The sequence below is a fragment of the Lepisma saccharinum genome, chromosome 1, assembly GCF_977018435.1.
Source record: "Lepisma saccharinum chromosome 1, izLepSacc3.1, whole genome shotgun sequence".
Lineage (NCBI taxonomy): Eukaryota > Metazoa > Arthropoda > Insecta > Zygentoma > Lepismatidae > Lepisma > Lepisma saccharinum.
Genome location: NC_139229.1, coordinates 181,705,794 through 181,938,438, shown reverse-complemented (window position 1 = coordinate 181,938,438; position 232,645 = coordinate 181,705,794). Strand labels below are relative to the sequence as shown.

General features: G+C 37.9%; 3 protein-coding genes across 7 annotated transcripts; 1 reads left to right on the top strand and 2 right to left on the bottom strand.

Moving 5' to 3' along the window:
* Positions 1–5,421: 5,421 nt before the first annotated feature.
* Positions 5,422–67,916, bottom strand: Noa36 (zinc finger protein 330 homolog Noa36). Of its 2 annotated transcripts, none has more exons than XM_083143846.1 (8): positions 67,906–67,916; positions 25,322–25,483; positions 16,487–16,506; positions 12,150–12,300; positions 10,409–10,640; positions 8,644–8,808; positions 7,207–7,326; positions 5,422–5,632 (listed from the first exon to the last, which is right to left on the bottom strand). In XM_083143846.1, the coding sequence occupies exons 2-8, from the start codon at positions 25,439–25,441 to the stop codon at positions 5,517–5,519; spliced, it is 924 nt and encodes a 307-aa protein (XP_082999972.1). In that variant the 5' UTR covers positions 25,442–25,483; positions 67,906–67,916; the 3' UTR covers positions 5,422–5,516. The 2 variants fall into 2 exon arrangements, with proteins under 2 accessions (XP_082999972.1, XP_082999969.1); XM_083143843.1 differs by lacking the exon at positions 67,906–67,916 and adding an exon at positions 25,716–25,787.
* Graf (GTPase regulator associated with FAK) lies at positions 26,567–205,110 on the top strand. 4 transcript variants are annotated; one of them, XM_083143830.1, is made up of 22 exons: positions 26,567–26,856; positions 58,456–58,613; positions 118,073–118,144; positions 131,871–131,972; positions 134,375–134,431; positions 145,687–145,797; positions 148,001–148,105; positions 152,378–152,440; positions 155,589–155,661; positions 156,486–156,583; positions 161,755–161,852; positions 163,042–163,123; positions 172,951–173,053; positions 173,652–173,873; positions 179,401–179,506; positions 180,241–180,400; positions 181,477–181,698; positions 184,640–184,910; positions 188,733–188,873; positions 193,082–193,133; positions 198,396–198,475; positions 203,207–205,110. In XM_083143830.1, the coding sequence occupies exons 1-22, from the start codon at positions 26,703–26,705 to the stop codon at positions 203,296–203,298; spliced, it is 2,622 nt and encodes an 873-aa protein (XP_082999956.1). In that variant the 5' UTR covers positions 26,567–26,702; the 3' UTR covers positions 203,299–205,110. The 4 variants fall into 4 exon arrangements, with proteins under 4 accessions (XP_082999956.1, XP_082999952.1, XP_082999947.1 ...); XM_083143826.1 differs by having other exon boundaries at positions 152,378–152,452; positions 181,477–181,692; XM_083143821.1 differs by having other exon boundaries at positions 152,378–152,452.
* A 7,274-nt stretch (positions 205,111–212,384) lies between these two features.
* Positions 212,385–213,764, bottom strand: LOC145987573 (uncharacterized). Its single transcript, XM_083121922.1, has one exon. The coding sequence runs from the start codon at positions 213,762–213,764 to the stop codon at positions 212,385–212,387; it is 1,380 nt and encodes a 459-aa protein (XP_082978048.1).
* Positions 213,765–232,645: the final 18,881 nt, after the last annotated feature.

Below are 232,645 nucleotides of genomic sequence, written 5' to 3'. Positions count from 1 at the left end.
TACATCATAGCAAAACTTTGAGAATATCTAGATAACAGCGAAAGCAAACTAGACGAAAATTCACTTCAGTGCTTTAGCAGGAATTCTAAGTGTGTGTAATTTTTCATATTTTGGAATATCAGAGCGGTTTTTCGAATAAAGAGGAAAATTTGAAGAAAATAGTCCTTACGGCTGCCAAAGGTCCAGTCGAGCCTTAATCAATATGTGTTTCCAATACTGTGTTGTTGCTTGTACCTTTCTGATGAAATATACAGGGCCTCCAAGAAAGAATATGCAATACCAGTCCATGCACTATAAATAATGTCCAGCTTAATGCTGTCAAGTGCTTGAGATGATTGATACAGTTCACAGTGATCCAGAATGCCAAAAAACTAGCAAAAATATAAAATGTTTACTTTTCAATAAGGGGATAAGACATGAACAGTTGTACGCAGTACAGACAATAAGTTTGTGGACTGGTTGCTGTGGTGCACTACAGTGGATAGGTTGCACCATGGGATGGGGTCAGTTCTTCTCTCGTCCAAGCAAGTGGCAGTTGCGTGCATACAGTGTAAGCAGAACTATGGGGTCTGTTATGAAGGGTAGTTGAATGTGAGCAGTACAACTTGAGAATGTCTCAGTTTGAGCAACGGCCAAATGTCAAGATCTGCTAGAGAAATGTTTCACATGATGAAACGGGTGTTTCAAATGATTAAACAAGTGTACGGCGATGATGCCTTGGCTGCAGTGCTGTCTTTAAGTGACACCAACACTATGCCGAACCGAACTGAATGCAAGATTGAAGAAGTTGCCACTTTGGTGCGTATCATGCGATTTCTTTCTTTCTCCACTTGAAAGCAAAGCTACCGGAGCATAGATTTCATTCGGTTGAGGAGATAATCACTGCCACAAGAGAAGCAATACAACAGAATTTTCCTGCCAATATCTTTCGGCAGCCCCGGCGCCCACCCAGTGTCGAATAACATGGGTACCTGGGGGGTAAAGGCGGTCAGGGGCATGATGCTGATCACATCACCCCCACTCACGACCGGATCAAGAAAGTGTGGGGCATTACCCCCACACCCCCTATACGCCTTCATGGCATGGTGCTATGCACAGGGGAGCACTTTACCTTTTTTTTTTTTTTTAAATATCTTTCAGCAGTGTTTCCAACAATTATACCACAAAGGAATCTAGATGTTATTTCTCTGTGGTTATAATGTTGGCAGACATGCATAGCAACTATTTTGAGAGACTATGTGGATCTCTCGAAGTGTACACTGTGCTTCATGGTGCCAGTCCACGAACTTTTGACTGGTAGTATAAACAAGTAAACAGGACAGGAAAATGGCAGAGAAATTTCTCTAAATTGATTATTTGTTTTTGTTTTCAGGCTGCAAAATTGTTGTGAAAATGAAATTTTCGTGCTACATTTTGTACTGATTTTTAAGATTGTAGCAATTATTTTTTTCGTCAGGTACTGTAATTGTGCTAAGCAGAGTCGTACTTTCTCACTAAAGTACAGAAAAAGAACCCACATTTGAATTTAAAGAAATGTTTTGATTTCAGACTTGAAAATTCAAGTTATATTCCCCCCTCTCTCTCTCTCTCTCTAAAAAAGAGCTAACATAGCTTTTTTTTTTTAAACTCTTTTTCCCCACGATGATTTCTGAAGCAAAGAATACTTAAGGTATTGTGAAACCAGAAGAGGAGAAAAGTTTTGCTACAGTTTGTACTTCTGGCTAATTTACCTTAGTTGTGAATGTGTACCCTGCTGTAAATGGATCATCTTGCCAAAGTGAACAATGCCGAAAAAGGGAGTTCCTCCAATTTCACTAGCAGCTCGCATTTAATACGTCAAGCAGTAGTGCAGTGTAACAGTGATTTATCCACACACCCCAGCATTTGTTTCCATTCGTGTTAGATTTTACAAAGATTGACAATATCTGTTAGATTTGTGTTGATGTGTCACAGTTCTGTAGCAAAGTATTTTTTTAAAAAATAATTTCCATTGGCTAGAAAAGAATGGGGTGTTTGTAGCTGCTTTTTCTTTTACACCTCTCTGCTGAAAAACTAAACAACTTTGCCATGAAAATGCTATGGGTGGCCAAACGGATCCAGATCCGAAGTTTCAAATCCAAAGTTCTGGTTCCAAATTCCACCCAAGGTTTCGGATTCAAGGTCCTGGATCCCTTGTTCAAGTTCCAAACTCAGAGATGCAGGTCAAAGTTTTAAAGCTTAATTCCAAAGAGAGCGCTTACACAAATTAAGCATTTCAAACAGAATGCAGAAGTAGTTAACGAAGTCTAATATTCTATGAATGTTATTCATTAATAATTCACTCCTTTTCTTTGTCTTCCACTACCCCAATGTTATTTCTGAGCTATGGACTTCTCAGGTAGGTGAAAAACACACAATTCCAATTTCGGTGTTATATTTATCATTTGAGAGTAAAAATGACTCATATTTGCCTGGTTAAATTATTGTTATTCTTTATATTTTAACTTTATCTGACCCAGTGTCTTCATTACTGAATGGAAGCGCAAAACACAATAACTTGTTTAAAACACTGTCACCAGTGGTGGAAGGTGATAAGCATTTTTTGGAATGCAGTCACTTTTACAATATCCACATAAAATAGTTTAATTTACAAATTGGTGTTTTTTGAGAATACACACTCCAATCTCTTACCCACTGATAACATCCTTGGTGAAAGGGATGACTGTAATTGTGGTTAAATAATTTATTTAATATTTGCGTGTACTTGTTTCGACGACATTAGAAGACCTGTTTGGAAATCAACACCCAAGCAAGGGGTGGATTATATAGGTGTATGTGGGATAGAGAGATCAGATTGCAAATGCTTCCTTAAAGCTCCTGTACTACCACTATTTTTTATCGCAAACTTGCAATACATACAAACTGCAGAGTTGCTTCTCTTCTGAAAGTGCATCCATATAATGCTTCTGCCCATCTTAGAGACTGAATACTAACTGAAAATAAAATGGTTTTCAGCAACAATGAAACACCCTTTCTTCCATGTCATATTTTGTGGAATCATACGGATGGAACCAGTAGCCCTGGAAGCTTAGATGCTTCGATTTTCACTTTGTTACTACTGCAACTATTATTGGGGTATGGCTAACAATACTTGCATTTCTCGAGTTACATTTCACGTACATTTATCCATATCCTAAAGCATTGTAAAAACAATTTATTTCTGTGCGCTAAGAAATAAGTTGGCAAAGTTAAAGAGCTGAATGAGGGGTAGATAATTACATATCACATGAATATTTCTGATAGTGGCCGCGGTGGCTCAGTCGGTAATGCGTCTGACTACCATGCCAAAGGTCCCGGGTTCGATCCCCGGCCGGTTCAAATCCGGGAACTTTTCTAACGATGGAAGCGGCCCCAGCGTCGAATAACATGGGTACCTGGGGGAAACCCTGGGGGGTAAAGGTGGTCAGGGGCATGATGCTGATCACACCACCCCCATTCATGACCGGATCAAGAAAGTGTGGGGCATTACCCCCACACGCCTTCATGGCGTGGTGCTATGCACCGGGGAGCACTTTCCCTTATGAATATTTCTGATGTGGGTTGCCAAATGCCTGTGATCGCTCAAAAAAAGTCTCATCCTACGTATGAAAATGAGTTGCATATTAAGGGGTTTGAAGGCAGTTGTACTGTAAAGGTAAAGTTTGATACATAACATAGGCACACCTTCAAAATTTTGAAGGGGGGAGTGGTTCAACTGCAGAAAAAAAATTGAGCACAATTATGAATAAAATTGGAGTGAAAATTATTTTAAAGTAATAGCTACATTAAAATGAAGTTCAAAGGGAGAAGTTCTGAGCTACGTAACTCTCTCCCCTTTTTGTCTGTGTCCATGAAGACGGCAAGACATTCAAAACTGCAGAATTGACAAGTTAAAAACAAACGTTGAATCTGGGTTTTCACCGATCATAATCTGGATCTGAAAGTTCTGGTTCCATGGGTCTGGATCCAAAAGTCCCTGTTCTACGGATCTGAATCTACCTTCATCCCTGATGCTACCCTTCTAAATTAGTCGGAAAAAAAAATATCCAATTTAGGAACGTGGAATCACAATAATTCACGTATGTAATAATTAAAATGTGTTTACCGCATCCATCATGAAAAAGATACAGTTTGTCAAATTATCATTTTTGAAGCACTGCACCACAATATGTTCTCCATGGTGAATTTCTTCCAGTCGTCCATGGAGAAACTTGTCTCAATGTCTCAGGAAATTATCGGTGCAACCGGTACTAGTTCTCAAGGCAGATTCGCAGTGGTCTTCCCTCCTTGATGAACAGTCGCTAACAATTGAATTGTTTTGTGGCATCTTTGGTGTGCTACACCTATGGTCCCTTTGATGGCCTGGGAAGTACAGCATTCAACAATGGAGAATGCTTCATCCAATGTCATTTGACATTTCTCCAGTGTGTTGATGCAGGCTGGAATGATGGTGAAAATTTGCAGAGAAGGCCAAAGATGCTGACACCCCTTGTTGTTGCATTGCTTCTTTTGTCATTATAATTACACATTGGATTCATTAAGGTCTCAGGCCTTTGTGGTGGAAATTAGGGTCATTCCTAATAAAAGTTATTTTTAAAGTTACATGAAATGTATAAAAGGGATTTTTGAGGTACATTCATTGATTGAATTGAAAAATTGTAGGTTAGGCTATTTTGCACCTGTCACATTATATAGGGCACAGGCCCCTACCATAACTAAAATAAACATGTGTCTTGAGGACTAAAATATTCTTAGACCTGGGTAAAAAGCTGAGGCTGTAAAGGGGCACTCTGCAGACACAGCCCTACAGAGGATTATACTGCCCGTAGATCCAGACACCAGAGCCTCGTTGGCCTGCAAGAAGCAGTTACCGGGGTGTACTATGTGGAAGTGAGGTTGACATCTGGGTGCCTTATCAGGTCACCCCTTACATGCCCATTTTCCATGTGCAAACAGTTTTTAGCATTTATAGGAATTTATGGTTCATTTAGGCATGGAACTTCAGCGGGGGAGGAGTTCCTGTGTACATGAAGCTTAAAGATGTCTAAATAGCATACGTCTAGCACATAAGTGCAGAACTAGGAATCCTTTCCCTGTAATTACATTTACATCGGTAACAAATACTTGCTAACTTTCTAGCTTTATGTGTAACTGTCAATAGACTGAGGTCTAATTCCTTCCTCAATAGATGTTCTACTTTTAACTTTGGTTTATGAATTTGATTTTTTGTTTGTTTCTGATTACAGTAAACAAAAGATAATAATACACTGTTGTGTCTGAAAACAATGAATAGATTCATTTTCTTAATCATGCATATACTTCATGCATCAGTGTTAAGTTAATCAAAATCACATGTACGTAGATATATACAAAGTTTTAAAACCTTTGCTTTTACAAACAATATTTTATTCTTTTATCAAGTTTGTTTTTACAATCAACTTAATGAAATGTTTGAAATTGCTCTTGATTGTCCCTCACTGTTCGCTGTATTAAGACCATCAGTCATCACACTGCTTTTTCCCTTCACTCTCCTCTTCTTCTTCCTCATCCTCCTCTTCATCTTCATCACTTTCATCTGACTCGGCCTCATACTCTGGATCATCCTCATCTGAGTCTAGGAAGAACAGCAATAATTGTTAATTGGTTATAAACAACTCTATAAACACAACAGAATTTCTCATCTACAACCATAGCTTTTTAAATAAAATTTACTGTTAATCAAAAGTGGACTAATGTGATATAGGTATATGGTAAACATTAGTGCAGAAAGAATAATGTAGGTACGTCTTTAATTATTTAATTAATTAACGAGTCTACTGCAAGAGTGATGAAGCAAATGGTATAATTTATTTCTTTATAATTTTTAGGAAAAGATAATTAAATTACTGTATTTGCCAGCGTATATTTTTGAGGAAAAAGCTTTTATCATTGAACTTATAATTAATTTACAGTATTTCAAATATAAATTAATATTAAGGTCTACTTTCAACAAATAACTTACCTAATCTAAGACAGACAGAAATGGATGTAATCAAAATCTGAGTATCGGTGTTTTTCAAACCTATTTTTAAATTCAAAAATTGTCTTATACATCGGCAAATACGGTAATTGTAATATTATTCACTTGATTGTAATTCATAATGTGATTGTTTTTAATTACAGAATCTTGTAAATGGTAATTTCGTATTCAGATGCTTATCTATCAAACAAGTTTTCACCTTGTACTCAATGAAATCTAGGATTTGAAACTAAAACTTGAGTGCCATTATATACACTGCTCAAAATAAAAATTAGTTGGTAATATTCAAGGTAAAGAGAGCATGCTGTGAATACTTTTCTTTTACTGTGTTGTTAATAAGACCCAGATTGGATTCATTCATATTTGTATTTTCTTTACTTCTGTTATTTTTAATATTTATAATAAAAAGTTCACTTATTGTTCATTAATGTACTTAAATCTTTTTGTTTGAGCAGTGTATGTTCATTTGTAAGGGACCAAGGAGGACCAAGTTCCCAAAATGCTTGCAGTGCAAAGCAAGCTTTTAAAAAGGCACAGAAACTATGAGTACAGTAGAGCCTCAATAATTTGATGACCATTTTTTAAAAGTGCAAGTTCAATATTGTATAACTATTTAATTTTCTAACATCATTGTTACTACTGTATTAAGCAATGTAAATAAGCTATTCATAATAACATGGTATATCCTATTTTTAACAGTGTTCTTTTGTTAATTTGGTTTTTATGCCTCTTTCAATTTTTCCCAGGTTATTCCATATGGTCCATGTTTATTTATTTCAATGTAGTCTGCATCCCATCCACCTCAAAGTATCACGATCCTACTATATCATTCACATATTTGTGAAATCTAGTTATGTCTGCACTAAAATTGTCCATGGTGTGTGCAAATTTTCCCATGTACACATTAAGATTTGTATGGTGGCCAATTTCAAACCCTGATGTATATATACATGCATGGATGCAGTTTTGAAAACTCTTCATTCCAAATTCTGGCACATACCCATCTATGCAGTGAAATCCCATCTATCTGAAGGCAAACTCTCTGAACTGGTTATTTTTAGCAATGTATTTGTGTTGTTTGGATAGCTTCTTCAATGCATAAGGTTCAGTATGCAAAATGTGCCATAGTATTTTAAAAATCTATCAAGTTGATTGCAAAATTTCATTACCTTGCACATTTCCACCTGCTCCATAATATCCATTACAGCTTGCTCCATAATCATAATCATCATCGTCATCATAACCCCCAACTGCTGCTTGACTCTGACGACCAAATTTATGGCTCCGAGCTACAATATCAGACACAATACAATTAATTAACTAATGCTCTATCATATAATGGTTACATTAATTGGTATTTTACAAATAGCAATTACTTATTTCTACTGCAAAGGGCACATAGTTTTGGGGGGAGGATTTTTACACCTTGTACATTCTATACATTGAAGTTAGTTCCAAGGGAGCTGGCATGTCGCTGTTCATCTTGAATACTCATCGCGAAAAACAATGTTATACACAAAAACCTGGAGAGATAAACAAAACACGTTCCATGTAAATCAACACAGCTGCTCACTAATGTGGTTTCGCAACATGTGACAACTTGCTACGGAAACAGAATGAGTCATCCTACACGATGCGACTAGTGCCGAAACCATAGGCAGTGTTGCCAAGCCAGGAAAAAATCTGTCTCACCTTCTCTACGACAGCCTTTCTAGTAATGCTTGTTTTGAGGATTGGACTCTACATTATCTTCTTTCATTGTAACACATTAAAGATGGAGAGTTTAACAGTTATAAGTAGAGGCACATATTTTTGGTAAATAAAAAAGCAAAATTTCGGTAAAAAAACAGAGTCAATTCGAGTTCAAAAGCAGTAAATAAAATACAATTTTGCTGTTATAGTGGTGAAAAAGTGGTATATAAAATGACATTTTGGTTTTAAAAATGTGAATATAACCCAAAATTTGATTTAAAAACTGCACTTACTACACAAAATAAACATAGCCCTTCTAATAGCACACTTATGTCATTAATAGAATATTAAGTTTATTCTTGTACAAAGTAGTCCATTTTTACTTCACCCAAATATTTACAGTGGATTAATCAATTTTCCGTGAATTGCATAACTCACAGGGTAATTCTAACTTCAGAAAGTGTCACGTCGGTAAATAAACTTTAAATTTCGTGTTTAAAGAGTCTATTTCGCATTTTGCAGTTCATTTCGCATTATTTCGTGACAAGAGAGGGTAGGACAATGCACCTCGCACCTTTTAGAAACATGAAAAATTAACATTACAATGTGTTATTTCACATTTTGTGTTCTCGTCAAAAACAAAATATGCATGCCTCTAGTTATAAGTGAAAGCAAACAATGAACTATTGTTTTTGTTACACAAAAGTCCATCCAATATATCAGGAGTGATTTCATGGATTTAGTTTTCTAATGCCAATTTTCTACCACTTTTAGCTAATCACGATGATGAATCTTGGTCATTGCACAAACTGGTTGTTTTAATTATAAAACTTTGCAACTGAAAATTATTCCTCACAATTAACCAACATAACATGATATTTCCATTAGAGTCCATAAATAGAGTCCACACTTACTTGACATGCTAAGATCCTTTGTCTGTGAAGTTTCATATCCACACTTAGGACATGGAAGGGCCTTGTTCTTCTCATACTTGAAACCTTTCCTCCTCACGTGGTCTTCACAATAGCATGTCTTACACCTCAAGCATGAATATTGACCTAACTTATTACAGGATTGACCTGAAAAACAATGTATAAGTTTAATTTCACATGGCATTACACAAGAGTCTGACAATCTAACTATATGTGGAGAAAACAATAAATGGACAAATGTACACAATTACTTGACATTCAAGAACAACATTTTACTCACAAATTTAAACTTTCTGATCAGTTTTAAAATCAAATTCACAAGCTACCTTAGATTCTCTCACTATATATTAGGGATGGGACCGATTAATTGGTACTCTATTGGTATCGGCCGATATGGGCATATCGGTTTATCGGTAAAATTACAGATTATTTTACCGATCCGATATATCGATAAATATATGATAATTTAGTGCAAAATTCTGTCATTTTATTGTAATTTTGATGGATAATCTCCGTGCCCTACTTTCTAAAAAAGTAATTGTCTAAATATGCAACTCCTTTTGCACTGCACTCACCTTCAAGCACACATATATTAAGGAGGTCAATGAACCTTTCAGGTTCTTCAAGGACAATTTCTAATTTTATATCGGATCGGTAGAATATCGGTTATCGGTAAATTTTATATCCGTACTTTATCTGTATCAGCCAAAATTTCATATCGGCCCATCCCTACTATATATAAACAATAAACATTTAGAAAAATAGCCAATCGTGTTACTATTATGCAAATTCCGGAGTTTCTATGACATTACAAACATATAAATATGAATCTGTAATTACACCAAAAGAGTTTCAGTTATGAATATACTATCTACGTGATGAAAACTATTGCAGAACGTTGATATCTGAACTCGTAAATGTTCAGTTCTTGCCAGTTATTGACAACTTTATCATACAGCATCTTACCCCAACTACATGTCGGATGTGCCTAAATGAAATTAAAACAGAAATTACACAAAATACAAAACTTGGTAGGGGGACTAAAATTGCCACTGACAAGCTTCCCTTTCCTCTCTCCTATAAAATTCAGTCACCCTTCAGTTTGACAAGAGGGAAAGATGTATCACTGCTTGCTTGCAAGTGGCATGTCTAAGATGGGTTTTAGCCAGTGATTTATTCACACACTTTTCCCTAAACCTTTCCACAAAGACCCAATTAATGGTCACTTTGACTAAATTTACCCCTTGCACCCTCTTAAATACAAATTTACACCCCCCCCCTCTTCCCAGATAGAAAATTCTGGCTCTTAGCTTCTGTTGTTAGAGGGGATGGGGCAAAGTGTAACGAAAAATTAGTATTTATTTTCACATTCTCTACTTAATTTACATAGCTTAGAAATTTGTTTAGGTTAATCAAAGAAATTGGTTAATTAACAAAACCAGGGACTTAAACATGCAATTTTCAACAGCTAATGAGTTGAGAGGTGGCTCTTAAAATTGTACAAATGCAATTCTCAATTTTAGAACAACAAAATAAACAAAACAGAATTAACAACTAGAAAATTTTTAGTTTTTTTATGTGATGATTTTTCTTCATATTTAGCATAGGAACAAAGATAAAGGCTATTTATAAATGAGGTTTGGTACATTATTAGTAAATATATACTAATATATCATTAATAAATAATGTCACTCCAACCCTTTTGTAAACAGAGAGAATATTCTGTTTCCACACTGAGAAAACTTACATTTAAAATTCTCTGATTCTAGCACCTGACAGGAAGCTTGATGTTCAAACTGGTCATCCTCACACAGGAAGCTGGTACAAAATGAACAGCGGAAAACACGGCCACCATGGTCCCAGACCCCACGTTCACATTCTATGCACACAGCATCTTGCAGAGGGCACGTACATGCATGGGTCGTCAGGCATTTCCTCCCATGACACACCCAAGCTTCACAGAAGTCACAGATTGCACCCTGCGAGTGAAAATTCATAACATGCATGAATGAATTGTAAATAGTGATGTGAGGAAGGCAAATTACAGATTCCCTATTGATTTTACAATGGAAACAATGGAATTTCCAACGATTCTGACATGCAAATGTTTGTTTTAATTCCACTTCATGCTCAGATAAGCTAATTGGGTCTGGCATACTATTTAAAGTCGAATCCAAATAAACCATATCATTAGATTTTACATTTGAGAAAGGCATAAAGTGTGAGAGATCAGAAAGTATTACAATTACAATGATATACAACATAAGATACATATTGGAATAATAATTGATTGATTAATTTGGTGTTTTTAAGTCCACTTTATACACAGTAAGGCTAATTGGGACTGGACCTACAGTTTAAAGTGGGATCCGAACCACTATGTGCCTCCACCGGGAATCAAACCCGGGACCCTTTGATTACAAGGCAACGATGCCACCACTGCACCATCGGGAAGGCCCCATATTGGAATAAAAATTAATCAGATATCCTATTTTATTAAGATATAAAATACAGTGGACTCTCTTTAATTCGAACTTGGATAATTCGATCTTTTTTCATGTCCCCTTGGAGTTTGAATTAAAGAGAGTCTGCTCTATATGATATTGAGTATCGGAATAGATTTAAAGATTGGATTTGTGCTAATTCTGATACAGATAGTTCTATACTAGTACAAGGAAGTGAAGGCATCAGCTAGAGGTGTGAGAGAGCAATGTGGTAATGGTTCTTGATGTACAAAAGCTTATTGGACAAGGTTTGTAAAGAAGGAAGGATAAAGTTAGACAAGGAGAACTTGTTCAGAGCTGAGAGAGGAAGGACTTCTTCCAGCAACAATGAAGGTGAACCTCACACATCCAACCTAGCACTAAATCTGTCATGTTAGAAGTATGTAATACCTAATTGTGTGTATAATAAATGGCACATGGGGAATTCACTATTCATTACTGTATAAAGATGACAATGCTCCTCAAATAACTTCTTTTAGATGAACAAGTGTGAGGGGCATCCATATTTTGAGACATCCTCTCGCAACACATTCTTAACATGAAGAACGAAACAGTATGCTGTGATGTAATATATTTTTTTATGCTCCAAATAACCGTATTGATGGCCAAAGAGTAAATTATGGACATCAAGTAACCTAAATCTTAGTGCAACACTGTATGATATATATGCAAGATGTGCAACCGTTATTTTGCAACAGAACTACGACACAAGTGGTTTCTGATTAATTTTAAACTCAACACTACTGAACTACATTTTATATGTAAAATTTCTACATCGTCATGAATTATTATGTTACTATACATGCCATCAATTATGTTTTATGAGGAGAATTTTAAATTCAAAGTTTTATTTGAAAACTTGCATCTTAATTAGGGGTTTCTGAAAAAAAAAATCTTTAATTAACAGTAAATTGTCATCAAATTAAAATATGGTCAATATGAGGAAAGAAAATATAGTTATTATTGTGAATTAATTGAGCTTACCACCATCCCAAGTCCAGTGCTGTAAACACCTGGATGACGAACTACGCAGTCACCAGTCTTGAGCATGCATTTGATTTTCCCACAACTGGCACACATTGGAAGACGCTGCACGCTCTGGCAGAAATAACAAAATGCTCTGTTCTTTTGCTTCCTATGGTAGAACAGAAAATTTAAAACAATAAAATTGTCAGTTGCATGCAAAGAAGTGTTTTATGAACTATTAAAAAACTCCATGACACAAGAACCTTTTTAGGGCCAGGACCTGCCAAGTGACTTTGTTGGGTGATGTGTTGTCAGTGCATTGAATCACTGTTTTCTGCCCTCAAGAGACAAAAATATTGAGCCATCTGTTTACGAGCTTGTAGAATTGTACTCCGTGGGTGAAATATACCTCATTGGAAAGCTTCAAGTATCTATTTTTTTAATAAGAGTCATCTGAAAATTATTCTTCATTGAATTTTCTTATTGTAATGAAAATTCACTAAAAAGTGTAGTTTTTTCTTCCATTTTGCAAGAATGGGGAACTTAACATCATACAGTTCATAATCTACTATTGATAGAATATTGAGATTTTTTGTTCTTGAAGACGGATTATTTTTGCATCTCTGTGGAAAAAGTCAAATCCAGATCTTCACTAAATTCTACAAAAATTGAAATTTTAGGGAAACGTGCAATCTTGAAATGCATAATTGCAAATTCAATGAAATTGTAAAAAGCTGTTTATACGACATATTTGGGCCAAATGAGTAGTTTAGCATGTGTATCTCAAGTATGACCACAGATATAAATTATTACTGACCACTCCTAAACGCTTGGATGACGTATGGTGAGATGCAGCCAATCTCAGTTCCCACGAGCTGCAGGTGACTTGCACAGCATTGCCACCTCGCAACAGCTTCATGGTCTACGCTGCGGGAATACTGGAAGTGCGTTTCGTTGGTCTGATCCAAAACATTGTGGTAGCGTAAAATAATGAATAAACAACTTGCCATATTATGAATGAAAGACATTTTCTTTGTATACTTTAGTTTTTCTTACATTTTCTAGCTTTTATCCAATCTTCATACGAACGTCATTTTCTCTGTATTGTTTTATGTCGCTTATTTAAACAGAGTAAGTGCAACGATGAGCACGATTTGATGAAGGTGATAAAAGATCTTACCAAATATTCGAAGCCATGACTGCTGGCTTCGCAGTCTCCTCTGTATAAAAAAAATAACGTGCCTGTGATGTACAGCAACTTCATAACAAAGGAAAAAAGGAAAGAAAAAGAGCATATAAGGGATCTTATGTATGTGTGCAAGTTCAGGCAATAATTCATGGTAGGAACACAAGAGTGATAAAAGAAAATTTGCATTCGTCAATTACAGCATCTGAACAATGCTTCCCTGTGCACAACAATTTGCTTTGTAACCACTTTCGTGTTAAAGCTGCTGACTGAACACAGAGTTTAAAGGGCTGCCGGCGGCATATGTCAACAAAGTGCACTTCGTCGTAGCAACGGGATGGAAAACGCATGAGCCGGTTGCCAAGAAAAACAATTCTGTCTGTCATTTTCAATTAGCAGAATATGAAAAGATAAGACATGGAAATTTGATTTTTATTCCGTGCTCATCATTTGGATATGGTTTGCATTGCCATTGGGCTGACCATTACCGAGCTTGCAACACTGTTATTAAATATTAATTGTGGCTGTTCCACAAATGATAGCAACATTATATATGGCTGAGATATTTCCACATAAACAAGTTTCAATCACATATTTCCACATAAACAAGCTTCAATCACAAGAAATTTCATATTTTTACAACTGGTTTACAAGAAGCTACACACAATTGAATTTGACTTACATAAAAAAAACATGGAAAACTAAACTTTTACGAACATTTTTGTTTGAATAGAGAACAGATAGAGCTAAAATCAATTTGTCTTGCATTTGTCTAAAAGTAGACACTTCTAGCTTTCCAATGAGGTATATTTGACTTTTTCCTCCCACGAAGTACAATTTTACAAGCACGTAAACAGAGGGCTTAATATTTTTGTCAGATAGTACCTCACGATGATGGTCAACACCAGGGACTGAACCTACAGTGAGGGACACTAACCATTTGGCTAAGTAAGAGCTTATAAACTATTACATATTATTTTGAACATCATGATTTATCACTGTCTTTCTTAAGAAACAAACACTCCTAGATTTTGACTTCGCTATTTTAAGAAACTTCAGTTTAAAAAAATACATAAATGTTACATTAAGATACTTACAACTGGGCATGTAGCAACAAAAATTCTTATCAATTTATCAATAACCAAATATACTAATCTCATAAAATTACATGCAGAATCTGAGAAATTTTAGTCACTACGAGCAGTTTTATTGATATTAGTTAAAAAATTAACTTGACTACAGGAACAATCTACACAAAGATTTAAAAATGTGCCAACTAGGCTGTTCATGGGTCTCAAATAAAACATTACTGCAACCGTTTTTAATTAAATTGGTTTTGTCTTACAAAAACAAACTGCATGTTTTGAAATTTTTGCACAAAAAAAGTGTTCATCTTAACTGTCAGAGAGCAGGAACAGAAAAAGGAAACGGAGCATTCTTGCTGATTTCCCTTGATTGTGCTGGCAAAATGGTGGAACTTTTATTTTTAAGTGTGTTGTGTTTCCTTTTGTGGTCCTGCTCCCTGACAGGTAAAATGAACATGTTATGTTCAGTATGTGGTGTTAGAAGCTATTTGTATGAACAACAAATCTAAATTTTTCTTCTATCATAAATATTTTTTTTTAAAATTGCATCATTCATTATGGAAAATGTGACTTGTTTGACACTCGATGCTATACGAGGTTTGTTCAAAACAAGACCGAACTTTTTTAATAGCCCGCCAACGGTCGCAGATGGCGTGATCCGGCTACCGTGCGAACCTAGCGGCATATATTGGTAAGAGATCGCCTTTTACTGGATTCTGATCTATGCATTAGTTGTAGAGTAGCAGATGATTGAGTGAAGTCGTGCACAAGCAGCTCGTCAGATTAATGACAAAGCAACAATGAAAGAGTTGGAGGAACAATGCGTGTGTGTGAAATTTTGCGAAAAACTTGGGAAAACTCTTACGGAAACATTCCAAATGCTTAACCAAGCATACTGGGATGCCTGCATGAGCCGAACGAAGTGCTTAGATTGGTTTAAGCACTTTAAGGAGGGCAGGAGTTCAATTCCCGAAGATCCAAGGGCTGGACGACCTTCCACGTCAACAGACGACCAAAATGTTGAGATTGTTCGTGCTGTGATTCGTGAAAATCGTCGTTCAACTGTCCGTGAGGTTGCTGAAGAAGTTGGCATAAGTGTAGGATCCTGCCACAAAATCCTGACTGAAAAACTTGACATGCATCGCATCAGTGCAAAATTCGTTCCACGTTTGTTGACAGATGACCAGAAGCAGAATCGAGTTCAAATCTAGCAGGAACTGCTTGCAAATGCAAATGCGGATGAAAACTTTCTCAAGAACATCGTAACAGGAGATGAGACATGGGTTTACGGATACGATGTGGAAACGAAGAGGCAGTCTTCGCAATGGGTGGGGAAAGGGTCTCCTCGACCAAAGAAAGCACGGATGAGTCGGTCAGATATCAAGGTGATGATGGTTGTGTTTTTTTGATTGGAAAGGCGTTGTGCACCATGAATTTGTACCACTTGGTCAGATGGTAAACAAGGAAGTCTACCAGAGAATTCTAACATGATTGAGAGATGCTATGTGTAGGAAGAGGCCTGAACTGTGGGGGAATGAGTTGTGGATGTTGCATCATGACAACGCTCCACCTCACACATCGCTCCTTGTCACAAGTTATCTGGTAAAAAATCGCACTTCTGTTGTGCCCCATGCACCCTATTCCCCGGACTTGACCCCTGCAGACTTTTTTCTCTTTTCCAAACTGAAAACCACTTTGAAAGGACTGTGTTTACAGACCATTGAGGAAATTGCGACGAGAGTACTGTGCGCCATCAAAGAAAGTGTGTTTCAGCAGGTGTTCCACAATTGGAAGAAACTATGGCACCAGTGTATTGACGCTGGGAGGGAGTACTTTGAAGGGGATAGTGGTTGAAAGTGTGTATCATGAGCAATAAAGCAAGAACAGCAAAAGTTCGGTCTTTTTTTTAACACACCTCGTATTTTACTATCTTCTTCCATAACACACATATTTTAGGAAAACTGGAATATAACCACCACTATTGCCTGGACATGCCACTAACCAATTAATATGTCCTATTTCTAAACATAACACTAAAAAAAGAATTTGAACCATGTAAATTTTGAATCAAATGTATTATTTACCTCTTGCATTTATCACATTCCTGAAAAAGAAAAAAATAATATGTAAGTACAACACCAATTTAATACTTGAGAACTGGATCAATGTAATATTGAATGGATAATGAATTGTACAGTAAAATATCATGACTATGAAATACCTCACACAAAATTGCAATTAAATTGGACTCCTTTTTGCCAACATAACTGAATACAACTTCTAAGCCTACCTTAAGAACAACCGAATGTTTTCACTTATATGGTGAACAGTAATAATAATAACTAAAACAATAGTGAGGAAAGGACCCCCAAAATAAAATAAAATGAAGTGACTGTTCAAAAACATTTCTCACTCAATTTCTAAAACCCAAGACTCCTTACCAACAACTCTAACCACACTGGAAGGAAGCTAAAATTTCAAAATACTTATGTCAAAAGTTGATGTTGTAAAGGGGCACTCAGCACACATGTGGACAAACATAGGGATGGCCATAGGGATTCAGAATCCAGAAAATTGAATATCCGAATTTTGGAAATTTTACGATTTCGGAAAAAATCCAATTTCGTTTGGCCAAAGAAATGTTGCTACAAGGGATTTAATTTAGTTCGTGTATTATTCTGGAAAAAAATTCGAGAGTATATTTCTCTGATATACATATGTAGTTTGGTTTGATTTGGTGTTTTAAGTCCACTTTATGCGCAGTAAGGCTAATTGGGACTGGACCTACAGTTTAAAGTGGAATCCGAACCACTTGTGCCTCCACCGGGTATACATATGTAGTGACAACACTGTTAAAAATAGTAAAAACCAAGTGCAGAGAACTAGAGGGAAGGATTTTTGTTTTTGGAAGGGGTTTAATTACTTTAAAACTCATAAGTTCATTTCATTAATTCTTTTTCTTATCCATTTGGGGTGAGGACTTGCTTACAGCAGGGCATCCAGCTCTCTGGTATTATCACAGCTTACGTTACTGTATTCCCGATTAAATTTTACTAAGAGTCCCAATTTTAACTGCATGGGGGAGAGTGGAACGACAAAACAAATGTAGGAAACGGTGAAAAGAACACGTATTTTGTCGGGATTCCATATTTTAAGGGTGTTTCCGAGAAAATTGAAAAATCCGTAAGGGGATACGGGATAAAATGTGGGGTGAGAGCACCTCGGAGCATTGAAAAACACTTCACATCTTATAAGAAAGGGAGGGGAGATAGGTGCAATAACCCTGAAGAGCAAAAGGGAGTGTACAGGATAGTAGGTGAATGCGGAAAGGAATATGTGGGACAGACTGGGGGGAGTATGCAAATTAGGTGGGGCGAGCATGATAAAGATGTAAAGGAGGGTATACCAAAGACAGGATTATCTGAACACGTATTAGTTAACTGGCATAAGATCGCCAAAAGAGAAGTCATTAGGAAGATTAACAATAAATTGGATAGGAATGTGTATGAGGCAGCCTATATATGCACGGATAATAGGAATAAACTCAATAGGGATGATGGGAATTTGGAAGACGGCTGGATAAACTTTTTTAAAAAATGGGATAAAGCCGCCGGGAGTAGAGACGAGATGGGCTTCCATGTTACCCCTGAGGTTAGGAAAGTCGCCGAGGTGGAAGTTGAATTCACCTTGGATTGGTGACTCATGAGCCCCAGTTGAGGAAAGACTGGGGGGGAGGAGTTTTCCTTCTCCAGGTATGAGCTGACACCGTGCATTCGCCTACCCCGAGCAACGATCGGCAGTTCGCCATCATCAGCTTTGAACGTTCTTTTGTTTTTATAGAGTATTGCGCGGTTTTAGTATGTGTATTTTACATTCTTTTTTTAGAAAGTGTCCTTCCTATACCATTTTAACCTAAATCCTCAACCATCACTTTCTCGACGAGGCACCATGTCAGGTGTCTGAAAACATCATTTCAACCTGAAGAAGGAGGTAGTATAACCTTCGAAACGTGGTTTAATAAATCTCATGCTCACTCACGTAAGTTACTGATTTTTAATCTTTTAACCTTTAGTTTGTAAAACGAATGTTCCACCCTAATTTCAAGTTTGAATGTTTTATTAACAAAATTACATAGAAGCTGGATGTGCTTAGCAATACAGTGGATGTCCCTTCTTCAATGAGCTGATTGCATTATGTTTATCCAGTGGCGGCAATTGGGTTCCAAAACAGGTGATGGGGGGCACAGTAAGAATGATAAAATAAGAAAGACTGATAGTTCACAAAAGGTTTCCTATCGGCATTAAAATACATTTTCAGTGAAATATATTATATATACAATTGCAGACAGAAAATGTTAATCACTAGAAAAGTAGAAAGTGGATTACCAGATTAGAAGAAAACCCTTATTAGCTGAATAGTTCAAGTCATTGATTACTTCGCCGAAGGGTACATGACAGGCAAGAAAATGCGTTGGCTTTCAGACCCATTGCATTGTTTTGAAGTAAAGATTTTCTAACATGCTTTAGATATTCTATTAAATTGAGTAAACAATAGATTTCAGAGTATGAAACAAATCAAAGAAGCTTCACCTTTTTACGCCCAACCATCCTGACGGAACACACCGACAGATAGTTAGTGGAATCTGCTACTAATTTCTGGGAGAAATATGAAGATGATCTATCTTGCACTATAACAACATATATGCTTAGTTTTCGGAATGCAGTATCAACTGACATATATAGAAGAAACATGTCGAACATCAGCGAAGTCTCAGAATTGCTCTTGATAGAAAACAAAATTCTGGCTAGTAACATTCGTAACGTATGCACTGCTTATATGCTGTATTTGACCCTACCCACCTGTGACGTCTTCATCAGCTGAGAGGTAGTTTTCAAAGCTAAAAGTGATCAAAAATTACTTGGGAAGCACAATGATAAGAATGAGATTGAGTGGACTGGCACTGTGTTAAGCATCGAAAGGGATCAGGCTCGAAAACTGGACTTGACCAAACTAGCACAAGAATTTGCTTCCATCAAAAAACGCAGAGGACTGGTACTGGTCATGTAACAATATCGTAATTTTTGAAGTAACAGTGTATTTACCTTCCCTTGGTAGATAAGATTTAGCAGGGGAAGGGAGTGGCAAAAAGTGTGTGGGGGGTCAACTGTCCCCCCCCCCCCACTGTGTTTATCAGTACTCATATGTTTTTTCTTTTTACCAACAATAATTGGCATAGCTTAAAAAAAGTTGGTATCAGTTCTGCAACACTCATGCGCAATCTGAATGTTCGTACGTGTGACATATGAGAGCAGGAAAAGTTCGCTTGAAAGTGGAAGGAAATATGACACTGTGTGTTGTATATGATTCCATTGTTTGATTATTGTTTTGGCATCAGAAGGTGCACGTGCATTGAGTGCAAAATTGTCAAAACAATGAAAATTCCGCTCTTGTGCAACAGCTATCTCTGATAATAAATCTAAAAACAACTTCGAACAATGTAGACATGTTTGGCTGAAACAAATACCAGCTTTAGCTTCGCAATGCTGTTGTCACAACACTAAATCTCATTGCTTTTCAGTTACCTAACTGCTTCCCAGTATGGAAATGGACTTGGCTGCAAATAGATTCAGAAGACTTAACTTGAAATCTGGATTACTCCAAAATCTGGATTTCCTCCGAAATTTGGATTTTATCTGGAATCTCGATTCCTCGGATTCCTCCAAAACCTGGATTTTTTCCAGAATCCAGATTCCTCTGAAAAGATTTTCCGGTTTTAAAAAATCCAGATTTGATTAACCTAGACAAACACAGAACAGCACAATCCCAGAGGATTATACTGGCTGTGGGTTCATGCGCCAGATACAATAATAATAAAGCGAAGGAAAACTATGTTAATATCGGTGTAGAAACATGTCCTTATGCAAATATGTATGTATGTATGTATAACTATTTTTAATATTTTTTTTAAAAAAAGAGCATGTTATGCTTGTGACACAATATCTATGTTACTCTTGTGCAGGAGTAGAAAAATACAGGGCAGGGTGACCAGTCCCAATGTCACTTGCAAATTTTCACCTCATACCTGAACTTTAATATTCAGTTCTAAAAAAACATGTTTAAATATTTCAAGTTCACTGATGGAAATTTCCATTGCGTTTTTCAAAAAATTAGTACAGTGTGTTTTTTTTTAATGTTTGTGTGTTTTCCACATCACATGTATCAAAAAAACAGATTAATGAAATTGCCATTATAAATTTTTGCACTGTTGGGTACTTTAGTATTATACGGACTACCTGGTTAGGTTATTGTCTACATTAAATTATATTCCCCTCGCTAACATGAATTTGTCGATCCTGAAACTGGGGCTAATACTCCTAATCTAACGTAACCAGGTAGTCCATATAATAGTAAAGTACCCACTGTTGCTAGTTGAAATTTAAAATCTGCAGTGTTATGGTGTGTTATGGTAGCGTCAGCCAAATATTAGAATGTATTGCATAGTTATTGACCCTGTTACCAGTTGAGATTCCTTTAGGAAGCCCACTCTAGTGCAAGAATTGATTGCTTTCAATCCAATCTTGTATTAGTTAATAAATTAAGTGCTTTAATATCACATTTTATAGCTTATCTTAATTGCATTCATATATGTGTGTGTGCTCCCTCCTGAACTACATTTGGTTTTGTCCACCCCAGCTGTTGCGACACTGGTATAACTGGGATCCTGGGCAGGAGGTTAAAATGTTCCTAATAGTAAAATGTTGGTAAGTATGTGTTGTAAGAGATTTGAAAAGATTTTTCAGCAAATAGCTTTAATATTATTGTTTCTATAAAGATTCATCTTTCCGAGTACTGCAATATAAAGTTTTACTTTAATATCATACAAAAACTCATTGAAAACTGTGGCATACATTTTGAATGAACACAAAAAATAGAAAATATGTCCAAGTTTCATATTATTTTGTTCTAAAAATATAAACAAGAAACCATTATAACTGTTATTTCTTTAAAGTTCATAGTTTTCACTTTTACACCCCCAAAGTTTCATTCCTCACCTATGTGGTATAATGAATAAAAATTATTTCTTAACAATTTATGAATTATCACAAGTCCCATGCATTAAGTTCACTCAGGTGGTTAATTTTTGTTCAACAAACCTTGGTACAAAAGCACCGAGATGATATATAAAATATCACATCATCTGATTGTTACAACTCTCAGAACTTTACACTCTTGTCTGAAATTTTAAAAAGCAACTTTCCCTGTCTTCATTCAGATCTGCAAGTAATAGTTTTGGCACAGACGTGCATTACCATTAAAATGAGAAACTTTCTACCAGATGTGGAAACCACAGGAATATATAATATAAGTTGTTCATGTTCAAAGGATTATGTAGGACAAACAGCAAGGAAAATGGCAATAAGATGGCACGAACACGATTTGGACATTATAAATCTAAACCCAAGAACAGAGGTTTGTCAGCTCACATCATCGAAGAGAAGCATTTGATTAAAAACAGAAGGGTTTTAAAAAGATTGACGGGAAACATAGAGTTGAATGTCTGGGAAGCTTCGTTCGTTGCAGAAGAACACTGGAATAAATTAAATATTGGAAATGGCAACATATATCCAGTATGGAGTTTTGTTTTTTACAAATGGAGTAACCCACCATCTTTAAAATTTAATGTAACAGAAAACATCAAGAAACTTTGTGAAAACAATGACGACTTTGAATTACCTGATGATATTTGGGATTCATAATTTTAAATAAAAAATAATGTGATCAAAAATTTTTATCTGAAATAAAAATAAAACAGACTGCTTCTTTTCACAGTTAGGTTGCAATATTACAACAATGTAACATTGACAACATCCATTATATAAGGGATTCTTTTTGTTTAAAAAATTGCTAACCGTTGTTATAACTGTATCTTTAGTCAAAATAAAAATAAATGTCTGATGAAGGGAGCGTGTGTTCTGAAACGTCACAACGAAAAACTGTTTTCTTATGCTTGTATTAACCGTAAACTACATGAAAATAATTACCATTGTATTTGCATATACTGTACTTCCCATTCTAGGGAATTTTTTCAACATGAAAATACTTTTTCTGCCCCTTTCTCCTTTCACCAAAACATGTGGTGAATTTACAATCCAGTTTTGCTGTCGGTTGTTTTTGCCCCCACTTCCTTCCCTTCAGGAGTTTTTATAACCATGCTATGCTCATAACAGGGAGAGGGTAGATATCATAGACATTTCCCTTTGCTAAGAAAATACTTCCTCAATTTCCAATTAGGTGGATGCTGCTCTTGACTCATCATGTGGTTTTGATGAAAGAGAGATGCTAGCGTATGCCTGGCGGTAATCACTCACAAATTCTGTGTGTGAATGGAGCCCTTGGAAAGCCTATCTTCTGTCTCTAATTGCTTGCCGAAAAATGGGAAATAGTTGGCTGACTTCGAAACGTGCGAGACTCAGTCAACTAAAGAGACTGACTGCAGGTAGAAACACTGGTGAAGCACGGAAGAAAATGGAAGATGAAGTGATGTGGGAACATCTGATGTTTTGAAGGAGATTGCATTCCATGAATAAGTATTAAAAATAATAATTGCATTTCAGATTTATTTTGGGGTACATGCAACTGTGTGAATAGGCAGAATCTGCACTGCTGCGCTTTCAGCACTTGATTTTCCTCCTCCTACTCTGCTCTACAGTTAGCTGGGGCAGGGTATAGTGCACCAGATCTTTAGTCACAAGTCCATTGTAGGTTCAATCCCCACCACTGTCGAAAAGAAACTTCACCTAAGAGATGAGGTCTTCTCTCAAAATGCACTGTGATAGAATATATAGTTGGTAAATAGATAGGCAATGTCCTATTAAGATTGGAGCTGAGCCGATACCACCATTTGCTAATAGATACTTGTATAATTCCAATACAAAATAACAAAGGCTAGTTACCGAGTCATATTAACTCGTCACATCACTAGGCCCGTATTTAGAAATATATAATTTGGGGAGCCAGTCCAAGCCAAGTGTCTCAGAAATATAATAATAAAACTGTTTCTATTTGATATGTTAATATAATTACTTGTAATAATATGAAAATTAATTAATTAGTAATTAATTTCTCTGATGAGTATGGAGTATTGTTGTATGTAACCACAGACTAAGGGTAAAAACACAGTGAAGCACATCGCCAGAAACTTGCAGGGACAAGTTTCCGGTAATTCAAAACCATGGAGTTAAATGGGGAAAAGCATAGTGGAGCCCCGCTCATAGCGAGAGGTTCCCAAGAACAAACACGGTTTGATCTTCGGTCCCTTGTTTCAAGTGGAAGGCTCCGTGATTGGTCCACTCAAGGTCACTTCTCCCTTTTTTGGAAGACACCCTCCTTTTTCCCCACTTTTTTTGACAGACTTGTCGTTTGCAAGCTTGTGCGATGGCGGTCAATGTGCCTGTCCGACAGCCGGTTCATTCATTATATCCTGACACTTTTATGGCTTGACCGGACTCCGTGCGATGACCAAGGGTCCCTGTGCCTCACCGTGTTTTTACCCTTAGAAACGGAGGAAAGACAACGTTAATACTATTTTGTTCTATCTATCTTGACTATAAAATATTATTCCATAAATAGCAAAAAGATGCTATACAATCAGAGATAAAACAGCAAATATTCATCATCTAGCTTACGTGTAGTTAAGATCGCTAAACTTTGTGTAAAAACAACAGTCATGGTAAGGAAATTTAAGTCAAAGAAGTTAAAAATTGAATATTTATTGAATAACAAAAATAAAGATGGTACGTCCATTTAATGAAAAGTAATGTTCCTGATAAATATTTTATGTACATTATTGTAAGTAGTGGTGTACATAAATCTTTATAGAGGGGCCTCTCCAATGGTGTCGCCGTCGCTTTGTAATCAATAGATCGCAGGTTCAAATACTCAGTGGAGGCACATAGTGGTTCGGGTAGGTCCAGTCCCTATTAGCTTATCTTTCTTAGTACTGTCATTCAAAGCCGTATGTTCCCAACCTAATCTTGGCGGAAATTATTGATTTGATTTGCTTTATTTTACTTCTCTTTCTGTGCCGCTTTTGGCTAATTTGTGAAGATGGGGATGAGTGATGATGTGATGAAATTGATGAATGGACACTCACAAACATCCATGACCAGCCCAGGATTCGAACCCTGCCGTCGTAGCACGATGTGCTAACCACTCCACCATGGGGGGGCGGCTTTCGGCGAAAATAAATAGCCATCATTGGCCGATACCGGCAGTCACACGAAAGACACAAGTGAAGAGGATAAGTATAAATTGCTGATTCCCATTTGTGGTTGAACGTAGATAAAACAAAGCTAATTTCACAGTGACCTTCATCCCTCCTTTCCAAGAACTCCGGAACTACCTGACCTGGCATTAGTGCAGCGGGGGGTTAAAAATATCCTGCTATCTTATGACCACGATCTTCAAGCAAGAATTGGCAATGAATGGTTTATTTCCCACAGCGTTAACTAAGCAGTTACATGCCTTCATAGTCATGTTTGGGTTCAGCTTTCACTTGCCCATGCCTTTGATCTTGCCAGCTGCTTCCCAGGAGGGTGGGGTTTCATCCACTGTTTCTAGTAAAATCTATGGGACTTCCATATCTAATCGTTACCAAAAGGACAAATGTTGAGACTAGCCGTTACCCTTGTCTGCTCCTCTAGCCACAGAAAATCTTTGGTATCGGTAAAAGAAAATCAACCAATACTCACCGATGCCGATACAGCGGTCGGCTCAGCCCTAATTAAGATTGCATGCTAATAATAAAGAACAATTGTAACATTCGCCCGAAATTGCTCGTAAGTTACAAAATGTATTGCCCTACTTTCATACTTTCAGAGTTACCTTGTCTATTTTATCATCTCACATTTTGGCCTTACCATTGAAGAATTGGACGGATATTCAACTATAGTTCGATTATCCTTAGCTGAGCGAATTTCTTTTTGCTTCAATTTCTGCTTCTCTGCCTTCTTCCTTTGGCCAGTTTTCTTTTTTGGCATTGTGAACTAATATTCTTCAATCTGCAGATGTTTCCAAATTGCCTATAAAATATATATCACTAATGTTAGTTTTAGAACAGCTATGTTGCCTGTGAATTATTTATTTAATACACATTTGTGACAAACTAAACAATTTTGATTAGAGTAGAACGAAAATATGCTCCTAAGCTCAACAGAGCGTTCGGGACCATGGACGAATATCCTGTATCATTGGTAAATATAAATTGCTATAATGACGTTCTACAAGAAAATGAAAGTACACTAAATGTCAAACCTTAAGGAAATTCAGTAAAACACAAACAGAAAAACCATAACCGAGATAATACTCAATTGTGTTTTGTCTGCCGCCAGCTGATAACTCATACGATACAATTTTCGGAAGAAACTAAACCCCCGTCATCTGATCTCTCTGATATTATATCATACCAATTGATATTCGCTGCAGGCATTGTAGCAGCACTTTGTGCTTATTGGTATTAAATTTTATCATCACAGAAAGTAAATAAAGATTTGTTTATTTATGGATATAATATTTCATCTTTTAGTTTTTAAGAAATTAGACCACAATTAGACTCATTATGTAGTGTAGTATTTGCACAGGTTATATTCCATTCTCATAAGTTATCAAGTGAAGAATGTAGTCTGTGAAAATGAATTTTAAACTATTTCTAGGAACAAAGCTCTAGCTATTTTACACAATTTTTTTCATTAACTTACTTCACATTTCCCTAGGCTGAAGCTCATAACATAAGCAAGATATAATCCATGTGGTGATCGGTCTGGCATTTGGCATTCTTGATTTGCACATGGCTTGGCAACATTGGTCGATGTCATGTGGTCGTCCCGTCCCTTCATGGTCCTCACTCATCGCACCCAACTTGAAGTCCACTTGAGATCTGACGTCATGATTATAATTCATTGTTGTTAGGTTAGGCTTGTTAGGTTTAGTTCCATTAGCAAAAAATACAATGCGATATTCTGGGATTGACCAAAATGTTATGGTTTTTGCTAAGAGAACGAAACCTAATAGCTCTAACATAACAACGTTGCTATTTCTCATCTGACGTCAGAACGCAACGTTTGTGTCGCGTTGTGCGATAAGGGAAATCTCATTCGTCGGCCCCTGTGAGGTTATGTTGTCGATGTTGTCTTAGTTGATATTGTAGGTGTGGACAACGTACGTGTACGTGTAAACGTGAAGCGAAGTTGAGTGAATGTAAATGTGAATTAGATATATTGGTGCAGATGCTTTAATTTCACAATGGGACTTCTGCCTTTAGAATTCACGGATTGTTTGACTGATAGTCCATATTTCAGAGAAAATCTTCATGCTCATGAAAAGGAACTAGAAAAGACAAGTCAACAGATCAAGGGTTTGATAAAAGAAGTGAAAGATTTGCTGAGCGCTGCTAGAAGTAAGTTCACAAATGTGTACATACTAATATATTGTCCTGCTTTAATATTTTCTTAACATAGAGTTTACAAATATGACTTTCATAAATAATGTTACATTCTATAAGAATACGTGCTTTTAAAATGTTTAGAACTTTCTGATGCAAGTGACAGTATATAAATGTTCGTGTTATATTTTGTTGTTTGATGGTTATTAGCTAGCTATCTGTGTTTGATTGAGTAGTTGTTGGATTGTGCTGTTCTTTTAAAAAATAATAACAGAAATGTGATGTGTGCAAAGTTTCAATGTTAATAATAATTTAAATATATGGAAGGGACATTTTTTTGTCCTATGGAATTTCAGAACAGAAATGTTTTATGGATTACTTACTGACCACCAATAAGAACCGAAGTGGCCATCTGAAATTGAAGAAAATCAGAACGCTTTATTTAAAGCAATGCAAATGTTGAAAACCGAAGTATTCAAGAAAACTTTGTATGCCAGTGTCAGAAAAATGTTCAAGTCTATCATCTTAAACAGTAGGACTACCTTCACCAGGTGGTGAGCCTAGCCTTTGATCTGTTTTGACCGAGTTTTATGATTCCTCACTGTGTAGGGTTATACATACATATATATATATATATATATATATATATATATATATATATATATATATATACAAAACATGCACGTTCTCTTGTAGGATGTTTCGTTCTATTTGCACTGCTTGTTTGGTTAGACAGATTCTGTCTCTCTAAAAAAAAGGAATAATAATAATTAGTAATCAACTTTCATAGTATGTAGGTGAGTGGTTGGCATAACTTGTGTCAATAATAATAGTATTACCATACACCTTTATTTTTCCATTTTATTCTTTATGATTAGATTTACGTAGAAAATATTGACAATGTGTGTGTGAAATATAATAGTGTAAGTACTTAATAAGAAAATAGCTGTGCTAGTTTCCTTATTAGTATCATTTGTCATTGCCTGATGACACATTTTTGAGACGAGAATTCCTTTATTGGACTGTCTGTCTCCTATAATTAATTCAGGCCATTACAGTTGCAGGCTGCCTATCATGATTTGACTATAAGGTAGACAAGCTTTTTATGATATGTAATTGACAGATATTTTATACTACGCTTGTTAGTAGTGTGTGGGTACTTAAGTTAATCTGAAATGTCAAAACACACAAACATGTATTTAAATAATGTTTGAGAAAGCAATGACTGACTGTTGTGGTGTTTCTGTGATGTTTGGCTTTTGTTGACTTGTTCGTTTCACTGATTCAATTGTTGTTTCATATATGAAGCAATGACTCGAAATTTCCCGAAGTATTTGATGCCTCCTGCAATGAATTTCTCTCTCTGCTTGAAGTAAATGCTATTCTTCTGGCAATCCATATGAAAATTTATCAGTTATGTCTCGTGCAAAATTCGCTTGCTAAAGTAAAACTGTTCTGGAGAAAAATATATTTCTTTGTAATCTTTAAAATATAATAGTTTATCAATATTTTCATGGGATGCCAACACCTTTAGTCATTCAAGTGGTTTTCAACCCCCACTGCATCTGTACTGGAAATATTTGAGTTTGTACAGTGAATGTCATTTTATGCAACAGTATTTTTATAGGGTAACCATCAAAGTACATTTGACATATTTCAACACGATAAAGATATTGTGACATACCATATATGCATAGATATACTACCAAATGAAGGGTAACCCCAGTTACATGCTGTGGACTGATGAGGTAAACATTTTTTCCATAACACCAACTGATCCTTTTTGCAAATAATCCAGAGTAAAATTTAAAATCCCCTTGATCGTATAGACTTTCTATTGGTGTAGTAAATGACAAAAATAATGCTCCTGCATAAATCTAAGACTTAATACTGGAGCTCAAAAATTGAATATTATCCCATCCAGAATTTAGTGTTCAATCCTCTGGTGCTATGCACAGGGGAACACTTTACCTTTACCTCTCATTAGAGTTGCCATGGTAATCAAGGACATGATGTGGATATTGAAGTGGTGGATTTTCCCCCACTCTAATTTAATGACAAATCCCCACTAGAATTTTATAGTGACCATCCAACATTGGTTCTCAAGAGTTTGATATGCCCCACCCACAATTTAATGCCTCTTCCACCAAAATTCTTGTGACAATTTAAAACTTAACATGTAGGCTAGTAACTGGATATTGCCGCCTTCCCTCCTCCCAGAAAAAAAATAATAATTGCATGTTATAATTTCCTTGTCAGACTACAAATTGCTATTAACCTTTTGGGTCCCAAGCATCTCGATCGAGATGCTGTGTCAAGGTCGTAGTTTTTGCATTATAACTTTTCTATTTTTGGCTAGAATTTCAATTTTTTTTAAATTTTATTCCTAAAACATGTATTTAACAGAATTGTTTCTTGCACTTTTTATTTCTTCATGGATATCGAGGGGAAAAGGCAGGAAAAGGGACTTCTCTTTTGCGTCTCTTTTCAAGGGAAAATTTTTGCCGACAAAGGAAGACTGGCTTTGTTGTTCTAAAGCAATGCTTTTCACTCCCGCCTAGTAACTGCATTCGAAGGAAGCTTGTTTATCAGTATCCGATGTCAAATGAAAGTTTTCCTTGCGGGCGCAAGCAGGGGGAGGGGGAAGACTGGTTGTTGAATCTGCGTTGTGAGATTGGATTTTCGAGGTGCGCTGAAGGAAACTTTTGTTTTTGATCACAAGTTGCAACACAGGTACGCCGAATGTGCATAAATTATATATCGTTTGAATCTGTGATTCATTCTGCTTACAACGGTATATCTTTCATATCTCTAGGGCATTTAGTTTCTGAGCTATAGTCATTTCAATGTGTAACTGCATTTCGCTCAATTCTGAAACTTCAGACAGTGGCATACAAGCCTTTCGTTTCAGGGGTACAACTCGTGTTACATTGGTCATATGACAATGATGCAAATCTTTTTCTGTTTCTTACATGCCAGCGATAATTTCTATGTGCATTTTGAACTTTTCATATCCTTTTTTTCGGGGGGGGGGGGGGAGAAACCCCATTTAAAAAAAGTTTTTCTGGGGATTTCCCCCCTCCATATGTACGTCGAATGTGCATAAATGATATATCGTCTGTGGCATACAATTTTGTTCCTAAAACCTGTATTTAACAGAAATGTTTCTTGCACTTTTTATTTCTTCATGGAAATCTAGGGGAAAAGGGACTTCTCTTTTGCGTCTCTTTTCAAGGCAAAGTTTTTGCCGACAAAGGAAGACTGGCTTTGTTGTTCTAAAGCAATGCTTTTCACTCCCGCCTAGTAACTGCATTCGAAGGAAGCTTGTTTATATATCGTCTGAATCTGTGATTCATTCTGCTTACAACGGTATATCTTTCATATCTCTAGGGCATTTAGTTTCTGAGCTATAGTCATTTCAATGTGTAGCTGCATTTCGCTCAATTCTGAAACTTCAGACAGTGGCATACAAGCCTTTCGTTTCAGGGGTACAACTCACGTTACATTGGTCATATGACAATGATACAAATATTTTTCTGTTTCTTACATGTCAGTGATCATTTCTATGTGCATGTCGACACTGTCATGTACTTTTCCTTGGTGGGGGCCCATTTTTTTCGAAATTTTGGAATTTTGAGAGTTAGCCCCCTCCCCCACCACATATATGCCAAATTTGCATACATTTCATATAGTCTGAATCTCTGGTTCATTCCGCGTACAACGGTATATCACTCATCTCTCAAGGCAATTAGCCTCCGATCTACACTCATTTAATTGAAACTCTGAATTTTGCTCAAAATCGGCTCTGGACCAAGGGGGTTACATGTGATAATGGCCTTGGGACTCAAAAGGTTAATACAGGATGCATGTAAAATGAAAATGTAGTTCAAGTTCTGTCCATATCTGTATATTTTATTTCAAAACCCCCCCGCCTTCAAAATACCCCTTTAAAGATTGGTGGATGTGACCTGCTTATGCATTAACAAGCTTAGTGTGTACATATATAAATAAGAGCTCCTTTGATGTGCTCTATGTGAGTCCCCTCACAGGTAGTGATACCAATAAGTCTACATACAAAATCAGCTACCGGCGAAATGAATATCAGTGGTGACTCGTGGCTTTTTTAAGATGTAGGAAGTTATGGTAAACAGACCGGAACTGAGAACAGAGGGAAGACTTTGTACTATCCATTGCGAACACATCCGAAAGTAACATTGACGATTTTTTACATTTTGAAAGAATTACGATTTTGCTCCTGGGTACGGACCTAGGTAGCTGACAAAAATGCACGCACCGCGCCACTTGTTTTGAAAGCAACCTGCAACTTTTGTATGCATGAAGCTGATTGGTTCGACCACAGATGGAGTTAAGAACTCCAGCTATTTTGGAGTTGTGAACTTGGGTTATCCATTTTTTACTATAGTTAAGCTGCATTCCAATGGTTCTACCAATGAAATGGGTTCAGCATAGTACTAGAAAAAGTTGGAGAATATTCAATGATTGGGAATGGCGACGTGTTTGTTTTATTTGTGGCCTCCAGCTTTCTACAAATTTCCTTTCATAAAGTATTTGTTCATTTGCTAAATTGGGGAGATGAAAGAAGAGGAATGTGATTGTAAAAAGCTTGTACTTTGGTTGGCATACTTCCTTTTGTTTGAAACAAGTCCGCTGCAGAAGTAGAACTTTAAAAAATATATTTCCTCAAAGTATCTTTATTTGAATTCAATTTATCTCTGTCCGTGGGATGCACATTTAGTGATTATGCTAGATTTTACCATTATGCCAAACATAGGGTTCTAGGTGCCAGCAAAGTTCAAATTATGCTAGGTTTAGAACCATATTGCAAGAGTTGGCTTCACTGAATGAGGAAACTACTGATGCTTCCTCACTGACCATTTAACTTAACAACCCCATTCATTCTCTTCCACACCCATCTGGCTGTAGTTGGATGATTGAGATTCCTCAGCAGCAGTGAAGACTGTCGTGTTTGGTGGCAACTGGAGCAAGGGGGTGATAGCGAACTTAGCTGAATGTATTTACATTGCACTTATAATTTTATAATCCACATTACACTTCTCAAAAGTAGAGAACTGAAAATTAGTGTAAATGAACTTTACGTAGGTGGAGGAAACTCCCCTGACAAGTATATCATTGCATATCAATAGTATTTCATCTTCCAATTGCTGCCTTAAGGTCAGTGGTATTTGTATCATGGACAGAAGCGTTGCCAGAAGGAAAAACTTCAATTTGTTTTCTTCTCTGCTTTATAAAACACTAAATTTCAATATACTTATTTTACAAAGCAGCTTTTTTCGTTCATAAAGTCTTCACAATGATTCAAATGTGCCAATTTTCTCCGACTGTTGACAAGAAAAGCTCACCAGATCAGGCAGCAAGCGTCTGGGGCTATGAACTAATTCCCTCTGGTGTATTCTTCCTGTGTTCTTCCTGCTCCACCGAAGAAGCCGAGAGAAACCAAGGGGGGAAACTGGAAATTGGAGCATGTGCTTCTTCCGAAAGAAACTGTCAACAGATGGCAGCAACTGTTAAATGTGCTGATAGCGATATAGACACGATTTTCTTTGCTATTCCCAAGTAGCCTATTTTGTTTTTAGTTTTCTTTAGCTTTTGTATTGGAGAAAAGTAAGCAGTATTTAAGATTCAATGCAAGCATTCTTTGCATTGTTATAGTAATTCCCAAGATCTTCGATGCTTTTGCCTAATATCTTTCCTTTCCATTTCGCCAAAAGTTAAGGCTGCAAATTTCCTCAACAACTCCATTGCAAAACGTCGCGCACCCAAAGCCTTGCAGTTGCATGGCGAAGGTTTTTGTTTTCAAACACTATATCACCAAAATGAGCAGATTTACACTTACATCGACATTTTAAATGTGTTGCTTAAACCTTTAGATAATGTAGACGAGTCAAAAAGATAAAAAACACTGCTAATAGAAAGTAATATTTATCTTGGTACACATGTAAGCGAGTATGGATAAATATGCATTATATTTTTATTCAAAAGAAATTATAATTGTTATAAACTCCTACAGGTAAACTTTAAAACAATAATTTTAAGTATCGCAGATTGCAATTCGCATCATGAAGTTTGAGCATTGCCAGAGACTTACCAATGAAATATAGGAAAGCTGCTGTGAAATTACAAATAGCTATTGAAATTGGAAAAAAAAAAATAACCTTTGGTATCATGGTTAGTGGAAAGGGTGGCGGGGTTAATTCTTAGGAATAGGTAAAATAATTTCCAACACTAAATAAGGAGAGAAGAAGGCATTCAATAATTTAAACTGTTTACCTTAGAAAATTTTCCTTGTTTTTGAGGGTATTGATGGGCAAGGGGATGTTAAGCGGAAACGATAAATCGAACCAGTGGTAGTGATTAGGGAGGGCGAGGGGCAGGAACCCCCCACTTTTCCCCCACACAGAGGGAAATATACTGTCTTTGCCCCCACCTCCTGTGGTTCTGGAACTCAATTGCCGCCACTGAATCGAAATAAATGAAAATTGACTTGTGTTTCGTAGATGGATTTTGGTGGGTGCTCTGGCGGAGTGTCTAGCACAATTGGTTGATGATAGGATGAAATTGATGAAGGAACACTCATAAAGAACACCCATGCCCAGGCTGGGATTCAAACCCAAGAATCCTGCTGTCGTAGCATGCTGTACCTAACATTCTAGCATGGAGGTCCACCCCATTGATTGCCAAGAGTGTAGGGTGCAATATATGCATGATACAGTCAGAGAACTACTGAATATGCAGGGTAAATTCTACAGTGGAATGACATTTCCTGTGAAATTTGGAGCCGGTATCTGTAAAGATGCAGAAAATATGTTTGTTTGTTTATGTTGATTTGTTTTAATTTTTTTCCACCTATTATTTAACAAAACATTAGTATGGGCAGTGATAAAAAGTAGTGTCTGGTGGCAGTTACCGCTAAACCAGCTCTGGGAAAACTAAATTTAAAGTTCAGAAAATCAGTATCACTTTTTTTTTTTTTTTGCTTAGGAAATGTACAAAACTGCATATTACCACCATCATTGTCAGCCTTGCACATTTTTTAAAATTATGTACTAAAAGAATCGTAGTGTCAAACTTAGTGATAGCCAGGGAAGGGGCAAAAAGTATTATAGTAATGTAATTGAAAATATCTCCCTCCCAGATTTTTCTCGTTACTGTGCTATTTCCTTTGTAACTCATTTGGGTGCATGCTAGACAACATGTATGCAGATGATGACACTTGTAACACAAATACTGTTTACCAAGTATTAAATCACATGATGCACTGCAACTCTAATTCCTCAGGTTAGTGACAACATGCTTTGTGTGATTAGAGTTAACTGTTTGCATTTTTATTGTTTAAACAAAAGTCTGTGAGGTGTGTGTCTTCACTGCACATCGTTTAAAATTTAAAATTGCCAACAGCTAGGTCCCTCCATAGCTTAGTTTACATTGGATGACATCAGTAGCCTTGATGTGGGAAGTACAGACAGGGTGAAAGGGCATTATGTGAACAGTATCTTTGTAAACTAGTTTAATTACAGTTTAGTGGACAGAACTTTTTATGATCTCTCAGGACAGGTGTTTCGTAGACATGAGACAACTTATTGTAAGATTTGAAGTTGTTTTTTTGAGGGGGGAGGAAAGTTGGTCATTTGCTCTCCCAGCAATCATATGTAGAAGAAGAAAATTGAAATTTTACCTGAATATATACATTTAGTGAGCCAATATGGTTAAACTAAATCTAATTGTGATTATATGATCGGTAAAATGTTAAAATGTTACTGCCTGTCAAAGTGCTTGCCATTCTGCCAAGAATAAACCAAACTTCAACCCACAATGACAAACAGTTCAGTGATGTTTTTTTTGTTTTTAACCTCATATTTGAATAACCCAAGCTTTTAAAGTATTTTTTTATTCGACAAGTCTACAATACTTATGCTGAATTGAAGTCAAGTATGCCATCCTTCATATGTAAAAAAGGTAAAGTTGACCTGCACTTGCACCATGCCATGAAGGCACATATAAGGGGATGTGCACATCAAGATATTCATCACAGTTAGTAACTGTTTTTTATTACTATTTTTTTTTAAAAATTTGCTAGTTTGAGTCTGATACCATCCCCACTCATTTCGAACTGCTTTCTACAAGTTCAAATAGGTTAAGTATCATGGATTAGAGATTTTTTTTTCATTTTTGATACACTTGGTCGACAACTGCTTTAGAGTTGACTTGGTTCAGTCTAAAATCATAGCTGCAATTGGTTTCAGATCCAGCCAATCGTTTATTGCATAATCTTATTTCCAACTGCTTCAAACCTGGAAATGTCAGATAAGTTTACATGTAACAATTGTACTTTCAATGCATATGGACTTTTCACATATACCTTGGTGTGTGTGTGTGTGTATATAAAATTTTGATAATAACGACTATTATATAATGTGAGGAACGAGTTATTGTTTCATATGCATACTTAGAAATGCATGTTACTCTTGCTTTAACAGATTATTTTTAATAAATATCTTGCAGACAATACAGTAGAAAAATTAATTGTTTCAGTTTAGTTTTTCCAACTGGGTTTAGGTTCATGAATAAAACTTGATTCACATTAGCCTTCATTACAGTTCTTAAATACAGTGCGTTCGTTTTGGCTCAGCCGAGATAGCGCGGGCCTGCACACGACGCGAATGCCGGCATTTTCGACCCCGTGACGCATGTAATCCCTCGACTCCTTAAATCCAGTCATCTCCACAGAGCAGTTTGAATGGCCAGGTTTTCCATGCATCTAGACCACTGTGCAATGACAAGAAAACAACTTGAATGCAGTTGGCTACTACTTTGAACAAATCTTATTAGAAAGATTAGTACTCGTTTTGCAATATAAATATAATTGCCTGCATGCTAAAGATATGTGCGTAAAATTAAGCGGGACGTCACGGGTCGAAAATGCCGGCATCCGCACCGTCTGCAGGCACGCGCTATCTCGGCCCAGAGTCAAAACGAACGCACTGTAGAAGCATGCACAGTTACCGCCCTGGTCATGATCAATTGAAAAAAGTTAGACTGGAGTATGAGGGAAGCAGACCTTGTGCAGGTGCAGAACTGTGATAATTTTGGAAAGCAAAAGTAGTTCCTTTGATAATTTGAATACTTTCTAAACTGTATAGTTATTTTCGTTGTAATACTCTTATGTTTCAAGGATAGTAATAAACAAGCATTATTTAATTTTTCTTACCTTAGATATACTACGAGCTTTTCCCTAGAAGAAATGGCCTCACAGAATTTCGTGTTTTCTTTGCTGTTTTTTTTTCCAGCTTTCAAAAATTGCAAGTAAGAATCGAAAATTCTTGAAACTTGGGGTCGTCGTCCACTTGGCGAGGGTAGAAGGTATAAATCCCTCCCTTTTTTTCTGTTTTTCGGCTTGCATTAATTGGATGAACCAAAAGCCGTTTCCGTAATTCTTTTTTGTCACTTTCTTCTAACGCCAGTGCTATAACAGCCAAGTCCGTCGTTGAAAAACTCTTGAACATTGTAGTTAGCCCAGTCGACAGGCGCTTTTTACACTCCTGTTCACATAAAGTGGCACATTTTATAAGGCTGAACAATTTAAATATGTGCCACTTTAACTGAGCAGGAGTGTACAATAAAACAAAAATCATTGTACACTGCCAAGCACTCAGCTACTTGACGGCGAAATAAGCGATGCTCGCCACGGAATATGTCGTTTTTTGTGTTTCGATATCGTGAGGTACAGAGTAAGAACAGTATTGTGTGAAGATGGCGGCTAATGAAGAATATTTTTGATTAACCACCTGCGATATAGCGTAATTATAGAGGAGGTAAAGTAACAGAAGGAAATAATTTTCAACATTTTGTAATTGCATTAAAATGAGTGTTGCGTATTCTAAATATACACCGTAGTTTTGGAAAGTTTTTCTAGTGTATGAAGAAGAAAATTTCGAGTTTTGTCCATATCAACTATTTATATAATTTCAAAATGACTGAAATCTTGTCCACTTGATGCAGCCATATTGATCACAGATTACTCAAAAGCACTGATATTTTGTTCAGTGAGCACACACAGTCAAGTAAATGATCCGTCTGCTCAACGAGCGAAAATCTTGCTCAGATACTTGTCACGACGCGTCCCTGATCGTTGTCTTTGCTTGAGCCCTAGATGTAAGACATGCCCAACAGAATGAAGATAATAATAATAATAAAAAAACTTTTGATTTTTGACATCTTATTCTTCAGCAGTGTTTAATAAACCTAAATCTTGAATATGTGAAATAATTATGTAAAATTCCATTGAGAAATCGAGAATTTAATATGACCAAATAAGCCGAGAGCCCTTGGCTGTGACTCAAGTAGGTTGCAAGACAGTAATCACTTCGATTTTTAAATCGCTATTACTGCCACAGCTCTGCATTTTACTTTTCCGGATTGTTTTGAACGCAGACGAATTAAGAGAAAGACTTCCTGCTGTTTGCCTTTGGGTCTTATTCTTGGAGCAGAAAGGTTAATCAGTGAGGTTTGTGCAAGCTGAACTTCCTGATAAAGCACTACTTGCTGACGTCAGAACCAGTTGGTAGAAAATGGTCCTGTCTGGCTTGGTGTTCTGCTAATAATATCTGTGAAGGATTTTATTTTTGTTCCTAAAGTGTCACATTGGACGACTATTGAGGTGCTCGCATTCGACTTCGTTCGTCATTCCTGTGTAGTTAGAGTGGTACCCTTTTCCAACTCTATCGAGCGTTCCAATTTATCTGGCCAGGAGTGTACAACTTTTAATGAGTTTGCACAACTCAAAGTATCCCGGATTGTACATTTCTGTTTAGATTCTTATTTCTTTCCTTGACACTGAAATATTTGCATTTGGGACCAATTTGACCCAGCCATGGGCAGGGTTGTTAAAGGTCCAGGAAATTCTAATGGATTTTATTGTGTTCCGTAACAGGACCGGAACCTTCATTCTTACACAATTTAAATTCGGTCCAAGTTGCGTATTGTATCATTTCAATACGGAATTTTGACCGTATTTAAATTGATCTGGAAAAAAGATTCCTAGACCGTATTTAAATTGATCCGGAAAAAGGTTCCTGGACCGAATTGAAATACTTTAAACATAAAAAGGTCCTTTACGCTCTAGAACCCATTTATACTTGCTGAGTTTCTCTCCCGGACGAGAATTGAATTTATTTACAATTCCTTGGCCTTTAACAACCTTGGGGTTAAAGGTACAGGAACCAATAAATTCTATTGGGTTCCATAACAGGACCAGAACCTTTTGTCTCGCACAATTTAAATGCGGTCCAAGTTGCGTATTGTTTCATTTTAATACGGAATTCGGACCGTATTTAAACTGATCCGGAAATAAAGTTCCTGGACCGGATTTGAATCGATCCGAAAAAAAAGGTTCCTGGGCCGAATTGAAATACGTTACAGATAACAAGGTTCTTTACGGTCCAGAACCCATTTACGCTTGCTGATTTTCTCTTCTGGACCGGAATTGAATTTATCTAAAATTGCTGGATCTTTAAAAACTGTGTTTGTTGGTTTACTTTCGCACCGATTTCGAACATTCATTCAGTTGTGATTTTTATTCAATGTTATTAAAGGAGCTTTGATACCGAACGCTTGTCGTTTGGCTGTCGTTCATTCTGGATCGTTTTCTCTTGCCTGTTCACGCATGCTTGGTGAATACTTCCTTGTAGACTAAAGGAGCCCGTGTCGATTGTCTCTTCGGTGTAATTGTAAACTCCCGCTGTGTGTGCCCCTTTGCGTTGTGTTCGACTTTGTTCTATGCATGTGCTGTGGGTTGCGTCATGTTGTCCGAAGATATTTTCCCCTACTCGACATGATGTCCGGCTTTTAAGTTTTATACTTCAGCGTATGACATCGGCGCATCCCACCTGGACTTGCCTTATCGGCTAAAGCAAGACATTTATGCTTGTCTGTGTGATTTCTTTCGCAATGGTGTATGCCATATTGTAGTGCGTGATGGCGTCGGAGGTTTGCAGCAGAGCATGGCTGTGCCTTCAAAACGTGATTAACGTGACAAATATGGCCATGTGATGGGTTGATTATATTTAGCTCAGCACATCAGTAATCTTTTGAAGGACTTTGTGTCTGTGGAAATCATGCCATGATGTTGCCTGTTCAGATTCTTGATTTCGTAACCGACATTCGTGGCGGAGTGGTTATCACAGCGCACTAGACAACGGAGGTCCCGTGTTCGAATCCCGGCTTGGTCAAGGGTGTTTATTGTGAGTATCCTTTCGTCAGTTGCAGCATATCACCGTTCATCGTCGCGATTAGCCAAAAGTGGAAGAAAATATCGACGCTAAATAAAAAAAATCAAATCTTGATTTCGTCTTGGCCCCATATTTATCTCCTCTTTCCACACAGTCAGTTTTTTGCAAATTATATATTAACTATAAAGCCAAATTAATGACAGAGTTAAACAACTCGTAAATAAATTTATAGTTTATCACCTACCATCTTTCGGCCACTTCATTATTTGCAAGGATGAATGGTGATAATCCAGAACCGTCTTTCAATATTATTATCGCGATAAATAACAGGTGAAGCAGTAAACGTGCCTACGTGTTGGAATGTTGAGCAGAAATCACTACGATCCCAGATTTGAGTCCTGGAGTTAGACACGGATTATTATTGAATTTTTCATTATCGTCGCGACTAAACAAATGTAGTAAAACTAGGGTGGTTGTTACTCTAACTCTCTAGATCGTTGATATGCTACACGTATCGTGGAATGCATGATATACACTAGTTGGATTTATTTGCAGTTTTTTACGTTCCTTTAGGTATTGATAAGTAAGGTGTTTCGAATGGACAAGGTAAGGTGATATTTGTAGGGAGATGATAGCGAGTTCCCTTCCTCTATGGTTACAAATGTTTGGTCCTCGAGGGGTTATATATATAATATCCAGATGCTTCCGAAAAAGTTCCTTCTCGCTGAAAATTTTTCAAATACCTCATTAGGCATAAACATGCTAAGATAAAGCGCCGCGAGGCAGAAGAGTATTTTTTCCTGTTTCGTTTATTATAACTTTTAATGGAAATAGATTAATTTTTAAATCGAATAATAGATTAATTTTGAAATCGAATAATTGTGCAAACTATGTGACTTCCTCAGTGGAAGGAACGACAGTGCTTGCCCTTTAAAGTTGGCCAACATGCTCCGTACTATACATATTGGGTCAATAGGTATGAATATTGCATGTCGCGGATGCGTTGCTTGCGATTGATCCGAAAGCTGGTACACAATACATCTGCTTTTCGTGTTGTCTAGGAACAACAAGGCTTGATCTTTTTCTTAAAATATTTAGTCGCCTCCGCACAAATCCGCATGTCATGAGAGATTGTGGGTATGCAGTCACGATATCTGCTTCACGATCGTGGGAGTTGCTGTGGTCAGGGTCACACTTTTCGGCTGTGTTCCACCTCTTTTGAGCGTGTGGGTCTCTTTGGTAGATGCCGCCGGGAAGCAGAATCTTACTTTCATTGCTCATTCACCCCCAACTGCATCCCAGGGACGTATTTAGAACCCTATTTCCGGGCGTAGGTAGTGGCGGATCGAGAAGATGCAGTTGGGAAGGACGAATTTAGGTCTGGTACCGCACCAAGAATAAATTCTAGTATCACTTGCACTGTTTTGTTTAAACGGTATATAGTACTGTCCCAACAGGAATAAGCTCACTTCCATATTCTAGAGATTAGATTATTGTTTTGTAAAAATTGGAGTCCAGGGCTGGAATAGATGGTATGTGTTTATCATAATTCCTCCCAAATACCACGATAAACTTAAGGATCAGCTATGAGGAGTAAAGTGAATAAACAAAGTAAACATAAACTTATTCTCTCAAGAGGTCTCGGGTTCAATTCCCTTTTGGAGCATATTGCACAGTGGTTAGGATCCAAATTTAAACCATGGTCCCATTCCGATTGCTCTATCGCGAGCGTAAAGTGGACTTTAAAGAAAATACCTTGGAGTCTGTTAGACTTCGTAATAAAAGACGGAAGATTGAGTTTTCAAAAATATGAGGCATACATCCAAAAACCTAGCAGTAGAGAGGGCCGATCGCTCTCCCCGGGGATTCGCATTTGGGCCTGGTGAGGTGATTTCAATGTCGGAATTCACAATTGATGGTAATATGAGTGCTATGAAGGTGGTGGGGGGAGTCTAATGATGTAAAAACACTTTTCGCTCTTGTATGTTACAGAAAGTCGACAGCGCATTGATGTGCTACAGTAGGCAAATTTATAGAATGTCGGAACAACAGAGTAGCTGCGGACAAACCATTCCCACAAGCGGGGGGGGGGGGGTGGGGGGGGTATGGCGCAGGCTGCGCCATCGATATATTTGGGAGGGATTTTTCCCTTCAAATAATATAAAATTCAACATTTATATATTTTTCCAAAATATATGTAGCTAAGAATTTTACACCTTAAATGCACCAAATTAATAATACAAATACGGTCCTGCATAAAAGGCTGGCAGACGTTAATGATGCCCATGTGGGTGTGTGTTCATTTCCGGAAATTCCGTCGGCACATGAAAGGAAGAGTATGCTGCTGTAAACATTACGAAACATCCGCGTCCCGCGAGTGTTTCGGACTTTTCTTTCCTTTTTTGCTCTTTTCGGCGTTTTCCTCGAAGGCGAAGTCGCGGCAACAGGGCGTCATCGTAGTTTCAAGGCCAGTGCGAGATGGGTGCACGGTGCGGTCCCGAGGAGCATCGGTGCTTGGCACAGCCGGAAGGAGCGAAAGCAACAACAACATGACGTAATCAGGTTTTGTCGCTCCTTCTCAAAAGTGGGAGGTAAATGAATTCGGTATGCTGATCATGTCCGGTACACGAGAGAGGAATTTAGCTTCGTTTTCTTCTGGAAATTAGCTTGTCTCCAGGATGACCGAGCACGCTCATGGAAGGGGAACTGCCAATTGAACGCCATAAACTCTGCAAGGACAACTAATGACGTTTTGTTTATTGTTTGCTTTATGTAACTATTATTTCTCAGGTATATCGCGTTGATGCGGATGACCGGCTGTTCTTCACATCGCCAATTGAGATAATGATGCTTTAGGGGGTGTTGGGGTTGACAAAATACCTCATCTAATAAGTGTTTTGTTTTCTTCCATAATTATTACTCGAATATATCGCCAGGATTTCTTTCGATGAAAAAAATAGGTGTGTTGGAAAACCAAGTGGAAGTAGTTCTGAACTAGCAACTTGCATCGAACTTGCAATTATGACCTGCATTCATAAAAATACCGTATTACTTTTCAACTGAGCATTAACACATTCGTATTTGTTTTCAATTGTAATTGTTGGTCGTTGTAATTATGGTATCCGTCTCGGCTTCTCAGGAATACATTTCACACTTCCTCTGACGTGATCTGTTTGTCTCTGTGCAGAGTCATCATTACCCATTAACTGCGCAGGTGTTTCTTAAATGCATCTTCGATCTAGAATGGTTGGAGAATGTTGTTTCCGAATAGTAGCAGGAAGAGATGCAGCAGTCCGCCGATATTTAGTCGCACCCGTTGTCATTTCTTCCACTGTTGGAGACTCCACGAAAGTGTTGCAAAGGATTTTTGCAGATCCGGGAATGGTATCAGCAAGCATCATTGATGAAATTTCGGCTGATACTTAAACATTGATATCGGCTCAGCCCCCAATATCACAATGCTACCAAACCGAAATTTCATCCTAAATAATGAAAGCATGTATTAGAAGAGCAGCAATGCATGTGCTCTAAAGTATTTTTTGGGGAGGGGGAAGGAAATTTTGTTGAGGAGCCAGGGCCTGATGGGGGGGGGGGGGCTATGCGTGCCTGACAACGCCAGTGATTATTACCTTCTTTGGCGACCAAGAACGTTTGTCAAAGCATTAGAAGTTTCGAAGTAGGGGTATGCGGTACCGTGGTTTGCGAGGAACAGAATTCGTGCAACACACGTGGTGTTTGTGCAAAGAGTAAATGTGTAAGCAACATAGTATAAATTACCATTTAGCACAATATGATCTAGATTGTAAGCACTGAAAGCCTAAGTGTTTGCCTCCAGCTATGTGCAATACATAAATCCCAGAAACTTAATGTTCATTTTTCTATCTTTAGGATCCATACGAATTTACTATAGCACATTTATTTTTCCAATGATCTTTGTGTGAATACAGCATCATATTAAAGCATATAAAATACTCATACTGTGTTCTTGACATTGTAACCGCCTGCTCGGTGATTTTCGATCTAACCACAGAACTTCCCAGGTTCGAGTCTGGGGCTGGGCATAAATATTCTTTGTTTTCCTTCTTCAATTTCAGTGTAATCATCGCTCATCTTCGCTATTAGCTAAATGTTGCAGAAGGAGTTGTAGTGAAAATAGATATCGTAGCCAAGAGTTTTGTAAAATTGTCCTAGGTAGATCTAGCACAAAAGGATCAACAAATATGGCTTTTACACTTTACATGGTGTCCATCTCAATATTTTGTTTTTATTTGACACCTGGGCTTGGGTTTTCTTTCTTAGTGGTGTTCCTACTCCGTTGCAGTTTTACCTCTGGGAGATCTGTTCCAATACGCAACTTACTGACAGAGCATAACGAGAGTTATTGACATGGGCGATCAAATCTAGAAGCGGGGGAGCTTCTGTGCACCGCGATAGGGGAAGAAAAGAATACCGAAAAAAAAAATTAGCTTGATACAGACCATACATGCCCCATGTTTTATTGCCGAGGCATTACGACGTCGCGGACTGACATTTAACAAGACCTTTGAAATGTCAATTCTCCACCCCTCCTTCCTGTCTGGAGCGGAGGAACTCTCAATGCGTTCCGTCTGCTCCCATCCGTCGCGGTGGCAGAGGTTGACCTCTGAATGCAGGGAAGAGCTAAAAGGGAAAGGTAGGGTCTCCGCCAGGCATTCCATCCACAAGGATGCCGGCCGCATTCCAGAGCATTTCTCTATGTATCCGACCCGTCAGATCGTACACGCGGGAACTGCCAACGTCCAGTTTCGACTGCCTCATGCTTTTTATTTTTCAATATAAAAGTTGACTTTTTTCCAAATATTTCCTTTCAGCATTGTGGATTCGGTGTGACTCCGCTAAAAAACGATAAAGATAAAATTTTGCTAGCAGTTGCAGAACATATTTTTTTGGTCAAGAATTGAGAGTATTTATTTTGCACAAACCAGAGAGGGACATAGGCGTTTCTTTGCGATAAGCTATTAGTGGCAGAAAAGCGACATAAATGAAAGAAATATAAGAATACAAAATTTATAAGAAAATACATTAGGAAAACATTAGGCCTTCCCGGCGGCGACATGGTAACGCTGTCGCCTTGTACTTGTTGTTTAGTCTGTTCTTGGAGTCCACTTTGTGCACAAATAGGCTAATCAGGACTGGACCTATAGTTTAAAGTGGGATCCAAAATACTGTGTGCTTCTACCGGGCATCGAACACTGAACTCATTGATTACAAGGCGACGATGTTATCGTTACGTCATCGAGAGGATCTGTCACGTTGTGATTAACGAGTCTCGACTTCGATACTGGGGTAGCACATAACCAGTGGTTCAGATCCAACTTTAAACTAGAGGTTCGGTCTCATCGCCTACCTGAGCATAAAAATGGACTTAAGCTTATGCAAAGTTTGTCAGGCGAACGTTGGGATTGTCTCTATAATGATTGTTTCTTTTAGAAAGACCAACGTCTGAATTGAAGCTGTTTAGAATGCATTCTAGAAGTCGCTGAATCCTTCCGGCTCATATTTGGAGGCTGAACTGCAGACAGTTCCCTCTCAGTGTCTTTGAATTCTCACTAACTCTGGTTGATTGATTTGCTTTATTTTACTTCGCTTTTTATGCCAATTTCGCTAATTTGCGAAGATGGGGATGAGTGATGATATGATGAAATTGATTAATGTACACTCACAAATATCCATCATGCCCAGGCCGGGAAACGAACTCGGGACCCCTGACGTCGTAGCGCGATTTGATATCCACTCCGCCACGGGTGCCTGCACCAGCTCTGGTGATAAGGGATTTATTCTTACCGCTGCTGAACGCAAATCGAAAGATCATCTTTCCAGGTGGTTACCAGTTTGGGCTGCAAGTCGCTTCATCCTTCCGGCTCTAATCGAAATTTTAATTTGGATGCTGAACTGGAGACAGTTTCCCTCTCAGCGGCCTTGAATTCTCACAAGCACTGGCGAGAAAGGATTTTCAATTATGGCTGGTGAACCCCGAACGAAAGGTAATATTTTCAGTTGGTTGCCAGTTTGGGCTGCAAGTCGCAAACTTCAGGAGAACCTCTCGCCCCCCGGTATAACTTATGCCAGCCCCCGGTAACATGCGGCGGCTCTGCGGTTGAGAAACACTGTTCTAGAACATTCAGGGTGCGAGGTGGTTAGCACAGTGTATACGACGCCAGGGATCCTGGGTTCAACTGCCGGCCTAAGCATGGATTGTGAGTGTCCCTTCATCAATTCCGTCATCACTTATCCCCAGCCAAAAGTGGCAGAAATGCGAAATAAAGTAAGCCAGATCAATTAATCAATCAAGAACATTCAGGGCGAATTGTATTTGCTATAGCGTTGAGGGATCTAATAATTTCATGTCCCACATAATATAATCACCAGCTAGCATATCCCCTGCTAGTTCTCCAGACAAATCATCAGCAATTGAACATATCATAATAAAGAACCCTTAACTTTTGTTCAAAACCAGAATCATTTTCTTGGCTACTTGCTTTCCATGAACGTTTTCTAAGTCACTGTCACTTTTTTCACTACGTCTCTTTGTACGTACCAGAAGGATGGATTTACCAGATTTTCTGGAACCAAAGTTATTTTGAAACTTTCGCACTGGCAAGAAAGAAGTTGGTTGCTTTTTAAGTAAATAAAGAGAAACACTAAGAAATGTTCCTTCTCCCGTGAAAACATAAGAAACAAGATAATGTTTTACAAAATTGTTAAAATGCACCAAAATCACATGAAACTCCTAAGAAATGCAATATCCTTCAAAGTTGGCAAACAAATGCCCTATCAAAAATGCTTTGTTCAGCTCGTGTTCTTATGAAAACCATCGACATATAAATGAGCAATGGATTAGGCTTTTCAAAGAAAGAAAAGAAAAGGATGCACCCAGCCTTAATAATGACAAATATATTTTGGACAAAGTAACACTAGAGGTGACATACAGGAAATGGAAGGATTTATCAGAAGTCACGTGATTTTGTTAACATCAGCTTCGTTCTTACAGTGGACCGAGAATAGATAGGTTCACCTCCTGGTCAAGACACGGATGGATCTTTTTCGACTTGCATGCAGCTCTGTTCGCTTGGACGGTAACTGCTTTACAGTGCCGGCGAATAGCGATTGATCATTAACCGTGGGAGGCTACCAATTTAAGATTTCGAATCCCGTGAGAAGGATGCATCGCCGTCTTCGAGACAAACGACCACAACGGAAGTTCACTTGAAAGAAAACATCGGATTAAGATTCATATCACAATGAAAGGGAAGCGCTGAGCTCTAAAATTAACTATCCGAAAATAACTGGATTCCCCACAGAAATAGAAGACATCCCCCCTTTCAGGTAGAGGAAGGGAAGAATGGCATTAATCGAACAAGGATAGAAGGTGGAGGTGATTTCAAGGTCATGCATGTGTTGTGTTGCTTTACCGTGCACACACAAATTAAGTAATTTACGCGACGTTTTATTATTTTTACATTTTATGCCTTAATTTACATACAAAGATAAACATCATCTTACCACGGCAAAAACATAGGGTGCAATGATTAGATATTATCCATGATTCATCCCGTGGCTTCATCTCCAGATTCTTTTTCAATTACTTTCTTCGGATCAATCATAATTTTTACATCTTGAAATGACGTGTTATAACGTGCGTTCAAAAACAGAACCAACTTTTCATTGACATTATTTTATTAACGTTGTAAACATGGGCAAGTGGAGAGACTTTCTTCCCTCCTAAAATTCGTGGGGAATTTAGTACATGTGTGTTACCGTTGTTTCTTTGAAGTAATAATAATAATGCAATGCATCACATTTACGGTTTCCTGAAATTAACATACATATTTGCTTCTAAATAAGATCTAAGTAGTACTGCTGTACCGGTTTTTTCCGCGTGATGGAACATTGGACACTTTTTTATGTTTACTAATTATCTTCATTCCGAGTGTTCTCTTGCATACCTTAAGAAACGTTATTAGAAAGTAAAGTGCTCCCCTGTGCTTTGCACCACGCCATGAAGGCGTATAGGGGGTGTGGGTTTAGGGCCCCCACACTTTCTTGATTTCGACCGGACTGGGGGTGATATAATCAGCATAACGCCCCTGGCCGCCTTTACCTCCCAGAGTTTCCTCCAGGTACCCACTTTATACGACGCTGGGTGGGCGCCGGAGCCGCTTAAACAGGTTGAAAATGTCCCGGTTCTCCCCCGCCGGGGATCGAACCCAGTTGTCTCGCATGGTAGTCAGACTCCATAACGACTGAGCTACCGCGGCTCAATATGTTAAAAGAGACGTTATTCGCAAGCAATTTGATCAATGCTCCCAACATTCCAAATGCTCTTTATTTGAAGTTGAGGAAAGGTGGAGGGAGTCAGTGCAGTGACTGTATATTAATAATTTCAGTTAATACCAAGAATGGCATATCTTAAAATACCGTTTGAATTTTCTTTTAATCCACCACACATACACGATTTGCTCCTGACGTTGGTAGTCGTCCTGAAAAGTTCTGAAGAGAAAAAACAGTAGAAAAAGAAACCATATACCACTGCAAGTATACAAGGCTGCTTGCTAGACACTTAGTCATGCATTATGGTGTATTGTGCAAATCCATCTTTCTGCCAAATTACGGATTCCCTCGGCGATGCCAGATCTTCAGCTTCGGAGTACCTGCAACTAAGCCATTGACCGGACCACAAGTAGTCTGACAGCGCAAGGTCTGGGAAGTATGCCAGGTGGGGTAAGAGATAATGCTTGTGCTACTTTTTAATGCTAATATTAGGCTAACTCGAAGGAATAGCTACCATATTTTGTAGCACATTGCTTTGAAACTTTATATTTCCTATTTTTATTTTCTTAAATTCCATGTTTTGATTCGCCTTTAGTAAAAGGTTCCAGAATGCAAATTTGCTATATTTTGTGTACATAGAATTTCTGGGTATTCAGTAATCGACTGATACTTGCATAAAACAGTTTTCTGCCAATATATAAGTGATTGAAATCTTGCATCTTTCGGAAATTAGAACTGGTTTTATTATCCCATATCCGCGTTTCCAAATTATAGCACATTATCATATTTTATGGAATGCTTCCGACTTTGCCAGAAGAGCAATGCGCAGGGAAAGGCAGATGCTTGTAGATAGCGGCAAGTAGGTCGGAGGAGTTAGTTTTATTGAGTGGAGACAATTCATTGAAAACTTAGTAATCGTTCATCTTGCAGAACGCTGCATACTGGAATACCTTTCATTGTTCGCGTGGCGCAGGTTTAGGTGCGAGGTGCCATTAAAGCCGGCAGAGTGAACGCTGCGAGAAATGACCGTGAGAACAATAACGTGTGTGAAATCACGGTTTATCAGCTTGGAATGCCACCTTGTCTCCAACCGTTCTTATCTCGAGACCAAGGTTGGTGTCGAGGAGATTTCTTGACTGCTGCTGCACTTGACCAGAGCCGTGATTTCGTCTCAGCACTTTTAAGAACAAAACCTTTCAGCGGTTATCTGTAAGGTAGAATGGGTCACTTACTTGGACGTCCGCAGGATTTTTTCCAGGGAGGAGCAAGAAAGGTATTTTTTGCAGCGCGGGGGAGGGGCGCCAAGCCAGGCATATTTTCCTCCATAATAGTGTTTCGGGGTGGCTACTCACTGGGAATTATGCGTGAATTATTGGGTCCGGGAATTCTACTTGAATTTTTCTCCGTAGACGTGAAAAAATTGCAACTTTTATTAATCCAAGACCCATTGAATTGATAGATATTTATAAATGGTCTGAGACAAGTTTTTCACAGTATAGGTTTTATTTTTATCGAGGAAGGAAAAGAAAGCTGCGGGGAAATGAAAGCAGAATTATCTCAGTCCGTTTACTTTTTAGTGTATTTTGCAGAAAAGTCCATCTGACAGACGAAATATTATTGCAGGATAAGATATCCTAAAGTTGAATAGACAAATTTGAGTTTGAAGGTCTTGTACAGTTAACAAATTTTCATAGATTAGTATATCCCGTAACATCCGTCACTTGTGTTTGAAGATGTATTTCGAGTCTGGATGCGTGGAATTGCAAATGTAAACTACGTACCTTAAATTAAATATTTTAAATACATGTATCGTTTAATGGAATTGATTTAGAATTTTTGGATACATTCGAATCACACAGACCCTTTATATTGTTAATATATTTGTGTGTGCATGTGTTGTTAATGGTGAGATTTACTTTACTTTACTTCGCCTTTTTTGCCACGTTTGGCTAATTTGCGAAGATGGGGATGAGTGATGATATGATGAAATTGATGAATGGACACACACAAACATCCAGGCCAGGATTCGAACTTCGGATGTGTTAGTGCGATGTGCTAACCAATTCGCCATGCGGCCGGCTGTATTGCGTTGATGTAGAAAACATCTGCTTGTATACACTTGCATTTTATGAAAGTTCACCTTGAAAACCGGGAATTATACTTGAATTTTTTCATGCTCCTACAGTGGCCACCCTGTGTTGCCACTCAAAAAACACGTCTTCAGTTTGAAATTACGTTCCTGCAACAGCCTTCCAATAGTTAACATCGATACTGAGATGACACGACACAAGTTCAAGATCCATGTTTTCTTGAAGTGGCGTATATATTTCGTCCGATTTATTTGTATTGTTGTTTTACGTTGCTTTTCACCATTTTTGACTAATCGCGACGACGGGAATATTTAGATGAAATGGGTGAAGGACCCTTCCAATGAACACTGGCTTGCAACTTTCGTAGCGTGATAGAAAGTCGACCACTTAATGTCCTCGGCCACCGAGTCGGCAGTTGTGCAATTTATTGGTTGTTGTGTTGCATTTTACATCGCTTTCCTGCCACTTTTGGCTAATCGCTGAGATAAGGATGAAAGGTGATTTATGAAAATCATTAAAGGAGGATCACGAACACATACAACACAACACCAGCAGAGGAATTTACTGGTTGCGGGTCCACATTCCGGATCGTCGTTCGTCTGCAACAGTGCAGTCTAGGGTATACTACCCGTACGTGAGAGTGAGTTTGACTTTTGGGTGCCGGCACAGATCACCCCTTTACATTCCTCATGCAGTTTATTATCTGTTTGTAAACTATTAGCGTGTTGCGAATATACTAACTTTGTACAATATCAGTTTTTATATAATGAGTAGGTGCAAACTAAACTCTGAGGTACAACATCTCTTAAAAGGACCAAGGCCTGCCAAACTGCTAGGTAACGCATGTTCAGCGTATTGAGTCCCGACATCGATTTTTTTTGGCTTTCGAGACACAAACATACACGTACGCTGTACGCACGTCTAGTTTGTGTGTAATGTTAATACACAAACTGTTTCGGGGCGTCTCCCCGATGGCGTAGTGGTGGTATCACTGTCGTCTTGTAATCAAGGTGTTCCGAGTTCGATTCCCGATGGAGGCACACTGCACAGTGGTTTGAATCCCACTTCGAACTGTAGGACCAGTCTCGATTAACCCATTTGAGCATAAAGTGGACATAAACTTTTTTTTGAAACAAAAAATGCATGAACTGCGTTTAACTTAACAGTGTATTTTGCCGTGCTAGTGAGTTTTACAGAGTCGACGAAATAAACATTACAATATTTCTTAAGTAATATTCTATTTATCCTCGGAAACAAAGTATTTTTTGTACATTGTAATACTTCCGCACACAGTCACCCTTCCGGAATCTCAATAAGAAGTAGTGCGTACGAATATAATTTTCTTATTGGCTAACCGGATGTTGTCGAGTTGACAGGGACACGTTCTTCCCTGTTGGTGTTGTGTAGCATGCATGATTTCCTATCTTTACCACCACGCGGCACATTTGGTATCTGGCGTGAAACGTGTCGTTACGCTGCTGTATTTTCAGATATAATCAACCTTGCGTTTTTCTGCACCAAAATGAAGAATTATTTAATATTTTTCCTGGCTATTTGATATAATAAATAACAAATGTAAACTGAATCAATTTATGTTTTGAAATTTCTTAACGGCTTAATTATTTGTTTTAACTCAATGGAAATAAATAGATGGATATGCTGTTAAAGAAAATAATCGTTTTTACGCGTAGGTGATTGTTTTTCAGGTTTAGTCGAGAGCGGTATCGGCGATTGTGTGCCAAACTGGAGGAGCAAGGACAGTTTACTTGACTTGCTATTGGTATAGACAAGGCTTAGCATTAAGAGGCCAAGTGCGGGGTGAAAAAGTGGCAATAGTGTGAAGAAACTGCCTCCCCCCCTAATCGCCGGCACTGGTCAGGAGAAGGTTAGGATGTAAATTGATTTTCCTTTGTTATTTATTGTTGCATTTTTAGTGCGTTTTTTCTCGTTTTCATTAATTTTTTAATCCATTCACACAAATTTTTTGTATTTATACATTCTTTCTTTGTGTACTTGTTTTCTCTCGCGAATTCTTTTTTTTTTTTTTTAAATTTTGTTCCAGTTTTCTTCATTTTGAGAGAGACTACTAAAAAGCATCGGAACTGCTTTGAAGATCCTTATAAGCCATGTAATTTGTTTCACAATATCGACCAAATACAGATTCACACGTATGCTTCGTCTAACCACCTCCCCTTTTCTTCCTGCCACACCCTTAGAGACAATGACACCGATTTCCAGGTGTTAAGAATATCAGCTCATACCAGTGACATTGCTATTATCGGCACGTGTCACAAAACTTCATTTTATTATCTGTCCATGTTGGATGTTGTCCTCACCCGAAATTCACTGAAAAATCGCTCTTATTATCTAGAATTTCTTGTATATACTCATAGTAAGCTAATAGTCAAACAGCATTAAAATATCTTTCGGGGGGCGAGGTTTCATAATACAAAGAACTCAGTGTAAATAGTTCTTAACTGTTTTCGTCTTACAAATGATCAAGTTCAAGGTTTGCGGCTTTTGAAACACGCTGTAGTTCCAGAGATACCAACCGATATGTCAATTTAGATTGCTGACTGGCACTGGCAAACAAATGGATGAGTGAATATTTTTTACATTTGCTGCAATATTTACTGATCATTACTTTACCATGATCAAATACAATGTTTTATTTGTATGATCGAAGTACTCTGCAAGATACACCGTGTATATACTTATTTGAGGAAGTCTCAACTTCCACAAGGCTCTTTGCTTCTCGACCTTGAAGATCTAACTGGGGATTTTTCTCTCGCGAACGTTCTGCGCAGCGCCTATTGTCGTCCGGATAGTCCTTGTTTTTCAAATTTGTTGATAACAGCTGAGTGAGGTGGAAATCTGTTCCATTAATCTGAGTAAATAACCACTCCTATTAGTCGAACGGAAGTGACATTTTAGTTCTAGGAATCCATTTGTAGACGTTTCCTATCTTAAGGAAAATTCCTGTGATGTTGGGATTGGTGAGAGCTTCGTTGAATGACGCTGGAGAATTTTTTAAAAAGATGAGGAAATAAAGATCTTTAAAAAAAAATGAAAACTTGCTCCCTGCCGCTGTGTAGTATGAAGGTAGGCCTACACAAGGTACGTTCCACATATTCCTGTTTTTATAATGTAAGTGCAGTTGTGCTCGGTACCTTGCTTTGATCGCCGTTGGGCTGTGTTAAACCCATTGTTATCGTCCTGTAATCCAGGATTCCGTGATAGCATTCCCATGGGGGCACAGTGTAATGTACCAGAGTCCACTTTTAAGACTGTAGGTCCAATCCTGATTAGCTCTAATTTGTGTAGATCTCACTAATTTTCCCTCGGATTTATACTCATAAATAGTATTTGATTAATTAGGATGGCAATGAGCAGGTTGGTTTTATTGATTGAATGATTTAGTTGACGCTGCTTTTCTACCACTTTGGGTAACGAGATTGATGAAGGTACAATCACATGGACGACGCAACATGAGCCTGACAGAGGATTTTACTGACTTTGAGACCACACGCCAGAGCCTTGTTAGTCTGCAAGAATGCCGTCCATGTATACATACGTGGAAGTGAATTTGACGTTTTGGCGTCTACCCTCTACCCAAATGCAACCGATCCTTCAAGAGTAGTCACTGAAACAAACCTCATCCGGTGGAATTCTTATCTTTGTTATTTTACGTCACATCTTTGCAACTTTTGGCTAATCGCTCCGATGAGGATGAGTGGTGATTAGATGACATTGGTAAAAGGACGCTCACAAAGGACACCACTTAACAGGCCTGGACTCGAACTCTGGACCTTCGGTAATAAGATCGAAATTCAACCACACTCAGACACAGATTCGTTTGGAAATTAAGACATCAACAATTTTTTTTGGTCTGTTACTCCCAGTTAACGCGTTGTAATAAAAGAGGCACAGTGTTCAATTCCCGGAGGATACATTCTAATGCCTCAGATCCTACACTTTGTCAAAAATCCTATTCTGATCATCATATCTGTGTATAAAGTAAGCTTCAAGCTTGAGATTGTATGTAACTGTTGCGCTATGAGCTCACCGAAAGGTGGAGGGAAAATAGGGCAATAAGTAATTTCACTACAGTTTCCTATTCATAATTATTTTCCCCTGCAGTTTTCCCCGCGCTTTAGATATTCTGGGACGATGAGCTCTGTTAATATGCATTTACATTTTTTTTTTTTATTGGAATCCAATCGTAGTGGACTAAGATAAGCATTTTTGTCTTTATTTGATTCAATATTTATTTGATTCAATACACAGCACGGCATTTTAAGAGTTTTAACGTGAGAGGATTAAAGTAAAATGTTTCATGTATAAATAAATGCCAGAATTCGTAAAATTTCGTATCGTGTCCGATCGCTATTCGTAAGGGAGACTTCCGAAGTGTGAGACGGTCCAGCGTGGAGAATACTATGTGCGGAAGTGAGCGCAGACTCTTAAAACCCTGCTGCGACGTGAATATTTCACCGAGGGATACGTTTAAAACGGAACTGGGAAGTATACGGCAGCAAGGTCACGTAAGGCACGAGAGGTAGGAATGTAGGAAAACGTGCTTTGAATCATTTAGTAGGACTGGAAAGGAAATGTATGAGCGGGAAATTCATCCGGTGCTGGAATATCCTCATAATATCTCACCTTTCCCTCAGGAGCCCATGGCTGTTCCTTGGAGCAAGATCCCGTATACTCCCTTCCGAAAGCAAACTACTTTGAATTTTTGCATTCTGCCTAGCAAAGTAAGCGCCGTTTTGTTTCGTTATATCTTGCTCCTGTAGGTATGTGGGTTGGATAGTTTTCCTTTTTTAAAACGCATTCATGTTCGCGTGCAGTACGGAAGATGGAAAAGTGAAGGATGTATGAAGGCCGTGTCATTACAGATCGTTTAGTGGTGTAAGGGGTGACCTTCCACGTAGTACACCCTGGACTGCATTTTGAAGACGAACGAGGCTCTAGCGACTTGCACTATGACCAGTATAATTTTATGTGTGTTGTCCTTATGTGTGCTGAGTGCCCCTTTACAGCCTCAATTTTTTAACCAAAGTCAGAATATTTTAATATTTTAGTAACACAACACTGTAATTATGTTATTTTAGTTCTGGTAAGGGGCTGGACCCCGTATAATGTGACGGGTGCAAAATAGCCTAAGTGCTGACGCACCGAAAATGTTAAATTCAAATTACAGATTGTTTACACGGTACAGATTGCTGGCAGGAAGTATAATGCACTTCACTGCAAAATAGATTTGGCCAGTCTCGATTAGCCTATTTGTGCATAAAGTGGACCTTAAACAAAATCTCATTATGTAACACAAAATTTCTCCTGACTACAGAGCATTTGTGTGTGTTGTGAATGATAATACTTTCCCATTTTATGGGCTGGAATTTATGAACTAACTAATGTTATCCTTTCCTCTGGCATTTGGCTGTGATAAGAAGTAATATCTCAAATAAATATCCTGCACCTTTTCCTGTTAATGTAAGTGATAACCATTTTGCATTTCCTCTCTCTCGGCAGTACTGAAGGGTTTTTAAAATTGTCAGGAACAGTGGTTACACGTAGATCTAATAACCGTGTCCTATATAAATAAACGTCGATATTTTACATTGTAGCGTGATTGTAAGAAAAACGGAAGGGATCAAATGAAGAAGTAACCTGGAAATAATATTAAGAAGGAAATTAAATGCTCTGAGAGAAACGTGTAGACGCACAAGTGAAAAGAGTAAGCAAAAGAAAAGAAACTGAAGCCTGTTGGAATAAAAAGCGGAACTGGACAATAAGAAGGGAGCACCGGATTTATGAAACTTTCTTTTTTCTTAATGCTACTTTACAACTTGTCTATTAGCATTTTCATTGTCCCTTATGGTAGTGAATGTGGGTGTAGATGTATATTAAGGAAGACCCTCTCAGTGGGGCGTTAGTCTAACACAGACCTGAATAAAAGGAAATGTGACTTCGCAGATAATGTGGAGATCAATGCAAGACACCGTTCTAAGAACGTGAAGATGATCATCTTATATGGATCAAGGCGTGAATGATCATCATCATCTTTGGGTGGATATCATGGCTGCATAAGGTATCAGATTATCTCAGCAATAGTTGCGACAATTTGAACTTTAGATGCATTAGCTTTAACCCTTATATGGTGACGTGAAGTCTGGAACACATATGAGATCTGTGTGATACAACAATGTGTGCAGCTTGTTGCTTATTGCCAGCATATGCAATAATGTTTGTAGTACATACTAATCTCGATCTAGAGGTGATCCTTTCGTAAGGCACCCAAATATCAACCTCTCTTCCACGTAGTACAGCCTGGACTGCATTTTGCAGACTAACGAGCCTCTGGCGTCTCGACTCACAGCCAGTATAGTCTTCTATGGGGCTTGTGTTTGTGAGTGTTCATTCATCAATTTCATCTTATCACCATTCATCCTCATCTTAGCGATTGGCCAAAAGTAATATGTCTTCAACATCTGGAGACCCTCACGAGGGTAGACCTCACCGTCACCCTCATCCTCCGGAAGAGTTGTGAGGGAGAGGACAAGGTCGAGTCATCAAAAGTAACAAAGAAAATTTTCATCGAAGGACACTAAACTACATTTGGCTAGTGGCCTACGACACCAAGAGTTCCGGGTTCGAATCCCGGTCTGGGCATGGGTGGTCTTTGTGAGTGTCCCTTCATCAATTTCACAGTAACGTCACCCATAATCGCCTCTATTAGCCAAAAGTGAAAGAAAGGCGACGCTAAATGAGAAAAAACACATCGCAGAGATGTTCGCCATCCAGAAGGCGAAATCGAGTGAGGGTGAGCGCGAAGGCAAGTCCTAAGAATGAGGGGGGAAGGAGGTTGATTTAAAAATGAACATCTCTGGCCAAAAGTTACAGCCAAGCGATAGACAATATTAATCTACCAATAATCTTCGATCTAATCACTTCTGCCCCCTTAGCCTCGCAAGCTTACTGTAGCTTGTGTATTCGTGGGTGCGAGTCCGTATTTCCAGCATGACACCTAGACCTCACGTCACCAGTTGCGTAACTTTTTTTTTTACCATTTCTTCATTACAACATGTTAATTACAATGTTCAGCCAGGTCCGTAACCAGGATCTTTTTTTTTGGGGGGGGGAAGCAGATGTGGATTCGTTGGATTGATAGAGTTTGGTTATTGTACGTAGTTTTTCTGCCATTTTTGACTAATCGCGACGATGATGATGAGTGAAGATAATATTGATGAAGGAACATTCACAAAAACACCGATGCCCAGGCCGGGATTCGAACCCAGGACCCATGGTGTCGTATCGCTCTGAGCTAACCACTTCGCCACGGTGGTCGTAATGTGGTCCGAGTATTAGATGTGACCACCAATGTTATGGTAGTATTTCAGGTAGATTTAGGCGTACACCCAACGGCAAAAGTAATAGTAGGTGAATTGTCCATTATCCATATTTTCATTGTCTGTTTTCCACAGTGTGATGATCATGGATTGAAATAAAAACGCCACTATGCAGACGTAAACATCTGCTTCGCATCAACAGAATTCCATACTTTAAAACAACACAAGATGTAGAGTACTCTTATCTTTGCCGTTGGCTGTAAAATTTTACATTTGAAATGTTATGGTCCAAAGTAACGGGAAAAATTCAACTCATAGATAGGACCCCCCCCCCCTCCTGCCCCAATGGTTATAAAACAACTAAAATTACTCAATGTTGCAGACTTCTGGAGCCTCTCTCTCTCCACAAACAACCCATTCATTTATGCAAGGACAAAATCGAAATTCTTGCATAATGGGAAAAATCGTCAGTTTTTTTGTAGATTTTTATAGGTTCACATTGTACTATATCAGAGTTCGAGGGAGGAGTCTGGCATGGCCCCTCCCTTGGATACGGGCCTGTGTCCAGTCTAGCGGATTTTGTCACGCAGTTCGTCGATTAGGATACCACTGTTATAATATATTTCAAGATACTATCAGATATGCTAGAAGAGCACTTTGGTGTCGATGATTTTAACATTAGGAGTGACTGCGATCGAAAATAAATGTTCTCGTCTCGATGTTTACAGGCCTGTCTCGGCTACTGTGTTGGGACAGATGTGGAACTAGAATAATTTATATTTCTCAGCGTGTGTTGCGCACGGTGTCCTGCCTTTTAAAACAACATATCCATTTTATTATTATGTGTTTCGTTGTTACTGTTAATTGATTGATCGATTTAGTTTATTTTTCTTCGCTTTTTGTGCCACTATTTGCGATGATGGGGATGAGTGATGATATGATAAAATTGATGAATGGACACTCACAAACGCCCATTCCGGGATTCGAACCCGGGACCCCTGGCGTCGTAGCGCGATGTGCTAATTACTCCGCCGCAGGGAGGACGACCACCGCGGCCCTGTTGTTACTATTATGTCATGCATAATGTATAAGTAAATAATTAAAACACTCGGTTAATTTTTATAACGAATTCTGATAAAACGATTTCGCTTCCGGGCAAAACTAAATACGTATGATTTATAGTGACGGACTTGTTTTCGACCAGCCACAAATTCAAACGTCGAAGACGGCCAGTCTCACTCGTTTACTTCAGCCGATTGTTGAAGCGACAGTCTCTGATACTCCTTATCCAACTTCCAAGCTACCCTGAAAAGTAATCTAGCATCATGCTTTTCTCTCTTCATTTTTACCATTACCGGACTTTTCTGCCAAAAAGTAACATAATTCATAAATTGTATAAAAATTTAGGGTGTGCTTTAATTATTCCATAACAATAGCAATTTTCTTCCGACAGTGCAAATAAGCAAGTTGAATAAAATCAGTCCGTAAACCGAGCATATATTTTTGTCTAGCTATTGAAAGTAGAAAGTGCTTGTTGTATGTATATGTGCATAAACATTGAGCTGTATTGAGAAATTACCTTTTTCGTTTCAGCCTTGTCCCGAGCCCAGCGGACACTTTCCAATAGCCTTCAGAATTTTAAGTTCGAATGCATCGGAACCACACAGACGGACGACGAGATAGTGATATCGGGATCTCTTCGGGAATTCGGAAAGCTGATTGCGTGCATTGAGGATGAACGGGACAGAATGGTGAGTTTTTCATTCATTCATTGATTCAGTCTTTGGATATTTGGATACTTACATTTTTAAAAGTGAGTGAGTTACATTTCACGTTAGTTACTTTTACAGTAACTTCGCTGTAGAAAAGCAGATTTGTTTTTACTGTTAACCATTAAAAATTTACACCAATTTTCATTAAATATAATAACCCTCATATGTTTAAATTTCAAAATGAAGAAACAAGAAAATTGAAAGTAAAACTTGAAGATTTTTTTTTCCTCGTAACTTTAATCACATACTTAGCAACGTTATTGCAGACATCAAATTTAAATTACAAGATTACAAGCATAAGTACTCGTGGGGTATTTCAAATCACGATCTTAATGGCTCAGCTGGACGGTCTCAGTATGCCATTTTCCGAAGTATACCTCGTTGATGTGATAAATTCTGAAAGAAAGAAAAATAATTGAAAATAGGTGTACGGTGCCACGAAACAATAACAAATATCGAAAAGTAAGCTAAATCAATACTCTAGCGTCTAGCACATGAACGAACGTCGAAACTGCAGGGTTAGTCTTAAGTATTGGAGCTTTGGGTGCGGGCCGTGTTGCATTTTACTAACACTTAAGAAAATTATAGATTTTAAGTATTAAGGCGTGCTGCATGACAGACCTTGGCGGCCCGTAATTTGTGTGGCCCTAATCTAGGAGACTTAAATTTTCAGAATTTACAATATCATATTGGTGAGTAATCTTTGTATCGGTTGATTGACTTGCCCTCATTTTATGCGACGGGTGCACATGCAGAAAATGTGATAAGGTACATAGACATGAGATTTATGTTGACGGAAGAAATTACATAACTGTGATTGAGATCTTCCGCGACAGCCTAATACAAAGGCTTACTTCCACTCTCGTTTAGCATATACATAAAGTAGATGCGATCATGCTATAAACGGCGTGCTCCAAATTTTGCCACTCGATTAGGTCTTTAGTTAGCGAGTAACGAATGAAATTAACATGCATTAGTTCAATTAAGAGCGATCGATGCAAACCTGGAGGATCGGTCGCCACCAGAACTTTCTAATGTGTGGACCCTTAATTATTAAAAGGGGATCCAAGCAAGATGAGGGGCTCTTCAGTGGCGTAGTTGTAACGTCGTCGCCTTGTAATCAACGAGTCTCGGTTTCGATGTGGAGGCAAATTGCAGTGTTTCGGATTCTACTTTAAACTGTATGCCCAGTCCCGATAAGTTTTCCTGTGAATAAAATCAACTTAAGAACAAAACAAAAAAAAAAAAATATCAAAATGAACTTAAAAACAAAACTAAAAGAAAGAAAACCCTCGAAGCAAGATGCATTACACAGAGCCTGGTGCGTTAGTTACAAGTTTAATTAAAAAAACTAATTCAAACACTTATTTCCAGATGGAGCTTTTGAGTTCACGGGTAAATGCTGTATTGTAATCGGTTTCTAATACTTTACTTTGTAAAATGCATACGTGTTAGTCCTAGTCCTTTTTCAATTCTTAGAATTCAAAGTAAATAAACTTTGCTCTTATTTGTAACTGCATTGCTATACATATATCTTCAACTATAGCATTACCTTCCCCCCTAGAGAGTTTATATGTTACTAAATATTTTTACAGTAACGTCTCGTTACATTGTTTGTAAGAGAGCAATACATATTTAGAAAGTTTTCTAGCAACATAATATGTTGTTCGTGAATTACCAGGGAAGACCACAAAAAGGCTCTTTTGAAGACCCAATGACGTCTTCTCAAGTATTCCCCCCCACTCCCACCCTTGACCTTCATAAAGACTGTAGCGTATGCATCATTGCCTCTTATTAGCATAATTATGATGAGTCGAGGAGGTCATTTTCAAGATGGAAAGTGTCACTCCGTCGTTATCTTCATCGGAATTGCTTGCGATTAGATGCTGCCTTCCAGATGCCAATGTTGATTCAGCCATTATTTCGCAACACACACATAAAAAAAGAAAGAAAGTAGGGTGCGGTTGACTTTTCCTATTCCTTATTATCTATCCTCGTTCACTCAAACGTATCGAGAGACATACCCATACATGGTTGTCTTTATATCGACACTTTTACTTGTGGGACGATCTATTCTTACAAATACAAACGATCAAGAAAATTCCACTGTGATTTTTTAAAAGCCAAACAGTTAACGTGAGGTGTGGTACTGAGACAGCATTTTAAAAAGCGAGACGAGGACGAGACCGGACACTTCGAGTCTTGTGTATACAAGATCGAGAATCGATCTCTGTAAAGTCGAGAAAAGACTTGATGATCGAGACTGGTAAACAAACTTGAAAATTTCACATTAACTAAAATTGTTTTATTATTGGCACTTATTTGGATATATCAACGTGGCACCTAACTCATTATTTATAAATAGGTCATGCATATATTTTGCTTATCGTAATTTCAAAATTAAGCTGTGTAGCTTGTTTTCTTATTTCCAAGATGGAATACCGTTTTTGGAGGCTTAGTAGTGTCGAATTGAGGAGTCAGATATATAAAAAATGTTATTAGGGAAAGTTGTTTTCCCGACGCTGCGCAAGTTTGTGCAGTCATACACTGCATATGTTACATATTCTATTTCGAGACGAAACTGAGGCCTTGAAAAGATTCCTGCCAAATCTCGTCTCGTCTCGATAACATCTGTAGTTAAATTGGCATTTTTCAAATCAGAGTTAAAAAATATTCGGATGTCTTCCAGTCGTCATCATGCCAAATTCAACCACTTCCTTCAATGTCATTCAAGTGATCTTATTGGTTTATTAAGCTGTAATGCGCACCCCGAAAAAATACAGTAGTTTTGAAACATTTTCAAAATCACCTTTGAACACATTTATGTTCAAATGTTTGTCGAAAGTCTTCCAAGATCCTCAGAAGTGTATTTAAATTAATCAAGTTTTCGATTCCAGCAGAGGAATATATTAAAATCCTTGGAACGCAAATTGTTCAAAATTTTTGAAAATGCTTCGAAAAAACGAAGCCCGATAGTTATCCGCTCAAGTACGCAACTGACGACCGCCGCTGTTTCGTGTCAATGATCGCTCTGAGAGTCGAGGAACCATGACAAATTGATTGACACGTCTTCATTTCGGTTGAGAAGGAAGAGACTATTATTTATTTGCGGGCGCGCAGTTGTCAGCACGATTTTGTACAAGGCAGTGCAATGGTGGCTACCAATATCACGGTTCCTCTCTGGACGATTCCAGTCATTTTGTGTTGGATGTTTCTTTGTGGTTGTCCATCAATTCAGCATTTATCCTTATTGTCGCACCTTAAAGATGATAAATACAAATAAATAAGATATAAATACGTTGCTGAAGAAATTGTTAACATGATTGACAAGTAAACACACTGCTGGTTCGAAGAATTCATTATCGAGATACAATCTTCGTTCTCGGATAGTGTGCATGTAGGTGTTGTTTTTTTTCCTCCACGAGATTATTTAGGGCAACTTGTAAAGTTAAAGATACATACTCCTTGTGTGATTACACGGCGTCCTGAATTATCCCACGATTTCAGTTGGCCGTTTTTCTTGCAGCCCAAGGTAGCATTTTGTAACTTTCTCCTAATGACATCCCAGGTTAATTTGTTCATTTTTAAAACCAAGAATGGAGGACATGGATGTTTGCTTATGGATTGTAATTATGCTTGAATGGAAAGCTGTCTACTGATGTCGCGTCATTCATCCTTCTTCGTATATATTTGGTGATTTTAAGTTTGGCTTCCAATATATTTTCAATTCTTTTTCAATGCTTTTTGCTTAAATTGGTCCTGCAATTAATACAATTTTTACATTATACTAATATGAGCGTAAAAGGGTTGCAGCTAGTGAGAATTCATTAACGCCAATTCTTTGCGAGTCTGTTTTAGTTTCGGACTCTGTAGGTATCCCAAGGGTATATTTCTAGCTCTTGGTCAGTTGAGATTTAATATATTTCTAGCTCTTGGTCAGTTGAGATTTAATGTTTTACTTTAAATGAATGAAGAAGACCTTGCTAGAAGGTTGAAACGTTACGTTTAGTTTATGATTTTAATAAAATAAATTACTGCCTTGGTCAGCATATTTAGTTTTTCATAATCATGGAAACAAGGCTTAATGGTGTTTTAAATGAATGGTTTAAGAACGTACAGAGTATTTTCCTCCGATTTAAATACATGTGATTAGATTGTAAAACGAACGAGAGAACCAAGAAAAACGTTCACACCTTACATGGCATTGGAAAGGATATAAACATCGAAGCTCAAGAAATATTTCAATGCGTGTGGCAGAACTAAGCGTGATTGTTATTCTTTAATGCTGCTATTTTGCGGGTAATGATGAGCGTTGATGTCGATGATGAAATCATAGTAACGGTGGTAAAAGATCGACTGGGTGTTTGGGGCATTAAAGGACTAGAAGGCAAAGCGTATTGCGAGCGCTTTATATTCTTAAAACAAAAATATAAAATACTTTTCGTCAACATCAAGTGTCACAAATGAAGTTCAGTGTTGTGCGCACATAAATGGAAATATAGAGTTCACTATAATGTTAATCTTTTTTATGAATGTAACGATTTGGATTTGACTTAATTTAAACTGCATTTTTGCAAATAATATTTATGTTACAAGCCGTCTTACTATCGGGCGAACTTGATTTTTAATATTTAATATTTCTTTCTCATTATGATGGACCTTTAAAACGTTGACTTGAAAAGTAGACTGGTGTTTAATTGTCGCACTACTATTCTGTATCAAGACTGGAGATATCATTAAGTAAACTTGCCCTGTGTCCTCTTTTCATTCTTGGAAGATAAGCCGCAAGGCTAAAGATGGTGAAAAGGAAGTTTCACACAAGTGATCAGTGTTGTGACTTTGAATTCTGCAGATAAGCTTTTTCCTTAAAAACAAACACAGACTGGCCACGGGGGGAATATTTCGTAACTTTTTACTATTTCGTATGATTTCCCAATAAGTTTCAAGTATTTTAATTATATTAATGAGGCCCAATTTCTAGAGCCATGTCCATAAATCCTTCAGTGTGACTTATCTATATATCGAAGAAAGCTGGAGGAGTTAAAATTATAAACAGATCTAGAACAGTGTTTACAACTCCAAGCGCTGCAGCGCTCATGATCTCACCACAGAGTTCCTTTGGTTCCTTTGTGAGTGTCCCTTCATCTGTTTTAACCTTATCGTCGCAATTAGTCCACAGCGGAAGAAAAACTACGTAAAATAAAAATACGAATACAACATGAAGTACACATTCGTAATCTAAGCACACATTGCTTGTGCAATCACGAACAATCTCTCGTTTTGAGCTTAGAAACTGAACTAGCAGGCAAACTCATCCGTACAAACACACATTTTATCCATTAATTGTACTTTTATACTTTAAATCTAATAAATTCCGGAGGTATAATTTCATTTATATACACAACTCACATTTGATTCTGACTGTACGAAGGTATGTAGGTTTGTATTTGTAAAGGCGTTTTAATAACTGCAACAACAACGTTATTCTCTGATTATGTTTCCTTCGAGTGAGGGACATGGTAATGCAGTGTATATTAATTGGACAAGATGAAAACCAAACGGTGAACATATTTAATAATACAGCAGAATGTATCTTGTGCGAAAGTAATCTAACCTCGTAATGTGATTTATTTGCCTAGTTGTTCATGCTTTCATTTTTAACTTACGAAGATCGAATCCCTCGCCTCCACTGCACTGGAGCTCCGGACCACAGTGCATGCCCCCCCCCCCCCCTCCCTCTCTCTCTCATTTTACAATGTGGTTGACATTTTTTAAGCTTATGAAACTGAACTCGTAGGAGCGTAAGATCAAATTTAGTACTACACGTTGTGATTTGGGAAGGGCGAGGTCAATGGAGGCGAGTCGTCAATTTTGTATAAGGTAATTTTCTTACCCTTATCACATTTTCATACCTGGAGACTGCATTAAATAACGTAAGAGCTCCAAAATTCGACTTCGTTAACTATCTCTTTACCTGGATACCAAGCGAAATTGCTTGTATAATCAATTGTTAGTATCAAAAGAAATTGGTACTGAATCACTAAAAGTTCACAACAGACTCTTGTTTCCCTTCCCCTACACACATGTGCTTGCGCCTATAACGTACCTAGCAGCAGGACTGAGAAACTGGGGTCTGCTGCGGGGCACACCCAGCTTGCAACAAACTCCAAAACTAAATGCTAAGAGCTCTAAAGCTGACCCTCCTAACCTAACCACGTATGCATTATTAGACCTTTTCGGAATTGTAGGTTATGAGGGCCAGGTTTAGAGCTCTCAGCATTTAGTTTTGGCGTTTGTTGCAAGCTGGGTGTGCCCCGCACCAGACCCGAGAAACTGAAGAGGACGAAATTTGGGCTTCCTACCTTATATGATCCCAGAAAATTTTAAATGATTTAGCAAAAATTCATACTGTACATACATACTTCCAAAAATGTACGAATGCTGTCGTATTTGGACGAAAACCCAATTTTTGCTATGTTAGTCACGAATAGCCGTGCTACACAACTTTGGAAAACACTTTCGAAGTAAAGAGAACTAAACTCACAGTGGTGTAATGCCGTATATTGGGCCATACCCCTTTTGATGAAATTTGAAAAATATAGTGCGTATTTAGAAGGGGAGTGGAGAACATTCACAAATATTTTAACAGCAATCACTACCGTAGGATCGAAGACTTTTAGATGAAATGTATACAACTGCTAGGTACAGGGTCAACAAAGTTAGTAATAAGATGTGTTTTATACAGCGTATATTGATACACCTGTAGGTTGAATTGTATCTTCTGCAAATATGCTGCGTAAAGAAACAAACTGGCGGAGTACTAAGTGAGGCGAGTGTACCGTGTAAAATTAGGGTTTCGTGTCTTATTTGGCCGAAATCCGTGAAGGTTTTTGTTTTGTAAGAGCTTCAAATGTTGATTATTTTAGTATAGGTTTCATTTTCGAAGATTAAGAAAATACAATTTTAGGGCATGACAGGAAATATTATTTTAATAAAAACTTCAGGATATAGTGCGTATTTTAGGAAGAGGGGAGAGGTGCAAAATGAGGCAGCAAGTCCCCAACATTGCATCAACGATAGCTGTATGAAATAGAGGCTTATGTGGATGCGCGGTAGAATTATTTTTGCTAGTGCTGCTACGTCCTTCTCCCTCTCGTTTGAAAAGCACGTAAGGCAGAGAGTTGCAAGGGACGGCCTTTTCCGAATACATACAAGTCTCGACATCCACGCAGTGCACTCCCGGGCCCATAGTCAATATATAGCAGGGTTCTGTCTTTCCTGTGTCTTGTCCAACTCAATGTTCAGCCAGAATTTTAAGTCGGCTCCATATCCAGAAACAGAAGCGACTTTGGCTGAGTGGCATTTTTGAACCTTGGGTTTTTTATCAGTGGGGTAGTGATTTTAATTCTTATGTGCTTCTTACGTTGTTCTGATATACATGTCAGTTTTTATCAATGGTGTGGTGATTTTAGTTCTTCGGTGTGTTCTAATTCGTCCTTGGTAAAGAATTCATCACTATAATACTAAAAACATTTGTTCTTTTCACTCACTCACTTAAATTTGTTCGGTTTTTTCCTAAGGGGCTCATTTTGTAATTTTCCATATTTCACGTAACTTTTCTGCCTCACTAGGAATCGCGACGGTGACTATGACTGATGATTGTATGGAATTAAGGGACGCTCAAATAGGAACAGTCATGCCCATGCCAGGACTCGAATCTGGACCGTCAAGAGACGAGATCGTGAGTTAAGCAATCAGCAAGCTCTATTACCGTGCCAACGCTGAGTGGATTTTATCTTCGTATTATGAGAAGGGGTGCAAATATTCTCAGTACGTACTCACCAATTACAATCAATGAACAAACACATGTTTTTTTTTTGTTTAGCATTCAAATGAACACTGTTCGGTGTTCGTACGAATTTATTCACGACTTTGCAACTTCTTGTAATATAATACAAAGTTTGTATGAAATGTAAGGGTGGCATTATACTATTTGATTGTATGTTTGACATGCACTTGACCTGAATGTGTGTGTGTAGTATTTTAATTTTATGTGTAGAAACGATGGATTTCTTCTGAACTTGACATGGGTGCAGCAAGGTCAAATCATATGGCGTTCTTGGTATTCTGTGGGCTTGGCTCCAGTTGCGCAATTGACACGAACTGTTCCTTCCGTTGGGTATACATGAGATGTTCTCTTTGTGTGTAAGTTCGAATTTGGTTTGTCAGCGCTTGTCACCAAGCGATGCTTGTACAGTGTCTCAATTTGTTTGTTTTCTTACCGTGCTAAGTAGAATTGGGCTATCGAATCCTCGTGTTTGAATCATCAACATGGTAAAATACGAGAAGGAAAACACCAAATATATATTTTATGAAGAGCTGACTTCGACAAGTCGATGAATACCTCAAAATAAGTTGTTATTTAAAATTGCAATGGTTGCTTTCGTGCTGACGATATTTGAATCCTTTTCCTATACTGGGACATATCCATATAAGCAAAAGAGCTTACTAATAGCCTATAAGTAGTGAATTAAAAGAGCAAATATGTTGACCACAACAAAGGTTATGGAGATTAGCTCCTTATATCAGTAACATTAAAACACATAAAAAAATGAACCAACAACCCTGTTCAACATATCCAATGACGAACATTATTATGCTATTGATAAAATCTGATATCCTTATCAATAACACATCTATAGTACAAAATTCACTTGATGCAGATGGACAAGACAACACACAACCCCCCACACTCGCCCTCTGGATCCAGGTGCCAGAGCCTCATTTCTCTACAAGCATGCTGATCCCGGGTGTACCGTGTAGAAAAGATTGACTTCCGGGTGACTTCGAAGATGGTGACCCCAAATAAGATGACATTATCGGATTCGTATGCATGTATGTAATTTCCATGTTACGCACAGATGGACCAGTTAAGATTGGACGCACAATTTAATCGGAACTACTGAAATGTACCCCCACCGAATAAATGAACCGGGGACCTCAGGATTATAAGACAGTAACGTTAAAAGTATGATGCAGTGTTTCCATAACTAAATATACTATACACCTGAAAGGTTGTGTGGCCATGGAAGAAATCTCATGGTCTGATGGAAACTGGAACTGACGCTCCTGGTTCTTTTCACCGCGCCTTGAATTATGCATTACTCGCTAAATCATGGAAATGGGCGACGTGTTTCTGCCATTCAGGCTGAGTGGGTTCGAGTGCAGGTGTGTTTCCACTGACTCGTCTTTGGTCATCGCAAGAACCAACTGTGTTTTGTGTGCGTGGTGTGGATGTGGGGGAAGTTGAATAATCGAGTCCAGAACACCTGTATCTCGTCCGTATTTGCGTTAGCGAAGCAAGTACCAGTTAAGAAGTGTTGATATCTTGAATGTGCAAGTGTTGCCCAGAGAAAGAGGGGAAATACAGAGTAGAGCTATAAAATATATACAAGACTCTTATTTTTTACTCTGTACTTGCAGTGGTTAAATACTTATTTCGACACACTTGACATATATTTGCGCCAGAATTTGTAAACCAAGTTTACTATATCATACATTCATATATTAACGACTTTCGTCGTTGACTCACGATCTACATATCGGTGTTTCTTGGCGCGGTCCCTTCATCAAATTTCGTGCAATTCATATTGTCGCAATTAGCCTACTGAGGCAGAAAAACTGCGCGTAACAAAAATACAGATTCGAATTTTTAGCGCAAAAGTAATGTTAATATGACGTAGGCCTCTGCAGATATTTTATGACTTCCAGAGTTTCCAGTCTAGATTATACGTTCCTCCAAAATAGAAGAGGATGGTATATCGAGACGAGATGAGAGTTTGCCGAGTCTCGGTCTTGTGTTGAGCAATAAATAACTACTCGTATTTCGTTCTTAGTGGCCGCGGTGGCTCAGTCGGTAACGCGTCTGACTACCATGCTCAAGGTCCCGGGTTCGATCCCCGGCCGGTTCAAATCCGGGAACTTTTCTAACGTTGGAAGCGGCTCCGGCGCCCACCCAGCGTCGAATGACATGAGTACCTGGGAGAAACCCTGGGGGGTAAAGGCGGTCAGGGGCGTGATGCTGATCACATCACCCACACTCACGACCGGATCAAGAAAGTGTGGGGCGTTACCCCCACACCCCCTATACGCCTTCATGGCGTGGTGCTAAGCACAGGGGAGCACTTTACCTTTTTTTTTACCTTTTTTATTTCGTTCTTAGTCTCGTTGTAGAGTCCCGATATACAACATATACGAGAAGCAGAAGCCATAAGGCAAAACAACTTTTCTTTAGTGAGTTTTATTGATTGATGCCTCGTTTAAACGCCAAGAGCCCTCGGAAAACGGGATTTTATTCTGAATATACAGTATACGTATGTGCAATCACACAGCACAGGTTCACAGTCGTCACAACTGTATTGACTCAGGTAGATATCCGCACGATATGTCGAAATGTCGCACAGTCAAGTATATTAGGTTTGAGTAAAATCTTCGATACCATACTGGGGTGTAAGGGGTGCTGCTTCGACGTAGTGCACCCAATAGTCAACCTCACTTCCACGTAGTACACCCTGGACTGCAGACTAACGAGGCTCTGGCGACTGGCCCCATGGCCAGTATAATTTTGTTTGTGTTGTCCTTATTTGTGCTGAGTGCTCCTTTACAGCCTCAGCTTTTAACGAAAGTCAGAATATTTTATGCTTTTAGTTATGCAACGTTAGAGTTGTTATGTGTAACGATAAGGGGCTGGACCCCGTATAATGTGACGGGTGCAAAATAGCCTTAGTGCTGACGCACCTAAAATTTTAAATTCAAATTCAAATTAAAAAAATTCGATACCATACTAAACTCTGGAAGGGTCTGGTCACGTTATCATCTCGGTATTCACAATTCCGTCTCTGTACCATCCCTAAAAATAGCATTTTTAAAAATGTTTCCAACATAATAAAGTTTCAACGCAATTACCATGCCGGCCTCCGAATCGTGGATGGGGCATCGATGTTTGATTGCGCTTGTCCTTTTTTCAATCAGTCCATTCATATTCAACTCCACCATTAACGAAGTAGGTAGAACGTTTTGAATAAATGTACAAGCATGTTAATCTTTTTTTCGAAGTCTCCGAAAATGCTTCTATCCTCAACATTATGCCAACACATAGCACTGCAATGTTTTTAACAGGATCGATACATTTATTTCTTCTTGTAACTGACGTGATCGTATATCTAGAAATCTTCAAGCCCAAGAGTCTTCGCTTCGAATTCCGCTTCAGCCATGGATGTTTGTTTCTGTCTTTGCTTGATTCATTACAACACCATTGTCCCGGCAGACATCAACCAGAGAGTGTATAGCTGCAACAAACTGCAGTGTGCTTGTGACCTTCATGTTAACGCTATCAGCGAGTCGCCTACTATTGTTTGCTATGAAAAACTACACCTAGAAGCGTATTACTATTATTACTATCACTAGCATGTAGAGCCCAAGATTACTTCATTGTAAAATGCATTATATGCGCGGATTTTAAATGCCGTTCCGTAGGCTTTACAATGAAGCAATAAACATCAGCAATCTTCAAATGCATCACCAGTGAAATAGCACAATTGGAATGGACTGCTTTTATGGTTCGTTGTTCAGCTTTTTATTAAGACCAAAGACGTGTTGTCACTTATTTTTAAGATTAATCCTGCGTGTTATGTACTCGAGAAACAACTTCCGGTTTTATTCTAATTTGGGCAGATACAGTCCATTTCGATATTTGCAGGTGTATTGATAGCCTATAGGTACCAAAATGTATTGATAACACCAGGAATAGACGTCGAGGACCATGACTTCGGCCTGCATTTTCTGTGCCGGTTCGTAATCGTGATATGCTCCATGAGTACAATACCCTGTTTCCAGTGGACAGAAAGACGTATCGCCGCGTTCCATGCAACTCTAAAATAGCTTCGGAAAGACACATTCGTCATTGAAATTGATTGTCGACTTGCACACGACATTCTGTATGTACCAAGAACTCTTTGCTATGCACTGTTCACATCTCTGAGCAATTTTAGGTTCTGGGATACGCACACAACGTGAAAAAAAGAAGTTTTCCATCACTTTCAAGCATCCATTCTAAAACACCCACTGTCAGTAACAGTCAGTCTTCCCATGGGTTAGTGGTAACACTGTTGCCTTGTTTACTCAAGACGGGGTTCGATTCCCCGTAGAGGCACATCGATTGTTTTTTTTCTTATCCCATTTTAAACTGCAGATGCAGTCCAGTCCCGATTAGACTATCTGAGCAAAACGCAGATTTAAAACTACCTGTGGGAAAAAAATTTCATTGACAAGTGAGAAATTAAAAAAAAAAGTAACGAGTTTTGACAATTGCTGAAATTTGAAACCGTTGTCATCTTTGCTGGTGTTCAACAAGTGATTTCTAGGTCTGCACGACTTGTACAGATTTTTTGAGAAACCGAGTAGTCTATTGGAATCGAATATGATGTACCATGTTTATATTCTTCTGTTTTTTATCACAAAATCTTATCTTCCTGCGAATAGTCCTCGAAAATCGGATAAATATAACCGCTTCCCATCAGATATACTTGTCAGGTTTGCTCGAACTGCGGCTGCGAGCCGTATTGCGTATAATTATAAAACGTCTATGTTGAAAATGTGCTTACATTGTAAATAAATTACAATACAAGCAGTGGCGGCGCCAGGATTAATCATCTGGGGGTGCTGAGGAGGTGCGGAATAAAATTTAAGGGGTGCAATGCTGAAAATAAAGATAGCATGAAATATGCATGCATGTTTTAGCAGAGGCGCAACCACGAATTTTTATCTGTGGGGAGGGGGCAAGTACCAGGATAAACGTGTCAATAATTAATAATAATAATAATAATGACATTGTTATTAGTAGTAGCAGTAGCAGACGTTATTATACTCGTAAATCACGCAAGAAGGGGATAAGTCGGTGCTATAGCATTTGTGTTGGGCAAACTATTTGAAATATTTTTTCAACACGTTCAAGCACACAAACTGTATTTTTGAAAAACAGAAAATGCACGACTATTATAATTCTTTTTATACATATGACATGTATAACTTTCATGTAAAACATGTTTTACACACATGCGACATGGAGCTATGTAAGAAATAACAAAATACATATATGCAACATGTTAACACAAAATTGTGTACGTATTCATAGTTTCTTTAATACATACAGTATATATAACATATTATTTAAATGCATTGCATAATCAATTACCGCTTCATAACAAACCAACAGCAAAAATGATATAATTATCTGAAATGTGCGCGCACCTTTCCATCCAAACAATTGTTCATGCATTTAAGACCAAACTGCTTAGCAGTAACAGTCTGAAGTACATAGTTGGTCTTACTTCTCTATCTAGCAATTTACAATGCATTACAAAAGAGAATGATATTACTCGCTTCGCTCGCAAAAAAAATTGATTCAAATTATTGCAAACTGAAAACAATATTAATTCTGTTTTAAAACGTTTTAATTTAGATTGTTCGCCGCCCGCTAGCTACGGCTCTGAACTTTTACGAATTTACGAAAAAAATATGATTTTTTTTAATCGAGGATGGCAATTGCCTCCTCCCTCCTGCAGGTACCCTTCGCCGTCTAGAAGAAAAAGTAAAGAAATACATGGAAACTAAAACTATAACATCTTGAGTATCATTTTGTCCTGCTACTCTTAGATTGCTAGCCTTGCATTTTTTTACTTCAATGTTTGCTCTCTTGCCCCCCCCCCCCCCCCCCCACAGAATTGATTTCCTACCAGATGCTGCGTTGTCAGGACAAAACACGAAGTGCAAGGCAACTTCATCTTCAATAAAATTCCCTTCTGCTGCACTATCCCCATCAACGAACTGTAACATTTCTTCGCGAACTTTGGGCTCCTCGACAAAGTCTGAAATGTTCTACTAAACATGTTAGGCGGAACATCTAGATCGTACTAACAAGTAAACTACCTGTCACGATACAACTCGCGTTAAATAATTTTCCGAGCACGACCTGATGATTTCTTGAAAGCACCTGATTTTTTTTTCCGGGGGGAAAGAGGAACAACAAGTAGGCGGACAATAAAATCGTTTTACAAAAAAACGCTGAGCTGTAGGCAAATATCGAAAAACACAAACAGGCCGCTTAAAAGAAAACAAAAACAAAAGAAGAAACAGTTCTTAACAACAATATGACGAAAGAAATGACAACGACCTTTGATCTTTATAGAGACTGCCAACAGTACACACAAATATATGCGGATTCTCTTTCAATGCTTGGCTGTTGTATACAATAACAGCAATCTCACTGCAATATCTAACATTCGGGCGCTCAATGTTGGCGCCGCCCCTGAATACAAGTAAAATATTACGGAGGTGGTTAGGTTAGAGGACTGAGAGTTTGAAACCCCACACTTCTTGTAATCAAACGTCACAATATTCACTATGTAATCGTAACAGTAAGAAAAGATTTAAGCATTGAAAGGAAAATTCACACGGGAAAGAATAAAGAAAACGCTGAAAAGTTGGAGTTATTAAGGAACACGAAAGATTAAAAAAAAACTTAAATGTGGGGAAAGTAACAAGTTAATGCGGTACATTATGAGGGACTACAGAAGCAATGGAGTAGAAACAGTCCGAAATTTTTGCCTCTGAGACAGTCGTTTGACCGGTTGTTGGGACTTGTTACTTTTTTATGGTCCACTTCCCTATCCAAAAGAGAACTTCAGCGTATGAGATGATGGTAAAATCAGCAATCAGCAATGACTGGTAAAGAACCTCCCTACACAATCTGCACACGCCACTAATTAGAGATTACAACCATGCTGAATAAAGAAAATGTTCTTATGATATATATTCTCGTGGTACGCATTGCAAAATATTTTCTAGATTAATTGATGCTAAGCTCGGCGATTACTGCTCTTTGTCGCTTACGTTGCGTGCAGCAAGGAGGATAAGAATAGCTGACTGAGTAGGAGCTAATGCCTGCAATCATCGTGTGACGACCCAGTTGACGAACAAGTGGCGAGGAGCACCCTCGAGGGCAGCCTCAATTAATCTAATCAGGGAGAGTTAGCGTAATGTTCCCACCACAAATAGCAGATGACGCTTCCATTTCCTCGACACCCGTGTTGTCCAGGCAGATACGCAAACTGGAGAAGCGGAACAATAGAATTGTGTCCAGACGTAAATTCCAAAACGGTAGGAAAAGAAAAAGTTAAGAAAACTGTAGGACCTGTGTCATTTCCGGTCTCCGATAGCTCAGCAACGCGGTCAAATTTCAAGGATATGCTAGTTTGACTGGCTGTTCCATGCACGCTCTAAAACGTGCAGGAAACACATTCCCGCATTACGTGCCCTGTATGCTTCACAAGTTGATGGTACGGGTGCGGCCAAAGGTTGAAGGGAGACCCCCACAAATTAAAACTGTTGTACAGTCACCGGCAATAAAAATGGGACTTGTAGATCCTGAAATACTCGCTTCACTGCAAGGCGTTATGTGTGTTTCCTAACTGTACGGCGATAATAGATATTTCATGATCTCGCTGTCCCGTTTTTATTACCGGTGACTGTACCTAGTGCGTCAGATCTTCAGAACAACACGACGATCCCTGCTGATCTCCGGGGCGGAGCAATTATCACAACGCCCCACTGCGCCAGGGATCCCGGGTTCGAATTCTGAGTGCCCCTTGATCAGTTTCATCACTCATCCTTGTCGTCGCGATTAGGCAAAAGTGTCAAGAAAAGCGACGCTAAATAACAAAAGTCAAATCAAATGAACGATGATCCCCGACCGGGGATATCCTTTGAGGTAAACATTGAGAGCTATTACGTAGAATTTCATTGTGAATAATATTCTTATGCTACGCTAATATTCGTTAATTGGCTATACAATCTGAAACAAGTCCTTCTATAATAGCTTGCAGGTAGATTATAGCACACTTTCAATTCCCCTGGTGTTAGAATTGAAGAGTTTGTGTCGCCCCTGTCAACACATGTTTTTTCAAGCACAAAAATGTTCAATCTATGTTATACTAATTAGTGGTGAAATCTTTTCTTTCAAAAACGTTAGATTTCTTTCTTTAATAATGTGTTATTGTTAATACCTCTATAGGTAAAGGATTGTTTAACTTAATTCTTGCAGAGATGCTGAAACTATGGATATGTAAACAATCATGTAGTTACCTTGGAAAAATGTAATGAAATTTTTGATATAAAAGAGTAAGACCTTTGTAAACCATCGGAACATTATCCTGGTTGCTGAAAGGCTGATGATTCAAAGGACGTTGGGGAAATATCTTGCTTCGTTCTTCGGTTCGGCTGGTGTACTTGTACTCCAGGTTGGCAGATATTTCACAACCCAACTATGAATAAGGTGTTCTCCTGCATCATCAAAAGACCAGGGTTATAAACTTTGGTACTACTAATAGGTTTAGACCTACAAGTTGTATCAGGTGAATTGTCTGTTTGAAAAGTGTGTTTATATCATCGGAAGTTCAAATAAATCTTCTAGTAAGAGATCTAAATGATCTTTTATTCCTAACCAATATAGGATAATTAAAAATAAATCCTGCACCACAGACCACGCAAGGGCTTGGTCCTTCTAACCCTAAGAAGCCTTTGAGAAGTCCGATAAAAGGGTTTGTAACCAGACTAACATAAAGCCCTAAAGCAGAAGGTGTGTGTCAAGTTCATATATGCGAATGCACACAGTATTCGGGTGTTGCATCTAATTCGCAAACATTATGTAATAATGGGGTAGGTGGCTTCAAAAGGTTGAGACATAGCTATAACAGGAGATAGAGACGGGAAAATCTTCCAAATACGGCGATATAATTATCTTCTTGGGTCGTTCTTCATAATGAATAAGCTGGCATTTTATTCGCTGGCAGAGCGAAAGCAGTCCTATACAGTACTTTCGTCACCACTGTCGCCAAGAACAAGCTCCAAGCAATGCATTATTAAACTATAAAAGATGCAGAAGGAGCATCTGAAAATACATGCATGGGCCAAGATCTTGTGGTGGAGACAATCATGTATCCGGTAGGGTTCTTCCTGGCTCAATTATACAACCTCCACCCAACTCCCCAAAAAAGAGTAGTATTGATTGTGTGATGAGTTACTTGACTCTGTTGACCACATTCTATCCTTTACTATACTTCAGATATTTTTATGGTTCAAAGATAATTTCTTGCCCCGAAGCAGGCTTGCTCTTGCCATTGGTTAGTTTCATTTGAGCCATTGGAGGCTGAATTGAGAATGTGTTCGAAAAATTCTGTGGCGTTATGTACTCGTCGCATTATTTATTCAAAGGGAGATACAGGTGATGATTTGGAACAAACTAGTTTGGAAAAACACAAGAGAAATGTGCAAGATATGACGCAATTGCTTTTCTTTATTTTGTTTGAAATATTTATTCATTTCCACTTATCGGATGTTTCTTTTATTTTCCCCTTTTCACTTATTTGTTGTTTTTGTTTGTTTTCTCTTCTCGTATTTAATTCTAGTCTTTCTTTTAGTACATTTTATTAATCTCATTGTTCGTCACTGTCCCGCTCCAACTGTCTTCATTTTTCTCTTCACCGTATATGAGTTTTCTTATTCTTTACTTCATTTTCTTTCTGCCATTGTATATTTCTTTCTCTTTTAATTTAACGCTGTAAAGTTCAATTTTCATAAAGTAGGCCTACACAACTGTGAAACAGGGGAAGCGAAGACTTTAATTCTGTAGATCCACCATAAATTCGGAGAGTGGGGTAAAAGGTCTGGCATTAATAGCATCAGCAACTTTTGCCGAAGCCAGAGTGGCGTATTAAATGGGAAGTAAGTGCATTACCTCGTTCTCGGCCAGAAAAAAATATCGTTGAAGAGATCGTGGCGTGTCGTTGACCTGGATAGAAGTTGTTTTATGGAGTATTGGATCACGAGCGTCAACTTTCACGCCGGAATCAACTCGTACATAGTAACGAAAGATATTGCAATATCAGATCATTATTCATATTTTTTGCCATATATTTAATGTACAGTATTGTAGTATAGGCCTACCCGATGGCGTAGTGGTAACGTCATCGCCTTGTAACCAAGGGGTCCCGGGTTCGATACCCGGTGGAGGCACTGAGTGGTTTGGATCCCACTTTAACTTGTAGGTCCAGTTCCGATTAACCTTTCTGTGTATGAAGTGGACTTGAAACAAAAATTCAATTCAATTAGTATTGTAATACGAGTCATTGTGAGTGCGGTGTTTAACGTGTAAACTAATCGAATGTTGAAATGTTGTCGTTGTGTAATGATTAACGTAGCGCGATGTAACACCAATAATTCAAATCCTTTCGTTCTTTCTAATTTAAGTAATTTTATAAATTCGAAATACAAGTAACAGATTATCGTGATTAGCCAAAAGTAACAGAAAAGCGGCGTAAAATAATCTAATTGAATGAATACAACTAACAAAATGCATTTAACAGCTTTATGCTGGGATAGGATAATTGGGACTGGACTTACAATTAAAGTTTAAACCAATGCGCAATGTGCCTCGACCAGGAATCGAACTCTGATTCGAGTACTTCTCCTTGATAAGCCTCCCCGATGGCTCAGTGGTAACGTTGTCGCCTTGTAATCAAGGGGTCCGGGGTTAGATACCCGATGGAGGCACATCGTGGTTCGGATCCCACTTTAAACTGTAGGTCCAGTCCAAATTAGCCATACTGTGCATAAAGTGGACTTAAAACACCAATCCAATCAGTCACTTCTTGTTTTTTTTCGTCGCCTGCCTATTGGTTAATTGCGAGGATGAAGATGCATGAAAACCCGAAGAAATTTATGTCATGCCATAATCGAGACTCGAACCCCAAAAACTTGGGTGACTAGATCCTGAGTTGAGCAGCAGTCGCAACGGCAATCTTCCTTTCTCTCTCTCGACAAAGAAAGAGAAAGGGAGAGAGGAGAAGAGAAGATAAGATAGGAGAGAAAGAGGGAGAGAGGAGAAGAGAAGATAAGATACGAGAGAAAGAGAGAGAAAGGAATCATCTGAATATGGAAACATTAAGTACGTGGCAGACGGGTGATAACGGATTGGACAATATACGGTGACTCACCCACTGCTCATAAACAAATTATCTATGAGAATATGCTCAATATTCATTTGTTGCTAGGATTTAAACTTGCCAAGTGTACACGTTCATTTTAAGAGCTTATTTGTTTGTTGGTATTTATCTTATCGGGGAACATGTTGCGTTCTCCATCTTGCCTGCTCGGTACTTGAGTTCCACTTCATTTCAAAATAGCTTCGCAGTGAGTCAAAAGTTTGTGCGATAACTTTTCCCGTTGTATCCCGGTGACACATCGGAGACGTGGACATGTGCGACGAATGTGCTATGCATTCGTTTACTTTGAAGGTCCGAGAGGTCGTCTGCTCGACAGCTGCCCGTAGACTAGACTGTTCCATTCTATCCGATGTTGAAAAATATAGATTTTTCAAACACCTTTATAAAATGTTGTATAATTGATTGATTTAGTTTATTTTACTTCGTGTTTTGTGCCCCTTGGCTAATTTGCGAAGATGGGGATGAGGGATGAAATGATGAAATTGATAACACCATTAAGCCTTGTTTCCATGATATGAAAAACTCAATATGCTAACCAAGGCAGTAATTTATTTTATTATAAAACATAAACTAAACGTAACGTTTCAACCTTCTAGCAAGGTCTTCTTCAGACTCTGCACCAAGTCTAGACACCGGAGAAAAGGGTGTCTAGTTTATGTTTTATAATAAAATAAATTACTGCCTTGGTCAGCATATTGAGTTTTTCAAAAATTGATGAATGGACGTTCGCAAACAACCAATCCCGAGCGGCATTCGAACCCGGGACCTTTGGCGTCGCAGCGCGATGTGATAACCACTCGGCCACAGGGTCCGGCAAAATGTTGTATAAGAACATAATCATTCACATTATGTGCTAACGACATACTTGGATTTTTCAGTATGGTGCTTTGATTTCTAGTAACTACTACATTCAAAGTTGCATCATCTCATATAAGGTTTTACGTCTAGTTTTGTTAGATTGTAGACGTTCTAATCATCGGCCGCCCCCTTCAGAAAAGCGAGTCTGCCGCCATGACCTCCAGTTCTTTAGAAAACATATTTTGACTGTTTATATTGAATGGCATCAATACACTCATCAGTAGGGAAAGGATTTAAAGGTATTTTTGATAAAACTGATTCACCACAAGTCCTTTCTAACATTTCAACGAGTCAGCACACGAAATTCCGTTCGCAACACAAAATTTAAGGCAAACTCTTTGTTCAATAATTTCGTTCATTGTAAAAATCGTGATGCACTACTGAAGTGGACTGATTCAACCAACTGCTGTAAACAAACTGGTTGACAGATCGCGCTCATGTTTGGCATAGTAATTAAGTACAGTGCTACCAACTTACGGAAAAAAAAGATTTTTAAAAATCATTAGCGCAGGCATTTTAAATTACAAATTCCCGGTACTTTTTTGACAGAAATCTCAAACGATCGGTATGATAACAGCTATATTTTTGGAAAGGTGCTGCACCTTAAAATCCGTTATCTACTCATCAGCATTATATTTCGCACTTCTTTTTGAGAATTTTCGTGTAACAACCCTCTTCTGCCAATCTGGCATCCTCTCTCCCACCTTTCGATCCACTGTATAGATTCTCTGGCGTCGCTATTGGCCTCAGTATATTTCTGTAATTATTCTCCTAATTCTTGTCGTCGTCGCCTTGTAATCAAGGGGTTTCGGGTTCGATACCCGGTGGAGGCACATAGTGGTTCGGATCCCACTTTAAACTGTAAGTCCATTCCTGTTTAGCCTTTCTGTGAATAAAGTGGACTTAATACACCAACTCAACAACTCCTAATTTTTGTTGTTTCCAATATTGTTTTGATATACGCGCTACACGAATGTACGTGTCTTTCGAACTGTTCTGGCATTCCAAGGGTCGCATTTCATGGTCCTGTACATGGTTTACTTAACATAAGTAATAGGCATTGCCAGCATGAGCCATGAAATTCTTCAGGTAATTTATTGTTACTTCCAAGACTTGAAGAATGAACACACACACACACACACACTGAATGGAGGTTTCTCAGGGTCGAAAATAGCATAGCTAATATGCCTTAGGAATGATCCTTTGCTTACTTGGATCTGCATTACTTAGCTCAGGACCAGGTGGAAGGGAGAGATAATGCGGTCATAACATTGATGTCACATCACTTGAGAAACAGCTCGAGGAGAAGGCGACAATACGTTGTGTAATTAAGTCTATCTTATTTTTTTCAATCCAATCCATCACGTATCAGGGTTGGGATTTTGCCCGGTTTTTTTCGAAGAAGCCCACCCCATAAAACCCGGGCAAACTGGGTTTTATTGGTTTTTTCAGGTTATGTATATAAATATATATATTTTAAAAATGAAATACATTTATCCCTGATAGTAATATATTGTAACATTGAGTTTGCATTGTGTTAGTTCACTGAATCAAAAACTATTTAATATTTTCTGTTAACATAGTTGAGAATTGACAATCGAGGTCTCACACCTTGAAATGATTAAAGTAAAAACATACATAACCCGTGCCGCAACAGACCATTGAGGGCCCAGGCCTATCGTACCAACTCCCGGGCGTACTCCCACCTGATCCTAATCTGAGGTGGGAGATCATGCGTGGTCAGCACGACGAACCCCCAGTTGTCGTCGTAGGTTTTCATGACCGGGTTACTCTACTTATTCGTTGCACCCCAATTTAATCATGATGGTGAGTCTCATACACAGGCCGAAATCCCAGGAGACTCAAACCTGCACACGTCCCATAGCCAGAGTCCAAAGCATGACCGCACAGCCACAGTGCGGGACAAATGATTAAATTATCTAAAATACTATGTTCTGAAAAAATTGACCAATAGTTTGATTCTACTTCTGCTGGATGGTGTAATAGTTAATAGATCTGTGATCAGTTCCCAGTGTTGCGCATTTGCAATACTATACTAATACGTGATAGCTGTGGTAGCTTAGTCAACCTCCGTGGCAGAGTGTTTAGCACAGCACGCTCCAATGTCAGGGGTCCTTGGTTCGAATCCTGGTTCAGATGTGGATGTTTGTCCCAATAATAATACAGAGAAAAAGGGGGATATTACTGCTTAGGGGTATTACTTTTATTACAAATTTAAAAGAAAGTAGACAGGCTGGCTGACTGCCATGCACAAGATCCGGTTTCGAATCTTGGGGTGTGTGATCTAAGGTCGGAATTTTTCCGGTCTTGTCCCTGCAGAAAGCAGGTCTGGAACACATCCAGCCTCAAATCAATGGGACCTGGGGGGTAAAGGCAGCCGGAGTTTGGTTGTGATCACATCACCTCCAAAATGGCCGAGATCAAGAATATGTCGGGCCCTACCCCCATATTCCCTGAATGTTCCTTCATAGCGCGGTGCTATATGCACGGGGAGCTTTACCTTTACCTACTATACAACATACGGTAGCTGCACGCACACTTTTAAATATGCTTCAATACAGTTTGTTCACAGTTTTGTTTTCCCATTATTTTTGTGGATGTTTCAAGTTTAAATATCTCTTCCGTGTATTAACCATGCCAAAATTACAAGGCTGACATATTTAATTGTCTTGGCTGATTTCATCCAAGTGGAATACCGTATCCATCCTCCAAAATATCTGGTTACTATGAAACTAACAGTTCCCATGGAGAAAACATTAGTGACCCCATTTGGATCTCAACATACATATGCACTATATTGTTAAAAAAGTATTTGTCACTCCATAGCTTAAGAAATGCCCTAAAATATTTGTCTCTTTTCCTAATGTCCAAAAATGTATTTTACGCAGATATTTGAAAGTGGCATCAGAATTTGGAGCTACCTCAGAATATGAAAAATCAATTTTTCATCCACTATCTTGAAATGCTTTCAACAAATGCAAATGCAAAATAAAATCATTCCCTGGGTGGGGTGCGGCGTGAATTTCAGCTTAAAAACTCTAAATTTGCTACAGATATCGTGGTCTCAAAATTGGTGTCACTCCCTCACCTTCGTAAACCACACACTATATTACGGAGTTTTTATTAAAAGCTTCAAACTCAAGCAATGTACTAATGTAGCTGAGACTTGGTTTTCTTAATCTACGAAAATCTAACCTCAAATATTTGCAAAACTTAAAGCTCTCGCAAGGCATGATAAATCGTCCACCATCTTTATACACTGTGACATTTTTTTCTCAAATACAATATGACAATCATCCTTTAAGTTATTTTTGTAACTCTAAAATTGCAACTCAAAAGCTTTACATGTATGGCAAAATGTATGTTTGCGATTTTACCACCATTCCTCTCCTAAATTATGAAATATAATTTTAAAAGTTTTATTGCAAAATTGCGGACCGACGGGACTGAGTTTAGTTCCTTATACTCCGAAAGTGCATTGTAGACAGTTTTGGGGGAAAAGAGAGCATGGTATAGAGCATGCGGAACATGAGGAAAGTGAGTTCATTCACCATCTTGAAACACATTGTCCAATTTCACTCACATGCAATACCATTGCAGTCAAGTTTTCTAGCTGCAGAAACATGTTATCATGGTCACTAATAGATGACTTGTCTTTCTTTGCACATCCACCCCACCCATACTTCTCCTAAATCGTGCATTATGTTTCGATAATTTTATTGTGAATTTACAGTGCAGTGTCACAATGTTCCTGAAAGTATTATGCACAAAGCTCGAAATTGTAGTCTCTATAAGGGTTTGAAAATGTCAAAATATGAAAGTATACGTATGCACTGTATTTACTTGAGTACTCCACACCCCCTATTTTGAAGAAAAAAAAGAAATTGTGGTAGATTATGAGCATGCTCGACTTCTTTGGTATAGAGCTCGTAATCACAAATAACATTTATCTTACATGAGCAAGCAACCCATTACCTTCAATCAATGCACTGAACTGGAGGGAGGGAGGAAGGGCTCACTGTCTCTGTGCAAGGCATTGGAAAGAAAACGGAAGACTTGGACACATACTAAATTTTGAGAAATGAAATGAATCATTTGAAAAGTGTTTGATTTAATTAAACTACTGTTAACTTTATTCTACTTTCACGACATTTCAATAAAATGTACTCTATTCTCCTCTGTAATGTTTTATACATGGAAAAATTTGTTGTAAAAGTTGATCTTCACAGGTGATACTATGTGGTTTGGCCACATACGGAAGTGACTGATATATAAAGTGCTACCAGATTTCAAAATTATAAGCACTGTTGGTTCAATGTTTTATCTGAATATCTCAAACCCTTTTGTTTTTTTTGTTTCTTGGTTATGTGTTAGTATTATTTCTGTTAAAAGTCTATTTCTTGCATGATTTGAGAAAAATATCCTGAAAAAAAACACTGTGACTTGTTCCACATTAATTATTTTGAGTATTATAAGCTTTGCTAAGGCTTTATTTTACAAGTTTTTTCAAACTGTTGACAAATCTAGAACCTCACAATTATTTAAAGCAATAATTTACAACATTCTCTGTTTTTTCAAGGTGCGTTTTTTTAAAAAAAACCACGTGGAGAAAACTGGGCTGAGCCCACCCAGGCCAACCTTTCACGTATCCTTTTCGTGTATGTTGAGTGCAGATATTCTCGAACGCACTTCTTATAATTTCTTTAAGGATTTCTTAATATTGTCCTGTAAAATGAAGCAATAAAACTGCCGTTAGTACATCGATGGCACCAGTTGGTTGCCACTGCGCGGTAAACGTTTCGTAATTATCTTATGGAATAAAACACGTTGGAGCTGCATTTACGGGATAAGGAAGGCCACATTTACTACAGTATACTAACCTCCCGTAGGGAGATGGAGAACGGAACTTATGGAACACATTCTTTGTGGTTGTATACATCTAGTTTAGAAAGCTTGCATCGTCCACTTTTTTGTGTGTAATAATAGGCATTTCGAGAAACGTTATGGAAGTTTGCATCCACAGAAACAAATCGCTTTAGATGAACAAACGAGATGTTCTGTAAGTTATATTTTTACCGAGATAGCATACTGTACAGGGTCGTTCTGAAAGTATCCGACCTTATTTATTTGCAAACAATTTATTGATGACAATTACAACTGCTGTCAATATTCTTCAATGTAGGCACCTTCAGCCTCAATACAGCGAGTATAACGACTTTTCCACTGTTGACAGCAGTCCTGGAAGTCCTTGACTGACACCCTCTTTAATGCTGCGGTCGTGGCAGCTTGAACCTCTTCAATTGATGCAAAACGCTTCCCCTTGAACACCCTTTTGACCTTGCGAAACAAAAAGAAGTCGGCCGGTGCCAAGTCCGGGCTGTAAGGGGGATGAGGCAGCGTTGCCACGCGTACGTTGACCAAAAACTCACCTACCAACAGCGCTGTGTGAGCCGGCGCGTTGTCGTGGTGAAGCACCCACCTGTCGGCGATGTCAGACCGAACGCGCTGGACCCTCTGTCGGAGACGCTGAAGCACTGTTTTGTAGTAAGCTGCATTCACGGTGGTCCCAGCAGGTACAAACTCTTTATGCACGACCCCATTCGCGTCGAAAAGACAAGTAGCATTGCCTTCACCTTTGATTTTGACATCCGGGCCTTCTTTTGACGAGGGGACGTGGGGGTGTGCCATTCTGAACTTTGTCTCTGCTTTCGGGGTCATACTCGAATAGCCAGGTTTCATCCATTCATGATTAAAGTCTCCGTAAAGGTTTTTTTTAACACAAAATTTCACAGCGTAGCGCTTTTCCAAAGTGCGCTCCATTTTCACCAAATCCACCAAATTCTCGACGCGACGTTTTTTCCGTGTACACAACACGAGCGATTGCACCTCAACCTCTGCTCGCAGGCAACTGAGCGAGGCCTTGTTTTGAAGGTTAAGGTCCCCACTGCCACCTGGCGCATCTTACCCGAACCCTCGACCGATTCTCGCGCCGCGCTGCGGACAGTTCGGATACTTTCAGAACGGACCCTGTATATACGTAGTTCAGAATAGTTGATACACATTTCTGCAATTATGTATATGCGTATATTATATCGTTACCCACAATGTTCTCCCCGCTTACAGATAACCTAAAGCACACCCCCACCCCCCTCCTGGAGACGGCTTGTTTTGGAGATTCGGAATTCAGTTACAGAAAACTAGGTTCCTAATTTCAAACCATAACCAAGAGAACAGTTTCCTGATTGATTGATTGAAATAAAATTTTGTGTGCGTCAACCCTTTGGTTATTTTGCAGCCGTCACATGGTACGGGGTCCAGGCCCCTTACCGTACTCTGAGGACTAAAAAGGTGTAAAGGGTCACTCGGCGCATACAAAAACCAAACAGAGGACAACAGACAACCCGACAGAGAATTATACTGGCCGTAGGTCCAGACACCAGAGCCTCGTTGGCAAGCAAGTAGCAGTTACCGGGGTGCATGCACTACGAAGAACTGGGGTTGACTTTTGGGTGGCCATGCCCACTGAGACGCGGCGAAACACGGAAATATCCGGCTGTTGTCTGCTTATATTGAAATCAAATGGTGTAACACCCACTACAGGGAAACGCGCGGAACTGAAGCACGGAATTTCCGGCTAGAATCTCCAGGTTATCTCAAGGGTTATCGCCCACTGGGACGCCGGAAGCGAAACTGTTCCTTTCCGGCGTCTCACTTGGCGTCAAGCTTTACACGTCCTCCCATCCATTGTTCAATCATTGGCATGTGTTGTTAATGTATAATGTGAGTGTAATACTGATTTTACTATGAAAAAGATTACTTCAGATTGTGTGAAATTGATTTAAAACACCGTTTATAACGTGGCTTTTAGGACAAAAATATTGCATGATGTTGATATTAATGTGGAATGACTTGTTTATTTTGAGTTACTCTCGTAATATCAACTTTTGTAGCAAATCGCACATCTACTTTGTTTCTTTTGCATTTTCACTTCCTTGCTTTCACGAAATATGTTTGGATGGAGGGGAAAGCTGAACGAGAATTGTGAAGGAATGGCAAGAAAACCGTCTGTCAAGGGCAGCGGGTGATAAGCAGTTTCAGAGCATGTAAGTGTCGACACTTGTTAAACATCTGCATGCACCATATGGCATGTCTGACGGTCAATTTAATGTAGTTGGAGATGAAAAATGGTAGTGGCTTGTGTTGTGTCTTGGAGTGCGCATGTCGAGCCACTGGCAAAGAAGTGAACTGTGCCTTCGCTGTACACTTTCTACACTTCCTTGTGTGTCCATTTGAATGTCATCCGCGATCATAAGGTGGAAGTATGCTTCAGTGCAGATGAGCAGGTGTATATGCAAGAGATTTCCCTTTGCGTGACAAAGTATTCTTTGCAAGCAAAGGTTAGTTTTCATTCATATCTACCTTTAGTGATTTTTTGTCACCTTACCCGCAAAGTTTTCTTACATACTTTCACACTTTGTCACTCATTTATGAAGTGACAATATCTTTCTTTCAGGACTAATAAATAAAATAATAATAATATATTAAACGCTAAACTTGGAAGTGCAATAGCCCTTTAAGAACAAGGTCTACTAAATAAAACTGTTTTTCATTCAGTAGACACATAGTCAACTCATCTACCCCTGTCACCGATGATCTTAACCAGAGACCGCAGCTTCTTTCTGTAAGGTCTCCACTTTTTCTCACGAAGTGGGTCAACACCAACATTTTTCAATGCTCACGGTTATCGAACCAGGGAACACTCCCTCTTACCATTACGCTACCGGTTTATCCTACTTCACAGTGCTTGTGATAGAGCAACACGAACCCTCCATCATTCAATGAGAAAGTCGCGCGTGTTCTCTCTTTAATTACGTAGCGAAACACATTTTGCACTTCTGAAACAACTTGTCGCTTGCGGATACTTTACTTCGACAGTCTCTTATTAGTGGACCCATCTATTGTCATCCCTCTTTCTAGTTTGCTGGAGCTGTTTTCGGATAAGACTTTTTACTTCTTGGTAGCCGCCCTTCTTCATACAAGGTCTGTCTAAAAAGTAGTGGCAAGGACACTGTGGCGCAAATTAAAAAGAGTTTATTGAAAAAATATTATTGTCATCATATTTATTAGATATTAACCTTTAAAATGATACCAAATTTGTATGTATTTGTTTAAATTTTGATTGGTTTTTTTCGAGATTGATAAATAGCAGAATGGCCGAACTTACTCGAGAAAATCGTGAAGAACAAAGAGACAATATCGGTTTTGTTTTTTATTGGGTAAAACAGCAACTGAAGCATATGAAATGTTGCAACAGGCTTACCAACAAGCTTGCCTACCCTCAAGAACAGTTTACTGGTGGTTTTCTGCTTTTAAGAGTGGCAGAACTGAAACAAATGACATGCCAAGATCAGGTCGCCCAAAAACTGTTCATACAGAAGAATTAGTGGAAAAGGTGAAAGAAATGGTGCAAAATGACAGGATAATTAGTGTAAGGATGATTGCAGAAGCTTTTGCAGTAAATTAAGACACAGTTCATCAGATTCTAACAGCGGACCTTAACAAAAGAAAGATGTGTTCTCGCATTGTGCCGCACACTGCAATATCCGTCAACCAATTCTTGGGAAAAAAAAGGGTAACAGTCATGCCACACCCTCCATATTCACCCGATTTAGCCCCCTGTGATTTTTTCTTGTTTTTCAAGATAAAAAGGGAGTTGAAAGGTAAGAGGTTTGAAAATTTTGAAGAAATTAAGGCGGCTACTACTGCCAAATTATCTTCCGTCACCAGCGGAGAATTCAGTTCTTGTTTTTCTGATATATTGAAAAGATGGGAAGACTGTATAAAAGATGATGGTGATTATTTTGAAGGGGACTCTTAGGGCTTTAAGATAAATGTAAATATGTTCATAAATATATTTTATTTTTTGAGTTATTGATACATTGCCACTACTTTTTAGACAGACCTTGTATATATTTGTTTCTCATTTCTCTCTTCTGTCGTCAGTTACTGACACTTCTTGGTTGTAATGATTCCATTGCTTATAATGGAATTCTTACAACCTACAAGCGTGCTACAAGTGTCCGTACTGTACACCTTTAATACGAGGCCGAGCGAAACTGGACACACCCACAGATTGTTTTGCGATACGCGTGTCTGCATGTTTTGCTGGAGAACATGGCAAAACTTGTTAATGATGGATCCCTCGTAAACCAGGAAGTAAAGTAAATTTCGTTGAGGAAGAAAGTCAGTTACCTCCGCATTTGCAGATTCTGTCTCGCCCCCCCCCCCCCCACTCCTCTCCCCCAAAACTATACGAGACTGTGCCATATCCAGAAAATAATAATAATAAAGGCCCGTTTTGATGTGGTGATTATGCTGGTGCGTGACACCAAGAACCGATGTCTCCTCTACACAGTGATTTATTGACTCATTTATACCCTTCACTTCCCGATTTTCCCAGCACCCCCAAAAATTATCACAAAAGGTCCAATTTATGGTCATTTTGTCACAAAATTACTATTACGTCCCCAGTTGGAAAGTTCTATAAGTCCCTGTATTGCCTTTTACATTTAATGATGTAGCCTCGTAATGAAGGGATCGCATGTTCGATTTCCGGTAGTTCGATCATACTTTAAACTGTAGGTCCCTTTTCGACTGTCAGAAGTTACAGTAAAATTTTCAATATTCTACCGTTAAAATGAAACAGTCTGTCTGTTAGTTTTTTTTTAAAGGACGCAACCTTTTTTTAAATTTAAATTTCAAAATTTTATCACGCATAAAAATAGGTAATAATTAAAAATATATAGTTTCGCCACAGTAAATATATATATATATATATATGTATGTCAGGGACGGCGACAAGGGTGGGCACGGGTGGGCAGGCGCCCACCCAAAAATTCCTGTGCCCACCCGATTGCCCACCCAATCAAATTCACTAAATACATATACTTAGATATATGTGAATGTTGCAATAAATAAGTGTATTCTGGTGTTTATTACATGTATATTTTACTAATGAATATTGTCTATGCTAGAAATATTCACATATCATCATCCCATAAAAAGCTGATTTAACTTTGTCATTAGAAAGAAAAAGGAATTACTAGAGATCTTGAAACAAGAAAAATGTGACCAATTGAATACTTCTATGATTAGAAGAAGCTAGTGGGCTTAGGAGGCGCAAAATTATGCAGGGTATGGTCAAGATGAGATCAGGATTTAGGGTGAGCTTGAGGGCTGCAGCTCCGGGCCTTCACTGGGGAAAAAACTGCTTTATAGAGTACCACATAAAGAAAAAAATTAGGTACTTCGGATGTGATGAAAAATGTAGAAATACGTATAACTAACCACCTCATGTAGCTTGGCGAAAAGTTATAACTGAAAGTGTGGAGGGGATTGGGATGGGGTCTTGGTGTTGTAAGCTCCAGGTCTTCACATATATAAATCCCGGCCTGCGTATGATTAAAGTAATCTCTAAATAAAAAAATAAATACCTCAGCGTTGCTTCCTCCAGTAACACAATTAATTATTTCGACTTTTTAATTACATTTTTTATACCTTGAAATTCCAGAAGTGTCTTTTTCCTTATTTCTTTACAATATTAATTTTACATACCTGTCATTTTGAAATATCTACATGGTATACAAAATAACAACTTTGTATTCGTTCTACTAATAAATAGTAGGAAGCAATCATAATAACCACTACAATACCGAGGTATATTAATTTTTATGTAACAGTTATGTGGGTTAGGAAAAAGCAACAGAGTTATTGAATTGATAAAGGGTGGCTAATTCTATTCAGAAATCCTAGTTCCACACATAAATTTTGTCTATCAGTTACGTAATAATGCGATTTTTCTTGTGTTGAACTTACGTAGAATTAAAAGAAAAAGGAGTTGGAAAGAAAGCTTTGTTTTGAGAATTGAGGGCGTCAGAGAACTAATCTATCACGATGAGAATGGTTTAAAAGTTAGAAGCATCAGAGGTTTAGACGAAAAGGTCAACAGAGTATGTAGATGCAGATGATGTAAAGAAGAAAAGGTATGTCACGAAGTATCCACAAGAAAATTTTGCTTATTTGTTTTTAAGTCGAATGTTATGCTCAGATAGGCTAATCGGGACTAAACCTAGAGTTTAAAGTGGAGTCCGAACCAGTGTACATTGTGCTTCCACCAGGGGAGGGGGCAGTAGAAACCAGAATCTCTTCATTATAAGGCGACAACGTTATGCCATTGGAGGAAAAAATATATACAGGGAACGTGTTATATTATCACCATAAAAGATGCGTTCATTTAAGAGACAAATATTTGAGAATTTAGGAAAACAACGTTATTGTTCACGGAGTTAGCTGCCTTGATGCAACAATGAAACACTGTGAAATTGAAACTACCACCTCAACTTTCGAAGTGGTATGAACTAACGAAACACTACTTTTGGAAAAATAAGTTGTTGCTGATTCGACTGACTTGTTCTATGTGAAGTCACTTTTGTGCTAATTTTGGCTAATGGCGACAATGAGGTTCAATGGTGATTAGATGAAAGTATCGAAAGTGTGGGGGGGGGGGACAAATACACGCAGATATTGAAAATACAACCCCCCACAAATTATTATTTTGACTGTGGTTCCAGGCGCCGGAGACTCGTTTGCCTACAAGATTCAAGTTTCCAGGGTATACTGCATAGGATAGAGGTTGACATTTGAGCACTTTCGAAAAGGTCACGCCATACAACCCAAGTCGTCTGTGAAAAAGAGATGAATTACCGGGTATAGTGATCAATTTCGATGAATTCCTTGTGTCCAAAATCATTCTACAAAATGTAAACTATTTGCTATCTCAGTGCATGTGTTCATCTAGCCATGCGTGTATCACTTCTCCCGCATGAGTAACGAAGACTTACTTCAGAAACAAATAACAACTTAGCTAACAAATTTTTCAATGTTACTTGATTATTACTTTTGGGCGATATTTTGTCAAAATACCCTTTCATAACAAAGAATTGGTTTTTCCGCGTGTGTGTGTTTACATTCCCAATAAGACATTAATTTTAATCCAAATATCAATTGGCGGCGATTAGGAGGAGCGAAGGGGGAGTTCCCCCCGCCACATTTTGCCACTTGTTGCACCCACTCTATGGCCTCTTAATGCTAAGACTTTTCTACCTAAAAAGTAAACTGTCCTTGCCCCCAAGTTTTGGCACCCGATAGCCGTTACAGCAAACATTCAGATACATTTTTCAGTTGTAATAACCTTGTAAGCCAAGAAAAGTGATCATTAACCCCCAAGTTTCAGTCAAAAACTCATGTGATGAAAATAATATGATCAGGAACATGCATTTAAATTACGAAAAAGTAATTTAATCCTTCACCATTCCTACCATCACAATTTCTATCACTGTCGCTTAATATATAGCCTAAAGTGTAGTAGGTATGTACGTTGTATTTTTGCACTTGAAGGACAAAATGTGATGCAACCAATTCACATTATTTCACTACATTGACATGAAAGAAAGAATGTGATTAGAATGTATGGGTGCACACACACAAACACTTACCTTGAAATAATTGTGTCCATCGGAGACAAAGAAGTGGAACATGAGGCGAGAATAGATTAGAGGAGAAAGAGGAAAGACACCAAGCACACACACACACATATATGTGTATGTGTGTGGCCTTACATTTATACCTGCCCACCTTAATCTATCAATATACAGAATCTGCCCACCCGGTCGAAAATTTCTGGCGCCGCCTCTGATGTATGTATGTATTTTAAAACTGAATCCTTAAAATTACATTAATTAAGGTAATTAAAACTGTCTTCTTTTACGGATGGCAGAGGATATTGGCTGTCTTAGATGTATGGATTAGTCATGATGTGAAGATTTTGTTTGGAGAACGACACTGCAGTGCTACTATGAAATACATGCGCTATTTCTAACTCTTTAATACATGGTTCAAATGTCTTTAGGTGGTCATGGCAGCCTTATTTTTCCCTTGAGAAGCATTCCCTGAAGTCATTGGCATGGAAAAACTGTCGAGATGCAGGTATGACGCCGTTTTGATTCAGGGCACGTTTTTAGTGGGCTCAGTTTCATCGTGTCATATCGTCAAAGCGAAGTTGCTTGACCCGTGTAACTCTGTTGCATTCTGAACACGATAACGCCGTTGCACACTGAGGAGAGGGATACATAACAATAATTAAATAAATTACATGTTTCACAAATATGGTTGTTCAATATGTATATCTCATGTAAACATAGTAGATAACAAGGGGACTTGTTTAAACGTGATATTTAAGTGTCGCTGGAAAGATAAAAGTTGCTGACGAGATAAAATGTTTTATGAAATTGAGCAATGATGATTTTCCACAACGAAATGAATAGGAACGAAATTGAAATGAATACGTTTCAAATGCAGTGAAGCGAAATTTCGTGAAATGTAAACTACATAAGGAGGGCGTGCTACATGAGATACGAGATACTTATTTCCAAATCATATGCGGAATTTAATATAAAGAGCAACAAGTTTTCCAGATATAACCAGATTTGTTATCGAAAACCGAGATGAGTGTGTGCTGTAATATTTTACGAGCTGAATAAACAATCTTTTTATACGTATATTTTTTCAAGTTTATGTCATCAGAATGGTGGAAGACGCCCCGTAGCCTCCTTACCCAACAGACAAGATAAATGCAATAGTTTATTGATTTGGTTTATTTTACTTGGCTTTTCTGCTACTTTTGGTTGATGAGGATGAGTGATATGATTAAATTGATGAAGGGTCACTCGGAAAGAACACCCATAACTAGGCCGGCATTCAATAAATCAAAAAACAAATCCTGAAAATGATAACAAGACTATTCTCATTATTCGACCCAAACCCGGGGCCCTTGGCAAATGTGATAGTTAAATGAATGTTCTACCCCAGTGCGAATTTCACATAAGAGCTATGTTTAATATGATGCTTTCTTCCTTTTTATGTGGGGGGTGGGGACGACGTTCGAGTCTTGGTTAACATATACAGCTAAACATACAGGTGAAATAAAATACTGAAAATCCGTTCGATTCCCAATGGCAGCTACAAAATATTCAGCAATAACCTAACATTGTGAGGACAATTGGGTAGCTATTGCAATAGTAAAACAGCGGACTGCTGTCTAGAAAGCCAGACAACAGCTACGTCGGGAATCAATACGCTGTCCACCCGTCACCCAACGAAGAGCCGCTTGGCAGACCTTGTCCCTCGAAACAACTCCTTCATGAAGTTAGGTTATAGCTGCGAGTGGATATTCACTCTTTCCGCCGCAATGATTCGTTGAAAGGGATCCATTCGCTCACTATCCGACCTAACACTTAAATTTCAGTAGGCATTTGGGACAATTACCTAACCTTTCACAGAAAATTGCACAACAGGCAGTAAAAGTGGAAGTTTACTTAGAGTAATTGGCCGTTTAAGTGAACGTAGGAATTTCGAAACGGAGGCCGTTGTAAACCAAAGGTAACTTGAGAAGAAACGCCCACGGGCGTGAGTGAAGTGTTGCATAGCACCCTCAGGCAGGGAGGAATGCACAAGAGGAATTAGTCGGTCGCGCTTTTATCCTCTGCGACAGGAGTATTTTCTGGTGTGATTGTCGACTCTTGTTTCTCTTTGAGGTTCGCCAGTGTGGATTTTGCACTCACGTCCTCACTTGAATGTCCTGTTTATTACACTCCTAATGCGATTTCGTCAAAAGTCAGTACAAAATAATCTCTTTCGACGTGAGTGACAACCAGCATGTAGCCATTCTTTTACGACCATCTTTGAATCCTACTATCATTACCGTAGCATTGTCGTGGAATTGTTCCAAAAAAAGAAAAATATTTCTCACCTAACTCATTTTGGGTTGCATGAAAAACCGGCAGTTGTACGCGATAGAAAGTTTTTTTGTGTGTGTGTGTGTGTGTGTGTTTCACAAGCAGAAATGCGATTAGAAGAAAATGCGGAGATCAATACCATTAATCACGAGAATAACAAAACAGTTAATATTCCGAAACTAGTAATCGAATATTGGTTATTAGGATATGAATATATCATCTTAGTTAATTTTGAATTCGTCAGTTTTAACAGTACTCATGTAGCCTACTGTTGGTATCGATGTCTACCCCTGTCTCGAAGAGCAAGTCTCAAGATGAGATATGTATCGTATAGTATAAGCATATACTATGTGTTGGAACCCTGTGCAAAGCATTGGAACACTGCATGTTATCCTAAATGTGTACAACTAAAATGCACAGGTTTACAGTTACTATAAATTGGTCAACTTTGTAATTACGATGTGACCTATCTATAAATACCTCGTTTCGATATCCTCTTGGTATGTCTGAATGAGTCCCATAGTAATTTTGGTTTTGAATATCGTACAGTTTACCAGAGTCTTGGAGACATACTCACGGTCTTGTTCTTATCCCAATTTTTAAAAGATCGCCTCAGACGTGGTACCGTCCCAACGTGTTATGGGGACGGCGCGACAGACACAAACCAACGAGAGTATAGGATGTATGAACAATGTCGGATATCGAGGGGATACATGTACAATTTTCCACAGGCTTTTTTAAAGGAAATCCTGTAATCTCTGTTTTTCCTTGTTTCCACCGGTCAGTCTTTGGCTTTCTCTCCGCTCTTGCTCGCATCCTGCTCTCTCCAGAAATCAATATATATATCAACTTTTTTGTACGATTTAAACGGATGAATACAGCAGGTTACCAAGGCAACCGGGTACGGCACCAGGATAATTGTAATGAATAATTTGTAGAAAAAACTTAAACTTGCTTTCACGATTGTTGTTTGTACGTGTAACTATTGTTTATTGCTGTAAATTTTCCCCTCTCTCTAGCAATTCTACTTCAGTGGTCCCGGGTTCGACTCCTGGCATGGGCGTTATGTGTGGGTGTCTCTTCGTCAGTTTCATCACATCATCACCTATCATCATCTTCGTAATTAGCCAAAAGTGACAAGAAAGTGAAGTAAAATAAACCAAATGAATGAACCTCAAGGCTTATCACGCTGAATATGAATGGTGGATTGATGAAATAACAAACCCAATGAAACGTCCGTTCATGCCTTGCCCGGGATTCGAACCCAAGATCTCTGGCTTGGCAGCGCGCCACGATATAGTGCTAGAAAATAAGCATGAACATGTTCAAAAGGCTTATTTTGTGCGTGTTTGCTTGTGTACCAGTCTCTTTAAGAATGTACTGTGACAACTCCACAGAGAGCAGGTAGGGGACTTCCCCTTGGGAGACAAGCTCGCTTCCTCTGTCACGCCCCAGCAAACAAGATAAATTAGATAAATAGATTATCTTTTAGCCCCAATAATACACTTCGTATGTTATGTAGGGATACATTTAATGTGACAGTTTTCTCCAGAAAATATTTCCGTCCACCTGTTACACTATCAACCGTTTCTCGTAATGGTGAAGGTAGAAAACCACGAATTACATTGATTATTATTATTATTAAGTTACAGTACAGTCATATAGTCGTGGGAGCCTGTAGAAAATCTTTAAAGGGGTTAGAATCGGAAAAAAAAAATAGATTCTGACCCCCTGTTGTCATCAAGAGGAACATAATATGTTTATATGTTTACACTTCTTCATAAAGGATAAAATATGACCTATATATAAAAAGGGAGATGGAGGAAAGAAACAAGACAGATAAACTGAGAGAAATAGAAGTGTGACAAAGAGAAAAAGAGAAAGAGAAGTTAGACATTCAGCGATATACGTGGTATTTAGACGAGCAGCGACTTAGTAGTCTCTCGGTATCATTTCGAGTCTTGTAATATATATAACATAAATGTATCACGACAGAATCTTTCACAGCGTAGAGGTCATTAAGGCAAATTACGTTTTTTAAGAACGTTTTTCTGTATGACGCTTCGTTTCGATGCTACGAACACTTGCAAGAAACTGTTTTCCCTGAATGTTGCAGTCACGCAGCACGGGTCCATATTTGCGACCAACAGGTTGACTGAGTGATAATCGAAATCTATCGCTTATCTGTAAGGAATGGGGTAGATATCCGCTTGCTATGACTCAAGGAGTCGCATAGTTAATTAAACTTGGTTTAGTCTCGAGATCGAGTGTTTCGGACATTAAATCTGTCTCGTCTCGATTTTCGCAAGGCCATCTGGGTGTCATTCCTAGTTAGAGGGGCATAAAGAAAGCGAGGCGAGAAACAGGAAGAAATGAAATAAATGAAGCAGAAAGATAGCATGAAAGAACAGAGAGAGAGAAAATCAGGCGAGAGAAAGAGACCCAAGATGGGAGAGGAAAGACAGAAGAAGTAATCGACAATTGAAGGAATGTATATAATAAGTAGAAGAAAACAAGCAAAGAAATGGAATTAAAACGAAGAAGGGAAGTGGAAGTATACAATTTTCCTTATTCCGGCTTGGCGGTAGGTAATTCAAGGCATACAATATTTCCTTGTAAACGATATCATTCTCATTAATATCGCCGTATGAAGCACATTATAGCTCGTTGAGTCCAAGTATAAAGGGCATTTCGAGAATGGCAGGAAGACAACGAAGTGTGTGCGGAGAAACACTGTGAGGCTTCAGTGACGTCACGAAAACGTAATTGGATAAATTGTTCTCGGTGGGCGGTGTGGGAGGAAGCAGCCAAATGAGTCCCGGAGACTCTTAGATGAAATCTCGTACGATGTAGTCCAAGAGTCGTCAATGGCTCCCTCGCGTGGCGGAAGAATGATGTCGTGTGAAGTGACGCAGGCTAATTAGTATGACGGAGTCAAAGCATCACACAACCTCCTTTGCTTCGAAGATAAAAGTGCGTGTGAACAACCTGCAAAAGCACGCAATGTGTTTAAGAAAAAATTGAAAACAAGGTATCCTATTTTTTTCTTGGACAACAAAACTGAACACAGAGATAATGCAGCGTTACTCTGTTTTCATTCAAGCTGTGTGTCGGCATTGTTGAAGAAATTGTGCACAACCCAGAAACGTAATCTAGATTTTCTATAAAGTTCGGTTTGGGGTGAAATCCGCTTGCATTTTATGTACCTTGCTGCTATGGACACTTTTGTTATCCTTCTTCATTGTTAGTGAGATCCAGAATGATTCAGTCTTAAGAAAATTTTCTTTCCTTCTGTAATTTCAATACATTTTTTCACCTAAGGATCTTAGCGACTGTTTTATTTTTTAGCATTGTTTATATAGGTTGTCAGCGTTCATCAGATTGTTTAAGATATTTTAGAGATGTGGACAGTGTGTGTCGGATACAGAGAATGTTCAACTAATCTGCTTCAGTCTAGTGTATGTGATTGAGCCATGTTTAAAATAGTTTCTTTAGGTCCTTGCTTTTTTCATCTGAAATATTTGCATGATATACATGCAGAATATAAGACTTGATAAATCTGTAGAAAATGTATTTAGGACTTCGTTTCTATGCTCCGCTAAGTTTTTCTTATCCGGTACCAAATCGGTGATGTTCCCAGCACGGTATTCTCCCAAGAACGGGGAAATTTTATAGTAAAAAATGACAAGAAAAGGAAAGAGGGATAACTTCTATAAATGTACGACTAATAAAGCTTTAATTAATAATAACGACTGAAGATACGTCAAATTTTGCAAATTTAATGTTTAATGTAAAACAAATAAATCAGTTATATAGTCAATGATTTATCCATATCCAAGAACCTATTGACACCCCCTTATCGCGACACCAGAATAAAATTATTCACAAAAACCTAATTTATGGTCATTTTGATGCTTAATTTGCTTATGCATCTCCAGAAAAACGTACTTAATCTCTCGTAGATCAAAAGTTCTGGTTAAACCCATGCAGTTATCTAGGCTATTTTTGTCTTTCCTGTTTGAGATATTTTTTTCCCTCTAGAGCTTCCGAGTAGGGAAATTTCCCTTGTGACCAAGATCATCACTGGTGCCAATTAGCATGTGTCAAGCTCGACGGTTGTATTTCAGTTGAACGTACGGTAGTCATAATGTCTATTTTCAAAATGAAAGGGTTTGTAAGCCTTTTGTAAGCCATTGAGGATAGCCATAATAATAGTTTTCGGTTAGCACAGCGCGCTACAATGCTAGTAATTCCGGTTCGAATCTCGGCCTGGGCGTAGGTGTCATTTGTGAGTGTCCTTTCATCATATCATCACTCACCCTCGTCGCGTTTAACCAAAATCAACGCCAAATAATAATAATAATCAGGGCCGTTTCAAGGTTTGTGGAGGCCCCTGAGCGAAATGTTTTGTGGGGCCCCCCATTTTTTTTTATTATTTTTTACTAGGAACCTTATTAGCTCAATATGTTAACCACCAATTTTCATCAGTTGAAATGGTAGACCTGATTTTAGAATCAGTAGTCATTCACAATCGAACATATCGCAGATAGGTTTGCAGGGAGAATATCGCAGTAAAATAAAGTTACAGGACGAAAATTATAGCGCTATAGCAGCAGTAAAATTCTACGTCTAAATGTCTACAGTATATTATGAAGAGTGAACACCGTAACTACAATATAAGGGGGTTCAGACGGAGACAGAGAACTGAGCAGTAGACTTTACTTACGTACATAATTTATTATAAATGATATTATTTACAATTAAGAGTAAATATGTCACTACATATACACGGTCTACTGGCGACAGGTTCATTGTGGAAATTGTAGTAACTACAATTTTTTCGCCGAAAATTCATCTACTATGTCATCGAAGTCCAGTTCACGAAGAAGTTCATGTTCAGTGCTTAATAAACAAAGACTGGATAAGCGATCCTGTCCCATGGCATCACAAAGCCTGTTTTTCAATATTTAATTTTTGAGAAAGATCTTTCTCCGCTGCAGTTTATTACCATTAAGACCAAATACGTACGAGGGCCGTAGCGAAAGTAATGCAAAAGTGGTCATAACCTCTTTATTAACTGATATAGATCGTTCAAATTGCACATGTAATTGGAGTGACTCTTCCTCTATACAAACCAGCTACTCAACATAGTCTCCATTTAAAGCGATGCATTTGCGTCATCGTTGAACCCAACTCTAGAATCCTCTTTGAAATAAGTCCTGTGTGCACTGTCCGACATCCACACAAGGATACACAATGTGTACGGAGATATCACCATTGACAAGAGCAATGTGCACAGGTGGATGAAGAAGTTTACAGAAGGGGAAACCAGCATTGAAGACAAACCGCGCAGTGGAAGACCATCAACTGCGACCACTGACACGAATCGTCAGCGAGTGGATGAGTTGATTGCGCGTCATTCTCCTTGATTTCCTTGAATGCGGCCGTACCATCAACAGCGGGCGGTACATTGAGACACTCCATAAGCTTAGAGAAGCCATTAGGATGAAGAGACCGCACAAGAATCTGAAAGCGATCCTCGTTCACCATGACAATGCGCGACCACACACCTCTTTGGCAACAAATCAGGTGATCGGGAAAATGGGCTGGTCCGTCGTCCCCCATCCACCGTACAACCAGATCTGGCACCCTCAGACTTCTACTTGATTGGTCCCATGAAGGACAGTCTTCGGGGACAAGGATTTTGATGACACAGACGAGGTGAAAGTGGCTGTGAAGAAGTGGATGTCGGACAGTGCATAACGAACTTTTTTCAAAGAGGATTCTAGAGTTGGGTTCAACAGTGGCGCAAATGCATCGCTTTTAATGTTGAGTGTGTGGTTTGTATAGAGGAAGAGTCACTCCAACTACATGTGCAATTTGAACGATCTACATCAATTAATAAAGAGGTTATGACCACTTTTGCATTACTTTCGGTACGACCCACGTACATTCTAAAGATAATTTCGACATTGGGAAATGTACTGCGGAACGGGTCCTTACATACAATATTATACATAGACAGTTCCACGAAAGAAAGTTACGTACTTCGTAGGATTATGTATTATCTTAATCGTATCTGAGAATTGATATTACAGCCAAATCAATCCATGGTATAAAGTATGCTGGGCTTTAGATATCTACAAACAGATCGACTGAGAGCTATGCTACAATTGGATCCAGAAGAGTGTAGACATACGACAATATCGAAGTTTTTTTTTATTTTTCAAATACAACTTCTTATGTAATTTTTCATAAGCATAGCCAGCTGGTTAAAATATTTTTTTGGTGGAGGCCCTTCACAGCTTCCTTTTGGTGGGGTTGCCCATAGGTTAATCCGGCACTGATAATAATAATAATAATAATAATATTAACATAAATAGCGTTAAACATAAGAATGTTTTTGATTGAAGAGCATATTGGAGGAAGTCCGATACACGCCCTTAAATACCCCACTATTTTCGTCAATGCATCTTAGAGGACTTTCAAGCAAGACACGTAAACAGTGGAGTGACAGAGAGACTCAGGTTATAAGCAGCCCTGAAAACCACCCCTTCCGTTTTAAAAAAAATAAAATCCTCTGTCATATGTAGTTCCCCGTTAGGTAGTTAGTCCAACCGGCACAATAGCATTGGAATGCTTACGGTTTATTACTCCTATTCACCTAGAATATTGTACTCCAATGCCACGCCCTTCGGCTCTGCACAATGCAATCGCATTCATTAAAGGTGACCTGCGCTCATTTTCCTTGGGTGGGGTGGAATGTCAGTCCACGACATGGATCCACTTGTTTTCATGTCCACCTGGTCGAGATCCCGAGAAAATATCTTCATCGTAAGGAAGAAGATTATTTGGGATGGGGGCAATGACTATGTCGGCCAAAACGAACTTGTGAGGGCCAGTTTTGGCTTCATTCGCGACTTCGTTGTTGACTCACGATTTCGTTAATGTTCCAGGTTCGAGTCACTACTTGACATGGGTATTTCTTTGTGAATGCCCCTTCATCAGTTGCACCTATTTATCCATTTGCCATCTCCTATCCGTTCATTCTGTCTCGATTAGGCAGAAGTGGAAGAAAAGCGGCGCAAATAATAATAATAGCATAGCGTCATCGATCAACAACAATTACGTTATTTACGTCACTAGACGGTAAACAGAAGTAACCAAGATATCAGGAGGTAACTTCGACCGACCGAATCGTCATGTACTCATGCTTTCTCTTCATAACCGTTGACGACATCGAGATTTCTTGGTGATTGACAGTAACTATGGAAACGTCTGCCTTGTTGGGCTCGAAGTCATGCCGCGACTTCTTGCAGTTACCGAGATCTTGGTACATGCAAAGATATGTATTTGACAGTGGGTGTAAAGCGCGAACCCCAGAAAAGCCTGTGACTGAGATTACCAGTTAGGAAGTTTCCCAGCAACGAAGAATTTTACAGTTAAGGAGGAAATGGGAAAATATCCAAAAAAGAAAAAAAAAATGTGCAAGAAATGTGGAGGAAATCGAGATGATACACCTCACACTAATACGTATTTATAATTAACAATTTCTTACGTTTTTTTTCTAGTTTAGTGCGGTTTAACACATTTGAGCTAAAAAGTATACAAACAAGCAAATTTGATGAAGTGACTGCAAGATTTATAGAAATAAATTGATGTTGACCATTAGGACAAGTCATTTGATGATTTTGTATGTCTCTTTTTCCTTAAAAAAAAGTTTGAAAGAATGCTCGAGTAGAGTGAAAATATGTATCATGAAAGAACTGGACCAAAAAGGCAATTTGTTTGGGCATTTTTTTCATTGTCGTCATTTTCGAGGGATAGGTAATTTTTTTCGCAAATTGAGGGCCATTGTGAGCATTTTGATAGTTTTCTGGAAGGTAGTGTCGCTTTTTGTTTTCAGATTTTATTTATTACTGAATATTTCTTCTTGCTAGTGCTTGCCTACACATAAGCAAACAACATTATATAAGGTAAACCTATAGGTATAGCAGTAGCTCCTACCCCCGTTTTTTTTTAAAGTTGTGTCGAGTGAAATTTTTTTGTCTTCCTGGCTGTGAATGAAATCCAAGTGACTTTGCTTTCAATATGCTCCATTGATTTCAGTGGAAGTAGAGATGAGCTTCTTTATGTCCAAGAAGTCTTTACTAGGATACAATAGGCATTAGTTTTAATTTAAAAATGTCCACCAAGTGGTTATTGTTATTTTTAAATCACGTTTATTGTGAAACGTCCCTGCAATTTGTATTTTCAGTAACAAGACAGAATAAATATATTTTTTTGTAAAATTGTGTATATTGCCACTTCTTCAAATCGGTGTTTTTCTCAGAGCTGAGTGTCCAGTTGACATTAGTGCCCCCCCTTCCCAATCGAGTCACAGTAAATTTAAAATGTTTTTAAAAACATATTACTCATTTAAAAATGTTTGGGGTCATTATTTGGTAGCCTTGCTCTAGTGATCGTAAATATTTTTCTTTTTCTGTTTTTATAAAAAGATAATTTATTTTTACTATAATTACTTTAATATAAATCTAGATATTTCAACGAATAAATCAATGAGAAGGGTCAAGAGGGAAACAAAGGAATTTCCCAAATCAATTTTCAACACAGTAACAATCAGGCAACAATATAAAAAAACTTTGTTTACAAGGGTACTAAGTTATGGAAACATTTGTGTAGAATATCCTTGGCAAGAAAGGGGTATCAAAAGATATGAAACGTTAATTAATCACCAACAATGTAGGCTGCCCCAACAATTGAAGCTTTATTCAAACACTTGTTCACTTGTCCACAAAATCTTGTTTCTTGGCAATGAAATAGGTTTCATTTGCAACACAAACACTAGCAGTCAGCTCAAAGCAATGACACGAAACTTTCAGTTCCTTCAGTCCTGCAAGCAACTGGAGACCACTTGCAGTAATACAGGTAGTATAAGCTGGAATTACAGTGTGTTCAATTTAAAACTGAGCCGAACTGATGAATATTGTATGCATATTTAGTTTGTAGGGGTAACTAATTCCTGTATTGTTCCATTGAGAAATCGCTTGGCAAGGTAGGTATGGGAGGAGAAGGGAATGAATTCCTTGGATGCAAAAACTTGTGTGACGAGTCCTCTGCGTTCTATGAAAATTGGCATCTGTTGTGCCATCCCACGGTGACGAATCATCAGCCCCCTGTTCTTTGAAACCGTGGATGCTGAGACCTACTAGCATTCAGACAGTTCATGATGCCGAAAACTTCACTGATGTTTTCCAGAGTACCGACAATAGAATAGTCCATAGGGTTGGTAGAAACATATGGACAAATGCAGTGAACTGCAGGGTCTTCATTTCCAACATTTGCTGTAGCCAAGGTACATATATTTGTTCATAATATATATATATATACATATACACATTTAATGTCATGCTATTTCTGTGGTGGACCCTCCTTCAAATTGAACAGACTAATTTCAGTATTTTTATAAAGAAAGAAGAAAAAAAGTAAAGTTGTCCTGTGCATATCACCATACCATGAAGACCCATAAGGAATGTGGGGATGTGCCCGACAGATTCTCGATCTCTACCATAGCAGAGGTGGTGTGATCAGCATCATGTTTCAGCTGCCCCCACAGGGTCGTACCTAGGTACTCATTGATTAGAGGCTCAGTGATCTCCAGAGTGCCTTTATGCAGGGACACTGTCTGGAAATTCCCACCTGAATATGTCTGCTGTGGGAATCCGCCATCAAATGTCTGTAATACGTATATTGGCAAGTGTACTTTTTTTTAAATATTAATAATAATAATGGACTCCATTTTGGTAAATTAATTGCAACTGAGACGTGCCCCTTTGCCTAATCCCAAATAACCTTTTAGTTAAGTTCACAGATTGCACAAATAAAAATGTAGATACATCATAATTTCAAATATATATCTATATTAACACACTTGTACAATCACAATGATAGTATTCACAGCCATTCTTCGATGTTCAATTTTTATCAACAACTTTCTAAACAAATGAAATATGTATCAGTGTTGCAAACACCTTAATTTTTTTTACAATAAGTTCATAATAATTGTGAATGTCAATATTGGACAGTCACACAACAAGGGCTGTAGGGTGTTTCCAAGAAATGTAAGTTGTTTGTACAGTTGCAATAAGTCAATATAAAAAATGTACAAAGCCATGGAATTTTAACAATATAGACTAGTTTGCAGACAATGAAACACTTGTTTTGTAAACCCTGCTTCTAAGTAATAGTACGTTTATACACACACGCACACATATACATATATATTGTGTGTTCGTGATTATTTGAAACAAACCTTACAGACAAGTCACGTCTTCAACATTTAAAAGCTTTCTCTTATTTTAAATTTTTGAGCACTTTGGTTTACTTTAAGACTAGTTTACAAATGCACAAAAAGCATTGTTATAGTTTTAAATTTTAATTTCCCTTTTGGTCTGACATTCAATACATGTAACAAAGTACATGACGAGAGCAACTCCATAAGTCTGTACAGGTGACATTTCATGTGACCATTTGGCCAGTTATGGACTCAACACTGCTCAACCATTACAGCTCAAAAGGTATATATACCTTCCAATCCATTTCAGACACTCCTATAGGACATGATGCATGGTCAGGGAAATATTGAGGCCCAGGAGGGCACCCTTCCTGTGGAGATCAGCAAATCTGATCCTGTGTTGGAGAAGTAATATTGGCCAACTATTTTTTTAAAAATCAACAAAGGTAATTTTATATGAAGTTTTGTAGTTTCACCCGCAGCTGAGGAAGAGACCACTACATAGCATATCAGTGTTTCAAATATATCTTAGTTTTTCATGAAACTTAATAACGTATACATTTTTCCTTTGTACATTGCACAGAAATCATTGGCTTGAGGGGTTCCTTTCTTGCTGTCTTGTTTTCTCAAGTATCTGTTTAGTCAGTTTATTACTAGAGAGAGAAAAATCATTAAGCTCAATATTCAACATGATTCCAGTGCCGTTCTGGTGAATGTTAAATTGATGCCACAGTTAAGCGCATACAAAAGAACGAATATAATTGATTTCAAAGGGCGGGAATTGATGGAGGTTAACAAAAATCTTTCCAACAACGTAACCTTATTTCCATTATTGGACATTGATATCCCTAGAGTTGCTTTAGTTAATGAAATTAAAATAGTCACTTTGGTGGGAATAGTGGTGGGACTTAACATATGTGTGTACGTCTGGTAAGATAGTTGGATGGTTTGTGCACAGCTGTAGATTGTCCAGCATCTTCCAGTGGATCCATCGGAAGTCTCTTGATGAGTATTCAAAGTTGAATAGTCAGTCAGGCATTTTCCTGGTGTTGATTCTATTGGCGGATGTTTTGTCATAGCATGAGATAGTTGTTCGGCAACTAAAAATTGGACCCAACGGAACCTCTCGGGAATCTCTCGATAAGTGCCCGCAGTCAGTTGTCTCATTGCTGAGACTTAATGCTGAGCAGTCGGCCATCAGCAGATGTCCCATTGGTGATGGTTGGTGGGAAGTTTGTGGCTGGGCTGGTGGTTTGAGGGTGGGAGTTGTAAGTGGAAGGGGTGGGCTCTCATCTAGTGACAAAGTTGGAACAATGTATGGTTGTGCAGTTGTAGATTGTCCAGCCTCTTCCAGTGGATCCATCGGAAGTCTCTTGATGAGTATTCATAGTTGAATAGTAAGTCAGGCATTCTCCTGGTGTTCATTCTATTGGCGGAGGCTTTTGTCATGGCATGAGCTAGTTGTTCGGCAACTAAAATTGGATCCAACGGAACCTCTCGGGAATCTCTTGGCAGGAAATCAGTTGTCTCATTGCTGGGGGGGAGGGGGGTGAGAGACTTAATTCTGAGCAGCCTGCCATCAGCAGATGTCCCATTGCTGATGTTGGTGGGAAGCTTGTGGTTGGGCTGGTGGTTTGAGGGGGGATAGAATTGTAAGTGGGAAGGGTGGGCTCTCATCTAGTGACAAAATTGGAACAATGTACAATTGTAATCATCTAACTGAAGTAGGTTAGTGTGGACCATTGATTGTGATATGTGGATGTATAACACTTTGGTTGGAATAGTGGTGGGGCTTACCATATGTGTATTATATATGAATGTTAGTAGTTAGGTAGGACAAATAAAAAAATATGAAGCTTAACTTTTACCTGCAACGTTCGGCTCCTCAGTTCGTTCATAAATTCCCCACGTTTGGGGGCAGAAAGTGTTTTTGTCTCGTCGCCTCTGGTTTAAGGTCCACCTGGTTTAAGGTCCACTCTATATGCAGGTATAGTCTGAGCCAGCCAAGAATTCGGTATTATTTGGGGGCACTAATTTTCCTTTATATCAGTTATGTGGGTATGTAAGGATACCAAAACACCATGATTGCCATCTCAAAGTGGTAGCTAATAGAAATGGCGGCCAATCCAAGATGGCGGATGTTGACATTTGAAAAAAATACTATATCTATGGAACTAATAATCCGATTACAAAGATCTTTTTTTTTTTTCAAATGAAAGCTTAAGATGTGTTCTATATTTAAGGTTATCTTATGTTTTTCAATAGGAGCAACCGTTAAGTAGTTAATAACAGATTAGTAAAAATAAAATCGTATTTTTCACTAATAATTTTATCTTAATCATTAATTTGCAAATAATCTAGCCATCTGATAAGAAAATGTTCCAAACAAAAATTGTAGAGTAAATGTTTATCTTTAATTTGACATATTACACTTGTTTCTGACCTCAGAATTCATATAAAACGAATGAACTGTATGTAGTGTGTGCAGCGGATTCTTCTAGCAGGAAACGTCCTTAGTCCTATTTAATTACACCTATTTTAACTTGTATTGACTATTGCATAGTATATTATTATTATATACATGTAATAATAATAATAATAATAAAATAATAATTATTATTATTATTATTTGTTGTTATTGTTATAGTACTAATTACCAGTGGCGTAGCATGGACATTTCGGGTGGGAACGCCAAGTCCGAAGGAAGAGTCGGCCCTTTCTTGCTTAATAATTTACTTATGGTATTAGTCGCCACAGGTATTATTTGCCTGGAGTAAGCTGGGTTTTCAATAAAACATCATCATTACATGTTTTAGCTAGAAAATTAGATGCCTCACTATGCCATAGATGTTTTGAACTCTGGTGTTCTATACCTTTTTTTATATCTTTCTGCATGACGCAAGTCATTAAAAACCTACCTGAATCACAAGCGCCTCTGCACAACAGTAGACGTCATTGTTGTGGGCGATCCAACTACTGATTGATTTGGTTTATTTTACTTCGCTTTTCTACCACTTTTGGTTAATTGCGAATATGAATATGAGTGATGATATTGATGAAGGGACACTGACAAAGAACACCCGTGCTCACGCCGGGATTCGAACCAGGGACCTCTGTCGTCTTGGCGCACTGTGAAAAGCAGAGTGGATGATCCAAATATCGTACACTCTACTGACGTAACAGTGCCGATTAGTAATTCAGACCACTGTTTATTACATCTTGAGAATGCTGATAAACATTTTAAAATAATTTTGTCCAGAGACCATTCGATGTTAAGAGTTTTCAAATGAATGCTAAACATTTCCATTCACATAATATTAAGTAGTTAGATAATAACGAAAAAATACAATAAAAAAATAATAGTTTTGCGGGTTAAGTGGTAGAGCAGCCACAGGCTGAATTTCTATCACGAGGACTTCACCAACTTATTTGACAAAAACTGTGTTGATCTTTTAGTTTCTAATACACATCGCTGTTCGTGCGATAAATTATACAATGCAGTGGCCATTAAGAAGCAGTATATTTGAGATTGGTAAAGTTACGTCAGTCAATATTGCGTATTGTAGCATCACACAGCACGAGTTGCATGAGCGCGAAGAGCGAAGAACCGGGTATGAATTCTGCCGCTGTCGTCTGCTTCAGAAGGCAGGAAGGGTCACATGAACCAATCACGGTAGACCTCTCGTACGCTGGCGTAAGAGAGCCTATTTACGCGCGTGCTGTAGAAATGGAAGCTTTCCCTCCATAAAGGCAGCAAGGAATAGAGGAGTCCTGTACGCCGAACCTGCTCTGCGTCCGGCCTGGAAAGGCATGAAAAGAGATGCTAGAACGAGTGTTGAGAGTGGAGCGTTGCAAGCGGATCGCGAAAAATAGCCATTATAATGCCATGAAGGTCAAACATATATGAAATTAGTCACATTTTACTTTATAATCACAGCATTTAAGCATTTTTGAAATTTTAAATCTGGGAACGCCGGGCGTACGGGCGTACTATAACGCTACGCCACTGCTAATTACCTATTAATTTTGTTTAATTGTTACCGGTGCTCATGGAAGAATGTTATAGATTGATTGAAATTAAAATATTGGAAGCGTCAGCACTTAGGCTATTTGCACCCATCACATAATACGGGGCCAAGAGCCTTACAATAGATTAAAAATCACTATATGTGTTTCTAAAATCTCCTTGCCCAGGGTAGAAACCGAAGGTGTTTTGCATATACATGGGCAAACACTAGACAGCACACAACCACACACAGGTAGCCTCCCCGGTGGCTTAGTGGTAACGTCGTCGCCTCAATATCTTATGAATTCTAAGTTCAGCAACTTGAGTGTTTCTTATGTTCTTCATATTCTCTTGTATTTGCTTTCTTTTTCACATGAAAACCAATTATTGATGTACGAGACTATGCATTCATCTGTGAGTGTCCGTGTCAAGCCTTTCTCAGCATGCTTTGGTGAGCAAGGACTTTCAGAAAACAAATGGGAGGATGAAATATCTGGTTCTAGTCTTCTAAAGGCCTTGATATTAGTAAAATTGGCGCGACACATGCATTAAATTTTACAGTCGGTAATCCGATAAATGAAGCATTTTTTCTCATTCAAAATTTCTGTTCACGGCAGCATTGTACAAAACGTCTGTCTTTTGGTGGATGCACTTCATTCGGTGATACTAACTCCCCACATATAATACACTTCTCTGGTTCGTCTTCTGTTTTCATAGATTTGTACTTTCTTGAAAGCAGACAATTCCGCTCTAATAACTAATCAAGAGTATCAGCATGTTATAATGTTCTTCTGAACACCCCAAATGTTAACCTCACTTCCTCGTACTTTACCTCCGCAACTGCAGTCTTCCAGCCGACTAGGATTTGGCGTCTGGACCTCTGGGCTGTATAATCCTTTGCAGGATTGTTTGATTTGAGTTTTTGTTTTAAGTCCACTTTATGCACAGTGGGAGTGGACTTGCAGTTTAAAGGGGGATCCGAACGGGGTGGCTACCTGTGTGTGGTTATGTGCTGCTTAGTGTTTGCCCATGTATGTGCAATACAGCTTCGGTTTTTACCATGGGTAAGGAGATTTTAGAAACGCACATGGTGATTTTTTATCTAATGTAAGGCGCTTGGCCCCGTATTATGTGATGGGTGCAAGTAGCCTAAGTGCTGACGCTTCCAAAATTTTAATTTCAATCAATCAATAATATTCTACCATGAGCACCGGTAACAATTAAACAAAATTAATGGGTAATTAGTACTACAACAATAACAACAAATAATAATACTTATTATTATTATTTTTATTATTATTATTACATGTATATAACAATAATATACTATGCAATACTCAATACAAGTTAAAATAGGTGTAATTAAATAGGACTAAGAACGTTTTCTGCTAGAAGAATCCGCTGGACACGCTACATACAGTTCATTCGTTTTATATGAATTCTGAGGTCAGAAACAAGTGTAATATGTCAAATTAAAGATAAACGTTTACTCTACAATTTTTGTTTGGAACGTTTTCTTCTCAGATGGCTAGATTCTTAGCAAATTATTGATTAAGATAAAATTATTAGTGAAAAATACGATTTTATTTTACTAATCCGTTATTAACTACTTAATGGTTGCTCCTATCGAAAAACATAAGATAATCTTTAGTGTTGTCCACGGGACGAGACGGGAAAGGCTTTTAAAAATTCGAGACGAGACGAGATTGACCATGTGTCATGTGACAAACTAATATTTTCGAGACGAGACAGCATTTCCACGAGACGAGACAGGTCAAAGTCTCGTCTCGTGGGCAACACTAATAATCTTAAATATAGAACACATCTTATTATGTATAGTGTTTGTCCGGACCCATCGAAACTCCCACTAGAATGGCAGTCTTACGAAAATAACCTATACTACAATATAACGGGTGAATCACAAGATGCTGGATATCCTGCTAGATTTGCTGCTTTAGCTTGGACTAGTGGTGTGTATGTCACCTGCTAGCTTTCTACTCTCACGATACTCGTTACCGTATTTGTTGGTAGAATTTTGTTCCCACAAGGCATTGTGCAGAGCAGCCAAGCTAAAAAAATGAACTCAAGCGAGTTGAAAAAGAACATCGTAGGATAATAGCTAGATATCGACTCGAGAGAAGAAATGGTAATCAAGGTGAACTCAATGTGAATTTTAATGAACTCGGGTATGTGTTCATACATGAAATTCGCAGGATTCATTGATAAAAACAAAAGATTGTTGATCAAGTAAATATGTCAAACATTTAATACAGCGGTATAGTAATAAAGATTTTCATTATCGACTAACATGGGCGTCCGGAAGGGGGGGGGGCAAGGGGGCCTTGGCCCCCTGGAAAATGAATGTGTACCTAAAAATTATATATTTCACACATAATTTCATTTCAATCTCAGTAATTTATGTTAATTATTACAAATTCGTTGAAGAAACATGATAATTTCAGACTGAAATAGTGTTTTTTGAGAGGGCATCACTATTTTGGAGGAAAATATGTGTCCTTTGCCCCCTCCCCTGGAAAAAAATTACCTTACTTGCCCCTTCCTGGAAAAAATCCTACGGACGTCCATGTTGACTAATCACATATGTCGTGTACAAATCTCATTATTATGGATAAATTCCTAAATATTAATAAACACACATGCACCTCATTTCTGCTACTTATTTTTAAAATCGAGGAATAAAAAAAACACATAAGGAACTATTTCCTGGATTTTCCTCGCCAAACTCTTGATATGACCAAACGTTCGCTCTGATTGGTTGTTGCTACATCATCCAACAGAAAAGCAAGTTGCAATTACAACACAATTAAAATTTATGTGAATGAAAGTGTTAAGGACAACTGCCCCCCCGTGCTCACGCCTATGCTAATCATCGTACATTGTCTTCGCCGTGATTAGCATAAAGAGGAAGAAAAACTACTTTAAGTAGAAGAAGAAAACCACCAACTTTAAGATGGGAAAGATAATTTCCATCATGGAAATTTCAACCGGAGCCAGGAACATCACTGGGCCCTGCGAAGCGAGGGCTGCTCGCGTGCAATTACGCAATAGGCACGAGCCGCTGCATCCACCGCTGCCTTGTCAGCAGTGCCTAATCGCATAGGCGGAACGTTTCTGGTGTTATGCTTCCAGGTGTAACATTGACCCAGTGTCCGTTGCGTGTTCTTTCCTGTACATTTATTCCGCTCGCAGGAAGGCGAAGGAGGCAGCGCCACACGTATTTGCTCATCTCACTCGGGGAGCGGCCTTGTTTGTATCCAGATACATTATCGAGTTGTCAGCACTCATGCCAGACATAATAATAATACATACAGGATGTCACCTTACAAAGCTGGACGTCATGGCGAACAACTTTTTTCCAAAGAAATGTTTTCGATGCTACGAGCTTAGAGAAATCGGTATTTTCTATTCTGCATGTATGCAACCACGCAGCACAGTTTCACGTTTGCCACTATAGTGAGGTATACACGTAGTGGCTTTCCTATTTACTTCCACATGGATTGCCCCATGGAAAAACTGATCGAATCCGGAAATTATTTGCGCTCTCAACTTTCCATCACTGTGGTCTGGATATCTGTCTAAAAGTTGGCTTAGAGTTCCCCAAGTGGGCTTAACCCTATCAACTACTACAAAAATTACGAAATCTTTTCTTTTTACCCAAAAAAGATTTTTGAAAAAGATAACATTGTGTGTGTGGTGGTAAATGCATAACCACCCTGACATGAGTCTTTGCCGGCATGATATTGCAGTTGGTTAGCGCAACGGATTTGTAGTAAAACCACAGGTCTGTTGTAGGTTCGATCCCCACCACGGTAAAGAGAAATTTGTTCGCCTGAATACGGGAGAAGAGATGCTCTCTCTCGAAACGTAACGATTGAGTATATAGTAGGTAAAAAGATAGATAATGGATAAAGTCCAAGTAAGATTGCATGATAATACAGTGTGTTTCAGAAGTCGCGCAACCCAAATTTTGGTCGCTTGTAACATGAAAACCGTAAGAGATATTTACTCCAGGTTTTATGCATTATGAAACATCATCCACTGAGATATATTTCAATGCTTAACGTTATCAGTTTAGTCCATCCAGAAAATTGTACAAATTAACCCTAGCTTACCCAAGGGGGGAGGGGTTGTCAGACCCACCACCTATTTATTCGATTTTTCAACAGTGACAATCTTTAAAAAAAATGAAAATAAATTACATTTGCTTCCTAGCGTGTCCTTAATATGTCTGTATTACTTTTGTTGATAAAAACATAAATGTAATGGAAATAGGAGGCAAAATGCACTTGGTGGACCTATCAGGCGCAATCTTTGAATCCGTGTTATTCGAGACACTCATCCCAGTGACAGTGTACAATTGGTTTGTAATTATGGTAATTCTTGTAATTATTATAATTAATAAACAATTGCCCCCTCTATAATCAAAAAAGCATTAATAAAAAAAACTGTGTGTGTGAGTTTTAGCAAATGGTAAAATACGTCTGTGACACTCGTGCAATAATTGATTATTATTTTTATTAATGATGGTAAATTTTGTAATTATTATAAATAAATAACTGCATATATATAATAAACAAAGGAAGCAGTGATTCAATAACAAAATGGTTTCTTGAATTTTAGTGATAATATAAGTGTGGGCCTGTGAGGTAAGGAAGTTTCTGGTACGGCACGGGTAAGCTAGGGAATTCGCGAAAGTCAGCGTATTTTTTTCTTCATAAATGCACTTTTCAGTAATTTTCGAAAGGGCAGGTCACGTCTTACGACTGATATCATGTTGCTCTGTCATTAGCTACCAACATGAGTCATGTGCGGCATTTGATGAGTTTGTGGCTGGCGATTAAATGGGTTAAGTGAGAGAAAAAATGGTATTTTAGAGGCATAATGTTGTTCGTACAGATGAGTTGTGAGAAGGAAAAGAAAGCAAAAATTATAATAAGCCTTAGTACATTAGGTATTCTCCCTACATGTAATTTATGGTGATTATTTACGACCGTTTGTTCCCCCCATAAACTTGATCAATAACAAAAAAACATACATTTTAGTGTAAACAAGCTACTTTTATGTCACGTTTCTGTTCGTACACTTGCAATGAAAACAGAAATGAAACATAGAAATGTTACAAAATGAGACATTTTAATAGCCAGATGCATATGCTTGGTATTTACTGTGCATAGAAGCGACCAAGGTCTTGCAGATGTCTGGGCTGATTCTCTCTCTCACTCGGAAGCTACGGCGCTCTTCCATAAATTCTCAATCCGATCAGAAAATTTATTCGAGAAACTAAAAGCCAGAAGGGAAAATCACAACTACAAAACAAGAGGAACAGCAAAACTTGAACTTTTCAAACACTCACTGAAAATTTTCAAATCGTATTTTACACTTTCAGCGGCAAAAACATGGAATGAACCTCCCTCCCCAGTCCTAATAAATTTAAGAATGAGATAAAGAATCTACTGTTAGTCTCTGTTCAAGCTCCCACGAATAGCACTACACAATCCAGCTTAAAATGCATACAAGCGTCGCCAATCCTTGACAAATCTTCAACCACTATACTGTAATATTTACAATATTTACATTGTTCTATCTTACCTCACAAAATTAGCATAACTATGTACGTTAATCTCAATATCCCTGCGAGAATCTTTGTAACCTTTTTTGTTTTTTATTATTATGATTTTGTTTATGTACAACAGGTAAATGTATAAACGCGGTTAGGTGGGATAACAGCCACAGGCTGAACCTCGCCCTTCAATAAAGAAAATTTGAATTGAATTGAATCTGAACTTTGAACTAGTGTTTTCATCTGCTTTGGTACATTCAAAATCAACCAGTCCCTGTCGAGTTGAGCAGTATGTTTGCAGTATGTTTGCTGCTGAAATGTGACCATTCCCCCTGATTTCGAGCATCATTAATTCTTTCACGTATATCACACACACACATACATTTGTCATCTGGCAAAAACAACCCAACTACTCTGGTATCAATTAAAAATTCAAACCATTTCAATCGATGTTTGTATTTGTGTGTTGCGTGGTAAAGGAAATATGGAAATGAGAGATTTCCTGAAAAGGAAGGAAGATTTGGTGTTTTAAGTCCACTTTATGCACCGTAAGGCTAATCGGGACTGGACCTACAGTTTAAAGTGGGATCCGAACCACTTGTACCTCCACCGGATATCGAACCCGGGACCCCTTGATTACAAGGCGACGACGCTACCACTGCGCCATCGGGGAGGTCATTTCCTGAAAATATCGTCGTCAAGGTAAACATACTGCGTACAATTAAAGCATATTGAATTTGTCTTTCTGATAGGCTAAACCACGGTTTAAAAATCAACGCAATGCGCGTGCATATTTCTCATGTTTCCACTGTATTATATTGATCATATTTTACCGTAGGCGTTGTATTGGCAACATTGTCCTGTTTCTTTGTATTCCTCCACACACACTGGTCACACCATCTGATCCGCGCAGGTTTATTTTGGTTTAATCGGACAAGATCACGTTGTCCCAAACCTCCTGATCCTTATGTAAATGCTTTTTAGCAAATCCGACTCTGTCGATACGTTGGCCCTGTACGAACAACATTGTGAGTAACTGTATCGTCTCAGCTGTCAAACCTAGTATGCCGAAATTTTGTCAACAGATGCAGACATCACTCCTTGCTTTGCTACGCACGCACTCTCCCTGCTTCGCCACTTCTGCACTTCTGATAACGATGCTTGCTTTGAGCCGGGCCGATGAGTGGTGGCCTCATTTGACGTTCCGCTGCCGGTTTCAGTCTCTTGGTTTACATGCCCATCTCTGCGTGGTGGCAACAGGAAGCGAACTTCACATCTAATTTTTATGTCGTTTGCTTATGTAAAGTACATCATTTTTACTCGAAGAACGCACAGAGATAATATACGTATGGGCAGACCGTGTCCATTTATAGAAAGCTTAGTGGCGTCAAGTTTCATGGCCCGAGCACACCCAATAATTTGTCGTGTTATTATTATTAATAAGAAATTAATAATTGTTATCGTGCTGAATTGCTTGTTAAATTCAGCAAGTAACATATTTAAAAAAGAAGAAGAAATTATGCATTGTTGGTGTGCTTTAGTATCATGATATATGAAAGGGAAGATTTAATTATTTTTTTTTGTGAAGTCTAGTGTTTGGGCCCACACGATATTTTTCAAATGTTGACGCCCCTGTGTATAGTGCTAACAGAAGCATGTTACTGATACGATTATAACTACAATGCTTGATTTAGTACGTCATAATTTATATAATAGTGATTTTTTTCTGGCGGTGCGCAACGGTACGCCATACCGGCACCTTTTTATAGGTGATTATGACAACACAATGGTTCGAGTAGTTCTTATGATGCACACAAGACCAAACTAACTTGAAGGCACCGGAATCTTTCTTCCCAGAAAAGAGCACTGTGTGTATATGTAATGAATATGGAAGGGTAACGTAGGACATAGTGTGCCTCAGCGAATTTTGTTTTCCACTTTTTCCTGCAGTAACAACTCTTGACTGCAGATATATCAGTGGAGCCAGTGGTTGTGTGAAGTTGTATATTGAATGTGGATGCATGTATATTATATATATTCGGGGAGATAGTCTTACACGCTGAATAACCCTAGTTTCATATAACGTACTCCCTCTGTCCCATAATTATTGTCCGGTACACCTTTGTTTGTTGTCTCATCATAATTGCCTGATATTCAAACTGTGACATTGATGTATACAGAAGAAGAACATGAAACAAGGGAATGAGTCATACAACTTTACTACTCAAGGATCAGTACAAATTGTGCTTTCCATCTGCCTCTTCGTCTGTCATTTCTGTACTACCATTTTGGCATACCGGACTATAATTATGGGACAAGGGAGTAATACAAAATTGGCCGCCTCAGTACCTGTTCACAAACTCAAATTAGTGTGTTAAATTACCAGCGATTTTAGAGTTTCATATCTGATGGCATATTTTAGAGTAGCTATCTTGAAAGCCGAGGCCTGGCTAGATGATAACCGTCATCCCCTCTAACAAGAGAAGTCCATTATTTTGTTCCCGTCTACTACTGCCATACGATTGGACTGTTGTAATAAAAGAAAGAAAATGTTTTAAAAATGCATCGGGTTTTGTCGTCTGGAAGTTTAAAGAAGTTTCCAAGATGGGTTAATAAATAATGGTGATAATAAATGTAGGAAATTGAATTAAGAGTAACTACAGTTATTTTTTGATAGAGCATGGGACCGAAGTCATTTGTGCTACAGGCGTAATGATGAATACAACACCGAAAAATAGTGAAGTATACTGGGCAGTTGTTGGCATGTGCTACCAAACTTTGCAACTTTAACTTTTACTGATTTTTTCTTGCGCAATGTTTAGGTTACCAAAAACTAATGTTATAATCTAATTTTGGCCTGAATCGCACAAGTATTTACTGGCACAGCCTTAAAAACGTTTGTTCGCCTTTGTTTGAGTTTCAAAGGGAAAGTAGAATATTTGATATTGCTTCCTATAATGTGTAATTTATGGCGCTTAATAATTTCCTTTACATCCATAAATCACTTTCTTATTCTTGTAAGTATCGTTTCGTTGCATACAAAGTACCACTTTTATTTAAAGAAATGTACTTTTGTTTGAGACGTACTTGAGAAAACTTGATTATCCTTCCATGGTTATTCTCACTGCCGCCACCATTTAATGGAGAATTGATTTTCATAAAAGCAGATACATATTGGGTGTTCGGGAAAAAGGCACTTAAGTCACAAACTACGATTTTCTGTTGCTTTCATCCTACTGAATCAATTAAAGAAAATAGTGTAATTGTATAGGGTCTTTCATTAAGAGTGATACTTTTTAATTTTTTTTAAAAAAATAAACCACTCAACGCATCAAAGTAAATTGTGCTTTATTTTGAAGCTTAGACATTGCAGTTATGTTCTGAACAAAATATCGTTCAAATGTCCACCACGGCTTTGAACACACTGACGCACACGAAGCTCCAATTGTTAATCACTCTGGCCAACATTAGTGGCGTTATGTCTGCGATAGCCTGACGAATGTTCGCCTCCAATGTTCCAAAGTTCATGGCTTGTCAGCATAGACCTGGTCTTTGATGTAGCCCCAAAGAAAAAATCCATGGGTGTTAAATCACACGACCCTAACTAACGGCCAATTCACACATCCACGTCTTGAGATGATCCGGTTGCCAAACTTCTCCCTCAGCAAATCGAGCGTAGCATTTAGCTGTGTGGCACTTAGCGCCATCCTGCTGGAACCACATGTTTTCAATATCTATGGTCTCAAGTTCTAGCCACAGAAATTCGCGTAACATGGATCTGTAGCGGTTGCCATTGACAGTAACCGTTCTCTCATCATCTCGAGAGAAATAAGGTCCAATGACGCCGCCACGCCATAAACCGCACCACACGTGAGTTTTTCTAAATGCAATGGCACCTCATGGACCACTTGTGGGTTCTTCTCGATCCAATAACAACAATTTTGTGTATTGACGAATCCACTAAGCCAACAATGCGCCTCGTCTGAGAAGACGATTTTCCCACTGAAATCAGGATCAGTGGAGCCATCGTGTGCATCGGTGTGTTCAAAGCCGTGGTGGACATTTGAACGGTATTTTGTTCAGAACATAACTGCAATGTCTAAGCTTCAAAATAAAGCACAATTTACTTTGATAGTTGAGTGGTTTATTTTTCTTTCAAATTTTAAAAAGTATCACTCTTAATGAAAGACCCTTTATATCGAACACTTCTGATGATGCTAAACAGTGATGATCTAACATGTATATCATGTATATAATGTTTGCTATTAAAAGAATGAAAAAAAAACCTAACTGCTGTAAAATTGAATTTTTGATTTAAGTGCTTTCCTCCGAACATAATTAAGTAAAAATAATGTGTTACAATATTTGATTACTTTTGATAGTAATTCATTGCATTTTTACTGTATTATTCATTACAGAACACCCTGTGTATACTTGATGTTATAGTTGTTAGAACCCACACTTTTGTTTGTTATCAGATAAAATATTTACATTTATACAGTTGCATGTAAATGTTTTACAAGGGCAGTGCTTCCGGTTAACTTTTCCTAATAGAATTTGGCCCTCATGTTTGGAAATAAATTCGAAAATCTAAATTATATGTAGGTTGTTCGAGTGTCGTTTCGGTATGCATTTGTGACATCTCCTGTTTCTTATATTATTTTATTTTTTGGATACAAAGCTATCTAAACTTTTTTTCTCGTTCCAGTTGGAGCGAGCGTACGACCAAATAATTCTGCCGCTGGAAGGATTTCGAAAGGAGAACATTGGAGGCGTCAAGGTAAGTTGCATTGCTCTGATTTTTTTAATTTAGTAAATTTGTATTTTATTTCTTCTGGGTGCTTTCTCTCTCCCTAGATGATGCAATCTAGACGATGATACCTAGTCCGAACGGTTCTTTAAATCACAAAATAGACGCATGACATTGTTCTTTACGAAAGTACTAAGTGTTAGGCATAGGCGTAGCTAGAACTTTTATTTGGGTGTGCACAAAGAAAAGAAAATGAGGTCTTGTACCTTTTTAATAGCATATTTTGCAACACAATCACTGGGATCTTTAACTGTACTGATGTTTGTAAAGGAATATAAATTCACTAAATGACAGTGTTGAAAATTTCTGATTATATTAATATGTAGTAGAAAATATCAAATTGCATAGAAATTACACACACACACAAAATGTTCATAAATGTTACAAACAAATACATCAAAATACACGTCATCTATAACGAGACGTCTGTCAATAGGTACAATGTTCTTAAACTCATCAATAACTTCATTTACATCAATAGACAAAGCTTTTTCCTGTTCCACAAATAGCAAGAGCAGGGCTTCCAATCTATCCTGCTTCTGAGTTGCTCTTAATTTAGTTTTAACTTGGGTAATATTGGAGAAAGCTCTCTCACACGTGCAGCTTGTGACAGGTATAGACGAAAAGCGCTGTAGTACAGAGTAAAATGCAGTAAATATCTTCTTTCTCCAATGACATAAAAAAATCGAAAATCTATAGACACTCGTTTAATCAGCGATAATGCACACGTTTGTACCAAGTAATGACATTTTCAATTTCTTATAAACTGCCGCTTATTTTCTCTCTTATTGAAATATCTGTATTTAATTCTCTTTGATAAAGCAGCCCATTAGGGTGTGCCTAGGCACACCCGGCACACCCCGTAGCTACGCCTATGGTGTTAGGGGAGATGGAGGAAGAAGTATTTACAGGAAATTTATTTTGCGAAAGTTGTTGCGTGATGGAATTGACTCAGACCACAGAGCTACCTTATTCGCGACCATTGGATTTCGTGATTGGAGGAAAGATATAAAGGTAAATTCCCACGGAAACACCACTAAACTCAATTGACTTGGCTACTGTAGGGCACACCTATTCTTAGCGAGCTAGAGAACATGGTTAAGCGAAAAAGCAACCAGATGTCAAATTATTCTTGCAGGCAAACTGAGCTCTGGCGACTGGACATATAGTCAGTGGGACTGTGTTTTGCCTTTTATACGTGTTCGGTGCATGTGTACAGCCTCAGCGCTTATCAGAAGCGTGGACCAGGGTTGCTACGCGACTGGAAAACCTGGAAAACAGGGAAAAGTCAGGGAATTTTGTTGGTCAGGGAAAAGTCAGGGAATAGTCAGGGAATTTTGCATATTTTCTGGAATTTACGTGAATTTTGGAGTTGCAGGAGAACCAGTTACAAAATGAACTAACGGTTCATATCTACTTCCGAATTCGGTTCTTGTGATTCCAGTTCCTCCAAAAGATTCAGTTCAGAAACATGTTCCTCTCGTCATTATGACTTCTAGTCTGTTACCTACAAAATTATGGTTCCTTTGCATTTCAATTCTATATTTATTCACTCTCGGATGTAGGTTCTTTGATCCGTTCATTTTGCGACTAGTTCTTGTGAACCTGTTCAAGACCGGAATTTGGAGAAGCGTGAGATTTTTCCTTAGAGAACAAGCTACTCAAGACGAAACCACACCAGCGTAGAAAATCTTGTTTTAGCTTTGTGTGTGGTGATGAAATTTCCTTTCTGCAAGAACACACCCGTTTGGAACCCGTTCTCTTTTGATACGTGAAGTGGAGCAGGTTGGTGTTCGGACAGTTCATTGGTTTTGGATCTGCAATAACTGTATACTCCTTGAACCAAAGACAACGTAATACTTTCTGCCTTGAAGAGCAGAATTTCATGTAAACTGCTGTGGATGACGTCACACTGGACGGGTGCGGATGCCTAGTAAAAACAAAGGGACTCACTACTTCGTTCCCCCCGTGAACCCATTCTGTGAATTGGAGTTCTTTGTTTGCGACTCGTTCAGAAGCAACCTGATCAACTAGTTCATTTGCTCGTTGTCATAGTTTTTACATTGCAGACATGTGTTACACCCGAGAAATTAGTGATTTTATGCAGTGTTTCATGCAGTATCAGTGACGTCATTATTCAAATATGCACGTGTTTTGTGCATGTAGAACGAATTTATTTTTTAAAAACTGGTGCGAAATAGAGGAATTAAACGTACGCTGGTCACACATCGTTGTTAGATTAGGAATGTTGGTTTGATGCCGATAGTAACGTATTTTTTGTGTAGAATGAAATTATCCTGAAAAGTGGTGAAAATGGGGCCCAAGCTCCTTTTGTTTTATTACGATTTCATCATGCTACAAATGCAACTTTTACATGGTTGGATTTCGATTTAGTATGTCTGTTAACACATACTGCAGAGTTTTAGCGATTACTTAAGATTTTGTCAATATATGCTTTTGTGGTTAGGTTAAGAAGGTCAGGTTTGGTTGTCGTAGAATTAAAATAAAGACCTTGAATGCACTCTACTAAGGTTCCGATTTATTTCTACATTCATTCCCACTAGTTTACGATACTTACTGTCGCTTGTCAACCGGAGAATATCTTGTCTGTGGGAAGTGTGTATGATTGCATAAGGTCATTTTGAAGTTGTTTTTTTTTCAACATAAATAACTTTTTTCGAATCCAAATAGTGCTTATTATTTTAAGGAAGGTTCAAATTTTGTTCACAATGATTTCCAAAATTCTATGATAATTAGTCTTCCTGCTAGGAAAATTTGAAAAAATCATAAAACATTCGGAACTTACCTTTTAATAGACAGATTTCTGTTTTCCGTAATATAAAATTGGTTCCAGCATGTGGAAAACTCAAATAATGGAGATATTTGATTCCAAAGTATGGCCAACGTATATACAGTGCGTCCATTTCGATCTTCAGCCGAGAGATCGTGAGAAGCGTGGCGGGTGGCGCTGACTGAGATGCCGACATTTGCGGCCTGTAATACCCGCTTATTTTTATGGACATATGCAGACATTTATATAAAAATTGCAAAACGAGCACTAACCTGTGTTATAATTTATCATCTGTAATTCATCCAAGTTCTGCCCTTATATACACAAATAAATACGCTTTAGAAACGATGTTAAGAGCCACAGATAACACTGGGGAACAAAGAAAAGATTTTATTTTGTGGCATAAAGTTTAATAACAGTTTTAGCACACAAAACAGCTGTGATTGCCAATTGTATGATTGGTTCAGTTGAATTGACTCCAGTTATAAAAATAAACACACCATGGAAAATGTAGGAGGTAAAATTACTCCACGCTTTTCTCGGTAATATCAAAATTTGATAATGGGTTGAAATTCCCATTAAGAAAGTTATTTATTTATTTGTAAATTGTTGCTAGGCAACTTATGAAGCATTGCTAGGCAATATATCTCTTAATGTTGAATTTTGTAGTATAACTAAGCGAAATGCGTTTAATGTGAATACATTGGAAATATGAGTTCCTCACGTAGAAAGTGTTTCAATAACCCAAATGTTTTTTGCTATATATGTGGAATATATTGTCTACCATCACAGAGAAGAAATATCACGGATGTAGTGAGAGATTTGTATCAGGCTTCTTTTACCAACAGAATAAAAAATGGGTCCCACATATAGTTTGCAAAACTTGTTTGGAATCACTTCGTTACTGGGGCCAAAACGGACGAAAGGGACTCAAATTTGGAGTGCCCATGACATGGAGTGAACCAAAAAATCATGTTAATGATTGTAATCACAAAAAGAAATATTAAATTGTTGTTGAAAGTTCATTTATATGTATGTCTGATGTTCCCGCCATTTTGGTTTAGTTGCATTTATTTCATAAATTAGAGCCAATTCAGGAAATATATTATTATATCATTATTCAGCAGCATGAAATCGCCCTAAATTAGCTCTCAAACACTGTGCCGCAATTTCACTGTTCCCCAGTGTAATAGAACATTTTAATCATAATTTTGACCAGTAACGTCCTGCTTACGTTTATATCCTTGAAAGAGTTTTGTGGCGATGGGAATCGTTTGGAGGTTTCGAATGTGCAACACTATCAAGATTACGCTGCAGACGAAACCGTTAAAAGTGAATGGTTTTCGTGAGCTTCCTTGCAATCCGAAATCTCCGAACTTAGAGTTTTTTTTTGTTCCTTCGCTACTAGATGAAGACTGTGAATATAGTGGCGAGCAATGTAAACCAAGAGCATGTTAATTTCGTACTGTGTGCAAGAGTGTTATTCTTGGTTACTTGCAGTTACTAGTTTGTGTTTGTGTGTTGTGTCAGACGATTGGAATGCCAGCCGCAAGGTTCACGTTAGAACAAAGAATTTTTATGTACGACACTTACGTGAAAACAGACTCGTGTCGAGACACGTGTAGGCAATTTGTACAGAAATTCCCAGGCGTTTCACCTCCACATCGAGATACGGTTAGACATCTTGTCCTTAAATTACGAGAAACTGGATCGTTAAATTTTAAAACACCTAAGCAAAAACGACTGATTCTAACCGAAGCAAAACTCGATGAAATTGGTGCAGCGTTAGAACGTTCTCCAAACAAACCTCTACGTCGTGTTTCACAGGAGATGGGCGTGTCAAAATCATCAGCACATACAGCCACTAAGCTACTAAAATTAAAACCGTACTCTTATAACACAGGTTAGTGCTCGTTTTGCGATATTTATATAAATGTCTACATATGTCCATAAAAATAAGCGGGCATTACAGGCAGCAAATGTCTGCATCTCCGTCAGCGCCACCCGCCACGCTTCTCCCGATCTCTCGGCTGAAGATCGAAATGGACGCACAGTATTTTTTTAGGTGTATGGTGGGTCACCAGCTCCATTCATGTTCTGAATTTCCGAAATTTACTATTTTCAATAAATTTAAAAATATAATCATTAAACTTATTGCATATTTTCTAAAGGTACATAACCTAATTTTCTGTTGTTTCTCATTTGTATTGATATAATTGAGGTTGTATACAGGTTACATTGTACAGCTTTGTATATGCCACATTTTTTTATTGATTTTTTTATACCACTTTAATTGTAATGACTTAGTGAAAATGCGGAAGTACAATAGTTTTTATTTTTTCATTGAATAGCATTGTATTAATGACATTAAATTTTCAGCTAATAACTGTAAATTCATATTCATAATAATTAACGTGCCTGCATATTTTATTGAAAAACCTGAGGTTCAAAAGCAAAAATCATGACAACAAACATGTCTGGAAAAATTTCATTTCTGGTCTGGAAAACCTGGAAAAGTCAGGGAATTTTATAATCATAAAATCGTAGCTACCCTGGTGGACATTTTAACCCTCAGATATATATTGTGTTTTTGTTCTCAGTAAGGACTTGCCTTGACAGTTTATTTTGTTGCCTTTATATTGTGTGACTGGTGCAAATTGCTATTGCGCTGACAAGTCCAACTTTTTAAAGAAATCAGTCGTTCAGTACAGCGTTAAAGCGGAGGGTAATTATTGGAGAGGAGGGGCCACACGAAGTTGTTACGCATACGTTTGCAGTTAAATCGGCCCGGGCTTTTTAATACAGGGTGATTCAAAAGTCTCGTGACATTTTAATCAAAAAGCATTTTTTTGACAAAATTGACAGCACTGCTGAAAAGTACTCTAGAATAGAAGACAAACTCACTACATTCAATATGGTGTTCCTGTAAGTCTAGGCATATCAATAACCTCTCTTGCGTAGACCGGAACACATGCTCCAACATAGCTGGCGTGATCCCCCCCTGTTGCTGCAGCTCTTCGCTGTGTAAGTTTCTCTATGATCTTTACTTGGTACATCCTAGACTTAATGAAACCCCAGACAAAAAAAAATCTAGAGGTGTCAGGTCTGGAGAGCGAACTGCCCAAAGTCATGGTGAGCCACGTCCGATTCACCTATTGCGGAAGGTGTCACCTAAGCCAAGCGTCAACTCAACCTTGCAGCAGGTTTTCGCATATGTAGATCCAAACGTGCGCGCAAGAATATAGTTCCACTGAGACGGGTTCTATTCCGACACAACTGCATACTTTCAAGAAAACAGTTATTTAATTTGTAATATACAGACAAAATAATACATCCATTAGCAGGTATGGACTTAATTGGTTGCAATCACTGTGCAGACGGACTTAGAACCGTAGATTCGCCAACTGCAATGTGTATTGCGTTGAAGAGACACTGAAACTTTAGAGCGAGTCGAGTGAGACTGAATGCGTTGCAGAACGCGTGGAATCGGTGATACCAGTGTTGCACATCCCACTATTTTAACCCTATGTTTATTGTAGAGCGGCGAGAATGGCTGAATCTCCTGTTCAGCGCGCGGTTTTACCCGAATGTTATTTTGAGCTTCATCCGAAGGGAAATGCTCTTCAAAGTCAAGCAAGTTGTTTTAAATGCATAATCCTCCTTGCGGCAACAAGATCAAAGTAAAACAGGGCGTGAGGTGAATGTGCGCACGAATTGTATCACGGGTCTTGAATGATTTGCGGTTTGAGTTTAGCAAGAGGAAACTATTGTTTGTTGTTTGACGACAAAAGAATCTCCGCGGTATTAAAAGATATTGCGTGAGAAGAAACATGTTTATTATTTGGACGAGACGTCCTTCAACTCGGTGGGTGGGGGAAGGGGGAATAAAACATGGAAGGATACCACCATGCAAAACCACCGCCAGGGCTGAAGAAACCGACGATGAGGGGAAGGGGGAGGCTTATTGTTTCACCCACTGGCGGCAATGAAAGGTTTGTTGAAGGCGCATATTTACTGTTCCGCGCAAAGAAAGGGTGATTATCAGCAAGAAATGGACAGACCAAGATTTGAATCCTGGTTTAGTGAAGTGATTCATAAATTGAAACCAGAGTAATAGCAGCAGACAATGCACCTGATTGTATATATCACCAATAACAAATCATGCTTTTTTGGTGGTATAACTTGAATTGCGTGTGTCTTACAGGGACGGATGTATTGCGGACGAAGCAACCACGTTTTTCATAAATGTATTTCTTTCTAAACCAAAAAACAATAATTTGTCATTAAATTCAAGATAGGCCCATTGTTGTTTACTTTTATCTCCGTTTATTTTTCGTTTTGCGTGCTCGAAATATACATACATGCTCTCATGTTTAGAAGTTATTTCGCTCTTATATTAAGTAATGACACATTTATTAAATAATATATGTGCAGAAAGTATTTTTAAAATTTTATGTTTCAGGAGACAAAGAGAAGCAAAAATACATTCGACTTGACATGCATGCGGGTTTTGATGTGTTGTGCAGTTGGCAATACTGTGGATTTTCTCAGTGTCTGCGATGTAAGCAGCTCAGCGGTTGAGGAAAGACTGGCGCGGAAGATTCTGAGCTCAGTTCTCGCGCGGATTGATACATAAAACCTGCTGCAAACTTAGCCTGACGCGCGGCTTAGGTAGTCCCGAACGATTCTGGCGAAATGGGGTGGTGCACTATCTTGCTGGAAAACAAATGTATTTTATTCCATCTTGAAAACCATTCATTAGCGATACAAGGTTTACATCCTAGTGAGACTGCAATTTGTGATTGTTTTTGTTATTGTATATTTGGGGTACATGTCAACTTCCCACTGCTATGAAATACTTTTTTTAGAGATAAATCCATTAGCATATTTTTAGCCCAGTAATAAGTTATTTTATTGACAACATAGCCCAGTTACTGAGTTTTTGGTGCAGTATATTTTATAAAGGCTTTAAAACTTACATATTACTGTTTTTATGTTACATGTGTACATATTTTTCCTCTTCTTCTCCTATATTATTCACCATGTTATGTTACCAAGTCACATTTGCAGATTGCTTTAATCCTGATTTTTTTTGTACAATGAAGGCACTGACTTTTCTTCATAGAAATCGTAGTTTTGTGTTCAATAAAAACGCTTGTCATGACCGGGTATGTTGGATGCCAGATAATAAAGTTTTTTTTAAAAAAAATGTATTACCAGTTTTACTTGTTAAAATGTAAATTTATCTATAGGTTAAAATTAAATTGCTTAGCAATTACGTTGGTCTGTTTGTTTGGGTGGTATTTTCGTCAGTAATGTTGATTGACCCTTTTGACTAGTTTCCACCCCTGTTCCCGGTGGAGGCACACTGCACATTGACTTGGATCCCACTTTAAACCAGGTTTAGTTCCGATTAATATATCTCATTATAAAGTGGTATTTTAATCGCTTTGCTAAACTTCTAAAGGATACCCTGAAATATTTATTCATGAAAATCCGCTTGTTTACGTCCACCGACGAATTGTGTCTTCCAGGTACTTCTTCATTTCTCCGAGAGATGGTGCGAGTGGCGAACGGCGTTGCAATCTACCACAATTTTCGTTCGTTCAAAAGGCAGCAGATGGCACTGCACGTTCAACAGCAGTGTATATCAGTGATTCACAACGGCCGGACCGCGAGAGGTTATCCTGAAGTATGCGACTTGCATCCCGAGCTGGCAACCATCTGAAAAGATGAGCTTTCGTTGCTCCCGCCTCAAATTTGGAGGTTGGCGGACGGGCAGCACGTGAATTTAATTTTCGCATCAATTTTCATACGAAGTGGAAATGTTATGGGTACGATTAGGAACATAACTATAAAATCAGCTCTTACGAGATTAATTTAATGATATTGGCCAGAGGAAACTAGAATATTGCATAAGATACCGTCTAATTTTAATCCAATTTTATATTTATGATCAACAAACCTAGACATAACCGAACTAATACCACTCTCTATGATTATGCCATAATTTATTTATTATTATTACATTTCAAGAGTACAGATTCATTAACGTATAAAGTTTTAAAAAAATAGAAAGCTATTTACGAGTGAAATTGTTGGGACCGGAGCACAGACTTTTAATATACGAATTTACCGGGTCGTAGGTTCCCGATGGTTGAGAATCACTGATGTAGATCACTCTGAGAATCATCTTGTATATTATATATTTTTTTACGTCGCTTTTCTTTCTACGTTACGTCATCGCCTTTTAATCATGGGGTGCCGGATTCGATACTCGGTGGAGGCACATAGTGGTTCGTATCCCACTTTAAATTGTAGGTCCAGTCCCGATTAGCATTACTGTGCATATAGTGGACTTAAAACACCTAATCAACCAATCTTTCGGCGTCAATCGCGAGGATGAATGGTGAATTGATGAAATAAAAGGATGGAACAAACACAATCTAACACGTCTACCTAGAATTCGTACCTAGGGCTCCTGGTGTCAGAGTGCGCGCCGCTTTTCTTATAAAATCAACAGAAAGGGCAAAAGGAAGAATTTGGAAGACCCAGTCAAGCAAAATTTAATTAGAACACACATTTTGGCTTTTAATTGCACGATCAAAAGGTCAGTTCAAATATCTCGAAAAGTACTGATTTATTTTTGTTTTTACTGTACATCCGATTTAAACGTAATAAGAGACAAACTGGCGAGCAACATGTTCATTCTGTATTTTATACCATAAGCGACGCGCGTAGTAGGAGGGGAGGAGGCGATAGTGCAGGGTGAATATTTTTGCACCCTATGTATTCATTTGCGCGTGCTCAACTTTGTCAGTGGTAATAGGTAAGAAAAATATAGGGCCAACAAAATCACACCGGAGAAAGTGTTAAATGTATTTGTAAGGAAGCCGAGGCGCATGGCGTTGTAAGGGGGACAATTTTGAACGAATACAAATTTCGATTTACATTACATCCAGTTGTATTAATCGTTGGTTCAAGAGCAATTTTACGAATACATTGAGCACACTTAATATACAAGGGTTGGATAAAAAGTAATGGCAACACTGCTTTCCCGTGAAAGGGGTGAGTCACAGCGCCACAAGCGTTTCGTGGCTGATAAAGGAATGTCAGACGAGGAAGTATAGTGAGTGGGAGCGATTGTATGTTATTCAGTCAAAAACAGCAGTGCTCTGAAGCAGAGGACGAGAGTGCAAGCGCCCTAACAATATGTTTAGGCAAGAAGAACAACGTCTCTCAGGCAGACGGTCAACGCAGCCTACTTCTGCATCTTCTTGCAACACCACCTTCGTCTAGCATTAAGAAGGAAGCGACGGCACGGTGTCCCATCATCCTGCTTGACAATGCAAGGTGTCACACTGCGAACAATGTGACGGCGCTCCTGCATAACTGGTAGTGGGAGGTACTGGAACATCCGCCGTATTCACCGGTATGAGACCGTGTGATTACGACCGTTTTGTCAAAATGAAGGAACCACTGGGCGGGAAGCACTACGACACGCGCGAAGCCATCATACGTGCTATAGGGCAGTCACTGCGGGACATCGACAGAGATGGACGCGCTGACGGTGTACGACACCTTCCATACGTGTGACAGAAGGTCATAGAGATGAGGGGCGATTGCTTTGAAGGAATGTAACACGTGCTCCTCTGCCAATACAGTCAAGTACCAATTATACCAGTGTTGCCATTACTTTTTATCCAACCCTTGTACATAGTAACAATACATTTTAAGTTGTTATTTCAGTACTTTTTACCGAAACATTTTTCCAACAGGCTTTATTTTTTAATGGATGTTTGTATCTCGACCGAAAAAATGTCATGGCTGTGCAACTTAAGCGCGAAGATAGCGCCGCGTTACATAATATCCTTAACGGGGTCCCGGGTTCGATACCCGGTGGAGTCATATGGTGGTTCGGATCCCACTTTAAACTGTAGGTCCAGTCCCGATTAGCCTTACTGTGCATAAAGTGGACTTAAAACACCAAATAAATAAATCAATAATATTCTTAACGTCTACGAGCTGGTCTCCGTGGCGGAGTGGTTAGCACAGGGTGCTACGACGCCAAGGCCTGGGCATGAGTGTTCTTTGGGAGTGTCCCTTCATCGATTTCATCAAATCATTTATTCTCATCTTCGCGATCAGCCAAAAGTGGCAGAAATGAAACGTAAAATTATCCAACTCAATTAATTCACGTCTGCGAATTCATTTTGTCACTGAATGTTTCAGGTTCGTATGGTATGGGTGGTCCTTTGTAAATCATCAATTTCATCTCATCATTGTTCATACTCATGGTCACAAAAGGCAGTGTAAAACGAAGACAATACTAATACATACAAAGGTACTATGAGGTGCACCTAGAACGTGTGTTTCTACACTTTTGTGCCTTCTCAGTTTTGTCCGATATGGTATGTCCTCGTTGCATGTTTGATGAAAGGAATCTCTTACCCATTATGGAATCCAACTCATTACTTTTGAGACTGAAACGTGTGTACCAATTCCTAACTTGCTGGAAACATTTTAAATAATTTGAAAAAATAACGTGGCCGGTCGCAACGAAGTTCATAAACTTATTCGATACTTTTTAATGTATTCAGCAATAAGCGAGACACCGTAACCCAAAAAAGCTTCCCTTACGGATTTCGTGTGTAAGCTAGATCGATGGGAGCGACTGGAAACAAAGAAACCCACTTCTTCCCTTTCTTGGAATTGAGGAAAATGTTATCTGTGGCTCCGTAGTATTGATTCCGTTCCCGTAAATTCGTACAACACTGCGGGTTTATGGTGAGGGTGCTACAAACCTATACGCTGCATTCGACATTTGAATTCCATCCGCTACGATTTCTAGAATATTTCCCGCCCTAATTCCCTGCCCTATTCTTCCCTTCGCGACGTTGGGGGAACATTTATTTGTGCAGGAAACGGGGGATGCCTCTCTGCAGATCCCGGGTTCGATCCATGATGGAGGCGCAATGCACAGTAATTGTGCAGGGACCAATGTTCGTGTGATTATATGCGGCAACAGTGGGATTGATAATATTTGTAGCAACCAATCGGATAGTGTTCCCGCTTGCTTTTGAATGACTACCGCTCCCCCTCCTTCTCTTCCCACCCACACGGGTAAGGATATGCCGCCCCTTCCAACTGTCAATATCGGATCTTTGTGGCATGTGATATGCCAAATTGTTGGCGACTCAAGTGTTCTGTTTCTGATTTTTCACATTCTCAGGAATACATTCTTAATTATTTGATACAGCATTATGTTACATACGAGTATCTATACCGTTGCGTTTACCATGAACTAGTTAATAGTGACGATGAAAGGAAATGATAAACAGTCGCACCTTACCTTGATTCGAACGCAGGACTCACCTTTGCAGACTTCGGGGGGGCGCGCGTGTGTGTGTGTGTGTTTTGCTCATTTTATTTAAAACAATGCAGATGTAGGTTAGAATACACTGTCGGACCGCGGGGTACCGACAAAAAATTCACCCCTCTCAAGTAGTATATCAGAGTCAGTCACTCTACCTGTTGAATCTCGACTTCCCCAAAATCCTCAACATGGCGCATACATGTAAATATTTACCCTTTAGTATCTTCTTTAGCATAAGTCTTCTCTCGGTATTCTTCTGGGCATCCGGTTCTCGACCATCCTTCTCTATAATATAAATTGTTTTAAAATGAAGTGTGAATTATAGTTATCTCGAGTATAATCCGCACTCTATTGTTTCGTGCAATCTCGAGTTTAAAGTTACAACCTATACACGCGTAAATACGGTATCTTATGTTCACATAATGAGAGAGCAGTTTTTCTGTCCCCTCTTGCAGACCATGCTTCAATTCATACAGTAAGTGACTGCTTCATATCCATGGCTTTTATCCCAGCTCTTCATGTTCCTGTAGAAGTCATTTTACCCACCAGTTCTTTGTAGTACTTCATTCATCTATTTAATTTTCATAGCCACATATCGTAACGATCCGTTGGATCTCTTAAATGCAACGTTCAACGAACTCTACAACCCCAGACATTTACGCATTCAGGAAATAGCTAGAACCATGTATGGAATGTCTTGTCAGAGATTGTCAGGCTTCCTTGATCGCCAGCATTGTAAATAGGTGTAAAACAGTCGCAATCAAGGAAGATACCAGAGGTCTGACTCGGCATTATTGAGTAAATTGAATTGGAATAAATATCTGGGAAAAGAGAGGTCGGTCAGTGAGCAGTTTTAAGTCCGTCAATCGAGGAGTATGAGGATAAGAGAGAGAGAGAGAGAGAAGGAAGGAAGGAAGGAAGGACGTTTTGGGTGAGACCGTGTTGACGCGAGTCGCAGGCATAGAGTTGCAGGTCAGACTCTTTGTACGGTCGCAAACATAAGCCTTCACCGCTGAACTTCTGCTGCAGTACAGAGACAGGTATACCTATTCCTATAGCTATGCTGATCCAATCTGTAGGGGTGTGAAACTCAGGAGTTGTGTATTGACATTCAGTTAAGTGCTTAATTGTACCTCTTGCACCTTACCACCAAGCTCACCATGAGCAGCAAGTTGCTCTACCATCAAGGATGAATGATCAGTGAGCTACATTCCCGAGCATGATCCCACATACCTGAGAGTGTGATACAACATCAAAAGTCTTTGGATCCCTGATCCTTGTAGCACGAAGAGAGAGACACAAGTAGCATGTTGTTACCACTTGCTGAAGCCATAAATATGTTTTGCTGTTTTATACGGTGTATCGTTGCGTACTGCCAGGAAAAAAAAACACTGTGTGTGTGTGGTGATGATTCTGAGTGCAATAACTTCACTTGGATGCCGAAGAACAGAGAAGATGTGTTTAATATAATAGAGTATTTATTACATTGGATGATCTGCTAATAATGTTTTGCTTTTTCATTTTTGCAGGATGGCAAGAAGAAATTCGAAAAGCAGACTGCAAAATTTTGCCAAAGTCAGGAACGTTATCTCAGTCTGTCCACAAAGAAGCAGGATACTGTTTTGCAAGAGGTAAGTGTAATTGCGGTTTGTTGCTATCGATTATAATTATTTTCCTCCCGTTGTGGTTTTTTTTTTCTAATGGGGATCAAAAGCAAGGCAACTCCAGACCACCAAGTACAGTAGACGTCTGCGGACTCGTGTCAAAATATAAAAGGATTGCGCCAGGAATTAAAATTCAACTGTGAAGACCTAATTTTCCGGTAAAAAGCTTTTCAGTGGCAGTTGTTCTTAACTCGAGATGTGGGTACGAATGTGGACAAAGTACTAATGTCACTTTATTATCCACTTACTTCGCAATAACCTATGGAGATAGAGAATCAACGTAAAATAAGCAAGATGCAGAAAAGTCAGATATATATACAACTGTGAATACATCGGATTACTCTGTGTTGAAAGAAATTTGAGGGTAAGGCATTTTTGTCTGCGGTCTATTCTATGCACGTATATGATAATCGGGGCTGGACCTACCGAACCACTAGCTCCGTCTAGTTGGCTGCACTTTTTGACACTCGGTGCAGTGCAGGTGTATCCAGTGTCAGAGTGGTGCAAGGAAATTATGTTCAACCAACTAGACGGAAAGCGGTGTTCAAGTTCAGAAGATTCAATAAATGCCTGTCTGCTGCTTAAAACGGTCATTTGATTAGTTAGCACGCACCACGTGTCCATACACCGGTCCGAAAGGTGGCGCAGACACCAAATACACTACTTGATTCGAAATGAACGAACTAGATGACTCGGTGTTGCACCGTGCAACCAACTAGACGCTTCGGTGCAAAGAGAATCAAAGCGAGTCATAAAGTGCAGCAACTGTGTGCCTTAGCCGGGAATTGAACCCAGGACAGCGATAACCACTGAATGACTGAATAGGCCTTGGTGGGTGGGTGTTAAGAGTGCTGCATCTCTGCTCGGGAGAGGAGGGTGGGGGCCCAAGGAGTAAATTGCGTCTTGTTTTATTCTGATTAAGAAGAATGAAGGTTTCGTAAATATATTGTTAGATGAAACTTAGGATTATTGATATGAAAAAAACATGCATGTTTAGAAAAACAATGTAAGTAGTGCACATCTCATCAAACATCAACACAGATGAAGGTGTTGAATTTCACATAGAGTTCGATAGAAGTATGGATCAGGATGAATGGTTGCTGCCGATAGGAATGAGAATCTTGAGATCTGAATTTAGAAAAGCAGGTGTTAAAGGAACAGTGGGCGGAATATGGGCTCGGTGATAGAAATGAATGGTAAGAAAGAGACCAAGAATTACACTCGGAAAATAAATACGGGGTAAATCATTGAAAGAGTACCATTGCTGAATTAAGAATAGAAAGTGTCGGGAACGAGTGGCGCCAGCTGTTGAAGAACGTTGGGTTGGCTCAAGTATGGCTTTAGACGAAAGCATTTCCTTTAACATTTTTGGTAGCGTAAATGTTACGTAAATGCTTCCTAACATCTTGTAGCAGACAATACTTTACACGGAAGCTTTTCATGTAACATTCCGCTTAGCTTGCGATTGCGATGTATAATATATACAGCACATAAGGCACACAGAACTACACCATCTATGGTTAGTGCACGGCGTGTACGATTGAAACAACTTAAATATTCTTCCATACGTGTAGCTACTGTATACGCTGTAAAGTAGATATGTATTTAAGCAGCGCTATTCATTTGTACCTAACACCATGCTATAGGAAACGTTATTCCTCTCGGTTGAATAGTTATCGGCTTTTAAAAATGTGTAGTGATACGTTGTTTACATCTCACACGGCCGCCATTACATTTGCACTCGTGACCAAGAGCTCGCTTCTGATTGGTTATGCTATGAAAAATGGTACGTAAATAGAACTGATGCTATCCTTGAGAAATGCCATGGCATTAAATGCTAAGGAAAATGCTTTCGTCTAAAGCGGGCGTAAGACATATATATTTTTTTAAATGTTATACAAAAATTGAGCTCCGCGTAGCTTCGTGGTTAGCGCTTTCACCTTCAGTGCAAGCTGCCCCGGGTTCGATATCCGTTAAATTCTCAAAATGTCTGTGTTGACCCAGCACCGTGAGGAGAGTACTTGAAAGCTATAGTAGCGAAATCCGATCTCCAAAACCAAGAAAACAGCGGCAATGGGACTTGATGCTCTGATCACGCGGCAGACAGACAAATAGTATTTCACCATCTAGGATAGTATTCCTCCTTATAGTAGCCTCCACCACTTATAGAAGGGAAGAACGCAATAAATACCTCTCCGGTATGATACATATGCTCCAGGTTAGTCTTATATAACTCGCTCTCCATAGTTCCTGAGATGTCAAAAGTCGACGTGATTTTTGCTATGGCGGATGAGACGATGAATGTGGACTAAGCTAGATTTGTGTGGATTCCTCTGTCCACTAGGTTTTATATTTCTCTCTTTTTGTAGTTCCTGAAGTATGGGAAGTCTACACGAACAGATGGAAAGGCACAACAGTTCCATAAGGTACTGTTTTTTTACAGCTTTTATTGGGTTTTGTGTGTTTTTGAAATACATGGTAATTTTACCTTTTGTATAAGTGCGATGCTTGGTATGTTGCACTCCGCAGGGCGTGTTTGTAAATAAGGTGAACATTTGGACGAAAAATGACCTCAAAATTACATTACTGTATACTACATATTATTATAATAACTGCATGAGGTAGATTTAGAAGAACACGGAAGGGATATTCGATCATAAGAGAGTCTTCCGAGGAATTCTATGTAAAAGTCTAGGGAAATTGAGACTATGTAAATCGTGACCAGCTTCTGTTAACGCGCAAATATATTCCGAATCCGGAGACTACTTTCGTATTAAAATGACCAAGAATGGATGATAATTACTGTTCTCAACGTTTCTACGCGCTGCGCAAGTGCATTTATTTCAAGAACACGATTGTGTTAGTGTTAATATATAGTAATGCAACCAGTCTCCGTGCCGGAGCAGTTCGCGTAGCAAGCTACGAAGTGAAGATTCGTAGAATCGAATGCTGGTCAAAGCAATGGTGCCCCTTTGTCAATTTGCCATCCTCATCGTCGCGATTTGGGCCTCCCCGATGCCGTAGTGATAGCGTCGTCGCCTTGTAATCAAGGGGTACCGGTTTCGATGCCTGGTGGAGACACACAGTGCTTCGGATCCCACTTTAAACTGTAGGTCCAGTTCCGATTATCCTGTCTGTACATAAAGTGGACTTAAATACTAACTCAAACAATAACTCATCGTCTCGATTGAGCTGTCCTGGTATACCTATATTAAAGCGACGTTATATGAATAAAATGGATTAATGATTCAACGTTGTGCCTCTGTTTAGTGCTTCAACACCAGTTGAAAATGAAACCCGCTTGCATGAAGCCGTTAACGTTGTGCTTGGCTGTACATGTGGAAACTGCTTACTGAATTTCATCATTATTTCCTGTGGGCAGGATCACTGCTTGTGTGGCTTTGGACATGGTTTTGTGATTCATGCAGTCACCTAATTGTTCTGTGTTATTTGCACAATTAGATACAATTTGAAATTGATTTTGAGGTGACGGTAGTTTTCTTGTTTATATTTTATTCCTGGTTCTAGTATTGCTTTGCGCACTTGAATTCATCATTCAGGTGTATGTAGCGCAGTTATAAGTTCGATGCACAGTAAATTGCAGAAGGAAATTTGTTTAAGTTTTCAACCATTTATTTTCGTTGGATGGGGCATCTACCTCTTATGCTGGGGCATCTACCTCTTCTGCTTCTCGGGGTTAATTTTTTTGTTCTCACGTTTCTTGCATTAATGTGTTCTTATTTTATCTTGTTAGGCACTATTTTAAATTAGTATTTTAGAAAGTACTAATAGCAACGAATTTTTCTGTGTTGAATTGCTCATACCTTCTCTGAAAAAAACATTGAAAATCTACCCCGGACTGACTTGGGCCGAGATTAATTTTCTTACATGAAAGATGATGAAATGTAGGCCAACTTCTAAAAACAGTCATGGTACAGTAGAATGCTCAAGTATTGCTCGGCAAATTATCCATGGCTATTTCCGATACTTTTCTCTTGCATATTAAGTGTTTTAAGGAATATGTATTTACGTATCCTGGTGCAAATGTTGTCAGCAGCTTGCTTGGCTTTTTGTTTCAATTCCTGAAGCTCCCATTGGGTAAAATAAAGTGCATGAACATGGCGGTGGACAATTTGCTTGGTAATACTTATGCATCCCACTGTATATGGATAGTTTGCAAGGATATAACTCATTTCTAGACTAAATTTAACTCCGTGGCGGAACAGACTTTGGAGGGTCATTGCCTGCCAAAGAAGTGCTTCGTTGGTAACACGTAGCCAGCGCATAGAGTCCTATCGCCACTGTTTCCTGAAGACTGACGTCGGTATTTTGAAGTTTTGGGATGGAACCCTGGACCAAGGTTGTTAAAGGTCAAGGAGCCCACATAACTTCTAATGTGTTATATTGGGTTCCGCAACAGGACCGGAACTTTTTTCTCGCACAATATAAATTCGGTCCAAGATCCGTATTTCATTTCAATACGGAACTTGGCACTCTTATTTAAACTCATCCGGGAAATAAGGTTCCTGGACCGTATTTAAATTGCTCTTAAAAAAGGCCCCTGGACCGTATTTAAATGGCTCCAAGAAAGGTCCCTGGACCGTATTTAAATTGCTCCAAGAAAGGTCCCTGGACCGAATTGAATGGATAAAAAAGTTCTTTTCTGTCCAGAACCCATTTACGCTTGCTGTCCTAGACCGGAATTGAATTTATTTAAAATTCCTGGACCTTAACAACCCTGCCCTGGATCGCTCCCGTCAAAGTTAAGAGCGTTAATCACTCGGCTACGCGGGAGCTCCATAACGTACAGGGCTAGCATAAATGATTCATTCGTTTTGAAAAGGCTATATTTTCAAAAGTATTACACGTACGCACATGAAAGATAGATGAAAAGAACCACAAACTCACCAAGTTTGTATTGTGTATTCCAGGTGGCAGCACGAGATCATTATCTTTTTCTATTATCTATTATTTTGCTGCCAAGTTGATATTCAGCGATGAAGCAACGTTCCACTTATCCGGGAATGTGAATCGCCATAATGTGTGATTCTGGGGCACGGAAAACCCACGTGCAGTCGTGACAGTTGAAAGAGATTTGCCAAAGGTGAATGTTTTCTGTGCAGTGGCACAAACAAAGATGTATGGGCCGTTTTTTTTCTTCGCTGAGCAAACTGTGACCGGTAATTGTTACCTGGATATGTTGCAGTTGTGGTTGTTCCCGCAACTCAGTGCTGACTTCAGGGATTTTGTCTTCCAACAAGACTGGGCACCCCCTCATTGGAACATCCCACTTCGTGACTACCTATACGATGAACTTCCGCATCGCTGGATTGGGCGTATTTGTGAGGAGGACCTAGCTTTTTTCCCCTGGCCTCCCAGATCTCCTGATTTAACGCCCTGCGACTTCTTCCTGTGGGGGTACGTTAAGGACCTTGTTTACGTACCCCCACTACCGCAATCCTTAGTCGAGCTCAAAGAACGCATCAGTGCTGCAGTGCAGACCATTGACAGGACTATGCTACAAAATGTATGGAATGAGCTCGAGTATCGTCTGGACTTGTGTCGTGTAACCAAACGGGCACATATCGAACATTTGTAGAGGGTGTATAAACTTGGTGAGTTCCTGGTTCTTTTCATATATCTTTCATGTGTGTGCGTGTAATACTTTTGAAAATATAGCCTTTTCAAAACGAATGAATCATTTATGCTAGCCCTGTATTTCGCGTGTTAAAATATCTAAGAATTGCCCGACTCCCATCAAGGCGTGTGTGTCTAATCAACCCTAAAATTCTCATCCTCGAAAAACGCTGGTTGGAAGGTCAAGAATAGGGCGAACCGTGGCCTCGGATCGCGTGCTAAGGCCGCATTGCATCCAACTGAGTGCATTGTTCTCGGGCTGCTTGAAGTAGGCGTGGGCGTGTATTGCAGATAACCTTCCCTAATGACCTACTGAAAGCCGCAATTGATAGCCGTGGCATGCCTTTGTTACTTGAAACTAAAGTACACTCGGCGTTCGTGAGCTGGAGCTATTTTCTTCACGATCAGCCGTGGTGGGCGTAAGCGTTTGTGTGTAAAGTTAATGTCAGGGTACAGATCTGTGGGATTGCAGATAAAATGTCCTTGCACGGGTACGGACGTAGAAATACGGGATTTCACAAATTCTTATCTAGACTTCGCTATGGTTTCCCCCGGGAATGCAATTTTGAATCGAAGGGACGAAACCAGGGGGATCCTCTCCTCCTTAATTTTCCCACGTGATCCACGAAATGGCCAAGATCAGCTTCTCGAAGCTTTTGGTTGAAGAACGTGGGAAATTTGTCGCCATTTTGCAGTCAAATTGCGACTAATGTTTTGCATTCTGATCTTGATTTCTACCATTTCTTTTAACTCCTTGGAAAACGATGAACAAGGGTATGAAGTTTGAGCATATCTTGACGTGGATCACTTGTAGCAACATGACAGATTTTTATTTTGTTTTTGTATTTTAGTAGCTCCTCCAACGCCAGAAAACTTACGATCACATGGGGGCTCTGGTGCCTCGGTCAGTCTATATGTGGAGCTAAAACGTTTCAGGACTACCTATGGAAGGTGTAGGTAGTCACCGGCATTAAGAATGGAACACATACAGTGCGTTTGTTTTGGCTCTGGGCCAAGATAGCCCGTGAACAACTTTGAACAACTCTTATAACACAGGTTAGTACTCGTTATGCAATATAAATATGATTATTTACATGCAAAAGATATGTGCTTAAATAAGCGAGACGTTACGGGATGAAAATGCCGGCATCTGCGCCATGTCACGCGCTATCTCGGCGAGCCAAAGCGAACGCTCTGTAGATCCTGAAATACTCGCTTCTCTGCAATTCGTTATGTGTGTTGCCTACCTATACGGCGATAAATGGATTTTACCGGTAATGGCAACTTTTACAAAAGCCGTAGAGTTAGGCAACACACATAACACCTTGCAGAGAAGCGATAGGTGTTCCATTTTTTTGCCAGTGATGACTGTACGTTGCATAAAAATTTCATCAGAATTGAACATGGTCGAGTAAGGATCATCTTCAAAATTGGCTCTGATGATGGCACTTGAAATTAAATGATCCAACTGTAAATTATACATTGTATATTTAATATCCGCGTAAAATCAACTTTGTGTTTTAATCTATGTACCTTAAATAGAACACGTTGTTATTATTGTAATGACGACTTGAATTTTAACTTTATTAAGTTATAAAACTTCAAAATTATCTAAACATAAAAAACTTTTTTGAAGCTTCAACACACTGCATTCAGTGACGTGCCCAGGATTTTCGTAAACGGGGAGTTATTCTCTCTACATTTGACGTTCTTGAATAAGGTGCTGCACGCCACGGTGTCCATTGTGTTCAATTATAATCTGCATGAATGCCTGTAGGTGGTAGAACGTGTGGCATAGTCGTAACTTGTTTCAAGAAAAACAATTAGGTATTGCCGTCATGGTCTTTGGCACAAATTAGTGCCACATAGCGAGTGGCACTTTCTATTATTAACATTAGTTGCTGTCGTGTAAGGGAGTTATTAGAAAAAACCCTGAAAATGGTGCAGAATGTGTCTTAAAATGATGGTCAGTACGCTAAGAACCAAGTTCGATTCCTGTCGGGGACACATTTCAGGGGTTCGGCTCACACTTTCAACAGACTTGGACAGGTTACTTTAAAAACGTAATGCGTTAAAATTGCCGTCACTTTGTCACAATAAGGACATTTACCGTTGCAGTTGCTCGTTGTGCAGTCAAATTTGCCAACCCTTTACTAACACAAGTTCCGTAAAAGTAATGTGTAACTCCTGTGTAGACCACTGGAGGTTCCAGGTTCAAATCCCGGTCAAGTCATAGGTCTTCCGTTATGAATATCCCTTCACCAATTTCATGTAATCACCATTTCAACCTCGTTGTAGCGATTAGCAAAAGTGGCGGAAACACGATAACATTGGAAAAAATACAAATAGCTACAGTTCTGACAACCTCTCTTAATTCTTCAGAGGAGTTTTTTTCTTTTCAGATAGGACATTGACTTTCATCATCACCGTTATTTGAGCGATTCTAGAGCCATTTACCTTATATAGAAGTAAAATGTAAAGCTATACGTTGCACCCTACATGAAGTCACACAGGCGGTATGGAGGTAGGGCACTTACACATTCTCAATCTAGGTCAGAGGTCTCCTAACTCCGCTGGCCGTTGCTACTTTCCACGTTTGAAAATACCTGGCGAGCTACCAAGTTTGGTTTGAATTTTTATGATTATTTCTTAGTTTGTAAAAACTTCAATGTGCACAATAAACATACAGAAGATGCCACTTTTTTAGTCGAGTTTAAAACATGTAAATAGACTCAGTATAATCATATAACTTACCACCAAATCATTATCACCTTGCTTCTTAACATGCTAACAAGAAGAATGATGCTCACTTTCCCCAGGCACGTATCTAGAAATGTATTTCTGAGCGGTCCGAATGAGGTGTCTCAGTATTATTATTATCATCATTAATGTAAATTTTGAAATTAATACGTTAATATAAGTTACATTATTGTTCACGAGATGTAAATTAATGTTGTGTTATTATTGCATGAATAGGTAAAAGACGGTATAAGAATAGAGATTTAACATCACGTATTCATTATCTAGCTTATGAGTAGTTAAAATTGCCAATATTTGAAAGAAAAAAAACAACTGTCCTGGCAAGGAAATTAATGACAAAATATAAATAATTCAACATTTATTGAAAAACAAAAATGTAAGATCCAGTTGACGAAAAGTAAAGATCGTGATAAATATTGTGTGCATATAATTATAAGTAGTGTACATAAATATTCTTTGATAGTATCATTCAAAGCCATGCGTCCCAATCTAACCCTTAGCTTCCAGTAAGTTCGGCGGAAATGAATAACCCTCGAATACACAAGGAATGCTAAATAAGCAGCCTATATTTTCATTATTTAATTTTTGTACTTGGTAAGCCTTTTGTAGGATCCTGGCTCCCCCTCGACCTCCCTAAATACGCCCTTGAATTTGACATGCTCTTCATTTGTACTGTGAATCCACAGAAAGACTACACAGAGAAAGCTTTTCGAAACTGCGGAAATGGATGAGAGTGCAAGCAGCATGAAGACGAAACGTTAACCACAGGACACCAGGAGTTCCAGATTCGAATGCGGACCTACGTTCTTCGTGAGTGTCCCTCGTCTATCTCATGCACTCATCCTCTTCTTCGCGATTAGCCAAAAGGGCACGAAAGCGAAGTAAAATTAACCAAATCAATCACAGTGTGATGTAGCCAACCCCTCACGAGCTACTGGAAATGACCCAGCGAGCTACCTGTAGCTCGCGATCAACGGTTTGGCGATCCCTGAATCTAGGTCATTTTGGAGGTTACGTGATCAGCAACACGTTCTGGCCGGCCGCCTTTACCTTCCTCCAGGTGCTTAGTGATTAGAGGCTGGATGAATCCCAGAGCCGCTACATGCAGGGACACTGTCGGGAAGATTCCTACCGGAGATCACCCACCCCAGGAGTCGAGTCTGGTTCTCTCGCAGTGCCATTGTCTCTTGTAGGCTCTCCAAAAATAACATCTTGGATGCACTACTGGTTACAACAGGGAATATCTTTGCAGTTTTGGAGTGCGAAACAAATTCGCCAAGAAATGTGACTTTCCTGTCGATTTACGCTGCAAGGACTCTTGTGACGCTTTGCTCATGAGCTGGTGAATCTTCAGTAGCGAAATTGATTTTACAGGATTACTCGCGGAGCTACCGTTTCGTTTAACATGAAAGTTGCACCGCTGACGTAATAGGTGGGTTGCCATGGAAACCCCAGCAGGCGCAGTTCGAGGCAGACAGCTTGGCGCGGGACCGACTGTCATGGACGACCAAGCACTTCCATTTCTAGGTACACTGCAAGATTTCGTGGCGGCGAAAATGTTGTGCATTATCGACCTCGAAAGAGTGTGACTCCTTCCGTGCTCAGATTGTCGGCAACGTCACAGCTGTGCTACTTGTCCGTGTGGTGTAATCGTGTGCTTTCTGGTCGTTTGTTTCCCTGCATCAATTTGCTGAATGAACGGACCGATGAGACCGTAAAATGCACTGGGGCGAGCTGATAAGTAGGTTCAGGTTGGTATAATATCCACTCGCTGGCACGTTGTGCGTAGCGTAGCCAGTATGGTACGTTGCAGTGATGACAGTTGCTGTATGTTGATGTGTAATGAAGCAGCAGACTTGGAATTCAGTGTCTGTGTTGTGCCGTGCACAGTGAGGGTCGGGTTGCTTCCCTTGGTGACTGACAACTCGAGTGATCAGTTGGCATTTCGGTACAAAACCAGGAGAGGAGGATTATGTAATGGCAGCCATTTTTTTCGTGGGCACTTGCGAAGTCGTTTCGGGAAACCGTGCTGCATTTCAGTTGGATGTGTTCGTTGCTTTTTGAGACACCCACGCACAAAAAAGTGTCCGGTTGTTCTTCCTCGCAGTTTTCATATTACGTAACCGTGGAGCTGTGCTGTATCGATCTGTTTGCTCTGCAAGCACGTGTGATTGCTGTGTCGTTAAATGTCCTTATTCTGCACAACTTCAAGGATTAATTGTGTGTGCACGGGAAGGGGGGATTCCCCTTGTGGTTTACTACTTCAATAATGCCGTTATTTCTATTCCCGGTAGACATCCCTGGAACAACGAGTTTTGATAATCCACACGGGATAATTTTACCCCTTCCTCCCTTATAAACTCCTAATGTTCACACATGTAGCACAAAGATTTACATTGGATTTGCAGTTTCATGGTAATAGTGCAGCCAAACGAAAACAAACTTGATGTTGCGTGAATTTATTAAAAAAAACACCGTGTCTCGTGAGTTATAAGGTGGACTCTTTGATCAACATTATGCTTCAAACCTACACCGATCCAGAACATTGCAACGCTTCAGAGTGTATGGATACGAGTCCGAGTCTCAGGTTCGAATTCGGAATAAGTTTTTTTTTTCTTACATGTCAAGTCATCACTTATCCCAGTCGTCGTGATTAAACCGAACGAGTTTCAGTAAAAAGAAATTGTTTTGTCAGAGAAATTTCTCCCTGTCCAATATATCAAACAAAATACCCAAAACAATTGCTTAGTTGCTTTACATAGGCATCAAATCAAAAGGCGTAGTCTCTTTTTGCGAGAGGCGAACGCTGTATTTCGGACAACACTTGTGTAAATGTGTATGAATTTTTAATCATACGCGATCGATGACAGGTTGGCATAACTTTTCAGATGATTTTTTTTTGTGCCAGTTCTTCATTTTCAATAGAATGAAGAACTTACAAGAATTTGTCTTATCATCCGAACATAACCTATTTGTAAGTGTTGCTTTTTTGTAAATACGGAACCCCCTATCCTCCCCCCAAAACGATCGGCCAGATAGCCTTGGATGAGACATTTCTATATTATAATATAGAGGTTCAATTAAAATGTCACTCTTTTGTCGAAATCTACATCTGGACACATTTTTATTGTGCCTAATTGTTATGCAACCCACATCGGTCGATTTATGCTGTTGGTTGCCTGCCAGTTTCATTTTTCGCTTGGCCTTTTATGAAAGGATGGGTATCAACCTATTATTTATTTCCAAGCGTTAATGTGATTGTGCACATGTCATTATACCGTAATTGTGCCTTTGCATTAATTATGGTATTGTAGCACATCTTTCATCACCTCTTTTGTTTGGTCAATAGAATTCGGATCACGATCTCCCCTTTTAAGGTTTGAGACTTTTTTCGAGTAATTATGTATCTACTCGTAGGAAATGCAAAAGGAATGGAAAGTACATTTCCTGAGCATAGTGTCCTCGTCACAGTTTTTCTCAAGAATAATCGTAAGTTACAGGCTATCGAGACCCTAGTGACCAAGAAAATGCCCCAAATAATAATCAGTTGCACCACCTTTCTATTGGTCTTCAACGTTTCTAACTGATTTGCTTCATCCGGGGAGTATATCCAGAATATTCCAGTGGTTTTGGGAGTGTGTGGACTTCTTTGCTTTTGGAACTGTGGTTCAAATGCAGTCTCTGCTTTTGGTCTTAATCTTAGCAAAGGGAGAAAATATTATCCTAAAACTACTTCACTTATTTTGAACATTTGTATGTCAGTGTTACAATCGTGTGTAACTGTGTATGCACATTGTAAATAAACAGTGTAGCACACATTATTGCTTTAAAAATTTCTCTATATAAGATAATTTGTCTAAATGTAGCATAAAGGATAGTCATGAAATACTCAGCCTTTTTGCAGCCGTAAGGGCGATTTTTTTCAAACTTTCCTCTCCTCTCGAAAAACCTCTTTGATATTCCAAAATATGAAAAATTACATACGCTTAGAATACCATCTAGAGCATTGACGTGAATTTCCGTGTAGTTTGCTCTCACTGTTATCTAGATATTATCAATAGTTTAATAGACTTACGTAATCATGAAACTTTTGAGAATATCTAGATAACAGCGAAAGCAAACTACTCGAAAATGCACGTCAATGCTCTAGAAGGAATTCTAAGGGTACGTAATTTTTCATATTTTGGATATCACATCGGTTTTTCGAATGGAGAGGAAAATTTGAAAAAAATCGCCCTTACGGCTGCCAAAGGTCCAGTCAAGCATTAAGCTTAAGAGGAGTATGCACTTTGATTTCGCTTCCCTGTTATCTTACTCCCATCCAAGGGTGCCCGCAACGGTAGGCCAGACGGAGCACTTGCCCCCTGAGATGTCTGGAAAATTTTCATGTAATTTGAATAGCGATATTTTATTACAAATAGTATTCATTTATGGAATGTACAGGCTGTAAGTTATAGCAATTAACTGTCATATCCAACAAAATAATGAGAGAACATTTTTACCAGAGACCTTGCATTCATGTTGTCTGGGGAGAGAAATTTTATAATCCTGATATTCGAGACGGAAAAAATTCGCATTTCCTGACGTGGTGAAAATCTCACATTGCACATACTATTTCCCTCTCAAGCGATCGTTTCTGCATTTTTGGGAGGGAAACTGTTTATTTGAAGAAATTTCAGACATTTATAGTGCAGAAAATAGCAAGAATTAACCACTTTTAAATATGATCTCTTGGAATTTTTAGACTGTTTGGGGATCTGACCATGACAATTCAGGCATCGTCATTTTTTTTCTTCTTCTTCAGTATCCTTCTGTGTAAAAACATGGATCAGGTACTATGAAGGAGAGCAGATTAAGTTCTCTCTCTTTAATATCTGTGCACTGTGAAAAAGTACAAAGGGACAAAGAACTATTCATAAACAATTTATAGATGTTTATGGAGAGTAAGCAAGGCGAATTCAGTTTCTATTTAAGTAGTGAAATCTGAACTTGTCAACAATGCCAAGTGTATTTTCAATTCAATTTGTATAATAATAATAATAATAATAACAATAACAACAACAATAAATGGTGAAATATAAGTTTCTGTGACTGAAAGGCAAGATGCGAAATCTTAACTCTGCCACCTCTGAGAAAAAATCCTGTGTGAACCCTTCCTCCCACCCCTTTGGTACTACCCATTTATATAGAACAATTGATGCTGTGCTGTCCTAGGTTGCATGCAATTTTCAAGTGGTAAATCTAACAATTGTTGAAATTACCTTATTGTACTTTTGTCTTCCAGGCTGATGCAACTCTTGAAATGGAACAGCGACACTTCTATCAGGCTAGTTTGGAATATGTATTTCTTTTACAAGAAGTCCAGGAAAGAAAAAAGTTTGAATTTGTGGAAACGGTAAGTATTAATCCCTTGACGCAATGTATTTTTGGTGAAGGTGTTTCAATTTACTTTAAGAGATGAGCTGATACTGAAGCTAATGTCTTGGTATTGTCCGATGCCATTGGTGTATCTATCGGAAAATATCAGTTTGAATTTAAGCACCAATACTAGCTAACACTTTATTAGAATCCGGGTATTTGAAAAGTCCTTGTACACTTTCATTGAGTCTAAATGCTGCAAATTATGAAAAATTCGAAATTTTAATCAATTTTGCACCAGTATTGTGTGAAAAACAGATTTTGTGATTATGGATGTCTTATCAGACCGCTGTTTTGATTTTGAACTATGAACTAGCTGTTGTGCTATTTGAAACTTCTCATGCATTTCACGTGACTTGACATGGTATTAGAAAACTATTGTAAAGCATTATTATTGTTTAGTTAAAGAAATGTAACGTAATTTCTGCCAAGAGGAAGAAAATCGGCCAAAAATTGCAACAATGGCTTCTCTACTTTTTTGAAAGTCCAAATTCTTAAAATTTATACACTTTTATGTTGTCAGAAGAGCAGCAGTTCAGGAGTTCAAAGTAATGTGTAATCTTTTGCTGAAATTAAAAATGAGTAATAAGCCATTGGAATAACATCTTAACAAAATATACACATAACTACTATGGTACATCTGTCAGATTGCTTGCCTAAATTAGAATTAATAAGATTTGAACAAACAAAGGCAAGACCTTGTGACCTTGATAGCATGCAGCCAGCCAGCACCCCAGCTGAAAGGTATGGAGAAGGATCCACTTGAGGTTGGTGGGGTGCAATATACGAGGCTTATTTTTTAATTAGGAGCCGTTTTGAGTTCACGTCGGCAACACTGCGTGCTTGGCATTTTGTGCATGTGCGTTAGTTACTGACATGCCTTGCACGTAAACAGATGCCATTTGCATGTTGCGAAATGCTTGTTGTGGTGGACAATGGAAGTGGTGCAGGTGATTGAAAATCCCACCGACTATGAGATATGATCAGTGATCAAGTTTTTGACCGTGAAAAATGTGAAAGAGGTGATGAATGTTGAGCCATATCGTTACTGGGGATGAGTCATTTGTGTCCCTCTACACCCCCGAAACAAAACAACAATCCAAGGAATGGCGCCACACATCAAAGTTGAAGTTCAAGCAAGCGACCTCCACCAAGAAACTCATGCTCACAGTCTTCTGGGACAGGTTCGGGGTGCTTCTGATTGAGTTTCTGTCAAATGGACAAACAGTCCATTGTATTGCAACACTCTCAAGAAACTTTGCCGAGGAATACAGAATAAACGACTAGGAATGCTGCTGTCTTCCGGTATCATGTTGCTGCAGATGCCACACAGTTGCTCATTGACTCATTTGGCTGGGAGCGGATGGACCACTCTTCGTACAGTCTGGATCTGGCCCCCAGTGATTATCACCTATTCCTCCACTTGAAGACTTTCCTCGCTGACCTGGCGGCAGATTTCTTTGATGAGGATCTACAAAAGCTCATCCACTGCTATGACAAATGTCTCAACAACTATGGGAACTATGTTGAGAAGTAGCTGAATGTACATATGAACAGCCACAGAGGGAATTAAATTTATTCCTTTGTTTTCGTTTTATTTCAAAACGGCCCCTAATTAAAAAATAAACCTCGTAAATTTGAGTTTGAGAAACGGTTAAGGTTAGAGTACTGCTATTTTAATGTTCTGGTGTAATTCCTTGAATATTTTTAAGCAAAACTTTGATTAATTGATGTTATATAATTCTAATGGAATACTCATATATTAATATTAAACCATATTCTGATCAACTTCTGTAGGAGTATCAGTATTGGCTCAAGGCGATATCGGCACAACCTTACTTTAATGCTTGTCAGTTGGATCGTTCTAGAAATTTTGAAGTAACCTCAAAGTATTGTTCAACCAATTAGGTCTTGACAATGCTATGGACTCTCTGAAAGTGCAGAAATTAACAGTTGTGTACGATATTTTGTGCAATAATAGGATAGCATAGACAATCCTGCATGGCGTGGTATTAGTTTCATCTCAGAAAATTATTTATAAAAGTAATTAACCTATGTTAGTGAAGAAACATGAGTTCATTGTAATACTTCCACTCAAAAGAAGTGCATATGAAATCAAACTCTTCACCCATTAATTTGACAAAATAAGAAGTTTACATGATACCATATTTACCTTTCAGCTTCTTGGTTTTATGTACGGTTGGCTGACTTTCTACCATCAGGGTCATGAAGTAGCCAATGACTTCAAGCCATTCATGAGTGATTTGCAGTTTCGAATACAAAAGGTAGGTAAAGAATTGAAATTATTTACATGCATGGTTTTCTATAGTGTTATTTATTTTACTTTGTGTTTGCTTAAATGCCTTTGCTGCTTATGTAACAAGAATGGAACAGATATAAAAAGAATTGTTACTAAACTGTTTTAAGTTCATTACAAGGTTTTCCCTCAGGATGGTAAATTGTCATGTTGTTCAATCATAAATAAACATTGTAGCACACATTATTGCTTTGAATAATAATTGAATTGCCCATAATAAAAATAAATGTGAGTAATTGCATTAGATGCATTAAATCAATATGTGCATGTATCATCTGTGCATTTTTTAAAGTTCATTAGGCTACTCAGGAAGTACGTTCTGTTAGGAATATTTAAACAAAGGGGAAAAAATGCATATTTGTCACAAATTTGTTATGGTCAGAATCCTTACACCATATAGTCACCACCATTGTTAAAGGTACTTTCGTATCAGGAAACAAGCTTTTGTAGACTCTGAAGAAACTGCTGCCCAATTCATTGTCACAAGGACAAGTTTTCATTCTCACCACACGCATCGCTGCTATTTCATGGAGCATATGCAGGCTCAGATTTCATGCAGATGACTGGTAACTTCTACAGAGAAGTAGCTGAAGGTGTAAAAATTTTGACCATAATAAAGTTGTGGCAAATTTGTTTGCTTTTTTCGAAAACCTACTGGAAAGAATGGCAATAAAAGTATGGGAGTGTTTACTAAATATGAGGCATTGCAGATATTAGGGGCGAACTTGCAAAATACGAGTACAAGTTGAAGGCATCAGCAGTTTCCAAATGTCTGTCCTATTTAAAAGCAAATTTCAGAGTATTAGAGGCGAGGTAGACTCCTGTCAGATGTTGCATAAGTTCACACAGTCTTTAATGTACAGGATGAGTCAAAGTCCCTCAACTCCCTCTATAAAATGTAAATGAGTTATGCTGGACATAATTGGTCATGATAGAAACACAACCATAGTTGTGTGTGTCAAGCAGACGTCTGCCATATTGAATTAAACTCAAGAATTTTAAATAGAAAGAGGTCATGTTATGTATCAAATTAGGCTAGATTTCACGAGAAATGCAAAGGTGAAGATTTTTTTCAACGTATCTTTAATGTGTAAAAAGTTATATGCATAACTTTCACTTATGACATCTGTTTAATATGTTGTCATTGTTCCTTTATGCACTTAATAGACTCACTCGCACAGAACATTTTGCAAAATAGAAAGTGTCTCACCATTGCAAGTAGCAACTATATATTCTCTCAGATGGTCAATATCATGGATTTTTTGTGCATATACCAATGCCTTCAAATGTACCAAAGATGTTAGATGTGGGAACATGCAAGCTGTTAAATAGTTCCCAGGCTGCCAATCCTGCTAATGGGAAATTTAGCATGAAGAAACTGACACACAACGTTCCCGTAGTGTGGTCGTGCTCTGTTCTGTTGAAAAAACTGTTGAAAATGTACCGCATTACCGATTCCATAACCAAATATGAAAAAAACCTGTAACTTAACGAATCCAAGTATCCCTCAGGATTTAGGGTTCCAACAATGAAAGATGGACCAACCAATTGCATTCCTCACACCACATCACACCATACCATTAGTTTAACAGCACCACCCGTTTGGCTGGGATCTGTCTATTGTGGGTTTTCAGATGACAAATATCTCAAATTCTGCTTATTAACTTCACCATGAATATAAAAATTAAACGTCATTTCTGTGAAGGACTTTTAATTCCAAAGGAAGCATCTCACTGTAATTGTTCAAGACACCATTCACAATATACAACTCTTGGATGCCGCTGATTAAAACCATGTACAGTGGTTCTCCCTAGATGTCAGTATGGTCTCGAAACATTACTCATGCTTTAAAGGCATTTTAATGATTGTTTCTGACACCTTGAAAAATAGAAAAATAGTTATAAGATATGCATCTAACGTTTTTACTGGTCAAAGATACTTTGAAAAAATCTTCACCACTGTATTTCTTCTGAAATTCTAGCCTAATTTGATATCACATCACTCCCTTTTCATTTAAAATTTTTGAGTTGAATTCAATATGGCGGACCTCCGCTTGACACACAATTATTGTTCCCTCTGAGCCTAACATGTTTCTATCATGACCAATTGTACCCATCATAACTCCTTTACATTTTATAGGGGTTAAATAAAATAAAATACTTATTATTTTTACTTACGTTCAGTGAGTATATGTTGAGTAATTGACAACGTTTCAGGGACCACTGTCCCCTTCTTCAGGTCGGTTGGTTTATCAGCATCACGGTTGCTCACGAAGCTTCGTCAATAGCAATGGCAAGGATTAGGTTTACATGGATAGGATAAAATATTGGGATTCCATTACAACTGACCTGTACTTAAAAAAAAAAAAAAAAAAAAAATCCTCCTATTAAAATCTATTAAAACCCCACTGTTACACTTATTAAAAAAAGAATCCCACCGGCCTTTTGCCGATCAAATGTTAACAGTCAATGTCTTCCTTGCGAATGTATAGGGGTGTTAAGGGACTTTTGACTCACCCTGTATGTGATACAACAATAAAAAAAATATTCGATCTTTGTCAAGTTTGCCCTTAATATCCTCAATTCTTCATACAAATATGCACACATGTAGGTGTCATAGATAGATGAGGTAGTTAAAGTTGCACATGAAAGTACATTCAGAACAAAGTAGACCGACCGTCTTTTGTCTGTCCACGGAAAACTCTGCCACTTCAGCCTGAAATTGAAGTTTTCTGTACCTGGAGGAGTCTTTGAAAATGTTCAGAGTAATTTTTAATTTTATCTTGCTATTGGCCATATAGTTTTCAATCCTGAGCTTTTTGTTAAAATACAGGGTTATCCATTTGGGTATGGATAAAATAAAACATTAATAAAAACGTAAATGTGATAGTAGGAAAATTTTCATGTTGGTGTTTTCGTGCATGAAACATGGGAGTTTTGCTGTAGTGTGTTGGCAACAATAAAGTTTGAGCAGATTCATTATTGTTAAAATGTTTACAAACTAGCGGGTGGCTAAATGTGATTTTCTTGACCAACATTTCAATCGTCTTTGGTGTGACCGTGGGGGAAAAATTTACTGTCTATTCACAGAAGCCCACAGACATTGATGATTTGAAACTCAAAATCACACAGGTTTTCGACAGAATCAACCCAGAGATGTTACACCAGATGTGGAATGAATTGAATCAAACTGTTAGTAGTGTATAAAAATAAACACTCTCCCACCTTTCAGTCTTTTATATACAATATTTCAGGTAATTACATTTGACCAAAAAAATTTCACATCAATTTTATTTTATCCATACCGAAATGGATCACCCTGTATGTAGTTATTGGCATTTGGTTAATATATTTACCAACAAAGGTGAAGATGTAACTATGGTGTTACAGTGGATGTGGACTGAGTTCCAAACACTAACTTCTGAACTTTAGGAAAATAAAATGAATTTAATTACCTTCTTATGGCCTTTCAATGGACTAGAATCTATGAAGCTATGAATGAAATTGAAAATTAAACAATGATTACATGTACAATAGCAGTTAATAATAAAACCAGTGCTCGAAGTGGGGGGAGGAGGTCATGGAGAATACTATCTCCCCACCCCCAGTTAAGAAAGCTTTCCTCCAGCTAGGATATTTTACATAATCATCCCACCTACTCTATTATCTCCATGATCCATACAAGCATTCTCCACTTATCCCCAAAAAAAAAGCATAACGCTTCTACTCTGAAAAGAGTAAAAAAGTCATATGTACATCTTTTTCCAATGGTAGAAATTTGAGCTAGGAATTTTCACTTCGAGCACTGAATTAAACATACACTGTTATCTCGGCAACAGTTATCTATGAACTGTACAATTTATGCACAAAGTTTAGAATTCTGGTAAAAGATGACCCATAGATTTTGCTTACAAATATTGTTATCTTTTAATTTTTCCTTACAGACCATTTCCTTATTATCTTTTTCTTTCTCACATTTAATAGATTAAAGTAGGGGGAATAAATGTACAAGGATTCATCACATCGTAATTGTAATAGTGGTATGTGTAACTTGTTAAGACAGATTTGGAAAATTGACCCAATTTGCACCTTATAAATGCACTGGAGAAAGTTTTCCCATTATGTTTGAAGTGCAGTTTGTATTTTCAAAATTTTTGCGAGTTTTCCCCAAGTGATGTGTTTGTGTGTGGAAGCACCTATAAGTTTTTTTTTTGTTACTGTATGCGTGCATGCCTTTGCAGACCAGGGAGAACTTCAATGCCACACGAGATAAGACTGAATCACTGATGAGGAAGATGCTGGAGGTGCGTAAAATGGTAATGCTCCTTTTTGAATGCTTTTTACTCACTAAATTTGTTTAAGTTGTAGCTTTTTCATTAATATTTTTATGCATGCTGTGGATCATTGCAAAAATGAAATTCTTGTTGTGTGCTGCTGGAACTTCTATTCTTGACATAAGAATAATTGAAGAATGACGGTGAATGTAATTGAAGGTACTAATGCTGGTAGAGCTACACTATAAGGAACTTTGCTTGTTGCAATGTTTAATGCTTTACATCATTGGGTTATGTCCTTATAAGCACCATTTGAGGTGGAAATTATTAGGTGGGGGTGGGGGGGATGTTTGTCAAGCCTTAGTGTTAGCTGGGAGAGATTTTGTGGATAAATTTGTCTAGCTGATAGCTGGGGATAACATCTCCCTCGCCATGTGCTTCGAGCACTGCTCATAACTATTTAGAAATGCAGTAATGCCACTGGTAGAATGCAGATATCAAGATAGTGATATACATACACACATTCTCAATATTGTTTGTATACTCAAAGATGTTATCAGCAACAAGCTCAACCATCTCTTTTGGTGTGAATATTCTACTTGTGCCTGTTTACATCCAGAGATAAAAGATAGAAAAACAGCACAAAATGACACAAAATCAGAATTTTAGTGCATTATTTTTTGCCGTGTTTTGTATTTTATTCCCGAATACTCTCTCTCCCCCATTACATGATGTAAACAGATATTTAATGTAAATGTTTTCTGTCTTTTGTAAATGAATAAAATTTGTATTATTACTACTTCCATTAACATCAGCACTTTCATATCTTTATACAAAAATCTTTCACTGTTGTGATTTTTCTCAAAGCACTTTTCGCCTGCCCTGTTATACCATGAAAAGATAGAGGCATGCAGTTCAAAAGCAAGTTATATGAGCTTGCTTCAATTTCTGAATTGAAATAGCAGTTATATTTACCACCTTGTAATCTAGTTGTTTTTGCTTTTATTCATACAAGGAATTATATAAATGTTACATCCACATTTCTGATTCAACTTCTTCACGTAAAGTTAGATGCAAGCCTGGCTGGATTCTAAAAGTCTATATATTTTTGGTACTTCGTTATTTTATGCAGCTTTTCTACCTTGTTATGCTATCTCGATGATGAAGATGAATGATAATTAACTGAAACAGATAAGAGAGCAAACAGAATCAAACACCTGAGCTCCTGGCCAGGACTTGAACAGCGCTACATCATGTGTCAAACACCCAAAGCACTTGTCCTCTGAGGCAGCCATGTTTCAGTGATAATTCAGTTTCGAGATGAACAAAATGTTTAAAGTAATTGTCTTTCTGCTTTCAGTAACATTGTAGGATACAGTTCTGTTGTCTTCCTATTGTTCCATCCTTTTATTCAAGTAAACTGTCAAATCCATCTATTCTTTCTGGGTTGACATAAAACCTTTGCATTTCACAGAACAAAGATTGTGCATAGTTGATGAAACCTGATGCCCGTGACAGTGATGAGCATTTGTTCTGACACTGTTTAACCATTTTCAAGTATGTAAAATTAAGAAGTTATTTCAACTATAGTTGGTCCACACAGTAGGTAATGAATTATGTATCTATGCATCTATATTTATGGCATGAATCGTTATTTGAGCATGGAATATTTTATATAATGTTATCTAGTGTACATGCATTTTTAAAATATCTTTATTTCTTCAATTGAAAATATTGTGATTTTCAATTCTGGTAGTTTCTTTGTTGAGATAAGACCACAATTCAGTATTTATTTTGTCACGTTATTATTGTTTAACTGCATTTCTGATTCCACTATCTTTAATCTTGATGTAGAATTTCTTGGAGTGTGTCTAATTTTCTTGCAATTGATGGTACTACAATTGTTTAATTACAAATAACTTTTAGTTTACAAGGAAATTCAAGCAGGTGGAAAGTTGTGTTTTACCTAGGACTCTATTTATAATTTATCTTATTGGAATAACTAATAGATCCACACAACATGCAACTGTGAAGTCACAGGTTGACATTGATTACATTGGCATACACTCGCAGAATACACGCCACTGTTTCAGGTTTGAACTTCAGTTGATCTACAAGCTGATGATCTAGCTTTTCAGTAATACAGATGTTGTTGCAAGAATTCTTCATTTGTGTTTCTTGTGATTAAGACTGCACTGCTACCATGCTTTAGCTAATGGGTCAATATTAATTTACTTATCTAGAAATGTTGATCAGTTCATTGAGGATGCTTTAAAAGGCTTTCCAATACACATACAGTGCTGATCTTGAAAATCACACTTGCTTTATTTGTGCTCAAAATTTTAGTTTGGAAGAAAGTAACAAATCACAAGCTCTGGATGTGAAAACTTGTTAGGACAACAAACAATTTCTGACCAAATATATATTGATGCTTCCTATCACCTCTCAGAGAGATCTTTCTCCACATTTTGTTGATTTAATCTGTGGTAAATAGTGCCTTAAAGGGGTAGCATTGAGATCTCTGCACAAGGTTTTGTAGGTCATCCCAGAGTAAGTGTTAGATATTATTTGTAAGAAAACAAAGATCATATGTAACTGACATAATTTTGAACAAACAAAATTTATAATTGAAAACATATCAAGTTGCATTCATTCTTAGTTAAATAGTAATATTTTATGAATACATTAGCCACAATTAATATATATAGTGACAGGTATGACAAGTTGTTTCTTTCCGTTTATTAACTTGTTTATTTTTTAGATGGTTAGGTCTTACATTTGAAGAGTACCATACCCAATCATGTACACTTCTCAGACAACAGAGGAATGATTAGTGAAGTATAGAAGGAAGGGAGGCACCTATTTATATGCACAAGCTCAAATGACAGGAGGGAGGCAAAATATATATTGACACTACACCTGTTTTGTAATTGACTGAATGGCTCATTAACTCATGTATAACATTTCTTGTTGCTACTTTTTTTGTAGAAAGAAATGCATGTATGTACTTTATCAGAATGATTGCGCATGTAAAATCAGTATTGAAGATGTTATTTCTCTGTCACAAGTAGTTTTCTGCTTGTTCCTTCAAGTGCAAATTAAGGGTAAGAAAATGTGATTCCTATTGTGGGTAGTACTTACACTTTATACTAAAGTTATTTTCATATTCTTCTTTCAGAAACCAGTGGAACCCCAAGGTTTTTCCAGTAGTATGTACACAAGACAGGGCTACCTGTTTTTAATGGAAAAGAGTAAGTACAAAATGAAATAAAATGAAAAAATGCCAGTACACATTCTTGTATGTCTAAATGTGTACTAGAATACATACACTTTACTATATCAATTTTCAGTGACCAGTTTAAACTTGGTTCCCTATAAATCTCTTGCTATCATATTCAAGAGGTGTAAAATTTATACAGTATGTGTCCGGTAGTAGGGTCATATACTTACATGTATTCAAAAGTAGTCTGTATATTGTCAGGAAGTTAGTTTGTTTCATGTGGCATCATAGAGAACTAGTAAACAACAATGCTCTTTTAGTTTATGGTGTTACAGGCATTGAAACGTAGGTAACGGGGGGGGGGGGGGGGTAACGTTTCTGGAGAATATTTTTTGTTGATGTGCTTACATTTAAAAGCCTTAAACCAGAAGAAAAATTCTACAATGTAAGAATTACGCACATACAAGAAGAACTTCAATGTTATTCTAGTTTCAAACTAGTTTTTACAAGAAACGGAAAGAAGATGCCACCAGCTATTTTATTTAATGCTTTCTGCCTGCTATTATCACAGCATGTGTTATATGGTTGTTTTGTTTCTAAGTTTATTCGGCCTCTGATATGACCAACAGTTGTATGTAATGGCTTTCTTTTATGCATTAATAGCATCAGATGGTTATCATATTTTCTCAGCAAAATAGTAAACCATATTTTTATGTACTTGATTTAGCTAACAATGCTTGTAACAAGAAGTCTGAAATACTTTGGTTTTGTATTTAAAAAAATAACATACATTGTCGTTTGTTTATTTGGTTGCCGCATTAACTTGCCTAATTAGATAATGGCATTTGTTTCCAGAAACTTTGGGAACAACTTGGATCAAGCATTATTGCATGTACCGCAAGGATAACAAGGAATTTGTAATGATTCCTTATAATCAGATGACAGGAAAATTTGTAAGTAATGGAGATTTATTATTGAAATTCATAACTATGTATATTGCTTGCCACACTTATTGCATTCCAAACATACACCAAATGATGATAAAACATTTGATCCTTGTGTATTAGGGATCATGCAGGTCAAAGGCTAGCTGCAGTAACAGCAAAGTGTAAGAAAATCAGAAAGTCAGTTTAATTAAGAAAAAAAAGTATCACCATTCATCAAGTTATAAAATAAAGATTTGGAACCTTCCACATAAAGTAAAATACAGTACTTGAGCATATGTTGCAGGTCAACTAGAAGGTTAACAGATGCATTTTCGTACATTGACCGAAGCACCAGAGGTTATTAAGAAGAGTTGCCTATATTAAGGGCTGGGTTATCAGTACCATCTGCCAGCTTAACTCAGAAATATTTTGCCAGATGTTGCAGCAGTGCATCTTGCTCGCATCTGGATCTGGATTTCATGGGTTTCAGATTCACCACTATCTTGTAATCAAGGAGTCTTGAGTTCAATTTCAAGTGGTGACCATCCATATGAATAGGGTGACCAGACACATACATTCAAAAAAGAGGACAGAACATGGCGAAAAAGGAGGACAAAGTCATGAAAAAGAGGATGTCGGAAAAATTGCAACACATTTGCCATTACTCATAATTTAATCAATATAAAAAAATCTTATCAACATTACTCTCAGATACTTTTCAGGTGATGTCTTTCAATAATTTCCTCTTACCTTCAATAAAAGAAAGCAATCTCCTAATCTGTTATTTAACAAACGACAAAGAATATCTACAATTTGAAGCACAGAGTATTACTCCTTTCCTAATTCTTGGATATTAGAATGAAATCTCCCCACAAGTTAATACCAATGTAACAAGTAAGATTCGCTTTAACTTATTTCATTTCCAAGAACCAAATTAAAATTTTAGGTAATTTAGATTGGGTAGAGAAATATGATTTTAATGGCACGAACATTCCTAGCACTCTTTCAACAGCAGGGGAAAGTGACATCCACCATACACTTTACCTCATATTCTTTTCTTCCATACTATCCTTTAAAAGCTGGATGTTTTCTTACAAGATCATTGTTGAATATACACTTTTGCTTTGTTATTTCATGAAAGTAAATATTACTTAACAATCAAAATTCTCACTACGCGTTTCTGTATAACTCGAAGAGGAACTGACCAACCCCCGTGGTGGAGTGGTTAGCGCACCGCTCCACAACGTCAGCGATCCCGGATTCGGATCTCGGCCTGGTCATGGGTGTTCTTTCTGAGTATCTCTTCATCAAAATCATCATATCATCGCTCATACCCATCTTTGCGATTAGCCAGAAGTGGCAGAAAAGTGAAGTAAAATAAACCAAATCAATCAATCGAAAAGGAACTGCACAGACTACATGCGTTCCAGCAGTCTCAGAAGGCGAAGCAATGAGTTAGAATAATACTAATGACTTGGGTGCGGAATTTTGCCTATTTGCCATTTTTATGCCTTTGTAGTAAAACAGAGGGTCTAAAGTTTAAGGTTCGTTTCATATTGTTTCTAGTCCAAAAAAACATTTTTATAGTGCCTATAAATGCCTATTTTGCTTAATGGTGTCAAAAAATTTATATTCTGCATTTTTTGCATACTTCAGCTTTCTTTACGTGTTTTTGACTTTCCCCACATTGAAAGATGTAAGGCTTTGTTGATGTTGTACTGACTGAAATCTGGTATTCGCCAGATTTGAGGGTCTCAATTGTAACATTGTTTTAATTATTTTTTTTGTTATAATGGTAAAAATTGTTTTTTTCATCATTTGTTCAAATTCGCACAGTCGTTAGCACAAGCTCTTTTTACGAGAATTACTTTAACTGACAATTCCCCGCAAATGTGAATTTCGATCGAAAGAAAAACGGTTTGTTAACCGTTAGCGCACTTTTATGTATAAACTGAAGTGCTAACACTGTATAACTGTTCATTGTAAGAAGAAAATTGAAATAAGTTCACATTCAGTGCCTATTTTAATGTCGTTTTTTTATTTTAGGGTGCCTTTTCAGTGCCTTTTTTCATCATTTTGGTGCCTATTTGACTGTCGAGGTTTTTAGTGCCTATAAATCCGCTCCCTACTAATGACTCAGTCAGGAAAGTGATTGTGTTCAGTTCCCAGATGCTAGGTGAACATTGTTTGAATACTAACGTGTCCCAAGTCATAGGCTATGCCTTAAATCATGATCGTTATGTATCGAAGGATTGTCAATGCATCACATGCTATGGTCAATTCTATACTCTTTCCAAAACAGGAGGACATTTAGCGATTTCTAAAAAATCAGCCCGGATGCCGGACAGACGCCTAAAAAGGAGGACATGTCCGGATAAAAGAGGACATCTGGTCACCCTACATATGAAGTGCTTCTCATCTAACTGTAAACTATAGATCCTCAATCCAGATTAGCCCTTCTGAGTTAAAATGAACTTTGTAGAATGCACCAATAAAGAATGGTTCCCTGCTAAGTTTATTAGATGCCTGTTAGTTATACAGTGGTACAAACATTCTGTTCACCATAATCACTAGTATTGCCTCGCAGTGAACTATTAAAATAAATTGTGACTGGAAGGGGGTAGAAATTTCATTAGGAGAAAATAACCTTTCTTACAAACTTAACAATCACACTTGCATAAAATGTAGAACTATCAGAAGTCTATAATTACATTATAGATGTACAGTTCTATCCTCAGTTATCAACAATTCATAGTATTTGCCCAGCAAAATCAGATTTGCTGGAAACAATTAGGTGTTAAGCTTTGTCAGTACCAATGAAACCCATCTCCAAAATTCCCACCATGCACACTGGTGCAGATTAGTAGTATTGCATCAGTACCAGCTGATAATGATATTGATGATAATTGTACCGATCCAATATTTGTATAAATAGTAATGAAAAGGATCATTTTGTTATTTTTTCGATGAATATTAAGGCATAATTCTTGTAACTTTTTTTTTTGTAATCATTTATAACTTATACTTAACTTCCAAGTAATGTATAACACATACTTGATTTGTTTTACATATTTTTCAAGAACAAAAAATACAATGAGATGAAATATTGGTTTAAAAAATAAAGGCAAATTAATATTACAAATTAGTTGTGTTTTATTGTTGTACTATTGTCACCTTTGTCTTTTGTAACTGACATTACATCTTGTGTATTATTGCCCTTGCCAAAGATGCATGAGCAGTATGTCAAAATGTCAAGAATATTAAAGAATATCAGCTATTGAAAGAGCAAAATTCCTTATTGTATTTTTTTCAAACTGGCAGTACTTTTGTTCAAACCTGCTTCAAACAATGTACTTGTCTTGGAGAAGGGTTCAGAAAGCTCAAATATGTTTTTTTGTTTTGTCTTTTCCAAAATTTTGGTGTTTGTTTCGAACTGAACTGTGGCAATGTATGCAATTTCTGAGCAACATTCTGTTTGAAATTGTCTTTGGAGCTTTGTGCTCTGTATTTGGTCCTACTGCTTCTTTTTAGCATTCTTGCATGTGCTGAATTTTTATACTTCTGTACAATTTTTATACTGTTCAAGATGAAATTGCAGAAAGAAAGTATAAAGTCAAAGAGGCCTTTAAAAAAATAATAAAATCTTACAAGCCTTAAAGATTTGATCTCATTTTCTGTAACCCATTTACTTGTAATCAAATTACCAACTTCACTAGGTAAATAAAATACTTTTGGCTTATTTAACCATCACTTGGCTGGCTTGTTCTACAAACATTTCTACTCTTATAAATGACAACGGCTGAAATATTGGGAAGACAGCTTCAACAGTACTTTATTGACCCTTAATGATGCACATGACTTTTTTTTTCTTCATGGTTCTGTCGGTTGCAGCTACTGTTTGATTATCTTACCTTTCCATCATGGATTGGCCCAGATAGTGGTTAGGAACTCACCCAATCCTGTATGATTTTAGTTTGGCTGGAGCAGGTTGTTCGTTCAGAGAGAACATTACAAAGATCTCAAAATTTATAGTCATACAATTTTTGTACACCTTACATGCCTATTATTAAAATTGAATATCATAAAATTATAAAAGCATTATCAAGTTGTCAATCTACGTTTTATAAATGAGTACCAAATGAAACTGTGTAATCAAATGAATGGTTTGAACAAAATCACCCTATTTGCATTTTTATGTTAATTACGTAGGTACATGTCATTAAGAGGTTCGTTGTTGTTCACTTTACCACACACAAGTAATATAAATATAACCAGTTTATCATGTAAATGCCAATCGATTTACCATATAAGGTTCTGGTGTACCTTAAACCTGTTCCAGAAATGAAATTTTGTGAAAGTTTCATGTTTTGCAGAGTCACGTGGGTGTTTTACATCTCTGGGAGATATTCTCTCTCTCAGATTATTCGATAGAATCTTAATGTAAATTGCATTTACAGTATTTTTCTTATTTCCTATGACAGAAAATTAGAGGACAATCCACACAAAGATTATTGAGCAAGCTCAAGGGATTCCAAGCAGGTCTAATTTTTAAGAAGTAAGGGTCTCAGTAAAACTCTTCGAAGTGAGTCCTTCCAATTTAATGTCATTGTTGAGATAAGCAGTGGCCCAGCATTTTCGAGGGGGCGTTACATATACTGCCACGTGGGAAACCTGGGTTCGTTTTCCAGGGTGGGTGATCTAAACTTGGAATTTTTTTTGCCTTATCCCCACATAAAGTGACTCTTTGGCTCACCCAGCCTCAAGTCAATGCCTACGTGGGGTGGGGAGGGTAAAGGTGACCGGAGCAGGATGCTGATCAAATCACCTCCAAAATGGCCGAGATTGAGAATGTGTGGGAGGTCCTAGCTCCACATCCCCTAAATGTGCCTTCATGGCACTGTGCTATGTGTACGGTGAACTTTAACTTTTTTTTTTAAAAAAAAAACTCTTGTTTTACATCAGTTTCAGAAACTGTCTAGAGTAACATTTCCACAAACCTAAGTCACCACTGCCAACTGTTGAATACAATATACAAGTTACAGAACCTTGCAGTAAGGTAAACTGAGAAGTCTGATTCAACAGTTTGTATACACATGAGTCAAATGTTGGCATTTTCTTTTTTTACCTTGTTCATATATTAAATAGTTTTAAGTGCTGCTGATCCTTAATAAGATATTCTGTTGCCATCTTTGTTTCAGAGTACAAATAATGAAACTGTGAAGTTGGAGTCCTGTACTCGAAGAATGTCAGATTCTATAGAAAAACGTTTCTGCTTTGATATCACAGCTGCAGACAGGTAAGTGTTAAAATATCTTTTAGATATGTTTTTACCTACATGCTAGAAGCATTTCTAACGTAAGTGATGTTTTTCACACCACAACAGGAGTGATGAGTAATATGGAAGAATGCGAGGCCAATAAATGAATATGAAGTTGCTGGTAAAATGTCCTTTAATTTGTAATGTGTTTTATATGTGCAACTTATATTGTTTATTTGCTAGTTCAGTGGCCAAGCACATTAAGTGATCGACTTTCGATCCTGCTACCAAAGTTCCTGATTTGCTTTATTTATTTATTTTTTTGTGCCACTTATGGCTAATTGCAAAGATGGGGATGAGGGATGATATGATGAAAGTGATGAATGGGCACGCACAAACATCCATGCCCAGGCCGTGATTCGAACCCGGGACCCCTGGTGTCGTAGCACGATGTGCTAACCACTCTGCCACGGGGCCGGCAAAGTTCCCGATTTAAATCCTATACTTGGCATTAGTGTTCTTTGTCCACATATAAATTTCATCGTATCATCCATGCCCATCGTCACAAATGAATTGATTTGCTTCGCTTTTTGCTACTTTCGGCTAATCGCAAGGATGAGGATGAATGGTGCTAAGATGAAATGGATGAAGGGATGATACAACACAAGCCTCAGAGAGGTTTATACTTGCTGTAAGTTCAAGTGCCAGAACCTTGTTGGCCTGCAGCACTGCAGTTATCGTAGTGTACTGTGAGGTTGACTGAGGTTACATATGTACCCTTTACACCAACACCCCCTCACCCCATCATCACGATTAGCAAGAATTACAAAAAAGTTATGCTAAATAACAAAATACAAATATATACATTGTATTGTTTATGTTACATTGTATAACTAGAAATATCACATAACATTTAAAAGTATCAAAATTCCTGTCTGCAATGGTTTTTCAAGTTTTCACTTACTATATTGATGTAAGTATTTCTTCAACCATATACACAATTACTTTTATAAATTTTATTTATTTATTTGCCAAAAGGTTTGCTCCCTGGTCCTATTTATAAACAAAGCCTATCCAGAGTCCATTTATTCTCATTTATGGAAAGTACTAGAAAATTTGTGCAACATAAGGTTCTTTGTGACAAGAATGTGCTAAATTTGTGATATCATAACATTGTTATCTATATTGTTCATGAGAATCTCATCCATGTTCAATGTGTATTCTGCAGACCTGGTGTCACATACACGCTTCAGGCATTGTCAGAAGAAGACAGGAAGCTGTGGATGGATGTAATGGACGGAAAGGAACCTGTAAGTAAAGACTCATTGGTATGTAGTTAGAGCCGCATGCACTCATTTCTTCTTTCCCTGCACTTTATTGTCTCGTTACCTAATTTGTCAAACAGACAATGACTTGTGTTATTGGTTGCTATGGTTGTTTATCTGCAATTATGCCTCACAGTTATGTCTCTCACAACTCTCCTCTACCTTCCTCCTACTTGGTTAAGTCACGTCTCTATGTTAAAACCCTTACCACATCTTGCCCTCTCACTACTCTGGATTTCAGCTTGTGCTGATGTTTTCATTTCCTTGCAGGGGTGCCCACAGGAGGGAGTAATGGTGCTGACCGTGCCATCAAAATTATGGGGGAGGGATTTTTCCTTAATATAAAATTCAAATTGTATATATTTTCCTAAAATATATGTAATTAATGAAATAAAATGTTCAGTAAAGCAAGAAAAAAATGATTTTCAGTTAGACATGCTGTCATAATAAAATACTTTGTGGGGATATGACATGATCTGAGGGGTACCATTACCTCTTGGGGGCACCTACTGGTGTATGCAGGATTCCTTTTGGAGGCACTGATATAGTAAAGGTGGATATTCCGTAGCTGTGTTTTAGGGGGTAGGATACACAATGAAATATTTAAAAAATACCATTTTGAAGATTCTATTTAGAAGTTCAAAAACAATAATGTAATCAGGGTTTATTTAGCTGGGGGTTGTGACTGTCTTCTACATTCACAAATAACCAATATTTACTTTATTTCGATTGCGTACAAGTTTATAAAATTAACAGGGAACTATTGAGATTAAGAACGCTGTATCATTGTCGATATTTGTTTTAAGTTGTTGATTCCGATTCGTTTTTGTTATATATGTAAGAAGATTGAATTAAAAATGTCTTGTGTTAAAAATCGAAAAATGAGTTTATATCAAATGTTATAAAGTGAAATAATATTTTGGAAGTTGAGTTGTGTTGCTTAATTCTTGCAATGTAAGTATAATAACATTATGAAATCCAGTTGAGCGCTGAGGACTTGCAATTTAATTCTGAAATTGTGTTAGTCTGCTCATACTTCGCGTACAATATATATTCAGTGAGAAGTATCGTTGCAAGAAATTGGTGGCCAGTGTGCGGGAATTTGGTTACACTGAAGAATTATAAATTTTAGACTTATTAGTGTCCCTTCCTTTGTGTACTTCATATTTTCGTTCTGTTGTCGTGAATACAAATTAGTGCAATGACAACGAAGAATGTTCCTATCGTGCCATTACCTACGGGCACTTCAGATTTTAATGCTCAATTATTGGTCATGTTTCGGGAATTGAAGGAATCGAATGACAGCGTAAGGCAAAAGTTGTCCGAGCTTGAAAAATCTCAGAAAAAGCAGTTGTCATCTCAGAAAGAGCAGTTGTCTGAGCTTGAAAAATCTCAAAGAGAGCAGTTGTCATCTCAGAAAGAGCAGTTGTCAGAGCTGGAGAAATCTCAAAGAGAGCAGTTGAAAGAGCAGTTGTCAGAGCTTGAGAAATCTCAGAGAGAGCAATTGTCAGAGCATGAGAAATCTCAGAAAGAGCAGTTTGCAGAACTTGAAGACAGAACAGTGAAGTGTATGGAAAATATGAACAACACTGTTAAGGAGTTGGGCAACTCACTCCGGATGGAGATTGGGCAGGTTGCTGAAGCTTGCCAAACAGCAAATGATCAAATAAAAGGACACGTTAAAGTGTTGGATGAAAATTTCCAACAGTTGAATATATCTGGTGAAGCGAATACCAACAGCATTCGTAAGTTAGAAGATAGTGTTGCTGGATTGGGTTTGCAGGTAAACGAGCAGTGGAATGTTATCAGCCAGATTAGGGAAAGTAATAATGAAGGTTTAATTCAACGTGTTGAGATCTGTGAAGCACGATTAAGTGATGTAACAGCTAAACTGCTGATGACTAATACTTCAACAATCCATAAAGCTGCAGGGAACAATGGCAACTTTACTGAAATTTCACGTAATCCAGAGCATCCTGTACGTTTATCCTTGTCATCTTCCAGTGCTTCAGAAGATGAATCTTTTCCATTGCATATGTCAGGAAAACGTATATCTACAGGAAATCCTAAATCTAATTTGTCAGCTCCTACTTCACCAGTTAATTCTCGATTAAAGAAGCCTCATAAAACTTCACATGTTAGTTATATTGATCCAGCAAATAATGCTTCACAATCTAGCAATATAGACTCTGATATGTCTGAAGTAAACAAAACTAGATATAATTCGCAAGCAACTTCTGGCAAACGATTTAAACCTAATTATAACACGAAGCACCATAGGCACGCTACTATCATTGATTCTGAAACAAATAAACCATCTACTTCTAAGGAACAACCACGAAAGTATCTACGGTTGAATGACTTGAATATGTTGCCTAAATTTTCTGGAAATCCAGAGAAATCTAGCCCAAGGAAGTTTATTAAAACCTTAACTTCACATTTGGATTTGCTTCAGATTCCAAACGTTCAGAGATTGGAATGTATTCGGAATTGTTTTCAAGGGCCAGCCGAGGGATGGTACAATACGCACGTGGATTCCTTTATGACATACAAACATTTTGTACATGAGTTTCTGAACCAGTACACTTCATACTCATTGACGCAGGCTCAGTTGTCCGAATTGAGGAACAGAAAGTATGATCAAAATAGCGGTATGAGCATGGAGGCGTTTGCCACTCGTACTTATTCAACATATTACAATTTGGTAGAGCGTCCTAAAGATGCAGAAGTCATAGACATTTTGATTAATCAGTTTCCATCGATTACGGCACAGACGATATTAGGTGCTGGCCTAACGAAGGTTGACGACGTTATTAATTTATTGAAGAGACTGGATTTGATAAAGACCAGATCTGGTAAGAAGTGTGATTTGCCTAGTGATTTTGAAGTGAGAACATCCAGATTTACTAAGGATTCAAATGCGTCAGATTTCAGAGATAAACAAAGGTACAAAGTTCAGACAGTTAACACGCAACCAAGAAACAGCGATCAAAATCCTAATCAAAGGAATAATGGACAGTTCTCTCGCAACAATAGAGATTCTAATTCTGGTTCTACATCCGGTGGTAACTCGTATAATAGAGGGCAAAATGTAAATGACAATTCTGATCGGCGTCAGGACTTTACATTCAGAAGAAGGAATCAAAATAATTATGGCAATCAACAGTTCTTTAGAAGAAATTTAAATGCAAATAACAGAAGTTATAACAATACCCAATTTCGACGAGACAGTGCGAGACCACAGAATGATAGACGTTCTAATACAAGGCAAGGTTATCTACAAACGAGGTCCAATTCAGATCCTAATGTGGCTTGTTTGCCTTATTCCCCGAACAATAGTCAAGGTTTAATCAGTGAAGTAAATTTATGTTGTAATTGTCGTCAACCCTGTGAACAATCATTCGCTTCTCTAAACAGTAATGCTATTTCAGGTAGCCGATTGAATGAAAACGCTGTTTCATTTGATCCCAGAGAAACACAAGTTAAAGAATTAATACAACCAGCGATGGAGTCACAGTCAAACGAACGCCGTGGGTAAATGTAGCCCGATTTACTCGCAGTGATAATACAGAGGGCTGTGTTGCAAGTTTTAACACAGAATATGGTTCACAAAATGTTCAGTCACAAATTACAAATATTTTTCCTGTATATGATAATTTTAAAGACAATGACCAGCTAGCAGTGTTTTTCCAATTGGAATGGTACGAAGAGGAACCCACTTGGACCATGGATGATAGTGGTGTACCATTTCCTATTACCGATCAACCTGTTATTTTTGGGTCCATTTGTAATTTAACAATTCGATGTATTATTGACAGTGGACGTCAATGTAATCTAATGAGTTACGAATTATGGTGCAGTATCAAGTCCATTGTACAAAGTGCGAGATTGGAATCCATAGATCAGGTAAAATTATTACCATTTGCTGGACAACAAAAATTTCGAGTTGTTGGTAGGAAAATCCTTCACCTTTCAATACAGTCGGAGACTTTTCCGTTGGAAATGTTTGTGTTAAAACAATTACATGCAGATATAATTTTAGGTATACCATTCCTTAGGCAATATAAAGCTATACTGAATTTCAGACAGGAAGAAGTTACGTTGGTATTTCCTGCAAAACAAGAGGTGACACAGTCTTTGTATCGACTGAAGTCTAACGATCAGCATGTTGATAAAAGGGTTCAGTGCATTACGGCAGAAAATTTGCTGATGAACACAAATTCCGAAGAAATCTACATAGTAACTGAAGAGAAAATTGTAGTAAACTCTCCGCACGTCAGCAAGCGCTCTTACGTGAGTTGCTATTAAAATATAGAACACAGTTTTCGAATAAGCCTAGACCCGCTAATGTTGAACCATACAAGATAATGTTGGATACTGATTTACCAATTCGTGCTCCAATTTATCCGATTCCTTTTGCTAAAAGAACAGCTTTGGAGAGTGAATTGAATAAGTGGAAGAACTGGGGCATTATAAAGGAAATGTCGTCCCCTTACCTCAATCCATTGCACATAGTTCCAAAGGCAAATGGAGAATGGCGTCCAGTGGTAGACTTCCGTCGTTTGAATCAGCATGTGATTTCCCCTCTCACTCAAGTCGAACCCATAACTGAACTTCTGCAACACTTTCATGGTGCTACATTCTTTAGTTCGATTGATTTATCATGTGGATATTTCCAGATACCGCTAACTCCAGACTCCTATCCATATACGGCTTTTTCATACAGAGGGCGCCAGCACGTGTTCTGTTATTTACCTTTTGGTATTAAATCAGCGGTGTCTGTGTTTATGGATCGCATGAACAACCTTTTTGGACCGGAAACTAGTTCTTTTGTGTTGGTATATATTGACGATATTCTTATTTTTAGTTCGAATGCTAGTGAACATTTCAAACATTTGGAGTATACATTGCAGGTTCTTCGAAAGGCAAATATGTCCATTAAGTTTGCAAAGTGCAAGTTTTTCCAGGAAGAAATTCTGTTTCTTGGACATGTAATATCTGGTACAAAAATTAAAGTGGATCATTCTAAGGATGCAGCATTGTTGCAATTCCCAGTCCCAAACAATAAGAAATCACTGAGAAAATTCATTGGATTGGCGAACTGGAGAAGTCGATTTATTCCTAACTACTCGCATATAGTCACACCATTATACAGCCTGTTACGTAAGGATACTATTTATGAATGGACTCCGATACATCAAGAAGCTTTCGTTAAGTTAAAGAATGCATTAGTAGCTGCCCCAGCCCTACGACAGCCAGATTTCAGTTTGGAATTTTCTATATCCGTCGATGCTAGTCAGAAAGGATTAGGAAGTGTACTGTGGCAAGAAGCAAGTCGACTTACAGTACTCATGAACTAGAGTGTTTAGCTATTCTTTTTGCAGTAGAAAAATTTTCGATATACCTTAAGGGAAGGCATTTCCACATATACTCTGATCATAAGTCACTTTCCTGGTTGGAAACTGCAAAGTCATTGAACCCTCGTTTAACGAGATGGGCACTGAAATTACAGTCCTATGATTTTACCTTTCATCACGTGTCAGGTTCCTCTAATTTTATAGCAGACACTTTGAGCAGGTTCCCAGTGAGTGAATATAATAAAATATCGGGAGAATATTTGTATATAAATCAAGTGATACTAGATTTTAAACAGGAGGAAGTCTCAAATATGTGGTGCTCTGCACAAAGGTCAGATGAGACCTGCAATCGTATTATAAATTCACTTAAGGATGACTCATTGCATAGAATGTCAAGTAAATATTTTCTACATGAAGATATTCTGTTCTACAGAGCAAAGCCTGAGGAAAGATGTAAAATTTTTGTTCCTGAGGAACTTATTCCCTTAGTGCTGCATAAAGTCCATGATTTAAAAGGTCACTTTGGTTATGATAAAGTTTTAGCACAGTGTCAGAAAGTTTACTATTGGCCACGCATGAGAAGGAGTATTCGACGTTATCTAAGAGATTGCTTGGAATGTGCAAAATCTAAGTCAATAAGCCAGCCAATATTTCGGGACGAATACCATATATTATCTACTCAGCCTCACAAATTTCTATCAGTAGATCTTATTGGAAAACTTCCCAAATCTAAATGTTACGAATATTTGTTGACTATTGTGGATATTATGTCAAAATACATTATGATTTATCCTCTGAGAAAGGCCACTACCAGAGAGATTGTTAATCGTTTTGAGGATGGTTATTTCAAGCATTATCCTGTGTGCAAAATCCTTCTGTCCGATTGTGGTAGCCAGTTCACTTCCAAAGAATGGAAGTTGTATCTGATTTCAAAAGGGATAATTCATTTAACAACAACGTCTTACAATCCCAAAGCTAATCCCATAGAGAGGTATAATAAGGAAATTGTAAGATTACTAAGATTATTTTGTCATCGTGATCACACCACATGGTCACTTAAGATTGATAAGGTTGTAAAATTAGTAAATAACTCCTGTTCGAGCATAACCGGTTTTACACCTAATGAATTATTTTTGCACGAGGAAATCCGAGACTCCATAACATCTGAACTCAATTGGCCTGAGGAAATGCGGAAGTTGCCATGGAAGGAAAAATTATATTTGGCAGAGATAAATTCAAAGAGGAAGAAGAATAAATCAAAAATAAGGAATCCTCCCAATGCAGTTAAACTGAAACCAGGACAATTAGTGTTGGCAAGAAATCGACAAATGAGTTCTAAACTGGATAAACAAATTCATAAGTTATTTCAATTATATATTGGACCATTTATGGTAAAAGAAGTTAAAGGAAATGTCGCATCTTTGTACACTTTACATGGTGAAAATTATGGAAAGGTAAATTTCTCTAATTTGAAAATGTTCAACTGTTCCGAGAAGAAGAAAAATCAGTTATTGGGAAGCAATTGTAACGAAGTTAATTGAAGTTAATTGAATTTAATAATTGCATTGATCAATTTAAGCATAAATTTATCTCATTGTGACTGTAGAATGATATGTTTAATTCAGTCATTATAGTTGTGAAATGTGCTACTTTGAGGAGAATGTTTATTAGTAAACTTGTCGCATATTGTTGTATGTCTAAATATTATGCAGGGATCAGGCATGTTTTAACCAAATCAAGGTTAATGAAAATATATATAGGGATCAAATAATGATAATTTGAGGCAAGTTGTTTATCAATGTACTGAAGAGTTTTGTAATGACTCAGTATTTTGTATATTATTTATATTAATTAGTTTAGCCAACAAGGAGAGTGGGTTCTGCAAGGCTACTACTAAGTATTGTTTCACGTATGTGTGAATTATATATGCCTCATAATTTGACCCATAATTTTTATGTCTTGAGAAAACTCCTTGTGATCTGCACATTTTGGATAACATACAGGGTGATCATAAAATGTTTGATCCTCGAGTAGTTTTCTATACAGAGTGGGGGGACTATGTGACTGTCTTCTACATTCACAAATAACCAATATTTACTTTATTTCGATTGCGTACAAGTTTATAAAATTAACAGGGAACTATTGAGATTAAGAACGCTGTATCATTGTCGATATTTGTTTTAAGTTGTTGATTCCGATTCGTTTTTGTTATATATGTAAGAAGATTGAATTAAAAATGTCTTGTGTTAAAAATCGAAAAATGAGTTTATATCAAATGTTATAAAGTGAAATAATATTTTGGAAGTTGAGTTGTGTTGCTTAATTCTTGCAATGTAAGTATAATAACATTATGAAATCCAGTTGAGCGCTGAGGACTTGCAATTTAATTCTGAAATTGTGTTAGTCTGCTCATACTTCGCGTACAATATATATTCAGTGAGAAGTATCGTTGCAGGGTACCACTTTGTTTTTTACTTCTTTAATTTGAAAATTTTTATCTCAAAATTTCAGTGGGGCTGTAACCCCATCAGCTCCCCAACCCTGTGTATGGCAGTGATGGATACCCTGTTTCCTTGTCCTTTCCAAACATTTCACAGGATGAAGGTCATAAATAGCATTTATCTCAGTTTTCTTAAAATATATTGATACAAAACCTCGATATTACTTCTTTCAGAGTGTTAAAAACTGAAAATGCAGGAAAAGTTTATAATATTTTGCTATGTTGGGACCATGAAAATTGAATGTATAATACAGGAAAATGTAAAATATGTGAACTTAAAATTTGGATTCCACTGTGTATGGATAAATCTCCATTTAAGATATATTGTTGTGATGATGTGGAAAAGGAAGAGAAACTAAGAATCGTTGGTAAGGCAATTATGAACAATGGATTCAAGGAAAAACAGATGGAAAGAGAATGGGAGAAAATAAAACAAAAGGAAAAAATAATGAAAATAATAAAGGTAAAAATGGAAGATGAAATAAAATAACATTTATGAATATTTCATGCAGGAATGGAATAGCAGAAAAGACTGTTAAACAAACATTTACATTTCTGTAAGAAATGAAGGAAAATTAGAAGAGAGAAAGCTAACATGTTAGGTTTAACATATTTGAAATCTCCTTTGAATTGACAATTTGTTTTAAAAAAAACTATTTAAATTAGTATAATAACACAAGAGATCCCCTCCCCCAGCACATTTTTTTTTCAATTAATAAAGTAGAGTATTGTAGGATAGTCCAGGTTTTATTAGATTCAGCATTCATCGCTGATAAAATTATATCTGTATAACTAGTTAATTCTCGAGTCATTCTCAAAAGGGGTTAATTGTAAGCTGATATTTCTGTTTCAGCTTTCTTTTTCTTTATAATAATAATAATAATAATAATAAATAACCCTTGGCGTAACAGCTCATGAGGGTCAGGGCCTACCTACCGACTGTTTGCCTCATCCAACCAGTTATGGGGTGACGTGTGGTCAGCATGATGAACCACCTGTCATAGGTTTTCTATGAATGGGTTATGCTACTCATTCATAGCTCCCCAATTTCCTCACAATGGTGGGTGGCCACCGGTCCCATACCCTGGCTGAAATCCCAGGAGAAAAGTTGTTTCTCTTCACTCAGGAGACTTGAACCTGCACACGTCCCGTAGTCAGAACTTAAGCATGATGCCTTAGACTGCAAGGCCAAGGTGCGGGACTTTGTTTTTCTTTATAGAGATTATATTCTTGTTCTAATTGATGGCTAGTTGTGAGTTTAGAATCCTGCATTGTTCACTTTGTATAAATTAATAAAAATTCCAGTTACTTGCAAACAAATGTTTTTGGTTGCCTATCAGTTGTTAATGATATCATTCAAAAACTCGGTGCAAAGCAAAAAATTGTGATTGGCAACAGTGTATATTTGTTCTTAAGTAACTTGAAATTTTTAGTAGTTTATGCAAGGATGTGAATGTTCAACCACATTTGTGTCATCAATGTAAGGATTTCGTTTATGAAAACCTTGCTTGTATATTATTTTTGTTTCATTTTACCCCACCTTTCTTTTAGGTAAATTTATAATAATAAGGAATAATGATGAGATGAAATAGTTGAATTAGGAAGTACTGGAGAACAGCTATAATCTCTCTTGGTACTTGAATCCAGAACATTCATGCTGAAATCTATAATTGAGTACTCAACATTCTCAGCCATTGAACACTTCCACGTGCAGCTGTGTTTAGTAAATAAATGAAAATTGCCTGCCAGAAATGAACATGAGTACAAAAATTATTTTATAAGCAAATTTCTTCTTGAATATTTCCTGTTGTTGTTTTCCTGCTCATGTTGACACTGTTTGTAACTTTCAATCTCTTTAGTAATTGTGAAATATAAAGCTTTTGTAAATACATCCTGATATCATTTGTATTATTCCAAGAATATTTATATCTATAGTAATGTACATTTCTTTACAGAACTATGCATCCCCAGGAAAGGTTCCAAAATCGGAAGAAAGAGTTTTGGATGAAGTTGGATTTAATTTCGTCACAAAATGTATATCTGTATTGGAAAGTAGGGGTATGTATGATATTATTATTATTATTTTAATCATGGGAAGTTAAAACATGTAGATTTAATTATAGGTGTGTTTTTGCTGTGTTTGATACATTGCTTCTTAAGGATGAGTGATAATGGTCGTATATAGTGTTAACCTTTTTTCCCGCAACTCAGAAAATCTCTCGATATCTGCAGCATAAATATTGTGAATCATTGGTTCTTAGAAGTTCTTTTCTTTTAGCATGATTTTTCTATTTATCAGTGTTGTACATTTCACTCAAACTATCCTAATTCCAAAGTGAAAAACTTTTTGTTTTCTTCTTCCAAGGTATATGTTGCCTATTAGTGGCTATTTTCAACAAATATGAAGCACTCCTTTTTTTATCTTTAGTTGACGTAGTGCTCAGGTAGATTTAAATCTATGAATTAGTGACAAATGTTCCTGGGTATGAATTAACTCCAGAAAAAAAGTAGAAAAAATAAAATGTTTTGGATGTGATCCTGAAATCTCTTGTAAACTACTTACATCTAATATAATATAATGGCACTGCTTGTTACAGTTTTCATCTTTTGTTCTTCTTGTGTATTTACTTTAAATATTGTGTGGGTTTACTTTCAGGTTTAGAAGATCATGGGCTTTATCGAGTCGTCGGTGTGAGTTCCAAAGTTAGTAAACTACTACAAATGGGTCTGGACAGAAGAAAAGTGGAGAAGTTGAATTTAGATAACACATATGAGTGGGAAACTAAAACTGTTACCAGTGCTCTCAAGATATACTTGAGAAACCTCCCTGAACCACTCATGACGTTCAGATTTCACAATAGCTTTATAGCTGCTGCCAGTGAGTTGATATATTTCTTTAAAACTCCATTAATCCAATGTACTTGTCAATTTTTTTTCAGCTTAATCTGTTAAATGTTAGTGTCGGAATTAATATTCTTTTATATGTACAGTGAAATTGCGGTTATATGTTTGGCTATAGTACGTTTTTTTTCTGGCGGTCCCTGCCAATTCCCGTAAGGCTGCGTACTATTATATTTCAGTTATACAATTTTCAGATATACGCCAGTTATACATTGCATCTAAAGATATCAGTTTGTCAGTTACGCGGAGATAGGTAATTAACTCTGATACACTTACTATTCATTTTTCCGTGAAAGTTTATTTTCAGCAATCGATTTCGCCACTCGTCTGGTGGCTTTGTCAGGCATGAACTGTCTTGCTGCGGCTGGCATGGTTCCTTCTTCTTCCGTGCTTGTGGCGGCGCTAGTTGATGCAACATTTTCACTTTTTATCATTCTCATGCGGGTGTAGAGCTTCCTTCTGTTGCCGTGCCTCGAGGTTTTGGCGCTGCACAAGGCAGTTCCAGATCTTTGTCGTCTACTTTTGCAGGGTGGTGTTTGCTCGCGTGAGCAGGCAGGCTTTTTTCGAACGTTTGGGGTCTGTGCTTGGTTTCTTGTCACAGGGGGGAGCAGGTTGAGTGGGTGCTTGTTGTTGGAGAAGAGCAGGTTGGGTGGGTATACATACTCCTGATGGCAGGAAGCCAGGTTTTATTGAGGGCCCCGGTATTGGTGTTGAGGTCGGCGGACACGGTCACTATTGCATAGTTTCTTTTGAAAACCTTTCTAGTGTGGATTTTGCTTGCATGATTATTTTAGAAGAGCCTGTACTATGGTTTTCGTCTATGAGGTGGCAAGAAAGGCCTGCTCTTCTCCTCCAAAGCCTGTGGTCAGCATCATGCTCTTTGAGCCTTTCATCAACCTGGCACTTTGTCATCCCTATATATTTGCCTCCACATGCGCAGGTGACCATGTAGACACCACTTCTTGCATTGGGGTCAGTGTAATAACGTTTGAAATTGGTTAGGTGGGAGGACCAAGCACAAGCAGAAGAAGAAGGAACCACACCAGCTGCAGCAAGACAGTTCACGCCTGACGAAGCCACCAGACGAGTGGCGAAATCGATCGCTGAAAGAAACGTTCGCGGAAAAATGAATAGTAAGTGTATCAGAGCCAGTTATACGTTCAACGAGTTCAGTCCCAACAAGGAAAAGACTACAGTTATATGTTTTTAACTGTGCTTGCTCGAAAGAATGCTGCTCGTGGAGTTCAAGATTTCCATGATGATAACATGTGCCACCCATTCCCAAACAGGTTTTCTTATCAGCTGCAACCATGGGACCAGACTCTCGACTTCAAATTCTATTTTTGTCGCTTGCATCGGAAGGCAGGGTATGAGCAATGCACCCTTGAACCAGATTGGCGTGTTCTTTGCATTGCAGTGGGCAAGTCGTATCTGCCTGAAGCAATCTGAAACTGTCAGACAAGTCACTAGTGTCAAACTTCCCAGCCTGTCGTAAACATTACAAACAAACTGAAGAAAGGAAGGGGAGTCAACAGCAGCCTGCAGGTGAGGAGGAGTTCCGCTGGGTCTTATTACCGTCATTTTTAGAGATGATACGGTTGTTGAAAAGTTGCAGTACTTTTTTTTTATGCAAAAAGAAATTGCAGATAAATGAATTATTGAACACAGTGACTTATTTTTAACGTGTGAATGGTTCTGAAGAAAAGCAGCCATCATACTAAACACTGTGTGCATTTTCATTCTGCGAGCGATATTTGAAAATAGCATTTTCTTTCCCTTTTGTTACTATGGGATAAATTGAAAATAAAAGGCTATAATTGCTCAATCACTGCATCTTTTTGAAGAATTTAAATTCTAAATGTAAGAATGAACAATAAGGAACATTTGAAGTAACATATGTCAATTGAGGGCAGGAGCAAAATCCCAAAGTTCTATTTTTTCGTCATTATACAAAATTTCATAATGCCGTAATTTCCATTTTTTTTTCAAACTTGCGGCAGGAACATTTCATATCCTCATTGAGTGGTTTATTGTTGTACTTCCCTCAAAATTTGGTCCATCCAGCGTCCATAGGGCCGACACTAGAAGCAAAATTTCTTAATTACGCCAAATTTCCGAATGCCGTAATTTCAGTTTGTTTTTTTAAGCTGTGGCAGGAGCATTACATATCCTCATAGAGTGGTCTTTTGTCGTGCTTCTCTTCAGTTTGGTCCATCCAGCATCTATAGGGCTGACGCTAGAAGTGAAATTCCATAATTACGCAAAATTTGCGAATGCCGTGATTTCCATTTTTTTTATTTTTTTTCAAAGTTGTGGCAGGAGCGTTACATATCCTCATAGAGTGGTCTTTTGATGTGCTTCACTCAAAATTGGATCCATCCAGCATCCATAGGGTCAATGCTAGAAGCAAAATTCCATAATTACGCAAAATTTCTGAATGCAGTGATTTCCTTTTTTGTGACAGGAGCATTACATATCCTCATAGATTGATCTTTTGTTGTGCTTCCCTCTAAATTTGGTCCATTCAAGGTCCATAGGGCCGATGCTAAAAGTGAGATTCCTTAATTACGCAAAATTTCCGAATGCCGTAATTTCAGTTTTAATATATTTTTTTTTAAAGTTGTGGCAGGAGCATTACATATCCTAATAGAGTGGTCTTCTGTCGTGCTTCCCTCCAAATTTTGTTAACACTAATTATTGGGAGGCACAGTGTATAAATTTTACTCTGCTAAAACCTCTGTCTAAGAATAAGAACAAGAACAATTTCATCTGTCTACGACAATTAGTTCTCGAGATATGATTTTTTTTGTACTTTGCGGCAAGTTTGAAAAGAGCGCACTTATCAAGGCACTGGCTTCAATGGGAATACAAGTGTGCGAGGCTCCGTCCGCTAAAGGTTTTAAGTCCACTTTATGCACAGAAGGCACTAATCGGAATTGGACCTACAGTTTAAAGTGGGATCCAAACTACTATGTGCCTCCACCGGGTATCTAACCTGGAACACCTTGATAGAAGGCAACGACATTACCACGACGCCATCAGGGAGGCAAAAAAATTGTATACATGACCCCCCCTCCCCCCCCCCCCACACACACATGAAAATCCTGGTCACTAACTCTAGTGTTCAAAAGGATTAATCTTGTGTTATCCGCAAGATAAAGAGTTACCCTTTTATTTATCAGCAGGCAAGAAAAGTTGCATCCTTTATGTTGGCGAGTGATTGCTGTCAGAAGCGATATCGGCAAGGGACTGCTTTGGAAGAGCTAGACATAACCAGAGAGCAGCCTCCCTCCAGACAGTCGGGCACCAATGGACAGGTGGCAGATAGAAGGTCCTGCACATTTTAGAGATAAAGCACTTGTTGAAGACACGAAAAAATGTACTACAGCATTCATTTTTTTCAGACAGCGTCGTGCTTATTCCTGAACCAAGTTGCAGAAAGTAAGGGGGAAGGATTAGTGTATTGTAAGGGACACACGAGCAGTATTTCCTATGCAGATAGCTGCATTAAAAATAAGGCTGCTTCATGAAATTATTGCATAGCTCGGCACAGCTACCTTTTTCCCGGCAAACAAGAAAGGAAAGTTTTCCAAGCAAGTCCCCTCCCCCTTCTACTAGGAATGATTACATAAAAGCGTGGGTAAAGAAATGTTAATAGTGATTGAGCCGTTCTCAATTTGTCCCTATATGTTTTTCTGGGGAGAAGGACTATAAAGACACCCGAGTCATGCTTTTAGAATGTGTTAAAACCCTAGAGAAAGCAGCATTTAATGACTATCGTTATGCGGCAGTGTGCTTGTTCCCCGATCGTAAGGCAGGAGTTCAAGGTCGCATGGTGAATGAAAGAGACTGCTGCAAAAGCAAAGAAGAGGGGAGGGAGAGGTCAACTGGCATACGGAACAGGCTTCTGGAAAATTTTGTTCAGCATGGGTTTTTGCAGGGAGTTGGTTGAACGGATTAAGCAGGTAAACATTGCTTGCACCCCTTCCACCCCCCTGGCACCTTCACTGTCTATTTCTCGTAAATTTACAATAATGATTTAGAACAGATTAGTGCAATACAGCAAACTTTGGTTTATATGTAGTACTCCTTTTCTTTTTTTGTGTACTTAATTTTACCATTTTAATTATCCTTCAATAATATGTTTTTCTCAGTTATATGCTTTTACCCTTCTGTCCCCCCATAAAACGTATAACAGATTTCACTGTATGAAAATAATGTGTTGTGTGTATACACCAATACACTAAAAAGACTGAGATGTTTGTGTGGCTTGCTATGGATCAAGTGACTATAGAGTAGCTGTTAAACAATTAGAACCTATTTTTGAGGTGCACTGTGATATCATGAATTGTAAAGAAAATTTTATTAATAATTATACTAGGGTTATTTGAAAAGTTGGGAACACTATAGGATTTCTTTTGAAAATCGAATGTAATTTACAAAAAGCATGTGAAGTAATTCCATGCAGTTTTTTGTTCACAATCGATTTGGCCACCTAGCTGGTAGGTTCGTCAGGCAGGTGGCAAAATCGATCGTGAACAAAAACCGCGCGGAAAAATGAACCATAAGTTTATTAGAGAAAATTACCTCTCTCCGTGTAACCACCCAAAGGATATCTTTTGATACAATGCTTGTAAAGTGTGCCAAAGTAATCTCCACTTTTCTTGATCACAGTGGCCCAATGTTTGGACTAGCCTTCATTGTTCATATATCGGATTACTCATCTCATCTCATCAGAAACATACAGACTGATATTAATGTTTCCCATGAATCGATTTCTTTACTTTTGTGAAAATCCAGTGTCTGGGTTCATGTCACGGCTGTATGGTGGGTGTGGAAGCAGTTCTCACCCAAATTTTTCCAGGTTTTTCACTGTTGGAGGAACATACAGCTTACCACTACATTGCTAAATGAGGACACCAGAGGGATCTGATTTGACTTATTTCCATGTTCAGTTTCAGGGTAGAGTTTTTCAGAAGAGAGGAGTTGGCTAAGATATGTGTACACAATATTCTAGACTGAAGTCTGGTTCAATATGTGCATAATTTTATGGGTGACAATGAAAATTTTATGTGACAATGTGCAAATTTTTTAAATGATCAATGATAGTAGCACCAGTACCGGTCAATACTTTTCTGGAGTCTTGTTGCCACATGGCACTTTTGTGGGTCTAAATATCCTGGAAATTATGCAAAAAGCATAATTTTGATTAATTAGGCAACAACATTGTGAGGAGAAATGTATTTTGTGTTAAGAATATTCTCATGTAAAATTGTGAATAAATATAGCAAATAGTGTAGATTGCTACTGTATAGTTTTCCAATGCAAAACTTACATATATACTTACTGAACAAGTTTGTTTTGAGGGATTGGTATCAGTATTGGTGAGATTCGGTAAGAATATCAGTTCAGAGTGGTATTGGCTAAGCCCTAATTGATAGTGTTAATTTTTGTAAAACCTATGCGACCAAATGAAATACATATTTTTCTCCGTTATTTTTCAGAGCAGGAAAGTGTTGCATTAAGGGTTAATGATGTACATACGTTGGTTCATAGGTTACCAGAACAAAACCTCAGAATGTTAGACATTCTAATTCAACATTTAAGAAGGTAAGCATTTTTTTTTCTATTCACCACCTTTTCTTCTAGTTTTTTTTTAAAAAAAGAAAACTTGCATTTATATGATTGTGTGCATGTAATTCACACACCCCTGGATAAAACTGTGCTATGCTTAACTTAGTTTTGTCACTATCTGTGGTTATCTTGGTACAAAGGGATCATGTTCCAGTTTAGATTTTGAACAGGTAATGTGTCCAAATAACATGTAATAACAAATGTTCATACTTGTTAAAAACAACACAAAACCAACAAACAGCATGTTAAAAAGTACTCTTAAGAGTTTGTCCAAGCTTTTGATTCCATCTCGGAATCATCATCAGGGCTGGTTGAGAGATGCCAAAAGGGACGCAGTTGAGGTTCTGCTGGCGCTACTCACTGTGTCAATTCAATTGTGACAACACAGTATGTTGCCAGCACATGACATACGAGGTTTTTTACTGTCATATAAACAAATGTTCACTTGACAAGAATGAAGTAGCATAATGATTTACATGCAGACACCATTTGCAACTTTTCCTTACGTAAGATAGGAAATAGGATTGTATACAATTCAATTTTTGACTATTTGAAATATCGTTAATAATAATGTCTATTCAGTGTTTTATTACCATTTTAAGTTTTGCTTAGTGTGCTGAATTGTGCTGCTGTTCAAAATTGTTTAATTTTACACTGGAACTTCCAATATGTAAATATATTACAAATTGTGCCATTATATACACTTTCAGGGTTGCTGATAAGGCTGACAAGAACCTCATGAACGTGAGCAATCTTGGAGTGTGTTTTGGTCCAACATTGCTACGACCAGAGGAGGAAACTGTAGCAGCTATAATGGACATTAAATTCTGTAATGTTGTTGTAGAAATTCTCATTGATAATTTTGAAAAGGTAAGCATAGCTAGAAGTAAGGCACAGTTCCTTATTAAAATGTGGGCAGATGGAGAAAAGCTATAAATTTTCAGTTGAAAATGCTTCCCTCAGGGAAGTACATTTAAGGGCAATAATTTATAATTTTGGGAAGAAAACATAGCATGTAGAAAATGAACAAAAATTTCTTTGTGAGATTTGTAGTGTAGCAATTGCAGTTAAAGAACTCTTTGAAATGACTTGTTTTGTTTCATGCTTCATTCAGCTAGAAAGTACAAGTTCAATTTTTCTTGACTTGAACAGTCTATACATTTGTATGTTATATTTATGTTATATTTTTTATGTGGTATACAAGTAGTTTTTTCTTATATTTCTTTTATCATTTATTCTTGTTTAGTTGTGATTTGAGTTTCATCCCGTTTGCTTATTTTAGGGAGACTGTAACCCGAGTATAATAAACAACTAGTTGCATAAAGAAACCCAATTGCTATTGAAGTCTTTGCTGCATTGAATGCTACATTATATCTAAAATTGACTTGGGGATTACATTTATTTCTCCATGCATTTTTTAATGATCAATAATGAGCAGTCATTTTTTGCCATTTTTTTTAATATTTCCATGTCAGAAACATGGGAGAAGAAGTGGTGAAAGGGACCACGTAAACAAGATTTGCAATATCTAGCCCACTAATTGTTAGATAATAAAGAAATTGTATGCATTAAAGTGGAGTTCCTATTTATTTTTACCTATCTTGTATCAGGATTCTGTATCTGTGTCATGTCTTTAGTTACAAAAATTGTGAACATATCACACTGACCATTTGTTTTCAAATGGTAAGAAATGACTTGCCTCTTCACTTTTCTATAAGGAATACACATTACAACATATCAGAAACCATCAAACAGAATTGGCAACACTTTATCTTTGCACATAGAACTTCTTTCAGTCCAAATATCAATAATAATTGATGTAGTTAAATTTAACCTATATATGATATACTGATTGATACCTTTATCTCTAAGAACATTCCAGCAACAAAATTTTATTTGTTCTCCTTTTTATTTTGTACTGTGATAATGTGTTTTGAACCTTTCAGATCTTCAAGTCGAATCCAGAAATCTGCGATGTGCCACAAAGAGAAAGTCATATACAAAGGACACAGGTCACTCCCCCACCAGTCACTGCCAATAATCAAATAAATCATGCACCATATTCCCGATCTTCTCCTCAATCAACACCACCCCCTCCCTCCCAAGTCCATGCGATACGTGGTGTGGGGGCCAAGTTCCATGGAAGCCAACCTGTGACACATGTAAGTGTGAGTTTCATCTTTACATATATGCTTTTGGGTTTAAAATTGCATCTTTAAATTTATCGTAATTAAGGTGATGGACCTTGAGGTGTGAGAAAACTAAAAAAATGGTACGTTTATTCAATACATTTTTTTTAAAAACAAAAGAAATTTTTGTTATAAGTATTCCCCCAGAATCAGTTGTACTGAATTACATTGTACCTTTCTATACTGATGGATCCAACACTTATCCCTATCAGCCTACACTGTGTGGGGATGGGGGAAGGGGGCATACTTTAAACGAGGGCCTCCCTATGGGATAGTGGTAATGCTATCGCTTTGCAATTATGGAGTCTGGTTTCAGTCCCCAGTGGAGACACATTGCGTAGTGATTCAGATCCCAACTTTAAACTGTAGGGTCAGTCCCAATTATCCTATTTAAGCATACAGTGGACTTAAAACATTTCTTTTTTCAATGTTAAGAAAAACCAAGTCTTTGAATGACCATCTGTCACCACTTACAACTCGCAGAATGTGAGAGTTTTGCATCAACTGGTCAACTGTGTTCCTTGCCCTTCTTGGCCTCCATGAATTCGAAGGCTTGTGGCTTTTCCTTCCTCAAGTTGCTTTACCATTTCACAAATTACTTTAAATGAGTGAATTTCAACCATCTGCTGAAAAATGGAGTTCAGCATAATTTTTTTTGGATTCCTACTATCATCATGAATAATCTTGAAAAAATTTATCCTTTTGTTAATTTTTAAAGGCAAATGGAAGGAATTGGTGAAAATATCTGCTGAGATGTGAAATGATAGGAAGGGAGTGCTATGAAACTGTCTGGGTTATGATAAATAGATGAAAGGATGCAATATATAAAAACTCCCAACATAATTTTCCTATTGGTGCAATACGTAAAAGTCCAGCCTTAATGTACACTAGTGTCCAAAATTAAAGCAACAAACAGAAATCCTTTCCTCGTGCGATTTTTTTTTGTTGATAAATTTGCCAAGTTTAACCTGTTGCTATCGTGATTTTTTTGTTGATAAATCCTGGCAGGGGTGCCCACAGGGGGGTTTTATGGAGCAGGTTGCACCATCGAGATTTTTTGGGGGGATTTTTTCCCTTCAAATAATATAAAATTCAACATTTATATCTTTTCCAAAATATATGTAAAAATTTTACACCTTAAATGCACCATATTTAATCCATTAGATGAAGGAATGAAAGTGTTTAGGGCATTATCGAAGGTGGGGGGGGGGGGGGGTATCAAACTCCTATATATTAGGCCTTAACTGATACGTGGGGTCTAAGGGGGATTCTGAATTAAACTTTTGGGGGGGACAGTATCCAATTCTAGGTCTTATATTATGGCGAGTACTTTAGTTAGAGGGGGATTGAGCATTAAATTGAAGGTGGTATCCAATTCTTGTGTATTACTATTGTCTTAGACTGTTGCGGAACCGGTATGGAGACTGAGAATTAATTTTTTTGAGGAGGCAATATCTACTCTTCAATATTAACAGTAAGTCTAAAATTGGCATGGAAATTTTGGTGGTAGGATTGAGTATGAAATTTAAAGTGGGAGATAGAAAGCTCTTGATAAAGTGTTAAATCTTAGATTGTCAAGGGATTTCTGTAGTGGAGAGAGAGAGAGTTCGAACATTACATTTTGGAGACTGTATTTAGCGATAAGGCATCCACACGTTTTCGACCCCGAATGTGCCAAAGGAAAAGCTGGAAAAGAAAAAGACTACATATCTCGGGATCTTAAGAAAGTATTGACACCCCATTAAATTAATATTCTTCAAAGCCTGCAAAGAAATGGATGTAAAAATTTTCTTGCTCGCTTCGCTCGCAATAATTTGTTGCTACAATGTGTGTTTGGCTCTTTAATGATTTGAATATGAAGTTTTTATACATACTAAAGCTGCATTACAAGACCAGCGATATTCTCGATTGATTGATTTGGTGTTTCAAGTCCACTTTATGCACTCTAAGGCTAATTGGGACTAAACCTACAGTTTAAAGTGGGATCCACGCGATATTCTCAATTATGATGAACAATTTTAGGCATGGTCTTGAGTGATGGCACCCCTGTTTAGGGAGAAGGGGCAGATCAATTATAATGTTCAGTAAAGCTAAAGTTACTTTCGGTAGACACACTATCGTAATTAAATATTTTGTGGGGATTACGATATGGTTTAAGGGCGGGAATGATATGATTTGAGGGGGATGCATGACATTATTGACATTATTTTGGGGGGATGGGCACCCCTGAATCCTGGCACGTTAAGGTTAGTTTATTTTCTATCTTAAACCAGTTGTCTATGACATCATAAATATTACTATCACCTGATCGTATTATGTGGTCAAATGGACACATGGGAAAGAATTTCTGTTTGTTGCTTTAATTTTGGACATTAGTATATATTAATCACAAACCAATGCAAAAATTGTGCAGGTAATAGAGGATTCATGTTGTGAATGCATCTTTTTTCGCATACAATCTATGAAGATTTAATTACTGAGGGAGTAATTAACATCTTGCTGATGGTTGTGATAATAGGTTACATTATCTGTTACGTTGTTTCATTAACAAGGATAGAAGTAATAATCTATAATTGAACTAAACTAGGTGATTCATTATTTGTTTTCATAGCTTTGTAGACTGAAGTCTGCTGCTTCCCATTCACATAGCTCCACAAGTGTAGTTCAAGATATAATAAAGAAACCTTTTGGAGCTAAGAAACTTGGACATAAATACTGCAATTACTGTACATTTTCATGTATTTGATGTTAAAAATCGTAAATAATTTCTCTTGTTTGCATCACTTTTTCTTGAACATAAAAATTGATAAATAACTTCATCTACAAGTATTGCATGAAATTTTCCTTAAAAGAAAAACAACTTGCGATATCTTATTTTGCAGACCTTTGTAACATATGCTCTTATTCTATTTGTCCCCAGGCTGTGATAAAATCCTACTATGACGGGCCGCTTTCTGTCAATATGAGTTCGAGTATGTACAATGTACACCAAGCTGTTCCTGTCCGTGATGCTGCCTTCCTTCGGGATCATGGAAACAGTTCATCAGGGCTGCACCAGGCGAACATCAGGGCTGCCGGTGTAACAGCTTATTCCGAAGGAAATCTGCATACCATGTCTCAGGGATCACATGCACACAGCCCTCGTCAGCAGCATCCCAAGCAAAAGACTGCATTCCACTATAATCCAATCAGTAAGAAAGTTAATTTTTTTTTTGAACCCCTTCATTGGATCATCTATAAGTTCTTTGGTTTCACAACAGTGATTGTATAAAGCAGTGTTTCCGGCAACTTGTGACGTGGTTACAAGCTTGTTTATTAATGAGTGATATTGAGTTTGTGAAGAGCAAGCATTTCATAATTATTATGATAAAGCTGATACTGCTGAAGCTCCAAAAATTTTCCATCAATAGAGCTGTTCATGAATATGTATTGATGTCAATATATAGGCCAATAAGTATTCCATTGGGAATATATCATTTCCATCTACAAGTTCTATTTTAGAACATTCTTTATACAGAATATATAAAATATCTACAGTCTAAAATATCAAAATGTGTAAAACAGCTTTGCTGTCTATTTTTCCACACAATAGAGGTGTCAAATTAATGAAGAATTGTGCATTTTGTACAGTGGCAGATTCAGAAATGCTTGGGAAGGGCAGCTTGTTAGTCTGGCACCTCAACGAGACAAGTACCTATTCTAACCTACAGTAATGTTGTTCTACATAAACAAGATATAAACATGTCCCAAACTGCCCTTTTTGACTGGAGACAGGGGTGCGAGGGGGGTCTGGGGGCCAGACCCCCCCAATTTTCGTCAATTTTGCACCCGCACTATGCTAAATCTTATCTACAAAGGGAAATATACTGCCTTTGCCCCCCTCCTTCCCCCCCAGTTTTGGGACCCAATCGCCGCCGCTGACTGGAGATTTGAGTATTCCACATAGAAAATAGGAGACTTTGGGGTTCAAATTCCAGGAAAGAAATGGATATTCATAATTGATTCTATTATTACAATAAAACCTAACATTACATTATAAAAGTTGCTGAGAGGTTGACTGACAGTTAGGTGAAATTAATGGAGAGGTACGAACAAACACCCTGGAGGCACATAGTGGTTCGGATCCCACTTTAAACTGTAGGTCCAGTCCCGATTAGCCTTACTGTGCATAAAGTGGACTTAAAACAACAAATCAATCCAACGAACAAACACCCAGGCCAGGACACTAACCTGAAACCCTTGATGCTGAGATTGTGAGTTAAGCACTCAATGTATTCCATCACCAAGGTAGCACAAAAAAATTGAGCCAATAATAAACATGAGTATATGTCACAGAAATCTGGTCTGCGTTCTGGGGAGGGACAATCACCCCATTGCCTTCTTCTTGTGGATCAACACCTAATTTTGGATAATCTCCAGGATTTTTAGCGTCCAAAATTGTCACATGTAATTTTATGGTCCACCTAAAATGTCCTTAGTTGGAATTAGTGTTTTATAATGCCAATATCAGCTCAGCTCTAGTAATTAATACAGATACAGCCCACTGCTGCCAGTAATGATTATTATTAGGAAGGGACAGGTTAATTGGTACTCTATCAGTATTGGCTAATTTAGGCATATCGGTTTATCAGTAAAATTATCGATTATTTTACTGATCAGATATATCTATAAATATCTAATAATTTAGTGCAAAATTCTGCCATTTTGTTACAATAGATAATCTTAAAAAAAGTAAGTATCTAAATATGTACCTTCTTTTGCACTGCAGTCACCTCGAAACTTGCATGTATTAAGGAGGTCAATGAACCATTCAGGTCAAGAAACATTTGGAATTTTATATTGGATCGGTAGAATATCGGTTATCGGTATCAGAAATTATATTGGTATCAGCCAAAATTTCTTATTGGCCCATCCCTAATTATTATGAATGACATCTGTCAATTAGAATGCAGATATAACTGTACAGAAATCTACAAAAAAGGTGTTTTTACAATTGTTGAGATCTGCGAGCTCTATTAAATCAGAAGGTCGGCTCAAGATGATTTATAGCGTATATTTTTCATAGAAATTAAAACATTTTTCCTAAAAACTGGATGAACGCTGTATCCACCTCCTTTCTGTCAGGATTGCTTCATGCAGCAACTTAAGAGGATATTAATTCAGTACCTCTATCATCATAATATTCTGATGATTACTAATGAACTAATTACTTTTTATTGAGAATACATTTTTAACTTAAGTTATTCCTCATCAAATGTAACCATCTGTGTTTTTAATAGCTATTCATGTTATAGATGTGCTCCCAGTATCTAATCAAGGTGAGGAATTTCTGCACAATTTAAGATTATATATATAGCAGAAATACATTTTTTTAAAAGATTGCTTTCCAGACATTGAAAAGCTCATCTCACAGAAGGGGTAGGGTGGATAATGCTGTTAATATTATGGAGAAGGGCAGTTGGGCATCTGTGTGTCTTACAAGATTGATCAACATATTGATGTACTTTGCTTGGAAGCAGCCAAATGCTTTGTTCCCTGAAGGTTGTATGTAGTTGCTACTGTAAATTGTTTTTTTTTAAATCCTGCCAATATGAAGTGCTTTTTGTATGTGTCTTTCCTGCTAAGAATTTTCATCAAAACTAATCCTTTCTGCCAAAGCACCGTTTCCAGTCTAAAATTACTTCCTACAAAATTAATATTTTTATGAATACCTAGATTTGTCATTAATACTTATGGTAGATTCAGTCAGGAATAATTATTTTTTTTATACAGATTTTATACTTGGATGTAAATGAAAGAGTTTTTTACATTTTCTTTGTTTCACTCTTTTTTCCCCTGATAAAAATTCAATTCTATTAAAAAATGAACTCTTATACAAGTTTTTACACTACTTTTTAGTATTTTATCAACACTTTAAAAGATACCATATTTGAATCTGTATTAAAGAGAAATATAAATTAAACACAATGGCCAACAAAAATATCATAATAGTAGTATTTGACCGTAAGGTGATAGGTGAATCAGTATAATGCTTCTAACCCCTGTATACCAGCCAATAATAATAACAAACATTTGTATTTAGTATCTGTAAGATTATTTTTGCTACATTCCAAGATGAATTAAATGGCTGGCAATTTGCTCTCATCATTTTCGTATGAATAAAAATAAAAGAAGAAAAAGGATAGTTCAATCTTAGAAATTGCAAATGCAGTTTCTTATACACACACACATCTGCACAGGCAAATGATGATATTATTATTATTATTATTATTATTATTATTTGAAAACTGTACAAGGGGAACTTTGTTCATAAGAAAATGGAGCATATGCTCACCATTTCAAGCACCTACTCTGGCACCATTGGAATACATGCTCATGTTAATATGACTTATTGTCACCTGATCTAGTTGAAATCTAGTGAAAACAAGGAAAGGGTACAAAAGCACCATACTAGGCTTTAGGTGTTCACCAGCAAAATCATTTTCAAGGATTCCCCTCCTTTCGAAAAAAGACTGTGATATTCCAAATTATGGAGGGGGAAAAAATAAGACATTTGTTTAGAATTCCGGCTAGGGCATTCAAGTGAATCTTACTGTGGTTTGCTTTCACTTTTGTCTATATACTTGTAATTTTGTGACATTGTAAGCATATTTTCTATCACATATATCTAGACAATGGCAACAGCAAATCACATGAAGCTTCACTTGAATGCCTTGAGTGAATTCTAAACAGTTGTGATTATTCAGAATATGAATATCATAGCAGTTTTTTAACAGGTGAACTTTCGAGAACTGCTGGTGGAGGCCAGAGGCAGGACATGGCTTTAAATATGCATTCGCATAAAAAAACAAGACTTTATAATAATTTACATCAATCCCTTTTATACCAATGCCTTGTTGTAAGTTATATGTTATTTGTAAATTCATACTCTTAATTAGGATGTAGAAATTGATGCATGTGTAATAAATTCCTGCAATAAGAATTGATGGATTTCTCCTTTCCTTTTGTTATAGTGAATTCAGAAAAGAACGAGTCCTTAAGTCTTGCTCAGAATAGTACAAGTAGTTCAAATGAATCAGTGTCTTCTCTGTCATCTCGTGATTTGAGCAATCATAACAACTATACCACTGCATCACCACAGAAGACACTAAGAGGTAATTTCACCATGTACAATATTTCCACAGCAAGTTGGAACTTTGACGTTCACTATCTAAAAATGTATTGCACCACGTAAAACAGTGAAGCCATTGTAGAGCTACCTATTACATATCATAGACTGTATGTTTTGGATTTAATTTAGACAGCATTATGTACATTAAAATTATTGGTCATTGGCCAGTTTGAATAACTTCAAAGTTCCAAGTTACTTGTGGATCTGCAGAACATAACCATTTACTTTACATGATGCACAAGGTGTGGTCCAAAAATACTAGCTTAATAGGTAAAACTAAATCATAAAACAGAAAATGCCAATTGCCTTGTTTAATTTATTGGAAAGAACATTTGAAGTAAGTGTAGTAAGTTCTAGTAAGTTATTGTCTAGAAGTGACTCCTTTCAATAACAATTCTTGTGCCTGTATTGAACCAATGAAAAAGAGCACTCTGATTGTAGCCAGAAATAGTTCATTCTCGCATCACAGTAAAATCTGTCAAGGAGTTAAATTGACACAAAAAAAGAGCTGCAACAAGTACAAGAAAAATAACTAGTAATTATATTGATTTGAGAATTTTTATTCAGGTGAAAGCATTCACATTCATAGTCATTATACAGTGAAACTCCGATTTCACATTTTTCAAGGGACCAAGTTGAAAGAACTTAAAATGCAGGAAAAATTTCATAGCATTTTTGCTCTAGTGGGACCATGAAGATTAAATGCATAATGTGGGAAAATGTAAAACTGAGAAACGTAAAATTGGGGTTCCACTGTATACAAAATCTCTGTATGGCATTGCTTTTATGAGCATTTTGGCATAATGTTCATTTCTATGCTTAGAAACAGAAAGTTTTCTTGTTTTTTCTAGAAGTTATTTTATATGTATAAAATAGTGAGCAGATTTTTAGTTCTTAGCTCGTATTAAATAATCTCATTGTTTTTTTCATCTTTGTGATTGTTTAGCATATTTTGTTGTATTGCTTATGTAGTGTTTTAAACATTTATCATGTCTGTTATAGAGAATAATTCCTAACCTGTGTGTGTTTCTCTGTAGTTTGCTTTTACCAGTATTTACTTGTGCTTTATGCTTTTTGATAAATTGAATGAAATTCAACACTTTTAATCAGTGTTGCAGTGAAAATTGAACAGAAATGAAAATATTAAACATGCACTGTGTCTTATATACATGTTGCTGACAGTAATGACATACAGTATATACATTTATATCACAAAAATGGCTATTTATTAAAATTGTAAAAAATAGTATAATATATAGGCCTTGTTATTAGAAGAGTCGATGCATGATAAGTTATGCATATTTGTAGCCATACAAAAGTATGGTACAATAGTTCAGTTAGATATATTATTATAATTTTGATCCTTTTTCTGACATATATCAGATACAAATGCTAATTAAAAGTTCACTGGTCATGAAATTTAACACTATCAAATGCACAACAATGTACAAATGCTCTTTTATGGTAACGATGGTAACAATAGTATAGTATATTACAATAGTAATATTAAAACTGCCAAATTGAAATTAACTGCTTGCAAATGGTGATAAAAATGGTGCATAATATATATAAAAGCTTCACGTAAAAGAACACATTAGTTATATATCAGTTGAATCTACAGCAGTAAGTTTTTAGGAAGTATGAACTTTCAATAGAGATGAACAAGAGAATATGCGGTGGGATTCTGTGTCTGGAAATTATAAATTAGTTCATTATTCTCCGAGAAAACAGTATCAATAAATGGTGGGTCATCACACTGGACATGTAAAACCTGCATACATTGCTTCTTTTCAACAGTATGCATTGTTTGCAAGCAGTTTTATTTCTAATGTTGGCAATATTTGTGGAGAAAGATAAATGCCATGTTAAAACAGAATAGTGCAAAAGCAGAAATTGCGAGATGAAATCCCAGGCAAGGCAGCATATTTTTTTTATCTGTATGTATTTTTTTTTGTTGTTTCTGTCACCCCTGACAACTATACTGTGAAGAGAGTGAGTGTGAAGGTGCAGGAGTGGGGCAAGTTTTTCCATCCCGTATCTACTACTCACCTGCTACTTTACAAATCGTAAAATTCAAATTGAATTGAAAATACTTTGGCATTGTATATAAGTTTATACTGAAGTCTGCTATTTAAATTGAAACTGAAATTGCCTTGTTTCCTTTCCAAAAACATCTATCACTTTGTTGATGAACAGTTTTTTCTGTACTTTTTTGCAATGCACAGGTATCAAACAGAGACCACTTAATCTATTGTCCTTCATGGTATCTCTGATCCATGTTTTTACATACCAAAGGGTACTGTAAAAAAACTAATAATTCAAAATGAAGGGGGTGTCGTAATTCCGGACAGCCAAGAAATTCCAAAGGATCTTATTTAAAATAGGTAAATTCTTGATATTTTCTGCACTATAAGTGCCTGAAATATCTTGAAATTTATAGTTTTTATTCTAGAAGTGCAAAAACAATCACTTGAAGGGAAAATAGTGTGTACAATTCAAGAATTTTGGGAAATGGAGAATATTTTCAGTCCTGAATGTCAGAATTTCTAATATTTCCTTCCCAATCCTGTCCCGACCAAACTTTTTTCATCCCGCACACCCCAAGTTACAACAGTCAACTTGATTCTAATGTTTCCTCTCCAAACGTTCTCTCATTATTTTGTTGGACATGGCAGTTAATAGCTGTAACTGACAGCCTGTAAATCACAGAAAACAATATTATTTGTAATAAAATATCACTACAATTTCACCATTCAAATTACATGAACTTTTTCCAGATATCTCAGGAGGGGAACAAGAGCCACTCTGCTGGTACCCTCTTATCCATTTATTAGAGGCTGGGTGAACCCCAAAACCACTGCATATAGGGGCATTGCTCGAAAAATTTCCACCTGAATTGCCAACTGCCACCATAGAGAGAGAAATAGACACACACACACACATGGATGTTTGTTTCAACCAAGCTCAGTCTGATTTCAGAGCTTAATACTAAAGGCTGGGCCATCTGGTGGTTTCTTTTTAAAGTACATGTTATTTTGACACTGACAGCTCATCCGTGCTCAATACCTTGATAGAAACACAGTAGCATATCTCCTCAGTACGAAATGAATAGTTTTACGCTGGAACAATGGAGGGAAATATTGAAAACTTATTTCCAAAGCGAGTACTGTGTTGCCGAAACAGTGCGAATGTTGAAAATGAATTTCGGACGAAATAATGTACCAACCGCACCTGCTGTACGGAAGTCCGTGAGAGTTGTATTCTAAGTGATAACACAAGTTATCCTCGTGTTCGTCCAATGCGCTCAGTCCAGAATATTGTTGCTGTTGCCGAGAACCCAAGAACCTCAACTCGCCACAGATCTCAGCAACTGAACATTAGCCGCACTAGCCTGAGGAGAAGCGCATTTCCATCTGGGCAGATATGTCAACAAGCAAAACTGCCATATTTGGGACTCGGAAAACCCACATGTCGTCATAGGGAGGCCACTGCATCCTCCACATGTGACTGTTTGGTGTGGTTTGTGAAGTGGCGGCATTATTGGCCCATTTTGCTTCGAGGATGACGATGGCAACAACGTTACGGTCAACAGAGAGCGCTACAGATGCATGATGACCGATGTGTTTTTTCCAGCAATTGCTGACTTAGACGTGGGTGAGCTTTGGTTCCAGCAGAATGGCACTACGTGCCACACAAGCCATCCAGCAATTGCTCTTTTGCGCACTCAGTTCAATGACCGTGTAATCAGCAGTTTTCGTGAGGTTGCCTGGCCTCCGCGAAGCTGCGATTTGACGCAGTTGGACTTTTTTTGTCGGGTGTCATTAAAGATCGATGTTATGATGACAGTCCAGAAACGATTCAGTCACTTAAGCACAATATTGATCATGCTATTCGTGCAATAGAGCCACAAACTATCGATAATGTCCTTCAAAATTGGGTTGCCAGGATGGGCTACTGCCAAGCGAGCCGCGGCAGCCATTTGAATGAAAATATTTTCCATAACTAATTTTAAGGTGTACTCTTGTCAATAAAGCAACAAACTTTGAAAAATATTGCACGGTGTTTATTTTATCGCACTTTTAAAAAGAAACCAGCCGATGGCCCAACCTATATTACATGGTGATACATACTTATTATCTGCATGTAATATTGTTGTTTCTTCATTTATTAATAATAGTTCCTTTCTTATAGGCAACAAATTGGCGATGCACTATGCCACAAGTTACAGACCTCCTGAATCAATGTAAGTACTTGCAACCTTTTAATTCTGTTAAACGTTACATGCATTATACTTTGTCAGGAGTAAAATATTTCAATGAAATTATTTTGTCCTTTTCAGTATTTTTTTTCTCATGAATTGCATTTCAATAGTAAGTGTGTTATATAAGAGAAATAGAAGGGTTTAAAATTTAAGTTACAAAAATTATTTTTTGATCTCAAAGTCATATTTTTAATATTCATGTTTAACTGTTTGCACATGTATGGGTTCAAGTGTGTAGAATGTCTACAATCTCCACAATAATCCTCAACACTGACCAGGGGGCAAGTACATGAACCAAGACATCTAACTTTAGATAGTGGAGACAAAGAAAATCTTGGTACGCATCAATCCCGTGTACTCCAACCGTCGATGAGCAAATCCCCTTACCGCAGACTAGTAAAGAATTCCCCTTGCACCACAATTTTAAGAAATAAGGAGTAGAACTGTACCTGGCATTGTCAAAGACAACACTCAAACATTTTTCCAAGTTTGCATGTTTGCATGCATTGAAAGAACATTGTGCACATAGCATGAACTTAAATTTGCTTCCTCGGACTGAAAAAATAGAAAAGTAAAAGATACCTGAAGAGGACTTGTCCATTGTTACATTTTGTACAAGTGAGCTTTCATCAGAACAATTAGTACAGACAAGTTACTGTTAACAAATTAAAAAGGATCATATTTTAATCCTGATTATTGGTCTGGTTCAGTAGTTCTCACCCTTTGTGAACCTTTGGCATGGTAAATTTGTGATTTAAAATTCGATGCTCTGATCCGAACAATTTTACTCGTAAATAGGTTTCTAATTGTTTTTAAACTTTAGATATACGTTAATTAATATGTACCCTTGAAATATTAATAAATTATGGCATAATCATAGAGAACATTAGTTTGATTATGTCTTATGCTTGTTGATATAAAATTTGGTTTAAATTAGTTGATAATGATTGGATCTAATGGAATCTTTTAGTTTATGGCCAATATAATAATTTAATTTGATAAGTAGATTTTCATTGTCATGTTCCATTTCGGACACCGAAAGAATTCCCATTAATCACAATATTTACACTTCAATATATTTGTTAATGAAAATTGCTACGCAAACTAAATTTACCATTGTGTCCGTCCCCGTCCGTCAACCTCCAAATTTGGGAGGCGGGAAGCATCTCTCCCTCGGTTAGATTGTTTGATCGCTCACTTCCACTGTCACAAAAGAATTTTCTGTTATCACAGTGGTAAACTTGAATGAAATGTCATCTTTGCTGTGTTTGCCAGCTCGGGCTGCAAGACCTTCACCCTTCTAGCCCTATACTCGAGAATTCTCCATGGTTGTAATTCAAGTTTGGAGGCTGCATTGGTGACAATCCCCTCTCGGCAGCTTTAACTCATCACAAACACTGGTGAGAAAGAATTTTCTCTTATTGCTGGTGAGACCCGAAGGAAGACCCTTCCAGGTGGTTGCCAGCTCAGACTGCAAGTTGCTTCACCTTTCCAGCCTGATGTTGTATCTCAAATTTGGAGGCTACATGGATGACAGTCCCCTTCTCAGAAGTTTTGGTTAATCACCAGCATGGCGAGATATAATTTCTTCTTATTGCTGGTGAGACCCGAAGGAAAGGTCATCTTTCAGGTGGTTGCCAGCTTGGGCTGCAATTTGCACACTTCAGGAGAACCTCTCACAGCCTGGTATAATTTACACCAGGTTGAGAAACACTGGTCTAGTTGAATGTGCAGAATTCAAATGAATATGCAGGACTTCTGCTTCAAGTAGTGGTAACACACACAATAGAAAAAGAGATAATACATAGTGACAGAGTATCACCAAACTCAACAGGCTATTAAAATCTTCATGCAGACATTGGGAACTTGTTTAAATCACAGATGAATCACAGATGAACTTTATTAAATTGCCTGTTACTCCGGGCAATAAGGCAAGGCATGCTTCCAAATGCCACATGTTTTTGTGTCTTGAAAGCCAGAAGGGACATTGTTCTTGAGCAATGTCCTTGTTACAGTGTTATTACTGTTATTTATTTGTTTTTTTGTATATGTATTGCATTTTACTCTTTGTTATAACCATATGACAGTACACCATAATTATGTACAAACCATATCTTGTGAGGTACACAGATGTAGATCCCCCCCCCCTTTTGCAGCAGGTGCAAAAAAGAAAGGAGAGTAATTAAAGCTTGAACTAGAATCACTCCTCAACCACACATCATGAAGACAGACCCATGTGTGTGGGTTGACACATTGAGAGAAACTGGATCTGCATACCATAAATAATACATTTGTGTTAAATGTTCTGTAGTTATAAGTTATGGATGTGTTTCATTAATGAAACTGTGTTAATGACAATTGTGAACAAAACTTTACACAGCAGGTAGGAAAGTTTGTGTCCACCTGTCGTGAACAATAAAGAAACCAAGGCCTTTGTTTTAGTGATACTCCTAATTTCTGGATGGGAGTTAAAGCATGGTTTGAAAGTATAAAAAGTTGATATTGTGATCATGCCAGTGGAATGGTCTACTGTTTACCCATCTGATGGTTCAGGCAGGTGTAATTCTGTAATATCTGCAAAAACTGCTGGTTATTCCACCGACACGATCATGGTATCAAGTTTTTGTACATTTTAAGTAAGTATTTCATCCTTTCTACCACACTGTTCTCCCTGGCATGAAAAATGATTCAGGTGAATCAAGAAATTAGGACTGCCAACAAAACAAAGGTGCATGTTGTGGCTTTGTCTCATTTTTTTCTAAATATATATATATAAAAGAAGGGGCTCAAGTATTTATTAAAAGTTTGCACCGTAACTTGCAAATAAGCCTGTATTTGTCTTCCTTAGCTCACCAGAAATTAGAAAGCGACAGTGTTTGGATTCTGTCTTGCCTTTATCGTAAGTTACAGTAACATCAGCCAAAAGGAAAAAAAATCCTATGCTAGTTTCAATGCAAGGCATGCTTCTTTCTTATAATTTGATTTTGAAATCAACCTAATGACTTAAATTTCTCAAGAAGCTTGTGCAGAAGAAAAATTGCAAAGTGAGAAAAAAAGATAATAATCCATTCTTTAGATTTATCCATACTGTTTACATGCATGTTGAATTTTTAAGTCAGAAAAGTATGTCTGTAATTAATTGTTTGACAAATAGCATGAAGTGTTTGTTATATTTTTCTTTGAATTCGCAAATGAGTTACTATACATTCTATTCTGCAAATGATATGGAAAGGCAACTTGTATTTTTTGAGTTTTGTTAATGCAGAAGATCAAAAACAGTAGCTTCATTCAAGTTCTGTTTTACTAACAGCTTTGGAAGTTTAAGAGAATGAGGCGTGATTGCACTTTCTGAATCTGACCACATGAGTTTTGATTATTAAATAATAATAAAAAAAACGCCTGATATTGTATGAATATTGTATTGGGATCTTTAAACCCATTGCATGTGGCGACACAGTGAGCATTATATTGTAGTATTCTCTTCCATTTTCTCCATACAATTTTTTAAATGTGCATGTTTTATTAGAGCATCTTCGCAGTTCTGACAAATTCGTAGATTAAAGTTTAATAATCCTTATTTTTTTCCACACACACATTGTCTAGGACGGAAGTTGGACATTTTCTCTTTTGCTTTATACCTTATATGAAACTATTTGATGAAAAAAATATTGTCCAATATATCAAAGGGTTGTAAAATGAGGGACTTTGTTATAGAGGAATCTGATTAATTGCATAACTTTGGCATGAAGGTACATGTTGAGGTACAGATGAAGTGGTACAGCCCCAAGCTTTGCCTATCCTTTACCCTTCAAAATTTTTCTTTGTGCTCAAAGTTGACTGAAAGTGGTTTGAACTAATCAGCATTTGCCATGTGGCTCAAGTTGAATCAAACCATTTGCACATTTTAACACTTCATCTGAGAAGTTAATTTATAAGCCCCCAGAATGCATAGCCTTTACAAAAAAGTAATTAACGAAAGGAAAACAATTTAAAATATTACTTTTTTTTTTAATGAAATTCCTCAACATGAAACCAATGGAGTTTCCTTGTTTTCTAGTGATTCATTGTATTTGAAGAAGTAAGTGAATTATGAAGACATCACAGTCAATAATGTCTTATGAAGTTGGGGAAAGAAGTGGATTATTATCTCACACGCATCATACTCTGTCCTTATTATACTAAGTTGTCAACGGTGTTACAGTACTGGTGTACAAGGTAGAGACTTAAACCAGAGGCAAGTAGCAGTCACACTATCATCCCTCTTATTTGTGTGGCAAATGGAGAAAGAAGCATGGCACAGACCAGACACTTATTTGCCACCTTTGGCCCTTTGCTCTAGCATGACTCCCTCGGGTGTGTTCAGGTAGCTCCACTTAGCAGGATGACCAAATGAAAAGTTTTTACCCCTGTCCGGTTCATCATCAGTGAGTGGTAATTTCATTCTGCAGTGCTTGCACCATTTACACAGTCATGTTAAATTGAAATGCACCACACTTTACATGGAAATGTACCCAATAGTGACTTGAGGCAATGTTCACAATGAAACATTATATGAAGGTAACCAAGAAAGTTCTGTCAGATTTTCACCTGACACCTTCTAATGCCAATACACTTCACGACATGCTGAATCTATGAAGTAAGAGAGTAATGCCAGGGAAAATTACCACCTGTATATCAGGTTATGTCTGATAGGAAAATGGACTTTTATACTTTCTTATATGCCTGTTTTTCTATCATTAATATTATAAAGGATGAACTGATATGAAATTTTTGCTGAATCTCATACAACGATTAATTTGTCCCATCAATATAGTACGTAATAATGATCTTAAAAAGTTGTAAAATTAATTTCATTGGGGATGTTTACTTCTGATTTGATAACAAACCACTGACTTTATTTTTAAGCCTACATCTTAATTAAATTCAGGCTCTCTCTCCTTGTAGTTGAAAAAGAAAAAGTCTTGATTACAATCCATAAAAAACACTATTTTTCACTATACAAATTAATTGAGAAGGGGTAAGGATATTTTGAATTTATAGAACACAATATTAAGTAGGATAATTAATTTCATTTTTTTAATGTTTCACAGTCATCACTTTTGCATCATCAAGGTGTGTTGTATCTTCCTCAAAATCTAATTACCCATGAAAAGAGTATGACTGGGTATGTTTGTTACCCACAATATAAACATTATTTTGACATTTAAGTGTGTTCTCTTATATGTGCTTTCTTCTCCCTTTCAGGAGAGTAAGAACGTTATATGCCTGCGTTGGTGAAAATGATGGGGAATTGTCATTTGAACCAAACCAAATCATAACTAATGGTAAGGCAATGTTTTCTTTAAATTATGTGATTTTGTAATTTCAGTTCACTAATTTTACTTTACTGAACTGGTTTAGTTCCAGTTCTGAATAACAAGTCTTGTTGAAATAATAAATTTCTGATATTTAAATAGATTCAGGTATTAAAACCCTTGTGCCACAGGGTATAACATCAATTTATGAAGATATAATCCAGTAGTGAAGTAACTTCTGTGCACCTTTCTAGTTGAGATTACACTATTTATTACATTTATATCTGTATGTGATCTTGTGTACCATGCTGTTGATGAATGTTGATTGATTTGGTGTTTTAAGTCCATTTTATGCACAGTAAAGCTAATTGGGACTGGACCTACAGTTTGCAGTGGGATCCAAACCACTATGTGCCTCCACCGGGTATTGAACCCGGGACTCCTTGATTACAAGGCTACAATGCTACCACTGCACCATCTGGAAGGCCTGTGTGTTGATGAATGTACCTCAGGAGTATTTTTATAATCTTCACAATGAAACATTATATGAAGGTAACCAAGAAAGTTCTGTCAGATTTTCACCTGACACCTTCAAATGCCAAAAAGTGAAATAGACCTGGCAGGTCAAATATAGTCCCCATTAGCAGCAATGATGGACAACGTTCTGGAATTCCCAGGATTCCACTCACTCTGCAGAATGTGACCGAAAGTCACAAAGTGCAGTTAGCACCTTGTCTAGCTTTCAGAACTGTTGTTCTCCAGTGAATGGAACAGATGGTAACCACGTTGGCCAATGTCTGGGGAATATGGTAGATGTGTCCGAGTTTCCCAACCAAGGCATAGAATGGTGCCACACTTGGCCTCACGTTATCCACTAGATAGAGAACACCTTTGCAATTCACGAGTGTGGATGTCACTTTTTTCAGTTTCTCATGAACACATTCCAGCTGCTGAGAGTACACAGTTGCATTAATTGTCTGGCCAGATGGCAGCAGTTTGCAGTGCACTACAAAACACCTTCTTTTGATATATTCATTCACAGCATGACATGTACACCCAATTTTTAGGATTCCGATGACGAGGTATTATCCAGAATTTTTGAGACTGCTACTGCCATCTGGACAGCAGTTGTAGTACTAGCATGATGCAACTGTAGATGGCAGTACTAGTATATCTTGGGAGTAACACAGATGAGTGAACGCACTGACTGTTTATTTGAAGTAATGTGTGTGGTGTGTTCTGATTTTGCAATGGATCCAAGAAAGGAACAGCGAGTGCCTCAAATTTTCTGCAAGTCTCAAGAAAAGTGTAACAATTACACAAGTGTTCAGGGAAGAAAGCATAAGTGTTTGAATGGCATGCATGGGCCAGGACCAGTGAGACATCTGTTCAGGTCGACAAACACACACAGAAGCCTCTCAGTTCCACAACGCCTGACATACCTGCCAAAGTTCAATAGCTGGATCATGAGGAATGACATCAAACCATTCATAACCTTGCTGATATGGTGGGAATTGGTTATGAACATGCCAATGATTCTAACTGCTGAATTTGGCATGCATCGTGTCGGTGCCAAATTTGAGTCAAGTATCCTCCTGGCTGTTGAGCAAAAGCAGCAGCTTGGGTTGACATCTGCAAGGAGGTTCATTAGGTTACCTCTTACGATGCAACCTTCTTGTCCAGAGTTTTCACTGGTGATGAGAGACGGGTTTAAAGTTGTGTCCCTGTGAAGCAAGGCTACAATTTTTCCAATGGAAAAGTCCAAACTCCAGGGGCGGCGCGTGCCTTTTCAGTCAGGCAGGGCACATTTTTCTTTTGGGTGGGGAGGGGGCAGTTTACCTCTATATTCCTCTTTAAGGTTTTTGAGGGGAGTTTCTTGATATGGAGTAAGTAAATTGTTCGAACAATTTGGAATAAAATTAACATTCTGATCAAGATATCTCTCCAAAGAGCATTAAATAGTCACTACGTAGGAATACGAAAAATCAGAAACATATGGAACAAATTACATAAATAAAATAAAAAACTCGAATACTGACGTCGGAACCCTATACGCTTGCAGTAACTAAACTTTGGGTAGATACTGGAATGATTAGAAAAATGTTACACTGCAGTTTCTCTTCCATTGTCAATGAATTGAAAGGCGTAGATATTAAAGTTTCTACATGATTCAATGTCATATTCACCAAGTATCCACTAATATCAATGACTAACTAGGAAGATGATGCAGCGTTAAGTTCAGTTACAACACTTTACATTGGCCATGTACCCCCAAAAAGTTCGTTTATACTTACGAAGATATTCTGCATGTCAAGTTGCTGGAACACAGACACAATTACACAAATAAATAAACACGTACAGTAACTATAAAATCGCGAAAAACTAATTATTTCATAAGCGACCAATACGCACAGACGGAACGCAACGCAAACTCACACACTAACTCAAATCCAAATCCGTATTACAATGGGAAGAAAGGAGGATCTTTTTAAAAATACGAGGGACTAGTTTGTGCAATAAAAAGTGTTGTCAACTTTTCAGGTCGCCGGAACAAGCGCGAAGAAAAGCATTCGAGGGATTTTTTTCTATCTTATTGCTGCAGGCTGGAAGAACGAATGAACTGCCTGCCAAGCGTTGGAAACAGTGAACGGTGAACTAGGCAAACATGAATGGGCAGGGCACCTCGTTCACTGCCCAGAGACGGCTACGAATTTTGCGCTTTTCCATTGTGAGGGGACCGTCCCTTGGGTTCCTTGCCTATGCTGTAAATGTTTGGATCAGTCAGTGACGTCACGTCTCCGGGGCAGAGCCGAGATTTTACTCTCTCCAACAGGACGTAGAAATATATTAACCTCGCACAGGGTGCATACCCTGTAAGTCTGGTTGCAGCAACGTAGGGGTTGAGGGAAAAAACAAAAAAAATATATACGCGTATATACCGATCGTCTCTTCAGATGAACTTTTTATGTTAAAATTGTTGGGGGGCAGTGCCCTAGTTGCCCTTTATGTAGCATCGCCACTGCCAAACTCAAAACTCACTAAGACCAAAATAAAAGTGAGACAGGCAAAGAGCAAAGTCGAAAGCATACTAATCACTTTGAGATATCAAGAGGATTTTTAACAAAGAATTTGTTCCAGCAGCCCAAACAATAACTTTCATCTGCTGCTGAGACATTTTTTTGTTCCAGCAGCCCAAGCAATCAATTTCATTTGCTACCGAGACATTTTGCCATGGCTGTGTGAAAATGTGCAAAAATGTCACCCAGCATCAAAGGAACTGGCTTTTGTGTGATGACAGCACACCGTTTCACACTTCCTTGTTCACCATGGACTTTTTGACCAAAAATATGATGACTGTCATTCACTCTACTTGCCTAACTTGCCCCCCCCCCCCCTTCCTTTTTTTGTGTCCTGACTGAAGATCAAATTGAAAGGCTGTTGATTTGACATGCTTGAGACGATCCAAGCAGAAACGCAGGCAGTGCTGGACACCCTGACAACACACGACTTCCAGGAAGCATTTTAAAAAAATAGAATTATTGGGTCTGGTGAACTGCTTTCGAGGGTGATGGCAGATATTAGGCCCAAGGTGGACCAGTCCCGAAAATTTTTGATACCACCTTGTATTTCCAGTTATGTATATCTCTGTACATTTTGCACGAGATATATAAAAAAGATTAGTGCATTTTATCCATCTTATCTGCAAAGAATAAACCAGCACCCCTGCCCTGAGGAGTGATGGTAGGTAGTTAAAATTTTGGAGGATTTAAGGTTTGAGTTTTAGGACACTCTGTGCGAACTTTTATGAAACTTACATGTTTTCTTCTATTTTTTTGTCAGGTTGAAAATGAATTAAGTGTCAGAGAAGAGAGTGGCCGACAGGGCCGTGATTCGGCACCTCTGTTGGCAAGGCCTCACTGCACAGGCTGCTTTGGTCGAGTGTGGCTTCACCGCACTTCCCCATCCACCTTATACCCCAACCTGCCCCGTCAGATTTTTATCTTTTCCCTGCTATGATGAATTCACTTCCAAGGACGTCACTTCCACACGGACAAAGGTGGTCATTCAGTGGCGTGAGACTCAGAACAAATCATTCTACCAGATGACTGTAAACAAATTGCAGCACAAAATGCATAAGTGCATTGATCTGGGGGTGATTATAGAGATTATGTGATTATGTAGAGAAATCATAATAAGAAAATGTAGCTCAAACACCCCTTCCCTGTGAGGATAAAAAAATTTCACTCTCCCCTCATAAGTGCAAGCAGCCTTCTGAAACATTGAATATACATAAACAAACTGCAGAGTTGTAGCTTGATATGCCATACAGAAATCTTAGAGTAAAAGAAAATCTTATCCATTTTCATGTTACAAGGATCCCGGTGGAGGTACTTTTTTTTAGTCTACTTTATGCTCAAATGCACTCATTGAAACTGGACCTGCAGTTTATATTTGGATGTGAACCACTGTGCCTCGACCAGGAACCTTTTGATTGCAAGGTTCACATTTCAGTAGTTTGGATTTCCAGTTTTAACTGTAGATCCAACCTTTGCCATTGTCAGAGTACATTATTTCATAGTTTCACTGGGGAATGCTTACTAATTTTTTGCAGAAAGGCACAGACATCTAGTGTTATGTAAATGCACATATTTGGCAAGTTAAATTTTCAGAATGCCCCAGAATATTTAGCTCGGTCTCAGAGCATTATTTTTGCACCCTGAAGAATCACCCATGTAATAAAATAGTGTTTTGTGTTCACAGTGCGGAGGTCGCTAGAACCTGGATGGTTGGAGGGGACTCTCAATGGGAGGACTGGATTAGTTCCTGAGAATTACGTCGAGTTTTTACCATAGTGAAGATAGGGAAGTTGTACGTTATTAGGATGTTTTTATGTGATCTGAAGAGGTGCCATTTAAACTGCAATAATGTTGATCTATGTGTTCAAACAATGTCATCTGTCCAGTTACCACTACCTATTTGTTTATGTAACTTTGAGGTAGCATTTGCTTTTAAAAAGCATCACTTTTTGTCACCGTTTTTGTTACTATTCAGAAGAATCTAAGGCTTAGAGCTTGAAAGCATATAACCTATTGATAAAAAAACAAAGAATTGAGAAAATGTTTTACTGCAATCTCAGCAGCATGGTGCACTCTGGATTTTAAGTAAGAACATTTTTGTGCACGAAATTAGTTTGATAAGGTATTTATCGAGTCTCATAAATGTTATTACAGTTGTAGCAGGGGCCTTTCCAAAAGAAGACTGTTAAACAACTTTCATTTCCATTTGTAACACTTTGTTCCACGAATAGCAGAAATACATTCCCTCCCCCCTTGCCTTCACATTCTTTTATAGGGAAAAATGGTAATATTTCCACATATCACAAGGTTCTTCCAGCAATACAGAACTGATAGATTAAGCAAGGACTTTTTTTCCTCAAAAATGTACATAGTTCGTACATAAACCATTAGCACAAAATGTGCTGAGAACACTTCATAGAAGTTAAGGAAGGGTGTTGTCTGTGCTGTATCTTGATTGTAGAACTTACATTGTAGTCTGTGAACTCTGCATCTTTAAAATGTTAAGAAAATATACAGAAGCCAGTGAGTGGTCAGTATATTTGGATTGTGTCTTAGAGCACTATGACATTTTACTTCAGTTAAAACCATTTCAAACTTGTATGAAGTATTGTGTGATTAATTTTCAAAAATGTTGCAGTACAATAATGCAGTTGTTCTGTAGAATATCTAATGTCGTGGTGACTATTTTTTTAACAATGTTTTATTTATGTCCATGGTTTTGCATCATATTAGCAGGAATGTGGAGGGGAAACATTTTATAACACAAGACTGGAACTGTTGATATGCACATTCTAAATATTTTGCTAGTGGTAATACTTACCTGACGTGTGTGGGTTTTTTTTTTTTATCATCAGTGTGTAGAAAGTGAAGTTGAGTGATTTTCTCTCTCTTTCCTGCTGTGCAAAGAAGTGTTCATTCAAATGTGATACTTCTGTTTCAATATTGTGATGATTGCCACAGGACAGATGTGTCAGTTGCATTCACGTATATTCTGTTGAATTCCACACACACTTTGCAGCAAGATGAATAGAGAAGAAATTGAGGTAATATTTGAACACACTAAAAGAGAAAACAGCATGCCAGAAAAGAGTATATAAATTGGTGCAAACAGCTGTAAAGCTGCCTACTGACATATCTCTGACAAAGTTTGGTAAGGTGAATCCTTTGCACAAAACTAACCATAATGATGCAAGAAGGTACTTTCTTCAGGAAATTTATTTATTGTATTGTAATCATGTTCGTGAATTAAAAATCCAGTATTTCCCACCAGTCAAATATTTTCTAGCTTAATTATTGAAAGATGCATCTTTAAAATAAGTCTAAGAGTTGGCCAATGAACACAAGATGTGTACATTTTAACATTTTTAATGCAATTTATCATCTTTGTTTTATGATAATATGCAAGTTATATTTCTAGAGTTCCTCGTGTAATTTTGGTTGTGTGACATTTAAAATATAAATTGCGTGTTTATATGTTGTACACACTAGAAATATTTTTCATTTGATATGTTTAAAAAAAAAAACAGAACAATTGTCATTTCAAAAGAATAATGACAGTATCAGAATTGTATCTGCTAAAAAGGAAAATGTAGGAATAACAAGACATATGTCAGTTAATGTTTATATTAACAGGTAATATATATATTTTTGGACATGCATATCGGTATAAAATATCTTACTTGCCGTTTTTGTTGAACAATAACAGAAAATTTGCAAATGTGTGGCAAGATAGATAGAACATTTAGCAAATTGATTGGTAGTATGAGTTCCTTGTTTACTTTTGTGCCAGCAATACTACTGAAATATTAGGCGATTGAGGATGTTAAGCTTCCTCACTTTTATATGTACCAAAGTCAATTATTAGTTACAATATCTTAACCTTAAGAGATAATAATCAATTCACAGCCTTAAATTATGAAGTTTTTTTTATATGTGGGGGAGAGACCAGTAGAGTTCACACCTTCTTTGTCACACTGTAAAAATGCAATTAAAGAACCATAACAGTTGTTTATAAATTCTTGTATTTCCTTTACTTACAAATTGCATTCTTTCTGCTACATGTTAATAATGTTACTAGAAGGCTATAAATATTCTAGTCAAGTCAGGAACACATTTCCTTCACATGCATTTCACGTAACCAGATATTTTCTATAAAATAAAAAGAAATAGAGCTGTACAGTGTAGGGGACCAGCAGCTATGAACACCATATCAAAAAAGAAAGATAGATGTTAGATAAACACACTAGTAGAAAGCTTGACAAATTTCATGCACAAATATATAAAAGAAAAGTTTCAATAATTATATTTTGCTATTTACACTTTTATGTACATAATAATGTGCACAGAAATTGATTTAACTCCAATAAATAATGGGGAAGTGACAGCATTAAGGTTTTCTTTAACCAACAAGTAATGTTTTATGCTCTGCATGGTGAGAGAACATGCCGAAGAGAATTTAGCTGCGTACTTCAATACACATCATTCCATATTTGATTTCTTCATAAACCAAAGAACACATAAAACTAGGATGTTTGTGTGGTGCTTATTTTTCTACAATCTGTATAAATTGTAATTTCTTATGTACCTGATTTGTAATGTGAATTTAATGGTGGGCAGATCCACTCTTATTCCTCCCATTTTTGCATAATATTTGATGTCTATATGTTCTGAAATTGCATTATTGTTTTGTATATTATTTAAAGAAGAAACTGCTTGCAGAAAATTTTATTAGAACCTTTTGTGTACATATATACATAATATATAATCTTATCTATACATATATATATATATATAAAAAATCATTGTAAGATATAGTAAAGAAAATGCACTAAGTGCAGAACACAGTCCATTACAATGTAAAGACAAAAGTAGTTAGTTGTGGACTCAGCTGTTTGCATGTGATCATATGTAGTACGTGATGTATTGAATTTAATGAAGTTGTTGTGAGTTTTAAACAAGCCGTGTAATAAGATGAGTCTGTTGTAATTATAATGTATGAGGATGTACCACAACTGTATAGTGTATTGATTTGTTATAGTACATTGTTTAAAAGAGCTCAATTAGTAAAAAATGCATATCTAAAAAAAGAACATGTGTTGTTTTATTTATACATTATAATTAAGAGAATAATCTGTTAATTATCGTGTAAGTTGTTAGAATCCTGCTTCAAACGTTTTTCATTATTCTGTTCTCATCTTGTAGAATGGACATTCAAACTTGAATCATTTACCGATTATTGTGTTCAGACCAAAAAGAAAGTTGAGTATGCTGTGAAACGTTCTTTATGCACAGAAGTTAGTCAGAATATGATCCAAAATTTCATATTAGAACTGAACCCTGTAGCCTTCTCAAGGAATCAAACATAAGTCCTCTGTACTACAAGGTGATGGGGTCGGGGTGGAGATTGCTTGACTAAAAATGATCGTGCATCGTACGTTTCACATCAGGTATCCACATAACTTAAAATATTTATAAGTTGTTTTAAGCGAAATTCTCCATTTTTATAATTTCCATATATGATATCAATATCACATTGCAAACAGTTATTAATGATTTCAATGTCATTTGCTGGGGAAAAAAAGTTTCGTATTACTTTAGATTCGAACATGTAAACACAAGTATCAAAGTATTGCTTTAGACAGCACTCACGATTTTGAAACATGGAAAGTTGGTGTGTAATGACAGAATGTAGCTACTGCCATATTAGCACTGACAACTAGGAAGCATTCCGTTCTCAATGATCACGTGGCTGCATGTTTTTTGCTAATAAATAACTGCGTTTTTTCAACACATACACAAATACATCGTCGCTTCGGAACATCAAATTTTCATCTTTGCTGCTTTCAGATTACCAAAATACGAAGTGGCATGCTATTGAAAAGGTTTTGCAGAAACCTCAGTTTTATAAATAATGTTGGATGGAAAAAAAAAAAAAACTTTCCTTCCGTTGGGTTCGAACTCTGGTTGCGCGCATGCTAGTCCGACACGATAACCAACGCTCCAAATGAGACAACACGAAACTCTTTCGCAAGTAGTCGACTGACATGCAAGTTAATTTTCAGATTGCTAATTCCCAAGGTATAACATGCTTAGGCAGATGTGTCTTGCATTTTCTGTACTTTTGTTATTTAAGTCCCTTTGGTCTCTCCCTAGGTTAATCACGGCAATAATGAGAAATGGCCACGGTGGCTCAGTCGGTAACGCGTCTGACTACCATGCTAAAGGTCCCGGGTTCGATCCCCGGCCGGTTCAAATCCGGGAACTTTTCTAACGATGGAAGCGGCCCCGGCGCTCACCCAGCGTCAAATAACATGGGTACCTGGGGGAAACCCTGGGGGGTAAAGGCGGTCAGGGGCGTGATGCTGATCACATCACCCCCACTCACGACCGGATCAAGAAAGTGTGGGGCGTTACCCCCACACCCCCTATACGCCTTCATGGCGTGGTGCTATGCACAGGGGAGCACTTTACTTTACTTTTTTTTTTTTACTTTACTTTAATAATGAGAAATATTTTTTAGACAAAGATGATAAACAGACACAATCAGCCTCGCAATAAAGCCAGAACTCGAGTCTGGGACCTTCGACTTGAGATGTTTTTCTTGTTCTAACTATATCTGTGTGTTGTCGTTAGATTCATGGTATTTCGTGAGTTGATATGAATAAAGTAAATAAATAAGACAAGTGGGTGCAAGGGACGAGAATCGTAGCTACGGAACCATTGAAAAGATATCCATCGTCTAGATAGAGAATTTCTATGTCCCCTTGTGATAGAGAACCTATTAGAATAATGAAAATACAGATTTGATGTGTATCCTTTCGTCAAAATGCCTAGAAAACAATATTATATACTTCTTCACTAATAGAAAAGAATAAAAAAAATGTCCTTGGTGGGGATCGAACCTAGACCTCACTGATGAAAGCTCTGTACGCTAACCAACACACTATCAATAACACCATGTTTTCGTTTTTCCAGTCGGTCCGTTTCCTTCCTCAACACCTGAAGACGAAAATGCATCTTAATTTCTCTCATAATTGTTTCATTGTCTTTTAATAGAAACCACGTATGTCACAAATAGACGCATTCTTTCTGTGAAAAATCCCATGTTTCGCACATCGTGCTTCTCCATTTACTGTTATTTGGACATTCACTTGGAAGTTAAAACTTAGTTTTGTGTGTTTGTTTGTCGTGCATGTGTGTGAGAAGAATGGTGTGAACGTGTGTTCGATGTTTTTCTGGGTATTATTTTCGTTCAAAGCATTAATATAATTTTAAAATATGGAATTTACTGTAATGCAAGGAGTGAAAACATAAACCCAGTCCGTCAGATTCGTTCCCAAACAACATTAAATAATGGAACGTAATGTGGACAGAGTATTATTCCATGTCGAGAACACAAGACATTACGATCGACAATCTTCATCTCGTATTTCTCTTTGGCATCACTACTCAATTTACAGAGATGTATACCCGTGACTTGTATACAAGCCGCAGAATTTCAATGCTGGTTGGGTTGTCTAGTCACAAGGTGCTTGATGGTCAGACATGGATGGCTTGCTTCAGTGCTTCTTCAATAGGGTTGTTACAACCCAGCAGTGTCCGTGACTGTACACCGTGGACTGCATTGTTGCAGATTAATGAGGCTCCGATATATGGACCCACAGCCAGTGTATCCAATGACGGGTTCTGTTTTGTCTTGTCCATGTTCCTTCGTGATTATCCTTTCATCTTATCATCATTCGTCCTCAACGCCGCGATTAAAGCCAGAGTATTTGAGAAATAGATATTATCGTAGGAAAAAAGGGGAGGATAACAATGAAGCAAAAGCAGTAAATGTATCCACAATTTCCCTGCAATATGCTTAAATTCACATTTCTTCTTCTTTTCTTTTTTAATAAATCATTTTCCCCTATATCCTAATCAATTTCGTCTAGATATCTATTAATCATATTCGTTCAGATTAACCGAATGTAAATAAAATGACGCAAAAATAAGAAAAATACAATAAAATACCATAACAATCAAGTCAATACTTGTGCCGTCAAGTGCCATTTTGGGTGCCTATTTGCAGTGACGTGCGGTGACGTCGACAATTGGGGTAGCAGTCATTGGCATGCTCAAGGGGGGGAGGGGTTGGTGTGGGTCACACCTCTCCCCCCCTTTATGGCCCAGTATTTCTAAGAAAGAGAATGTCAATAACAGGAAAAGATTGGAAAATGATGAATGAGTACTAGAAAAAAGTACACGTAACCCCCACCCTCATTCGAAAATGAAAAAAATTGATTTGACTACTAAGCCAGAGATCCTGGGTTCGAATCTCGGCTTGGCCATGGGTATTCTTTGTGTGTTCATTCATAAATTTTATCGTATCATCTTTGCGATTAGCCAAAGGTGGTGGAAAAGCGAAGTAAAATAAACCAAATCAATGATTTGATTTCATTTTTGTTACTTAGCATCTTTTTGTCACATTTGGTTAATTGCGAAGATGATAGGATAAAATTAATGAAGGGGCAAACACAAAGAACACTCATGCCCAGGTCGGGGTTCGAACCCGGAAATCCTGGTGTTGTAGTGCGCTGTGATAACCACTCGCCCACGGTTGGTTGATGTGGTGTTTTAAGTACACTTTATGCACAGAAACAAAACAGGTAACAAAACACACTTTTTTGTAGTGTCTTCAATAATATTCATTTGACTTTTTGAGTTCTGAGATACATTTTTCATTCCAAATTATTTCATTATTCACTGCAGAGTGCAGTACAACACACAGGACAAGAATGCGCACTCATCACGGGTTCAAAATCCTGGCCTGGATTGTTCATATGAGGTCCCTTCATCAATTTCATATCATCACTCATCCTCATTTTCGCGATAACCAAATGTGGCAGAAAATCGAAGTAAAATAAACCAAACCAACAACAATATGAACACGCGTTCTCTTGCCCAAAATAATACATCCGTATTTATGGCTGTTGGAGGCCAAGAGTAGTATATTTAAATAAAACACTACTAAAACGAGAGTGACAGAGAGCCCGAGCACATATTTGTAATTTAATCATTATATATTCCATATTTGAAAAAAAAAAACATAACATTATTGTCTGCACATAACACGTTCCCATTTCATAAATAATAGAACTACATCCCATATTATACGTACATATTGTACAATGTGTAAATACAGAGAACATAAGTACTGCAGAAAATTTTATCCTGACTTCTTTAGAGGATTTACAAAAAAAAAATCTATGCGAAACCAATCCTCTATCTGTCCTATAGGAGATAGACTGGGGGACCTGAAAGCCTGGGCTTTCAACCATTGCAGCGGGGGGCGAGGGGGCAAGGGAGGTAGAGGTAAACATCTTCCTTTTTCCTTAGGGCGACCGTTTCTACCTGCAAACTGGTCAGGCAGAGGAAGAGCGAGCTAAAGGGTATCCAGCGAGCTTTGCCCGCGGATCCCACCGATGGATGAGAAGCGCATGGAAAACAAAGTGTTGCATATGAACTGTGGCTTTAACAAGACAATAAATATTGTGATTTGAATATAATTCGAGATGTGAGATTGATTGATCTATCTCTACTAGACTAGCTACTCCTCAGTGCACGTCACTGCCTATTTGTCTGCCGTTTTAAAAGTTTTTAGCGTCTATAAATTTGCACCCCTGTTTATTACTCTAAAAAAATGAACAACACTACGTGCTCTGTAGCACTGAAGTATGAGGTACTCGGAAGGCCTTTCCATCTTGACGTCAGAGAAACTCTCCCGCTGTTGTAAACACGCGTTGCCAACCCTAGCATAATGGTGCTAAACCTATCATAATCTGTAACCGTAGGTGGAAGTTGAACTCAAAGGAAAGTGCTCTGAAGAAGTAAAAATAAAAACAACTGCACATTTCTATTTCAGGAGTGGACATGTTTCCAACAAAAGAGAGTAAACCGGCCCAAGGATCCCACCCCCTACCAACGTCTTTCATCTCTTCGGCATCTTCCTGCCCAAAATCGCAGAAGAGGGTGGGGCCGGCCCACCCTCAAAAGTTTGTCCTTTCTCAGTTCCGACACAAGGGGTTAGCCATTTGTGGTGCCTGTATTTTCGCGAGGAATGTTTATGACAGGAGATAGTGGAAAGATGGATTAACAAATAAAGCTCATGTGCTGCCCTCCATTGTCGGCAAATTTTGACCATCTTTGTCTTCAGGTTGTGTTCGGTTCGGTTAGGTCGGTCGTCACCTTAACTGTTTCGGAAGCCGTTTCCCTTGTTCGTGTATGTGATTTTAATTCGTGCGTGTGTCTTTCAGTGCCAAATACAAACCCCCATTAGCCTCCCCCGTGACGGAGTGGTTAGCACATCGCGCCACGATGCCGGGGGTCACGGGTTCGAATCTCGGTCTGAGCATGGTTGTTTGTGAGTGTCCATTCGTCAATTTCATCGTATCATCACTTATCCTGATCTTCGCAATTAGCAGAAAGTGACAGAAAATCAAAGTAACATAAATCAAATCAAACAAGTAAGCAAACCCCAATTACTGACCTCCCCGATGGCACAGTGATGTCGACCTCCGTGGCGTAGTGGTTAGACTAGAGAGCAACTGGGAAGGCGGTCGTCTGCTACCTTCGCGCAGAGCGTTGCCACATCCGCGGCTGAGTGGATATGCGATGTATTTCGCACGCACCGCAATGAAACAATGAACAAGATCTTTGAGCCAAAATAAAAAAAAAAAAAAAGAAATTTCGTTTGACATTAAGCGAACAAATCGAAGCATTTTTGTCTCCATAGATACTACAATTATAAACATACAAATGAAATCGCAAAACAGAAATGAATAGGATAAGAATGCGGCAACTGAACATACATACCTGCAATTTTACTCAGATTCAGAAGATTCATTTTCACCCTCAGTGTCTTCGGAGTCGGAGTCCTGGAGGTTGATAACGAAGGGCTCCATGATGCTGTCTCGGGAGATTTCACGGTGATAATCCTCTTCTTGCAGACGTTCTGCATGTTGCACACATTTATCCCAAGCAGAAACCGCCACGTTCGCTACAGCCTCGTGCGTCAACTTTTCGACATCAGCCATTTTAAAAGTGCTGTTCTTTTCTGCAACGTAAGATTTCACTTGCGCCCAGATTAATTCGATGGGGTTGTATTGGCAATGGTACGGGGGCAGACGCACAACTTGGTGGCCGAATCCTCTTGCAATTGTATCCACTTCGTAGGATTTCGACGTCGGCTTGTGATTCCTGACCAAAAGTAACAGCTCTGCTCTGGTTTGCGAAGATGCGTGGGGAATATTGTGTTTTTCCAGCCACGATATTATTTCTGCTTTCCTGGTATTTGTTGTTGGGGCCTTATTTAACTCTACAGAGTGTACGCTTGCATTATCCATAACTATAGTGGAATTTGGAGGAAGGTTCGGAATTAATTTTTCTTCAAACCACTGCTTAAAAACAGCACCAGTCATTTCATTGTGGTAATCGGTAGATGTGCTTTTCGATTTTGCTCTGAAAATCAATTTGCAATCGGGAAGGAAGCCGGTGTTTGCAGAGCCAACGTGGCAAACAATCAGACGCCCCCCCTTTCCTACAGGAACTTTTAGGCCACCCGTACCATCGTTCATTTGCCAACATGTTTTTCGTGTGTGGTTCTGGTTAACCCACGTTTCATCGAGGTAGAAAACAGGTGATTTTCCTTCTTGTTTGATGCAATGAATCTTTCGCAAGAATGCAGCTCTCGCAGCTACAATGTCCGTCCTTTCCATTAACATCTTCCGTCCATCATTGCATTTTCTATATTTAAACCCCATGCTCTTTAGAATACGCAGCATAGACCATCGGCTGCCAACAAATTTACATTCCGCCTTCATTTTCTTTGCGAGTTTCAATGATGTAGGAAATTCACCATTTCTGTACATGTTCAAAACTTCCCTGCGTAATATGCTCTTATCGAAATCATCAATATCGGTAACAGGCTTTTCGCGGCGAGGATTTTTGCCTGGTGATCGAAATACAGCACTCCCACTTGCACGAACAGATTTTTTCCCCTCGCTCACAATTCTCTGCACTGAACGCAAACTTACCCCGCACGCCGCGGCAGTCCTTTCTTGAGGTCTGGCAACATGGCACTCAGCTTCGCCCTCCACAATCGTTTTCTGCTCGGCCTCGATTTTAAAGTAATTGTACACGTTGTACACGATCTCACGTGCTTGCTTGTGTAAAACACAACGCTTCCTATTCTCAGCTTCCATTGTGCACACGGATATGCCAAATATTGCTACTCCAATAGCCACAACCAAAACAGTAAATCACAGCGTTCAAAACTCCGCGCGCGGAAAGACAGTTGCAGATTCGACCGTACTGGCTCCAAGTCAGCGTTGCCAGCCTCGCACGGGAAACAAACGCTGCTCACTGAATTTATTCTGTAGGCTACTGGAAAGGGTAGTAGAATTTCACGCTTATCAGACATTTTATTATTTGCGTTTGTAATAATAATAATAATAACAAAATAAGGAATAATAACACCAAACACTTATTTCGCTGTTATGGTTCTGTTTACCAGAAAATATTTAGGTCGAAATGAATTCTTGGACTGTTACACGTATATTATTTTCTAATAAGTGCTGTAACTTTCCAGTTCTTCGTTGTACGGTTGTACTTTCCATTTTTAATTCAATACATTACAGAATTACTGGGAACGATTTCTTTGGTTAGCGTTCTTATTACGCGTATGGATGGCTATGGTAATAGGTATGGCAATAACACTAATATAATACAGATACATTGTTATTGTTACCCGTATTGATATAGCAATTTTACATATATAATAATACGTACAACAATAACTCAAACATAACTGTATGACATGATGGTTGCCGTTATAAAACATTGCATAAGATCGTAGTGGCTTGAACCCAATCTATTCAGTATCAACTTTAAATATTTTGTTTTTTGATTTTATGTTTTCAGTCCACTTTATGCACAGTAAGGCTAATCGGGACTGGACCTACAGTTTAAAGTGGGTTCCGAACCACTGTGTCATGAACCTCAACCGGGTATCGAACCCGGGACCACTTGATTGCAAGGCAACGACGCTACTACTCCGCCATGGGGGAGGCCCTTTAGATATCGTGTTTGCCTCACGGACCAGATAAAAGGCAAAACGTTCTCTGCAATTATCTCTGCAGGTTTTCACGCGTTTTACTTTCCGTCCCAATTACCCACACCTTTTCCTATTTCGATACAAACAGCTGTCCCTTGCCTCACCGACAATGTAGACTTTGAATTTGCACTATTTATTTGTTTGGAATGAGTTGCAAGGGAATAGGTACATAATGCTTGGAATGCTGTCCCTAGTTGTGGTGGTTACATTTTACGGATGGTTTCAAGACTTATAGCTAGGGTTGGCAACGCTACCTTTCCTTGCTACTGCGCACCCACTTTCCACCCGCCTTCCCAGATGCTCTCAAGTCTAGCACAGCGCGCTGCGACGCCAGGGGTTCCGGATTCGAGTCCCGGGTAAGTCATGGGTATTTGTGTTTGTCCAAATAAGAAAAACTGAAAATTGAGAAGAACCGAGAAATGTAAAAAGTTGAGAAAAAAGTTTAAAAATGGGGGATACTACCGCATAGGGGTATTCCATTAAAGAAGAAAGTGGTAACGTCGCCACTTGTAATCAAGGGTTCCCGGGTTCGATACCCGGCAGAGACACATAGTGGTTCGGGTCCTAATTTAAACTGTAGGTCCAGTCCCGATTAACCTTACTGTGCATAAAGTGAACTTAAAACGCTAACTCAATCAAGGAAACTCCCATTAAAATTAGCCACGATTGATATTTTTTTAGTAAAATTTTAAGCCCCTAGAGTGTATTATCCACTTTTACAATTCTAACCCCCAGAAAAACACCCTGCGTACGCTGGTGAGTGGCGCGCGTGTGTATGCGAGAGTTGATTTTAGTTTAACAACGTCTCTCTCTTATTCTCTCTCTCTCATATAAATATATGTATGTATGTATGTATGCGTATGTACATACATAATATACATAATGTTGCTTGTTGTTAACTTTCTTAATGATTTCATAGAGATATTTCTGACATTTTGCGCCCCAACTGATCAACCTAGCTACGTCCCTGGGGATTTGTGATAATCCCTTCATCCATTTCATCTACTCACCATTCATTTTCATCGTTGCTGTTGGCCAAGTGGTAAATTATACGTAAAATAAAGCAAGAGCAATACAAATTCAAAGCAAAAATTATGGAACGAACATGCTGTTAGATCTTCCTGTATTTTAGGCACCTCTCACTTATCAGCCAACAGTCAGAGATTGCTTTTCGAATGATACTTCTAATAATGGAAGGTAAATGCAAACTGAGAATAATTTGTTCTTTTATCCACCTGAGTTTGAGGATCTTTATTTTTAGATTTTATTTGTAACAATATTTTAAGGTAAATACTAATGCGAGGAATTTAAAAGAACGGCTAATTTCGGTACTGGCTTCCTATCATATTCTGTAATAGTTACATTTGTTGTAAGAACATTCATAATACGTTAATTAACTTCATATAAATGTTACATTATCCCTTGCTTTTCCTAATTAAAGGTCATACCATATCCAACAGACACATACAATGTTTTTTACTACTAATAGTAATAGCAGTGCGCAATTAGAAAATACGGCTTGTGAAGCAACACAAATATGGCCTCCCGATGGCGTAGTGGTATCGCCATTGCTTGTTATAAAGGGGTCCCGGGTTCGATACCCGGTGGAGGCACATGCCACAGTGGCTCGGATCCCACTTTAAACTGTAGGTCCAGTCCCGATTAGCCTTTCTGTACATAAAGTGGACTTTAAGTCCACCAATTCAATCAAGCAACACAAATATGAAATATTAAATCTACTTTTTTTTGTTTTTTATTTTGTTTATTTTACTTCGCTTTCTGCTACTTTTGGCTAATTGTGAAGATGGGGATGAGTGCTGATATAACGAAATTCGTGAATGGACACTCACAAACATCCATACCCAGGCCAGAATTCGAACCTGGGACCAGGGCCCAATTAAGACGAAATTGGGCCTGATGCTTGAAATCTTCGGTGAACAATAAACACAACAAAGTTATAGTTACGTACGTTACAGCGCAAAGAATAATAGTAACTGTATAATAAGTAACGCTGTGTCTAGGCGTCCGAAATGGGGGCTCCAAATTTCATTCTAAGATTTATTTTCAGGTTAATATATAGCAAAATAAAACTGTTCAGCTTTAGGAAAGTTCTCGTCTGTTTTCATGTGGGCCTATTTCAGGAATGGGCCTAATACTGCAGCATCAATAGCACCCACCTTAATCCGTCACTGCCTGGGACCCCTGGCATCGTAGCGCGATGTGCTAAATACTCTGCCATGGAGTCCGGCTATTAAATCGAGAAATGAGTTTCTGCAGTATGTTTGAGTTGAGTCAAACAAATTTCATAATGTGTCGGCATTCTCGTGGCATGCATCCAAATATGTACTAATACAGGGCTCGCTTGCTCGCTCTCTCTTTTTGAGAGAGAGAGAGAGAACTAAGGCCTACCCACCGGCAGCCGGCCTCACTTCCACCTGCCGAGACGGGAGATCACAGATCATCGAACCTGTTACGAGGTGACGTGGGGTCAGCACGACGAACCCCCAGTCATAAGTTTGCATGACCGGATTACGCTACTCATTCATAGCTCCCCAATTTCCTCGAAATGGTGGGTGGCCATTAGTCCCATCCACAGTCCGAAAAGTCAGAAGGAATGTTGTTACTCTTCCCCTAGGAGACTCGAACCTGCACGTTCCATAGCTGGAGCCAAAGCATGACGTCTTAGACTGAACGACCACTGTGTGGGACTAAATATGTGGCCTATACTAAGTATTAAAAGAAAAAGCACCTTCTGCGCATTGCAACATGCCATGAATGAATATAGAGATTATGATGATTCACAATCTCGGCCATTTATAAAGGTGGTGTTAGCATCCTTTATTCCAAAATACTATTTTTTTAGACCCGTGGTGAACCTCAAAGCAGTTTTCGAATGCTTCAGGGGGAGATGTACTGTGTTTTGTTTTGTATATATCAGATTCCAACACATATATTTTTACCGTTTGTACGAGTTATCATTTGATGTTTACATGTACCAGGTGTGTCATGTACAATGCTTTTTGTTATTATTTTTGTGTGCAGACAGGTGTCGGGTAAAATTAAGGTAATATATTTCAAGGTATCATATCCCTGCCCCCGCACTGGAAGGGTACGATTACCGTCCAGAACCCGGACTCAACCTGGGCCGTTTGCTATCGCATGAACGACATTTCCTGCCAATTAGTGCCTGGTAGTATTTTCTTTAGGAATATCATTCACGGTATTCTCTAACCCATAATAATTATCCTCAATAGACTACAACAGAAACACAATGTAAACTACCCAGAGAAAAAGGAAAGAAAATGACAACTGCACATTTGGTTTGTAAGAGAACGAAGAGATCTGTTGTTGCAGTAGGAGATTTGTAGTTTAATCCACGAGAATGACATTAGTATCAAGCACGGAAAGCGTCAAAGGCTATTTCTATGGCTCAGACTGAGCGAATCCCTGTCATCCCAATTAATTTCTCCCTCATATGAACTGCAAAAATCATCAGTATTTTGTGTAATTCCGTACTGCTGTATTACAGAATGGAAAACATTCTTATGTACACAGTGATATGTGGAGCATTGTTATTATTTAGTAAAATTATTAAATTTTGCATATAATAGTACTACTTAAATGTACATTTGATTTTAGAACAACTTAGGATACGAAATGTAATCATTACATTCACATGTAAGGGTATTGACAAGGGTTAGGTGGCAGAACAGCCCTAGGCTAAACCTCGCCCGCTTAATAAAGACAATTCATTATTATTATTATTATTATTATTACATTTCCTTTCATATTTCTATCATAAATTATTTAGACAAGAATGAACACTAGAAAGAAAAAAATCGAACATGTTCATAAGAAGAACCTTCTTTAATGAATGTTGACCATACTATGACGAAATAATATTAATATTCATTATTACACAAAGTGAAGCATAAAGACTATTCTCCAATGTGCAGCGGCGGCTCCAGGATTATTCATCTAGGGATGCTGAGGGGGTACGGAAAGAAATTTAGGGGGTGTGATTCTGAAAATAAGGAAAATATGAAACACTCGTGCAACCTTTCAAAACTGGAGGAGCCAGGTGCCAAAATTTGGGGAAAGGGGGAGCAAGGACAGTTTACTTTCCCTTGGTACATAAGGTTTAGCATAGTGCGGGGGCAAAAATAGCAAAAAGCAGGGGGCAACTGCACAACTGCATCTCTAATCGCTGCCACGGATCAGCATAAATTACTGACTGAAATAAAAATATATGTGTGAAATATATAACTTTAGATTGACATTCATTTTCCAGGGATGCTACCCCCGTTGCCCTCCCCCTGGATGTCCATGATGATATGTATTAAGTCTTTTACTCCAAGAAAGTGGTCATACAGTGTAAACATTCAGATACACGTTGCAGTCTTAGTGAACTATGTAGAGAAATACAAAATAAAATCATCCTGCCCTTAAAAACACAATTTTTGAACCCTTTCAATGTAATCAATGAAGCCACAAAATACATAGTACATTATACCTTCCGTCTGACACAAGACAAAATGCGAAGGGCACAGCAACTGTGTCATCTCTAAAATCCCTTCTGCCGTACTATCCTCAACAACGAACTGTAACATTTCTTCGTGAACATGTAACCGATCTTGACGCACCCCTTATAAAAGTTGACCCGCCCTCGCTGGGGAAAAAAGGGCGGCAAGGGACGTTAACGTCTTTTCTGGGGAACGGTTGATGTGCGTTGCAGAGAAGACAGTCTGGGTCAAGCATTGATGCGGTTAGGATCCGTGTTACGTTGGTTATTGGTTTCGCGGGCCGTGAAAAGCTGTAAGTGAACTAACGGCCATAATCTCTGCCGGAAAGAGAGACAGTGTCTAAAGAACAAACTGTAAGTGAACTAACGGTCATGATCTCAGCCGGAAAGAGAGATAGTGTCTAAAGAATAAACTGTGAGTGAACTATCGGCCTGTGCTGTATCTCTACCAGAACCTGAGAAAAGGTTACTAAAGAAGAGAGGCTACATGTTTATTATGAACCAACGACAGGAGGATTAGAAGATTGAAGACGTCGAACTCGGTATCAGCAAGATTTGTGCTTTCCACCGTTAGTGTTTTTCAGCGTGTTTATCACCAAGTGAAGTAAATACCTAAGTAGTTACATCGAAGACGTAAGTACTCTGTGAAGTAACCTCTAAGAACTAAGTTTGGTCTAATATCTCAACAAATTCACACCGGAAGCTGACTAATCTGTGTATTCCGGAATCGTTTGTAAACCACAAACGTCAGGTGTCTGGGCCTTTAATAAATATTAATACTGTATTTTGTCGTGTATGAATACTTAGATACTTAAATATAAAAATTCACTGCTAGTCTCATTTTGTGTTATTGACGTTGTTCGACGGCAGAATAAAACTTCCACTAATAAAAGCAAGGAAAAAAACGATATAAACATTGGGCCTCTTCGTAACAGTTTTTGAAAAAGCTTGAAACGGTATGTTTACTACACATGTTACATGGAACAAATACATAGAACATATTAAGAAGAAAACTACCCTACATGTCAGGGCCGGATTAACCTATGGGCAACTGGGGCAATTGCCCCGGGCCCCCCCACCAAAAGGAAGCTGTGAAGGGCCTCCACCAAAAAAGTATTTTAACCAGCTGGGTATGGTTGTGAAAAATTACATAAGAAGTTGTATTTTAAAAATCAAAGGTTCTCATGCGAGTTGTGAGTACTATAAAATTTCTTGCTGAACGTGGTTTAGTGTTTCGAGGTAAGAAAGAAGAGTTAGGATCACCAACCAATGGTAACTTTCTTGGAATAATGGAACTGATAGCTGAATTTGACACTTTTCTCCCAAATCATCTCAAGGAACACGTTCAGAAAGGAAAAGGCAAAACAAACTATCTCTCGTCTACTGTAGTTGAAGAAATAATAAGTCTCATGGGGCAGCGTGATCAACAAGAAATAGTTGACAGAGTTAAGACATCAAAATACTATTCTGTATCTGTTGATTCCACCCCATATGAGTCGCACATCGGTCAGCTGAGTATTGTGGCGCTATATGGAAGGGTTATCTCCAAAAGAAAGATTTCTGACCTTTTTACCAAATTGTGGTTACACTAGGTCTGCTATTGCTAATGCGTTATTTAAGTTTCTAGACAATCATAAGATTGATATACGTGACTGTCGTGGCCAATCTTACGATAATGCTGTGAATATGTGTGGAAAGTATAAAGGCATGCAAGCTCTCGTCAAGGAAAAAAAATTAACTAGCAGAGCTAGTACACCATGTTGTGCCCACTCTTTGAATCTGGTAGGGAAAGCAGCGGCTAATGCATGTCCTGCAGATGTTTATTTCTTCGATTTTGTACAACGGCTTTATGTGTTCCTCACAACATCACCTCACCTTTACCAAACATTGCTGGATCAGTTAAGACAAGCAAAAGGGAAATACTATGTCCCCAAGAGTTTAAGTGAGACTCGGTGGGTATGTAGCAGATGCTACAAGAGCCATAATCCAAGGTTAAAAAAAAATTCAGGAAGCTCTTCTCGAAATAGGCAATGACAAAGAAGAGAAGGGTGTTGTAAGAAGTGAAGCAAATGGAATCTCACGGCAGATGCCGTCCTTGGAAATAGCATTGTTAGCCGTCTTCTGGAATGACATTTTAGAGAGATTTGATGCTATGAGCAAAACACTCTAGGATCCAAGGTTAGTTCTTCAGTCTGCCATTGACATTTTGAGATCTTTAAAGAAGTTTGTAGAATCAAAAAGGATCTCGTTTTCTGAATATGAGGAGATAGCCAGAAGAAGAAGTGGCACAGAAGAGTACAATAAGGAACACTCACGTCAGCGGGTGAGAAACGTCCGACTGAATCCTCTTGACCATAAAACTGAACTTCAAATCCACCTCTCGCCTAGTGAACATTTGAGAGTGGAAAGTTTTCTACCATTGATTTATCAAATCACCTCATCACTCGCAGACAGGATTTTTCCCTATGAAACTGTCGCAAAGAGGTTCAGTATTCTAAATGAACTTGCAGTGGCAACTCCATCACAAATTACATCTGCAGCTTGCGAGCATCTACGAGGAGGATCTGGAACCCTCGCTAGAGAATGAGCTGATACAGTTTGCACACCTAGTAAGCAGTAGCAATGTCAAACATCAGGAAGACATCCCAATGAAACTGTCTATGTACAATATTGTATGTAAGGACCCGTTCCGCAGTACATTTCCCAATGTCGAAATTCTATTTAGAATGTATTTGGTTTTTAATGGTAACAAACTGCAGCAGAGAAAGATCTTTCTCAAAAATGAAATTAGTGAAAAACAGGCCTCGTGCTGCCATGGGACAGGATCGCTTAACCAATCTTTGTTTATTAAGCATTGAACATGAACTTCTTCGTGAATTGGACTTCGATGATATAGTAGATGAATTTTCGGTGAAAGAGGCAAGAAAAGTGTGTCTACTATATGTTATAACCCTTTGGGAATTTCCTTGAAGAAAGTGTAGTTACTACAATTTCCACAATGAACCTGTCGTTAATTGTCCAATAGATGGACCGTGTATATGTAGTGACATATTTACTCTCAATTGTAAATAATACCATTTATAATAAATTATGTACGTAAGTACAGTCTACTACTCAGTTCTCTGTTTCCCCTTAATATTTACTATATATTGTAGTTACGGTGTTCACTCTTCCCTTAATATTTACTATATATTGTAGTTACGGTGTTCACTCTTCATAATATACTGCAGACATCAGTGGTGTCTCGTCCCTTGGGGCTTCTGGGGCTTAGCCCCTAAAGAAAAACGGACGTATTCACGTAATTATCAATCACCATAACGCATAACTATCACACAGTCTTTTAAACGGCGATTTTTACCCACGTAAATTCATCGCTTGTTGCAATGGATACGACAGCGCTCCTAGCGGCATTGATGTCAATTATCGTTTTCCGGGGCACGTCGCAAAGGAAGGCGTGGCCTACACCCACCTACGCTACAGTGAAGGTCACATGCTAGCAGAGAGAGGAGGGAAGAGTGCAATGGATTTGAGTGCTGATTCGGGGCTAGCTCCGTTGCGTCGCGTTCGATCTCGCGTGTTGTTCTGTAGTGTTTTGGTGGCTTTCATTCGCTATGTTTGAGTGAGTTTGGCAGGGTTGATGTTCGAACACAAATTGATGAAGGACATAGGCTGTCAATTACAAGACACAATGAATTTGTCCGGAAAAATAGGCATATATTAAATAGAATTATCGATTGCTTAAAATTCTGTGGTCGACATGAACTTGCTCTACGAGGACATAATGAAAGAGAACAATCTTTGAACAGAGGCATCTTCCCAGATTTATTATCCCTTCATAGAAGAGGGAAAACTAAAGAGGGAACTTCGTGTTCTTTATTGTAGTGAAGAGTTGAAAAACATAAACTCTATCAGTATATTGCATTCATTTTTTATTTAAAATTATTTAGAGGATACCTTTTCAGAAACAGTAAAAATGACAAACATAGTTTTAATAACTCCAGTGGCAACAGCTGAATCTGAACGATGTTTCAGCACATTGAAGCATATTAAAACCTGCTTAAGAAATGCAATGGGACAAGACAGACCAAATGCCTTGGCACTTGCTTACAATAGAGATAGAATACATTTCAAACATAGAGGGCTTCAACGAAAAAGTAGTAACAAAATTTGCTGAGCAGAAGAAGAAAGGTATGTTTCACAACAATACCTGTTTCTTTTGTAATCATGTGAATTGTCATTATATTTTAAATTCTTTAAAAAAAATAAGTCCAGTTTTGTAGTTTAAAAGAAGATAAATATCCATTTTTTTGTAATTCATGTAATTTGTCATTACATTTTAAATTCTTTCAAAAAAGTAAGTCCAATTTTGTAGTCTAGAAGAAAAAAATACCTATTTTTTGTAATTCATGTGAATTGTCATTATATTTTAAATTCTTTAAAAAATAAGCCCCGGCCAAATTTGAGGCCACGAGACGCCACTGGTAGACATTTAGACGCAGAATGTTACTGCTGCTATAGCGCTACAATTTTCGTCCTGGCAGCTGGGAGATAGTCCCCAGGCTCTTTCGAGGGCTGTCGAGCCATGTTTATTATTATTATTATTATTATTCTCCCTGCAAACCTATCTGCGATATGTTCGATTGTAAATGACTACTGATTTTAAAATCAGGTCTACCATTACAACTGCTGAAAATTAGTGGTTAACATATTGAGCTAAGAGAGCTCCTAGTAAAAAATAATAAAAAAATGGGGGGCCACCACAAAACATTTTGCCCAGGGGCCTCCACAAACCTTGATAGGGCCCTCCTTCATGTTACAACTCGCATTAAATAATTTCGCAAGCACTTCCTGGTGATACCTTAAAACCAGCTGAATTTTTTGCTCTAGTGTAAGGAAGAACAAACCGTTTATGAAAAAATGAAAAAACAAAACATTAAGCTATAGGCAATTATCAAAATCCACGAACAGACCACTTGAAGAAACAAAAGAAGAAAAAAATCATAATAACAACTCTGATGAAAGAAAAAAAACTGCCGCTGATCTTAACAGAGGCTGCAGCACCTCTTTCAGTGCTGACCTGTTGCATACAATAATAACGGTCTTACTTCAGTACCTATCATTCGGTGCTCAATATGACAACATGGCATAATATTACATATTAATTTTAGTGTTTTCAGGTGAACTTAGGGGGTGCTGAAAGGGGTGCGGAAGAAAATTAAGGGACGTGTTCTGCCAGACCGAATGACGTCATGTCATAATCAGCCAATAACGGCAATGGAATGAGGCAGTGGCGTACGCAAGGGGGGGGGTTACGGGGTTTAACCCCCCCCCTTGAGCTTGTGAAATATAATGAAAAATGCTGTGGAAAAAAATTTAAATGGCCAATTTACCACAGTCAAAGATCTGGGACAATACTATCACTATTACTACATCTACTACTACTACTACACTAATAATAATAATAATAATAATTTGAATTATTATTTCCATGTAGCATGGAGAAAAGCACAGCATTCCAAGCACACGCGTCTTTCAGAGTGATGCCTTGAAAATAAGCACAAGTTCTTGAAAGTGAAATATGAGGGTAACTATGATTTAAAAGAGAAATAAAATGTTTTGTATTTCAGTTGCAACGATGTTCAATACTCTGGCGTACGCAGTTTTTTTTTGGGGGGAGGGGCCGGAATAGTAAATGTGGATAACACATGGCTTCGTTTTGGAGGGCAGGATGCATAATAAAATATTTCGTATTTTTGGAGCTTTTCGGTCTATTAAAATTGTATTCAAAGACAAAAATGGTAATCGGGACTCACTTTAAAAGAGGTTTCGTATTTACACATTTTGATTTTTTAAAGGAAAATGTTTTGTTGGTAAGAACAGTGAGACAATCCAGATGTGAATTATCGGGGACATTTATGCGGGGAAGAAGCCGGAAAAAATCCAACCAATTTCGGGAATCGAATCCGGATCTCCCGCGTGATTGTCAGATGCTCTACCTTTCCAGACCACCGCAGCTTCTTGGATGAGTTCCATACTTTAATTATTTCAATTTATTTTAATATATTTTCTTGTTTTATGGATTTTCTTCACCCTTAAAATGTCTCACCTCGTTGACCAGACAAAAACAAAAACAAAAAAATGCTCCCAGGATTTGATAAAAATTGAATGATTAGAAAGTAATTTCTTTCTATTGTTTTCATAAATGGTATATTTATGTAGATCTCTACTACATAATAGTAGTAGTGGTATTAGTAGTATTATTAGTAGTAATTCAGCTAATTAATTAATTATAAGTATTATTAATTAATTGTGATTATTATTATTTAATTAAAGTATAATAAATCAAAGGTAATGTGAATTTGGAGAATGTTTTAGAAATAACCCCCCCCCCTTGATGAAATCCTGCGTACGCTACTGGAATGAGAAGACTTTTGCTTGGCTATGTAGAGTTTGCGAAGTTGCGGCTGGGGGTTGCTTGCTGTCGACCTTTTTTTTCATGAAGGAAGAAGGACGGTGACCATGCAAGAACTGCATAAGTCACTCGAAAAGTGGGAAGAAAGGCGAGCAGCGAGAGCAGTCCTCTTCCTTCTAACGCGGACAGCTGTGCCGCGTTGACGAGCCTCGTAAAGGGTGTAGCCAGTGGCCATGGCCAATAGCGTGCCCAGGATTTTCGAAAGGGAGGGGTTATCTATACTTTTTCTTTGTAGTCAGCCCTCATTTTGTCATATTTTCCTACCTTTGTCGTTCTTTTTTTTTTTAGGAAAACTGGACGAAAGGGGGTTTATAACCCCCATCAACCCCCCCTTGGCCACGCCACTGCGTGTAGCCGCTTTATGTTTGTAGCCAATGCAGGAAATATGTGAATTGAAAAGTCTGCATATGTAAATGTCTTAAACTAGATAAATCAGTGGCGGCTGGCAGCTAGTATGATGGGTAGTGCCAACGTGATCAAGAAATAGAAAAATTTTAATAGAACTTTGTTTACTAAATTGCAGACAAAAATTCAGAGTTCCTAAGATTGGTTTATTTTACTTCGCATTTGTACTACTATTGGCTAATCGCGAAGATAAGGATGAGTGAACACTCACAAAGAACACCGATGCTCAGGCCGAGATTCGAACCCGCAATCCCTGGCGTCGAAGCATGCTGTGCGGATGTCGGCCAGAGTTTCTAAGAAAAAAATACGACTATTAAAATTTCGACGCCTGTCACCTTTACCATTTTTTGATATTTTTAAATAGAATTGATGTTTAAATCTGGCGTGGGACAGCCAAGTTGTTTAACTTTTAATTTAATATCTTATAGTTCCTTGGAAAACGGTGTATGTAATAGTGCTCTAATCTGACTCATCTTTACTAACTACCAGTGGCCTGGCGTGGATTTTTAAAAGTGTTACCGCACCGGTTATCAGTAGGACATTTAAGGGAGACTTGGGCGCCTCCCCACCTCATGCCCCCCCCCCCCCAATGTCTTCCAAGTAGTTCATATAATATTAATCTGATGCGTATGAAATTCAATACTAGATTTTGGTAAAGTTATTAATCAGGAAAAAAAATGTTGACATAAGGACTAAAGTGAAATCGCAAACATTGGTTGTTGACACAATAATACGTAATTTGATTCTTACAGAAACATCGAAGGCTACTTACAGAGCAGATCAATCCGACTTTGAAAATAGTTATATGATGCTGGGATCCCGGGTTCGAAACCTAGCTTGGGCATGGGCGTTTGTGGTGTCTATTCATCAATTTAATCATATCATCACTCATCCCCATCTTCGCAAATTAGCCAAAAGTGGCACAAGCGAAGCAAAATCAATCAAATCAAATCAAAAAACTTCTATGATGCTGTCATAAAGAGAAGTTTTTCATTTGAATTTGAATATTTGGGTGCGTCATGGTCATGGTCCATGTTATCCACATCTGAATTCGACACGTTTTTTTTTTCACCCGAAAATAGAGTACATGGCTAACAAAAGAGTTTCGACAACTGCACACATCCACATAACCACCGATAGTCGTTATACCACGAAACATTGAAATGTCGGTCATATTCAGCAGACGACTTGGTTTTTAAATCGTTCAAAATAGGCTTTGGCCTCCCTTTCGCCACAATTTCGATTTTTTCTGCAAAATAACGAACCGAAAGATTGCTTCAAAATATCTTCTATCGCACGATTACACACACTGTCCAGATAGGATGAACCCGCCACCTCGGAACTCGGAGCAAGCTTCATTAATTAATTGACAATGCCCGAAAACAACATAAAGACGAAATACACCACTCACAAAACTCCCACTGCACAGTCCCTCCCACAAACCGTTGTTTACTTTTGTAACACGTGAAGCACCCTCCTTGCCCCCTCCCCTCTCAGCATCGGCCCTTCCCCAATATTTCCTTCGGAACCTGCAAGAAGTCCAGTTCTACTAATGTTGCCATCTTAGTTCTTTCGAAACCAGATTTGCCCAAATCGCGAAACTTTTCGTTTCAAATAAGACGTATGTAGAGTAGATGTAGTCTTCATCTGTTTCCTAACTACTCCCACTCCCATGTTTCGCTAAATCCACTGAAATCTCATTTCTGACACCACTACTATTTCGTATATTTTACGTCCTTTGTTACCTTTAAGGCTTTCGCTTTATAGGATAATCGTGACGATGAAGATGCATGGTGAATTATTGAAATAAAATTATTATTTCTTTGTGTATGTAATTATTAATTTTTATAATTATGTAGGGTAAAATAATAACAACGAACATTGAAATAACCATTTCTTGCTGAGGATTCGAACCTGCGACACCTGACACTTCAGAGCGTGCTAAGATAACAATCGGGAAATTATGCTTGTAAGTATTGTTTTCACCCAAAAACAGTTCTACCACCTCAAAAACATTGCTTGAATCCGAAATTATTGCATTCCTGTGACAACGTATGTCAATCTCAATCAGTATTATCAACAATTATAACAAATTCCTGTAACCGAAATAATATTATATGTGTGAAATATAGAATTTTAGGTTGACATTTTTAGAAGGACAGCGGACCCCTTGACCATACCCATCCCTCTCCTCTCCTTCTCGCCCATGATGTCGAAGGACAAAGAGGACTTTCATAATCGCTGATATTTAGTGTAAATACAAAATATCACTTGGTAGTTTGCTTTTGCCCCAGTGTGATTTGATTTTTTTAAATTTTGATTTGGCGATTTAAGTCCACTTCATGCACAGTAATGCTAATCGGGACAGTTTAAAGTTGGATCCGAACCACTTGTGCCTCCACTGGGTATCGAACCCGGAATCCCTTGATCATAAGGCGGCGACGCTACCACTGCGCCATCGTTCCCCAGTGTGACTGGACACCTTCAGAGTAAGATAGACCCGATTAGGCGACTTAGCTCTTTTCTATCAATTGAATATGGCAACACTGGTATGTTTCCGGTAAGGATCACCGGCAACTGCGCCGGCTAAACAGGCATGCCAAAAACCCGCCTCCTCCTCCCGCGGTCAGTCTTTGCCGCAACGCGAAGTCTTCCTTGCGTGGGCTCAGAGCCCTTTCCTCATGTTGCCTGTGGAGGGTACCGGATCAGTCCTCCTCTTCGCTTTTGCCGGTGTCAGAAAAAATGTCAGTCTGCAATGTTTACTTTACGACAATATTACCAGTTTATGTACGTAATAATATTTTAAGACGGGTTCTTCAATTCTTTATATTTTGGTGTTACCTGCGGTAACAGCGGCTACATGCACGCCACGCCTCTGCTAACTACCCTTCCTTTCACACACCATCGGACACGTTCACTTCACTAGAAAGAGAAACACTGAACAATTAGAGACACCGAGTCGATCGGTATTCTCGCCTTGCTTTGTTTATAATTTGCAACCCCAGCACTGCAGACGGTACATCAACGATCGGTGTTACTAACAACTGAAATATAATTATCTGCTAAATGAACTGTAGATCTACAATCTTTAGAATTCAATGCAAGAAATTGAATTATATCTCCAAGTGAAATTCTTATACTGATAGATTTTCCGTGTGATTTTTTACGAATATTGAAGTAAAAAATCCCCTGGTGATGCGAATTCCCTTTGATATTTAGGCAATTCTTTTGTACTTACAGTAAATGTCTTCAATGTTGTCAACGTCAGTTGCAACACATGAGTGTCTGTGTGTGAGAGAGAAAGGGATATATCTTTTCTTAAGGAAGAAATCGATAACAAAAAAGCCTGGATGGCTCTTTAGACGCATCTATCTAAATGATTATATAAATTTGGGGAAGATATTACGTTCGTTCTTGCCAAGTATGCAGGAAAGTATCTTTCTCGCGAATGGACATTTCCACTTTGACATGAAAAACGTTTTAAATCCATTCATTTTACAGATAATGACACAAACATGAGATGTGCAAAATATCTCGGCGATATTTGTTTCGGTTCTCGAGAAACACGCCTTCAAACACCGCTGAAATTCACCTACTACGTCACGCATTTGAAAACGTCCTCTCCACAGACAGGAGGTCCTCTGACGTCATCACTTAAAAATGCGTGCAGGCGGGGCTTCTGCTCGTCCCGTCAACTTAGCATGAGCCGCGGAAGCGACAGAAAATTCACTTGTTACTGTGTAAAACAAGTATCTTACAACTTCCAGTGCAAAAATCTGTGCTCCATTTCTTGGAGATGAATTATGCCCTAGCAGTATAGTAGTATTTACTATAATTCAGTCACTCGGTAGAGGGTTTTCCCATTAGGGTGACAAAGCAAACCTTGTACAGTCACGGACACTTCTGGGTTGTAACAACCCTATTGAAGAAGCACTGAAGCAAGCCATCCATGTCTGACTATCAAGCGCCTTGTGACTAGACAACCCAACCAATAGTGCAATTCTGCGGCTTGTATACAAGTCATGGGTATACATCTCTGTAAATTGAGTAGTGATGCCAAAGAGAAATACGAGATGAAGATTGTTGATCGTAATGTCTCATGTTCTCGACATGCAATAATACTCGGTCCACGTTACGTTCCATTATTTAATGTTGTTTGGAAACGAACCTGATGGACTGGGTTTATATTTTCACTCCTTGCATTACAGTAAATTCCATATTTTACAATTACATTAATGCTTTGAACGAATATAATACCCAGAAAAACATCAAAAACACGTGAACACCTCTCTTCTCACACACATGCACGCGAAAACAAACACAAAAAGTTAAGTTTTAACTTCCAAGTGAATGTCCAAATAACAGTAAATGGAGAAGCACGATGTGCGAAACATGGGATTTTTCACAGAAAGAATGCGTCTATTTTTGACGTACGTGGTTTCTATTAATAGACAATGAAACAATTATGAGAAAAATTAAGATGCATTTTAGTCTTCAGGTCTTGAGGAAGGAAACAGACTGACTGGCAAAAAGAAAACATGGTGTTATTAAATACGGAGAAACTATGGTTCAAATCACAAACCCTGACACCTTCTGTAAACAAAACCACCTGTATGCAGAAAGCATTGCAAACTCATAGAAGTAAAATAATCCACACGAAAATCCAGCGTTGTTACAGGATTCATTACGTAAGGTAAAACAACAGCCAATTTGTAGTATGGGATACGCTGCCACAAATGATGTCTCACTTTAAACCCAATGCTCTTTCTTTTTTTTACTTATTGCTTCACCTTTATGGTTAACTCTTTGCACCAGTAATCATTTCCCATAAATTTGGCTTCTTTCTTGCATGCGAATTGAATATATTTTACTTGCATTTTTTTAGACAAAATGATATAACATGGTAATGTATATTTATAAGGTTTGATAAAGATAGGAGTGTATTTGAAATTTGTTTGTAGATTTTATGTAAATTGTATCTTATGTAAATAAAATATATAATGGGCATAAACAGCCATATGCATTGCTGTAAGTCCAATAAATATATTCATGATGATGATCAAAACAAGACAAAATGTTCGTAAATTTATTGCGGTTGGAAACTTTGACAAGCATCCTAATAACGATTTTTGTTCCGCCAAATATAGTGCACTTCGTAAAATAACTTGGTGACATGGCAAGGAAAGATAAGTGTGAACATTTTGTAGTAATATGCATTGTAACTTTCAATGAGCTTAGAGATTTGTGTACATAATGATATTTTATAACATTGGTTATTTTCTAAAAATAATCATGTGAACAGCAAGGAAGTAGTGCAACTTAGTAATATTGCCTGACTTATCGTTAGAAAAATAACATGCCGAGTTCTATGCGTGCGGGAAAGTCTCAGTGTTCTCCGAGCTTATTTGCAAAACGCCAGCAAGGACAGCCTTTAAAAAGGGTTGAGAAACAGATTCTACTCAATATTTATGTAACGTTCTGTCAGTGGTATCCTGAGAAACCAGTAAATGAAGTGGTTAAGTTCGTATCCCAGTGCAGTGGTGTGTCAGTGTCTGCAGTTTTAAGGGTTATGAAAGAGAGAATGACCGGGAGAGTAACATTGTATGCGGCTGCATATTCGTCTGATGTTTTGAGAGCGGGTTCTCACATTCAGAGGCTCTTATATAAAATGAATAAGTGCGGCGAACTACGAGTGTAACAGCAGATGATTGCGGTCATGAATCAGCTGACGCGGAGTGATACATCGAATCGGTGAGACCGTTTGTTTACAGAAGGTCTCGGGGTTTTTGATTTACACCATAGTACTCACTTTTATCCGCGAAGCTGTTTTTTCTTCTTTTTCGATTAATTTCAGTGGCCACTGCCACCATCCTCGTTGGAACTTGCTGCGCTGTTGCTGCGCAGCAAGTTCCAACGAGGATGGTGGCAGTGACCACTGAAATTAATCGAAAAAGAAAAAAAAGAAAAAGCAGCTTCGCGGATAAAAGTGAGTACTAGTTTCTCCTTATTTATATACTACCGCGTCTCTCTTTTCCCAATTATGAATGGTGTTATTGATAGAGTGTTGGTTAGCGTACAGAGCTTTCATCAGTGAGGTCTAGGTTCGATCCCCACCAAGGACAATTTTTTTTATTCTTTTCTATTAGTGAAGAAGTATATAATATTGTTTTCTAGGCATTTTGAAGAAAGGATACGCATCAAATTTGTTCGTTTAATCTGTATTTTCATTCTTCTAATAAGTTCTCTATCACAAGGGGATATAGAGATTCTCTATCTAGGCGATGGATATATTTTCAATGGTTCGTAGCTACGATTCTCCAGTCCCTTCCACTCACTTGTCTTATTTATTTACTTTATTCATATCAACTCACGAAATACCATGAATCTAACGAAAACACACAGATATAGTTAGAACAAGAAACACACCTCGCGTTGAAGGTTCTAGACTCCAGTTCTGGCTTTTAAGCGAGGGTGATTATTCCTGTGTCTGTTTATCATCTTTGTTTAAAAAAATATTTCTGATTATTGCCGTGATTAACCTAGGGAGAGACCAATAACAAAAGTACAGAAA

Bases quoted from the DNA above. Each gene is read 5' to 3' on its own strand.
- Noa36 (XM_083143846.1), bottom strand. From the start codon at position 25,441: ATGCCAAAAAAGAAAACTGGCCAAAGGAAGAAGGCAGAGAAGCAGAAA. The intron at 12,301-16,486 runs GTAAATAATACA...GTTCTACCATAG, and splicing joins GAATGTGATAAATGCAAGAG to GAAGCAAAAGAACAGAGCAT. The intron at 7,327-8,643 runs GTAAGTGTGGAC...CTGATATTGTAG, and splicing joins AAAGGATCTTAGCATGTCAA to CTCGGAGCCATAAATTTGGT.
- Graf (XM_083143821.1), top strand. From the start codon at position 26,703: ATGGGACTTCTGCCTTTAGAATTCACGGATTGTTTGACTGATAGTCCA. The intron at 180,401-181,476 runs GTAAGCATAGCT...TGAACCTTTCAG, and splicing joins TCATTGATAATTTTGAAAAG to ATCTTCAAGTCGAATCCAGA. The intron at 181,699-184,639 runs GTGAGTTTCATC...ATTTGTCCCCAG, and splicing joins AACCTGTGACACATGTAAGT to GCTGTGATAAAATCCTACTA.
- LOC145987573 (XM_083121922.1), bottom strand. From the start codon at position 213,764: ATGGAAGCTGAGAATAGGAAGCGTTGTGTTTTACACAAGCAAGCACGT.